The sequence below is a fragment of the Pinus tabuliformis genome, chromosome 2_1, assembly GCF_031772625.1.
Source record: "Pinus tabuliformis cultivar Carrire ecotype Pingquan chromosome 2_1, CPIR1, whole genome shotgun sequence".
Lineage (NCBI taxonomy): Eukaryota > Viridiplantae > Streptophyta > Pinopsida > Pinales > Pinaceae > Pinus > Pinus tabuliformis.
Genome location: NC_142299.1, coordinates 972477065 through 972765422, shown reverse-complemented (window position 1 = coordinate 972765422; position 288358 = coordinate 972477065). Strand labels below are relative to the sequence as shown.

At 39.2% G+C, this 288358-nt stretch overlaps 1 protein-coding gene across 1 annotated transcript; it reads right to left on the bottom strand.

The window, feature by feature from the left end:
- Positions 1–94062: 94062 nt before the first annotated feature.
- On the bottom strand, positions 94063–225748 carry LOC149203868 (wiskott-aldrich syndrome family protein, putative (DUF1118)). The gene is made up of 2 exons (XM_089403602.1): positions 225536–225748; positions 94063–94665 (listed from the first exon to the last, which is right to left on the bottom strand). Exons 1-2 carry the CDS (start codon positions 225656–225658, stop codon positions 94237–94239), a joined length of 552 nt encoding a protein of 183 aa, XP_089259728.1. The 5' UTR covers positions 225659–225748; the 3' UTR covers positions 94063–94236.
- Between the last annotated feature and the right edge of the window lie 62610 nt (positions 225749–288358).

Here is a 288358-nt window from a genome sequence, read left to right as displayed (position 1 = left end):
TCACCAAGGATGTGGTATCAGAAATTTGATACATTTATATGGGGACTTGGCTTCACTAGAAGCAAAGCAGATCACTGTGTGTATTTTAAATTAATTAGTAACCGTGTTATTTATCTGGTCTTGTATGTGGATGATATGTTGCTTGTTGGAAATGACAAAGAAATTATCTAGGATTTGAAGACCCGATTGTCCTCCAAATTCGACATGAAAGATCTAAGTGTTGCAAACTAAATTTTAGGCATGGAAATTAAAATATATCAGGCAAAGAGGAAGCTCTGGTTAAACTAGAGGAAGTATGTCAAGAAAATATTGCAGAGGTTTAATATGCAGGATAGTAAACCGGTGAAGGTTCCTATTCCTGTAGGTGTAAAGTTATCTGTTGAACAGTGTCCCAAGACACAAGAAGAGGAAGAGGATATGTCCTGTGTTCATGCTAGTGCAGTCACGACCTGATGTATGTGATAGTCTGTACTAGACCAAACATTGCACATGCAGTGGGAGTATTGAGCAGGTTTATGTCAAAACCAGGGAAGGAGCATTGGATAACAGTGAAGCGGTTTTCAAGTATTTGCATGGCACTAGTGATTATGGTTTGTGCTACTAAGGAAGACCAAGATTGGACAGAGTTTTGGATATCAGTGGCTTTGTTGATGTGGACTGGGTTGGAGATTTGGATCAGAGAAGATCTACAAGTGGGTATGTGTTTAACCTATTTGGAGGTGCAGTCAGTTCGATGAGTAAGAAACAATTTGTAGTGGCATTATCAACTACAGAGGCAGAATACATGGCAGCCACTCATGCAAGCAAGGAAGCAGTTTGGTTGCAGAGATTGTGTTCAAGTATGGGGTTAGTACAGGGAGCTATAAGGATAGACTGTGACAGCCAAAGTATAATTTTCTTAGCAAAGAACCCTGCATATCATTCAAAGACAAAGCACATTGATGTTCAGTATCACTTTGTGAGGGATATGATAAAAGACAAAAAGGTGTTGCTGGTAAAGGTGGACACTTTGAAGAATACTGAGATGCATTGACAAAATCTGTGAGCTCTGAGAATTTCTCTTGGTGTAGAGAAACAATAGGCGTTGCAGGGCTGGATAAATGACTAAGTTCTCCTGTGGCCCCCCATGGAAAGAAAACAACAAGTGGGAGAATGTTGGGTTGTGTTATATTCTTTCCACGACTAGCCGACGTAGTTAACCGGGGGGTTAAGGGGGGCAGAGCTCCCCCTTCATTTCACCAATTGCGTAGTAGGGGGGGTCACAGGGGGTTTGAGGGGTGCAGGTAACCCCACCCTATGTTAGGTTGAGCAGACCTACCTATGGTTTTGTGCATGATTTTCACACATGGTTTTGGACGCGATGGTTTTTGGTCCATGGTTTTGGACGCGATGGTTTTTGGTCCATGGTATTGGATGCTTCAGCATGTATAAATATGTATTATAACATTGAAAGGAACATAATGAAAAATCAAGCTGGTAGTCCCGGTTTTGGGATCCAGGGGAAAATCTCTGTGTGTATGTGTTTTATGTGTTATGCCCTCGCATTGTTTATTTTATGTGTTCTAAAATTCGTATGCATGTATTTTCCATACGGAGTTAAAACCTACAAAAATTTCTACATATCTATCTTAACTTTGGTGGCATATATGTCATACATGATAGCTTTGATTTCTAAGTCTAGTGTCATGGAGTCATCATCTTTCAATTCACGGTTAAAAAGTTTCATCATCCTTTAGCTTCACTTCTAATCCTAATTCATCACCGGCCTTTTTTGTGGCTTCTCCTTGGTAAACTTCATCCCATGGGTCATTAAAAATGAGTGTGGTCTTTATCTTTCTAAGCCACTCTACATAGTTTTTCTTGCTGGTTAAAAATATGCCAACTATGGAATTTAGTTAATGCATTTTTCATCCAATAACACTTGAACAATTTTGAAAAAACCTCTAGATTATCTTGTTCAACCTTTTTGTTGCCTAAGGTTGAACCATGGACAAACTATGTCTCAGCTATTAATGATTGCATCCACATAGACCAAACTCCATCTCGAATGAAAATTACAATTGACAAGCCATCATCCTCTAGGATGTAAGTCACATAGAAACTCATGTAGGAGCCACCAAATTGCAGAACCAATAACAAGAAATACATTGTTGTGGAAATAAAACCCTTGTGTTGCTCAATGATTTTATTCCAATGGTGTCAATAAAATGACATGACAGTGAAGCCAAGGGTTTGTGTGGATTTCTACAATATGCATAGAGAAAAAAACTTCAAATTTCAGACTCTCATATGATACAGTACAACAATAACTATATACCTGATCAGTTGGTGCAAATTTATTGAGACAAACAAGAGATTTTTTAAAATTGGGGTATAAAAGGCAATCCAATATCTAAGGATGATCATTCTTTATCATACAGTATAGAGTAGAAATTCCTTTTGCATACAAATTTTCAATATGGGTACTGGTGTCACATAGGAATTAATTGAAGCAAGTAAAGAAAAACAAATATCATCATTGTTACAATGATACCATGCCTTGTATACAATTCTCAAAACTTCTAAGAACTCCTTTGTCTAGTTTGCTTGATGAGAAAGGAGGAGTTCATCTATTTCCTTAAAAGAAATAAAGTCACATGGTGCATTACCTATCCCGATTGAAAAATAGGTAACCATTTATGTGTGGAGGAAATTGGAGAAGCCATCGGAGTGATTCCAATATAGCGAAGAAATTCCTCACCAAATTCAAAGTCAACATGCTTTTAGCAATTTGTTTGGTGGACTCCACACATTCCCAATAGTTTCACCATTTGATCTGATTGTCAGACGTTGCTCCTTCAAGAATTTGATGCAAAAGTCAGAACCTCGATTGAAATATGCATTCATGCAAAAGGTATGCCATGGTGGTAAGTAAAAGATAGCATGATCAGTAATAAGTCATGAGGCAACACATCTAGATTCAGTGGTAAATAAAAGAGCCAGCTGTGGTTATAAGTAGTGGAGTAGAACAAAATCCTACTCATAGTGATTAGAAGAGAAAATAATTATGCAGGAGGAGAGAAAAGTAGGTTTAGGTAGAGGAGAACTCAACTTTGATACCATTACCATGTTCGCTTAGAAACTCTAACTTATTATTCATGAATGAGAGGCACAAATTTATTACAAAGGAGAAACAATTCTACAATTTGGTTTGCACAATGACTTTTTAGATTTATAATTACAACTAATTACAATTTACCATAATCTTGGAGGATTAGGTGTCTAACACACTCCCACTAACCCTATGGATGCATGGGTGTTAGTTTTTCCCACCATAATGTTGTTGAAGTCACTTGTTCATGTACCATGCAGCTAGGTATGGTCAATTAAAACTATCCATCCTTACAAAACTTTTCATGTGTTTTTAGTTTATGATATAGAGTTTTTTATATTTTAGTATAATTGTAGTGTTCATTTAATGTTTTTACAGATTTTGGTAACACTAGGGGAGGAGCCAAGGCCACCTAGGGAGGAAATATGTTTCCTTTCTCAAGTATGTATCATGTGTCAAATTAGTTTTTGTTTAAATGTTTATTTCATTATATTATTTTGGTTTACTAATTGGAATATTAAAATCCATCTTAACTCTTATCTACCAAGTTCCTGGAGGGATCAAGTCTTTTGAGGTGAAAACCACTTTTGGAGTGAAAAGAGATTTGATCCATCTAGGTGTTTGGTAGATGAGTTAAGATGAATGTAGGATGGTATTATATAATTTTTACATCTATATATATACAAGTATTCTCATTGTTTATTTTATTAAAACCTTGATTTAATATCTATGAAATATCCACGGAATATTTTTGGTAGTAGTGAGGTTAGAGGATTGAGATATATCTCAAAGTATAACTTTTTCTTTTAGATTTAATTAAAAAAATGTTATAAAATTAAGTGAAAATAAAATAATTATTAAATATTTTGGTTGCGAAATGAATTATGGTTTTTGAGCATGTGGTATTGATAAGCCATGGTATTGGCCCATGGTATTGTAACAAAACCTATTTACAAGTTAATAATATCCATAGTAAAGTGGGGGTGAATATCCATGGTGAATATTGTAAGTTTAATGTAAGCATTAAGTTTTTGTGTGCATCTTAAATTTAAATATGGTTACAAAATCATTATTAGTCTAGTAATAGATTTTCCCATTGACCATTATTAGTTTAGCATTGATCAGTGCAACTTATAATGTATAACTTTGAAAAATAAATATTTATTTTTCAATGTTATTAAAAACTAATTTTCAAACTTTTGATTATACCATAATTTGAAGATTTTATTGTATTCTTTGCATAATATAATTCCATGTAGATAATTTCATCACATATTTTAAGCCATAATAGTTGGACATTGTTCCAATATCCATGCATGATTTTTAGATATTTGTGTAGTGATTTGTTAATCCAAAAATAAATTTCTTGAAAATAGATCATACTACTAATGGTTACTACGCCAACAAAATTTATAGATCATACTACTAATGGTTACTACCCAACAAAATTTAAGCAAGTCCTTGTGCCTCATCAATCAATTAATTTATCCACTTCACATCTCAATTTATTAGCTCCTTCCAAAGCAAGACTCTAGGATTGTAGCACTTGTTTTAATAAAAAAAATTACAGTATAAACAAAATTAAAATATAGCAAATTGAATTTTATTATTTTGATTACTTTTAACTTTTTATTATTAATTGAGCCAACATTGAAATTTTTACACTCTGAAACTACATCTCTCCCCTCCCATAGTGGGCTATATATTACTTTTAACCTTTTATTTTTTTAATTAATCCTACATGTAAATGTTAAATGTTTACAAACATTTACACCACTACAACATCACCACTATATTGTGCTGATATTTTTTTTAATCTATATATTCTTCCCAACATTTAAAAAAATGTTCACATGCTTACAAACTTACTTACATTACACCTAAACATCTCCCCTATACTGGGATGTAGATCGCCTCTTGGCGTAATAAATGTGTATCTGAGTTCCTCAATTTCCGTAGTTTTCCACTCTTTCACCTCCATATCATTCACCATCATATGTTGTTCGCCCACCCATTAGCCACTCATATTGTCACATTTCCTTGATATTTGGGATTGAGCTTACATTTACTAGGGAACTTCCTTCACTAGTACAACCCATATCTTTTAATTGTGACCTGCCTCCACCACATTTACCATTGCATCCACCCACAAAGGTTGTATCCATAGACTATCTAGTAGCCTCTGAATAGGTTCTGCAACCAAGCACTCCACCTATGAATGAATCTCCATCATTGAGGGAGAGATTCACAATGATATCATTCATTGAGAAAAAAAAAATTATGATGAATTGAATTGATTCTAGGTATTTTTTGTTTATATTCTATGCTTTGACTCTTCTGACTATTGCAGGGTGGTATTTTTGAGAGGCTGGGGTACATAGGAGGACGTCACTCTCCAAACTAATTATAGCATCTTTAGGAGTTTTCTAGGATTGATGAAGTATTATTTTAGAAGTGTGAAATTTATTGTGAAAAAACTCTCATGAGATGTTTCTTTATGCATTCCTAAGAGAGATGAAGCATGACACAAAAGAAAAAAAGTTAAGTCGCTTCTTCTAGTAAGAGGATAAAGATCAACTTACAAGATCCAAATGATGGTGGAAAGGGTGGAATTTGTCGATGAGTGATCAACGAGAACTATTTTGTATATACAACATTATATGTTATACGATCATGTTTGGGTGTGAGATGTCATTTGTATATTAGAGTCATTTTCTATATAGGTCACCATATTCCATACTTCCATCTTTAGGCATGAGGTGACATTTTGTATTTTGGGCACACTGTGCCATTTTGTAAAATTGTTTATTTGAGACAATTTTGTGCATGTGTGTGTGTGTATTTCATGGCACATGTTCTATGAATTAAAGTGTTTGTTTATTTGATGTTGAAGTGTTAGACTGCTAGGTTGATTTTACATATATGAAGTGAGAACTATGACATTTTGTGTTTTTGAAGGTGTTTGGATTGGGTTTTTAAATTCATGTTGGTAAGGTACATTACTAGTTATACATGTGATTGATTATTCCAAACAAATTACAACAAGTTTCATCCATTAGGGCACACTTCTCCAACCATATACCAAATATGAAAATCACTTTATTGCATAATTTATGTAATAGAAATATGTTTTTTATCTTCAATTTATTTAATAATATCAACCCGATGTTACATAAAATAATCATTAATGGTAAATATTTGAAATTACTTAATCATGAAGTCAATTGAAGTAGAACAATGAAATTTGCAATCACACAATTTTGGATAGCAAGATACTTTATACATATATGTAAGAAATGAAATACATGTGAAAAAATTTATCACAAAATTGGTACAATATCTATCTCTCCAAACTCTACCAAGATAAAATCATGAAAACCCTAGCCACCATCAAAGATCCATAATAAGCTAGCATCAACACCAACAAGTCTTGTGTTGGCTTCAACAAGCTTTCACACATGATATTCACACTAGCATTGTTTTCTTCCTTAGGGTTTATGAACTCTAGCCATGTTTCATCACACAAGAGCATGTAAATACAACTCTAGTCCTGATCTCCACATATACTTGTCCATGCTATGGTTTTTGTATACAAATCCTTAGCCTTCATCTCTTACATCAACATAAACAGCAACACCTCCATGGAACATCATGAAATATATAATAACAAACTTGTCTTGTAATAAAAGCACCACATCATGCTCAAGACTCATCAATTTCATCTCACCATGATCTTTCCCTAGCCTCACAACCCATAAGAACAAGTTTTTAAAAACATTTAAGGTGTTAGATGCATTATCCATGTCTTCTACTAGGTTAGAAAATATACTATTATAACAAGATCCATAATATTCATCATCATTAATCACACCAAATCCATGTTCTTCTCTATGATTTTCATGCACAACATAAACCTTAGAATCACATTAGAAAACCTAAAATTCACACAAAATAAATCTCTCCATGAAAATTGTAGGACATTTATCTCCCCCCTTTTCTTATTGTGGATTCTTCTCATGCACCCCAATGTCATAATACTATGGTTTACTCATAATCCTAACATATTTCTCAGTAGAAGACTTCTTTAAGACAATACAATGAATAGAGGACAAGTATGATGAAATATACAACTCTATCCTCCCTTACATATACAATAGGTGAGGGAGGCTAACATAATAAGGACATAATTTCATATAAGTGAAAAATCCTTCAAGCATGATCCACCTTGAGATCAACATGTTGAAAATAGCAACAATAAATGCTAAAAATAGCACTGCTATAAATAGCAGTTTGGGTACCAATGTTGGACATAGCAACAAGGAATGAAAATTGGAAGTGCTAAAAATAGAATTTCTATAAATAGCATTTCGAGATGGATTCCAATTTTGGTTAGTTCCTAAACTAAAATTGAGAAGTAAAATTTGAATTTGATCTTAGTAGTTGTTTGTAAAATAATTAATTAATTCATCTTGAGTTAATTAGTTGAAGAAAATCAAACATGAAGTCTATGTGAGGACATGCAACATTTTCTCCATTGATTGAGGAATTTATCCGTTACTTAAGGAGATGAGGATGAGTTGTACTTTGAGTTTTAATTAGTTAGCTCAGTTAACTAAGTTAAGTCCAGTTAGATTAGTTCTAACAGTTTGTAGAATTAATTGTGAGTTCAGTTAATTAATGCTTGCACGCATGTAATTGTTTCTCTCTAGATAACTAAATATTCACTCATAAATAACTCATGCATGACAGTTCAGTCAGAGACACAGTTGAGATCAGAGGAAGGGACAATGTACTATCAGTTGGAGGATTTTTCCTATATAGGAAACTCATCCATGCAGAAGGAATTATCTCCTTCGGGATTGCACAGTTAGATCAGAGGTTAATGAGTGTGTGAAGAGGCCAATTCACATAGGTGGCAGCACTGGACCCCAAGAAAAACTACGCAAGGAAATAGGAGGCTTGGAGGGCAGAGGAGAAGGTTTGTGAGAAGCCTTTGACTGTCTATGAGCAGCAGTTGGATTACAGAGAGAGCAGGATAGCTTGTGAGCTGATTATTTTTGTAATCTAAACATATTTCCACTTGTATGATAATACAGAGATTGGGGTTTTAGGCTGAGGCTTTCCCCAGGTTATTCTTCTGTGTTCATGTGTGATTGATTTCTCATTCTCAGTTATATGTGTTCTATTTGATCTTGCTCATATTCGATTAAGCTTCCACAAAGTTTGTTGTAGAAGTAGATTTTGTATTTTGCTTTAGTATATTGCATAATCTGTTGATCTACAGTGGGAATTTCTACATGGTATCAGAGAAAAGGTGATCAAAGCGAGGAATAATATACAAGAAGGGAGAAGTTCAAAGTTTGAGGTTCTTGAATATAGAAATCGAGTTCTTATCACATCTCAATTTCACCAATGGCATTCAGTGGTTTAAGACTCAAGTATGCCCTTGATGGTAGCTCGAATTATATAGCCTGGAAGGATCGCATGAAAGCAGTATTAGAGGATAATGGTCTAAAGGACTTCATTGATCAAGAAATCCCCAAGCCCGCAATAGCTAATGCTACAGAATTGGCGGAATGGAAGAAATGTGTGGCTAGAGCAAGGAGAATCCTTCTAGAGGGAGTTCGAGACCACATAGTCTCGAGTCTCCATGGGAAGGAGACATTGTTTTCGATGTGGAAAACATTGAAAGATCTATATCAGAACAACAGTGATCAAAGGAAGCTGGCGCTGAAAGACAAGCTTCAGAAAATCAAGTGTGAAAAGGGCGACATGATCTCTACATATCTGAACAAGTTCACCACCTGCAGGGATGAGCTTGGAAGTGTAGGGTTCATGACAGTTGATGATGACATGGTGAGTCTTACTCTCCTTGGTCTTCCTAAGAGCTGGCATAGCTACCAAGACTCGGTAAATGGAAGAGAGAAACTGCCAGATTGGGAATGACTTTGGTCAGATCTAATGCAGGAGGAGATAAGGAGAAGCACCAGAGATGGTTCTTCATCCAAGGAGGATGAAGAAAATTGTGCCTTAGTGAGTAAGGCAAAGAAAGGGAAGGAGAAGGATTCTCATCCAAAATCAAGTTCTTACTATGGTGGGAAGAAGTTTGACAAATCGAAAGTAGGATGCTTTCATTGTCATGAGGTGAGCCATTTTGCTACAAATTGTCCACTAGAGAAATTCAAGAAGGTATCCAAGGAAGGATCAGAAGGTGAGGCACTAGCCTCACAGTTCGATTTGGATTTCACCCTCTTCGCATGCATGGTTTCATCCATGGTGGGATGTGGTTGGTTTCTTGACAGTGGAGCTTCTTTTCACATGACCGATGACAAGAGTTTGTTCAGTACCTTGGAGGAGAAAGATCTCCATATACTCATAGCGATGGGTAATGATGAAAAGTATAGTGTCTTAGGTGTAGGCATGGTTGTTTTTCAGAGGGAGCATGGAGCTCGCATTACCTTGACCATTGTAAAGTATGTACAGGTCTGAAGAAGAATCTTATGTTTGTCACTATGCTGGAAGACAAAGTCTATGATGTAGTCTTCAGTAAGGGAAAGGTTTTCCTTAGACACATCGCCACGAGACAGGTGAAGCAAATCGGTTCACGAGTCAAGAACCTATATGCTCTTGAGGTTCAAGATGCATGCAAAGCCTTAAGGAGCAAGGCAACTGTTGGAAACTTGGTGGTTGAGAGGGAGAGTACATTACCTCTCAACGTGCAGCGCTAGAAGAAGTCGTAGACAATTGTGGAGGAGTGACAATTGGTGAAGCAGCTTCAGGAGGTTGTGGAGCAGCCACAACTGGAGAAGCCGAGAGGAGACTGAGCAGAGGCATCCACTCATGTAGAGACCTCCAGAAGGGGGAAATTTCGAGCCAAGTGGGCAGAGGGATCACATGCAGCCATACCTCCAAGTGTGAGGTGGGGCGATGTGAAGTGATTGTCCCAAGAAGGCTGAAATAGGGGCAGGATCTTTGAGGTACCCAACCTCTTGGATTAGACCTTGCTACGGGAGCCCCGACGAGTAGTAGCAGGATTGGCTGAGTGGGTGTAGATGGATGCGGATGGAGCAGCAGAGAGAGCTATAGTGCAGGAGTCCCAAGATAGTGTAGAACTAGCAGGCTACAGCAATGCGAGAGGCACAAGAGTGTTGCACTAATGTAGGATGGCACAGAGAGGTGTGCAATGGTGCGAGATGCAAGGAGTTGTTGTAGTAGCACAGAGGTTAGAGAGGGAGCACTTGTTAGTGGCATAGGGAGATTCAGCATCAGAGGGTGTTTCTAGCCCAACAGGGAGGTCAGTTGGGAGATTTTTTTGTTTCTAGAGTTGCTGGAGCAACAACACTTGGGAGAAGTGTTGCATGCAGAACATTCCAAAGGTTCAGGAACGGGTTCGAGTTGAATGCCTTTCTTATTGAGAGGGAGTGTTGAAAATAGCAATAATAAATGCTAAAAATAGAAGTGCTAAAAATAGCACTGCTATAAATAGCAGTTCGAGCACCAGTGTTGGACATAGCAACAAGGAAAGAAAAATTGAAGTGCAAAAAATAGAATTGCTATAAATAGTATTTCGGGATGGATTCCAATTTTGGTTAGTCCTTGAACTAAAATTGAGAAGTAAAATTCGAATTTGATCTTAGCAACTGCTTGTAAAATAATTAATTAATTCATCTTGAGTTAATTAGTTGAAGAAAATCAAACATGAAGTCTATGTGAGGACATGCAACAGTTTCTCCATTGATTGAGGAATTTATCCCTTAGTTAAGGAGATGAGGATGAGTTGTACTTTGAGTTGTAATTAGTTAGCTCAATTAATTAAGTTAAGTCCAGTTATATTAGTTCTAACAGTTTGTAGAATTAATTGTGAGTTCAGTTAGATAATTCTTGCATGCATGTAACTACTGCTCTCCAGATAACTAAATATTCACTCATAAATAACTCATGCATGTCAGTTCAGTCAGAGACCCAGTTGAGATCAGAGGAAGGAACAGTGTACTATCAATTGGAGGATTTTTCCTATATAGGAAACTCATCCATGCAAAAGGAATTATCTCCTTCAGGATTGTGTAGTTAGTTCAGAGGTTAGTGAGTGTATGAAGAGGCCAATTCACACAGGTGGTAGCACTGGACCCCAAGGAAAACTGCGCAAGGAAATAGGAGGCTTGGAGGGCAGAGGAGAAGGTTTGTGAGAAGCCTTTAACTATCTATGAGTAGCAGTTGGATTGTAGAGAGAGCAGGATAGCTTGTGAGCTGATTCTTTTTGTAATCTGAACATATTTCCACTTGTATGATAATACAGAGATTGGGGTTTTAGGCTGAGGCTTTCCTCAGGTTATTCTTCTGTGTTCATGTGTGATTGATTTCTCATTCTCAGTTATATGTGTTCTATTTGATCTTGCTCATATTCGATTAAGCTTCCGCAAAGTTTGTTGTAGAAGTAGATCTTGTATTTTGCTTTAGTATATTGCATAATCTGTTGATCTACAGTGGGAATTTCTACACAACACCCCTCCTCTAAAATGATGCACTCTCTAACAAGTTGGTAGTTGAAAGTTTCCTCTTCCATGGTTTACCATCAAAGTGTTCTCATATAAAATGATTCTCCTCTAATTATGTGCCACATGTCCTTAATGTTATTTTCATTTTACTAGTAGATTTAGGACCACACTTGAGCATATTAAGAAGCACCTAATTGTATTAGGAAGCAAAATTATTTTATTAGATGCTTATATTTTCACAATTCAATGTCATCCACATCATAAAAAATATATTATCATTCACTAGTTATATTTGTCAACAGCTAACCAAATACATGTAAGAGAAATGGGGTTGGAGATGGGAGTGTTACACTTGCCATCCCTTCCCTCTAATAGTGAATTCCCTATTATTATTTCTCAAATATGATCATTGATTTACCACAATAAATCAATTAATAAGTTACAAAAAATTACACCATTTTATGTATCTTAGATGGTTTCCTTAGGCACCCTCTCTCATTAGTCTAGAGTCCTTAGCACCTTTTTCTTAAAAATATTGTTTTCATTGATGTCAAAGACACGGGAAGCCTAATTATTGTTGAGGCCTAAAAATAAGCTTTCAATTTCATTTTGTTGACCTTAGTTTTATCTATTTTATCCTTAGAAACTTACCATAGCCATCATTTCACAATACAATGCTATCAATTTTGCATAAGAATTATATATGAGCTATAAAGGTTAGTGATGGAGATTTTTAAGGTAAACATGTTCATTATTCTATAGTTTTATGTGTTTTTTTTTTAAACAATTTGAAATCTAATGGCTACAGACACTAACACATTCTATAGCTAGTATTCAATTCTATAGCCAAATTGAAAGTTTACATAGTTTCATATATGGTTCAACAAAAGTAGTTTGGAGGATGCAGTGAAAATAAATCATAAGGTTTTACACATATTGAAACCCACCTAGAAATTTCCATGATATCACAGGAGTGTGATCAATGCTACAATCAATCATTTAAATGATGGCAGAGTAACAATGCCAACGTACGCAATCTACGTGACAACAATTTGATGGGATAACACACAAATTGAATCACAAAAGTCGAGCTTGAGGATTCACGAATATCTTGTATGATAAATCCATGTGTATCACCATAAATTCTCATACACATTTTCTATATTTGATTTGCATATCCATGGGATATTGAATATGGTTATTTTGTTCTAAGAAATTTCAACTATATTCTCATTGAACTCTTTCATGAGATGTATAAATATCCATGATCCCTATGATGGAAAACAAGTCTGGTTGTATGGAAATATTCTAAAAAATAATATAAACTATGTTTGTTGATCCTTTATTTATTGTGTGATGCACTATTCAAGAATGCATTGATAGTGGTATCTACAATAGTTTAAAATATTGGTTTACTTCTTGCACATGTGACCAAGCTAGGAAGGGCCCCCTAAGACAAGGAAGGGAATTGCCCTCTTTCATTTTCATTATTTAGTTCCATTTCATTGCGGATTGAGATTTATTCATTTGCAGACTAGCATTAGGGTTTGAATTGACAATTCTTTAGAAAAGTAATCACTTAGATTTATGTTTCATATTGTTCACATTTTAAATTTCTTATAGTTGGTGTGTTTGATTCATTACAATTAGATTTGATCCTTTTAATTTTATTCTATGTCAATACATATTGATCATAAGGATATTTCAATTGAATAGAAATTGTTATTTGCAGTCACTAAGATTCAGTAATACATTTATAAATCAGATATTCCAGTGATCTTGTAATGGGTTCATAACAATTCCCTACATGGTATAAGGATCTATAAATGTTTTAGAACCATGGTTGTATTGAGTTAGTTAGTTTTCCAAAAAATTTCATAGATCAAAACTTTAATTTCATGTCAAAATTCAATAAATTAACATAGAAACCAAGACCTATTATATAATGTGCATTACACTTCACAAGTTTAGAAACTTAGATTGATGATTTTAATGTAACATAATTCGTGTACAATTGCATTGACCAACATTTTGGCGTCATTTCCAAGGAAGTGTACATAAGATTAGGTTTATGATGAGGTAATATAATTAGTTCCATAAGTAAAAGCATGAATGCAATGCTTTTATAAGGAACGAGGTTCTAGGATTGGATTCATTAGAGGAAGAACCACTTCAACATGTCCACCTACCACCATGATAACTAGTTCAACATGTGGTATTGTAATATTTACATCATTGTCCACTTCACGTATCCCCATGTTGGTGAGTGGGAGAAGGTATCCAGAGGAAACTGAAAGAAATCATAAACAAGTAGAACATTTAACAAAAGTAGTTCTTTTATATTCACATATAATAGGAGAAGTACTTAGTGGACATCAATTGGAAATACCAATTGAAGAGACTATAACCAAGGAGATTTTATTTGAAGATAAATCAATTCAAGAATAACTAGAAAATCCAATTGAAGAACCTCCATTTTATTTTTAATTTGTGGTTGACAATCAACAAGGAATAGGAGAAACAAACAATGATACTAGCATAGGAGCTAGAGGATATGCAATAAGAAGATGAGTACATCATGAAGAAGAATATTAAGAAGCATAGGAACAATTTGGGTTTCCAATTCAGGACCCAACATCTAATGTTATCATGAAAAATACTTCACCTTCTATACTACCAAATTTTCATGGATTAAGAACAGAGGATCCTTATTCTTTTCTATTTGAATTTGAGGTATTGTGTCAAAGTTATGATTACTCATTAGACTCTCAAAATTTAAAATTATTTCTTGCTACTCTCAAATATGGTGCTTTACGTTGGTTCATGGGATGTGGAATAAATTATATTAGAAATTGAGATGGAATGCATCAAATCTTTCTCTAAAAGTATAAAGACTATTGTGGAGATCATGATTTTAAAGGGAAAATTTTTAAAATAAGTCAAAATAAAGATGAATCCCTTGAGGATTACATAGAAATATTTGTTTATACTTTTAAAAGAGCCAAAATACACAATTTAAGTCTTGAGACTTTAAAAATCCTTCTACTTCGAGGAAAAATATATGAGTGGATTGATCTTTTGAATCTAATGGGAAAAGGTGATATATCTCAACTAAGTTTGCAGATATTTGTGAACTGAGTAAGCAATTTTAAGATGAATAACAAAATATGGTAAGGTTCCTAGAGATCCCAGACACTCTAGGATAATTACAAATAATTACTTTATATTATTAATTACTTTACACATAAGACCAGTACTTTATATTTTAATATTAATATTATATTTAAAAATTTATATTAAAAATTACCCTATTACTTAATATTTTAACACCAATATTAATATTTAAATATCAATATTAATAATTGAAATATCTTAATATCCTTGGTTGTCTTCACATTCAACCATATTTTTATTTCTCCTTTTAGGTTTTTTAGGTTTTTTCTTTGTTGGCTCTCCCTCTTCATTCCTCCTTAGGCTATATATATATGTGTTACCTTTTGGCTAGATCAAACTTTGGTATCTTTCATTCATCATGATGATGAGCCACATATGTTGGTTCAAAATGTCATTTGAAAACAAAACCAATGTGATAGATCCGGAAATGAATTTTCAACACTTTAGGATAACTAAGTCGGCATTTGGAGGAGTAGGTAGAGTTGAATTGGGTTATCTACTTGAAAGTTTTAAAATTGATAATCTTGGTTCACTTAGTGAGCAATTAGACACATTAAAAATTCAAAACAAACTAAAGGTATAAAATGCTTCATTATCAATATTTCATCCTAGATGTATGAAAACACGTCCTTTGAAATAATATCCTTTAGATAACATTAAATTCTTTTTATAAAATCTTGTGAAAAAAGGATTTCCCATCCATACATGGACTTAAAGCAGTTTATCAAGGAGATAATTGAGTAATTGGAGCCTCAGAACAAGTTTGTTATGTTGCACCAAGAAGACCTTGTCAAGCTCGACAACCAGGTACTATTCAAGATCCTACTCAACAATTTAATTCCTATAAACAATATCCAATAAGTAGTTGGAATAAACCCTTACCTTGGAAACCATGGTCACCTCAAAACCAAAATCAACCTTGGAAACAAGGTTGGCAAGGGGCATATGGGGGAATCCTAAATAATCCTCAATATTCCCAATAGTATTATCCATCATATCCTCAATATCCTCAGTATCAACCCAAATAATATTATCAACCTCCTCAACCAATACAAATCCATATCCAAAACAATTAAAATTTCCCTCCACACAAACTCCTCATTGACCCAACCAACTACCTACACAACCAATTCCAAATAAGAAAAATAAAGTAGATCAGGTCGCTTGCAATGTTGAGTTGCAAAATTTCCAAACCTATAATATTTATCCTCTTGACCGTAATGATATTCATCCTAGATGAGGAAGAGTACTTCGTAAGGACTCTCTTGTAATCATCAAAGAACAGAATGAGGAAGGAATTCGTAAGAAAATACATAATAAAATAATAAAACAAACATACTTTATTCCTCTAGTAGATCAACCTTCTAATCATCTCGAAATCCTCCTTTTTGAAGAGATTATAGAAAAATAAGAATGTAGAAAGCTAGTTGATGCCATCAAATTATGATTTTTTGGATGAATCAAGGAATTTTTGCATTTTAATTTCTTCCTTACAAGCAATAAAATATATTCATGTATATGTTAAAATTGTAAAGGAATTATGTTTAAAGAATCTAGGAAGAAAGAAAAAGGAACCACATAAAGTGCATCTCATTGGAAAATTAGTAGATATAATGATGGGAACAACTTATATAAAAAAATATTTAGATCTAGGAAGTCCCATTGTAAAAAATCACATTAATAATATTGCAATTCCAAACACACTTATTGATCTAGGAGCAGTTATAAATGTAATGACAAAGAATATTAATAGATGAATTACAATTAAATAATATTCACAACACACCAATTAATTTACAACTAGTAGATGATCTACTATAAAACCAAAAGGTGTATTAGAATATATTCTTGCGTCTTTAGAATCATGTGAATACCTAGATGATTTTATGGTTCTTACACCTAAAAGTAATATGGGAGGACATCCATTAATATTAGGAAGGAATGGGTTAGCCACGACTAATGCATTTATTAGTTGTAGGTCTAGATATATGACAATTGCTAATGGAAATGCAACAAAGAAGTTTACACTTTATCATCCTACCAAAAAAAATTACCGAATTAGAAAACAATGAATGGATCGATGATGAAAGAGTGCAACCTAGTCTAAAAATTTCACAAGCAATGAATTTTAAACAAGATGTTGAAGAAAGTCAAATAATAAATTTCATTAATAATTATGACTTTGCTCAGTATCTTTGTGAACAAATGCAAAATTTTCATGCCAATATGGAAGACAAAAAAAATTCAAGAAAATTGCACTATAGAAGATTTCTCATCATATAATTCTATGTTATCATTAAATTCTATGATAGAATCTAGTAGTATTCCCATAGATATCAATCCAAGGAAAACTATAAATACTAATCTAACCTAGAGGAGTCTCAAAAAGCTTAATTAATACAAATGCTACAAAAATATGCCTCTACCTTTGCATAGGAATAGACGTATATGAGAGATGTAAATCCTAACACATGTATGCCATTATATATATATATATATAGATAGAGAGAGAGAGAGAGAGAGAGAGAGAGAGAGGCGCTAGAATAATTATGCCACCTCGGAGAATGATGAATCCTAATATGAAGGAAATTATAGAGGAGGAATTACAAAAACTATTAAATGTAAATTTCATTTATCCAATTTCTAAAAGCCACTGGGTCTCACCATTCATAATTGTAGCAAACAAAAAAAATTAAATGGTGAGTCTACATAAACTATAGAGAACTAAATAAAGCTACTGTGAAATATCATTTTCCACTTCCTTTCATTGATCAAGTATTAGATACAATAGTAGGAAAGAAATATTTTTCATTTCTTGATGGTTTCAGTGGTTATAATCAAATACAAGTTGCACTAGAAAATCAAGGCAAAACAACATTTACATGTCCCCGAGGAACATACACTTTCAAAGTATTACCTTTTGGATTATGTAATGCTCATGCTACCTTTCAAAGGATTGTTTTAGGTTTCTTTACTGACATGGTCCATGATTGTGTTGAATTTATATGGATGATCTTACAATCTATAACAATACTTTTGAGGAACCTTTAGAAAAAAATTGAAAAAGTTGTTATAAGATGTCAAGAGATTGATATTTCTTTTATTCATGAAAAATGTCATATGATGCTTAATGAAGGAATTGTTTTGGGACATTACATTTCAGGTAATAGGATTAAGGTTGATTGATACGAACTTATGCAAGAACAAAAAAAATACAGATATACACATAAACACAGAGATGCAGCGAAAATAAAACTTCATTTCTTTAATATCAAAGAACTAAAATATGCTTACATACAAAAATGGAAATAAACTAGCTCAGGCGATGGCAACTTATCTCTGACAAGAGATATGGTGGCTACATGCCTCTGAAATGTGTTACAATGAGGCTCAAAGGCCTATTTATTATTGAGAAATAATGGAAAACCCTAAACATCCAAAAGCCTAACCCTAAGAGATGAAGCACCAAAATTGTGGGCCCCGTTTGGGTAAATTGGTGCATCAACTTCTCGGGGTCGTAACTTTGGCATACGATCTCTGTTTGGCTCTCATAATACCTCATTTCAATGATCTCAAAGAGGAGGAAAAAATTAAATTGGTAGGCTAGTTGGGGACTTTTCTAATCTATTTGCTCTCTATAAAAATGTCTTTTAGTCCCTCAAAACGGCTCCGAAAGTTTAGGACCCGAAAACTACCAAAAATAGTAAGTTGTGCTACAATTAAGGAAACTGAAAAGAAACAATGGTGGGGTTCCAATTGGAATAGGCGGGTAGCCACCAATATCCACCTGGATCAGTCCCCCCCCCCCCCCCCCCCCTTAGGAAGCAATGGTCCCCATTGCATTGAGTGCCTCCATGAGATGGGGGAACTTCTGTTGAACTTGGTCCCTAGTGAGCCACTTGCTTAGTGCAGGAGTTGGCCATGTTTGAAAAACCGATACAGTCGGATCTTCTGCTGGCGAGTGTTCTTGATCTGCATGTCCATGATTCGATAAGTTGTGGCATGTTCCGTGCAATCTGGGTTTAACCCTGTTGGTGTGAGCTGTTCTGCAATGTCTGATGTGTCCAATAATGTTGGAAAGTATGGTTGGAGGCGGTCGACATTGAACATTGGGTGCAGGCCAAGGAATGGTGGAATGTTGAGCTTGAAAGCATTGTCCCCTATAGCCTTAGTGATGGTGTAAGGCCCATATCGGAGTGGGTGAAGCTTACGGTGGGGCCCAATGAGGCACTCCTTCTACAAATGTAACCAAACTTTGTCGCCCACTTGGAACTTGTGTGGCACCTGATGTTGATCATGATGTTGCTTATACTTAGCATTGGATCTATCCAATATGCCATGGCCCTGCTGGAGGATGTGCTATATGTGCTCAATGAAGTTATTAGCCCTATCAGCTTCATACTGGACATGAGTTGAATCTTCCTGAGTAGCTACAAATGGTATGGCCACATTAATGGGACACAATGGCTGGAATCCCAACCTCACCGGAAAGGGTATGTGGCTAGTTAAGCTATGGAGAGATCTATTATAGTTTTAATGGACATAGGGGAGGCTTTCATCCCATGTGTGTGGATGCTTCCAGTTGTACATAGGTAGAATGTGTACGATCATCCTGTTGACGACCTATATTTTACCATCAGTTTGGGGGTGGAAAGTCGTGGACTTAGTGAGCTTGGCATCCAACATCATCCAGACACTTGACCAAAATGTACTTAGGAACCTACTATCCCAATCTGAGATAATGGACTATGGTATCCCAAAATGCACCCACACTCAATCAAAGAAGAGCTTAGCAGTGGCTTATGTTGTGATACTCTTCTTGTAGGCTGCCATAATGGCCATCCTAGAGAATCTGTCGACAACCATGAAAACATAGTTGTTGTCATGCTTAGTAGAAGGAATGCCCGACATGTAATCCATGGAGATCGATTCCCAAGGTCGACTAGGAGTAGGAAGAGGAGTATATAGGCCTTTCTTCTTGATGGTTGGTTTGGCAATGGCACAAGCAGTGCAAGATCTGATGTACTTCCCAACATCCTATCGAAGGTTCGGCCAATAAAAATACTTTTGCAGCACTTTCACTATTTTCTCTACCCCGAAATGTCCAGCGACCCAACCGTAGTGCGCTTCCCAAATCATCTTAGCACACTCTCTTGAAGGAACACAAATGTATCCCAGGTGGCATAATAGTGCATCCTAGAGGTGAAAATTTGGAACTTGCTTGCCTTCCAGGAGCGTCTGGTATGTGTTGTCAAATTCTGGATCACTCTTGTAAAGATGCAGCCACCCCGCAGTCTCGTGCCCACAAGAGTCGAGCACAGTGGTCAGTGCCATGATCAGTGGTCGACTGAGGCAATCTACAACATTTTTGGTGCTTCCATTCTTGTAATTAATGTTCAAATGGAACTATTGCAGGTATGTGCACCATTTATTGCAACTTCCCTTGTGTTTGTATGAACTACAGGGGTCGGTGGTCTGTGTGGATGACTGTTTCCTTCCCTAGAATGTAATGCTTCCATTGTTGGCAAGCCTACACAATGGAATACATCTCTTTGTCATAGGTGGGATACTTTCGAACTGTCTTTGAAAGTGTCTCACTGTGATATGCCACAGGATGATCCTGTTGAGTAAGAACTGCACCAATAGCATAGTCGAAGGCATCTGTCTCAATCTCAAATGGTTGTTGCAGGTGTGGTAATGTGAGCACTAGTGCAGAGCAGAGGCAATTCTTCAACTCGGAAAACGCCTTCTATTGGGATTCAAAGCAAAATAAATTTTCTTTCGTTCATCCCTTGGTGACTTGACTCATATGCCAATTTATATGATGGAACCCCAACACGAACATGCAGTAGAAGTTGACAAGACCCTGAAAGTTGCGAAGCTCTACTAGAGTGGTTGGGGTTGGCCAATCCTGAATGACTTGTATCTTGGTTGGGTCCACATGCACACCCCTCTCATCAATGATGTACCCTATATATTTAATTTGGGTCATACCAAAAGTGAATTTCTCCAAATTAGCACACAACTTGTGTTATCGCAAGGTTTGGGGGACTTGTCGAATATGGTGGAGGTGTTCTTCCCAACTTTGTCTGAAGATCAGAATTTCATCCAAATACACCACCACGAATGAGTTGGTGAAGGGTCGCAAGATGTCATCCATCAGCCTCATGAATGTTTCGGGGGCATTCGTCAACCCAAAAGGCATGATCAGCCATTCGAAAAGGCCCTCCTTGGATTTGAATGCAATATTCCACACATCAGAGGATTCGATCGGTACCTAGTGATAACCTAAATTCAAGTCAATCTTGCTGAAGTATTTGGCCCCCTTGATTTGGTCCATAAGGTCATCAATCCGTGGGATTAGATACCTATACCAAACAATTATCTTGTCATCGCCTGATAGCCAATACAGAACCTCCAGGTCCCATCCTTCTTCTGTACCAACACGATCGAGCTCCCACAGGGTTATGAACTTGGCCTGATGTTCCCTTTCTTCAACAAATCCTGAATATGTCTCTTGATTTCATTGTTCTCCAAAACAGAGTGTCAATAGATCAGTCCATTGGGTAGCAGCGTGCTTGGGTTTAGATCGATAGAGTGCTTGACCTGAAAGTGTAGAGGTACCCATGTGGGTGAGGTGAAGATGTCCCTATACTCCTCTACAACCTTGTCCATCTGTTGCTGTCATGCGGAGGAGCCCTGTCTGAAGGTCGTGGCCACAATCTTCTTCTTTCCTTGAGGGAAAATCATAAGTAAAATAAATTTCTCGCTCTGGGAAATGATCTTACTACATTGCTTGACAGTGATCAAAGAAATGATGGTAGGCGATGCTACCTCTAGTATCTTGTACAACTTCTTGCCCAAAGTAATAATAATAGTGCGAGGCCTATACTCATACACAGCATGTCACTTCCAGAAGTATGGTTGGCCTAATAAAACATCACAAACTTCAAGAGGAGCAAAATTACACAATACCTCATATGTGAAGGGCTTGATGTTATAGGGAAGGGGACAGTGTTGTTTGATGCGGAGATCTCGCCCTTGGTGAAGCCACCCAATGGTGTACGGTGGCAAGTGTGATGTGACCAGTAGGCCCAACCGCTTCATGACCTCCATTGAAATGAGGTTCTTTTGGCTCCCGTTGTCAACAATGCACTACAACAGAGTACCCTTCACCCACATCTATGAGTGGAAGAGTCACTCCCCCTTCTCTCGATCTTCGGGCTCATCCTTCTAGATCTTGGTGGTGGCAATAGTGGCACTAGGCTCCGCATCGATAATTCACTTCCCTTTTTCATTCCCCTTGTCAGTTTCTAACACAGAGTCGGAACATGCATCTGATTCGAAAGCCTTCAACTCGTCCACCAATGACTGCTCGAATCAGTACTCACTTGTGTTGTGAGTGGGGATCTTATGGAACTCACACCATTTCCCTGTGTCCTTCTTTGTCTTTGTGATGTTGTTCTTTCATTGCGGCTTTGGCAGGTTGTCTTGGGTCATCCCGCCTTGGATTTGTCCTTTGTTCTATGGTTTGGGGGTGCCTTTCCCTTGCTTTGAATTCGCAAATCCAAAGTCTCGCTTGTTTTACTTAAATTTTTGCTCAATCTTGATAGTATATCGATAGGCGGCACCAAGCGAGGAAATGTTTAGGAACTCCATATCATCCTGGATGTACTTGTGTAGACAACCACGGTACTTGAGTACCAAATTCCGCTCAAAATCCTTTATACCCAGCTTCGTGCGAAGGGTATGGAAAAAAATTGTGAACTCCAGCACATCTTGGTCCCTTCCCTGCCACAATGTGGTTCACTTTATGTATTTATCTTCATAGCTCCCAAAAGGGTAATATTGTTCCTTGATGGCATCTCAAAAATAATTCCAAGTGGGTGCAGTTGAAAACAGTGAGGATTCCCTCTCATCCTTTTGTTCACAGTAGGTTTCCCACCAATCCTTGACATGTGGGGTGGCTTTGAGGAGTGCAAAAGTAATATTTTCTCGATTTGAAAAGTCATGAAATAAAAAATATCCTTCCAACAGATTTAACCATCTATCTACGACATCTGCATCTATCTATCCTTCAAATATGGGAATGTCAAATTTAACTTTTACCTTAAAAGGAGTGGCGCCTCCAGAGTGGTTGTTGGATGAAGATGTGTCGCCTGTGGGTAGCCGTCGAAGGATTTGGGCAAAGTTATCCATCATCGCGTTCCTTTGTCACTCGAGGGCTTCCTCGAGCAATATTTTGAAAGGATATCCTGCCCCCTCATCTTTATTTCCTTCTGTCGTGGGAGGTCATTAGTGTTTGCGAGGTTGGTCTTGCAAAGGTTCAACCAATTCGAGCCCTAACTCTTTATACCCCAATCTTGTTGGGGACATGCAAAGAAAAATAGAGAAAGAGAAAACGGCGCTGATACCACTGATCTGGACTTATGTAGGAATGCAACAAAATACATATATACACATAAACATAGAGATGCATTAAAAATAAAACTTCATTTCATTAATATCATAGAATTGAAATATGCTTACATACAGAAATGGAAATAAACTAGCTCGGGCGATGGTAGCTTATACCTGAGAAGAGATGCGGCGGCTACATGCCTCTGAACTGTGTTACAATGAGGCTAAAATGCTTATTTATTATTGAGAAACAATGGAAAACCCTAAACATCCAAAAACCTAACCCTAGAAGATGAAGTGCCAAAATTGTGGGCCATGTTTGGGTAAATTGGTGCATTAACTTCCCGGGGTCATAACTTTAGCATACGATCTTTGTTTGCCTATCATAATACCTTGTTTCAAAGATGTCAAGGAGGAGGCTAAAATCAAATGAGTAAGTTGGTTTGGGACTTTTCCTGTCCCTCCATTTTCCATATAAAAAAATAATAAATAAATAATAAATAATAAATAAATAAAATAAAATAAATAATAAATAATAGAAATAAATAAAAAGAGCCCCAACGGATAGCTCAAATGGTCGAGTTCCCATTGCTAAAGCATTTTCCCAGTTTGGGAGGTCACGGGGTCAAATCTCCTCGACGCCCTCGGGGTTAGGCCTGTTAAGATTGACCGACGGGCAGATCCCTTCGGGTGGATCTGCCCCGATATTTTCCTGTGGATGTAGCGGCCACTCAGTGACCGTGAACCACAGCTTAAAAAAAATAAATAAATAAATAAAATAAAAAATAAGAAAATGTCTTTTAGTCCCTCAAAACGACTCTGGAAGTTTAGGACCTGAAAAACTGCCAAAAATAGTAATTTGTGCTACAATTAAGGAAAATCAAAAGAAACAATGGTGGGGGTCCAAGTGGAATAGGAAGGTGGCCACCAATATCCACCTAGATAATTGATCAAGTAAAGATTTAAGTTATTACCAAATTCCCAATACCTAAGACTCAAAAATATGTGAGATGTTTTCTTTGACATGCATGCTACTATATATGATTTATAGAAAATTTTACAGAAGTAGCTTCAACACTATTTAAATTATTCATCAAGGATACTGATTTTTTTTGAAATCCCTCATGTCCACTTGCTTTTAAAACTTTGAAATAAAACCTTTTTGAAGCACCCATTTTAAGAGGACCAAATTGGTCTCTCTCAATTCACATTTCTACAGATGCTTTAAATACAGCTTTAGGAGTTGTCCTAGGATAGAAACAACATCAAACTCCTCATGTTATCTATTATCCAAGTAAAAATTTGACTCCTACAGACTTAAATTATACCGTAATAGAAAAAGAGTTTCTTACAATTGTTCATGGCATATATAAGTTCAAAGATTATATTAATATGTATGAAACTTTTATCCATACTTCCCATTCTGTTATTAAATATCTAATGAACAAACTTATAGCTAATGGTTGGATTACTAGATGGCTCTTGCTATTGTGGGAATTTAATATTACCATATTGGATAGACCTAGAAACAGAAATACAATAGTTGATTCCCTTTCCAAAATCTAAAATGAAAATACATTAGTTATTGTATATGATAGTTTTCTCAATGAACATTTATTTGAAATTTCTACTAAATCTCTTTGGTATGCAGGTAATGTTAATTATTTGGCCACAGGGAAGTTTCCTCAACAACTAACATCAAGAGAGAAAAAAAAGGATTGTCAAACTCAGTGCACCATTTTCTTGGATAGATGGAGAACTTTTTCAAAATGGATATTATCTAATCCTCAAAATATGTGTAAGAGAACATGAGGTAATTGATATCTTAAAAGCATGCCATGATGAACCATATGGAGGACATTTTGTTAACAAAAGAACTGCATACAAAATCCTTTCTAGATATTATTGGCCTACCATTTTCAAGGATGCCGAATAATGTGTCAGAAGATGTGGTAGTTGTTAACGAATGGGGAGACTGGTTCAAGTAGATGAAATGCTTCTACAACCTCAAGTACTCATAGAGCCATTTGAAAAATTAGTTGTAGACTTTGTAGGGTCAATTTGTTGGGTTCCTATAATACTAGTGATTACCCCATTACTATTGTAGTTATACCCCTTATTTATATTGTTGTGCCCCTATTACCCCCATATTGTTATTTCTGTGCCCCATAGAATCCCTCTATTGTTATTTTTGTGGCTTTATATTATTATTGTTAGGTCGGCTGGATTATATTGTGACTCCCTAGACTCCTATATATAGAAAGGAGGTTTTGTCATTTGTATCATCCAAGAATTGTTCATTTATGTAATGTAAAGGAGGTTGCCCCCTCAAAGAGGCTGAATTCTAAGGCGTTGATCTATCTTTTCTATCTTTTCTTGAGCTGGTTTCATAACATTTGGTATCAGAGCTTTGGATTCTAGGGTTTCGCTGCTCCAAACAGGTCATCGTGGAATTTTCGCTATAACTTTTTTTCTGTGATGTTTCAGAAGTCGCAAAGAAAACCCATTTGAGAAGAAATCACGCTGAACCTTGGGTCCAAATTTCAGAGCTTTTTGCGCGATATTTGCGGAGATATGATCTGAGGAAGTTGGTCTTTTTGCAGACTCCTGAATTACATTCAAAACAGGTGACCTGGGGAAAATCGTCATAACTTTCTCTCTGGGGATCGGATTGAAATTTCATAAGAAGGTACAAAAAGAGGATGGACTGTAGTTTCTTGTGTGTGTGTTTCAGATTCAAAGGTTGAAACAGTGACTTGTGGCACGTCGTACAAGTTCGCTCTACTGAACCAATCTAAAAACAAGTCACTGTGGGAGATTTCACATAACTCTTCCTTGGAGAATCCAATTTGGCTCAGACTTGTGGCATTGGAAAGAGGACGCAGAAGGCTACTAAAGGTAGCAATTTCAGAATTGGATGATCTGAAATTACAGAGATACATCAGATTCAATATCAGGCTTCTATAAAGTGAAAAAAGGTGTGTAGTTTTTTTTTTTAATTTTTGTGTAAGCTTGGTTTAACGGAATTCAAAGGGCATAGTAAAGCATTATTATCGGTAACTGATGCCCCGAGGAAAGAAAATGCAAACACCTAGTAAGGAACCTGAAAGCTCTAGCATGACTCATGAAGAAGAGGAAGAAATGCTACATGATATATCAAAATTACAAGAACAAGTGCAACAAATGTCACGCTCACAAAAGCTAACAGAAGCTAAGATAAGTGGCGTGGAATCTAAGATAAATGGCGTGGAATCTAAGATAAAGGGCATGGAAGCTAAGATGGATGATTCGAAGACAGATTTGAAGAGAGACATGGTAGATTTGAAGATAGATATGAAGACAGACATGGAAGAATTGAAGAAGTTGCTACAAGAAAGGGTCACTAATGGTGAAAAGGTAGTAAAGGAAACTCATGATGAGAACAAAAGAAATGTTAATCATGATTCCATAGACGCTAATGTTGGATCGAAGAATCACCATATTCCAAAAATCGATATGAGGAAGTTTGATGGCAAGGATCCCGCCACATGGATATTACAGATGGAGCAATTCTTCGATCTCAATAATGTGCAAAACACACAAAAGGTACGTATGGCAACTGTATATTTGGAACCAAATCAGTTTGTATGGTATCAATGGCTTTTCTCTCGTAAACAATTTATCACTTGGGCAATTTTTACGGAAGAATTGATAGCACATTATGAAGATACAAAAAGCAACACTTTTTTTAGCCAATTGATAAGTCTCAAACAAAAGGGTTCAGTAATGGAGCACATTGAGGAGTTCCAAAAATTGAACATAAGGGTAAAAGATATTCCAGAGGAGCATAGGATTGATGTGTTCATAGGGTCTTTAAAGGATAATATCCAACATGATGTTCGCCTTTGGGAACCTGATTCATTAGAGAAGGCATTCAGGTTAGCAAGAAAAATGGAAAGCAAAATTATGGCAACCAGGAAGCATACCACTCACAACTATAAAGACGGAAGTGTTGTTGCCCCTAGTCTTCCACAACCTATAAGGTTGACACCACAACAATTGGAAGAAAAAAGAGCAAAAGGGCTTTGTTACAGTTGTGATAGCAAATACACTAAAGGTCATAAGTGTGCTGAGAAGAAATTATTCTACATAGATTGTGAAGAGGAAGAAGAAAAGGAGCAAGAAAGGTCAAAAGAAGAAGATATACTTCAGGAACAAAGCCTAGATGAAGAACAAATAAATCCGACCATATCTTGTAATGCATTGGCGGGAATTACCACTCCTCAAACCATCAAGATAGAAGGACAAATCAAGAAGAAAAAGGTAATAGTGTTGATTGATTCAGGAAGCACCCACAATTTTATTCATTGTAGGGTAGCAAAAGAATTGAATTGCTTCCTATATCCAGCACCAGAGTGTCAAGTGATGATTGCAAATGGAGGAACAATAAATTGCTCTGGAAAGTGCCATAATATCAAGCTATCCATGGGAGAATATGTATTGACTAGCCCAATGCTTTCCATTCCAATGGGAGGTGCTGATGTTGTACTAGGAGTCCAATGGCTACAATCCTTGGGTACAATAGCTTTTAATTTTCAAGAACTTTTCATCAAATTTTCTACGGAAGGAAAGGAAGTTGAATTAAGGGGTATTGCAGGGAAACCAGGAAAGATAATCAGCTCTAATGGTATGACAAAGCTTCTAAAAAAGGAGCAAAGAGGTGTAATTGCACAATTATGTTCGCTAGATGTTTCCACATTGGAATCATCTATTTCTCCAGATCTCCAAAAAGTCCTGGACAATCATTCCAAGGTATTTGAGACTCCCAAAGGTCTCCCACCTATGCGTGATCATGATCATGCTATTCATCTGATTCCAGGAAGTGTTCCTCCAAACATCAGGCCGTACAGATATCCCTATGTCCAAAAAAGTGAAATTGAACGTATGGTTGCAGAAATGCTAGAGGCTGGTATAATTCAACCGAGTCAAAGTTCTTTCTCAGCTCCAGTAGTATTGGTGCACAAGAAGGATGGATCATGGCGCATGTGTCCAGATTATAGGGAGCTCAACAAGCTCACTATTAAAGATAAGTTCCCCATTCCTGTTATTGATGAATTACTGGATGAATTGCATGGATCAATTTACTTCACCAAGTTGGATCTTCGTTCGGGATATCATCAAATCAGAATGAAGATTGAAGACATTCCGAAAACGGCATTTAGAACTCATGAGGGTCATTATGAATTTTTGGTCATGCCTTTTGGCCTTACCAATGCACCTTCAACATTTCAAGGTTTGATGAATTCAATTTTCAAACCATTCCTTAGAAAATTTGTGTTAGTATTTTTTGATGATATACTAATCTACAGCAAGTCTTGGAAGGATCATGTTGAACATGTTGACAGGGTGCTACAACTATTGGAGGAGAAACAATTATATGCAAAAAGATCCAAATGTTTCTTTGGAGTCCAGGAGGTGGAATATTTGGGTCATATTGTATCTCATGAAGGAGTTAAGGTAGACCCTAGCAAAATTAAAGCCATTAAGGAATGGAAAATCCCCACATCCATAAAGCATCTGCGAGGATTTCTTGGGTTGACAGGGTATTATCGCAAGTTTGTTAAGAATTATGGGAGAATAGCAGCACCTCTAACAACATTATTGAAGAAAGATTCATTTTCATGGACTCCGGAAGCAACAAAGGCCTTTGAACATCTTAAAGAGGCAATGTGCCAAGCACCGGTCTTAGCTACACCGGACTTCACAAAAACCTTTATTGTGGAATGTGATGCTTCAGGAAATGGAATTGGTGCTGTTCTAATGCAAGATGAAAGACCCATTGCTTTTGAAAGTCGTCCAATCAAGGGAAAGTTTTTAAGCAAAGCTATTTATGAGAAGGAAATGTTGGCAATACTCCATGCACTTAAGAAATGGCGACCCTACCTAATGGGAAGACACTTCAAGGTAAAAACGGATCATGATAGCCTTAAATACTTTTTAGAACAAAGATTATCCTCTGAAGAGCAACAAAAGTGGGTCACAAAGATGTTGGGTTATGACTTTGAAATCATCTACAAAAAAGGGAAGCAAAATGTGGTGGCAGATGCACTCTCAAGAAAGGATGAGGATGTGGAAGCATTGTTGTGTGCCATTTCTATTATCCAACCAGATTGGATAAACGAAGCAAGGGAGGAATGGAAGAATGACGAAGAAGTGTGGGCACTTATTCGAAAGCTACAACAAGATTCCAGTACTTCTGATACATTTAGCTGGCAAAATGATTCGTTATGGTACAAAGATCGCTTATACCTCTGTAAGAATTCCCAGCTAAAACAAAAGATTCTTATGGAATTGCACACTTCTCCCTTAGGAGGGCACTCAGGATTTTTAAAAACTTACCACAGGGTTAAGAAGGAATTTTTTTGGGATGGCCTTAAATCAGATATTCAAAAGTTTGTGGCGGAATGTTTGGTTTGCCAGCAAAATAAAGTTGAAACAATTAAGACACCGGGTCTATTACAACCTTTATCCATTCCAAGCCAACGTTGGGAGGAGGTTTCAATGGATTTTATCACAGGTTTACCCAAGTCTGAGGGAAAGAGTGTCATCATGGTGGTAGTTGACAGACTTACCAAGTATGCACACTTTTGTGCATTATCACATCCATTTAAAGCCAGTACAGTTTCTACTGCATTTATGGAAACAGTTCAAAAGCTACATGGAAACCCAAAGATTATTGTAAGTGACAGAGATCCCATTTTCACTGGAAATTTTTGGACAAAATTATTTTCTTGTCTTGGTACTCAGTTAGCTCATAGCTCATCTTATCATCCTCAATCTGATGGGCAAACTGAGATAGTAAACAAATGTTTGGAAGGATATCTTCGTTGCTTTGTATCTGATAAACAGACACAATGGGTCAAATGGTTGCCTCTGGCTGAATGGTGGTATAACACTTCCTTCCATACAGCAACAAAAATGACCCCATTTATGGCACTTTATGGGTATCAACCACCATCCATCACATCATATTTAAGAGAAAATTCTAAGGTTCAGGCAGTGGAACATCACATCGAACATCAACAACAAGTCCTCCAACTCTTAAAGGATAACCTCGTGTTGGCACAAAATAGAATGAAACAACAGGCAGATCAACATCGCAGTGAAAGAAGTTTTGATGTAGGTGATTGGGTATTCCTACGGCTACAACCATATAAGCAAATGTCCCTAAAGCAAGCTAAGAAGGATAATAAATTATCACCAAAGTATTATGGTCCGTACAAGGTGTTGCAAAAGATTGGTACTATGGCATACAAATTGGAGCTTCCTGCAGCTTCTCGATTGCACCCAGTTTTCCATGTTTCATGTTTAAAGAAGGTTATAGGTGACAAGCTCCCAATTCAAACAATATTGCCAGAACTTGACGAGGAAGGAAAAATTATATTGGAACCGGAAGCAGTCACAGAAACAAGAACTCGACAGCTACGAAATCGATCAATTTCAGAGTATCTTATCAAGTGGAAGAACTTATCCGCTGAAGATTCCACATGGGAGGATGAGAATTTTATGCAGAAGTATCCAGAACTACTCAAGCGTTGAGGACAACACTTTTTTGAAGGAGAGGGGCATGTTGGGTCCCTATAATACTAGTGATTACCCCATTACTATTGTAGTTATACCCCTTATTTATATTGTTGTGCCCCTATTACCCCCATATTGTTATTTCTGTGCCCCATAGAATCCCTCTATTGTTATTTTTGTGGCTTTATATTATTATTGTTAGGTCGGCTGGATTATATTGTGACTCCCTAGACTCCTATATATAGAAAGGAGGTTTTGTCATTTGTATCATCCAAGAATTGTTCATTTATGTAATGTAAAGGAGGTTTCCCCCTCGAAGAGGCTGAATTCTAAGGCGTTGATCTATCTTTTCTATCTTTTCTTGAGCTGGTTTCCTAACACAATTACTCCTACATCTAGACAGAAAAGGTATATTCTTATTCATATTGATTATGTAACAAAATGGGTAGAAGCTAAACCTTTAGTTTATGCCATTGGAAATGCTATTGTAAATTTTATTTTTGAGGATATATTCACTCATTTTGGTGTTCAAAGAGATATTGTTACAGACCATGGTGCACAATTTAGATATAAACTTGTCTAGAATATTTTGTAGTAGTACAAGGTCAAACATCGAAATCCTTATCCATGTCACCCACAAGCCAATGGGAAAAGTATAATCAACAAACAAGGTCCCTGAAGCCATTTTGACCAAGACAATTCAACTACATTGCAAGGACTGGGTAGATATGCTTCTAGAAACACTCTAGGCATATTAGACTACATGGAGGAACATTACTAATCAAACACCATATGAACTTGTATATGGAAAGAAAGTTTTTCTTCCCATGGAGTCGAGCAACATGTCTACTACATCCACTCTCAATCTCTTGTCGTTGGGTGTGTATGATCTCCTAAATGGCATGAATTGGCTAACAACCCATCAAACCAAAGTGTATCAAGTCATTGGAGTGCCTCGGCAATGAAGGTGAGGAAATGATGCTTCAAGGAATAAGGAAGCATGTCTCTGTCAGGCCAATATCAATGCTACAAAAGAAAATATGCAGCAGAAAAGGGTGCACCCTATTTGTGGTTTAGGTCACCCATGAGTCAAGGAATAAAGAGGTTATAATGGACTATCACCCATTGTTAAAGCAATTTAACAATGTGTTTCCAAAATAAATGCTTGGATTTCCACCTATGAGATAAATCAACTTCTCCATTAAGTTGCTTCCTGGATTAGTGCTAGTCTCGAAAGCCCCATATTGCATGCATATGCTAGAGTTAGTGGAGCTAAAATTATAGTTGAAGGAAATGTTAAACCGAGGGTATATCAAGCCAATGTATCACCCTAGGGATCCCAAGTGCTATTTTTAAAGAAAAACAATGGCATGTTGTGGTTGTGCATTGATTAATGATATTTGAATAAGGCCACAACGAATAACAAGTACCCACGGCCCAAAATTAATGGCATGTTTGATCGACTGAGAGGGGATGAAATGTTCTCAAAAATACATTTTATATTTGGTTATTATCAAATACATACTAAGGACAAAGACATCCACAATACATCCTTTAGGACAAGATATGGGCACTATGAGTTTGTGTTGGTCCCATTTGGACTCACAAATTACCCTGCCACATTTATGTGTCTAATGAACAATGTCGTCAACCCATATTTGGACAAGTCTGTGTTGGTTTTTATGGACGACATTCTAGTTTGTTCAAAATCTAGAGAAGAACATGAAGAACATTTGAAAGTAGTATTTTAGTTTCTAAGGGAGAACAAGCTCTATGCCAAGCTCAGTAAATGTGATTTCTCCCAATCACAAGTTCAATATTTGGGACATGTCATTTCTAGGGAAGGAATGGAAGTGGATCCCAAGAAGATCAAGTTCATCATGGAGTGGCCCACTCCCAAAAATGTCACAGAAGTTAGATATTTTATGGGATTGGATAGATATTATCGGTGATCCATTTGATATTTCTTAGATATTGGGCATAAAAATGCAACTTTACAAAAGAAAGGGATAAAATTCCCATGGACATTAGAGTGCGCAACTAGCTTTGAGCAGCTCAAGAATTTTCTCACACATGCACCTATCTTGAGAAGAAATTTTCTGGAGAAGGATTTCTTAGTATTCACAAATGATTACAAGGAATGACTAGGTGGGGTCCTTATGCATGGGGGACATGTGATTTGTTATGAATTGAGAAAACTAAATGAACACGAGAAGAACTATGTCACTCGTGACTTGAGGCTTGCAATGATAATACACACATTGAAAATGTGGAGACACTACTTACTTGGGAGGAATTTTGCATTAATGTTTTCCCATGGAGGGTTAAGATAATTGTTTAACCAGCCAAATTTAAATGAAGGACAAGCTAGATGGTTGGATTTAATCAGCAAGTTTGACTTTGACATAAAGAAAATTAAAGGAAATGAAAACATGTTAGCAGATGCACTTAGTAGAAGTTTACAAGTGGCTCAATTAGAAGCCATGAGGACTCATGAATTTAATATAAAATAAAGGATCAAGGAGGCATTGATACATGATGAGCACATTCAACATGTGAAATATTACTCGCAGCAAGAGCTATAGGTTCCATTACGCAAGAATTATATGCTCACTCATGATGGAATGTTGAAGTTCAAGGATAGATAATATGTACCATGTATGTGAAACTTGAAGAAGCTCATATTAGATAAGTTTCATAAAAGGCCCTATTTAGGTAATCCTAGTTGTCATAAAATGATAACAACAATGAATAAAATGTATTATTGGTTGGGAATGAATAAGGAAGTTGTTGAATACACTACCATGTTCGTAGAATGTCAAAAAGTCAAATTGGAATGCAAACACCTAGTGGGATTGCCACAACCGATCCCAATTCCTTAGTGGAAGTGGGAAGTCATATCCATGGACTTCATCATAGAATTTCTAAGATCATCCAAGAAGTGTGATGCCATTATGGTGGTAGTAGATAAGTTGAGTAAGGCAGGTCATTTCATAGTTTTCAAGTCCACTCACAAATCCATTGACATAGCTCAGATTTTCGTGAAGGAAATATTTAGATTGCATGACCTACCCAAGAAGATCATTTCAAGTTGGGATATGAGGTTCCTTCAATTTTTCGACACGCATTGTTTGTTGCTTTTGGAACCAAACTAGCTTTTAGTATGGCATATCATATTCATACTAATAGACAAATTGAAAGAGTGAACATAATTTTAGAGGAAAAGTTGAGGATGTCTATTATGCATCAGCCAATGAGGTGGGAAGAGTCCATGCCAATAGTTGAATTTCATGTAACAATGGGTACTAAGTGTCACTAAAGATTATCCCTTTAGAGGATTTGTAAGGTAAAAAATATAACACTCCCATTATCTAGGATGATCCAGTGAATAGGATGGTCTTTAAGTTAAACATGTTAAAGGAAATGGAATAGGAAGTGCTCCATAACAAGCATAGATTGAAGGTATCCCAGCATAGGCAAAAGAGTTATGAAAACTAGCAGAGAGTGCACAAAAAATTCCAAGTGGGACAGCATGTATATCTTTGCATCATACCAAGAAAGAGCTCACTGAAAGTGGGGTCTTCAACTAAGTTGGCACCCATATTTTGTGGACCATTTCAAATCGTTGAAAATAGCAACAAGAAATGATAAAAATAGAATCCAAAATATTCCAATTATAATTTGTCCTTGAATTAAAATTGTGAATTAAATTCGAATTTAGTCTCACTAGCTGCTCGGAAATAATTAATTAATTCATTATGGATTAATTAGTTGGAGAAATTCAAGTTAGAAGTATTTATGCAGTCATGCAACAGTTATCCCTTAAATTAAAGAGATTATCCCTTAATTAAGGAGATAAGATTGAGTTATATTTGAGTTGAAATTAGTTAGCTCAGTTTACTGAGTTAAGTCCAGTTAAATTAGTTCCAAACTGTTTGAGGAACTAATTGTGAGTTATCAGTCAGTTGATGCATGCATGCACTCAACCAATGTACTCCAGATAACTGAAGATTCCCTCATCAAAAACTCATGCATGTCTATTCTGAGAAAGACCCAGTTGAGATTAATGTCAATGATAGTGTACTATCAGTTGCATGTTTTCTCTTATAAAGGAAACTCATGCATGCAGAAGAAATAAGGTTCCTTAAGGATTACGCAGTTTTACAGTGTGTAAGAGCAATGTTCCACCTGGTGAGGTGAGAATCATCCACTAGGAATAGCGCAAGGAAATAGGAGCTTGGAGGGCAGAGGAGAAGGCTTGAAAGAAGCTTTGTTTGCCTGTGAGCATCCAGGAGGATTGTACTGAGAGCTGGCTAGTTGTGAGAGCTAAGGCTTTGTATAATTCTGTTGTATTTCCACCTTGTATGATAATACAGATAGTGGGGTTTTTAGTTGAGGCTTTCCCTTGAGTATTTTCATGTGTATTGTGCATTGATTCTTCTTCTTCTGGTTATATGTGTTCAGCTCGATCTTTCTCAACCTTTAAGCTTTCACAAATTGATAGTAGAAGTAGATTATAATATTTTTCTTTGATTGACATTGGATTATCAGGTTAATCTACAGTCAGATTTTCTACATGACCTTAGAGCGAGATTTGTAGAGAATTTGTAGAATTTCTACATGGTATCAGAGCTAGCTGATTTGTAGAAATTTCTACATGGTATCGGAGCCAAGTTTATCGGAGTTGTGAATAGTATATGGAGAAGAGAATTCGAAGTTTGAAGTTTGGGGTTGCAGGTGCAAATCGAATTCATATCATACTTCAAGGTTGGCCAATGGCGTTCTATGGCTTGAGACTTGAGTATGCCTTGGAAGGTAGCTTGAATTACATAGCATGGAAAGATCGCATGGAGTTTGTATTAGAAGATAATGACTTGAAGGATTTCATTGATCAAGAAATCCCAAAGCCAGGTTCAACTAATGCACAAGAGTTGGCTAAGTGGAAGAAGTGTGTGGTGAGGGCGAGACAGATCATCCTTGAGGGAGTTTGAGACCATATTGTCTCAAGTCTCCATGGGAAGGATACTCCATTTTCAATGTGGAAGACATTGAAGGACCTCTACCAGAACAGTAGCGACCAGAGGAAATTGACGCTCAAGTATAAGCTTCGAAGAATCAAGATGGAGAACGGCAATACTATTTCCACATATCTAAACAAGCTCACCACCTGCAGAGATGAGCTTGGTAGTGTGGGAATAACTAATGCCGATGATGATATGGTGAGCCTCACTCTCCTTGGCCTTCCAAAGAGCTGGAATAGCTACCAGGACTCTGTGAATGGAAGGGAGAAACTACCAGATTGGGAATGACTGTGGTCAGATCTAATTCAGGAGGAGATCAGGAGGAGCACACGAGAAGGTTCTTCATCCAAGGATGATGATGAAGAAAATCTGGCCTTAGCAAGTAAGGCAAGGAAAGGGAAGGGGAAGTATTCCCATTCCAAATCGAATTCTTCTCATGGAGGGAAGAAGGGTGACAAGTCTAAAGTGAGATGCTTTAACTGTCACGAGATGGGACATTATGTGACTAATTTCCTATCGAAGAAGTCCAAGAAGGGATCCTCGGAAGGATCGGAAGGTGAGGCATTAGCCTCTCAATTCAAAATGGAATTTACTCTCATCGCATGCATGGTGTCATCGATGATGGGTTGTGGTTGGTATCTTGACAGTGGAGCCTCATTCCACATGATCGGCGATAAAATTTTATTTGGTACCTTGGAGTAGAAAGACCTCAAGACGCACATAGAGATGGGTGACGACGAAAGGTATAGTGTTTTAGGAGTGGGCACGATTGCTTTTCAGAGGGAGCATGGAGCTCCTATCACCTTGACAGATGTGAAGTATGTGCCTGGACTGAAGAAGAACTTGGTATCGATTGCGATGTTGGAGGACAAAGGCTACGATGTTGTCTTTAGTAAAGGAAAGGCATTCCTTAGGCACATCACCACGAGACAGGTGAAACAGATTGGTTCATAAGTCATGAACTTGTATGCTCTTGAGGTTCAAGATGCATGCAAAGCCTTGAGGAGCAAGGAAAATGTTAGAGACTTGGTGGTTAAGAGGGGAAGTAAATTACCTCTCAACATACAGCCCCAGAAGAACTCTCAGATAATTGTGGAGGAGCCACAATTGGTGGAGTGGGCAGAGGGATCACATGCAGCCATACCTCCAAGTGTGAGGTGGGGCGATGTGAAGTGATAGTCCCATGAAGGCTGAAATTGGGTAGGGTCCATTGAGAGGTTTTATCTCATGGATCGTACCTTGCTACAGGAGCCCAAAGTACATAGTAGCGGGAGGAATCAATGGGATTGATGCAGTCAAAGATCAAAGTGACAGAGGCTAGAGCAGTCAGATACTGAAGAGCGCAGAGAAGGATTGACAACAGTGCAGAAAGGCAGAGTCAGCCGAAGCGCAAAGTTTTCAGTTGACAAAGGCAATAGCAGTCAGAGACTTTGATGACAGATGCATCATACTGATTCAGGTTGGATGTTTTTTTGTTTATGGAGTTGTTGGAGCAACAACACTAGAGATAATTTTTGCATGCATAACATTCCAAAGGTTCACGATTGGGATCGAGTTGAATTCCTTTCTTGTTGAGAGGGAGTGTTGAAAATAGAAACAAGAAATGATAAAAATAGAATCTAGAATATTCCAATTTTAATTTGTCCTTGAATTAAAATTGTGAATTAAATTCAAATTTAGTCTCACCAACTGCTTGAAAATAATTAATTCATTCATTATGGATTAATTAGTTGGAGAAATTCAAGTTAGGAGTCTTTCTGCAGTCATGCAACAGTTATCCCTTAAATTAAGGAGATTATCCCTTAATTAAGGAGATAAGATTGAGTTATATTTGAGTTGAAATTAGTTAGCTTAGTTTATTGAGTTATGTCCAATTAAATTAGTTCCAAACTATTTGAGGAACTAATTGTGAGTTATCAGTCAGTTGATGCATGCATGCCTTCAACTAGTGTACTCCAGATAACTAAATATTCCCTCTTCAGAAACTCATGCATGTCTATTCTGAGAAATATCCAGTTGAGATTAATGTCAAGGATAGTGTACTATCAGTTGCATGTTTTCTCTTATAAAGGAAACTCATGCATTCAAAAGGAATAAGGCTCCTTGAGGATTGCGCAGTTTTACCATGTGTAAGAGCAGTGTTCCACTTGGTGAGGTGAGAATCATCCACTAGGAACAGCGCAAGGAAATAGGAGCTTGGAGGGCAGAGGAGAAGGCTTGAGAGAAGCTTTGTTTGCATGTGAGCATCCAGGAGGATTGTACTGAGAGCTGGCTAGCTGTGAGAGCTAAGGCTTTTTATAATTCTGTTGTATTTCCACCTTGTATGATAATATAGATAGTGGGGTTTTTAGCTGAGGCTTTCCCCTGAGTATTTTCATGTGTATTGTGCATTGATTCTTCTTCTTCTGGTTATATGTGTTCAGCTCGATCTTGCTCAATCTTTAAGCTTCAGCAAATTTATAGTAGAAGTAGATTATAGTATTTTTCTTTGATTGACATTGCATTATCGGGTTAATCTACAGTCAGATTTTCTACATGATCTTAGAGCGAGATTTGTAGAGAATTTCTAGAATTTCTACATGGTATCAGAGCTAGCTGATTTGTAGAAATTTCTACACAAATTTTGGAAAGGGTGGGGCTAGTGGTTTATGTATTGTCCTTACCACCCACAATGAAAGCACACGATATTTTTCACATTTATTTTCTTAATAAGTATGTACGTGACACTAATGATATTGTTGATTGGTATGTGATGCAGGTAGAACTTGAGGGAGAGTTCCAACCAGAACCACTCTGCATCTTGCATCGGAGGTAGACCGCACTCTGGAATCAAGTGATATATCTGATCAAGGTGTAATGGGATCACTTTGGACTAGATGAAGCAACCTAGGAAATGCCATATCAATGAGGGTATCCTACCCATTTTTGTTTACTATATCAATAAATGTAAGTGTTGTAAATATGAAGCTCAGTGGTTAATTTTGTGTTCTATTTATATAACATCAAGTAAAATGTTCCCTTAAGGGGATAGGGTTTGTGAAAACATATTTTCAATACACCCCATGTATGTAAATACAATTGTGTTAATCTCAGAAATGTGTAAATTTATGTCAAAATAAATTGGCGGCTAGCTTAAGGGAGAGACATACAAATACAACGCCCTGAGGGGAGGGTCATTTCATACCTATTGTGTGCCAACTTATTTTCCTATGCCATTCCCTGAGCAAGCCCCTACCAACCTCATTAAATTTCCATGATGATTACCTGACCCTAGGACCAGCCTGTGCTAACAAACATTAAAGTCAGAGCGAGTATCCTAGTTGAAAGACACCGCCCATATTGTACCCTATACCGTGGAGCGTGGCTGAGAGAGAATGGTAGTATCAAGGGAAAACAATATAATGTTAGTGAGGGGAAAGATGGAAGGTGGTGTTTCAAGGAAATTTAGTTCGTATGGTGTGGAGAAAAATGATTGGCACAAAAGAGAGAGAAGAGTAGATGGCACACAAAGCAGTAGAGGACTCCAATGAACATGAAACACAATGAAGTGTTGTGTAGATCCATTAGAGAGGAACTCAATGTCAAGATAATTAGCGTGGAAATAAGCAGGAGCAGTGATGAGCATGATTGAACCATGTGCTCTATGAATTGGGAATGTATGCCCTCAAACTAGGTTGAGGCCATTGGATGGTGTGTCTAATCCTAAATGATCAATGGGAATCTCGATGGAATATTGAATCATTGTGGTTCTTGTTGTATGGATGTGAAACCATTTGGTGCTTTCTACCTTGCTATTAACCACTAAGATAGGGTAATTTGAGCCATTATGGTGCTTGATGAAGGAGTTGTTAAACCACATGGACAGTGGACTACGAACCCCTACAATGCTTTCCACAAAAAAGGTAGTTGTTAAACCACCAAAAGTGGTTGATTCAATCTCATGGAAATAAGAGATATCACATATGACCTTGGGTGAAGCCCTGTGTGTGAACCTAGAGAATAAGTAATTCACTGCCATGCTTACCACTTGAGAGAAATTGTTAAACCACCTAGATAGTGGACTCCTCCTGGGTATATAACTAGCCTTGGGTGTAAAATCCCCTAATTATGTATCCCCTCAGACTTTGTATCTAGCTCAGCGATGGATACTTGCAAGAAAGAATATAGTGTAGCTGGCCTATGGTTGGGTGGAGATTTGAAGTCCCTCCTTCAATTTCTATCCATATTTAATAACACAGATAAGTGTACATTTTTCATGTGCTTGTTCTTATGGAATGTAATGATTCTTATAATATTTTGCATGATGCAAGATTTTAAGTCTTTTTGAACGTGTTGAATTTCTACGTTGTAAAGACTCATTATTATATACATGGCTAGAATGATATCTTATATGGTCATGAATGTTAATGCATACTTGTATTAATTTATTCTATATTATGTTCATGATGAACATGAGAAGTTGTGTATTTGTGTGCATTCAAATGTACTTCTAAGTTCCGTGATAGAAATATGCATGCATATTTTGATTGGTTATCTGGATGAAATTGACAACTTGTGGTTGTAGGCTTGGGGCCATAATTCCTAGAATTTGGCAGTCTAGGTTGCCCTTGTGTTAAACACAATCTTGGTTTTTTATGTGTATGTATGCCACTGGGACCAGTAGGGGGCGAAGTTTAAACCTATTGGTATGAGGGTGCAGTCAACATCGAACAAGCATTGTTGGAACCCTAACCTAACAAAACCATGTCGTGAAGGTCATCCATCGGCCATTGGCCATAGTCAGTAAGTTTAAAAAATTATTTAGAGGCCAATATAATAGTCAAACACCATTTAACCACGATAAAAAGGTATGGGTGGGGTCGGGTATAATCTCGAGTGTGAAACCTTCTTGCGGCCTAACTTCTCATTACCCATCGTCATAATCATTGCACCTTCCAAATCAACAAACTCGAAAGTGGAAGAAGGGTAGACTGAGCCTTGGTCCCATTGTGGAATCTTACCATTGCAGGACACCTACTTCCCCTTCACCTTTGTTTACTATTAAACATCATGGGTGGAAATATGACTGGGAATCTGGATATAGACGTGACCTGATGGACTCGATACATTGATTGGTCATGGAATGTGGAGGCCACATGGGCATCCATGACATGGATATTTTAATAGGATGAAGTTTAAAATGAGAGAAACTTTTGGTTCAGGGTTCAAATTGAGGTAAATTTGATATATCTTAAAATCTCTTGACAAGTTGAACATAATGGTGGTATGAGAATTTCAATTCTAAAGACTAGAACAAACAAGGTTTTTTCTAACCACATATTCATAACAAACCTTGGAGATCAGGGTCAACAACAAGTAACACCTTCCCCAGCCAAGAATCCCTTAAGGGGGTCAAAGGGAGGTGGTTACAACAAGCACAATACCTGGAAAACATAGGCCATAAGTAATGGAAGTCAAGAGATTTAAAGCAGAAGGAACATTACGAAGCTTCCAAAGAAGGGAAGAAGAAGCGTAACAGGGAGAAGAAAAAAAAAATAGTAGCGATAGTATGAAAATGTAAAGGTCCCAAGAAGCACTACAATCATTGTAAAATTGGTGTTCACAGAGGAGAAGTGTTGGAAACTATCCAGAACTCAACCTAAAGAACTGGAAGAAGGATGGGAAGAAGAAAAATTTTATTTAAGCAATCAAGGGGAAAGAAACTCGGATGTGGATGAGAAGAGTATATACACATTAAAGAAAAAGGGGGTTAACTTGAGTAGCCTTCAACAACAGGAAGAGAAGGAGATGACCAAACTCTTCCATATAAATATATAGGTAAAAAACACAAAATTTGATGCATTGTTTGACTTAAAAATTTAAATTCTCATACCACCATCCAACCATAATTGGATATAGTTACACTTAACGTATGTGTAGTGGTGTTTGGGAGTCCCTACATGTACAATGTGGGATGTAATATTCATGTAAAGATCCAACCAATACTGCCTCATCAAGGATGGAAAATCCTTCATCATCAACACACATAGGGGCAAGTCTAAAATTTCATTGGTAAGTGTTAGCTAAGCTAAGAAACTAATCAATTCTAAAAAGAAGTGCATTTTACTATTTTTATTATAAAATCAATTGCTAGAAGAGTCAGTGAGAGAAAAGACATCCTTGGAGGGGTGTATTAAGGAATAAAGATAACTAGAATATTTCTTATAGGCATACAAGGGAGTGTTCCCATAGCCTAAAGGGATACCAGCCAAGATGGGAGTGGAACAGAAGATCTGATTGTTGTTAGAATCTCCATTGTGAAACATTAGGTTGTATAGGAAATTCGTAATAAATTAAAGAAAGGTGATGAAGCAATTGTAGCAACTATTGGAGTAGGGTGTTATTTGACCAAGTACTTCATCATGTGGTTCGACCATCATAATTGTGCCTAAGAACGATGAGACTTGGAAAATGTGCATTGATTATAGGGCTTTGAACAAAATAACACTCAATCAACTATACCCTCTACCAAGGATAAATGATTTTTTGAACCAAATGCAGTAATAAAAACACTTCACCAAGTTGGACTTAAAATCAAGGTATCACCAAGTTTGAGTCAAAGAAAAAGATACCTAGAAAATGTCCTTAGAAACCAAACAAGGTTTGTATGAATGGCTAGTCATGCCACTTGGTTTACTAATGCACCAGCTACACTCATGAGATTAATGAATCACATAATGCACCCATATTTATATTCACTTATTACTGTGTATTTGGATGATATATTGGTATACAATGCAACCTTAAAGGAGAACATCTCACATTTAATGTAGGTGTTATAAACATTAAAGAATGACCAATTGCTAGAAAATATGAAGAAATATGAGTTTTCACAACAACTTTTGGTGTATTTATGAAATGTGATTGGTGAAGGGGAATTGAAGATAAATGCTACCAAGATGGAAGCCATAATGAATTTTCTAGTTCCTACCATTGTTTTCGAGGTCAAGAACTTTGTCGGGTTGGCATAGTAATTGAGGAAATTCGTAGCCTCATTTTCAGCAATAGTAGCACCACTCCATGCCATAATAGTGAGTCACAAGTATTTGCAATGGGGAAAGGATCAATGGGAATCCTTTGAGGAGTTAAAGAAGAAAACCATTCAAGCACTATTTCTTGCATTTCCAAACTTGAACAACCCTTTGAAGTGAAGACAAATGCGAGTAGGTATGTTATGGGAGAAGTGTTGATGCAAGGAGGAAGGCCTATATGCTACCATTCTATAGTATTTCATGGGGTGGTCCTTAATTACTCTACCTATGATAGGGAGCTCCATGCCCTGATATAAGCTATCAAAAATTGGAAACACTATTTGATGGGAAAGGAGATAGTAATACACACAATTCATTGGTTGCTATAGTACCTATAGGCTCAAAGTAAGATACAAAAAACCACACATTGCAAATGGGTGTTGTTTTTACAGTAGTTTCATTTATTTATCAAGTACAAAAATGGTAGTACAAATAATTTGGTCGGCATGCTTTCAAGGCCACTCACATAAAAAATCAAATCTTTTGGAAATCTGATGCACATGGAGACTTTCACCCATGATGGATAAAGAAAATCATATGCAAAGGATGAGGACTTCAAGAAGGTGTTTTAGTAGTGGCAATTTCATAGCCATGTGCATAATTGTCACATATCTAGTTACCTCAATGATATGCAGAGGTTACGGGGTACCCAAAAATTTATCTCTTTTTACTAGCTTGACAATAAGCTCTAAGTGACCACTTTGTCACATACTCCTACCAAATTTATTCTACCCACACTTGCAACAAATTTAATTTCATCTCTCATACATTTTGTCAAACACTTTACATGTAAACCTTTCTTCAAATACTTTGTATACAAGCAATTAAATAGTATTTTTCTTGTACATTTTTTTTCAAACATTTTTTATGAAATCAAATAAGAAATATTGCTTTGATTCCACTTGTAACATACTAACTGAAATATGCCACTCAATCATGCAACTTTTGATTCAAGTCTTTGAGGTAATTTATCAAATAGCTTGTATGCAAATTGTAGTAACACACCTTTAATGCATTTCTTCAAATGCTTTGTATGAAAATAGGCATAGATAAGCTACAATTGTACTCATACAACAATACTATCCCCATCCACAAAACAACATTTTCATTGTGGCATTTCATCAAACAATGTGTATGCAATTAATCATTAAACCATTTAGGAATTTCTTCAAACACTTTACATGAAAACTAATATAGCAATTTCCTCATGGCATATCTGCTAAACTATAGCAGTGTAAGTTATGAAAACAAAAGTAGATGATCAATCAGTTTTCTCCTCACTATGTTCCATGTTTTAGCCTCTAGAACCTCCGAAATGAAAAGTTATAGAAAAAATTCCAACATGACATGTGTGATGCAAGATTTGAGGATCATCCAAGAAGCTTGACTTACTCTAATGATATCTCCTAAAACATCGTGACCAAAGATTTGAAAGTTGGACCATATGATCAATAGGATTTTCCCTCACTATGGACCAAGTTTCAATTTTTGGAACCTCCCAGACGAAAATTTATAGCATAAATTCCAATATGCCATTTTTTATGCATGATTTTAGGAGCATCTAGGAATCTCAACTTCCTCTAATCATATCTCCTAAAATATCGCAACCCAAGATATGAAAGTTGGACCATATGATTAGTGGGATTTATCTCACTATGTTCTAGGTTTAAAGTTCTCGAGCCTCCCAAAAGAAAAATTATAGCATAAATTCCAACATGAACTATTTAGAGATGCATTTAGGAGGCCCAACTTCCTTTGATCATATTTCTTAAGGTTTGGCAACCCAAGATCTGAAAAATGGACTAGAGGATTAGCGGGATTTCCCCTAACTATGGTCCAAGTTTCAGAGTCTAGAACCTCAAATAAGAATATTTATAGCATAAATTCCAACATGACCTATTTAATGAAGAATTTAGGAATTCTATCTTACTCAATTAGCGTTGTTACAAAATTTAATACAAATAAAAAGATACAACCAAATTGTATAATAGTTTTCAACCATGATAAATTTGTTGAAGGGTAAATGCATGTACATATAAAATTGCTAAAAAAATCAATTAAATAATCATGCATAAGATATATTTATCTTGATTTAAATATTTTGCAATATAGATCTAAAGAAGGGTGAGTCACTCTCCACCTGACCATAGGCTCAACTACGTTGTAGTATTTCTCGTAGTTGGCCATCCTTGATCAATATCTTGATGCCTTAAGGGAAAAACTAAAATGAAGGATTTAGCGCATAGTTTTCAAACCATATTTAACACAAAAAAATGAAGGTCACTCTCCTCCACACATGAAAGAATCTCAGTTTTCAACATTTCCATTCCTTGACCAAAACCATAAACATTCACAAATGATAATGCAGGTATACACAGCACGAGAGATTCCTTCTCCAATCTCTGCAATCCCTCGATCCTCCCTTCTTCAGTGTTGTCTATGCTAGACACAAACAAGACAACTCCTAGTCCTCAAATCCATAAATTACAAAGAAAAATAGCTACAAAGCATTCAATTCTTGTTGCACAAGCTATCACCAATTCTCATTGTAACACCCTCCTCCCACATCTACCCAAGCAACTAGCTAGCCGGGGTAAACATATGATGAGAGGCCACTATGATATGATTCGACCTCATAAGTCACATTAAGGAAGTGGAACCGATTGAAACACACCATACAGACATTAATCATCAGCTACATGACCCTCAAGAACCAATCCAATATTTAGATAGCTTACGTTGGGGTCCCACTAAACTTTTGGACAACTTAAGCCTCAGTTTCTCCCATGCTATACGCACGAGGGTGACCAGAAACCCAACATTTCTCTCACAGGCTTGTCTACCAGTGACCAAAGACCAAGATTGTTAGTGCTATGCCATTGGCTCCGGGATTCGGGCCACTTTTTAAGGCCCAGAGTCCAAGTCACTACCTAGAATTGAACCATCACTTCAAATCAGTAAAATAACATGGAAATAACAGTACTAAAGAAAATACTTGTTCAAGACCTTGACTGGACCCCTACTAGCCACGATAGGCATTTCATCAAACATATTTCAAATGTGTAACCTGTCATCACTCAGGTTGTTCCCTAAAGTTGTAGGAAAGGGAATACGGCCGAGGTAACCACAGACCAATCTTTTAGATACAGATTCTAGCCAATCTGCATCCAGAGAGGGCTCTCTCTTTATGATTTAGCTATGTTTGAGGTATATTAGGCTAGTTATGAAGTGGTGGAAGGATGGGGTTTCAATAGAACAGTGAGGTAAAGCTGAAAGATTTCAGTCCATTAGGCATGATGGAGTCAAAGAAGGATGGCTTTTTAGGTTAGGTTTCTTATCAGAGGATTCATTACAGAGCAAGGTACTCAAATATGGAACAATTTATAGGCTGGAATCAGATGGAATGGAGTCATTGGGTGAAGGGCAATTAAGAATCCTTCATCATGTTGATAGAGGGAAAATGGATGATTACTGTTAAGGAGAAATTAAGAATTCCTTAGCTAATATTCAAGATGAAAGAACCAGGGGAAACAGGAGCAATTAAGAATTCACTGTTTATGCTAATTCTGAAGAAAACATTAAAAATAACAAAGCCTGAACACAAAATGCAAACAAGCAAATTCTGAGTTATTCTTTTTCTCTATTATTTAGATCATGAAACCTAGATGATATAATAAACACAGAAACTGTAAAACACAAGTTAGAAGGGACTTATTGATCCATAAGATGATGCAAGAATTCTGTAGCATGGTCCTCAGCAACCATTCCTCATTCAGTAAGCCAAACAAAATGATTCCAACAGCCATTTATTCCACAAAAATTCAAAATTACAGCAAACTCTGAGAATGCATCCCAATCAACCAACCCCAAATACTTTGTTCTGGGGGTATTTATACAAAAAATGCCAAGATATCATACAAAATATCTTATAGAAATAATATTTGCTGACAATTAATGCTTGTTTTACATAGATAGAGACAGACAGTCTCGAAAACACGGAGACAATAAATAGATGCAATAAATTCATGTTGCGCTGGTCGTTCTCTCTTTATGAGATGTACTGGAGGTAGGTGCTGCAAGTCGGTTCCCAGCTATTTTCTACTGATCCTTTGTGTTGGTTATTCTGTCTTGGCTGGACTTCCTTTAAATCTGATGTGATGTGCTTTGACCCGCATGACTGTGATTCATTTATGTTCTGCGCATTATAGTAGATGGTCCAAAATTCTGCATTGACCAAACATAAATTTACAGGATTTCTAACATGCTTTGCCACCACTATGGTCCTGGTATTTTATGTCTCTATAGCTTCCTTAAAGTCTTGTCACTCTCTGTGTATCTGAAGAAGTTAGGAGGGATGGTGAACAGATGCTTCACCTCATGCTCTATGTAGAATAGATTTTCCAGGCTGTCATAAAGGGATTGGCCAGATGGAAGTGCCTTCTCTCCTGAAGTGCTTGAAGATGCATTGGCTTGATTAGTAGCATATGTATTTAATTTATGTACATAGTCCTTGTGCTTCATCAGACGATCATTATGTCCCAAAGGACTTGGCAAACCTTTTTGATGCAGGACTGTAAATTTTTCTGTGAAAGAATCAATCTCTACCTGCATGTCCTGGCATCTTCTGACCAAGTTTTGCATTAGAGTTCTCATGGTTAGAACTCTCTTGATGTCCAGAATGGTATATCCAATGCTTCCAGTTCTTCACTGGTCTTGGTATTCAAAAAATGTATTAGCCTGTTAGCTTGCTCAGGCATCTGTCCTAATAAGGCTCTTGTTTTCTGAATTTCCACTTGGGCCACTTTTATTAGGTCAATTTGCTCATGAATGGTTTGAATAGATCTCCACACATCACTAAGGGATTGAGTGATGTTGGTCCACAAAATTCCTCTGATTTCTGCCAGAGGCTTATCCAGAGAGAGCTCCTTTTCTAAGTCTCTTACCTTGTTTTCCAATGCTTTGACTTCCCTTGTTTTCTCTGCCACATTCATCTTGGATTTATCATAGCTTTGTTCAACCTTTGCCAATTTTTCTTTGACTTGTTTCATCTCTAATACTTGGAGTTTCAACTCCTCCATGGCTTTTATTAATTGCTTTGTGGTAATAGTAGTGCTGCTGCCTAATGTTGTTGCTGAGGTACCTGATATGATTTCTGATGTTGATGCCGAGACAGTGAGAGGCACTGGTGTTATAACTGTGGGAGGGGTAGTTGTGACTGTTGGAGCTACTTCAGGTGGCTGGGAGGTCGACTCTCCCTGCTTTTCTTGTAGTGCTTTCTCTAATGCCTACTCTGTCTCACTCAATCTCTCATTCAGCCTCATGAGCAGGTCCATCATGTCCTCTTCAGATTTCTACTGTACAACATCTGCTGTCTGTGGATGCATAGAAGGAGGCATTTTGAGCTGTTTTCTGAGGGCAGCAATGTCCTCTTCCTTTTTCTTCATTAGTGCCTTTGTGCCTTTAGCATCTTTGGGATCATGTCCCAGTTCAATGATGATATCCTCCAAGGATTTGATCCTGTTGTCCTTTGCTAAAGAAGAAGCTTTCTCTAAATCCAACTGAGCTGAGGTATTATTTAAGGAATTTTGCAATTTATGAGCCAACATTGCTTTATCAGCTAGCGTGGAATACACCATCTCTCCAGTCTGTTTGTGCAGCTCAATCTGGTCTATTGGGTGAATGTCCTTGGCCAAGACTTCTAGATTTGTCCTGATATAATCAGCTGCCGATTATGGTTGCTGCACCTTGGGCTTGAAATATATCATGATCATTTTCCCTTCTTTAATGTCATATGCTGACATTAATCTTTGTTGTTTTGTGGGGGCCATCTTAAGATATTGGTTATAAATTTGCAACCTCAATGGATCATTTCTAGCCTTTATTTCTGTGAATGTTCTTTTGATATCAGAGGTCTGCTTACTTGGTGGCCTAGTGGATGAAACTTCCACACTATGCTACCTTTCTAGCTCCTGCCTGTGTGAGCTGGTTGATGTGTCTATCACTGGGGAGGTCTGTGGGCTAGTTGCTCTCTCACCTCTTAAACTTTCTATTGTTTCTTCAATAATTTCCTCTTCAGATAGAGGATTCAGTCTTTGCCTTTTTGCACCTGGCTGTTCTGCAGGTCCACTGATGGGTGTGCCCTCTTCTCTGTCTCTCTTCTTGCCCTTTCCCCATTTAGAGGAGTCTGTAGTGCAGGTATTTCTGGTGCTTTAGTTTGTACCGAAGGAATTTTCCCCTGCTGATCAGACAATGCTTGCTGCTCTGTACCTACCACTTCTTTGCCCTTAGAAGACCCTGTACCTGGAGCACTGGTTTCCTGTACTGGTTGCTGTGAAGTTCCAGCAAAGGAAGTACCTACTCCAGTTTGCTGAGGTAGCTTGAAAGATACCCGTCCAAAAGAGTCTAGGTCGAGGGTCTTTTCAAGATTTTTCATAGCTTGTTCCATTACTTCTTACTGAGTAAGCTCTTCTATTAATTTACCCTCTACCCACTCATCCCGATTAGCAAATTGCTCTATTTCAAGGATGCTAAAATGTTTATAGGCTGATAGCCTAATTTTTACTTTTCTGTCACTTATAAAGCTATTTGGGTCATATGGTACCCACCAGAAGCTTTTCTTCAATTTAAGTTCTTCCCCCAATATCTTATCAGCATCTTCCCATGCCTCCCTCTTATTAATGATAAACGGGCCTAACTGGTTTCTTATTCTCAACTGAGCCTTTTTCTTTACATTGCAAAAGTGAGTTAAATCTGCATTGATAAGTTTCCTGAAATACTCTAGTGCAAACAGTCTCATAGGTACATATTTGGGCAGCTTATAAGGGCACAGCTCACAGCCATATATCCTGATTTCAGTGTGATTCTGGTAGAGGTACCAGTCACCTATTCTGTAGTTTTTTTAGAGCTGTAAAATCTTCTTTATATCCCCAAAGAGACTAGGAGGAGGAGCTCCTATCAATAAGGTGGAGGCTGGATGTATAAATTAGTCAATGAATTCACAATAGGTATAAGAGGATTCAGAAACATTGTGGAAGACTGAGGCCCAAAAGATCACAGACCTCCTCTCTCCTTTGGAATCCAATTTTCTGATAGGAAATGAAAAGCTGCGTACCTGATAATATAGCAGCAGGTGATATATGAATGAGGTGTACTTGAAGACTCCTTCTCTTTCCAGATTTATGAACTGCTCATTGATTTTATTAGCAATGAAAGAGGCATAATCATATTTGACAGCAGGGGGCTGTCCTAGAGTAAACATTGACAACATAACAAAGATGGTCTCATCAACAAATTCACTCGTTTTGAATCCCAATATAAAGGATATCATGTCAAGAATAAGCTTGCCAGTTTCAGTAAACCAGGCATGTACATAGGGAGGTGGGCCTTGAGGCTAGCAATCTGGCTTCATAAATAACTTAGCAATCTGGGTTATTTCTGCACTGGACAATTGAGAGCTTTGCTCAAGCAAAAATCCCATGGAAAGAGGAGCAAGAGGCTGAGCTGGATGGAAGTGTAACATCTCATTGATAGATTCAGCAGTTATGTAGAAAAGAACAGTTTGTGATGGAGTCATAACTGCTTTACTGATAGGGTCATAGTTTGCACAGCAATGGTGGATAAGATCTGGGAACACATTAATTGAGGGAAGGTAATATCTGGGGAGATTAGATTCCCATATTCCAAGGATATCAGAGTTGCTTAGATGAGTATTTCTAATTCTGCAAAATGCCTGGAGATGGTTCATATCACCAAATAACTCTTTAATTTGAAAATCTTTGTCAACCAAGGGCAACCAATCCTGGTCTTTGTGAGGTGCATTGAGGGGTGTGACATTGAGGGCCATAGGGGCTTCCATGTTTGTTTACTGTGTTTTTAACTGGAGGTCAAGTTTCTGTGAGAAAAACGGGCAAAAGAGCAGTTTTGGATGGGTTGGTATCGCAATTATGGACTGCTTCAGCTCTAATTTGGTTCTTATAGGTATAATTTACAAAGGAAAACGGAAAATACAGGTTCGGGAGGTGAGACGGGGTAAACACCTGTATTTTGGAGGCAGAACAGTGTAATTTCCAGGTTGACCAATGAGTTGTGGAGCAAGATGCTAGACTTTGCTTGGCCGGGTGGCGGACTGGACGCTTCTGCAGTTGCTTGGACGTAGTCTTCATGCAATAGTTACGCGGAAAGGACGAATGAAAATGGGCGAAAATGACATTTTCACGAGTTTTTAACAAAAATTGGCTTCGCAGGGCTTTTTTGGAGCTTTTTGGTCGGATGACATCATCGTGATGTGACATTTTGTCGTGACGCAGGGGTACGGATGCTGATGTGGCGGTGACGTGGTGATGATGTCAGCGGACAGGGTCAGCGAGAGGGCGGTAAGCGGTATCGGCCCGCACCACTTATGAGCTAAGGCGGTTTCGGGAGGAGGGGCCGCGAGCATGGCAGGAGGGCGCCGCGTGTCCCTAGTACGGCGGTAAACATCAGCGGTGGAGGGCCTCGCGATATGATCATGGGCCGTTGGATGCGCGGGCCCAGATCCAACGATTGGTGCTTAATGGAGCTGGCGGTGGGTTACGGCGCGGGGACCCACGTATAAAATCAAATATTTTAATGTGGTTTGGGCTTGATATGGTTGGTGGCGGGGTGATTTGTTAATCAATTAACCTGGGGTTAATTGATTTTAAACAATGCGCGGGAGATGGTTATTATATGGTTCATGAACCTATAATCCCTGTTTAGATAGAAATATGGTTGTAATCGACCGGGGGCAGGATTATTACACATTGGGGGTTTTATTATATAGGGAATTTCTAAGGGATTTATATTATAATGTTAGCAGTTAATATGGTTTTATAAAAAGAAGGCGCTAAGTTATAAAGTTCGATAACTTAGGCTGAGGGAACAAAAGGTTTTTTTTACACAAGAAATGTGGATTCTTTTCCTAAAGCAAGAATGTTATTTTACTTAGGCTATTTTATGAAATGAGGTGGAGTGATTTGGGAGTATTTGAGCAGATCTCAATCTCCTTGGGGGGAGGTTAGTAAGTGATTTTGGGAGAAGTGTGAAGGGAAGTTAGACATGCCTCACTTGATTTGTAACCACAAAGTTGCCATAATGCTTATGATATCAATAAGATGAACATCTTTGAGAGACAAAATTAATCATAAGCCTGCTTTTGCAACACCAAAACTGCCTACCCAGCCTATTATACCTAACATTTCTTCTTCCATGGGTGCACTTGGACTAGCAAACCCTTACAAATTTTATTTTCTTTTCATGGGAATCCTATCTAAGTCTGCCCTTATTTCTTCCAAGGGCTCAGATTTAACTGTTGAGCTCCTTTGCTTCTCTACCTATCTATTTATCTGCCAAGATTATACAGTTTGAACAGATTTTATTCTCCATCTCTAGAATAGGAAATTCAAACATGAACTGGCCAAGATTAAACTGTTTGGCCATTCATCAACTGTGGCCAGAGTCAACCAACTGCGCACAATGAGATTCTTTGCAAAAATATAATAGTAGTGGCATTTGGACTTACACACTTTTCTTGGTCTTTTTATTTGGGGTTCATTTCTTTCATTTTTCTTTTGACCATTTCATTCTTTTTACCCTTTAATCTTTCTTTTAGGGTATACCCTCTTTTCATTTTTTAATTTTTTGATCTTTTCAAAATATGGAAAACCTTTGCAGCAGGGAAAGGATGAACATATTAGGGATTTTAACCAGTCAATCATGAAATATGACACCTATTGGTATAGGAGCATAACACTGGCTCCACTTGGGGATGGCTTTTCCTGGTGAAAAGTCAAGAACAGTAGGTCAGATGGCCTTATGTACAATTCTTGCTGCATTCTGAAATTTTCCTTTGCTGTAAGTAAACAAACTGTACAGAGGACCATGTGAAATATACACATCTCTCATGAGCTGATCCAAACAATTACACCTCTGTTTTGGATAGTTTGTCTGAATGTTTGTTCTCATATTTTCAGCTCCCAAGTCTTCTACAATTTCTGGTAAACTAAAAAAGGTAACATAAAAAAGGTGGTAAAGTTCCTTGACTGCTCCTCAAAATTTCCTACATATTCCTTCCCCTTTTTATTGTTGTAGTAAAATGCAGAAACTAAACATCCTTATGTACAAGTTAGAGTCCTGATATATTAACAAACTGGATCAAAATAGTGTTTCAGCATCCGACCATTAACTGGTCCATCTTCTGCTTCTGTACCATCCAGGCTTTTCAAAAAGTAGGTATTGTTTCCCTGTGAGGCCTGAATAACAAAAGGTCCCTTCCATAGGAAGTCAAACTTCCCATGTTTTCCTTTATCTTCTCTTCTGGAATCCCATTTCAGAACTTTGTCTCCTATGAAAATATCCTCTACCTTAGTCCTCTTATCAAATATATTCTTGAGTTTTTCTTGTAGCACTTGAGATCTTTGATATACTTCTTCTCTAGTCTGCTGCAAATATATAGTCTGATTTATCCTTCTTTGAATGTCATTGGGATGTACTTGGACTTCTTGCAATAATTTCATTACAGGTGTTCCCGAGGAGGGAAATATAGCCTCTATACCATAGACAAGCTCATAGGGACTAGTTCCAATGGATCTCTTGGTAGTTAACCTGTCTGCCCATAATGCATTTATAAGCTTTTTATGACAGCTTTTCTTGTTTTCTTCCAAAAATTTCTTAATGATATTGACCAGGCTTTTATTGGATGACTCAGCTAGACCATTGCCTTGAGGGTAATAGGTTGTGGAGTGACCTAGAGTGATATGATATTTGTTACAGAAGTTGATCATTCTCTTGGATTTGAAAGTAGCAACATTATCAGTTATAATCTTTTTAGGACAGCCAAATCTGGACAGGATGTTGGTTTCTAGAAATTGCATGATCACTAAATCATTGACTTGTCTACAAGGGATGGCCTCTATCCACTTGGTGAAATGATTTGTGGCAGTCAAAATCCATTTATTTTGGCCAGAAGAGGGAGGGTGAATTTCCCCAATGAAATCTAAGCCCCATTGTTGAAATGGTCTTTCGGTGGAAATTGGTCTAAGGGGTAGAGGCAGAAGTTTCCTCTTGCTTTCAAAGATTTGACATTTATGGCAAGCAGTGACAAACTTTTTGACATCAGCAAACAAGGTGGGCCAGTAAAATCCATCTCTTAGGATTTTATCAGCCGTTGATTTCCAATACAAATGTCCACCACAGTCCCCTGCATGAAATTCTCTGAGTACTTTGTCAACTTCATCTTTTATTAGACAATTTAATAGAACACCTTCATGATTTTTCCAAAAGAGAATACCATCTAGAATACAAAACTTTAAAGCTTTCATTTTTATAAACCTTTTCTTTGTTCTGGATAACCCTGGAGGAGCCTGCAGGTTTAATAATACATAACATATATCAGCATACCAAGGTGATTCTAGGAAGGCCTGGTTGATTTGTGGAGTCGCCATCTCTTGTTCATTATCCAATTCATTAATGTCTAGGGCTTGGCAATTGGTTTCAGTCAAGAGTTTAGCCAATCCCTGTCCTTTTATAAGCTTTGTAGGTTTTATCTCAATATCATATTCTAATATAGTTGCAATCCATTTACCTCTCTTGCCTTCAATCCCCTCTTGGGTTAGGATATCTTTGACAACAGTGCTTGGCACATAAGCTATTATATGAGAGTATAATATGTAGACTCTGAAATCTTTGATGGCTTTCACAAGTGCATAGGCTTGTTTCTCCATGATTGGGTATTTTAGAGGTGCATCCCTCAGTGCTTTGCTAAAGAAGGCTATGGGTTTTTCACATCCTTAATCATCTTTCTGTAGCAAAACAACAGCAATAGTGTGTTCTGATGCAAATGAAAATATTATGAAGTCTCTGTCAAAGTTTGGGCTTGTAAGGACTGTTGTTTTGGTTAAAGCTATCTTGATTTCTTCAAATGCTTGTTTGGCTTCTAATGTCCATTTGATTTTGGAATCCTTTTGAGCATATTATTCAAAAATCTAATTAATTCAGCCAAGTTAGGTATGAATCTTCTTAAAAAATTAATTTTTCCTAGGAAAGCTTGGAGTTCTTTGACATTTCTGGGATGTGGTATTTGTAAAATGGCTTGTATTCGATCATGATCAATTTTGATGCCATCTCTTGAGATTATGTGACCTAACAGTTTGCCCTCCTCTAAGCCAAATAATGACTTCTTTGGATTTAGTGATAACCCATATTTTCTGCAGGTTAAAAACACTTGTCTCAGATGATCTAGGTGCTGCTGATCTAATTTGGAAAACACAGTGAGATCATCTAGGTATATGACCAGGAAATCATGAATTTCTTTAGCAAAAGCTATGTCCATTGCACGTTGGAAGGTTTCCCCTGCATTCTTGAGTCCAAATGGCATTTTCACATATTTGAAAGTTCCCCATGGAGTTGTAAAAGCAGTTTTTTCTTGATCATCAGGGTGAACTAGAATCTGGTTGAAGCCTGAAAACCCATCCAAAAGTGAAATTCTAGAGGCACCTACTACCCTTTGTAAAATGTGGTCCATCTTAGGTAAGGGGTAGTGGTCTTTTAAAGAGACTTTATTTAGATTCCTCAAATCAACACACAGTCTGATTTCTCCTGTTTTCTTCCTAGTGGGCACTAAATTAGAAACCCATTCTGAAAATCTAATAGGTGCAATTATCCCAGCTTCATACATTCTTTTGACTTCTTTTTCAATTAGAGGGAGGAGTACAGGGTTGACCCTTCTGAGTTTTTGCTTGAAAGGTTTCTAATTTTCTTTGAGGGGTATTGTATGCTGAATCACAGAAATGTCATAGGATTTGAGATCTTCATAACACAATGCAAAAACGTCCTGGAATTCTTTGAACAGTTAAACATATTTAAGCTTTTGGTCTGGAGGCAAAGTTTTGGACAATTTTATCATTTTAGGATTCTGTTCAGTCCCTATGTTACAGTCCTCAATCTCTGTATTTAGAGGCTGCATTTTGGGTTTCCTTGGGATATCATTAGAATCAAAAATGTCTTCCAGCGGAGTTAATCATGTGGGTAAATAATTGTCCTTTAGATCAATAACTTCAGATTCTCCTCCAATAGTTTCATCAACATCTATCTCTTTAAGCTCTTGCAACTCTTTGCTGGTAAATTTTAAGGTGAGGAAATTATTAATCTAAATGTCATTGTCAAACACTTGCCAGTTTTTTACATTGTCTGGTACAGTTGGCCTGTTTTTAATCTCAGTTGTAAAATGATGATTAGGCTCAAATGGCAGTTTACAAGTGCTGGCGAATTTTGCTAAACTATGAGCGTGTAAATTGTGTTTCCTTGGAATTTTGGCAAGCTATGTTTTTAGAAGGGTATTGAGTATTTCAATTGCTGCCCCTCTATAAGACCTTAATCTGAGATCATTTGTGAGGAAGTTTCCTTTCATTTGTTGAATAACTAAATCAGAGTCTCCCAAAATTGATACCCTAACTTCCCCTAGACTTTTGATCAATTTAAGTCCTAGCAAGAGGGCTTCATATTCAACCATGTTATTAGTGCATCCAAAATTCAACCTGTATGCATGTCCTTTAGCATGATCATTTTCCATATTATGTATCCAAATCCCTACCCCTGCTCCTAGTTTATTGACTGATCCATCAAATTCTAAATACCATAGGATTTCATGATTATAGTTAGTATTAGGAGTCTTAGAAATTTGCTTACTAGGGAGATCTTGATTTTCAGTTTCATGTGGTTTCCCTTGAGTGTCTGATATACCATTGTTCACAGAAATTTCTTGAATTTGAACACTAGATTTTACATTTATGAATTTCTTATGCTCTGAAGCTAAAGCCTTGACATCAGTTGGGGGGCAAATTTCAGCATTGTATAGGATGAAAGAGTCCATATCAGAATGCATGGAATAGATGGGAAAATTTTGGGGTTTCTCCTAGCTGCTCACCACGTATTTCATCAAAGTTTCTCAGTACAATCTCTTTGGTTGGCCAAATACTGAAATGGTAGCATAGGACATGTCCAACTGTAAAGATCCCTGGAGCTTTCCACCCCAAGATCTAGAAAACAACATGTCATATTTTGGTGGAATATCAGCTACCACTACATCCATTAAAATTGTCTTGGCAGGGTATTGAACTAATGATACACATAAATATTTGATCAATCCTAGACATCTAACCTGGCTTGAATCAAAGGAGAACAAGTCTTTGTATGGCCTAGTAATATATAGGTCCAACTTTTCCATCACAGATTTAGGCATTAAGTTATGAGAAGCTCCAGAATCAAACATCGCATTGTGCAGTATTTTATCATGAATGTTCAGACTTACATAGAAAGGAGGAACCCCTCCATCTACTGATTTTCCGTTTACTTCAGAGCCAAAAATTAATTCTGGTTGATCATCAAGGACATTTACTGCATCTCTGTTTTCTGAAATTTGAAGTGATCTGCTGATTTTTTCTCTATAGACATCGTGTTTAGCTAATTCGGACAATGGAATTGCTATCTTTAATTTGCCTATTTTGGTCTCAAGGTTGAAATGTTTTTTTGTTTGAATTTTTTCATTTCGGGCAGTATATTTTCTTTTTCTGTTGTTTTTTCAATGCTTTTTCCTTTATCAGGAGTAGTGTTATGGGCTAAAGTTGCTTGTATGTCAATTTCTAGAGGCTCTCCCACAATTTCTTTGGAAGGAATGGAAGCTGAAGACTATTTATTAGGTTGTTGATTATCTAAAAAATCTTCAACTGTTGGACTGTTTGGGTTAGGAATTGTTTTAGGGGGAGTTTGTATAGGAGGTGTTACACAGTAATTTGTCACCACTGGTCACTGTCCCTATCGCCCCGTTTCCATACGTTGGAGGATGCTTTCCGGGACCTGTGAGCAGTGACATAGCCTAAAAACACTTGCACTATGTTCCCCTGAGTATGTACTTCATGTTCCCTCAAGACACCTTCTGCAAATTATCCCTGAAAAGTGCCCTTTTCCCATTGGCGCAGGTACCCAATGTCTGACCCGCGCCAATAACTCAGATCCTCAAAAAGGGGCGCGATCATTGGCGCTCTGTCTTAGAACAATGCCCGCGCCAGTCAAGTTTAGTAATGTTTTTTGCTAAAAGCACGACTGTATGATTTTTCCTCCCAGATCATGAGCTCCTTTGAGGGAAAAATCCATCTGATAAAGCTCGAGAGTCATCATATCTATCCACAGTAGCTTTTCATCGATGTTGCCAATTCACAATGGGTGTCCTGGTCATTGAATCTTTCTCCCTTCTTCATCTATAAAAGCTTGTCCTCATGCATTAGACAAGCTAGAGTGCTAGTTGTTGAGTTCTTGAGTTCTTGGAGGAATGCTAGTTGTGGTTATCATGAGTGATAATGAAGCATAGAGAGGTTATGCTGCCGGAGAGGAGATACATTGCAAGACACATATAGCTGCTGGCCCAGCCGGAGGAGAGGTTCAACGTCAGAACCTTGGTTGTAACTTTTCCTTTTTATTATTAATTAATGAGCGACTGCTATTATAGTTCCAATCTCATTGTCTATTATGGTGATGTGTGATTTATTTCCTTTCTGACTGAAATATAGTTGTGCCTTGGTGGATTTTATGTTGGTATCTGTTTCTTCCTTTGCATGTGCAGGTGTCCGTTTATGATCTGCTAGAGCGAGGGAGTGGGAATATCAACTCTGCTTCAACCATAGCGCTGGATTCCAGGTTGGTCTTCTTAATTCACCTTTGATGCATAACTAGGAACTTGCGTGGCAGCATGGTTTGATTGTGGCTAGTTCTGTTTTAGACTAGTGGGATCGCCTCTGTCCGCAGAGGGGATTTACCTATCCAACAATTTGGTGACTCCACTGGGGAGAAGCTATTTGGAGTTTGTCTTGCATGATTAGTTTTCTCTCACTTGCCTGAGTTAATGAACTTTCTGGGTCAGTTTTGAAATTGCTATCTACTGTTTGGTTCTTCTGGGCACTGTCAGTCAGGGTCAGTAAACGCGGCTGGCGCGTTTTTTCTTCTGACAGTCGCGCCAGTTGGCGCATGTTTCTCCATAGGAACCCGCGCCAATTAATTGTTAGCGCGAGTTGCAGTTTCACAGTCGCGCCATCTCTGTGAATTTTGCCAGTTTGATAGTTGAAAGCTCCTTAAACTCGGATTTTTTGTTCTTCCCTATCTTTTACAGCCTCTGGAAGTGTGTTGAACCTCTATTTGACTGGTTTTAGCCTTTATCCTGCAGTTGTTTGCTTTTTTCTATTGATTTTCGTATCAACCCTAGAACATCTGGTGACTTTGCATGTCTAGCCTTCTGTGGGAAGTTTCGGTCTCTTGATTATCCAGTCAACTTGTTGGTTGTGTTCCGCACCTATCCAGTGATTTGTTAAAGCTTGATCTTCTATACTCTGAGTGATTCACTTCTAGCCTCTTTGGATTTTACTTGACTTCATTCGAACTCAGATTACACGGTTCATTGAAAGTCTTTGTGTTTTTCCTTGCTTGCATAGTTCATTTTGGTGTTTCAGAATTGGTTCTATTTCATTGAGTGAACTTGGATTGTGCATATCTCTTAAGATTTGTGTAAATGCATCATGCCATCTTAAAGGAAAGAAAAACAAAATATCTTTTGCATCATATTAGTTAACGTTTGGTGTTATTTGTTGCTATTAAAAAGAAAAAGAAAAAATTTCATTTCTTGTTATTAGCTGCATTAGGATCTTTGTTGTTTGTTGAGTGATCATTTCGTTTGGGTAAAGATCTCAACCCTTCTGTAGATAGAATTCATCGAATCAAATGATATAGTTTTGGCATATAGTTTGCATTTAAGAAGCTTTTGAGATATCACATACGGTAAGACCAAAAAACTGGAACATAATTGAAGATAAACTTTAAAATAAACTCAATGAACATAACAACGCATTGGAACATAACGCAAATACTCTAGAGGTCTAGGTTAGAGACGTGTTCCGGCGTCTTTAAACCCGGTAGTTTATCGTCGAGTGGTTGGGTGATTCCTCCACGGTGAAACGATAGGTGCCAATACGGACTGAGCTCCCACGTACCGTCGCGTATATACGGGAGACCCCACTAGGCTATTATCCTTTATCCATAGGAAGCCGAGTCTGCGGCCTTACAAGCCGTAATGCACTGAACACAGCATTCGGGAAGATTGACTGCAGTACGGGAAGTCCTTGGTTTTCATCTGATTGCCGAGGTGTATAAGCAGTTTTACGGATTGTTTGGTAAACCTTTTACCTAGAGTCTCCAGAGTAGTCACTTTTGATCCTTTTCGGACTCCCTAAAAGAAAAGGTGCCTGTGAGCGTCTTGTCACTTCGTGCTCATTAAACATTCGAAGGAGACTAGAGTCATCTTTTATCCTTTTCTCGACTCTTAAAAAATAAAAAGGTTAAGTTCAGTGTCTTAAAATTTATTGGCCACGATAACATCTACCCAATTAGATTTTGTTTACGTTAGCTTGAGTAGGATTATTTCTCGTTCAATGGCAGCCTTCCCGGCGCCCACCGGCCAAGGTATTCCTCCTGATGGGAACCCTCGTCCATTTCCTTCTGTTGGAAATGTCAGTGTTCAGTATATCGCAACATTGTCTTTGCCTGGGTTGACCATTGGTTTACCTGTATGGTTGTTTTCAAACTCGGTGGTCTCGAGTGTGATAACTTCTGCTCCGAATGAACCCACCTCCCAGGTAATACCCACTTCGAATGTTACTTCTGAGGTCAATGCCGTCCAAACCACCACGGCAGACAAAGCCTCGAAAGCAAAGAAGACAGGGAAACCGAAGAATAAGCCAGATCAACCCAAGCAGGAAGCCCCTAACCCTCCGCCCGATGAGGGTGCCAAACGCAAACCCAAGTATCCTTGTCTTATCTGTGATGAGGATCACTATACAAAGGACTGCCCCAGGCGGTCCGAAGTTAGTCGTTTGTTGAAAGGCACTCCCGAGACTCCTGCGGTGCTTAAAGAACCCTTTCCCTCACAGCAAACTCAAAAAACTCAAATGGTGGCTGACCCACCTCAGCCTCCCTCTTCCTTTGGTTCTCAAGTGTTTATGACTGGAACGATACCCATCAATATCAGTACTCAAACAAAAGATTACTCGCCATCTACCGGGAAGGAGCCTGAGATACCCTCTAGTGCTCCTCCGTTCAGTTCGGGTCCACCACCACCTCCTCCACCCGAACAACGTCTTGCTGATTCCAAGGTGGACCCTTCCCCTTCTTCGCCTACTGCTTCGTCCTCATCTTCTACTTCGCCTGGTGAACCTCTGGATTCAAGTAACCAGGTGACTAAGAAAAAGAAGAAGAAGACCAAGAAGAAGAAGACTCCTAAACCAGCGGTTCAAAGTATAACTCAAGTCGAGCCACCTTGTGCTCCTCCGCGGAAGGTCAAATTTCCTTGTAAGTTGTGCAAGGAAGACCACCTTCTCCACGATTGTCTTGGCATTCCCAAGGTGTTAGAAGTATGGTCTCATGATCCAGACCGCCCTACATCGTCCTCTGGAGATCATGGCAATGTTACCTTATCACCTGGAAACGGTAAGGGAAAAGAGAAGATTTGAATCCCTTGTAAACTTTGTGAAGGCAATCATCCCCTTCACCTTTGTCCATTCATGGATAGAGCCTCTATTGTATTGGAAAGTCTTACAGCTCCCTCAACCCAACTTCCTACTGGTTATCAACGTCTTTCTGCAATTGCAGAACGTTCCCCTGCTGACAAAGAAATCAACCAAGATTCCTCTCTTGTCCAGCCTCCTCTTCCTGAATCTGGCTCTGCCAAGCCTGTTCCAGACCAACCATTGGTCGGAAAGAGCGTCGACTCGAGTTCACCACCCGCCGACCACTCTATTTCGGAAGAGCATCAAACTCATGTTCTTCTCGTCTCCTCAAATTCTCCTACATCTGGAAATACCCCTACATCTGAGAGTCCTACTGCGCTCTCCCCCGAGCAGGGGGGCAATCATACGATTCCCCCACCAAGTAGTTCAGTCGCTTCCTTCGACTGGAGACGTTTGACTACCTTCCACCTCCCGTCTCATGTGCCTTTTTGGGTCATGGTACACGCCTATGACAAGGCAATACCTGGCACTGTTTTGGATGAGGGTGCATCTGTTAGTCTTATGTCTGCTACTACTTGGCAAGCTTTGGGTTCCCCACAGCTTGTGCCCGTAGCATCGAATCTGACGGCTTTTGACGGAGGAACTAGCCAACCGTTAGGGATCCTTCCAAAGTTCCCTATTACTTTGGGAGGCAAGACCGTCTATATAGACATATCGGTTACCCAAGGTGCTTCAGATTTCAATCTTCTCCTTGGTCGTGACTATGTTTATGCCATGGGGGCCCTTGTCTCTTCACTTTTCCGTGTGGTTTGCTTTCCACACGATGGAAGAATTGTGACTATCGATCAATTATCGTTCGTTCATCCACGGGTCCCTCCTGTGCAGTCGTCTTCCCCTCCTGGTTTTCATCCACCAATTGCATCTGCCCCACCACAGATCAACTACGTGGCCACCTATCCCGTGCCTGTAACCAGCCATGCCGCTGTCGTGCACAGTGTCCTGGGGGCATTGGGTCCTGAGTTCCGAGATGTTGACCTCCCACCAGGAGAGACACTCTTGGAAGCCCCGACTTCCTGTTCATTATGATGAAGGTCGGGCGGAGCATAGTTCCTTGTCTTGTGTCAAGCTCGTTAAAAAATGAAACAAGGGTTATGAGGATAGTTCTTTTACTGTGTCAACCTCATTAAAAAATGAAACAACTCCCTTTCCAAATCGAGTCTTTTGATTAAGATCTCGTAAAATACAAGTCGAGTCTTTCACAGATCTCGAGAGTGAACCTTCATTCCATCCACCTCGTTGAATGCAATGAAGCTTGGGGGGCATGTACCTCGATTTGCGTTATTATGATGGGGGCATGCGAACTGATAACAAGCATAGTTTTTCGTTTCAAGCTTGTGTAAACATGAAACCGAATCCAAGCAGAGTTCTCCATGGTTCAAGCTTGTGTAAAAATGAACCCATACCTGATTTACATCCCGTGATTGCCTTTTATCTGCTAAATTCTGCTAGATGAGCCTTGGTTGTTTCATTCCATCGCCACCATCTCTTTGGCCGATCATATGCTTTCACTTGGTTGTTTTTCCTTTCCTGAGGAACCGCAGCGATGAGTGGTTTTATTAGCCAGCCTCTTGACCATTACATGTTTTGAGCAGTTCCACCATTACCGGAACCAGTTGCTACCCTTTATACCACTCATTCCTTCAGGACGAGTCGCCTTTACACTCTTTTCTGACTCGTAAAATATGAAAAGATTGCCGAGTATTTTTCCTTTTTGACTCGTTAAAGAAAATAAAAATGGAGGTCTGCGTTCAGCTCTTTTCTGCTCATTTAAAAACGAAAAGATTGCCGAGTTTTCCCTCTTGACTCGTTAAACGTTAATAAGGGGCGGTCGTTTTAAGTTCTTTTTGTCAACCGTTAAAACATAAAAAGATTACCGGGTTTTTGTCGTTTCGGACTCGTTAATGGTTACGAAACGACGTGGTCTTGATCACTTTTTTACTTTTTCAGGTCAAAATCACTATTCATGAAAAGTACTCCTCGATCGTAATGATCGGGCGGTTCTTTCGGGTATTATTTTATACTTTTTCGGGCCCGAGAGACACAACTTTACGAAAAAGGACACCCCTGGAGTTTCCTTTTTGCGGTCTTTTCAAACTCTCTAAACATGAAAAGACGTCGAGTTCTTCCTTTGTCAGACTCGTTAAAACCTAATGACATCGGATTTTGTCGAAATGACGCACCACAAGCATATGCTATCCCCATCAAGCTTGTTAAAAATAATAGGGGTACTTGCCAGAAATGGTGGGGGAAAAGAAATTTTGGAACCATAATTATTGTTGTGTCGGCAGTATGTCACTCTTGAACATGGCACTCCTCTGCTTTCGTGTCTGGGTGGGGACATCTCATCTTATTTTTCATTTGCCTCCGTGGGATTGGGTAATCCTATTTGACCTCTCATCTGCTCAGTGCTTCGTCACTATGACCTCTGATCCGTCGATGTCAAATACTGCCAACTCCACTCTAGTGCCGCCGGTATGTTCAAGAGAAGTTGACCTTTGCAAAGAAGCAACCTCCCTCTGATAGCTCATACAATTTTGATTCACAACATCATCTCTCTGTCTCGTGTCGAAGATGTGGGAAACATTATGGCCCACCTTCGATCAAGGTCGCTTCCTGTCGACTTCAGCTCATTATCCAGGAAGCTGATCTAGAGACTCCCTTCTGGTGCCTTGGAGCCTGCATGCCTCAATGGCAGGTTCTTCGTGTTCGACGCGAGGTTTTCATCATTGGCCTCCGATCGAATGATTCTACGGGTGTTCGACGTCAGATCACTAATTTGCACGCCGTAGATTGTACCGATAGTACCTTGAGGGCCATTGTCATTATTGGTGGTACCTCTCGCGTCTGTTAACAGTTCCAACTATTGACTGGTAATCAGACGATGTTCATGCATGTTCGACTTCAGCTCATATATTCACATGCTTGAACTTGTACTCTTGTTCGGGTCGAGATGGAGCGCAAGACCCTAGATTGTGTCTGTTGTAATCCAGGCGTGATTCTTAATACTTGACTCATTCACTGGATGGCTGCGACCATACCTGAGTCAATTCATTGATCCTAACCAGATGGCTGCGTCCATACTATGGATCTAGATTATTTATGTACTCTCTTATGGATGGCTGCGACCATACCACGTACATCATGTAATTGAACTATCAGTCATGTCTCTTAACACGGATCCTCGGCGGCAGCTCTATATGTGTTCTTGTGTGTTCTTGTAAAGCATTTCACCCCTCTCTCTACCTCTCGGACTTCATGCTTTAGGGGGCATCTGTTACACAGTAATTTGTCACCACTGGTCACCGTCCCTATCGCCCCGTTTCCATACGTTGGAGGATGCTTTCCGGGACCTGTGAGCAGTGACATAGCCTAAAAACACTTGCACTATGTTCCCCTAAGTATGTACTTCATGTTCCCTCAAGACACCTTCTGCAAATTATCCCTGAAAAGTGCCCTTTTCCCATTGGCGCAGGTACCCAATGTCTGACCCGCGCCAATAACTCAGATCCTCAAAAAGGGGCGCGATCATTGGGGCTCTGTCTTAGAACAATGCCCGCGCCAGTCAAGTTTAATAATGTTTTTTGCTAAAAGCACGACTGTATGATTTTTCCTCCCAGATCATGAGCTCCTTTGAGGGAAAAATCCATCTGATAAAGCTCGAGAGTCATCATATCTATCCACAGTAGCTTTTCATGGATGCTGCCAATTCACAATGGGTGTCCTGGTGCATTGAATCTTTCTCCCTTCTTCATCTATAAAAGCTTGTCCTCATGCATTAGACAAGCTAGAGTGCTAGTTGTTGAGTTCTTGAGTTCTTGGAGGAATGCTAGTTGTGGTTATCATGAGTGATAATGAAGCATAGAGAGGTTATGCTGCCGGAGAGGAGATACATTGCAAGACACATATAGCTGCTGGCCCAGCCGGAGGAGAGGTTCAACGTCAGAACCTTGGTTGTAACTTTTCCTTTTTATTATTAATTAATGAGCGACTGCTATTATAGTTCCAATCTCATTGTCTATTATGGTGATGTGTGATTTATTTCCTTTCTGACTGAAATATAGTTGTGCCTTGGTGGATTTTATGTTGGTATCTGTTTCTTCCTTTGCATGTGCAGGTGTCCGTTTATGATCTGCTGGAGCGAGGGAGCGGGAATATCAACTCTGCTTCAACCATAGCGCTGGATTCCAGGTTGGTCTTCTTAATTCACCTTTGATGCATAACTAGGAACTTGCGTGGCAGCGTGGTTTGATTGTGGCTAGTTCTGTTTTAGACTAGTGGGATCGCCTCTGTCCGCAGAGGGGATTTACCTATCCAACAGGAGGGTTCTTGATTTTAGCTTTGGTAGGTTGCTTGATTTCTTTCTGTTTATTGTTTACAGGGACATCTATTCTTCTGCTTCTCAAATTGTATTTCTTGTGGACTTCATAGATGGCAGTGTCATATCCCTCCCTAAAATCAAACGATTCACCTGATTGGATTTGGAATTGATTAAGAGTATGAGCTTCTTGGTCTTCTTGGGTCAAGAAAATCTGTTGTTCACTATTGAGCCCCATTAAGTTAATTTGAGTGTCTTCTGTTGGTTCACTAGAAGTTGAAGCTTCAGCATAGTTTTCTTGGAATGGAGGTCTAATGTTTTGGTCAGGGCCAGCCTTCCCAGTATTGGGATTCTGATTTTTTCTGAAATTTGGGTTTCTTGCAGTGTTGCTCGGTTGACCATCCCAAGGGGACTTCCTCTCAATTGTTTCTACTCTATCACCAAGTCTGTCCATTCCTTTAATGATAGCATCTAATTTCTGCTCAAATGCAGAAGGTTCTTCTTTGATGGGTATCCTCCTTTCGGCTCTAGCCCGAGCTCGTTTAGAAATCAGGTTGGCCTCAACACTGACAGCTATACTCTGCATGTCTTCTAGGCTTCAAGGAGCTCTTTCCCTAAGCTGGTATGCCATGTCAAAGTCAAATGCATCAGGAAATTTGTTCAAGGCAAAGTCTGGTGGAGGTCTAAGATTCTAAGGAATAGCATTGTATACATTGTTGAATCTGGTACAGTAATCTTGAACAGTTTCTTGTGGACCTCGTTTCAAGTTTTCATATTTTGATAAGATGTGGAGAGGATCTTTTTTCTTTTCCCATCTGTTTAAGAAGGTCTGATACAGAGCTTCAGGATCATTGATAGTTTTTGCAGGGAGTGCTCTAAACCAGGTTCTAACATCTCCAGTTAAGCTTTGGACAAAGACTTTCATTCTTACATCATCAGCATCAATTTCATAGTTTTCAAAATAATCAGTCATCTTCTTAGTATGTTGTTGAGCTGTGTAAGTGCCGGTAGCATCAAAATAGGTGATTTTGCTTTGATAATCTTGAGGCATAGCCCCTGGATTTGCAAGTAATTGTAGATGAGCATATCGGTTTTCCATATTTGCAGAGATAAGTGCAACAGCTAGAAGAACAGGGATACCAGTTGAAATATGTGCTGTGGATAGGGGAGTGGAAAAGATGGCTTGAAGTGTTGTTGGTGAACTAGGAGAAGCAACAGTAATGACAGAAAGGACTGACGCTTTTCCAGGAGTAAGCTCAGATTAGATAAGGCTCTGCTGACTTCTAAGGTTCTTAGGAATCAGATTAGGATTTTGAAACACAGGGGGGGCTTTGAATCTGGATTTGATCTAGTGTAACGGATCTTCTTCTTCGGAGCCAGCTTCTGAATATGTTTTTTTATTTTTCTTGAAATATCTTAACAATACAACTTTGACAGTGTCTTATAGGAAGTTTTAAAATATGGGAGTTTTGAATTTTCCTAAAGATCTACTGAAACAAGGAACTGATCAAGTATTTGAGACAACTATTCAAAGTATAAACTAGACTGGAGATAGACTGAAGCAGCTTTTATTTACTCCTGCAATTGCATAGCAAAAGAAGTTTCAAAGGCTACCTGGCCAACTTCAGGCTCCATCTGTAGCGTATAAAAAATAAACAGCAGTAACAAACAATTATTCAGATCCCCAGCGGAGTCGCCAATGATGTCATCACTCAGGTTGTTCCCTAAAGTTGTAGGAAAGGGAATACGGCCGAGGTAACCACAGACCAATCTTTTAGATACAGATTCTAGCCAATCTACATCCAAAGAGGGCTCTCTCTTTATGATTTAGCTATGTTTGAGGTATATTAGGCTAGTTATGAAGTGCAAGGGTTTGTTTAGAGTTTGGTTGGAAGGATGGGGTTTCAATAGAATAGTGAGGTAAAGTTGAAAGATTTCAGTCCATTGGGCATGATGGAGTCAAAGAAGGATGGCTTTCTGGGTTAGGTTCTTATCAGAGGATTTATTACAGAGCAAGGTACTCAAATATGGAACAATTTATAGGCTAGAATCAGATGGAATGGAGTCAATGGGTGAAGGAAAATTAAGAATCCTTCATCATGTTGACAGAGGGAAAATGGATGATTACTGCTAAGGAGCAATTAAGAATTCCTTAGCTAATATTGAAGATGAAAGAACCAGGGGAAATAGGAGCAATTAGGAATTCACTATTTATGCTAATTCTGAAGAAAACATTAAAAATAACAAAGACTGAACACAGAGTGCAAACAATCAAATTCTTAGTTATTCTTTTTCTCTATTATTTAGATCATGAAACCTAGATGATATAATAAACACAGAAACTGTAAAACACAAGTTAGAAGGGACTTATTGATCCATAAGATGATGCAAGAATTCTGTGGCATGGTCCTCAGCAGCCATTCCTCATTCAGTAAGCCAAACAAAATGGTTCCAACAGCCTTTTATTCCACAAAACTTCAAAATTACAGCAAAGTTTGAGAATGCATCCCAATCAACCAACCCCAAATACTTCATTCTGGGGGGTATTTATACAAAAAATGCCAAGATATCATACAAAATATCTGATAGAAATAATATCTGCTAACAATTAATGCTTGTTTTACATAGATAGAGACAGACAGTCTCGAAAACAGGGAGACAATAAATAGATGCAATAAATTCATGTTGCACTGGTTGTTCCGTCTTTATGAGATGTACTGGAGGTAGGTGCTGCAAGTCGGTTCCCAGCTGTTTTCTACTGATCCTTTATGCTAGTTATTCTATCTTGGCCGGACTTCCTTTAACTCTGATGTGATGTGCTTTGACCCACATGACTATGATTCATTTATGTTCTGCACATTATAGTAGATGGTCCAAAATTCTGCATTGACCAAAGATAAATTTACAGGATTTCTAACATGCTTTGCCACCACTCTGGTCCTGGTTTTTTATTTCTCTGCAGCTTCCTTAAAGTCTCGTCAGTCTCTGTGTATCTGAAGAAGTTAGGAGGGATGGTGAACAGATGCTTCACCTCATGCTCTATGTAGAATAGATTTTCCAGGCTGTCATAAAGGGACTGGCCAGATGGAAGTGCCTTCTCTCCTGAAGTGCTTGAAGATGCATTAGCTTGATTAGCAGCATATGTATTTAATTTATGTACATAGTCCTTGTGCTTCATCAGACGATCATTATTTCCCAAAGGACTTGGCAAACCTTTTTGATGCAGGACTGTAAATTTTTCTGTGAAAGAATCAATCTCTACCTGCATGTCCTGGCATCTTTTGTCCAAGTTTTGCATTAGAGTTCTCATGGTTAGAACTCTCTTGATGTCTAGAATGGTACATGTTCTATCTCTAATATCCAGTGCTTCCAGTTCTTCACTGGTCTTGGTATTCAAAAAATGCATTAGCATGTTAACTTGCTCAGGCATTTGTCCTAATAAGGCTCTTGTTTTCTGAATTTCCACTTGAGCCACTTTTATTAGGTCAATCTGCTCATGAATGGCTTGAATAGATCTCCACACATCACTAAGGGATTGAGTGATTTTGGTCCACAAAATTCCTCTGATTTCTGCCAGAGGCTTATCCAGAGAGAGATCCTTTTCTAAGGCTCTTACCTTGTTTTCCAATGCTTTGACTTCCCTTGTTTTCTCTACCACATTCATCTTGGATTTATCATAGCTTTGTTCAACCTTTGCCAGTTTTTCTTTGACTTGTTTCAGCTCTGATACTTGGAGTTTCAACTCCTCCATGGCTTTTATTAATTGCTCTGTGGTCATAGTAGTGTTGCTGCCTAGTGCTGTTGCTGAGGTACCTGTGGTGATTTCTGTTGTTGATGCCGGGACAGTGGGAGGCACTAGTGTTATAACTGTGGGAGGGGCAGTTGTGACTATTGGAGCTACTTTAGGTGGCTGGGAGGTCGACTCTCCCTACTTTTCTTGTAGTGCTTTCTCTAATGCCTGCTCTGTCTCACTCAATCTCTCATTCAGCCTCATGAGCAGGTCCATCATGTCCTCTTCGGATTTCTGTTGTACAACATCTGTTGTCTATGGATGCATAGAAGGAGGCATTTTGAGTTGTTTTCTGAGGGCAGAAATGTCCTCTTCCTTTTTCTTCATTTGTGCTTTTATGCCTTTGGCATCCTTGGGATCATGTCCCAGTTCAATGATGATATCCTCCAAGGATTTGATCCTGTTGTCCTTTGCTAAAGAAGAAGCGTTCTCTAAATCCAACTGAGTTGAGGTATTATTTAAGGAATTTTGTAATTTATGACCCAACATTGCTTTATTAGCTAGCGTGGAATACACCATCTCTCCAATCTGTTTGTGCAGATCAATCTGGTCTATTGGGTGAATGTCCTTGGCCAAGAATTCCAGATTTGTCCTGATATAATTAGTTGCCGATTGTGGTTGCTGCACCTTGGGCTTGAAATAGCTCATGATCATTTTCCCTTCTTTAATGTCATATGCTGACATTAATCTTTGCTGTTTTGTGGGGGCCATCTTAAGATATTGGTTATAAATTTGCAACCTCAATGGATCATTTCTAGCCTTTATTTCTATGAATGTTCTTTTGATATCAGAGGTCTACTTACTTGGTGGCCTAGTGGATGAAACTTCCACACTATGCTGCCTTTCTAGCTACTTCCTGTGTGAGCTGGTTGATGTGTCTATCACTGGGGAGGTCTGTGGGCTGGTTGCTCTCTCACCTCTTAAACTTTCTATTGTTTCTTCAATAATTTCCTCTTCAAATAGAGGATTCAGTCTTTGCCTTTTTGCACCTGGCTGTTCTGCAGGTCCACTGATGGGTGTGCCCTCTTCTCTGTCTCTCTTCTTGCCCTTTTCCTCATTTAGAGGAGTCTGTAGTGCAGGTATTTCTGGTGCTTTAGTTTGTACCGGAGGAATTTGCCCCTGCTGATCAGTCATTGCTTGCTGCTCTGTGCCTGCCACTTCTTTGCCCTTAGAAGACCCTATACCTGGGGCACTGGTTTCCTGTACAGGTTGCTGTGAAGTTCCAGCAGAGGAAGTACCTACTCCGGTTTGCGGAGGTAGCTTGAAAGATACCTGTCCAAAAGAGTCTAGGTCAAGGGTCTTTTCAAGATTTTTCATAGCTTGTTCCATTACTTCTTGCTGAGTAAGCTCTTCTATTAACGTACCCTCTACCCACTCATCCCGATTAGCAAATTGCTCTATTTCAGAGATGCTAAAATGTTTATAGCTTGATAGCCTATTTTTTACTTTTCTGTCACTTATAAAGCTATTTGGGTCATATGGTACCCACCAGAAACTTTTCTTCAATTTAAGTTCTTCCCCCAATATCTTATCAGCATCTTCCCATGCCTCCCTCTTGTTAATGATAAATGGGCCTAACTGGTTTCTTATTCTCAGCTGAGCCTTTTTCTTTACATTGCAAAAGTGAGTTAAATCTGCATTGATAAGTTGCCTGAAATACTCTAGTGCAAACAGTCTCATAGGTACATATTTGGGCAGCTTATAAGGGCACAGCTCATAACCATATATCTTGATTTCAGTGTGATTCTGGTAGAGGTACCAGTCACCTATTCTGTAGTTTTTGGAGAGCTGTAAAATCTTCTTTATATCCCCAGAGAGCCTAGGAGGAGGAGCTCCTATCAATAAGGTGGAGGCTGGATGTATAAAGTAGTCAATGAATTCACAGTAGGTATAAGGGGATTCAGAAACATTGTGGAAGACTGAGGTCCAAAAGATCACAGACCTCCTCTCTCCTTTGGAATCCAATTTTCTGATAGGAAATGAAAAGTTGTCTGCCTGATAATATAGCAGTACGTGATATATGAACGAGGTGTACTTGAAGACTCCTTCTCTTTCCAGATTTATGAACTTCTCATTGATTTTATTAGCAATGAAAGAGGCATAATCATATTTGACAGCTGGGGGATGTCCTAGAGTAAACATTGACAACATAACAAAGATGGTCTCATCAACAAATTCACTCGTTTTGAATCCCAATATAAAGGATATCATGTCAAGAATAAGCTTGTCAGTTTTAGTAAACCAGGCATGTACATAGGGAGGTGGGCCTTGACGCTGCCAATCTGGATTCATAAATAACTTAGCAATCCAGGTTATTTCTGCACTGGACAATTGAGAGCTTTGCGCAAGCAAAAATCCCATGCAAAGAGGAGCAAGAGGCTGAACTGGATGGAAGTGTAACATCTCATTGATAGATTCAGCAGTTATGTAGAAAAGAACAGTTTGAAATGGAGTCATAACTGCTTTACTGATAAGGTCATAGTTTGCACAGCAATGGTGGATAAGATCTGGGAACACATTAACTGAGGAAAGGTAATATCTGGGGAGATTAGATTCCCATATTCCAAGGATATCAGAGTTGCTCAGATGAGTATTTCTAATTCTGCAAAATGCCTGGAGATGGTTCATATCACCAGATAACTCTTTAATTTGAAAATCTCTGTTAGCGAAGGGCACCCAGTCCTGGTCTTTGTGAGGTTCAATGAGGGTGTGACATTGAAGGCCACAGAGGCTTCCATGTTTGTTTACTGTGTTTTTAACTGGAGGTCAAGTTTCTGTGAGAAAAACGAGAAAAAGAGCAGTTTTGGATGGGTTGGTATGGCAATTATGGACTGCTTCAGCTCGAATTTGGTTCTTATAGGTATAATTTATAGAGGAAAACTGAAAATACAGGTTTAGGAGGTGAGACAGGGTAAATATCTATATTTTGGAGGCGGAACAGTGTAATTTGCAGGTTGACCGACGAATTGCGGAGCAGGATGCTGGACTTTGCTTAGCCGGGTGGCGGACTGGACGCTTCTGCAGTTGCTTGGACGTAGTCTGCATGCAACAGTTTCACGGAAAGGACGAATGAAAATGGGCGAAAATGACATTTTCACGAGTTTTTAACAAAAATTGGCTTCGCGGGGCTTTTTTGGCGCTTCTCAGTCGAATGATGTCATTGGGATGTGACATTTTGTCGTGACACAGGGGTACGAATGCTGATGTGGCAGTGACGTGGTGATGATGTCAGCAAGCAGGGTCAGCGGGAGGGCGGTAAGCGGTATCGACCCGCACCGCTTATGAGCTGAGGCGGTTTCGGGAGGAGGGGCTGCGAGCATGGCGAGAGGGCGCCGCGTGTCCCTAGTACGGCGGTAATACCACCGGCTCCCCGAGCGGTAAACATCGGTGGCGAAGGGCCCCGCGATATGATCGTGGGCCGTTGGATGCGCGGGCCCAGATCTAACGGTTGGTGCTTAATGGAGCTGGCGGAGGGTTACGGCGCAGGGACCCACGTATAAAATCAAATATTTTAATTCGGTTTGGGCTTGTTATGGTTGGTGGTGGGGTGATTTGTTAATCAATTAACCTGGGGTTAATTTATTTCAAACAATGCATGGGAGATGGTTATTATATGGTTCCTAATGAACCTATAATCCCTATTTAGACAGAAATATGGTCGTAATCGACCGGGGGCAGGATTATTACACATTGGGGGTTTTATTGTATAGATATATTAATACAGGGGAAGGGGAATTTGTAAGGGATTTATATTATAACGTTAGCAGTTAATATGGGTTTATAAAATGAAGGCGCTAAGTTATAAAGTTCGATAACTTAGGCTAAGGTAACAAAAGGTTTTTTTTACACAAGAAATGTGGATTCTTTGCCTAAAGCAAGAATGTTATTTTACTCAGGCTATTTTATGAAATGAGGTGGAGTGATTTGGGAGTATTTGAGCAGATCTCAATCTCCTTGGGGGGAGGTTAGTAAGTGATTTTCGGAGAAGTGTGAAGGGAAGTTAGACATGCCTCACTTGATTTGTAACCACACAATTGCCATAATGCTTATGATATCAATAAGGTGAACATCTTTGAGAGACAAAATTAATCATAAGCCTGCTTCTGCAACACCAAAACTGCCTACCCAGCCTATTATACCTAACATTTCTTCTTCCATGGGTGCACTTGGACTAGAAAACCCTTACAAATTTTCTTTTCTTTTCATGGGAATCCTATCTAAGTTTGCCCTTATTTCTTCCAAGGGCTCAGATTTAACTGTTGAGCTCCTTTGCTTCTCTACCTGTCTATTTATCTGCCAAGATTGTACAGTTTGAACAGATTTTATTCTCTATCTCTAGAACAGGAAATTCAAACATGAACTGGCCAAGATTAAACTATTTGGCCATTCATCAACCGTGGCCAGAGTCAACCAACTGTACACAATGAGATTCTTTGCAAAAATAGAATATTAGTGGCATTTGGACTTGCACACTTTCCTTGGTCTTTTTATTTGGGGTTCATTTCTTTCATTTTTCTTTTGACCATTTCATTCTTTTTACCCTATAATCTTTCTTTTAGGGTATACCCTCTTTTCATTTTTAAATTTTTTGATCTTTTCAAAATATGGAAAACCTTTGCAGCAGGGAAAGGATGAACATATTAGGGATTCTAACCAGTCAATCATGAAATATGACACCTATTGGTATAGGAGCATAACATAACCTACAAGTGTAATTGACTGTTATGAGCATAAGGGTATCATACTTAGTTGATAATCGCTAAGAACCATTGATTCTTCAACACATCAACTTCCATTCCATTCATTAGGTCATAGATACATTGATCATTCAATTACAAGTAAAACCATGATGAGAGCCATACATGGTTGTTGTGATAAAACATATACATAACTATCATAATAGGGACAAAAATATCAATGGAACCACAACCATATACACCACATATAATCCACCATAATACTCATAGAAATACTAGGACAAATAACCTTTCATTAATGATGCAAAATCCAAACTTGGGATGGGACTTCCATGTTCCACCTAACCATAGAATGGCTGAGCTAAATCTCTCTTCATCCATTCACCCTCGTGCCATATTCCAAGCATGAATGTGGGATCTCATAGAAAACATCAATCAAAAACCATCCAAGGATTCCAGAGTCCATCCACCTCAACCCATCAAACATTGATTCCACCTCATGGTCAGACATCACAAAACCATCATCGGCTCAGTCTCTATCCTAGCCATCCAGGGCTCCAGAGCATTTGTTCCAACCAAGGCTACAGGATTAATAACTCAACCCAAAATTGTCACCTAGCTCTAGAGTGTTTGTCCAACCAAGGCTCTAGGACTAGTAACTCAACCCACCAAGGGCTCTAGAGCGTTTTTCCAACCAAGGCTACAGGACTAGTAAATAAACCCAAGTTGTTACAGGGATCTAGAGTGTTTGTCCAACCAAGACTCCAAGAACTAGTAACTCAACCCAAGCTAAGAAAACATGAGAACCAACCAAAAAAAAACAATGAAAGTAAACCCACAATCACCATGGCTATCTAGGAAATGGCAAGGCCAGGGAATCCACTGCCAATCCAAGCAATCTTCCATTCCAATGACATATCACAACCAAGAAACCACATGCATGCCAAAACTAGTGAAGGAAAGATACATGCAACCTGGTACCTGCAAGAAAAATTGATGTAGTTGTTGATCCCGATGCCTTCTTGCACTTTCTTGCTCTTCCTTTTCCTTCTTGCTCCAAGAATCTAAGTATGCCACACCCACCAAGAGTGCTCCAAGAAAAATCTAAGTCTCCAAGAGTATGAGAGAGAGAGAGAATAATGAGAGAGCTCCAAAACTGAACTGAAAAAAGGTTACCAACTGATCCTCAAAATCCTTTTTATGAATGAGGCCTATATTTTCTTCATTTTCCTCCTCACATGCAACATGTGACCTTTCACCTCCCTTTTCTCCTAATTTCCATTATTTTCATAAATAATTGTGCCAAAAATGCCATTTTGCCTTTCCAAAGCCTTATCCATTTCCTTTGCCAATTTCCTTAGCCATAAACAATCACAAGTGATCCCCATCACTAGGATTCTTCCCAACATTCATCTTGGAATAAGTGTCCCATCATCCGTGGTTATTATTTTTCCTTTATTTACTTTTATTACATGGAATTTTCACCAAGGTTGTTACAGAACCCTCCCCCTTGGGGGAACATCGTCCTTGGTGTTCAAAAACACCTATCACCACAAAACTGTTGTAAGAAAAATATATATTTCTTATGGATCTTTAAGCATAGCTCGATGCAGTATTTACAAGGATCACCCTGTTGAAAGAAAACCAACACAACAACATAATAACATGACATCATAACAACCTACTGCATAGTGGAGCTTTATAAAACATCGTGTGGTGGTATTTACATCCATATACATATGTACATAAACTAACATCATCAAAACATATACCAAAACACCAAGCCAAAACTGTATTGCCTCAACCAGCAAACAAGGAAGGATACATAGCCCACATCTGATCCACCATCTCCCATGTAGCTTCATTGGACCCAAAGTGCTTCCATTGCACCTTAACTTGCTCAATTGCTTAGTTTCGGAGCATGAGAACCTTTTTCTGCAATATACACTGAGGCTCCAGCTGGAATTCTCCATCTAGTTCCACCTGCAATACAGACCAGTCAATCACATGATCAACATCCTTAACATACTTCTTAAGCAAAGATACATGGAATACATTGTGTACTTTCACTGTTGGAGGTAGTGAAATTCGATAGGCTACTGGCACAATACTCTCAATGATACTGAAGGGTCCACAAAACCGTGGTGCCATCTTGGCACATGATCTAATCCGCAAGGAGATCTTCCTCAGTTTGATGTGCAAGTAAACTTGTTCACCAACCTAGAAATCCTTGAACAACATCTTCCTATCTGCATAGCTCTTGTGCCTATCCTATGTTGCTTTTATATTCTTCTTGATTACCTGCATTTCTTGTTCCATGTCTGCCAACATGTTTGGCCTAATCAATACCCTGTTAACTAGATCAATCCAACTGATGGGGGTGTTACAACTCCGCCCATGCAATGCCTCAAAAGGACTCATTCTCAATGATTCCCAATACCCATTGTTGTACACAAACTCTACCAAGGGGAGATACTCTTCCCATTTCTACTTCTGATGCATCATGTACATCCTCAACATTTCCTCCAATATCTTGTTGACCCTCTCTATTTGTCCATCTATCTGCACATGATAAGTCGTACTGAAGGCAAACTTTCTACCCAAACCTGCAAACAATTCCTTCCAAAACTTGGAAGTTAACTTCGCATCCCTGTCTAACACAATATTCTTTGGAACACCATGAAATCTGACCACATCTCTAATGAATACCTGTGCTACATTGCTAGCTGAGAATGTAGACTTAACCGGAATGAATTGTGCAACCTTTTTCAGCCTGTCCATAATGACCACGATGGAATCATTTTTTCTCACTGTCTTTGGAAACCCTATGATGAAGTCCATGGAAATGACCTCCCATTTCCATTCTGGAATTGCAATCAGTTGTAGAATTCCACCAGGATGATTACATTCTTCTTTCACTCGTTGACAATCAAAAATCTATCCACAAACTCTATTACATCCCTCTTCAAATTTGGCCAATAATAAAATCTCTTCACTGCGGTCAAAGTCTTTTGGTAGCCTGGGTGACCTGAATATGGTTTCGCATGAAACTCTCTCAAGATCATCTTCTTGAGCTTGCTTCTATCCAGCACATATATCCTATCTCTAAACCCGACCAATCCATTCGCTGTAAGACAATAATCCATATCCTATGCACCTTCACATGTACCTTTACCATCCCTTGTACCTGTACCTATGCTCTGTCGTAACCCATGCAAAATATTCATATATCTGACATCCTGCTGACTTGCCCACAAGATCCTATCTTGTAGATCTATCCCATAGGATCTCATGGCTGCTAAGTGATTTACCTGTATCTGCCTACTAAGAGCATCAGCCACTTTGTTCTATTTACCTTTGATATATCAGATCTCAAAATCAAACTCACTAAGCATGGTCAACCATCTAGCCTACCTGGCATTCAGATTCAGCTGGTCAAACAAATATCCCAATCCAATTTGATCACTCATAAGTACAAATCTCATGTCAAGAAGATAGTGTCTCCACATCTTCAATGCATGTATGATCGCTGCTAACTCCAAATCATGTGCGGGATAGTTTTTCTTATTCTCGTTTAGTTTCTGAGACTCATAAAATCCACTTGTCCATCCTACATAAGGACTCCACCAAGTCCTCTCTTGCAATCATTTGTGCACACTACAAACTCTTTTTCTGGATCTGCAATCTGTAGCATTGGTGCATGTGTCAACAACTACTTAAGTTTCTCAAATCTAGCCTCACACTCCTCATTCCATTCGAACTTCTTACCTTTCCTCTACAATGATGTGATAGGATAAGAAATTTGTGAGAAGTTCCTGGTGAACCTCCTATAGTATCTTGCCAAACCCATGAAATATCTCACCTCATCTACATTCTTAGGAGCTACCCACTCCATGATGGCTCTGGTCTTCTTTGGATCTACTGCAATGCCCTCCTTGGAGACAACATGCCCCAAGTAGTGTACCTCAGTGTGAAAGAAACTACACTTGCTGAGCTTAGCATACAACTGATGCTCTCTCAACAACCTCAACATTGTTGTTAAATGTTCGGCATGCTCTTCCTCATTTTTAGAATATACCAGTATCTTATCAATGAACACAATAACAAACTTATCCAAATATGGACGGAACACACTATTCATCAAACACATAAATATAGTTGGAGCATTAGTTAGGCCAAATGGAACAACAATAGACTCATAATTCTCGTACCTGGTTTGGAAAGTAGTCTTGTAAATGTCTTCCTCTTTGATGCATACCTGATGATATCTGGATCTCAAATCAATCTTCAATAACATTGCTACTCCCTTCAGCTGATCGAACAAGTCATCAATCCTCGGTAACGGATACATGTTCTTGATGGTCACTTTGTTCAACTGCCTATAGTCAATGCATAATCTGAGTGTTCCATATTTTTTCGTCACAAACAATATCGGTTTGCCCCATGGTGATACACTTGGCCTAATGTACCCCTCGTCCAAAATTTCCTCCAGTTGCAATTTTAACTCAACTAACTCAGGTGTGCTCATTCTATAAGGTGCTTTTAATGTTGGAGCTGCCCCTGGCACTAACTCAATAGAAAATTATACCTCCCTGTGAGGTGGAAACTTGTAATGTCCTCAAAAAATACATCCTTGAACTGTTGTAAAACTGGGTACCTGCTCAACACATCCATATCCTCAACTTCCTCACCCTTATCACTAGAAATGTGCACTACGAATAACTTACACCCTTTCATGCGGCTACGCTTTGCTTGCATAGTTGTCACTATCCTAACTGATGTAGCTTTCTTCTTACCCGGTAAGACTCTTAGTTCCCCATTGTCATCAACACACTCAATGAATTTATTATAACAATCCACTTTGGTTCTATGAAGATACAACCAGTCCATGCCTAACAACATACTGTATGAACCCAACGTTAATACATTCAAATGTGTTGCAATAGGCATACCATTCAAGTAAAATGCACAAGATATTACCCAATGATGAACTCGCTTCTTCATACCTGTAGCCAACTGCACTAACCAAGACTCTGCACGCAATTTCTTACTCAAACCGCACTTATCAACCAAGTGAGGACTAACCTAGCTATAATTAGATCCAGGGTCAATCAAAATAGAAATAACTTGATCATAAATCTTACCGTCCATTTCAATGATAGATGTTTGATGCTCTGCCTGTTTATTATCCAATGTTGCATAGATACGTGGAATACTTTGACCAACGTCTCCAACAGCCTGTGCTTCATGCGCACTGTATATCTTAGGCCTACCACTCTAGTATTATGGACAGTTTCTCCTGCGATGATCTCCTCCACAAGTCCAACACCACACAAACTCCTTATTTTGTTCCTCAGATCAGTGTCCATGTCCTCTATCTGATGCATTGAACCTCTTAGGTGGTGCGACATTCTCCTTATTACCTGTACCCTGAGGCCTTTCTCTCTTTCTATCCCATTTTCCTTTGTTCTTTGTATCACCTCTCCAGTCTGGCTTAGTCTCAGTTCTGTGCTTCAATTTTTCATAACAATGCCTTAGCTTCTGAATGGCCTCCTCCAATGATATAGGCTCATCAAACTCAATTCTATCTTTAAATGAAACCAGTAACCCATTAATGAACATTTGAATCTTGGCCTTTTCCTCTGTGAGATAAGGCACATACCTCAGTAACTCCAAGAACCTGCTAGTGTACTCATCATCCATCATAGATCCCATCTTTAGCTCATAAAATTCCTTCACCCTGTCATCAAAGTATCTTTCTGACAAATACTTCTTCTTGAATAGCCACTCAAACTCACTCCAAGTCAAATATTCCTCATGAATACATATGACATTCTTCACATCTTCCCACCAAATGTCTGCTTTACCTTTGAGACTGAATGTAGCCACTCTAGCTTTCATGTTCTCTGAATAGTCATGCAACCTGAAGAATTTCCTCATGCCAAGCAACCATGCCTCTGCATCCTGTGGTTTCTTCATCTCTCCATCAAATGTTGGTGGCTTTGCTTTCTTAAACTCATCCGACAAATATCCCCTATCACTCCTCCTATAAGGATGATGACGATGACAATCATGATGCCTATCTGAATCAGAACTAGAATCATACCTGTGTCTATGCCCTCTCCTATCTGGAGTGTCCAACAATCTATCGTCTCTAATTGTGTCATCTCTATCTAATCTGTGACCACCATGCGACTGACTACCATATGCCCCATTAGTTCTATCCTCCTCCTTATCGCCGATCCAACGTGGTCCCTTTCGCTGCAAATATGAAAACCTATGAAGTATTACTAAATTTACCTCTGCTTGTTTCTCCTATGCCTACATGATTCTGTCATTATCTGCCTTACAACTCCTTATTTCTTCCTTTAAGCTTCTCGGTGTAACTGCCAAATCGGAAGAGTTCCCAACACCATACTACTCTTTGGATTCATAGGGAGAGTCTTTGTAGTAAACCATCTTGCTATCCATTTGATATTTCTTCCTGCAAGGTGTATCATGTCAGATAAACCAAATCACAATAAATCAACATACCTTAGTATAGCTTGGGGAGGATACCTCAATGTCTGAAAGATCAACAAATCAGCATGATACATGTATAACATAATCATGACAACATATCAAAGTATAAAACATAAGAATATGACCATGCAAATGTCATTTTAGCTAGGGTCCAGTCATCAATGCATGACCTCAACAACAACACACCACGACCTCATGCATGACAACCACCACTACATCACTGTACACTTGACCACATGAAAACATGAACATGCATAAGCAATGCATAACCATCCACACATATGGATAAACATGTATGATCAAGCATGAATGAACAATACTTGAAATCAAACCTGCAAGAATGGTACATGCAACCAAACACACAAGAATGTAACCATTAAAACAAGAATGTAAGCAATCATACTACAACAATACATGTAAGCAACATAAATCGACATGTAACCAGTCATACACTCACGATGATGCATTCCTCAACAAAACATCAAGTTTCACCTGACGACATCACTACAACCATGAACAACATCATGCAAATGCAACAAGCACATGGAATGCAAGGGTGAGAGACACACATGCAACTGACATGCATGCATGACCAACACATAGCCCATCCAGTCCGAGGGGTGAACCATGCTCTGATACCACTCTATAACACCCTCCTCCCACATCTACCCAAGCAACCGCCCAGCCGAGGTAAACATGCGATGAGAGGCCACTATGATATGATTCGACCTCCTAAGTCACATTAAGGAAGTGGAACCGATGGAAACACACCATACAGACATTAATCATCAGCTACAGAACCCTCATAAACCAATCCAATACATTAGACAGCTTACCTTGGGGTCCCACTGAACTTTGGGACAACTTAAGCCTCAGTCACTCCCATGTTATAGGCATGAGGGTGACCAAAAACCCAAAGTCTCTCTCACAGGCTTGTCTGCCAATGACCAGAGTCCAAAACTGTCAATTTTATGCCAGCAACTCCGGGATTTGGGCCAATTTTTCAAGCCCAGAGCCCAGGTCATTGCCTAGAATTAAACCATCTCTTTAGATCAGTAAAATAACATGGAAATGACAATACTAAAGCAAATACTTGTTCAAGACCTTAACTAGACCCCTACTAGCCACGACAAGCATTTCGTCAAACATATTTTAAATGTGTAATCTACATGTGTAATTAATAGTTCTGAGCATAGGGGTCTCATATTTAGCTGAGAATCACTAAGAACCATTGATGCCTCAACACATCAACTACCATTCCATCCATTAGGGCATAGATACATTAATCATTTGATTACAAGTAAAAACATTATGAGAGCCATGCATGGTTGTTGTCATAAAACATATACATATCTGGCATAATAGGGACAGAAATATCAATGAAACAACAACCATATACACCACATATAATCCACCATAATATTCATAGAAATACCAAGATAAATAACATTTCATTAATGATGGAAAATGTAAACCCGGGATGGGACTTCCACGTTCCACCCAATCGTAGAATGGCTGAGCCAAATATCTCTTCATCCATTCACCCCTGTGCCATATTCCAAGCATGAATGTGGGACCTCATAGTACACATCAATCAAAAACCATCCAGGGCTTCCAGAGGCCATCCACCTCAACCCATCAAACAGTGATTCCACCTCACGGTCAGACATCACAAAACCATCATCAGATCGATCTCTATCCTAGCCATCCAGGGCTCCAAAGCATTTGTTCCAACCAAGGCTCCAGGACTAGTAACTCAACCCACCATTGTTGTCGGGTTCCAGAGCATATGTCCAACCAAGGCCACGAGACTAATAACTCAACCCAAATTGTTACAAAGCTCCAGAGTGTTTGCCCAACTAATGCTCCAAGAACTAGTAACTCAAGCTAAGGAAACATGAGAACCAACCAAAAACAACAGTGAAAGTAAACCCACAATCAACATGGCTATCCAGGAAATGGAAAGGCTAGGCAATCCACTATCAATCTAGGCAATCCTCCACGCCAATGACATATCACAACCAAGAAACCACATGCATGTGCCATGTATGCCAAAACTAGTTAAGGAAACATACATGCAACTCAGTACCTGCAAGAAACTCTGATGTAGTTGTTGATCTCGATGCCTTCTTGCGTTATCCTGCTCTTCCTTTTCCTTCTTGCTCCAAGAATCCAAGTATGCCACACCGACCAAGAGTACTCCAAGAAAAATCTAAGTCTTCAAGAGTATGAGAGAGAGACAGAATAATGAGAGAGCTCCAAAACTGAACTGACAAAAGGTTACCAACTGATCCTTAGAAGCCCTTCTATTAATGAGGCCTCTATTTTCTTCATTTTCCATTATTTTCCTTCATTTTCCTCCTCACATGCAACCTATGACCTTTCACCTCCATTTTCTCCTAATTTCCATTATTTTCATAAATAATTGTGCCAAAAATGCCATTTTTCCTTTCCAAATCTTAGTCATTGCCTTTTGCCAATTTCCTTAGCCATAAACAATCACAAGTGATCCCTGTCTCTAGGATTATTCCCAACATTAAGCTTGGAATAAGTCTCCCGTCATCTGTGGTTATTATTTTGTCTGTATTTACTTTTATTACATGGAATTTTCACCATGGTTGTTACACTCATGCCAATTCAAATTTCTAAGTGAGAGAGAGAGAGAGAGAAAATGAGTGTATGAGAAGAGTAATGGAGTCGCTCAAAACAAAAAGGAAAAAATAAAAGGATCCTCAATGGATTTTCTCTTTCATTTTTATAAACACACCTTGAACCTTCATCTTCCCAACCATCACATTAAGGGAATTATTAATTCAAAATATATGTGTTTCTCTCAAGTCAAGAATTTCCCCTCCCAAGGAATCATAATCTATTAGTTTTCCTATTTCTTTATCTCAACATTTTTGTTAACTAGCCTATATCCATCTTAATTCCAGAACTACCAAGCATTGAGAGGGATCAAGTCTCTTGAGGTGCAAACCACTTTTGGAGTGAAAGGAGATTCGATCCCTCTCGGCGCTTGGTAGGTCCAGAGTTAAGATGGATCTAGGCTGGTATTATATAAATTTCACATCTCTATATATACAAATATTCTCATTTTTAATTTTATTAAAACCTTAATTTAATCTCTATGGAATATCACAAAATATTTTTAGAAGTAATGAGGGTAGAGGATTTAGATATATCTCAAAAGTGTAACCTTTTTTTCTTTTAGATTTAATTAAAAAAAATGTTATAAAATTAAGTTAAAATAAGATATTTACAAAATAGTTTGGTTGCGAAATGAGTTATGGTTTTTGGACATGTTGTATTGATAAGCCATGATATTGGGCTATGGTATTGCAACAATGCATATTTACAAGCTAATAATATCCATGGTAAAGTGAGGGTGAATATCCATGGTTAAGAATCATGTTATATTGTAAGTTTATTGTAAGCAATAAGTTTTTGTGTGTTTATTAAATTTAAATATGGTTACAAAATCATTATTAGCCATTGTCGATGCGGACTCTAACAATCAATTTGCTTGTTGACTATTATCAATTTAGTATTGACTAATGCAACTTATAATGTTTAAATTTGAAAAGTAATTATTTATTTTTCAATATTATTATAAAAACTATTTTTAAAACTTTTGATTAGATCATAACTTGAAGGTATTATTGTATCCTTTGCATAATATAATGACATATGGATAATTGCATCACATATTTCATGTCATAATTTGTGGATATGGTTTCAATGTTCATGCATGATTTTTAGATATTTGTGTAGTGATTTGTTAATCCAAAAATAAAATCCGTGAAAATAGGTAATACTCAAGTAAATCAGATATTTACCATAAGTTACTTCCCACCATAATTTAAGCAAGTCATTGATAGAAATAAGATGTAAATAAATATACTTATCAGAGTCACTTCCCACCATTATTAATGTTTTCCTCAACACTTTTGTAGGAGTAAAACTGTAAATGTGTGGACTTACTAGTGGTTACTACCAACCAAAATTTATGCAAGTCCTTGTACTAGCAACCAATTAATTTATCCACTTCACATATCAATTTATTAGCTCCTTCCAAAGCAAAACTACAGGATTGCAACACTTGTTTTAATTTATATGTAAAATGGATCTTAATTTATAACTACTATTTATATATTATATATTTTACTTTCATATGTATATTATAATAGTGTTTACAAACATTTTCACCGCTACAATAGCAACCCCCATACTAGTTCGAGATTTTTTTTGTGGTCTAAATATTTTTCCATATATTTAAAAAATGTTGACATACTTACATACTTATTTACATTACACATACTCATCTCCCTTATATTGAGCTGTAGAGCGCCTCTCAACACAATAAAAATAAACATTACATCATATAATAGAGTTTGGTATCATAACATCACTGTTGGCACCCCAACATTATATGTTCTTAATTACATTACAAATTTTGGGTAATGAAAGGGGTGTCACAATAATGATGACATCGCAATCGACTATCATCTCTAAAATCGGTTACTCTACAAGGTTACTCCACAGGTTGGACAAGTTATGTGTTCCTAAAGGTGAGTTGTTGCAACTAATGAGGGAGGCTCACTCCTCCAAGGTTGTAAGGAATTTTGGTGTAGGGAAGATAGTATCCAACTTACAAAGGTATGTATATTAGCCCAAGATGTGAAAAGATGTAGCTAGGTTCATAAGAGAATGTATGCTTTGTCATACTAAGAAGCCTAGTATTAGGGAGCATGGTGTATACCATCCCTTACATCTACCCACTCATCCTTGGGAAATAATTTCCATGGAATTTGTAGGAGGTTTAACAACAACCACGAAGAGACATAACTACCTGTTCATGGTAGTTGACAAGTTCAACAAGATGTGTGTTCTCATGCTCTATAAAAATACCATCAATGGACAAGAAGCAACACACTTGTCTTTTGGGCAAGTTTGGGTACACTTCAAGATACCAAGAAGCATTGTTTTAGACAATGACACAAGATTTCTCAGTGCATTTTCGACTACATTGTCGGAGAAGATGGACATGATGTTGGAGAGTTCTACAACATTCCATCCACAGACAGATGAGAAAACACAAGTAGACAACGTGACTTTGGTGCGACATTTGAGGGGTTACAATCACAAACACCCAATCACTTCGGATGAAAATATAGTACATATTCAACACTCATAACATAGTAGTACACACTTCTACTCGTAAGTCCCCATTTGAAAATTGTTTTGTATATTTTCCACCTTCACCTTTGGATATTGCATATGGGAAACAAGGAGTGAGGGAGCATCTCGCAAGGAATGCTTTATGGATAGAGAAATTTGTGGAGAAAATCAGGCAGATCCATCTACAAGTAAAGGAGACACTAAAGTATTCACAAAAAAAAAAATCTAAGTTTAGGCATGAACAACACATCATAGAGAAGTTATTCAATGTGGGAGACTAAGTATGGTTACAGTTGAAGAAGGAAAGGCTATAGAGTCCTAGTAAGAAAATCAAGGTTCTATGATATGGCTCCTTTGAGATTCTAAAAAAGGTGGGAGATAATATGTATAAACTCACTCTATCCCCATACATTTGCATTTACTCATTAGTGAATGTAGAAAATAAGAAACTCTAAGAGCTTTCAATGGTGGATCAAGATGAGGAGAAAGTACTACCTTCTATAGAGGAATCCTATGTTGCACCTCTTATTGAAAAGGGGTCCTTTTTGGGATAAATAAATGATTCCATAAGTAGGAAGGTGCAAGGAATGTGATCAAACTAGGAGGCATATCCTTTTTATGGGAAAAAATTGTCAAGAAACATTCAAAAAGGAAACTAAAAGATAGGGGCCAATTCTTGAGTACCTTAAATACACAAAAGTATATATCACTAACATGTGTCACATTAAACTTTCAAATTTCTCTCAAATATGCATGGGAGTTATCCTTGCCTAAATATTTTCTACATGGAGGTGATATGCTCAAAATGATGCCATGTGAGTAGTAAAGGTACAAAGTGTCCAAAATAATTCATTTTGTACCCCATACTAGTGATCAGTGATTGAAAACACTAATGGTTAACTAGTGTACATGTCATGAGATGGATATGACATTATTTTTTTGTAAGTCGTCAGTTTCCATTGATATTTCAAGAAATTTTAAAACTTGCTATAATAACCAACTACTTCTAGTTTTCCACAAGGGAAACCAGACCAAAGGAAGATGGGTAATTGTTCTATAGTCCAAAAAAAAAAATCCAAGAACTAAGTTCAGAAATTAATAAAACTATTAATTTGTGTTGCCCCACGGGCAGAGAAACCAAAAAATTAAGAGACTCAAAATATGACCATATATGTGGGATTTCCCAACCAGTAGATACTCAAAAGAACTAGAAAGAAAAAGAACATCCTCCCCTAGGGGAGCAGTGAACCCTGTAAGTAGCCAACATAGAAAAATAGAGACTAAACAAATGAAACTTTAAAATAGAAATAAGAAACATGAGCCTTATGAGGACAAGGAGGTGTCTAGGTTGTTAGGTTGATCAACACCTTTATTGCATGGTGGCTAAGGAGACCTTGGTGGTGAACCCATCTCCAAGTGAGCTAGATGAACCCCACATCCAATAAAGCTCCTTGAGCTCATCAAGTTTATGGTAGAGGCAAACTTGTGCTTGCCTTCTATTTAAGAGAACCCTTCCAAGTAGAAGTTTAACATTCCGATAGAGATCAACCGTATGGAGATAGTAGATTTGGCGACTTCTTGTATTTCCAATGTCCATAATCCATGCAAGCACCCTGTCCATAATCTTTGAATCTAACATTTTTTGTCACTTCTAGTGCACCTTGGCTTCAACATCATTGATTCCAAACTGTATTGCAAGTGGGGTATAAGCCTGGTAATGATGACAAAAGGAATTAGCTCGAAAATGAGCATGAGCTCCACCAACAATGTTACGACCACTACGCCCTCAACAACATTAGGCACATTCTTATTTCATGGCCATTGATGCTGGGGAGGGGAGTAAGCTAGTGAAATTAAAGAGAAGAAACACAGAGGGATGAAGAGAATGGAGACCACATAATAAGAAAATATTTTCACCATATGGAATGTCCATGATGACAAGATATAGGGCAGGGCTTCCCTCGTTTCTCATGACCTACAAAGAGAGGATCATTATGAGCGAAGATAGGTTGGGCAAAAGTAGTTAAGACAGAAGGCTCCACCTGAAGTTCATGGTCCCTAGAGGAAATAGTGTGCAAGAACGAGGCCAAAACGATTAGTAACCCAAGGCATGCACTGGTTGAACAAGAGGACTTGGAACAATGTTGAGAGGATTACAAGTGGGAAATAAATGCCCTACTTCAAACTTTGCAAGTGGCACTTTGTTGACATCCCCCATTAAATTGATGCAATGGTCATGGTTGATGTGGGAGGGAGGTTGCACCAGGATGCATTAAGTCCCACACATAAACCATTGTGTGCCTATGGTGTCACTCTCATTAGGGTTGCAAGATCATGGTATGCAAGCCTCAGAGAATCCTCCTTGAGCTAAGACTCTAGAAAAGTCACCCATGACTGGTTCTACAAAGAGGAGGGGTTGTTGGTTCTCTCGTTTTCCAATCTATTAGTGATTTTATTGCCATGCCTCCATATGTGAGAGGGAATAACCATATGCACTTGGAGGAGAAGGGCAACAATATGCTCCAAAAATATTTCCAACCTCCAACTATGAGCAATCTAAAGGAATGAGACTCCATTCAACATCTTGCTAAGGAGATAATAAGATGAGAATCTCCCTCAATGCACAATTTTGTGAAGTTCCTTAAGATGGCCTACCTTACCCAAAATTTCAGAGCATATAGCTTAGCAACATTATTGATTTTGTAGCCCATGTAGCCTACATAGAGATGAATAATATTTCCAAAGATGAAGCAAAAAACTCCCCCAAACCCAACTAACCTCAGATTACCTTTAGAAGCATTGTTGAATTTGATTTTGATGAAACCAACTGGTGCACACAACCAACACTGTGGAGATGATGGTAAGTATCGTTGAACATCGTCAGGAGGGAAGTCAAGGTTATATGATAGTCGAAGATCTCATAGGATTTGAGCCTTGACACCATCGAATTCCCAATCTAAGGGTGTCTGATTGGAGATAAGAATAGTTTCATTGATACTATTGAGAAGGGTGGACTGAAGACTAAAATTGGGGACCTAGGAGCGATGGAAAATCTTACAATTACATTATTTCCAAATGATCCATAGTAAGAAGCCATGGAGAAGAATCTAAGCCATATTGAGAATGGGATTGAAAAATGGAGAGCAGATCCAAGAGGATATAGTGTTGAGGATGTTGACGGGCTTTGTTTGATTGCCTAAATAACACTATTGAGTGATTCCATAATTCTTGTATTAGGGGGCAAATGTTGAATAAGTGCTCACTTGTTTCCTTATTGTTGCAACATAGAAAATATAGTGATGGCCCTTCAAAGCCTTCGGAGAGTAGTTTATCTCAGGTGAGTGTCTTCTTGTGTGTTAGGAGTGAGAGGAAGTGAGCAACTTTTGGCCATAATCTCTAACCTCATATTTTATTTTAGATATGTTGGCGAGGAGTTTGGGCTTGATTGGTTTCAATCTGGTAGGCTTCTTTGATTGAGAAGTTGTCACTACGACGATAGCCCCAACTAAGCTAATCAAGTTCGACTAAAAGGGAAATTTGTTGTTGATTTATATTGTCCTCAAGCTTACTCAAATTCGTGTCACCCGGAATGAATCCCCACTCTTCTTGAGATTTCTAGGTGCTCCATTTCATTTCTAGCAAGGTATCATTCCAATAATAAGCCACATGCACTTGTTGATGACTTGTCATGCGTATGTGAAAATCCTGGAGCTTTGGTTGAGAGTCTAATTTAGGGAATTAATTCCATGAGTCATCCCAAAAACAAGTCGTTTTTCCATCCCCTACTTCCGAGAAACAATTAAACCAAATGCTTGCCCTGAGATGGATATGACTTATAAAAAGACTTAAAATTTTGAGATATTTGCTTATTTCAAAATATATGAGGGAGTTGCTAAGATGAATATTTGTAGAAATATTTAAATGTATATTTATTCCTAATGATTTTGATACTACCATGTAAATGATATGTACATAAAAACAACTTTAATGAAACATTTTACCATAATCTTTTGCAAAGGGCTAATTAATATAAGATGGAGCACACATCTACTTCCCTAAAAACCATTGGACACAGTGCCCCTCTCCCCAAATCTATATAGGACAAGTAACAATTTCAAGACAAAAAATGGTTATACAACTTTTAATTGTGATGAAATTTTTAAAAAAATACAAAACCTAGGTTAGAGCCAAAGTTAACATGCTTTCCCTCCTTTGACTTAATTACATGTAATTTTTGATATACTTTTTTGTTATTTAGTAATAAAATATTTTACATATTTTCGACTTTAACATATAATTATTTTTAAAATATTTTCAAATATCAATTAATATTTTAACTTACTAATAATAAAAATATATAAATCTATACAATAAAATCTTTATATATGTATATATATTAAAAACCAAAATTTTAAAAAATAATAATAATAGTAAAAATATATAAATATATACAATAAAATCTTTATATATCTATATATATTAAAAATAATAATAATAAAAATTTAAAAATTACAGTTAAAAAAAAATCATTTAAGAAACGTCACTTTGAATGGGTTTAGGAACCATTTCATTTAGTGGGATAAAAAATTTGGGGGATAACTTTTCAGAAAAGAAATTTATTGGAATTTGGAATTTTATTTTTTAGTTACATAAAAATATAATTTTATCTAGGAATTTAGACTTCTGTGATCCATAACATTGTTTAGATAATCTTCGGCAAAATCACATAACCAATCTTTTGTCGACGCGTTTCGAACCAACCAGTGTGGTTCATCGTCAGGACAAGTTGAAGAACCAAACCGGCCTAGCTTGTTTAAATAGAGTGTGCAGAGACTCCAATGACTATATTGCCAACGGCTAATTTTGACCTAATGACCCTAGTCAAACCACTAATATTCTTGTTATATTAAATTATTATTATTCTTAGAAAATAGCTAAATCAGGTAAATATATTTGTAAATATATAATTTTATCTATTTGTAAATTTAATTTAATTTTTTTTAAATATATATCTTTTATTTATATTTAAAATTGTAATTTCATCGCATACAAAGAATTGTGTGTAAATTTAATCGTTAAATCTAAAAGATTTAAGGAATCCAGAAATAAAAATTTTAAATCGAATAATAAATGTATATAGAAAGAAAAGAACTTTGGGGATTGGAAAGCATTTTATGCTTTTTAAAATAAGGGTAGAGTTATGGGATTGGAAAACCACTCAAATTCTTTTTGGGCTTCTATTGATTCTGGTGATTCTCTATGGTTGTGAACTATGGGCCAGCAGTGCATTCGACATGCAATAGAGACAAATTGAGAAAATTCAGAAGCGTTTGATTACAAACAAATTCAAGATTAAAATTGAAGTTCATTATACTATCTTGTTAAGTGAAACAAGAACTGCTCCTATTGAAGCAATTTCTATGGTGCGAGTCCTAAGGTATTTAAAAAAAAATTGAGCAAATGGAAGAGGGTAAATGGCCTAAAGTTGTTTTTAATGATAGATTGTGCAAGAGCAAAAAATACTTGGATGCAGCAAAATGACAAATGGTTTTAGTAAATGGGGTATTTGCTTGAATGTGTATCCCATAAACAACAAAGAGATAAAAACTTTTGCTATGGAAAAGTTCCACAAGCGTACTTGGGACAAGGAACTATGAAGAAAGAAAAAGTACTATATTGAAGTGTTTAATCTCACTCATAGTCATCAACCAAAAGCATACATAGACGCCAATATCTCTTGGAGAGCCAAAATTCTTATTGCTCAATTAAGGACTAATTCTCATCAACTCCGTTGTGAAACGGGGCGCTATTAAAGGCCAAAAGAAGTGTGGGAAGAAAAAGTATGCATTTTTTGTTCTTCTGGAAAAGTGAAAACAGAGAAACATTTCATTTTAGATTGTGGGGCCTTGAAAGACAAGAGGGAAAGTTATGCAGATACGCTGGCAGCTAGCTCTTGGAATAATCTATTTAGCGAGGAGTTTGTCGAGAAGTTGGGAGCATTTATTTTGAAGCTTCACAGAAAAAGAGCCAAATACATCAAGCATATGAAAAAGAAATATGTCACATAAGCTATCTTCAACCTGGTGGACGTTAAAATAATTTCCTTTTTTCTTTCGAAACAAAAACATAAAAACAAAAAAGAGCCTACGGAGTTAGAAATTTTGAAAAACTAAAAGCTAAAAATAAAAATTTAGCTGCCACGCCACAATTTATTTAAATTTGAAGGTGAGCTTATATGATTAGTAATGTTATTTCTTCTGCCGGAATCTGGCTCTGTTTCTACATTCTGCACCCTTTCCATTCTGTTGTCCATGCACTCCACCTCTGACTCAAAACTTTGTGAGTCTCTTGCGGTGGTGGGTAAGAGACGCTGCATGTTCTTCAGTACTTTAATTTTGACAAATTCTATCTGTCACATCTGCTTGACGAATCTTTCTTTAGACTTCAACTCCTCAATTGCCTTTCAGAGCTCTTTGCTTAAAGCATCCCAGTAGTCTGGTAAGTCCTGCATTTTATTCGATCCAGAACCTCCTCCCAGAGAAAAGATAAATGTGACGAGGCAAGTATGAAAAGGGGACTCCCAAAAGCAAGGCAATCAATGGGAATGGGATGTGCAAAAGAGAGAACAACCAAAAGTAGAGCAACCAGTTGGCGAAGACTATGAACTCTTGTTACAGATGAACCCTGGTGAGAGCGTTTTACTAAATTTGAGGTGTCTGGAAAAAATCTAGACCACTGTGACAGACATAAGACAACATGAATGAAGGCCATCATCCAGCGAAGTGGTTATGATCTCCTAAGCAGGTCAATTGATTTCCAGTGCACTATCATCAGCGATGAATGTTCTGAGCGGTAAAATGCTTCAATTTCGCCATGAATGCCCATAATAATTACTTCTTCTTAGATTATTTAACAATGCACCAAATTCAGTAAATTATCTGCCTCAAATTTAAATGCAAAGCACTCAAATAATTAATATGTAATCAAAGAAAATTGTCAAGGTCATGCATTTTTTTATGATCCTGGAAAAATTTATATTTTTAGGCACGACCTTTGCTATTTATGACATATTGTGAGTAGTTAATACTTTTTAAACTCTTAATTTTCAATTCTGATGCTACGATTATCCTTCTGGGCAAAGCTCTGCTAAGTTATTTGTGGCTGCCAGAGTCTAAGGAAACTTAACTTGATGCCTTCTTCCTGGGTAAATGATGCACCCACTGCCCCTACTCTACCCTAGTTACCTCTGGCCACCCTATTTAGAACTGCTTTTAGCCAAATAAACCTCCCCATCTTTCTTTTCTCCTAAAATGATTTTCAAACAAGTGACCTTGTTTTCAACTCTTTTTTATTGCTAAATAAATTCAATCTGCATCTCATTTTGGTAACCCGTGTTGTTGGGAGCACAGTTTGTTCTCCAATCCACCTGGGTTCAGTTCCAAGCGACACGTTTGGAAGGTTGTGATAAGGCTCAAGGGGTAGGCTCCCCCACCATGTGGAGTCTCAACTCTTAGTAAGTCATTAAGATATTGGTATATCTGGCTTGCGTGCTGTTGGATATATCTTAGTATTATAGTGGCAGCTGGTAGGTTTGATTCTGAGCCTCACCCAGATTATTTCAGCGAGTTATTGATTACTATGATTAAAATAAATAAATTAATTAATATGCAACTGAGTTCCCATCTTTCAATTTGCTTGCACATAGCTGATTTTGATGATCACACTACTGTCAACGAAAGCCGAGTGGCAGCTGCCTTTACTTGGATTATGAATAACGCACATCTCAATTTGATCTTAATTTCGAGCTGGCAGGGCTCAAATATAATTGAATACTTATTAAACATCTACTTTCTCACCGTGATTTGGGAGGTCTTCATTCAAACCCAACTTATCACAACATTTATTTTAAAAGCATAATCAAAACATCATATAAGTTGGTCCTTCGATTATATCCAACAAAGAAGTTAATTTCCCCGTGTCACTCATAGTTTTGTGTATCCCCACATCAAGCCAATAGACTCACTTGTGGGTAACAAAGCTGCAGTCAAAGTAATGGAGAAGAAAGAAGGAACATGATTTAAAAACTATCAAGTGACGCTAATCTTTTTGTCAATACCTGATAGAAATACATCAGAACTTAGACTGTTATTTGATAGAATGAAAATATTCAAAAAGTATGGAATCAGTTTATTGGATGATCCCTAAAAGGTTCACTCCATACATCTCTTACCCCTGAATATTAAATACAATAAATCCAAACAGAAAGAATGATGACTATGAATAAATGCTTCATTTGAATCTTAGTTTGAGTTCTGCAACTTTGATACCAAATTCGATCCGGCAAATGCCGCAGGCCCACCGACAACAGATAGCAAAGCCACTGCAACTTGCAATGCTACTTCCCAACTTGAGTCATCGGGAACAAAATAGGCACACAATGGCCCTGCAATCAGAAGAACTATTGCTAGATTTAGAAGTGCTCCAGGTGTGTTAGGATCAGTGGCTGCTGAAAGTATACCGAGCTCCTCTGCTTTTGAAAGAAGGCCCAGGCTTTCAATTTTAGAAAGAGAGAGACCAAACTTTTCACCAGCAGATAATAGGCCTGCCTTCTCTGCTTTGGATAGCAATCTCAGTTGTTCCACCCTTGAAAGCAACTTTATTGATGAGCCCTCAATATTATTTTTTGGTCGTAAAACAGCAGTTTTATCACCGAGTGGAAGAACCTTAACCTGCATGATTGAAAAAAATTATTAGCTTCTTATCACAAAACAAGACGTCAAAGAAACAGAAATATGGATAATATACCAATACCTAATTTGATGGCAACATACAAAGTAATCACCATCAACAATTCAGCAGCTTGATTTGCACACAAAAATAAGATGTGTACTTGAAAGAATTCACATGTATTCTCTATTGTTTTCCTGTACAGCAATATGAATCACCTGAGCACATAATGTTGCCAGAGAGCTGCAGCAAAAACTTGCAGAATACCTTTCTGTTATTCAAAAGAACCATGCCTACAGTATCTGGAACGTTAATGAGTGAGTTTGTCATGGACAACAGTGTCTTTGATACAAACATCTAAGATACACATTGAAATATTCAATTGGCTGAAGTTTGTATGACAGTCCCTTACTTTTGAGTTTAGAATTTTTTTGGTCCACACTTGAAGATTAGATCAAATCCTACATAGGCTATATAGTGTAATAACTAATAACTGATGTTTTCGGCTGCATCTTGTATGTACATAGCGTGGGGGTCATTATATCTTTTGAAATAAGTGCCTTTAGGGAACATGCAAATGCAAAATCTTCTTCAATTTGGTAGCTGTTACAATGTTTTGCTTATTATGATTTCATGAAAGATGGGGTCATACACTGACATACAAATCAATTTGCAGGAAAGTATGACAGCCAAAAAGCAACAGGAAGGCCACATTAGGTCGCCAAAGACATATATATGAACACACCCAAGGGTCATTACTATCCTTTGTGAAACCCCTTTGGTTGGAATTTCTACATGAATAACCAAGGGATATGTCACTGGTGTTTGCGATGACCACATAGTAACATACACGTTTGTGCATGGCACTGGTATCTTTGTTGGCTATAATTGCTGTAGTAGCCTTTGTTAAACTAGTACAAAACCATTTATATTCATGTTTGATGAAAAGGAACCCTGTTCATTTTCTTAGGAGTGTTTTAGGCATCACACCCCTACTTTATAATTACTTATTGTTCCTATATGCTAACCTGTTAAAACTGCAAGCATGTACTTGATATGCATTGGTTAAAACTTAATGTGTTGGTTCAAGTCCCAAAAATTGAGAATGCAATGATAATTTTTATGGTGCTTCTAAGAAGTCGCTAGTGCCATCTCTTGGGTTATCTCCATGTTAGCACATGTATGTATGCAGTTATCAGAACTCGTGTTTTCAATTCTACAACCATGTTAGTGAATGAAAAGAAACTCCCAAGGACACTTGTTTGGAAACCCATAGAGCTGGAAATGTTAATTGTCATTTGCAAATATAGAATGCTATTTGTACGCCCTAGACAATAGTTGTGCTTAAGAGTGTTGTTATGTTTGTCTTTGTAGTTTCATATTGCTTGTTTGTGGAAAAAAGACCTTGGAGAGCATCGCAAAGGGACTTGGGTTTGACATGGATATTAGAAAGTGTCTTTGATGTAAATACAGCTTGCTTTTATGAATTCCATCAGGTACATATACATGCACGACGTTATGTAGAATGATGCATGAAAGTTTCCTTAGATATTTGGATAGGTTTTTGCCTCTCTGGGTCACATGGTGTATTTATGGAAATTGTGTAAATGCATCTTGTAAGCTAAAACTCCATAATTTTTATTTGAAATCTTCCTACAGTAGCTATGAAAGAGAAAACATAAAAATAATTCTTGTTAAGATCATCAAGTTGACAAACAATGGTCAATAGGAGTGAAGTTATAACAGGCATACATAAAGCAAAATTGAAAAGACTGCTTAAAACAAAAAATACTAACCAAAAAGAACACAAGTAAAAACATGTATAAAATAATATGATGTTGTAGGAACCACTACAACGTCTTCTAGGAGCTGTTCAAGGGTTCCATACAATGATATACAACTCTCCTATTCATCTGGGTTTTGGAAGTTCAAGTATCCCATAAGAATGTTGAGGAGGCAATGGAATTGGATGAAATGCCACTCCTATCATTTTGTGGTCAACTGTGTTATGAGAAGGAAACATTTGGTGATTAGATGCCTATTGTATGTGGAAATTTCAAAAATATGTGCTCAAGACAAATTCAGAAATTTCACCTCATTTACTTGAGGTTTCCCACTTTATTTCATGTGACCTTTCAGCCTTATGGCTGAATATGATATAAATTATACCAACATATATCTACTTCTATCCAACCAAATACATAAGGCAGCATAAGAAAATAAACATTGAACATAGGTATTTCAAGGGAACTATGGTTCCAGCGCTTAGGGCACAATCCCAACATATAACAGATCTGAAAATAACTTATAAACATTAAATTTGTTAGAAACAAATCTGCCCTCTTAGCTTGTTAATTTTAGGTAAGTTCTATGCTTAGAGCGATTTATTTCAATTTTCACAGTTAGCTCAATATCTTTTCCAGATTGGCAATCACATCAGCATAATAGTAAACTGCATATAGAACATAAACGTAAATCACAGAAGACAAGCCAAGACAAGAGGACACAAGATGTGGCGCTAGCCAGGGACAAACCCCAATGCGGGGAAACCCTTGATCAATTCTTCTTATATGTTCTTCAATAGTTCAGCAGAGAGAGAGAGAGATAGTACATTTACAACAGAAGTCAACACTTTGACTTATCTAAATAGGAGCATAGATCATCTCTAAGAAGATGATACATGAGGTAGCTGAACTCAGTTGAAGACATGCTGCTTCAACTGATTCTCCAAGGTGACTCCATCACCATGCTGCACCTATCATTGTGTTGCACCTCATCATCATGCTGTGCTGCACCCATCATCACTATGCTGCATTTCATCATGCTTCACTAATCATGACTGTACCCATCATTGTACTGCATCATGTACCATTGCTGTCCCATAGCTGTACCAATGCTGCACCATGTCCGGCAACACTGATCTACACCATGCTGCACCATGTCCGGCAACACTGATCTACACCATGCTGCACCATTACTTCTGTCATGCTACCACACTGCTTTAGTCATGCTGTCATACTATTAGCTGCTGGCTAAGGCCTATGACCTAGCCCAGCAGCAAGATAGATTATGATCTATGCAATAGTCAACACTTTGACCCAATACATGACAAACTCTCACTCCAAGTTTGCTGCCCAACCACTGTGGAAACTGTCACTAATCTAGGGCATCTAATCTGCCCTCATCTCATTGACTTCCACAGTCTGCCTTAACACAATCCAAATCTGATCCTCATCTAGGATCGAACACCTACAAGAAATGTCATAAATAACATACCTTAGATCACTGTTTTGAGGTCTGATTTGTTTGCTGCAAACTAGGTCTGGTTAGGGCATATCACAGTCCCTTTGCCAGCCTTCTTTTCCGCCCAGATTTGCTCCAAGGTGATGCGGCTGCCCTTCCTGGTGGGGATGAGACCCTTCACTCTAATCCTAGGCGGTTCTAGCCCTTACAAAGTCCTCGGCATGCCCTCAATCCCTGCGGCATACTACAGCAAGCTTCCACATGCCTGCAGCAACCTTGTTAAGGGTTTGTCCACCCTCAAATGTACTCAAAACAGTCCCTCCTTGCCTCGGTCCTCTAGCAAAACTCCTCAGCCCTCCTTCCAACAATCTGGTCACCTGAAATGGCCTTCGGTTAGGGCATCATAGACATGCAGCTAGGGCAGGATAGACATGCGGCTAGGGCAGGATAGACCTGCGTATTAGAGTAGCGTGTATAGGCCTCCTCCACCGTGTTATATCTCCATGCTTGGACTGTGGCTAGGCATCCTTTAGGCAGCATATAGAAGAAGGGATCTTCTCTCTTGGATTGCGGGTAGACCATCCTCTTTAGGACTGCGACTAGGGCAGTTTTAGATCTCTTCTTGACTGCGGCTAGACTAAGGCTAGGGCTCCTTGTTTAGCCTCCTTTCCTCCTGCGTCTAGGGCTTCATCCTCCTAGATTTCTCTTCCACTAAAACCCAAAACGAGTGGAGAGAAATCAAGAGTGAAGTGTGTGTCCTAATGACTCTCATGCCACTTCCTTTTATACTAAAACGTTGAGCACACGCAGAGGTTATTTGGTTGCTGGCCGACCTTGACGAATTGTCCCATAACACAAATAAATTCATATCTTTATGAATACTTATCGGAATCGGATGATCTTTAGATCAATCCTACACCTCTCGATGAGAGGAGTCCAAGAAAAATATCAGCTGCCATAAATAAGATGACCCACATGGATTTTGGCCCTAGTTTCCAATTTTAACACTCCCTCCCAACTAGGGAGAACTCCATCTGTTGATCCATCTGCCAAATTGTACTATCTCTGCCATCAGTGCCCTGCACTGCTCTGCTTTGCTCTGCTGAACCATGAAGAAGAAGAATTGATCGAGAATGTCTCCTACCATTCTCTACTGACCCAAAGTCAGTCCCATATGAAGTGAGTGTGTCATACCACTCTTACTGATCCCAGATCAGTTCGAAAAGAGAGAGTTATGTCACTCTTACTGACCCGAAGTCAGTTCCAATTGATCCCAGATCAATATCAAAAGAGAGTATCTCAAACCACTCATATTGACCCGAAGTCAGTTTCATTGATCCCAGATCAATATCAAAAGAGAGTGTCTCAAACCACTCATACTGACCCAAAGTCAGTTTCATTGATCCCAGACCAATATCAAAAGAGAGTGTCTCAAACCACTCATACTGATCCAAAGTCAGTTTCATTGATCCCAGATCAATGTCGGTCATCCTAACATAGGCAGTACAGTAGATACACGATGCATCCATCGGTACTACTATGGTCCCTAACCCCATTTCCCTACTGATTGGCCAAATGAGAGGTACTTCCCATGAGTCCCAAACTGCATGGGTAGGATGCCTCGACAGAAGAACCACTCATCCTGTCCATAAGTCGCCACAGGGTATCACAGGGGAAAGCTGAACCATTCACCCTGTACACAGCACCATTAGGGGAGGGTGAGTCGCCTTATGGTCGCTTGTTGCTCCAAGAAGTACCCCAAGCACCCTGGAGCTCCCAGATTTCAATGCATGCATCATACAAGACCCTCATAAGAGGGTCTCTCAATGACTCCAAGTCATTCTGGAAAGTCACAAATTTGACCTTTCCCTAGGGCTTTGACAGAATGTCTGCAACTTGCACATTAGTCCCAATGCGATGGAGCCTTCTAGCTCATCGATGTACCATATCCCAGATAAAGTGGTACCTGATGTCTATATGCTTGGTGTTGAAGTTTCTAAGTCTACTTAGTTAGAAACCCTCCATGCACTTTATCCGATTTATTCCCACCTACTTGTTCCGTTGCTTAACAAGTTATTTATAATGTTAATACTGAAAATAAACACTAGTGCATGCTCAACATATTACAAATCAACAACTAAAAGAAACAGAAACAATCACACCATATGACACCATTATTTTTGGACCAATGTCCCCGAAAAAACCCAATGTGGGAAAACTAGTGCAGCTATCTGAGGGTTTTCTTATTAAGCAATATCAGAGTACAATCTGGGTGCCGAAACTAGCCTACCCAACAGAGAATTTCCTTGGCAGTAATACCTCTCAGTTTGAGACAAATCTCCTGGCTAAAACCCCGGATAATCCTTCCGGCAGCTCCTCAGCTCCAATCTGCCCCAGAAACCCCAGCGTCTGCCCTTTCTGGACTGCATCAGCCCCTCTCTGCCTAGCGCTGGCCCTGCGTCAGCCTTCTGGCCCTCTGCGTCAGCAATGCTGGCCTCTCTGAGGCTCTGCGCAGCTCCCAGCTGCCTCTGTGTGGCCCTGCGTGAGCCCTGGCAGCTACTGCGTCACTCTCTCTGGCTACTTGCTACTCTTCCGACACTATCTCTGCCTCTCTGTCTCTCTGTACTCAATGCCCCTCAGCTGCAACTCCCGATCACTAATTCTATCTCTCTTAGCAAACCCCGCTCTAGAGAATAGAATGACTGATCACTTTGGTGTACTCTCCAAGTGACCCTCAAGCCTCCTCTTATACTTTTCTCGTTGACATATCAATGGCCGAGATTAAGTACCTAATCAACGGCTAAGATTAGATCTAGCTTGATCCATGTCTTTTGGACCATTCTAACACAGTTTTATATTAATCCACATTAATATTTTAATTTCTCTAAGTTTAGACTTAGGGACTCCATTAAAAATATTAATAATTTTAATATCTCCCAAACTCTTTAGAATCTGCCCAAACCCTTTCTGGATATTGGAGATCTCATGTCCCCAACCTCTCCACCAAATTTCGTGGCTAGAGCACATCCGATGCTACCACAAATCAACACTCCCTCTTAGTGAGGGTTGTGCTCTAGCAATACTCCTCACTGAGTATTACTTTGACCATCCGGCATTGGTCCCTGTGTTGATGCTAGGCCTGCTGCCCACCATCCTCTGCACTGCTGTATCCTGTACTTCTGCCCATGGTTCTACCACTGCCACTGCAGCATCTATACAACAGCTCCCTCTGCATCCATGCTACTGCCCATGGCTCTACCACTACCACTGTTGCATTTGCACTGCATCTCCTCTCATCATGTTGCATTGCGCTGCCCACTGCTGCACTGCAACTCAGTTACTGAGAAGTAAGTAACTAATCTCCCAATTCTGACCTCTCTGTTGGGCTAGAGACACCCGCTGATGCTGAAGCTCCCTCTACCACTGACAAGTGCTCCCTCTCTGACCTCTACGTTGCTACAACTACTCCCTGCATCTCGCACCATTGCACACCTCTCTGTGTCATCTTGCACTGGTGCAACACTCCCGTGCCTCTTGCACTGCTGCAGCCTGCTAGCCTTGCGTTGTCCTGGGAATCCTGCACTGTAACTCTCTCTGCCGCTTCATCTGCATCCGTCTCTATCCACATCCGTCAGTCCTGCTACTCCTCTTTGGGGCTCCCGTAGCAAGATCTAATCCAAGAGGTTGGGTACCTCGAGGATCCTGCCCCTCATCGCCTGTAGTCCGCTTGACTACAGCTCGATGTCTCCCCACTTCCGCTCAAGTGGTGCGTGAGCACTCATGGCACACAGAACAGACAGGATCCTGGCCTTCCAGATGACAAAGTTGGACACCCCGTCCAGCCTGTCCTGATCCCTCAGCCCATTCATGGCCATCTCTCTGCTCTTCTCTGTCGACTCCTCCGAGTCTCTCTACTTCCTGCTTGGAAGTTCTCGGTTCGACTCCTGCTGAGTCTACTTCCCTTCTGGAAGTTCTCTGTTCGACTCCTGCTGAGTCTACTTCCCGTTTCGAAGTTCTCTGTTCGACTCCTGCGGAGTCTATTTCCCGTCTGGAAGTTCTCTGTTCGACTCCTGTTAAGTCTACTTCCCGCCTAGTTCTCTGTTCGACTACTACTGAGTCTCTCTACTTCCCGCCTGGAAATTCTCGGTTCGACTCTTGCTGAGTATCTCTATTTCCCGTCTGGAAGTTCTCTTCTGGACTCCCTCTGAGTCCCGATTTCCCTCCTGGAAATCCTTCTGCCAACCGTCAAGTTGCCCCTCTTCGATCGTCTGTGCAATTGCAACACTGATCCAAATTCCTTGGCTAGAAATCCGCCTCAGCAGAAACTCCCTCCTCCTTGTCCTGTTAGTTACTGTTCTGACTACAGTACCCCACCAGCTCCACTCTGTAACTTTCCCACAGCCTCCTAAACCCCAACAACCTGAAGGTGAGAGCTCCTAGGCTCTGCGCAATCTCGGCACCAGCAACTTGACCTCCTCAACCAATTGCTTCACAGCCTTCTGGCCCTCTTTGTGGCTCTGCATGAGCCTCCCTTTGCCTCCCTTGGCCTCTGCGCTGCCTCTTCCCGGCTCACCCTTGATGATGCAGGCATTGCGTCACCCTTCCCTTGTCGCTACTCTGCTAGAAACAGCTTCTGTCACCTCGGGACAACGATTTTCAGCTACTATTGCTCTGCTCGGCGAATGTTCTCAGTCCTCCTGTGATCTGCAATCATGCTACGATACCATGTTGAAGTTTCTAAGTCTACTTAGTTAGAAATCCTCCATGCACTTTATTTGATTTATTCCTACCTACTTGTTCCATTACTTAACAAGTTATTTACAATGTAAATATTGAAAATAAACACTAGTGCATGCTCAACAAATTACAGATCAACAACTGAAAGAAACAAAAACAATCACACCATATGACACCATTATTTTTGGACCAATGTCCTCGGAAAAACCCAATGTGGGAAAACCGATGCAACTATCTGAAGGTTTTCTTATTAAGCAATATCAGAGTACAATCTGAGTGCCGAAACTAGCCTACCCAACAGAGAATTTCCTTGGCAGTAATACCTCTCAGTTAGAGACAAATCCCCTAGTTGAAACCCCGGATAATCCTTCCGGCAGCTCCTCATCTCCAATCTGCCCCAGAAACCCCAGCATCTGCCCTTTCTAGACTGCATCAGCCCCTCTCTGCCCAGCGTTGGCCCTGCGTCACCCCGGATGGGTTTGCGTCAGCCTTAGGAGGCCCTGCGTCAGCCTTAGGAGGCCCTGCGTCAGCCTTCTGGCCCTCTGCTTCAGCGACGTTGGCCTCTCTGAGGCTCTGCATAGCTCCCAGCTGCCTCTACGTGGCCTTGCGTGAGCCCTAGCGGCTATTGCGTCACTCTCTGGCTACTTGATGCTCTTCTAGCACTATCTCTGCCTCTCTGTCTCTCTGTACTCAATGCCCCTCAGCTGCAACTCCCGATCACTAATTCTATCTCTCTTAGCAAACCCCGCTCTAGAGAATAGAATGACTGATCACTCTGGTGTACTCTCCAAGTGACCCTCAAGCCTCCTCTTATACTTTTCTCGTTGACATATCAACGGCCGAGATTAAGTCCCTAATCAATGGCTAAGATTAGATCTGGCTTGATCCATGTCTTTTGGACCATTCTAACACAGTTTTATATTAATCCACATTAATATTTTAATTTCCCTGAGTTTAGACTTAAGGACTCCATTAAAAATATTAATTATTTTAATATCTCCCAAACTGTTTAGAATCTGCCCAAACCCTTTCTGGGTATTGGAGATCTCATGCACCCCAACCTCTCCACCAAATTTCGTGGCTAGAGCACATTCGATGCTACCACAAATCAACACTCCCTTTTAGCGAGGACTGTGCTCTAGCAATACTCCTCACTGAGTATTACTCTGATCATCAACACTTGGAGCGATCATAACACACAAGATTCCTCAACAATCAAATCCCCCTCTGGTTGTCACAGAAGATCACGGTGGTATCCATCATGTGTCAAACAGCGCACTAAAGAGCTTCCGCAACCAGGTAGCGTCACACGAGGTCATACTCGTAGCTATGTATTTGGTCTCAGTGGTGCTTATAGCAACCGACTTCTGCTTCCTGCTCATTCACGATATCGAAGCAAAACCCAAAGAAGTGCTCTTGTGATCCTCCACACTGCCTGCATAATCAGCATCAGAATAATCATGCAGGTTCACATTTCCAGCAGTGTATCTCAATCCATGAGAGATTGTGCTCTGAAGATATCTCAAATGATTCTTGGCACCAATCCAGTGAGGCTCAACCAAATATGAGCCCAACATGTTAACTGCAAAACATATATCCAGACGGAAGTTCACCAAGAACATCAATGCAAATGAATTTATGAAACTCAGAGGCATTTCCCAAATCTGGTCCGGCATTACTACCACATAACTTCTGAAAGTTAAACTCCATCGAGGTAGTCACGGGCTTGCAGTTCACCATTCCAAATTCGGAATCCAATTCCCTCTTACTTTTGCAAATGAGAGGATCTACACCTGTCAGAAATAGGTCGTCCTCAGAAGGTGCCAATATGAGAGGTCTATTAACCACAACCTTCAAGCAATGGTTTGGATCGGCTTTACTCCTAGTGAATCTCAGCTTCATCAGACAGCTATCAATCCCCTCATATTAAGCCCAGGGTGTTTTGCTTCAAGCCATAGAGGGCTTTCTTCCACCTGCATACATGAGATTCCCGATCATGAATCTCAAACCCCTCGGGTTGTTCCAACCCTGTGGACCTGCTATATGAGGGGAATGGTCCCCTTGTAAGATTTTCCTTCAACACATCTTGGACATGTACCTTCATGCTCTTCTCGAATTCAGGCATCCCTGTCATCATCTGACTCACATCGGGTAGGGCCGACCTTTATAGATGAGATGTGTCAACTAACATGGTCCCCAATGGACTTCTTGCAACTTGATACAAATTGCCAACCCTGAATAAAAGCATCTTTGAAAATTCCATTTTCAAACACATACCTTTCCATCAATGAATGCCACTTTGAAACCTTTGACTTTCATTGCGGAAATGGACACCAAGTTCTTCTTGCAATCAGGCACATAAAAGAGATTCTTGTAAATGAGTCTAGTTATCGTCATTCAATCGAGGGGTAACATTCCCTACACCCTTTCCGGGATAGCTGGCAATGACTTCAAGTATAATCCCATGATTGTTTCCATCTCTACCAAATTAGAGAGAGCACCCTTCTATCCGATGAAGTGCCTTGATGCACTACAATCAATAAGCCAGATTCCCAAAGAGTCTAGAGGAGAGGGCCAATATAAGATACTACTTCTTTATCTTACCAAAAACAACATTTGATTCTTCATACCTGGAGTTCCTTTCTTTCTTTGAAGAGTCGGACATTTCCTTGATGACTTGCATTACCTGTCATTCCTCTGATCATTGAAGATGTCCCTAAAATGATTGTTATCATCATCAAGTGATGTGTCCCTACCATTCGAACACTCCTTTGAACTTATTGCAAGCAAGGCATCTGCCTTTCCTTCCACCCTTAGATCCGGACTTCCCATTGAAGTGATCTTAAGGTAGGCCATCAAAAGCTTCCGCTGCGCCATTCTGATAATATTCTCTACTTCGACTTCACCCTTGGTGAATTTGAAGAGGGGTGAGGAATCCATTAAGCCTTTTTCCAACTGTCTTCGGTGATTGCTCTTTCGCTCTTGCTTGGGCTTTGTCTTCACCTCAGCTCTGATACCGTGTTAATTTAAGGTATGTTCTATGCTTAGAGCAATTTATTTCAATTTTCATAGTTAGCTCAATATCTTTTCCAGATTAGCAATCACATCAGCATAATAGTAAATTGCAGATAGAACATAAACATAAATCGCAGAAGACAAGCCAAGACAAGAGGACACAAGATGTGGCGCTAGCCAGGGACAAACCCCAATGTGGGGAAACCCTTGATCAATTCTTCTTATATGTTCTTCAATAGTTCAGCAGAGAGAGAGAGAGAGAGATAGTACATTTACAACAGAAGTCAACACTTTGACTTATCTAAATAGGAGCATAAATCATCTCTAAGAAGATGATACATGAGGTAGCTAAACTCAGTTGAAGACATGTTGCTTCCACTGATTCTCCAAGGTGACTCCATCACCATGCGGCACCTCATCATTGTGCTGCACCTCACTGTGCTGCACCATGCTGCACCCATCATACCTGGAGTTCCTTTCTTTCTTTGAAGAGTCGGACATTTCCTTGATGACTTGCATTACCTGTCATTCCTCTGATCATTGAAGATGTCCCTAAAATGATTGTTATCATCATCAAGTGATGTGTCCCTACCATTCGGACACTCCTTTGAACTTATTGCAAGCAAGGCATCTGCCTTTCCTTCCACCCTTAGATCCGGACTTCCCATTGAAGTGATCTTAAGGTAGGCCATCAAAAGCTTCCGCTGCGCCATTCTGATAATATTCTCTACTTCGACTTCACCCTTGGTGAATTTGAGGAGGGGTGAGGAATCCATTAAGCCTTTTTCCAACTGTCTTCGGTGATTGCTCTTTCGCTCTTGCTTGGGCTTTGTCTTCACCTCAGCTCTGATACCGTGTTAATTTAAGGTATGTTCTATGCTTAGAGCAATTTATTTCAATTTTCATAGTTAGCTCAATATCTTTTCCAGATTAGCAATCACATCAGCATAATAGTAAATTGCAGATAGAACATAAACATAAATCGCAGAAGACAAGCCAAGACAAGAGGACACAAGATGTGGCGCTAGCCAGGGACAAACCCCAATGTGGGGAAACCCTTGATCAATTCTTCTTATATGTTCTTCAATAGTTCAGCAGAGAGAGATAGTACATTTACAACAGAAGTCAACACTTTGACTTATCTAAATAGGAGCATAAATCATCTCTAAGAAGATGATACATGAGGTAGCTAAACTCAGTTGAAGACATGTTGCTTCCACTGATTCTCCAAGGTGACTCCATCACCATGCGGCACCTCATCATTGTGCTGCACCTCACTGTGTTGCACCATGCTACACCCATCATCACTATGTTGCATTTCATCATGCTTCACTAATCATGATTGTACCCATCACTGTACTGCATCATGTACCATTGTTGTCCCATGGTTGTACCAATGTTGCACCATGTCCGGCAATACTGATCTACACCATGCTGCACCATTACTTCTATCATGCTGCCACACTTCTTTAGTCAAGCTGCTATACTACCTTAGCTACTAGCTAAGGCCTATGGCCTAGCCCAGCAGCAAGATAGACTATGATCTATGCAATAGTCAACACTTTGACCCAATACATGACAAACTCTCACTCCAAGTTTACTGCCCAACCACCGTGGAAACTGTCACTAATCTAGGGCATCTAATCTGCCCTCATCTCGTTGACTTCCACAGTCTGCCTTAACACCATCCAAATCTGATCCTCATCTAGGATCGAACTGTTGGGTGTGGAGCCTGATTATCTTCTATATTCAAAGGTATCGCCACATTGGACCCCAGCTCGAAATGGGGGCGGCAACGCCACCCGTAAAATATTCGCTGCAGGGGGGGTCCAGGGGGGGCGGCGCCCCCGAAGCTAAAAACAACTGTAAAATTGCCTTGTAAAAGTATAGTAATTTCTAGTCAATCTGGGCTGTTCATTAGGCGGATGATCTGACGGTAGAACTTATGTTTAGTTTAGGGTTTTTTGCCCTAGAAGGCAACCCCTCTCTTTGTATGAGGGCATTGTATTTGAGGCTGTGTGATAGATGTGTATTCTGTGAGCGGGAAATAGAGAGGTGAGACTGTGAGAGAAAACAGAGGATATTACAGCGGATCTGCTGTAGGTTGTGTCTCTTCATTTTGTTGGATAATAGAAAGGAAGGACTGGCTGTTCGGGGTGGACGTAGCCCAAACTGGGTGAACCACGTATATCTGTGTCTCTCTTGTTTTATGCGTTTTCTGTGTTTATATTTTTGCAATATTTTATGTGTTCCATTGCTCCGTAATATATAATTTTCTAACAACTGGTATCAGAGCCGAAGGTCTATTTGGCTGATAAACTCGCAGGAAAGAAGGGTTCCTGGTTCGAGTGGGAGCAATGGCGGAAGATGGTAAGTTTAGGGTCGAGAAATTTAACGGCCAAAACTTCTCGCTGTGGAAGATGCAGATGGAAGATTATCTGTATCAGAAAGATCTGTACCTACCATTGGGCGGAAAAACAAAGATGCCGACGGGTATGAAAGACGAATAATGGAACCTTCTTGATAGAAAGGCACTCGGAACAATACAGTTGTGCCTTGCTGCGTCAGTCGCCTTCAACATTTCGAAGGAAACCACGACAGAGGGTTTGATGCAGAGGTTGTCAAAACTATAGGAAAAACCCTCGGCCTCAAACAAGGTATTTCTTATGAAACGGTTATTTAATATGAATATGTCGGAAGGTGGATCTGTTGCAAACCATTTAAATGATTTTAATACAGTTACAAGTCAGTTAAGTTCTGTAGGGGTAAACTTTGATGATGAAGTTAGAGCTCTGTTATTCTTGTGCTCATTACCAGAAAGTTGGAATGGTTTGGTAATGGCCATTAGTAACTCCGTTTCTGGATCTAGTACTTTAAAGTTTGATGATGTTGTCAGTGCTATCCTTAGCGAGGAAATGCGACGGAAAAGCTCCGGTGAGACATCGGGAAATGCTTTGAGTGCAGAGTCTAGAGGAAGAAAAATGGAAAGAGGAAAGAGCTCAGGATATCGCAGTAAATCAAGGAAAGGCAGATCCAAGTCCAGATCGGGGATAGTGTGCTGGAAATGTGGAAAGAAAGGACACCTAAAGAAAGACTGTAGATCTCGAAAGGGAAAAGAAGGAGATGCACAGCGAGAAAACAATCATGAAGCAAATGTGATAGGGGAGGTGCTACAGGATGCTTTGATTCTTTCTTTCGAAAATATTACTGATTCCTGGGTGGTAGATTCAGGGGCTTCATTCCATGCCACCCCTGATAAGAAATACTTTCATGACTATGTTCAAGGAGATTTTGGACAAGTTCGTCTGGGTGATGATAAACCCTGTAAAATCGTTGGAATGGGTAAGGTTCTTGTAAAACAGCAGAATGGAAACCAATGGCTATTAAAGGAGGTAAGGCATGTTCCAGATCTAAAGAAAAATCTGATTTCAACAGGGCAGTTAAGCGGTGAAGGTTGTGTGACAACTTTCACAGATAAAGCTTGGAAGGTCACCAAAGGAGCCCTGGTAATAGCAAAAGGCGAAAAGGTTGGTACATTGTATTTATGCAATGGTATTTCTAACTCTGTTAATGCTTTAACTTCCAAAGGAGCAGATGCAGCATTATGGCATCATAGGCTCGGACACATGAGTGAAAAGGGGATGAAAATTCTTCACTCAAGGAATTTGTTGCCGGGTCTGAAGAATGTTGATTTGGACTTCTGTGAGAATTGCATTTATGGAAAACAGAAGAGAGTCAGATTTCTCAGAGTTGGGAAAGAAAAGAAGAATGAAAAATTAGAGCTTGTGCATACAGATGTATGGGGACCTGCTCAGGTATCATCTCTCGGTGGCTCTCATTATTATGTTACTTTTATTGATGATGCAACTAGAAAAACTTGGATTTATTGTATTAAGAATAAATCTGATGTATTTGATATTTTCAAGAAATGGAAAGCTTTGGTTGAGATTGAGACAGGAAAGAAATTGAAGTGTCTTAGATCAGACAATGGAGGTGAATATTGCAGCAAAGAGTTTGATAGGTACTGTTCAGAACATGGAATTCGCAGAGAGAAGACAGTTCCAAGAACACCACAAGAAAATGGTGTGTCAGAAAGGATGAACAGAACAATCATGGAGCATGCAAGGTGCATGAGATTGCATGCAAGATTGCCTTTACAGTTTTGGGCAGATGCTGTAGATACTGCTGTTTATCTAATAAACAGAGGGCCTTCAAGTTCCTTGGATGGTGGTGTTCCAGAGGAAGCATGGACAGGTAAAAAGGTAAACTACTCTATTTTAAAGCCTTTTGGTTGTGAGGCCTTTGTCCATATTGATAAAGAAAATAGAACAAAGCTTGAGGCAAAGTCAAAGAAATGTACCTTTATTGGATATGGTGTTAATGATTTTGGTTATCGCTTATATGATTACGAAAATCACAAAATCATTAGGAGCAGAGATGTAATATTCAATGAAAAGGTCTTGTATAAGAATCAGTTGCAGGAAAAGAAACAGGAAAAGGAAAACAAGGAATACGCAGTTCTTGATGAAATCACTGAAAAAGTAAAGGTGCCTGAAAATAATAATAATCAACAACCACAACAACAGCAACCACCACAACAACAACAGGCACCCCAAACACCTGAAAGTGGTGTTAGAAGATCTACCAGGATAAGTAGACCCCCTGAACGATACTCTCCTTCATTATATTATTTATTGTTGACTGATTCTGGTGAACCCGAATGTTATGAAGAAGCAATGCAGGTTGAAAGCAGGAAGAAGTGGGAGGTAGCCATGGAAGAAGAGATGGACTCCTTAATGCATAACCAGACTTGGGATTTAGTCAGGTTGCCTGCAGGAAAAACTACATTGAAGAATAAATGGGTTTACAGGCTGAAGGAAGAAGATGGAGGAAAACAGAGGTATAAAGCTAGACTTGTGGTGAAGGGGTTTGCACAAAAGAAAGGTATTGATTTTGATGAAATATTTTCTCCTGTCGCTAAAATGACTTCAATCAGAATTATTTTAAGTCTTGTAGCAGCTGAAGATTTGCATCTTGAGCAGTTAGATGTAAAGACAGCCTTTCTCCATGGGGATTTGGAGGAAGAGATGTATATGCAGCAGCCACAAGGATATGAAGTGAAAGGGAAGGAGAAACTAGTGTGCAGGTTGAAGAAGAGCTTGTATGGCTTAAAACAGGCTCCAAGGCAGTGGTATCTAAAATTTGACAAGTTTATGTCTGAACAAGGTTATACTAGATGTCACTCTGATCATTGTGTTTATTTGAAAAAGCAAAATGATGGCAGCTATATTATATTGTTATTGTATGTAGATGACATGCTTGTTGCAGGATCTAACATGCAGGAAATAAATGTGCTCAAAAGAAAATTGGCAAATTCATTTGCAATGAAGGATTTGGGAGCTGCAAAACAAATCCTTGGTATGAGAATAACTAGAGACAGGAAAAATCGTAAATTAACATTGTCTCAGAATGAGTACATACAAAAGGTGTTGAAAAGATTTAACATGCACAATGCAAAACCAGTTAGTACACCTTTTGCTAGCCATTTCAGACTTAGCAAGGAAATGTGCCCAAAGACCCAAGAAGACATGGATTATATGTCTAAAGTTCCATATGCATCAGCAGTTGGAAGCTTAATGTATGCAATGGTCTGCACAAGGCCTGATATTGCACATGCAGTGGGAGTTGTAAGCAGGTACATGAACAATCCAGGAAAGGAACATTGGATGGCAGTGAAATGGATACTCAGATATTTGAAAGGTACCACAAATCAAGCATTATGCTTTGGTGGTTCAAACATTTCCCTACAGGGATATGTTGATGCAGATATGGCAGGTGACAGAGATAACAGGAGGAGCACTACAGGATATGTATTTACTGTTGGAGGAACAGCTGTCAGTTGGGTTTCAAAAATCCAAAGTGTTGTTGCACTTTCAACAACAGAAGCAGAGTATGTTGCTGCTACAGAGGCTAGTAAAGAAATGATTTGGTTACAAAGGTTTATGGGTGAATTGGGTAAGAAGCATGATAAGGGCACGTTATACAGTGATAGCCAAAGTGCCATTCATCTTGCAAAGAACTCAGCATTTCATTCCAGGACTAAACACATACAACTCAAGTACCATTTCATACGATCAGTGTTGGAAGATGGAGAGTTGAAGCTGGAAAAGATACACACTAGCCAGAATCCTGCAGATATGCTAACAAAAGTTGTAACCAGGGAGAAACTGAGAATATGCTCAGTTTCAATTGGTCTTCAAGGATGACGATGAAGATGAGAAACAGCCAGGTCCAAAGAGGAGTCATTGTCCAGCAAATGGAGCAACGGTGGAATTGCTACAATCAGTCTCCAAGTGGGAGATTGTTGGGTGTGGAGCCTGATTATCTTCTATATTCAAAGGTATCGCCACATTGGACCCCAGCTCCCCGTAAAATATTCGCTGCAGGGGGGGTCCAGGGGGGGCCGGCTGTGACCTTTGGGAGCCCCCCCTTGGCGGGGGGTTTCGGGGGCAGCGCCCCCGAAGCTAAAAACAACTGTAAAATTGCCTTGTAAAAGTATAGTAATTTCTAGTCAATCTAGGCTGTTCATTAGGCGGATGATCTGACGGTAGAACTTATGTTTAGTTTAGGGTTTTTTGCCCTAGAAGGCAACCCCTCTCTTTGTATGAGGGCATTGTATTTGAGGCTGTGTGATAGATGTGTATTCTGTGAGCGGGAAATAGAGAGGTGAGACTGTGAGAGAAAACAGAGGATATTACAGCAGATCTGCTGTAGGTTGTGTCTCTTCATTTTGCTGGATAATAGAAAGGAAGGACTGGCTGTTCGGGGTGGACGTAGCCCAAACTGGGTGAACCACGTATATCTGTGTCTCTTGTTTTATGCGTTTTCTGTGTTTATATTTCTGCAATATTTTATGTGTTCCATTGCTCCGTAATATATAATTTTCTAACACGAACACCTACAAGAAATGTCATAAATAACATACCTTAGCTCACTGTTTTGAGGTCTGATTTGTTTGCTACAAACTAGGCCTGGTTAGGGCATATCACAGTCCCTTTGCCAGCCTTCTTTTTCACCCAGATTTGCTCCAAGGTGATGTGGCTGCCCTTCCTGGTGGGGATGAGACCCTTCACTGTAATCCTGGGTGGTTCTAGCCCTTACAAAGTCCTCAGCCTGCCCTCAATCCCTGCGGCATACTACAACAAGCTTCCACATGCCTGTAGCAACCTTGTTAAGGGTTTGCCCACCCTCAAACGTACTCAAAACAGTCCCTCCTTGCCTCGGTCCTCTAGCAAAATTCCTCGGCCCTCCTTCCAACAATTTGGTCACCTAAAATGGCCTTCAGTTAGGGCATCATAGACCTGCGGCTAGGGCAGGATAGACCTGCGTATTAGGGCAGCGTGTATAGGCCTCCTCCACCGTGTTATATCTCCATGCTTGGACTGCGGCTAGGCATCCTTTAGGCAGCGTATAGAAGTAGGGATCTTCTCTCTTGGATTGCAGGTAAACCATCCTCTTTAGGACTGTGGCTAGGGCAGTTTTAGATCTCTTCTTGACTGTCGCTAGAATAAGGCTAGGGCTCTTTGTTTAGCCTCCTTTCCTCCTGCGTCTAGGGCTTCATCCTCCTAGATTTCTCTTCCACTAAAACCCAAAACGAGTGGAGAGAAATCAAGAGTGAAGTGTGTGTCCTAATGACTCTCATGCCACTTCCTTTTATACGAAAACGTTGACCACACGCGAGGGTTATTTGGTTGCTGGCCGACCTTGACGAATTGTCCCATAACACAAATAAATTCATATCTTTATGAATACTTATCGGAATTGGATGATCTTTAGATCAATCCTACATCTCTCGATGAGGGGAGTCCAAGAAAAATATCAGTTACCATAAATAAGATGACCCACATGGAGTTTGGTCCTAGTTGCCAATTTTGACATAGCTTCTATTTACTTGTCAAATCACTCAACAAAATCTACTAACTGTTATGTTAGACCAGCATACATAACCCGCACTAGAAAGTTGAAACTACTCAATTACCCTGCGAACATAAGCTAAAAATCAAATCTGCAAGTATATAGTCTGGACAACATAGTACACTTCACATATACATAATAGTGAAATTGCAAGTACATACCAACAATATCACATCCTGGTACAAGATAGTCCTTCAAGATTATCACAAGCTAGGGCTCTCAAATGGATCCAAATTCCAAACCTTAACTAGGGCATCCACCATGAATAGCAGAACACAACCCACAAACATGTTCAACAAAGCATCACACCAAGCTATTCCTAGCCACTTCAAAGGGTCAACAACAAAGTAGCATCAACACCAAGTCCACCCTTGATCTCTCTCCAAGATTGCCCCACACAAACCATCCAAGCAAAGCACTCCAAGTATCCTCGATAGCTTTTTTTGCCACAAACTCTAGGTCCTTTTCACATAATGACATTAACCCTAGCACATCAAGTCTTCTCTATGTTTTGCCTCTCACAAACCCTAGTGCCTTCCTCCCTTGCATCAACACAAATACAAATACTCAAGACATGTTCACCAACAACCTTTAACAAGATACATTGATCTATTGAACTCTCTTCAATCGTGACTCTTATGCATCCTAAAGTTTGCATCTCATAAATTGATAATCATTTTCTCTTGCATCACACGTGCCAAAACCTCTAGACAATGTTAGAATGGAATATCAAGAATACATCAACATAAACTCCTAATCTTCTTCAAACTAAGCATCACACCAAGCTCCAAGACACCTCTACTCCTATAATGTTCCATGTTTCTTCTTTAGGGTTTACATCACACAAACCCTATATCTTCTTCTCTTGCTTCACATAAGTGCTAAGACCAAACTTCATCCGTAGTGCTATTTGTATTCATGTCTCCTCAAGGGTTTACATCACAAAAGCCCTAGGTCTTCTTCTCTTACATGACATAAGTGCTAAGACCCAAGCTCATCCCTAGCACCAGCATTCCCATTCATGTCTCCTCTAGGGTTTGTTACCGCTCAAACTAGCAGGGGACCTAAAGGGGCAAATGCTAGACCAAGGGAAACAAATGGAGACTTAGCCCACTGTCACCTCAGCTAAGGCTCCCTACTATTTACGGACTTTCACCGATGGTAGGAGACCCAGTATATATGGAGTCACAAAGGAAGGATAAATCAACAAGTGGATTTAAAGTGACCCAAATAATGCCTTTCCAGAGGATGTTAAAGAATGGAGCTTGCTTGCTTTCTAAGTAAGGTACAAAATCTTCTAGGAGGAGGGTGTTGGGATTTGAGGGCTACGTTTATGGGATATGACTTGTGAAAGAGTTTCCCAATCCCTAAAATCCTTATTGAAATTGGTATCCCAAGTGGTTCTTGAAGAATTATCTTTTCAAAGGAGTGGGACCACACGGGACCAGGTGGGCCTAGCCTAGGTCAAGAGGCAAGGATTTAGCAACCAATGATGTTCTTAACCCAGACAAGGAGGGGGAAAGGATCAAAGAAAGAATTTTCACTTAAAGGTGTTGAATTGATCCTATGAGGCACTAGCCTTGGGGATACTAGGGCAAAGTTTGATCTCAGAGCTAAGGCTTGGCTTTTCTCACAACTCCACCATTGGAATGGCTTCAAAATTGGAGGCCTTGAGGACACACCAACGCAATGGAGGCTAGGAGATCAAACTTTTCGGAGGGCTATTTTGTCAGGAAAGTGATGCGCTAAGTGACCCAACTTGGATAGACCTAGGAAAAGGTGAAAAGGAGTGAAGAAATAGGTTTAAAGTGACCACCTTTTGATGGATCAGTGCCTAATTCCTCTTAGGGATATGGAGTCAAGGAGAACTTATGAAGGTGGATCTCGATTCTTGATCAAGGAGGCTCTCAAAGTCAACTTCATCTAATGTTAAGGGAAAGAGAAGAAAAATGACCTTAAAAGCATTTATACTTCGTTGCAAATGGAGAAAGCTTGTCAAGGTAACTTCGACCATTAGGACAATTCTTTCATCAAACATGGCCCATACATAGAGATAAGCTATATAGAGACAATTCCACATTGACGTCGTAAATGCATGCAACAACTAGCCCTAAAATAGCGAAAATCTCATGATCAATGTATGCAACAAAGTAAACGAAAATAGCGTCAAAATTGTGCTTATATGTAAGGGAATATATCCAACCATCAACACATTTGCAATATAAGAAGCTCCAAGATAAGAAGACCCAATCCACACATCAAAATTCATCCATGATCCAAAAATATCCTCCAAGGAAAAAAAATGTGAAGTTCTCAAGAGAGAATGATCCAAGTCAAGTGATGATGAACAAATAAACTCATCTCACCTGTATTTATACACTAATGAGGAGTTTGAATTAGTCTCCTTGGCCTACATAAGCCCCAAAAATAAAATAATGTGCTAATAATCTAACTTTTGGTGACAAGCCCACCAAACTAGCTCACAAATGAAATAATAAGCCTCTTAAGAGGTCAAATGATGAATAATACATGTCGTAGGGCCCTCCAAGAGGCTTGATGAGGTCCATAGGTGCCATAATGAAGAATAGGACCCTCAAAAGTGATGGACAAGGGGTTGGCCCCTTGTTCTCCAAACAATAAACCTGTGGTGCTCCCAGTGGGTGTGGGGGCACAATAATAACCTCATGGGTCTCCAAATGAGTCGAAGATGCCTGTAGATCATCTACAATGGCTCTGATTATGGTGTAGGGGATGCCACATCATCCTACAAGTCCTAGGTCAACGACCAAGTACATGGTACATTTGTGGGGCCAGCAAGGCAATGGTGAACCAGGTGCATCTTCCTTGTCCAATAGGTGAATCTCGAGCATCTCTGAACATCCTCGGGGATCCATGGAGTGTTTTCTATTGTTGTGGAGGCCCATGGCTCTCAACACACACCCTACATGTGCCAATGTATCCCCCTGGAGGATTAGGATCCCGTATAGGAAGACCAAACCCAAGATGGAGACCATCTGCAATTCTGCATAAGATCCACTGCATCCCCTAGCCTTCCTATACAACAAGTCATTAAAGAAATAGAGTAAATGAACCTACCAACCATGGACTACAGGTGTCGATTTCATAATGGCCTACCCTTCCATAATGGGCTTCGGGATGTGCCAATGTCTCCTAAACTCTTATTGGGGTTAACCAAGTATCCTATTAGGTGGTTTCTACTTCTAAAGGGGATAATATGTTCAAGGTACATCCTTCAAAAGGGGGTGGCATGTGACAGATAGGTGAATGAAGTAGGGGATGAAAAGGGGCATCCCTGGGCCACATACTGGGGTACAAGGGTAGGTAATAAAAGAGAAGCCCACACTTGAGTTTGTAATGTATAGGAGGGATCAATCGTGGTATATGAGGTGCCCCGACCTTGATTTTTCCACCCTTCTTTATATGCCTTTTCCCTTTTTATGATTTTATTTGATTAACTACTCGGGGATCAAGGGGTAAGAGCATGATGTATAAGATATAGCAGTGAATAATCCCTTTTAAGGTAGGGCAGTTCATTGCCCACCAGGGGTTGTGACAATCATAGGTTCCTATATGATAAAGGGGGCTCATAGAACCTGTAGGAACCAGGGTGATGGCCATGATGATGGGGTAGAGCTCATGTGTTGGCTTTTGCCCATGTACTAAATGTGTTTGTTCCGGCCATCTTTTGCATTTTGTGGCACATTTTCCTATTGAATGTGGCCAAATATGCTTTTATCTTTCTTTTTAGCTGCATCAACCTCCAGGGCATCATTCCAACCCTGATGGAAGGTGTGGGCAAGGGGAAGGGGCGAGCTAACCCTATGTGGACCCGGTGGAGGAATGTGGACCCAGGTCGGAGAAATGATGCATGGGGTAATAATGAGAGGAAAGGGGATAATACATGCAGATAAGGGAGCGAGACCATGCAACCAAAATCAGGGTTTACCGTGAAATACCATCCCTGAAGCCAAATGGTCAGTAAAAGAGATCCCACAGGACTAAAATCCAAGGTTAATATCCAAAAGCGGTCCAGGGGACAAGAACACAGACCTAGACCATTCTTTCCGCCTAATCCCCCCATTAATCCATGCCCATAAGTGTCCATGATAAGCAAACTACAATACTCAATTACCAAATGACAAGGCATACCTTTAGGTTTGGGAGGCCCACCTTCAAACATACGATTACAGCAGATGGGTGTGGGACCACATGGTTGGCTCAGGTGGTGGAGAAATGGCACAATGAGCTAGCTGGTTGCTGCAAGGGGTTGTTGGCTGCCGACTGAGGACCATCTTGGAGAAAAAAAAATATCCTAGGGACATCACCCAGAAAATGGTGCGTAACATCCGGCTCCAACTGGGACGTTATCTCTCGAAGAAGTGGACGAAGCTACTCGAATGGGAGGTCACAAGAACTCCAACAATCTCTTGGTTACCGTAGACCTGTTACCTGCACATATAATAGATGAAGAACACGGGGCAGCATGCTTTCGCGGCGTCTCATGATCGCACATGCTTAATGTTAGGCCATAAAATCAACAGAAAAATAAAATATGCAATTTTAATCTAAATGCATCTAATCTACCATGAGAAATATCATATGATGTTAGTTCTAATGAGAAAATGAGCATGCAATGCATCCTATCCTAACATGCATATAGTAAGGCTAATACTAAGTGTAATCATAAAGCTAGTGCAACCAACATATCATCACATCAATGTACATATGCCTGCCAGTATGATTACTCATGTAGCAACTCCCAAATCGAATGTGGACATAGCCACATGGTGGATGAAGTGGGTGGGAGGCGGGAAAACATGATCTCCACTCAAGGTAAAGGGAAGTCCTAGGAGAAAGAAAATAGGTCGATCTAGAAGTCTTGGGCTTTCCTTCTAAGAACACAATGGTGGAATGAATGATCACTCTTAAGAACTCCTTATCACAATCATTGTTTATAATATTATGCTTTGTAGATGCCACAAGGTTGTGATGAGAGGGGAACAAAGGGTGAGGGAAAGAAGGGGTGCAACAAATAGGTTTCTCAAGGTGATGGTTACATTGGAGAGGGGAGGTCATGGGGAGATCAAGACCCTGAGGGTGTGTCTAAGGAGATAAAGTATAATCAATGAGGGGCTCTTCCTCGACACTAAATTCGGAAGGGGGCAAGGGCTCACAGTCATATGAGATCATATGGCAAGGGGTGAGGGAATCACTTGATGAAGGCTCAAGATGATGAAAGAAGGGAGGTCATGGGGCCATCAAGACCCTGAGGGTGTGTCCAAGGAGGTAAAGTATAATCAATGAGTGGCTCTTCCTCGACACTATACTTGGAAGGGGGAAAGGGCTCACGGTCATTTGAGATCATATGGAAAGGGGTGAGGGAATCACTTGATGAAGACACAAGATGATGAATAATAGAAAAGGGCAAAGGGGAAGGTGAAGTCTCGACGGGACCCTTTTCCTGAAAATCCAACTCTAGAGGATCAAGTGACTTGGATATAATTCCAGAATCATAAGGGAGGTAGGTATGAGAGAGGGCCTTATCAATCCTATCATTATTGTTATCAAAGGTATGGTCTTCCCAAAAATGAGAATGAATCATCTCCAATTGCTCCTTTTCATGCAAGGGAAAATAATAATTCTCCTTCCCAAGGGTATCGATGGATATCTCCTCATAAATGATACTCGGGAGAAAGGGAGGACCACTCTCAACCTCATCCTCCTTGTCGGTGTCATAAATGGGAGCACAGTCAATTTGAGGGCCAACAACTTCCCATTTCTCTTTTTCAATATGGAAATAATCTCCAATGTCATCTTCTAATGGGCTAATGGGATCACCTTCCTCAAGGTTCTCAAAAGGCAAATCATCGGGAGTATTATCCTTAAGAAAGGTAAGGTTAGTCTCAACTTCACTTTTCGTAAACTCATTCTTCCCAACACATGTGTCCTCATCGTTTTCATCATGTGGACCCAAGGAGGACTTGTCTTCCTACTCATTACTTAGAATCTCAATGTCTTGATGGTGCCCAGTGAAGGCTTCCTCTTGGATGCTTAAAGCGGGGTGTACTTGAAAATGTCTAAGAAAGCCATCAATGAACTCTTCAATAGATGAAATACTCCTAGGTTCATGATCATGCAACCATGAGCTATGACCACCGAGAGATCCCATGAATAATAACATAAGGACATCTTGGTGAACAACCTTCTCTCTTGAAGCATGTGCATTAAATCTTTCTGCGTGGCCAATTGCGGAGAGTGGATCACCATCAAACACGAGCGCCCCATGTACCTGTTGAAAAATCAAAAAGGTAGAAATATTTTCTTATTCTTGATAATTTCTTGTGATGTTCTTGATTTGTTATTATGATTCTTTATATCTTCTTTTTAGTTCATCAAGCAATAGCACATAAAACATGGACACTAGATGTAGGCACTATGCCAGGGCAAAACACCCCTGGAGGGGAAAACCGAGTCAAGAAAATTCTTCCTTTCAATAGTATTTTTTGAGACTCTTCACCCTAGACAAAGACCAGACCTTCCCTCCACACCAAGTCAGACTCCCAAATCTTCGACCTCCTTTCCAGCAACTTCGACTAGGAAGCAGCGTTCGGCATCAGTGAAACTTGTAAGACTTTGATCTCCCAATCTAGGGCACGAAACAGAGAGGGAGAAGCACCAAAATTTTGTTTTTATTCTTTTCCTTAGACTCCACGCAACTCGCACTTCTTTTGGCTTCCCGGCTTTGAACTTCGCACTTCCCAACTTCCTTAGAGATATCGAACTTGCTTGAGATGAAGTGCTCCAAATGAATTCGACTTGCTTCTATTTATAGGCTTCAAGGGAGGTCGAATTGATGTCCTTAGGTTGACTTGATCTCTTCTAGGCCGACTTGATGTGGAGGATACATAAATTATATTTGACTCGATACTAAACCTTTTTACATGATTCAAAACCCCAAGAAGGGTCTCTTTAAAATTAAAATGATTCTATTGACTCAGAATAAATCCTAGAAGTCCTCAATGGGGACTTTGACCTAAAACATGGTGACCCAAGCATGAAACCCATGCTTTAATAAGTCACAATAATAATAATAATAATAATTTTCTTTATTCTTTTGACAAGTACATTACAAGATGACTCAAATACATTTAATGAAGACTGAACCTAGTTACATTTTCCAACACTCCCTCTTCACTAAGGAGGTATTCATCATATACAAGTACAAGGAAGATCTCAACTATATGAACCATGAAGAACTTTTAGTCACCACAATGCCATGGACTAGATTCCTGACCAGGGAAATCTATCCATTGGTCTCTCAACAATTTAGGCACTACAATGCCACAGACTAGATTCCATACCAGAGCAATCTAGCCAGGTGGAACTAATATGGATTCAAGCTTTCAGCCTCTCTTGGTACCATCAAGCTTACTTGCTAACCATCAACCCAAAGATCCAGGTGTGTATCCAAAAATAGAGCTCTATAATCAACACCACTTTTTCCAACTTCGAGACCTAGACATCAACACAAAGTGTCGGCCAGATGTCCTCCCAGGCAATGCTTCACTCACAAAGCCTCAACACTTCTAGATCCAGCAAATCAAAGATAACCAATCTCTCCCAATCAAATTGATTGGTAACTAGCATGCTATCAACACCTTCGAGAGATTCACCTGTACAAACACAACCCCAATCAATATTATACTTTCATATGTACATAATCAAATACAAACCTCTAGGGTCTTCCAAACAACTTGATGTTGCTTCTCAACTTTTCATAGTAGGACTATCAACTGAATCTCTGACAGAAGATTCCTCAATCATACACTTTCCTTTCCTACTTCCCATGCAACAACATATTGTTGATTTGGGGTAGCATCCAATGTGCTTTAGGCCTCAAATTTTGCAGGGAGGCTTGGGCACATGTATTCCAAAGAACCCAGAAAGTGTTTTGGGAAATTCCACCCAGAGACAATTTTATTAAAATAATTAATATTTTTTAATGGGCCCCTAAGTCTAAACTTAGGAAATTAAAAATATTAATGGGTATTAATCTAAATATGGGTGTAACTTCTAGAAGAAGACGAAGATCAAGCTAAAATGATCTTAGCCATTGATTAGCTTCTAATCTGGGTCGTTGAATGTCAACGAGAAGATTATTTAAGGGAGCTTGAGGGTCTGAAGTGAGAAGTTCTCAAGAGGAAATTCTGATCAAGGAGATTTCTTGCAGAGAGGGGTAGTGAGTATTTGGAAGAAGGAAGTTTTCCTAGGCCGAAGAGTATGAGGCAGAGAGAGGGCAGAACGACGTCCAAAGAGAGGCAAATGCAGGCCCACACAGAGCTGACGCAGTGGCAGCGTAAGCCTTAGAGGGAGATCAAATTCCTGCCGAGGAAATCGAGTTTCAGTAGACAAGAGCCGGGGTGTGAGACCAAGAGGCAAAGATTCAGATTTTCCAGCCAGCAGAGGGTCCAGAGAAGGGGCAGCGTGATACCCAGCAGGGGTGACGCAGGAACTACGTGGGACTGACGCAGTTCTGCGCAGAGGCTATGCAGAGGATACGCAAAGGCTCCAGTTCCGCGTGATCAGACTCAGATTCTCCGAGTGACAGGGTGAGATCACTTCACCATTCGTTTTGTCCAGTTTCTCTCTGTATCGGATTGCTAGTTGACCATCCAAGAATTGTACTCAGATTTTCTCCTCCATAATAATAAAACCCTCAATTTTGTTGCACCAATTTTCCCGCATTGGGTTTTACCGGGGACATTTGTCCAAAAATAACAGTGTCAATTCTATTGTATTTTCTTTCTTGCTCAGTCTCTTGTTTCCCCATAATATTTAATTAAGTGAAGGTTGCAGTGTATGTATTACGATATTTGTCGTAGGAAACTGCAAGCAATTCGTTTAAAGGAATTTAACAAATAGGAGTAATATCATCAATCACTCCAATAGGGATTCCGGTTGAGGAATTTTCACACATATCCTCCAAAATTCATTCTTCAATCAAAACCAAGTTATGCCCTCCCTCTCAACCAAGGAGCATCTCTTTATCCAGACTCCCTCTTAATCTAAAGGAGATCTCTTCTATTTTCTTCATTGGAGAATCTTTCTTGTCTTCCAACCATTTCATCAGATTTATCATCATCCCCATCATGCTTATCACATCAACGAACATCTTCACCATATTGAAGATTGTGTACCTGCACAAATTAGATAGCAAGTACAACCAAAACTATGCAAGCATGAAGTTAGCCATATCAAAATTACGAAAGCATTTCAACCTTACATATATTAGACACCCAAACTTAAACAAGAAACACATATTCTTCAACATCTTGCTAGGGACTTTGTCATAAACCCTACACTATTTCATAACAACTTTCATTCTATCTAGGATTTCAATGTTTCTTTCAAAGGTGTGACACACCCTACTACAACATATAGCAAACCCTAGAAACAATTCAAACAAATATAGATCTACAAGGCATCTAACAACTTTCAAAATTCATATGTTAGATTTTCCACTAGGGTTTCATACAAATCCTAGATTTCATTCAAGAGAATCAATCAAAACCAATCATAGCTTAGTCATTAACATGACCATCTTCCACTAGGGTTAGTTGCAAACCTAATATTTTCAATCAAACATCAATCCCAATCAAAAACTCAGATTTCAACATCTTACACAAATCTCAAATCAACATATTGTCATCATACATCAAAGATTTTTACTTCTACTAAGGTTCAACTCCAAAACCCTAGAATTTCACAAATACTATCATCCTAGAAAGACAAACTTTGACTAGGGCTTAGTTCCAAACCCTAGGATTCATGACCACCGACAAATAGGTTAACTCATACATCTAGGACTTCATCATCATGCATAGGCATTTCATATCATGTGTTAGTCAAACCCAACTTCAAAAAGATCAATAAGAGTTAGACATACAACAAACTTGATTAGACTAGGGTTTGATCAGACAAACACACACATACCAAGGAAATCATTTCTAAGACATTATAAGGGTCTTTCTTACACATTCCACCAAACCCTAATGAGTTAGGGTTTCAATGTAGAAACATAGCAAACCCAACATTACCAATATTTCAAAGGTTCGGGACTTTATCATTCAACCCTAACAAGCAAAATCCAAACATGACATCATCAATAAAACTTCAAATAGCATTTTTCAATATCCCTAAGCAGTTTAGGGTTTCAGAGGTTCACATTAGCATACCTTTAGGTTAGGGTTTTCTAGAGAACCTATTTAGGGTTGTATAAAATCAATTAAGAATAAGAGGGGTAGATTTATCAAGTGATGAGTTACCCAAAATAAGAATCAATATGATTCACTATAGCTAGTCGAAACAATGTTAGTAATAGATTGTCAAATGAATAAACATTTATTATAAAGAAATCAATGTTTTAAAGCATACCTTTGTTCCTTGACAAACCTTGTCTTGATAGGTTCTCTTTCATACTAATTGAGAAGATAGTAGATGTTTTCCTAATCAAGACTACAGAGGGAGAATGATGATTAGTATTTAATAATCAAAACTAAATGAGTACATGAAACCAAAAACTGAAAGGAAATGAGATACTTATCTTTGGGAGTTGTTGGGGGCTCCCTCTAAAGCTTGAGGGATACCTATAAACTTATAAAACAAAAGAAAATGTCTATTCCAAAAACATGTTAAAAACCTGTAAACTCTAAAACATCAAAAATTAAAATAGAATATCTAAGACTAAAAGAAAAGGGCTTAATAATGTAAGTCCCTTATATCAGAGTCTTCAGGTTTGACTTTCTTTGGGTCTCCTTCTTCAACAATGTTGGCTTGAACTCTTTCTCTCTTCTTCTTTCTTGGATTGTCGAGACAGTCACTCCTATAGTGACCATTCTTATGACATTGATAGCATTCTACCTTGGACATGTCAACTTTCCTCCTTGGTCCTTTCGATTTCTTTCCTTTATGTTGAGCAATGTAGGCATTTGATACTCCTTCAGGATTGGCAACTAGAGAGATCCTCAATTCTTCTTGACTACAGGCAGTCCATAGTTCTTCAAAAGTGGGAGCTTCCTTCCAACTGTTAAGACCTGCAGCAAATGCACCCCAAGTAGGTGGCAATCCTAATAGAGCAGTGATCACGAGTTCTTTGTCTAGAACAATTTCATCAATGGCCAAAAGATCATCCCTAATTCTTGCTATCTTCACAAAGAAGGAGGCCACTGTATCTTCTTTAGTCATCTTTGTGGTCCTTAGCTCATTCTTCAAACTTGCTACTTGACCAATGTTCTTAATAGTGAATAGTTTTGACAAGGCTTCATACATTTCCTGAGCATGATTGATGTTGGCTATGAATGGGACAAGGTTGTCCTTTATTCCTTCTACCATTAGAGTCATGGCCACCAATTCTAGATCCCTGAACTTTACTTTGTCAGCATCACTAGAGTCTTCTGTAGGCTTCTTTACTTTTCCTTTGACCAAGTCTAGAACCTTGTTCTTTTCAAGGATGAGGTCAATCCTCTTCTTCCAAGACCTGTAGTTTGAGGCTCCTTCAAGTTTGTTCTCTCCCTTGATTGTGTTAGACATCTTCCTTGAATATAGTAGATTCCTTCCCTGAGATAATCCTTTTGAATGGTTCCCTGATTGAGTGCTTGAGGCTGCCTTTTTCTTCTTTCGTCACCAAAGGTCTGATACCATGCTAGAAAATCAGAAAGGCAAAAAGGTTTTATTATTCTTGATAATTACTTGTGATGTTCTTGATTTGTTATTACGATTCTTTATATCTTCCTTTTAGTTCATCAAGCAATTACCAAAGCAATAACACATAAAACAATGAACACTAGATGTAGGCACTACGCCAAGGCAAAACCCCCCTCGATGGGAAAACCCAGTCAAGAAAATTTTTCCTTTCAATAGTATTCTTTGAGACTCTTCACCCTAGACAAAGACCATACCTTTCCTCCACACCAAGTTAGCCTCCCAGATCTTTGACCTCCTTTCCAGCAACTTCGACTAGGCAGCAGCTTCCAGCATCAGTGAAACTTGGAAGACTTTGATCTCCCAATCTAGGGCACGAAACAGAGAGAGAGAGGCACCAAAAATTCGTTTTTTCTTCTTCTCCTTAGACTCCACCCAACTCGCACTTCTTTTGGCTTCCCGGCTTCAAACTTTGCACTTCCCAACTTCCTTAGAGATATCGAACTTGCTTGAGATGAAGTGCTCCAATTGAATTCGACTTGCTTCTATTTATAAGCTTCAAGAGAGGTCGAATTTATGTCCTTAGGCCGACTTGATCTCTTCTAGGCCGACTTGATGTGGAGGATATATAAATTATATTTGACTCAATACTAAACCTTTTTACATGATTCAAAAGCCCAAGAAGGGTCTCTTTAAAAGTACAATGACTCTATTGACTCAAAATAAATCCTAGAAGTCCTCAATGGGGACTTTGACCTAAAACATGGTGACCCAAGCATGAAACCCATGCTTTAATAAGTCACAATAATAATAATAGTAATAATTATTTTCTTTATTCTTTTGACAAGTACATTACAAGATGACTCAAATACATTTAATGAAGACTGAACCTAGTTACATTTTCCAACACTCCCTCTTAACTAGGTTGGTATTCATCATATACAAGTACAAAGAAGATCTCACCTATATGTATTATGAACCATGAAGAGCTTTTATTCATCGCAATGCCACGGACTAGATTCCTGACCAGGGAAATCTATCCATTGGTCTCTCACCAATTTAGGCACCGCAATGCCACAAACTAGATTCCTGACCAGAGAAATCTATCTGGGTGGGACTAATATGGACTCAAGCTTTCAGCCTCTCTAGGTACCAACAGGTTTACTTGCTAACCATCGGCCCAAAGATCTAGGTGTGTATCCAAAAAAAGAGCTCTATAATCACACCACTTTTTCCAACTTCGGGACCTAGACATCAACACAAAGTGTCAGCTAGATGTCCTCCCAGGCAATGCTTCACTCACAAAGCCTCAACACTCCTAGATCCAGCAGATCAAGGATAACCAATCTCTCCCAATCAAACTGATTGGTAACCAGCATGCTATCAACACCTTCGAGAGATTCACCTATACAAACACAACCCCAATCAATAATATACTTTCATATGTACATAATTAAATACAAACCTCCAGGGTCTTCCAAACAACTTGATGTTGCTTCTCAACTTTTCATAGTAGGACTATCAACCGAATCTCTGACAAAATATTCCTCAATCATACACTTTCCTTTCCTACTTCCCATGCAACAACATATCCTCTGAAATTCATTCTTCAATCAAAACCAAGTTATGCCCTCCCTCTCAACCAAGGAGCATCTCTTTATCCAGACTCCCTCTTAATCTAAGGGAGATCTCTTCTATTTTCATCATTGGAGAATCTTTCGTGGCTTCCAACCATTTCATCAGAGTTATCATCATCCCCATCATGCTTATCACATCAACGAACATCTTCACCATATTGAAGATTGTGTACCTACACAACTTAGATAGCAAGTACAACCAAAACTATAGAAGCATGAAGTTAGCCATATCAAAATTACAAAAGCATTTCAACCTTACATATATTAGATACCCAAACTTAAACAAGAAACACATATTCTTCAACATCTTGCTAGGGACTTTGTCATAAACCCTAGACTACTTCATAACAACTTTCATTCCATCTAGGGTTTCAATGTTTCTTTCAAAGGTGTGACATACCCTACTACAACATATAGCAAACCCTAGAAACAATTCAAACAAATATAGATCTACAAGGCATCTAACAACTTTCAAAATTCATATGTTAGATTTTCCACTAGGGTTTCATACAAATCCTAGATTTCATACAAGAAAATCAATCAAAACCAGTCACAGCTTAGTCATTAACATGACCATCTTCCACTAGGGTTAGTTGCAAACCCTATATTTTCAATCAAACATCAATCCCAATCAAAAATTCAGATTTCAACAATCTTACACAAATCTCAAATCATCATATTGTCATCATACATCAAAGATTTTTACTTCTACTAAGGTTCAACTCCAAAACCCTAGAATTTCACAAATACTATCATCCTAGAAAGACAAACTTTGACTAGGGCTTAGTTCCAAACCCTAGGATTCATGACCAACGACAAATAGATTAACTCATACATCTAGGACTTCATCATCATGCATAGGCATTTCATATCATGTGTTAGTCAAACCCAACTTCACAAACATCAATAAGAGTTAGACATACAACAGAGTTCATTAGACTAGGGTTTGATCAAACAAACACACACATACCAAGGAAATCATTTCTAAGACATTATCAGAGTCTTTCTTACACATTCCATGAAACCCTAATGAGTTAGGGTTTCAATGTAGAAACATAGCAAACCCAACATTACCAATAATTCAAAGGTTCGGGACTTTATCATTCAACCCTAACAAGCAAAATCTAAAAATGACATCATCAACAAAACTTCAAATAGCATTTTCCAATATCCCTAAGCAGTTTAGGGTTTCAGACATTCACATTAGCATACCCTTAGGTTAGGGTTTTCCAGAGAACCTGTTTAGGGTTCTATAAAATCAGTTAAGAATAAGAGGGGTAGATTTATCAAGTGATGAATCACCCAAAATAAGAATCAATATGATTCACTATAGCTAGTCGAAACAATGTTAGTAATAGATTGTCAAATGAATAAACATTTATTATAAAGAAGTCAATGTTTTAAAGCATACCTTTGTTCCTTGACAAACCTTGTTTTGAGAAGTTCTCTTTCATACTAATTAAAAATATAGCAGATGTTTTCCTAATCAAGACAACAGAGGGAGAATTACGATTAGTATTTAATAATCAAAACTAAATGAGTACATGAAACCTAAAACTGAAAGGAAATGAGATACTTATCTTTGGGAGTTGTTGGGGGCTCCTCCCTCCAAAGCTTGAGGGATACCTATAAACTTATAAAACAAAAGAAAATGTCTATTCCAAAAACATGTTAAAAACCTATAAACTCTAAAACATCAAAAATAAAAAATAAAATATCTAAGACTAAAAGCAAAGGGCTTAATAGTGTAAGTCCCTTGTATCAAATTCTTCGGGTTCGACTTTCTTTGGGTTTCCTTCTTCAGCAATGTTGGCTTGAACTCTTTCTCTCTTCTTCTTTCTTGGATTGTCGGAACAGTCACTCCTATAGTGACCCTTCTTATGACATTGATATTCTACCTTGGACATGTCAACTTTCCTCCTTGGTCCTTTCGATTTCTTTCCTTTATGTTGAGCAATGTAGGCATTTGATACTCCTTCAGGATTGGCAACTAGAGAGATCATCAATTCTTCTTGATTGCAGGCAATCCATAGTTCTTCAAAAGTGGTAGCTTCCTTCCAACTTTTAAGGCCTGCAGTAAATGCACCTCAAGCAGGTGGCAATCCTAATAGAGCAGTGATCACGAGTTCTTTGTCTAGAACAATTTCATCAATGACCAAAAGATTATCCCTGATTCTTGCTAACTTCACAAAAAAGGAGGCCACTGTGTCTTCTTTAGTCATCTTTGTGGTCCTTAACTCATTCTTCAAACTTGCTACTTAAGCAATGTTCTTAATAGTGAATAGTTTTGACAAGGCTTCATACATTTCTTGAGCATGATTTATGTTGGCTATGAATGGGACAAGGTTATCCTTTATTCCTTCTACCATTAGAGTCATTCCCACCAATTCTATTCCCTGAACTTTACTTTGACAGCATCACCGGAGTCTTATGTAGGCTTCTTTACTTTTCCTTTGACCAAGTCTAGAACCTTGTTAGTTTCAAGGATGAGGTCAATCCTCTTCTTCCAAGACCTGTAACTTGAGGCTCCTTCAAGTTTGTTCTCTCCCTTGATTGTGCTAAACATCTTCCTTGAATATAGTAGATTCCTTCCCTAAGATAATCCTTTTGAATGGTTCCCTGATCGAGTGCTTGAGACTGCCATTTTCTTCTTTCGTCACCAAAGCTATGATACCATGTTAGAAAATCAGAAAGGCAAAAAGATTCTTTTATTCTTGATAATTACTTGTGATGTTCTTGATTTGTTATTACGATTCTTTATATCTTCCTTTTAGTTCATCAAGCAATTACCAAAGCAATAGCACATAAAACAATGGACACCAGATGTAGTCACTATTCCAGGGCAAAACCTTCCTCGAGAGGAAAACCCAGTCAAGAAAATTCTTTCTTTCAATGGTATTCTTTGAGACTCTTCACCCTAGACAAAGACCAACCCTTCCCTCCACACCAAGTCAGCCTCCCAAATCTTCGACCTCCTTTCCAGCAACTTCGACTAGGCAGCAACTTCCGGCATCAATGAAACTTGGAAGACTTTATCTCCCAATCTAAGGCACAAAACAGAGAGAGAGAGGCACCAAAATTTTGTTTTTTCTTCTTCTCCTTAGACTCCACCCAACTCGCACTTCTTTTGGCTTCCCGGCTTCGAACTTCGCACTTCCCATCTTCCTTAGAGATATCGAACTTGCTTGAGATGAAGTGCTCCAAATGAAATCGACTTGCTTCTATGTATAGGCTTCAAGGGAGGTCGAATTTATTTCCTTAGGCCGACTTGATCTCTTCTAGGCCAAGTTGATGTGGAGGATACATAAATTATATTTGACACAATACTAAACCTTTTTACATGATTCAAAAGCCCAAGTAGGGTCTCTTTAAAAGTACAATGGCTCTATTGACTTAGAATAAATCCTATAAGTCTTCAATGGGGACTTTTCCCTAAAACATGGTGACCCAAGCATGAAACCCATGCTTTAATAAGTCACAATAATAATAATAAAATTTATTTTCTTTATTCTTTTGACAAGTACATTATAAGATGACTCAAATACATTTAATGAAGACCGAACCTAGTTGCATTTTCCAATAGTACCATCCTTCCTGCAACGTGATTAGGATGCCCAGGGATGTTAGCAATGTTTAAAGCGGGAAATTTATCAAAGAAAGGCAACCTATTTGAGGTATACATGAAAAATATGTAGGAGTCGCCAGGGTGAATTTAAAGATGACTAGAAAAATGATTGTTTCACCCTACAAGCATTGACTTTAAAGTTCAATGAAGAACTAGGGCTTCGTTCTTCCAATGGAGTTGCTAATATTGATATGTCGTATGGGGAACAAAACACACGTTTCGTCTCCCTGACAATGGCGCAAAAATGTTACCGCTCAAACTAATAGGAGACCCAAAGGGGCAAATTTTAGACCAAGGGCAACAAATGGAGACTTAGCCCATTATTGCCTCGGCTAAGGCTCCCTACTATTTACAGACTTTCACCGATGGGAGGAGACCTGATATATATGGAGTCACAAATTTAAGATAAATCAACAAGTGGATATAAAGTGACCCAAATAATCCCTTTCCAAAAGATGTTCAAGAATGGAGCTTGCTTGCTTTCTAAGCAAGGTACAAAATCTTCTAGGAGGAGGGTATGGGGATTTGAGGGCTAGGTTTATGGGATATGACTTGTGAAAGAGTTTCGCAATCCCTGAAATCCTTATTGAAATTGGTATCCCAGGTGGTTCTTGAGGAATTATTTTTTCAAAGAAGTGGGACCACACGGGTCTAGATGGGCCCAGCGTAGGTCAAGAGGCAAGGATTTAGCAACCAATGATGTTCTCAACCCAAACAAGGAGGAAAGGATCAGAGAAAAAATTTCACTTAAAGGCATTGAATTGATCCTATGAGGCACTAGCCTTGGGGATACTAGGGCAAAGTTTGATCTCAGAGCCAGGGCTTGGCTTTTCTCACAACTCCACCATCGAAATGGCTTCAAAATTGGAGGAGGCCTTGAGAACACACCAGCGTAGGAGAGGCTAGGAGATCAAATTTTCAGAGAGCTACTTTGTCGAGAAAATGATGCCCTAGGTGACCCAACTTGGATAGACCTAGGAAAAGGTGAAAAGGAGTGAAGAAATAGGTTTAAAGTGACCACATTTTGATGGATCAGTGCCTAATTCCTCTTGGGGATATGGAGTCAAGAACTTATGAAGGTGGATCTCTTTCCTTTTCAAGGCTCTCAAAGTCAACTTCATCCAATGTTAAGGGAAAGAGAAGAAAAGTGACCTTAAAAGCATTTATACTTCGTTGCAAATGGAGAAGGCTTGTCAAGGTAACTTCGACCTCTAGGACAATTCTTTCATCAAACATGGCCCATACATAGAGATAAGCTATATAGAGACATAATTCCACATTGATGTCGTAAATGCATGCAGCAACTAGCCCTAAAATAGCGAAAATCTCATGATCAATGTATGCAGCAAAGTAAAAGAAAATAACGTCAAAATTGTACTTACATGTAAGAAAATATATCCAACCATCAACACATTTTCAATATAAGAAGCTCCAAGATAAGAAGACTCAATCCACACATCAAAATTCATCCATGATCCAAAAATATCCTCCAAGGAAAAAAAAAATGTGAAGTTCTCAAGAGAGAATATGATCCAAGTCAAGTGACGATGAGCAAATGAACTCATCTCACTTGTATTTATACACTAATGAGGAGTTCGAATTAGTCTCCTTGGCCTACATAAGCCCCAAAAATAAAATAATGTGGTAATAATCTAACTTTTGGTGACAATCCCACCAAACTAGCTCACAAATGAAATAATAAGCCTCTTAAGAGGTCAGATGATGATTAATACATGTCGTAGGGCCCTCCAAGAGGCCTGATGAGGTCCATTGGCACCATAATGAAGAATAAGACCCTCAAAAGTGATGGACAAAGGGTTGGCCCCTTGTTCTCCAAACAATAAACCTATGGTGCTCCCAGTGGGTGTGGGGGAACAATAAAAACCTCATGGGTCTCCAAATGAGTCAAAGATGCCTGTAGATCATATGTGAGGCCTCTAATGATGGTGTAGGGGATGCCACATCATCCTACAAGTGTTGGGTCAGCTGCCAAGTACATGGTACATCTGTGGGGTCGGTTGCATGTTGAAGAAAGTGTAACTAGGTTTTGTCTTCATAAATGTAAATTATCATCTCTGTACTTGTAAAAGAAAAGAATTATTATTTTTGTAATTATCAAGAATGGGTTTCTTTCCCATTTGATAGGTCAATCACATGCTTTAGTGCTTCTAGGAAAGTCAAAGAGTCAATGTAATTGTTTAAAGCCCTTGTGGGCATGTTACACTCTGTAAATCTATGTACTAGAGTCAAAGAATGACCTCCAAGCAAAGTGATAAGCCTCCTCCATATGTCAGCCTCCATAAAAGAAGTAATTCAGAATTTGAAGGACAAGTCGGCCTCAATTGATCAAGTCAGCCCAATAGGAAGGACAGACTACTATATATAGGGCCATTCGACCTCACCAAAAAGACCACCAAGTGATCTCTGAAATCAGCAAAGAGAAAAGGGCTAGAAGAGGTGTCAAAAAGCAAGAGAAGGTGTCTCTACTTCAACGAAGAAGGAAGGGTAGAAGGCCGAGTTTGGAAGGCCTATTTCTGGCCCAATTACAGTCACACGTGCGAAAGAAAAGAGGCTCATTCCACTACCACATCAGAACTAATATTACAGTCATGCAAAGAAGCTTGTTTGGGATAGCAAAGAGTGCTAAGTAGGCCTCTTACTCCAGCAAAGGAAGAGACTAATCAAGCGAAGGAAAGAAAGCATGCAAATATGCAATTCTTGAAGGTATTATCTAAAGGTATTATCCCATATGTGTGAAGAAAAAGGGTCTCACTGCTATTGTCTCAGATCTGCACTTAGAGTGAAGGAGAAGAGCTCGGTTGGGTTAGGAATAAGGTCTTATCCCTAATTAGGGAAGGCTCCATCTTAAGCAAAGGAAGAAAAGAAGAATGTTTCTTCTATGGTATGCATGACTAGGATTTCTGCAGTAAAGCCATCAGCAAAGAAGGGCGAAGAAGGAGGTTGAGGTGCTGCAAGAGGAATTCATCTCAAGTCTAAGGGAAAGGTTTCACTTTTGCTTGGAGGATCTTCTTGTCAAGGGTCTAGGGTTTGGCATTTGTCAATTGAAGCTTCAATAAGAGAAATTTGCAGAAGGGTTTTCCTCTCTAAGAGAGGAGTTTTTGCCCTGGCTAAGAGCCAACATCTTGTGTTCTTATCTCTTTTGTTTTGGTAACTGTTTGATGAAGTAAGAAAACACACACTAATAATAATAAGAGAAGATTATGCTAATAAGAAAAGTAAAAAGTACTTCACAAATTGTTATCATCGTCAGAAGAATCTCATCCTAACCTAGATGCCCTAGATTCTTCAACATGGAATCAGAGCTAAGGTGACACATCAAGGAAGGGCATCTCAAGAACACATAGAAGATTGAAGCATCAAGATCAAGAAGCAAGGGCACACAAAAGTTGAAGCATCAGATCCACAAGCAAGGGTTCCAAATCCATCAAAGACAAGGAGGATTACTATCTCCTCTCCTAGATCCATCAAGAAGGACTACCATCCTGGGAACAAAGAAAGAAGAAATCCTTCCATCTAAAGGCATCTACAAGAAGGTTCATCCAAGAAGGGTTTACATCAAAGACTCATCATCTTCAAAGGAAGGTACTCAAATCTAGGCCCATCATTAAAGATCTCCATATCTACACAGTGAGAAGTTCTCATCACCAAGAAAGTCTCTCATAAGGCACCTTGAAGGAAGCATCTTGAAGAACTCCAAGATCTAAGAAGTCAAGTCATCAAATCTTCAAGGAAGCAGCAAGATCTCTTCATAACAACTCTCTCAAGTAAGTATTTTTATGTCCTCTTTTGATCATATCAAAATGTCTTTTTGCAAGGAAAGCAACAAATTGGTTGGGACTGCTAATTTCCTTGCATGGAAAAAGAGGACTGATCTACTTCTCAAAGAAAATGAACTTCTGGACTACATCAAAGGGAGTGTCACTGTTCCTGCTAAGGAACAAACTCAAGCCCTAGCAAAGTATAATAAGGATGAAACAAGGGCTCAAAGGATTCTGATAGAATCCATCAAGGACCCTCTCATTCCTTATGTTTCCAAACTTGAAACATCTAAAGAAATCTATGATAAGCTGGTGGAGCTATTCTCAGTTAGTACAGCTGGAGAAGTGATATCATTGTGTAATGAACTATATAAAATGAAGATCTCCAAGGAAGAAGGAATAGCTCCCTACTTCATGAAGGTCTCTGAGATGAGAGACTAGCTGCAAGAACTAGGAGAAGTTATGTCAAACAGAGAGATGACAACTGTGGTGCTCAATGCATTACTTGAGGAATGGGGCAACTTCACATCAAGTATATATGCCAAGAAGGAAGCTACCTCATTGAATGAACTTTGGTCTCTATGCAAAATTGAGGAGACTAGACTCAAAGCCAAAGATGATGTGGGATCAAAGGAGCAGGCATTTGCTGCTATGGCCAAGAGAAAAGGGAAATTTGGCAAGTTTGGTCCACAGAGAAAGGGTAAAAGAGATATGTCCAAAGTCCAATGCTTTGGCTGCCAAGAGTATGGACACTATAAGAGGGATTGTCCTAAGTTCAAGAAGGACAACAATAAGAGGAAACGAGAAGAAGCCCACATTACCCAAGAAGTGAAAGAAGAAGATAAGAAGCAAAAGGAGGACCCTCTGGATCTCTACTATGATTGAGATCAACTTCTTCACATAAGTCTTCTTTAAAGTTTTGGGTATCATAGGAACATGTAGCAGTAGGATAGAATGCATGATTTATGAGAATGGCATCTTCAGGAATATAGGAGCATTATGCAGAGATAGCTCAGATAAAGATATTCATGTAGGAATGATGTAGCCATTGAATGACCTCATCAATGCATAAAGGAATGATCACGATCAAGAAGAATCATCTTAGAAGGCCACTATCATCAACAGGGAGGAACATCTGCAGGATGAGGACTACTAGAATCCTCCGATGAAATATTCAATAGAAGGTTCATAATCTTTAGAAAAGGCAGATGTCTAGATGGGAATTCCACTTATGGGGATTCAAGAAAGGATGATATGTAGGCAAGGAAAGATGTAGAAAAGCAAAGGAGATTGAGGTAATCTCAATCTAGGAAGTTGTCAAAGGAAGCTGAGATGATCAAGGAAAGAACTAAGATGAGGTATGTATGCATCTATGTTTTCAGTTAAAGTCATGTCATCATTTGTATCAATGAGCATGGAGAATTGCTCTGGTAGCATGGTCAAGAACATGGTAGATCTCTTTTCACTAAGAATATGCACGAAGGCATGGTTCACACACTGATAAAGGTCAACATGAGAAATGTCCTCATATGAAGTATGAGGTGATTGACAAGAAAAACCTATAAAGAAGCACTAGGAATCAGCATCCAACAAATTTGTTGAAGGCATCTCCCGCAAGAAGGCACGATAATTCTAACAAAGGAAGAAAAAGGCCCTTGACACTTGGAAAGGCCTTGGAGATGTGAAAATGCAGGATGTTGATGATTCAAGCCAACAAGATGTCATGATGGAAAGCCATCTCGTAAGGTACTATTTGATTTAATGCTATGCTTTGATTTCTTGAATAATATCTGGATAGGTTCATGCAGGGCTACTGGAACAAGGGTTGTAAGTGCAAGTACAACTAGCATTCATGTGGTGGATGGAAATTCCTAAAAGAAACATGATGAGGAAGAAGTAGCCATATGACGAAGGTTCCAGATATGTATCAAGAAGGCCACTTTCCATGAAGAAAGGAATGACATGACGAACTAAGAAGGAAAGTGATTGATGGTTGATGCCCTACAAAGAAGAAGCTCGACTGAATTTCATGACATCAAGGAAAGAAAGTGATCAAGCAGCTGAAGGACCCACAAAGAAGAAGTTGTTGATGGAAAGAAGAGTCCCTAGTTGAGAGGGAGCTCTAACAAGTCCCTAATTAAGAGGGAGCTTGGGAAAGTTCCTGGTCAGAGGGAGCTTGGGTACATTCCTTCATAGGAATGGGAATATCTTCCCTAGTTGAGAGGGAGAGATAGACACAACATTCTTGTCTTCATTTGGGAAGAAAGAATGGAGAATTGGGTAATCATCTGGCATCTGACGTCTTTGAGGATGTGTAGGGAATCCAAGATAAGAGTAGGCAAGAGGACCGATATTCTTTTGAGGGCTGCGAACCCAAGATAAGAATAGTCCTGGAAGGTCATACTTAGTGAACACCCGGGTGGGTACGCACCTTGAGAGACAATGATGAAGGTGTCTATAATCATTGGTCTTGCCAACATTGTGCTCTAATCTATTGAGAGATAGAGTTGTCATTCAAGGCCTTGTTGTGGAAACAATGTTGGTTACTATGATGCTATAACAGATGGATTGCCAATCCGATTTCTCTTATGTGAATTTTTCAGATTGAAAATGTCCAAACACCTTGTAATGATTTATGAATACCTCCCTAGTTAAGAGGGAGTGTTGAAGAAAGTGTAACTAGGTTCGGTCTTCATAAATGTAAATTTGATCTTTGTACTTGTAAAATAAAAGAATTATTATTTTTGTAATTATAAAGAATGGGTTTCTTGCCCATTTGATAGGTCAAGCACATGTTTTAGTGCTTCTAGGAAAGTCAAAGAGTCAATGTAATTGTTTAAAGACCCTTGTGGGCATGTTACACTATGTAAATCTATGTACTAGAGTCAAAGAATGACCTCCAAGCAAAGTCATAAGCCTCCTCCATATGTCGGCCTCAATAAAAGAAGTAATTCGGAATTTGAAGGACAAGTCGGCCCAATAGGAGGGACAAACTCCTATATATAGGGCCATTCGACCTCACCAAAAAGACCACCAAGTGATCTCTAAAATCAGCGAAGAGAAAAGGGCTAGAAGAGGTACAAAAAAGAAAGAGATGTCTCTACTTTAGCGAAGAAGGAAGGGTAGAAGGCCGAGTTTGGAAGGTCTATTTCTGGCCCAATTATAGTGACACGTGCGAAAGAAAAGAGGCTCATTCTGCTGCCACATTAGACCTATTATTACAGTCATGCGAAGAAGCTTGTTTGGGATAGAAAAGAGTGCTAAGTAGGCCTCTTACTCCAGCAAAGGAAGAGACTACTCAAGCGAAGGAAAGAGAGCATGCAAAGCTGCAATTCTTGAAGGTATTCTCCCACACATGCGAAGAAAAAGGGTCACACTATTGTTGTCTCAGATCTGCACCTACAGTGAAGAAGAAGAGCTCAATTGGGTTAGGAATAAGGTCTTATCCCTAATTAAGGAAGGCTCCATCTTAAGCGAAGGAAGAAAAGAAGAATGTTTCTTCTATATTATGCATGACTAGGGTTTCTACAGTAAAGACATCAGCAAAGAAGGACAAAGAAGGAGGGCGAGGTGTTGCAAGAGGAATTCATCTCGAGTCTACGAGAAAGGCTTGACTTGTGCTTGGAGGATCTTCTTGTCAAGGGTCTAGGGTTTGGCATTTGTCAATTGAAGCTTCAATAAGAGAAATTTGCAAAAGGGTTTTCCTCTCTAGGAGAGAGAGGTTTTGCCCTGGCTAAGAGCCAACATCTTGTGTTCTTGTCTCTTTTGTTTTGGTAACTGTTTGATGAAGTAAGAAAATGCACACTAATAACAAAAAGAGAAGATTGTGCTAATAAGAAAAGTAAAAAGTACTTCACAAATTGTTATCATCGTCAAAAGAATCCCATCCTAACCTAGATGCCCTAGATTTTTCAACACTGGACAAAGGTGAACCAAGTGCATCTTCCTCGTCCAATAGATGAATCTCGAGCATCTCTGAAAATCCTCGGGGATTCATCGAGTGTTGTCTATTGTTGTGGAGGCCCATGGCTTTCAACACACACCCTACATGTGCCAATGTAGCCCCCTGGAGGATTAGGACCCCTTATAGGGAGACCAAACCCAAGATGGAGACCATCTGCAATCATGCATAACATCCAATGCATCCCCTAGCCTTCCAATACAAGGAGGCATTAGAGAAATCAAGTAAATGAGTTTACCAACCATGTGTGAAAATTCCTAATCCTCAAGGAACCCCAACTGCAGCAAATCTGAATTTACTTCTCCTGCTTGATTTTAATAATTATCAAGTTATTCTCTGAATACTGAAGCAAATTACTTCTGCAGCGTACACTACTTTAATATTTGAATACATGAAACAGAAAACTAAGCAAAGAACAAGATACATAGGACACAGTGATTTTTGGACAAAATAGTCCTCGGAAAAACCCAATGCGCAAAAACCGATGACAGAGAAAATACAGTGGCAGAAATTTGAGTGAGTTTTACCTCACTTCACTCGGCAGATTCCGGCTGATCCAACAGCAAAACTAGCTAACCCCAGCGACTTCTACGCTGGCCCTGCATAGGCCCTGCATCAGCCCTACAAGCTCTGCGTCAAGTTTGCACTGTCTCTTCTGCCCATTGCATCAACCTTCTTGGTTGTTCCGACAATTCCAGCGTTCTGCGTGGAGGGCAGCTTCTGCTTCTGCGTTGGCCCTTTTGTCTCTGCGTCATGTCTGTGTGGGCCCAGATTGGCCCAGCATCAGTCCTCTTAGTTGTTGCGCTGCCTCCAGTAGCTTCTCTCTGCCTCTCTTTCTGCACTCCCGAACTATCCCTGCCCCTCTGCCGCAGCTGATCACTCAGTGCGAATTCTCAACTTCCTAGCCCCATAAATCGAACTCCAGATCAATTCGTTCTCTCTGTGTGTCTCTAAATGAACCCCAAGCCTCCTTCTTATACTTTTCTCGTTGAGACTTCAACGACCGAGATTAAGTCTCTAATCAACGGCAAAGATTAAAACTTGACTTGATCCGCCTTCTAGATCATTCTCACCTATATTTTGATTAATACCCATTAATATTTTAATTTTCCTAAGTTTAAACTTAGGAACCCCATTAAAAATATTAATTATTTTAATAAAATACAATCCGAGTGGAATTTCACCAAACAGTTTTTGGATTCTTTAGAAGTCATGTACCTTAGCCTCTCCACCGATTTTCATGGCTAGAGCACATCCGATGCTACCAAAAACTAACACCATGGACTACAGGCGGGGACTTCATAATGCCTACCCTTCCATAATGCGCTTCGAGATGTGCCAACGTCACTTGAACTCCAAATGGGGTTAACCAAGTATCCAATTAGGTGGTTTCTACTTTTAAAGGGGATAATATGTTCAAGGTACATCCTTCAAAAGGGGGTGGCATGTGACAAATAGGTGAATGAAGTAAGCGATGAGAAGGGGCATCCCTCGGCCACATACTGGGGTACAAGGGTATCTAATAAAAGGGAAGCCCACACTTGGGTTTGTAATGTATAGGAGAGAGCAATCGTGTTACATGAGGTGCCCCGACCTTGATTTTTCCACCCTTCTTTATATGCTTTTTGCCTTTTTATGATTTTCTTTGATTAACTGCTCGGGGCTCAAGGGGTAAGAGCATGATGTATAAGATATAGCAGTGAATACCCCTTTTTAAGGTAGGGTGGTTCATTGCCCACTAGGGGTTGGGACAATCATGGGTTCCTATATGATAAAGGGGTCTCATAGAACTTGTTGAAACCAAGGTTATGGCCATAATTATGGGGTAGAGCTCATGTATTGGCTTTTGCCCACGTGCTAAATGTGTTTGTCTCGGCCATCTTTTGCATTTTGTGGTACATTTTCCTGTTGAATGTGGCCAAATATGCTTTTATCTTTCTTTTTAGCTGCATCAACCTCTAGGGCATCATTCTAGGCCTGACCCAAGGTGTGGGCAAGGGGAAGGGGTGAGCTAACCCTATGTGGACCCAGTGGAGGAATGTGGACCCAGGTGGGAGAAATGATGAATGGGGTAATAATGAGTGGAAAGGGGGTAATATATGCGAATAAGGGAGCGGGACCACGCAACCAAAATCAGGGTTTCTCGTGAAATACCATCCCTAAAGCCAAATGGTCAGTAAAAGAGATCCCACAAGAATAGAATCCAAGGTTAATGTCCAAAAGGGGTTTAGGGGAAAAGAGCACATCCCTAGCGCATTCTTTCCGCCGAATCCCCCATTAATCCATGCCCAAAAGTGTCCATGATAAGCAAACTACAATACTCAATTACCAAATGACAAGGCATGCCTTTAGGTTCGGGAGGCCCACCTTCAAACATACAATCCTGGCAGATGGGTGAGGGACCACATGGTTGGCTCAGGTGGCAGAGAAATGGCACAATGAGCTAGTTGGTTGTTGCAAGGGATTGTTGGTTGCCGGCTGAGCACCATTTTGGAGAAAAAAAAATCTCCTCGAGATATCACCCACAAAATGGTGGGTAACAAGTTTTACATCACAAATTAGGTCTTGCTCCCTACAAGACTTCTCCAACACAAATACAAAGATAGAATAATGAGTCCATTGATAAATGAGTAATGACAAAGGCTCTCTCCTCCCCTTATATAAAATAGGTGAAGGAGGCTAATATAAAACATGGACTAGATCCACAAAAGTAACCTTTGACCTAACTTGACAAAGCAACCACACATGAAGTGCTCTACAATACAAGGATGACAAATGTCGCACCAGGATTTTGGATTCCACGGTCAACCATCTACTCAAACTAAGCCATCCATATATCTATCAAGCATCACCAAGGGACTAGGAGACCTAGAGTTCTAGCTAAGTGGAAACACTTTTGGAGTAACCCTGAAAGCTAAAAGTTGCCAATCTATAGCTTGTAGCTCTCACCCTCTAACTATACCTAGAGGCTAGGAGGCTAGATCTCATTTTTGCATTCTTAATTAAGGAGCAATGTAGTCATATATGTAATTTCATCCCACTATTTCTTTTTCCAAATAGAAAAATATAGGGATGCTAAAAAACTAGTACAATTGGAGGCATCAAGCTTTGGGTTATTGTCTCTCAAAGGCCAACATGTATGGATGGAAAGATCTTTAACAAAAAGAACTACAAAATTTGGTTATCATATAGAAAATGAGTGAGCCTCTTTAATCTCAAGAGAGGCAATAATATCACATCTAATCTCATAATAGATTGATACATCTATCTCTATTCAGTAAGAAAATATTGCATATTCATTCAACTTGAGGAATATGATGCTCTACCTCAAGCTTCAACTTGTCCTTGCACTGTGCAGTAACCTTATATCGTGAGATAAATTGTATTGAAATTTTGAATATATGTTAAAGAGATAATGACACCAATGACCATTCAAGTCCTAAAAATGTGGTAACCCTAACTTTAGATCTCATAAAATGTGAATCATACCAGGTAATGTTCTACAATTTACAATATTAGGTACAACATCAAAATGAGAACAATGGGTAGACATTTTAAAGGAACCCCCAATCAAAGCCATGAGCATGCCACATTTGATAAGAAGACAAGAGATTGCTAATAATAGCGAACAAGCAAACAAAAATGCATAATAGATAGGAAGCAGGCTATTTCAATTGTTATGCTCAATTTTATCGCAAATACAATGAGCCTACACTATGTTGTGCAAGGATTTAATGTTCAAAATACTATTAGACTATGTTGTTCATATCTTCAATGTACTACCATCATAGTGAGGCTAAGCTCTATTGTGAAAAAGTTATTATGTGCTTCAATATCCAAACTATGAGGAAAGATTCCAAACATAGCGTGCTCAGACCTTGCAACAAGAATAGAAGCTATAACAAATGTTTTTGAGCACACAAATTTACCCTAGAGAAAGTTGTGAGGGAAAATAATTCAACCAAAAATAAACAACTATACCTTGCTCTTATTATCTTAAGCATTACACTACAAATTACAAAGAAGTCAATTCACTCTAGAGTAATTGGACACTATGGCATGCTATATATTTCTATAGGATCACCTTTCTTTCTCTACTATGCTCTTCTCCTCTCGTCCTACTATACTATGGAATAGAAAACAAAAAGAACCTTCCTCGTCTAGTGCCTAACATTTTAAATTCCCTCATAGCCATTAGGGTTACGAGTTTGGATACCCCTTTCTAATTATGGTTAGGATTTTGCATCCTTTAGAATATTCTTGGAGAGCTATATGTGGCTAACTTCACATGTGTGAGTAATGGAAGTTGTCATCACTTCCACTCATCACTATGGTGGTGAAAGCATCAATCAACTTACTAGGAGCATAAATTCCTTATACGAACTTCATTTCAAGTGCATGATACATCGTTTGAAATCTTTTGATGAGCTTTTCTTTTGCTCTCATCCAACTTGATCAACTATGAGATTCTTTCCTGCATAGCATTAGAATCAGTGGAAACACGTTGTAAAATGTGATATACATGAAATTTCAAATGAACAAGCAAGGTCACTTCCATCCCATATGCGAGCTCAAATGGGCTTTTTCCGATTGAATCTTTCTTGGTATTTCTATCGACCCATAGAGCATATTTAATATGACTAGCCCATCTCCTTTTATTCCCACCAAAGGTCTTCTTTATGATTTTCATTAAGTTCTTGTTACTAGACATGGAAAGACCATTCCCTCGAAGATAGTAATTTGAAAATGAGACAAGAAAATACCATAGTAAAAAAAAAAAAAAGATATTCTCACAGACCTAAATGCCTTGGCATTATTTGTCGTGATCTTCAAAGGGACACCGAAATTAGTGATAATATTGTCTTCAAGGAATCTAACCATTACCTCGTCAATTTCCTTCTTGGTGGATATGGCCTCAACCCACCTAGTGAAATAATCGATAGCAATCAAAATCCAATGATTGTTACTCGATTTCTCCTTAAATTCACCAATAAAATCAAGGCCCTATTGTTGGAATGGTACCTCTACTACTATTGATTCCAGAGGTAAAGCCACCAACTTTTGCTTCCCTATGAAGAATTGGTATGACTTACACAATCTAATGAATTTATGAACATCGATAAAAATGGATGGCAACACCCCTAAGGATCTTATGCATGGATTTTCTAGCTACAAGATGGCCACTGCATAGTCCTTGATGAAATTCCTTGATCGAGGCCTAGGCTTCCTCCGAATTAACTCGCCTTAATATAAGCCCATAGGGATTCCTCCATCTCAATCCTTGATCGATGTAACAATACTTTGAGGGTTTTAACCTCAGGGATCTGCATTTGTGCTCAAGAAGGTGTCAACGAATGCTCAAGTGTCGAAGACAATAAATTATATCCTAGTACCATTCAATATGCACCAACTCTTGAGTGATTGCATTGATCATCACACAACCTTCAACTTTTAGAACGAGGGCTTCTTCATTTCCTTCAACGATGAGCTTAGCTAGTCCTTGACCCTTAATCGCTTTAATGGGCCTAATCTCTAAATCGTACTCTTGGATCTTAGCTAGCCACTTTCCTCTTGTTCCCAAACAATCCTATTGTGATAAGATATCCTTTACTGCAGGATGGGGAATGAATGCCACTATCCTTGAATATCCCACGTAAGTACAGAAGTGTTTTAATGATTTAACCAATGTGTAGGCTTGCTTTTCCATTATAGCATAACCAAGCTCAACATCCTTGACCATCTTTCTCATGAATGCTATGAACTTCTCATATCCTTTATCACTCTTTTGAAGGATTCCAACGTGGTGTCATTTGAGGCAAATGAAAAAATGATAAATTCCTTGCCATAATTTGGAGTCTCACCAAAACTGGAGCATGGATGATAGCATCTTTAATATTCTGAAATGCAATATTACTTGTGTCATCCCACTTGTAAGTGGCATTCTTTTTTAGCAACTTGTTCAGAGGTTTTGTAACTTCAACAATATTAGGCATAAACCTCCTAATAAAGTTAACTTTTCCAAAGAACTATTGAAGCTCCTTCATGTTCCTTGAAGGATGAATTTGTTGGATGGACCGAACTCTCTTGGGGTCTACTCTAACTCCTTTAAACACCATATGATTGAGTAGCTTCCCTTCAGTTACCCCCAACACACTATTTAGGATTCAATGAGATCCAGTATTTTCTACATCTCTCGAAGACTTGTCTTCAATGACTAATGTAATCTTTGCAGTTCTTCAAGAATACAGTGAGGTCATCCTGGTATACATCTATGATCGTTTTGATAATGTCTCGGAAGGCATAATCCATTGCCCTACGAAATGTGGCACTGGCATTCTACAACCCCAAAGGAAATCTAATATATTAAAAATGTTCCCCATAGAGTTGTGAATACAATCTTAGACATATCCTCCTCTTTCACTAAGACTTGGTTATACCCTAAGAAGCCATCAAGTAAGGACATCATCTCAGATCCGACTATCCATTGCAACATCTCTACCTTCGGTAAAGGATAATTACCCTTCATAGAGGCTGCATTCAAGTTTCAAAAATCAACACACATGCAGATTTGACTAGTCTTCTTTCTAACCACAATCGGGTTTGAAACCAAGTGTATGTCTTAGAAGGGCAAGGATTCCTACTCTGAGCTTCTTCTCAAGCTCTTGCTTAACCAGAGGTGCTAATTGTTGACTTTTCATGATCTTCTACTCTGATAAGTACTTTCCAATGATTTCTTAATTAATCCTTCTTGTGTCACATTCATCATTAAGCAATTATACATAGAAAATCTCAACAATAAAACAATAATGATAATATGATCATGAAGAGACATCCAAACAGAAGAGACACAAAATTTTACCCTGGGAAAGCCCTTACTAGGGTAACTAGGGAAAAACCTAGCAACCTTTTTCTTAGGAGAATTGTTCATTTAAACAAGAGATACAATATGATTTTGTAGTCAAATTAGGTCAAACAAGACTAGCAACTAGCATAGGTCAAACCTAGTCAAATTGTCCAAATATAGCTTAAGTCAACCTATGGTCAATCGCCCAGACACGAGCCGAATTTTGGCCTCTTGTCGCTGCTCCAAAACCTCAGTCTGCTACCCAAAACTCGGTTTTTTGCCTAGAGACTCGGTCTGCTACCCAAAAACTCGGTTGCCACAGAAGAATTTCTTCCTAGACTCCTTCACATGTGTGATCCAAAGATTAGATGTTTCTTGATATGATCCAAATATGTTTTTGTTCTTGAAGTGACGAGGTCAAGTGGCAATATATAGTGATTGGGGTGCCCGAATAGGTGTGTCTTTTCACTGAGTCAACTTGTACTTTTTGGAGGCCCTATTACCCACCACCTATGGGTAGTATCCATAGGAGAAATTTTTTCTCCTAGATGGTCCTCAACCGGTAGCCAACAACCCCTTGCAGCCACTAGATAGCTTGATGTGCCACTATCTCTGCCACCTAAGCCAGCCATGTGGTCCCTCGCCCATCTGTCATGATCGTATGTTTGAAGGTGGGCCTCCCGACCCCAAAGGTATGGCTTTTCATTGGTGAAGTTGAGTAATTGTTGAAAAATGTAGTAAAAATTTCTCAATTTGATTTTGCCTTGATTAAATTGAGAAAAATCGAATTTCCACATCAACAAACAACTTGGATGCAGTTAACTTGTGTGACATGGCTTATGTCACCTAGTTTACTCAGTAAATTCGAGTTGGAGGAGTTAGAGTTCAGTTAAGCATGTTTGATTGCTAATTTGTAGCAATCAAAGTCAATTATCTCAAGTTGTTTTCAGTTAAACTAGTTCCAACTGTTGGAGGAACTAGTGGAAGGTCAGTTGTGCAGTGGGACTTCAGTGAAACTCAGTGATCATCCAATTAACTAATCAATCAGCCCAAAATAGCTAATGCATGCAGAGAATTCGAGTTACCCAGTTGAGGTGGAGATTCCAAGGCAGTGTAACATCAGTTGTAGACTATTCTAAAGTGTACAGGTGTTGCATGCAACCTGATGATCAACCTGAGGAATTGTGCAATCCATTTTGGAGAAATTCCTAAATAATAGGGGCCTAATTTCTCAAGGAATTGCACAAGGAAATAGGGGCTCAAGCAAAGGCAGAAATTGACTAAGTCTGGGTCAGAGCTTCTCAGTGAGCAGAGAGATAGGTTATGCACTTGCAGGTTGTGCTCAGTTGAGCAAAGCAATTGTAATACATCTCTATTCATCAGATTAATGCAAGAAGGCATTGGGGTTTTTAGCATATTGCTTTCCCCGGGAAAAATAATGTGTACATGTGTGTTATTTATTATTGCATGTCTGAAATTTTTGTTCTAGATTGTGAATTACTTTCCGCAGAGTAGTAGAGTAGGTTTGTGTCTTGTGATTTTGATTAAAACTTCATGAGAAGTTGCAAATCTACATCATAATTTCTACATGGTATCAGAGCAAGATTCACATTAGAGCAGGAATTTCGAAGTTGTTTCTCAGGAGGTTCGAATTTGGAGTTCAGTGCAGTAGGATCTCTTCAGAGTTGAGAAGATGACCTTCAATGGACTAAGGCTAGAGTATGCCTTGGAAGGCACCTCTAATTTTGTTGCATGGAAGGATCACATGGAGGCAGTATTGGATGACAATGGATTGCTAGAATACATCAAGACAGATGTTGCAAAACCACCGGAATTTGATGCCCAAAACCTTGCTCAATGGAAGAAAGATGTAGCCAAGGCGAGGAGAATAATCTTGGAGGGAGTACGGGATCACATTGTCTCAAATCTCCACGGAAAAGAAACTTCGTTCGCAATGTGGAAAGCACTGACAAAATTGTTCGAGAATAATAGTGACCATAGGAAGTTGGCGCTCAAGGATAAACTTCGAAGTATCAAGATGCAGAAGAATGACACTATTCCGCAGTATTTGAGCAAGTTCACACAATGTCGTGATGAACTTGGCGGGGTTGGTGTTAATATTCCTGAAGAAGACTTGGTAAGCCTAACCCTTCTAGGCCTTCCCAAGAGCTAGCATAGCTATCAAGATTCGGTGAATGGGAGGGAGAAACTACCGAATTGGGAGCGCTTATGGTCTGATTTGGTACAAGAGGAAATAAGGCAAAATACCAGAGATGAGACTTCATCCAAGGGAGAGATGAAGAAAACTTTGCATTGGCTGGAAAGGCAAAGAAGGGAAAAGGGAAGAAATCTCAATCCAAACCAGAATCCAGTCAAGGGGGAAAGAAGAAAGATTTGTCCAAAATTAAATGCTTCGATTGTCATGAATTTGGGAACTATGCTACAAAGTGTCCACACAAAAAGGCAAGCAAGTGAAGCCTTGGCTTCACAGTTTGAGCTTGACTTTACCCTTATCGCATGCATGGCCAACACAATGATGGGGAGTGTGTGGTACTTGGACTCAGGTGCATCGTTCCACATGACAGGGTGTAGATACTTTTTCAGTGACCTGGAAGAAAAATATTTACAAATGCACATCAAGATGGGGGACGACGAAAGGTATAGCGCGACTGGGATTGGTACAGTCACCTTTCAGAGGGAGTCGAGCTCCCCCCTCAGGCTCAAGGATGTCATGTTCATTCCAAGCCTAAAGAAAAATATCGTCTTTGTTGCAGTTTTGGAAGACCGTGGTTATGATGTGATCTTCAGCAAAGGAAAGGCATTCCTGAGACACATAGCCACGGGACAGGTGAAGCAAATTGGGGTTCATGTGAAGAACCTGTATAAGCTAGATGTGGAAGATTGTGTTGCATTAAGCACTAAGGCGAAGAAAGTGCAGAGTCACGATGTCAGCGAACTTTGGCACAGAAGACTTGGCCATTTGCATCAGGGCGCCTTGAAGATTATACAGCAAAAAACAACAGGCCTCCCCAAAGGAGCACTTGCACAGCATGATATATGAAAAGGATGTACTTTGGGGAAGTACACAAAATCCACATTCCATGATCGAGACAGTAAAGCACGTGCAATCTTGGAAAGGATCCACTTTGATGTCTATGGACCTTTCTCGACAGCCTTCACTACCAGACAAATATTTTGTCATTTTTATTGATGACTTCTCAAAGAAGTGTTGGATCTTGTTCATGCAGAAAAAAGACGAGACATTCTCCAAGTTTGTAGAATTCAAGGCACTGGTTGAGAAAGAATCCGACAAGAAAGTGAAGATTCTCAGGAGCGATAATGGAGGTGAGTACGTGTCGAATGAATTAAAAAAAAAATTGTGCAAAAGAAGGCATTCGACGAGAGCTGACAACACCCCACAACCCACAACAAAATGGGGTCGCTGAGAGAAAGAGTCGTAGCATTGTGGGAGCAGCGAGGGCGATGTTACATGATCAAGGCCTACCCCTACACTTGTGGGCTGAGGCATGCAACACAACAGTGTATTTGCAGAACCGAAGTCCTCATTAGATTCTTGGCATGATTACACCAGAGGAGGTTTTCTCGGGAAGGAAGTTGGATGTGTCACACTTTAGAATTTTTGGAGCCTCTGTTTATTGCCATGTCTCCAAAGAATCAAGGAAGAAGCTAGAGCCGACAACAGAATTGGGGGTATTTGTGGGTTACACAGAAACTCCCCACAACTACCGTGTGTACTTGCCATCCCTCAGAATGACATTTGTGCGAAAGGATGTAAAGTTTGATGAGGAGAAAACGATGCGGTGCTCTCTTGAGAGGGAGCTTCAGATCCCACCAGAAGAGGAGCTTTTAGCTCCAAAGGAGGAACCTCAAGAAGTTGTGGAGCAGCCACAAATTGAGGAGCAAAGAGTGGAGACAACCACTCAAGCAGAACCATCCAAAGAAGGCAGAAAAAGAACTAGGGAAGCTGAAAGACTTGTGCAGGATGCGAGGGAGAATGTGGGTGCTCCTTCAAATCAGTGCAGACAGAGAAGGTCACCTGATTGGTACACTGGCTACATGGCTCTAATAACTAAGTTTGTAGAGAATGAGCCATCCTCTTTCGAGGAAGCAGTAGAGCAACCTGTATGGGTTGATGCAATGGTGGAGGAATACAAATCCATTGTAAAGAATAGTGTTTGGGAAGTGGTCCCAAGACCAACAGATAAATCAATTGTGGGTTCGAGATGGATCTTCAAGGTAAAGCATGCAACAGACAGAAGCATAGAGAAGTATAAGGCCATATTTGTGGCCAAGGGGTACTCTCAAGTTGAAGGGATTGACTATGAGGAGACCTTTGCTCCTATAGCAAGGTACTCATCCATTAGATCAATTCTTGCTCTGGTTGTGCAGATGGGGTGGAAGATCCACCAGATGGATGTAAAAACAACATTTCTCAATGGAGTTATTGAGGAGGAGGTGTACATCGAGCAACCAGAAGGTTTTGAGACATTTGATCGAGAGTCTCATGTGTGCAGACTCAAGCGAGCATTGTACGGTCTCAAACAAGCACCCCGTGCTTGGTACACCAAGATCGATAACTATCTCACCGGTTTGGGCTTCACCAAAAGTGAAGCGGATGCAAACCTCTATCACATCTTGGTAGAAGGTAAATTGCTTATTATTGTCTTATATGTTGATGATTTGATTTTAACTGGTGATGAGCAACTGATCAGATCTTGCAAGGAGGACCTTGCAAGGGAGTTTGAAATGAAGGACATGGGTCTCATGCACTACTTCCTCGGGTTGGAAGTATGGCAAGGCGATGGGGAATTGTTTGTCTCTCAAGGCAAGTATGCAAATGAGATACTACAGAGGTTCCGCATGGAGAGTTGCAAACCCATGGAGACACCTCTAGTGACCAATTGGAGGAAGGAGGATGCCACTTCAGGTGAAGAAGTGGATGCTACCATTTATCGGCAACTAGTGGGTTCATTGATGTATCTTGTGAACACATGACCAGATATGTGTTATGCAGTCAACCAGCTGAGCCAAGCTATGGTTAGGTCAACCAAATTATTTTGGAAGGCAGCTAAGCATGTTTTACGGTACCTCAGAGGAACTACCCAATTTGGACTATGGTACAAATGGACAAAGGGAGTGAAGATGTGTGGCTTCACAGATGCAAATTGGGCAAGGATTCAATCAGATCGAAAGAGTCCATTAGGTGGAATTTCAGTGTTGGGTCCGTAGCATTTTCCTGGTATAGTAGGAAGCAAAGATTTGTGGCGCTCAACTCAGTAGAAGCAAAATACATGGCTGCAAGTCAAGCAGAATGTGAGGCAATCTAGATGTGAAAGATACTTGTTGGATTGTTTGGTAAGATGATGGATCCAACTGTTATCTAATGTGATAGTCAGAGTTTCATCAAGCTCTTTGAGAATTTTGTCTTTCACGATTGATCCAAGTATATAGATATCAGGTATCACCATTTACGGGATTGTGTTCAGAGGCGAATAATGTTGCTTCAGTACATTTTGGAAAAGGAACAAGACGCTGACATTTTGACAAAGGCCTTGTCAAGAGGGAAGTTCAAGTTCCACAAGTGAAGGATAGGGGTGGTTGATAATCCCTTTCTTGCTAAGAGGGAGTGTTGAAAAATGCAGCAAGAAATTCTCAATTTGATTTAGGCTTGATTAAATTGAGAAAATTTGAATTTCCACATTAGCAAAAAACTTGGATACAGTTAACTTGTCAATCAAAGTCAGTTATCTCAAGTTGTTTTCAGTTAAACTAGTTCCAACTATTGGAAGAACTACTGGAAGGTCAGTTGTGCAGTGGGACTTCAGTGAAACTCAATGATCATCCAGTTAACTGATCAATCAGCCCAAAATAGCTAGTGCATGCAGAGAATTTGAGTTACCCAATTGAGGTGGAGATTCCAAGGTAGTGTAACATCAGTTGTAGACTATTCCGGAGTGTACAGGTGTTGCATGCAACCTAATGATCAACTTGAGGAATTGCGCAATCCATTTTGGAGAAATTCCTAAATAATAGGGGCCTAATTTCTCAAGGAATTGCACAAGGAAATAGGGGCTCAAGCAGAGGCAAAAATTGACTAAGTCTGGGTCAAAGCTTCTCAGTGAGCAAAGAGATAGGTTGTGCTCAGTTGAGCAAAGCAATTGTAATACATCTCTATTCATCAGATTAATGCAAGCAGGCATTGGGGTTTTTAGCAAATTGCTTTCCCCAGGAAAAATATTGTGTTCATGTGTGTTATTTCTTATTGCATGTCTAAAATTTTTGTTCTAGATTGTGAATTACTTTCCGCAGAGCAATAGAGTAGGTTTGTGTCTTGTGATTTTGATTAAAAATTCATGAGCAGTTGCAAATCTACACCATAATTTCTACAGTAATTTTGTTTATTTATCATGGACACTTTTGGGCATGGATTGGTGGGGGGATTCAATGGAAAGAGTGGGCTAGGTTTGTGCTCTTGTCTCCTCTGCCTGATGTGGTGGCTAGCCTTGTATCCTAGTCCTGTGGGATCTCTTTTACTGGCTATTAGCTTTAGGGTTGGCACTACATGGGAAATCCCGATTATGGTTGCGTAGTCCCTCTTCCCGACACCATATACATCACTCCCATCTGTTCATTTTAACCCCATTTATCACTTTTCCCATCTGAGTCCACATTTGTCTACTGGGTCCACAAAGCGTTTCCCTCCCCCTCCCTTTGTCCACACTTTGGGTCGGGCCTAGAACAATGCCCCGAATGTTGATGCAAGTGAAAAGAAGAGAAAAAACATAATTTGGCCACCCTCAATAGGAAATGTACCACAAAACGCAAAAGATGGTCGGGACATACAAATTTAGCACGTGAGCAAAAGCCAAACATGAGCTCTACCCCTTATTTATGGCCATAACCTTGGTTCCTATGGGCCCTAGATGAACCCCCTCCACATTTAGGAACCCATGAGTGTCCCAACCCTTGGTGGGCAACGAAATGCCCCACCTTAAAAGGGGGTAGCTACTTTTATATCCTATACATCATGCTCTCATCCCCTGAAGCCTCGAGCAGTTATGAAGAAAAATCAATCAAAGGCAAAAGGCATATGAAGGGTGGAAAAACAAAGGTCGAGGTAACTCACGTACCGCAATTTCTTCCCTCCTACACTCATATACCCAAGTGTGGGCTTTCCCCTTTATAGCTACCTTTGTACCATGACATGTGGCCTAGATCCTTCCCATGATCCCCACTCCATTCCATCACTGTATCACATGCCACCTACCCATTCATGGATGTACCATGGACATGTCACCCCCTTTAAAGGCTGAAACCACCTAATAGGGTCCTTGGTTAACCCCCTATTGAGCTTGGAGACCCCTGTATGTGCCAAAGGCCACTATGGAAGGGCATGCCACCATGAATGGCCCACTTGATTCCATTTTTTGTAAGCTCTTTTACTTGATTATTCTAATGATTTGTTGTATTGGAAGGCTAGGGGACGCATTGGATTTTATGCAGGTGGGTCTCCATTTAGGGTTTGGTCTCCCCATACAGGGTCCAAGCCTTCCAAAGGGCCACATTAACACTTGTAGGGTGAGCGTAGAGAGCCATGGGCCTCCACCATAGTAGACAACACTTCATGGATCCCTAGCACCATTCAGTGATTTCTCATGTTCCACCTTTTTGATGAGGATGATGCACCTGGTTCACCATGCCCAGTAGCCTCTACACTTGCACCATACACTTGGCAAACGTTCCAGGATCCAGATGAGGATGTGTCTCACTGCAGGAGACAAATGGAGGGCTTATGTCACCATCCTAGCCCTTATAGGTGGTTTACAGGCATTATCAATCCACTTATAGATCCATGAGGATATCATATTGCCCCCACACCCACTTGGGGCACCACATATGACTTGCTTGGATGTCAAGGGGCCAACCCCTTGTCCACTATGTTTGGAGTCCATTCTTTCACCATGGCACACTTTGGACTTCATCAGGCCTTCTCAATGGCCCAACGACTCATTATGATGATTATTCTGCCCTCTTGAAAGGCTTATTTTAAGTTATTGAACTATCTTGTTGGGCTTGTCACCAAAGGATGTTATTATTGCACATTATTTTATTATTTGGGGCTTAATTAGGCCTAATTAGGCAAATCGAACTCCTTAGAGATTATATAAATTGATGAGAGGCTCATTCATTCCTCTCATCATCACTTGGATTGGATTAGTATCTCTTGAGAGATTTTCGCACTTTTTGCTGGGATAAACATTTTGGAGCTTTCTTGATGCACTATGATGTTTGGATTTTCGCTATTGTCTTTGGAGCTTCTTTCTAATGTGAAATTGATAAATGGTTATACTATCTTTCTCATGTAATTCGAATTTTGATGTTATTCTTGTTATCTTACTAGTCAAATGCATGTATCTTCTTATCATTATTCTTGTATGGGTTAATGTAATGCAAAATTCTTCTGGGACCTTGAATAAGTGATTAAATGCATGCGTTGATCTTTGAGGGATTGGGTGAATGTTCCTAGAGGCACCTCTTAGGTTGAAGACCTCGAAACTTTGTCTCCTTCGCAAATTTGAAGTATAAATCCCTATTGACCTAGTTGTTGCCCTTGGAGAGGCTAGCGAAGATCAATTAGGGCTCCTTAGCTCACAAAATTCTCGATCTATGTGTATCTTAACTCCACTAAGCCCAATCAATAAGGCACTAATCCTCATATCCCTTTGGTGGTCAAATTTACCTCTCTTTTCTTTACTTTTCCAAATTCTTGGCCTAACCCTAGAGGGTCACCTAGGGCATCAAACAAAATTCATTCTAGCCATTCAAATCCCTTCAAATTTGGCCCATAACTGTGTTGAGCAAGGTCACTTGGGAGCGGGAGTGGGAGCGACATTTGCAGAAGCTCCCGGTTTGGGAGCGATTCCGGGAGTGTTTTTTTTTTATATAATATATATATATATATATATATTTTCATGCATATATGTCAACCAAAGCATGTAGAATGATGACTTAGATATAAAAAGCATAACAAACATAGATTGAACCATATAACCATAATCATCTAGAAGTTATAATCTTCATCAACCACATCCACAAGTTAGTAACATACAACATATTGAGTCTCATGATTCATCAATCTTAAAGTTTCAAGCTTTCAAAATTCAATATATAACATTTATCATAATTGATCACCAAAGTTGTACTTGTAAGCTAAGTGTAACCATTACAACAAAGAATATCTAACATGAAATGAAATGAAATGAAACAACTTTCAACTTTCATGAAGCATCATATTCATAATTCATTACCAATGAGTTATAATTGCCAACTTCAAACTTCAAACTTAAATTGTCATATATTGTTTACAAAAAATATCATAATAAATATGAAAGAGTCAACAGTTATTAAAACTACTAGAAACTAGAAAAGACAAGTAAATCTATCATCTACAGCTTCCTCTTGCCACCACGAGAAATGTCTAATTTCTGAGCAGGTCATGGTGGTCTTCTAGGAGTCTCCTCCCACACAGTCCCACGACCAGAACCAGAAGGCACATGCCCTCCACGTGAGGATGTACATGGAGGTGGAGGCGGCAGCAACAAAGGAACAAGAATTGAAACTCGAGCACTGGCACTACTACTGGATGGTGGGGGTGGCATGGTTATTGTTGCTTCATCTTCATCTCTCATAAGTTTTGCTTCCAGTTCTTCAAGACGTATAGTGCCATCCCCCAAATTATTGTCCTCTGGGTGGTTGTCCCAAATTTTATATGTTGGATCCTCATAAGCCCGATCACAATAATGACTCAACAACCTCAAGTTGTAGTGCACATAAACCAAGCTTTCTGCCCGGTTTTCATTGAGTCTGTTTCTTCTCACATTATGTATGAAGTTGTAGGTGCTCCAACACCTCTCTGCAGAAGAAGTATTTACAACCTATGAGAGAAAAAAAATTTGCCAATTCTGGCAAAAGTCCCATGCCGCCATATGCTTCCCACCATGTGAGAGCATCAAATTTGTCTCTATCTTCCATTGCATGTAAAGAACCAAACAAACCAGTGCAACTAAAGTATCTGCCTAATTCAAGATGCAGATTAGCACACTCCTCCTTGTTAGGTACCAACTTGTCTAATGCTTGCATATATCTTGTAGATACCTCTGAATCGGTGTGGGGTTTAACCCTAACCCCACCCGCAGGTGTAGGTTGGCCCAACCAAGATGGAGAGTAGTATTTTGGCATAAATATACGCCAAGGCATGTAGTGGAACATTAAGTTTATTCCACCGTGTACACACAAAATTGTGACTCAGTGTATACAAGTTGGGATCATCTTTCTGAACAATATCATTTATTTGCCCCAACATGGTATCCATCTGCTCATACACCTCCCCAATCACTGGTTTATCTGTATCTACAAAATGAATCATGTTATAAATGGGCTTGGTGAATTCCAATACTTGCCTCACATGTGCCCAAAATAGACCATCAAGAACGGTGTCCTCCACTTGTTTAAGACCTTGCTTATCAGTGGCATTTGTAACCCTTTCCTTTAATACCTGCCAGTGTGGACTTGATACCATGCTAGCCAGTGACTCTCTTACCTTCAAAAGGCGTCTGAAGGTGAGGTAATAGCTAGCAAATCTAGTCTTCGCAATCTTCAACAACTACAATCTTGAGTGACTGCGGAAAAGCCCATGGGTATTGCTATGATTTGTAATAAATTTTATCATTTGTTTGCCTCTCTTGTATAAATCACCAATCCATTTGTATTGTTGGTTTTTGTTCTTAATAATATCATGCATCAAAAGGTTCATTGTGTGAACCAAACACCCAGACCAAAATATGTTGGGGTATTTATCCTCAATAATTGCTCCTGCTACCTTACAATTAGCAGCATTATCAGTGATGACTTGGATGACATTATATGTCCCAAAACGTTCAATTGTTTCAAGTACTAGTTCTAAAATGTTGATTCTGGTCTTGAACTTCTTTGAGTAATCATATGCTAAAAGAAAGATGACACCACTAACAGACACAGCAAGAACACTTATCAATGGCTTGCCCTTTACATTTGTCCATCCATCAGATACAAAGGACACCCCATGCTCAGTCCAAGAATTTGTCATTCTACTCAAAGAATGTGATATTTTTGCTTTTTCATGATCGAGTCCAACAGTTCTAGCCTTGTCATAGCCAAGGCTCGTGTATCCTTTAGGGGCATCATTTATGGCAGAAACCATTTCATGCCAATAAGGTGAGCGAAGAACATTGAATGGTATCCCACATGCATAGAGAAACCGGTAAATTTTTTACTCCACATCATTCCTACACACTTCGTCAAGGAAATCGGATATGGTTCTATGCCTTAAAGAGTTGTTTGGTCCTGTGCCTCCATATCCACTGCCATGGGAGGATGTTGAAGGAGCTCTTTGTGCAAACTCTCTCTTGCTCCTCTTGCTCTCAATGGATGAAGTGAATAATGGGGAGGGAGGAGGGTCTATTTAAGCTTTTCCCCCTCCCCTTTCCCTCCCTTTCCTCCCTACCCTTTCCCTCCCTTTCCTCTCTCCTCGTCCGCCGTCGGTAGTCGCCCTCCCTCTCGACCGCGCATCTTCTTTGGACGGGAGAGTTTTTTCAGAGGGGCAAGCGGTCGGGAGCGATCGCTCCCTGACCCCCGACCGCTCCCCTAAACGCTCCAGAAAAAACAGGGAGCGGTTTTTTTTTGTCGGGACCGATTTCGGGAGCGAGCTCCCAAATAGCTCCGGCCTGGAGCGCGAATTAAGAGCGGGGATGTGAAAGGGGGGTGCTCCCCCGCAAAGGTTTGCTCTAGAGTTCCTCCAAATTTGAGGCAAATGCAACAGAGGAATCCTGAGATATAGCAAGCCCTAGCCACAAGACCAAATCTTGCCCTAGGTTGACTTGGGTTAGTGTCCTCATTTGGATCATTGCACTCAAACCTAAAAAGAAAATTAGCCCTTTGATCCTATTCTCCTCCCCAATTAGGTCAAGTCCCTCCTTGGTTGATCAACTTCGTACCCTTGACCTAGTCTGGGACCACTTGGGTTCTTTGTTGTCCCACAACTCTACAACTCAAATTCCACAAGGATCACATCGAATACATTTCTCCATAAGGATCCTTAAGTCTAGAGAGCCCCTTGTCAAGGCATACCCTCTAAACCTAGGCTCAAGCATCCTCTTGGCCCTTCCTAAAGAGCCCATCACCTTGCTTCTTAAGCAAGTAAGCCATATAATTGAGTCTCTCTTGTGAATAGACTTTAGGAATCACCCACCATCCATTCATTGATCTACTTATCCCTACGATTCCTATTAGACCGGGTCTCCTCCCATCGATGAAAGTTTATAAAGAGCAAGTAGCCTTAGCTAAGGTGACAATCGGCTATCACTCCATTGTTACCCCTTGACCTAGTAGTTACTCTATAGGATCCCGTTGTTGATTTCGGGTAGCATCGGATGTGCTCTAGCCACGAAAATTGGTAGAGAGGCTAAAGCACATGAGATCTCCAATACCCAGAAATGGTTTGGGCAGAATCTAACCAGTTTGGGAGATATTAAAATAATTAATATTTTTAATGGCTGATATTAAAATATTAATGTGAATTAGCATAAAACTGAGTTAGAATGGTCCAAAAGTCATGGATCAAGCCAGATATAATCTTAGCCGTTGATTAGGGACTTAATCTCGACCGTTGAATTGTCAACGAGAAAAGTATAAGAGGAGGCTTGAGGGTCACTTGGAGAACACACCGAGTTGATCAAGAATTCGATTTTTTGGGGTAGGGCTTGCTGAGGAAATCGAAGGAGTGATCAGAGTTGCAGCTGAGGGGCAGTGAATGCAGTAGCAGAGAGGCAGAGATAGTACCGGGAGCATCAGTGCAGAAGCCGGGAGAGGGTTGACGCAGAGCCAGCTAGAGGCCACGCAGAAGCAGCGAGAGGCCACGCAGAGGCAGCCAGGAGCTATGCAGAGCCTGAGGAGGGCCAGCGTGAGAGACACAAAGGCTCCAGAGGCTGACGCAGAGCCCCGAGAGGCTGACGTTGGGCCCGAGAGGCTGACACAGACCCTAGAGGCTGACACTAGGAGATTTCATGGGGTAGATTGGGGCTGATATCTGTCTCTGACTAAGAGGTACTACTACCAAGGGCATTCTCTGTTGGGTGAGCCATTTCTGGCACCCAGATTGTATTTTGAAACTGCTTAATAATAAAACCCTCAGATAGCTGCACCAGTTTTCCCGCATTGGGTTTTTCCGGGGACATTAGTCCAAAAATAACGATGTCACTTGTGTGCTTGTTTTTCCTTCAGTTGATGATCTGTATGTGTTGAGACTGTACTTGTATTTATTTTCAGTATTTACATGGTAAATAACTTGTTAATTAACAGAACAAGTAGGAAGAAATAAATCAGAAAGTACAGGAAGGATTTCTAACAGTTAGACTTAGAAATTCCAACACCCCTTCGAGGACCCCTGCTAGTTTGAGCAGTAACACGGCCGACTTGACCTTTTAGAGGCAAAAATAAATTCAAATTTTAATTTTAAATTCCCTCTTTTTTATTTTTCCTTTTAGGGCCGACTTAAGTTCAAATTTGCATTTTCCATTTTGTTTTTCTTTTGTGGACCAATACGATTAATGAATACCAACCAACTCTACCAAAATTCAACACTAACATTGGATTTATTTGTCTCATCTTTTTCATAAAAGGCTTATAGCACATTTGGTTAGAGGGATGGTATGTTGAATGACATCATCTTTGTAAGCTTTAAATCATATGAGCACACAAACACATTCCTAAATTTTGTTAGCTTTTAAATACCCAACAACTAATTTAGTGAATCTGTAGCAATGAGAGAAACTGAAATTGGAACCTTCAAATACATTCACCAAACATATTGAGTATTCTAACCTAGCATGCATAGCGGAAAATAAAATTTGAAGGCAATAACACCATAAAAACACAATGACACCAGAGATACCTAGGAAACCCCAACTGGGGAAAACCTCCAATGTGTGTGTTCTTTATTTCTCCTCAACAATTTTCTCTATTCAGAAAATTACAAAGATGAGGGAGAAACTTCCCTTTCACTTAGCAACCTCTAAAAAAACCTTTGCGCCCAACCTGGACCATGCCTTTCCCTCTCGACCTTCTCCACCTATGTGCGGCCCTCTCTTCCTGCGCACTGTACAAAATCCGTCCGGATCTGTATGGCCTGCTGCACAGCCCTCCTGCACTAAGAAACTCAGCCTGGCTGAAGGAATGATTGGCTGGAAAATATGAGGGGTGTATGGCCTCTTTTCTTCTAGCTTTTAGCACTGGAAATTATGCCCTAGAGCTAAGCACCCTGGCTAGAAATGCTAAGAGGAACACACACAATTCTAATGCCAAAATCAATTTGTCCACCAGTTGCCTTATCTTCCCTTTATAAGTTGACCTGGGACCCACCTAACACTCCCAAAGGTTGAGAATACTTTCTAATATAAGGCTGAGACCAAATTATAATTTGACTTTGGAAAAATATTTTTTTCCTAAGTCAGTCAATACATAGGAAATAAATAAATATGCAATAGTGGAAATATGTGGGGTCTAGGCATTGTTGACCACACTTTTGTCAATAGTACGAGAAGCAGAGTACAAGGCAATGGATAAAAATTTTCAGAAATCATTATCATCACTTAGCGTCATTCCGTCATTATAAACCCAAATTCTGATTTTATTATTGTAAATGATTCTAGTATGACTATGAAGCCATGTAACAACAACTAGGTAAACCTATGATTTTTGTCAAAGGATTTTATCCTAGGGGGTTTTTTAACCTCCCTGAATTATGTGTGTTTGTAAACACGCATAATCGACAGAGTTTTTTTCCCAGATGAACCCCAAAGCTAGGGTGGAATTCGTTGAAAAGGTCTTAGATGAATCCTAGTGTTTATCGAGTCTTTGTATTTTTCATACTAGATCATATTGTATCGCAGAATTGGGTAATGTCTTCAAGGTCTATGTCTAAATGTGTATTTCCCCTTCTAAGGGTTGAATTAAATTATAATATTTTGATATAAAAAATATTTTAGTGCATGGTTACTCATAGTTAGACACCATGGCTAAAGTATTTGAGGGTGGAAAAAATAATTAATCCCCTCTAGTCATTTAATTAATTTTTCTGCCAAAAATAAAAAGAAAATAATTAGCCAGAAAATTAATTATTTTTTAGTCAAAAAATAATTTGAGAGAAATTAAATTCTCTCCAAGTGGAAAATCATCAAAAATCCATAGGGCAAAAAAGAATTAATTTTTAGAAGTCCTCTACCAAGGGAAAATGGATTTTTTAAGAAACATTGAACCCTTGAACCTTGGTGGTTAAGTCAAAGTGAATTTTTTGAGGATATTAGTCCAAAATATTATTTTTTAGATTTAATAAAAAAAAGGGGTTTTAAGAGAAATTCGAAATTTTCCTCAAAATAAAATAAATCCAATCAACGGTGGAAATCAAGTTATTTTAATTGAAGATCGATGGATGAGATTATTTTGATGAGGATCAAGCCAACTAGACGTTATTTTCCACTTGGAGGTGTTTTTTTCTCTCATTTTCTAAATAAAGAAGCTAATAAACTCCTCATTTCATCTTTGGATGATGTAAAAATTATCTGATGTACTGAGCAAGGCTCTGCTAGAAATTCTTTTGCACTTAATAAAAAGTCTTTGGGGTTCAATTCAAGGTGTCTCTCATTTGTTGATTTGTGGTATGTGCTGGTTATTTATTTGATATGCTTTGAGCTATTATATTGTCAATTATTATTTCAATTGTTGGTAGTAGGAACATCTATTGGTACAGGTATCTTGCCTTAGGTGTTGGGCTAGAGGAAGCACATTGAACCTAGCGAGATCTAGCAGGTATCTCTAGATCTATAGGGGATTTGTGTGAATCGAACCCCTCTTGATCTAATAATCTATCATTTGAAGTGCATTGAGCTATATGTTGCAACAGCCCTTGGCCTCCAAATTCACATACTGTGAAGGGATCACACCCTTGTTTGGCTTCAAGTCTTAATCTAACGAAAATTTTATGCAGGAGGCCCTTGTAGAAATTTCAAAAAATTATTCTCACTATTTTCAAAGTATTTTACTTGTGCTACAAAGTTTAATATGATAATAAGAGCAAATTTCATTTTGTAAATATTACCGTTGTTTATTTTTTAAGTTTTGTAAATACATTATTGGGGTTTTGAGGTTTTATTTCAATTTTTGTATATAATGGGTTCTTGGGTTTTCTCCATTTCATTTGTGCAAGTGATAGCTCAAGGGTTTGAAGCAACAATTAATTTCTGGGTTATTCATTCAAGAGGAGGAGGCTGATTTAGGCCCTAGAGGGTAAGATCTAGCCCTCCCAACTCCTAGTAACTCAACACTCGGCCATAAGAAGGACGCCACTAGCCTTTTGAAGCCCTTTGGAGTGATTTTGCAGTAAAATTTTGTGTTTGCAGGGGGCCGAGTTTACCGTTGTTTATTTTTTAAGTTTTGTAAATACATTATTGGGGTTTTGGGGTTTTATTTCAATTTTTGTATATATTGGGTTCTTGGGTCTTCTCCATTTCATTTGTGCAGGTGATAGCTCAAGGGTTTGAAGCAACAATTAATTTATGGGTTATTCATTCAAGAGAAGGAGGTTGATCTAGGCCCTAGAGGGTAAGATCTAGCCCTCCCAACTCCCAGTAACTCAACACTCAGCCATAAGAAGGAAGTCACTAGCCTTTTGAAACCCTTTGGAGCGATTTTGCAGTAAAATTTTGTGTTTCCAGGGGGGCGAATTTATTTGCAGGGGTGTCGTGGTCATTTTAGGGCCATTTAGGCCTAGCCACAGCCCCTAAGGATTTTTCCTAGCTAGTCGCAGCCCTTGTAAGGACTTAGAACACTAGTGGAAACCCTTTAGGGCCTAGCCGCCGGCCTTAGGGCCTTTTCTGGGCAAGTCGCAGGCCTTGGGAGGCCTATTCCTCCTAGCCGCAACCCCTAAAGAGGTTTTCCTCCTAATTGAATCTGGTAGATAAATCTGAGACACTTTGAGTATCCACATTGTGCCAATTTCTTACCTATCCCAACAACTGTTGTAGGAAAAACTACGTCCCACCTGAGATAATCCTCCTTGCTGAATCTTTTGTTGCTCTATCCCTTCTACCACTGATAAATTTCAATTGGGAAAGACTTACCTCTCTGTCGGCTCACTCAAAGAGAGTTTTCCCATGAAATCTAATCTCCTTGGTGTGAACTGCGCAATCCTCTAGGAGATTTGAATTTCTGCCCCTGCAAGAATTTTGAACTCCCTTCTTTTCTCAGCGCTGGATTCTCTGGCTTCTCTCTTTTGCTTCACTGTAGCTCCGATACCATGTGAAAAATTCTAAATAGAAATCCTATTGTAGTGATTAATATTATTTCTTCTACTTATTACCTCAAAAATCAGTTTTCTACTGTATTTTTACGGCAAATATCGAAATATATTCTACTGCAGTTTTCACAATTAAAACTTTGCAGAAAGTAAATGTAAGTAAAATGTTGGCACAAATACAATCACAATGACACAATTATTTTTGGGCAATTGTCCCCAGAAAAACCCAACAAGGGAAAACTGGTGCAGTAGATGAGGGTTTTATTATTCTTCAGCAAAAATCTTCATGTACAAATTACACCCAACAGTATAGAACAAGGCTTTCTGAGAAAAATTTACAGACGTTCCTGAACAAGTATTTGACCCGAGAGAGAAGTTCCTCCACCCTCTGCGTCTCTCTGGCTTGCCCAGTGTCACTTTCTCTGGCCCCTGGACTGGCCTGCGCAATGCCTGCGTCACCCAAGCCAGCGTTGCCTCTCCCAGCGTCAATCTGCCCAGCGCTATCCTTTTACTGCTCTGCGTCTTTGTCCCTATCTCTCTGACTGATGCTGGACCCTCTCTGTCTCTCCTCCACCTGCAACTCTCCCTCTGAATCAATTTTCTCTTGCCGAACTTCGACCAGTGAGAAAATCGATTTTACTCGAGCAACTGAGTATCTGCCTGGTGTGTTTTCCAAATGACCCTCAAGCCCCTTCTTATATCTTCCTATTGGATAACCAACGGCCTAGATTAACTCCTAATCAAAGGCTCAGATCGTTTTGACTTGATCTTTGTCTTTATCTAGAAGATTCACCCACAATTAGATTAATACCCATTAATATTTTAATTTTCCCAAGTTTAGACTTAGAAACCCCATTAAAAATATTAATTATTTTAATATAATTGTATCTGGGTGGAATTTCCCAAAATGGTTTCTGGGTTCTTTGGAATGCTTGTGCCCAAGCCTCCCTGCAAAATTTGAGGCTTAGAGCACCAATAATTTTGCAGATTGCCTCAGCAAACCACCGGTCATGGCGCTGACCACTCTGCTAGACTCTTGTGGACATGAGACTTCGAAATGGCCACATCTTTACAAGAGTGATCCAGAATTCGGCACCACATACCAGATGCTCCTAGAAGATAAGAAAGTTCCATACATTCATCTCCAAGACACGCTATAATCCCACCTGGGACACCTCTGCGTACCTTCAAGCGAGCGTGCCACGATGATTTGGGAGGCGCACTACAGTCGAGTTTCTGGACATTTTGGGGTAGAAAAAAGAGTGGCGGTACTGCAGAAGTATTTTTATTGGCCAAACCTTCAATAGGATGTAGGGAAGTATATCTGATCCTGCACTACATGCATCATTGCCAAACCTACAATCAAGAAGCAAGGCCTGTATACTCCTCTGCCTACTCCTAGACGGCCCTAGGAATTATTGTCCATGGATTAAATGTCAGGCCTTCTTTCTACCAAGAATGGCAACGACTATGTTTTTGTGGTCATTGACAGATTCTCTAAGATGGTCATTCTGACAGCCTGCAAGAAGAGTATCTCAGCAGAAGCCACTGCCAAACTCTTCTTTGAACCAATATGGTTACACTTTGGGATCCCATTGTCCATTATCTCAGATCGGGAGAGCTGGTTCCTAAGTGCATTCTAGTCAAGCCTCTGGTCGTTGTTGGATACAAAGCTCAATAAGTCTGTGGCCTTTCACCCCCAAACTGATGGCCAAATAGAGGTCGCTAACAGGATGATCGTGCACATCTTGCGCATGTACAACTCGAAGCACCCACGCACATGGGATGAGAACCTCCCCTATGTCCAACACAACTACAACAAAGCTCTCCACAGCTCAACTGGCCACAGCCCCTTTCAGGTGGGACTGGGATTCCAACCACTATGTCCCATTAATGTTGCCATACCATTTGCAGCTACTTAGCTAGATTCGGCTCATGTCCAGTCCGAAGCTGACAAGGCTAACAGCTTCATTGAGTGCATTCAACACATCCTGCAGCAGGTCCATGACATATTAGACAAAGAAAATGCAAAGTACAAGTAGCATCATGATCAGCATCAGGTGCCACACAAGTTCTAGGTGGGCAACAAAGTTTGGTTACATTTGCAAAGGAGTGCCTCGCTGGGCCCCATCGCAAGCTTCGCCCGCTCCGATATGAGCCTTACACCATCACTAAGGTTGTAGGGGACCATGCTTTCAAGCTCAGCATTCCACCATTTCTTGGCCTGCACCCAGTATTCAATGCGGACCAATTGCGACCATACTTTCCCCCATTGTTGGACACATCCAAGTTCCAACGTTGCTGAGCAATTGACACCAACAGAGCTCGACCCGAGTTGTATCGAACAAGCCACAACTCATAGGATCACGAACATACAGATCAAGAACACTCACCAGCTGAGGATCCAATTATAACAAGTTGGCAAAGCAAGCTAACTCCTTCACCAGGGCAAGTGGCTTACTAGTGACCAGGTTCAACAGAAATTCCTCGCCTCATGGAGGCTCTGCACGCAATGGAGACCATTGCTTCCTTAGGGGGAAGGTCTGATCTAGGTGGATATTGGTGGCCACTCGCTTATTCCACCTAGACCTCCAGTTGGTTTCATCAGTTTCCTTGATTATAGCAGCATTTACTATTTTTAGCAGTTTTTCGAGTCCTGAACTTTCAGAATTGTTTTGACCCCCTAAACGGCATTTTTTTGAGGTCCGTCGCAGGCTTCTAGCCATAGGCAGGAAACTGCCGCAAATCCTATAGTACTCGAAGAGATCTTTCTAACGAGGTATTGTACGCGCCAAACGGAGATCATATGACCAAGTTACAACCACGGAAGTTTGTTGCCCAACTAACCCCAATGGTGCCTGTTACCCACCATTTTGTGGGTGATATCCCTAGGAGAAAAAAAATTCTCCAAGATGGTCCTCAACCAGCAGCCCCTTGCAGCCACCAACTAGCTTGTTGTGCCACTTCTCCGCCACCTGAGCCAGCCATGTGGTCCCTCACCCATCTATCATGGTCGTATGTTTGAAGGTCGGCCTCCCAAACCTAAAGGTATGCCTTGTCATTTGGTAATTGAGTATTGTAGTTTACTTATCATGGAAACTTTTGGGCATGGATTAATGGGGAGATTCGACGGAAAGAGTGCGCTAGGTCTGTGCTCTTGTCCCCTAGACCTCTTTTGGATGTTACCCTTGGACCTTAGTCCTGTGGGATCTCTTTTACTGACCTTTAGGCTTTAGGGATGGTACTACATGGGAAACCCTGATTTTGGTTGTGTAGTCTTGCTCCCTCATTCACATATATCACTCCACTTCCGCTCATTACTGTTGATTTCTGGTACCATCGAATGTGCTCTAAGTCTCAAAATTTGCAGGGAGGCTTAAACACATGCATTCTCCAATACCCAAAACCGTTTTGGGAAATTCCACCCGGAGACAATTTTATTAAAATAATTAATTATTTTTAATGGGACCCTAAGTCTAAACTTAGGAAAATTAAAATAATTAAAGAGTATTAATCTAAACTATGGGTGTAACTTCTAGAAGAAGACGAGCATCAAGACAAAATGATCTAAGCCATTGATTAGAAGTTAATCTGTGTTGTTGCTTGTCCAACATAAAGATATAAAAAGAGGCTTGAGGTGCACTTGGAGAACACACACAGGAGAGATCAAAAGTTCCATTTTCTGAAGCACAGCAGCTACTAGAGAGATTTTCGATAGTGATCTTTTGCAGTGAGGTGCAGGGATAGTATCCAAAGAGAAATTTTTACCAGTTAGAGAATACTCAGCAAAGAAAGCAGAGAGAGATCCAACAGAGGCAGCGTAGAGCCGGAGAGGTTGATGCAGAGCCACACAGAGGCAGCGTAGAAGCCAAGAGGGAATTTGAAAATTTGCTGAAGGAATCGATTGCAGAAGCCAGAAGTTGGGGTGTGAGACCAGGAGGTGCAAATCGAAGTTCCTGGGCAGCAAATCGATCAGCTAAAGGGGTGACGCTGTCCCCAGAAGGTGTGATGTTACGCTGACGCAGTGACAGCGTAGAGGCAGCCAGACGCAGTTCATTCAATGGCTGGATCAGCCAAGGTTTCCAGTGAGAGTGTGAGGTAACCTCACTTATCTCTCTGTTAGTGATATTCTTTGTAATTGGATTGCCAGGAAGGCATCTAGAGATTGTATTCAGAAATTACTGCTACATAATAATAAAACCCTCGGAGTTGTTGCATCCGTTTTCCCGCATTGGATTTTCCTAGGGACATTTGTCCAAAAATAAATGTGTATATGTGTTGTATTTCTTTCTTGTTCAGTTTCTTGTTTTCGCTTATAAATTTAAATGGTGTAGGCTGCAGTGTATTCGTTTCAGTGTTTACTGTAGGAAACAGTAAATAATTTGGTTCAGTAATTAACAAATAGGAGAAACATAATCAGTGGCTACATTAGGTATTTGGGCATCCAAATTTTCACATGGTATCAAAGTTGCAGGTGAAACAAGAGAGCAGTGTCGGAAGAGCCCAGTGCTAAAGGAATAAGGGAAGTCGAAGTGCTGCATAGGCAGCAAATCGAATCCCCATAGGGATTGCGCCAATGTTGCGAACATCGGCATCGGGATAAAATCAGAAAGGGTCCGAAAAACCAAAAAATCGTAAAAATCGGGAAAATATCGGTAAAAATCGGTAAACATAGGCAAAATCATGATACCATCAAAATATTGGTAAAAATCGACAAACATCGGCTAGGCCAAAAAATCGTGATTTTGATATAAAATCGGGATGTTTTCGAGATGTTCGCAACACTCGATTGCGTAGTCCAAGCCAGGAGGGAAAAAATTTCAAGGAAAGTCTCTCTCTAAGTAAGTCGAAAGATAGGTAAGATTTTCAGATCAAGATATGTCAGCGACAGAGGGAGCATGTAGCAGAAGCTTTAGCGCAGAACAATTCCTAGTGTGACGCAATTTTCTACAGGCAGTTGCTGGGCAGAAAAACGTCAGAAGAAAGAAGAGACAATTGAGGGAATTTCTTCCTCAAAGAATTCCTAGCCAATGAATTCGAATTCTCATTTGCTGAGCAGTCGCAGGAGAGAGGAGGTCATTCGACTTTTTCGATTGGCAAAGATGGCAGCCAGTGGACTGAGAGTTCAGGATAGGTTGGACAAGGACTCCAACTATGTGATCTGGAAGGCAAGGATGTCATGCCTTCTGGATGAGCATTTTCTCAAAGTCTACAACGACAGTGTGGTAGCTGAGCCCGCAGATCTAGATCCGCTCAAGAAGTACAAGGGAGAAATGGCGAAGACAAAGAGAATAATCCTCGACGAAGTGAAGGATCATGTGGTCTGTCACATCGCTGGCAGAGGGACTTCCAAGGAGATGTGGGATGCATTGTCAACGTTGTATCAAGGATCTTCCAAGCAGCGGAAGATGTACTTAGAGCAAAAGATGAGATCTACGCCGATGCAGAAAGGGCAGCACATTGATCCGTTCCTCACTAAGCTTCAGGAGACCTGAGATGAGCTGGTAGTTGTGGGGTCAACACCTCAAGGTTCTGAGATGGTAAGACTGGCCCTATATTCAGTATCTGAGGAGTGGCAAGTCTTTGTCCAGAGCATCATGGGCAGGGGGACTTTGTCAAACTGGGATGAAATGTGGGCACCTCTTAAGCAAGAGGAGCTGAGGAGAGACTTGGTCAACTGTAAACTTGACGGAAGCAACATCAGGGCGGGTCGAAGCCCAAGGAGGAAGAAGAAAATACAGCCCTCGCATCCAAGGGGCAACAGGAGCAACGGAAGAAGAATAAAGATGTTTCAAAGATCAAATGCTTCAGGTGTAGTGAATTCAGTCACTACGCAACACGGTGTCCTCTCAGGAAGAAGGGTAAAGATGAGAAGCATGATCCGAAGGTTGCAGCCATGAAGATCGAGGAGGAGTTCGCCCTAACAGCCCAAGCAGCTCCAGGAGGGAGGTGGGGTGATTTAGAGTTGTAGTTCAAAAGCACTGCAGATGGGCATGATCCTTGAGGAGCCCACCTCTCGGATCAATACCTTGCTATGGGAGCCCAGATCAGTAGTATCAGGATGGACCAGGTCAGTTGATGCAGAGGAGTGCCAGAGTGACAGTTGCAGTGGCTAGGAGCGCAAGAGATTGAGCAGCGAGAGTTGACAGCAGTGCAGTTGGCACAGAGCAGAGTCAGCAGCAGCGCAGAGGCTTCAAAGGGTCAACGCAAAGACTAACAACAGTCAGAACTCCAACAACGAGATGCATCATACTGAACACAACTTCAATAATTTGGGATGTTTTTTCGTTGTTGATACAGTAGCAACAATAGTTGGAGAAGGTTGCAGTGCAGATGCAGTATTGATAGTGGCAATGCCAGCAGCAGCACGGATGTAGAATTGAGAGGGAGTTGCAGTACGAATGCAGTGTTGACAGTGTCAGGGTCAGCAATAGTACAGATGCAGCTTTTGCGCAGTAGTTGATGGACAAGATGTCAGACATCAACAGCACAGAAGGAAATGTTACAGAACAGAGTGAGCCTTCAGCAGGGTGCATTGCTAGACCACATTCCTCGCTAAGAGGGAGTGTTGATTTCTGGTAGCATAGGATGTGCTCTAAGTCTCAAAATTTGCAGGGAGGTTTAGACACATGCATTCTCCAATACCCAAAAATCGTTTTCGGAAATTCCATCCGGAGACAGTTTTATTAAAATAATTAATTATTTTTAATGGGACCCTAAGTCTAAACTTAGGAAATTAAAATAATTAATGGGTATTAATCTAAACTGTGGGTTAACTTCTAGAAGAAGACGAGGATCAAGCCAAAATGATCTAAGCCATTGATTAGAAGCTAATCTGGTTCGTTGGTTGTCCAACATAAAGATATAAGAAGAGGCTTGAGGGGCACTTGGAAAACACACACAGGGAAGATCAGAGGTTCGATTTTTTGAAGCAGAGCAACTGCCAGAGAGATTTTCGATAGTGATCTTTTGCAGTGAGGGCAGGGATAGTATCCGAAGGGAAATCTTTCCCGGTCGAAGAATACTCAGCAGAGAAGGCAGAGAGAGATCCAGCAAAGGCAGCGCAGAGCCAGAGAGGCTAAAGCAGAGCCACACAAAGGCAGCGCAGAAGCCAAGAAGGAATCTGAAAATTTGCTGAATGAAACGATTGTAGAAGTCGAAAGTCGGGGTGTGAGACCGGGAGGTGCAAATCGAAGTTCCTGGGCAGCAAATCGATCAGCTAAAGGGGTGACGCTCTCCCCAAAGGGTGTGACGCTAGGCTGACGCAATGATTGCGCAGAGGCAGCCAAGGGCTGTGCATTTATTGGCTGGATCAGCCAGGATTTCCAGTGATAGTGTGAGGTAACCTCACTTATCTCTCTGTCAGTGATATTCTTTGTAATTGGATTGCGAGAAGGCATCCAAAGATTGTATTCAAAAATCACTACTGCATAATAATAAAACCCTCAACTTTGCTGCACTGGTTTTCCCGCATTGGGTTTTTCCGGAAACATTTGTCCAAAAATAAGTGTGTAGATGTGTTGTATTTCTTTCTTGTTCAGTTTCTTGTTTCCGCTTATAAAAAAATTCAGTGTTTACTGTAGGAAATAGTAAATAATTTGGTTCAGTAATTAACAAATAGGAGAAAAGTATTCAGTGGCTGCAATAGGAATTTGGGCATCCAAATTTCACAATTATAACCCCATTCATCATTCCTGCCACCTGGGTCCACATTCCTACACTGGGTCCACATAGGGTTAGCCTTCCCCTCCCCTTGTCCACACTTTGGGTTGGGCCTGGAACAATGCCCCGGAGGTTGATGCAGCGAAAAAGAAAAGAAAAAACATAATTGGCCACATTCAACAGGAAAATGTACCACAAAATGCAAAAGATGGTCGAGACAAACACATTTAGCACGTGGGCAAAAGCCAATACGTGACCTCTACCACATTTCCATGGCCATCACCCTGGTTCCTATAGACCCTAGATGAGCCTCCTCTATCATTCAGGAACCCATGATTGTCCCAACCCCTGGTGGGCAATCAACCGCCCCATCTTAAAGGGGGTATCCACTGTTATGCTTTACACAGCATCCTCTCATTCCTTGAGGCCCGTACAATTAACCAAAGAAAAATCATAAAAGGCAAAAGGCATATGAAGAAGGGTGGAAAAATCAAGGCTAGGGTAACTCATGTACCGCAATTGTTGCCTCCTATACATTATTTACCCAAGTGTGGGCTTCCCTTTGTCAGCACCCCTTGTACCCTGGCATGTGACCCAGGATTGTCCCTTCATTCCCTACTTTTTTCCATCACTTTATCACATGCCACCGCCATTTGACAGATGTACTAAGGATATATGGTCCCCTTTAAAAGTAGAAACCACCTAATAGGGTACTTGGTTAACCCCCCCTTGGAGGTTGGAGACATTAGTACATGCCAAAGCCCACTATGGAAGGGCATGCCATTATGAAGTGCCCACTTGTTGTCCATGGTTTGTAAACTCTTTAACTTGATTTCTTTAATGATTTGGTGTACTGGAAGGAAAGTGGATGCATTAGATCTTATGCAGGATTGCAGATGATCTTCATCTTGGGTTTGGTCTCCCTATACGAGGTCCTAACCCTCCAGAGGACTACATTCGCACATGTAGGGTAGAAAGCCATGGGCCTCCACAACAGCGAACAACATTCCATGGATCCCCAAAGTCATTCAAAGATTGCTCGTGGTTCACCTATTGGACAAGGAAGATACACTTGGATCACCATGCCCAGTGAGCCCACAGTTACATCATGCACTTGGCAGATGACCCAAGACCTCTATGATGATGTGGCATCACTTATACCATCATCTGAGCCCTTGCAGATGGTCTACAGGCATCTTCAATCTGTTTGGAGACCCATGAGGACACTTGTGTGCCCCCACACCCATTTGGAGCACCACAGGTTCATTATTTTGGAGAACAAGGGGCCAACCCCTGGTCCATTACTTTTGGGAGTCCTATTTCACATTATGGCACCTATAGACTTCATTAGGCCTCCTCTAAGGCCCAATGACATGTATTATTGATCATTCAACCTCTTGAGAGGCTTACTCTTTTGATTTTGAGCTAGTTTGGTGGGCTTGTCACCAAAAGATGGTTATTTTGCACATTATTTTATTTTAGGGGTTGTATTAGGCCTCATTAGGCAAATCGAATTCATTTGAACATGTATAAATACAAGTGATTTGATTTCATTTTAGGATCGTCACTTGGTTTGGACTTGTATCTCTTAAGAGAACTTCGTTGTCCTTCTTGGAAGACTAAATTTTGGAGCATGGAATGAATTTTGATATTTGGATCATTTTCTCTTGTCTTGGAGCTTCTTAATTAGCAAAATTTTGATGGTTGGATATACTCTCATACATGTAAGTGCAATTTAATGCTATTCTTTCTTTGTATTTTGTCACATACATTGTTGTTGGGATTTCGCTATACTAGGGCTAATTTATTGCAACCATTTATGCGAAGTTGTGGAGATTTTGTTTCTAGATAGTGTTGCTTCATGTATGGGCCATGTATAATGAATGAATGTTCCTAGGGATGTTTCATGGTTGAAATTCATCTTGATAAGCCATCTATTTTGCAAAACAAAGTGTAAAGTCTTTGAAGTTGCTTTTCTTTTGCCCTAATGCTAAGCGAAGTTGTCTTTGAAGCCTCCTTGACCTAGAAAATCAAAATCCATATTCATAATCATTCTTGACTCCAATCTCCCCAAAGGATTAGGCACTGGTCCACCATAGGTGATCACCCTAAAACCCTAAATTTTTCCCCTCTTCCTTTCTTTTCTAGGTCTAGCCCCATTGGGTCTCCTAGGGCATCAAATTTCTTGCAAACCACCCATAAAAAAAATTCGATCTCTTGGCTCCTACCGCGTTGGTGTGTCTCCTAGGTGCCCTCCAATTTTGAAGAAATTTCGACGGTGGGATTTTGAGATATCCCAAGCCCTAGCCTCGAGATTGAATCTTGCCCTTGGTTCCCTTAGGCTAGAAACCTCACTGGGATCATTGCATTAACTTTCATTGAAAATTCCTTCCTTGATCCCATTCTCGTCCCTGATTAGGTCAAGCACATCATTGGTTGCTCAACCCCATTCTCTTGACCTAACCTCGGTCCCACTTGGTCCCGTGTGGTCCCACATCTTATCGAATCCAATTTCACAAAGACCACTTGGAAGCCAATTTTCCACAAGGATTTTAGGAGCTAACAATCTTCTAAACAAGTCATACTCAAACCCTAGCTCTTGGAATTCTCCTAAGCCCTTCCTAGAAAGCCTTTCATCTTGCTTTCAAAGCAAGCAAGCCATATATCTAAGTCTCTCTTATGAATAGGCTTCCAGGATCAACTCGCACCCTATCATTGATCCATTATTTCGTGATCCTTATTATAATGAGTCTCCTCACATCGGTTTAAGTCCGTAAAGAGTAGAGATCCTTAATCGAGGTGATGGTGGGCTATTGCTCCATTGTTGCCCTTGACCTAGTAGTAGCCCTTCAAGGATCCCCTTTTAGGGCCCCTACTAGTTTGAACGGTAACAGCGCCCACAAACTCTTGGCGTTCCATCTCCTAGGGTTAGGTTGTCGGTTGTTTAGGGTTTCCCCTTGTTGTTCAATAATAAAAAGGCCCTTGAGCCTCATTGTAACACAGTTCAGAGGCATGTAGCTGCCACATATCTTCTCAAAAATAAGCTACCATCGCCCAAGCTAGTTTATTTCCATTCTATATGTAAGTATATTTTGTTGGAAAGGCGGAGGAAACAAAGCATGAATTCACACATAAAACACCAGTTGTGGCTCTTCTATTGATCACACAAAACATGATGTTTACAATGAACCCGGTGAAGGGTATTTATCCTTTTCGACTAGCGACTCGCCTAAAATATCTTGACATACATCCACATGCAACCACACACTAAAAGTCGTCTATTACTTGACTTGACTCAACACTCAAACACTCAACCACTCAATCACTCAGTTAAATCACTCTCTAAGTTTAGCCAACTCCTCATGCAGGAGTAATTAGCTTATTTTAACACTCCCCCTTAATTACGATTGCTAAACTAAAACATGACTCATGACAACTCAAACATGCATGTTGGTCTATGTCTCAGCTAGGCTTACAACACCCAAGTTTCTTCTATGAAACTCAAACACATCTTTTTCTAATGACTTAGTAAATATATTAGCCAATTGATCACTAGATTTACAAGGCTTCAAGTGAACTTCTCCATTGCTCACAAGTTCTCTAATAAAGTGATATCTAGTATCAATATGCTTGCTCTTTTGATGAAACACACTATTCTTGGATAGTGCAATCGTTGAGGTGTTGTCACAATATATTGTTGTTGATCCTTGTTGTTTCTGCTTGAGTCCATCAAATACTCTTCTTAACCACACTGCTTGACATGCTGTTGATGTTGCTGCTACATATTCTGCTTCTGCTGACGAAAGTGTCACAATGGGCTGCTTCTTAGATGCCCATGAAATCACACCTGAACCAAGGTGGAACACAAAACCAGAAGTGATCTTCCTATCATCCAAACTGCCTGCAAAATCACTATCTGTGTATCTAATCAAATCCTTCTTTTCTGTGCTTGCATACATTATGCCACAAGCTCTAGTTCCTGCTCTCCAATGTGTGTCTTTTGGAGTCTCCATAAATCTGGAAATCAAACTCACTCCTTGCATGATATCCGGTCTTGTAGCTGTGAGATACATGAGGCTGCCAACCAATCTTTTGAATAGAGTTGGATTGACATCTAATCCTTCATCCTTGCTTAACTTTGTACCTGTTGCAACTGGTGTAGGGACAGGTTTGCAATTCTCCATCCTGAATCTTTTCAACAAATCTTTGGCATATTTATTTTGACAAATAAAAATTCCTTTTTCAGATTGCTCAACTTCTATGCCAAGAAAATATTTCATGAGACCAAGATCTGTCATCTCAAATTCTTTCATCATGGCTTCTTTAAATTCATCTATCTCAAAATCACCTGTAAAAGTCATGTCATCAACATATAAGAAAACAATCAAAATTTGTCCATGCTCATTTACCTTTTTGTACAAGGTAGGCTCAATGTTGCTTCTGCAAAATCCATTCTTAATCATGTAGTTGTCGATTCTACTATACCAAGCTCTAGGCGCTTGCTTCAGTCCATAGAGCACTTTCTTCAACCTATAAACTTTCTCTTCATTACTTTCAACTTCATATCCTGGGGGTTGTTGCACATAAATTTCTTCTTCTAGAATTCCATTCAAGAAGGCTGATTTCACATCTATCTGATATGCTTTCCACTTGTTCTGAGTTGTTGTGGCTAGAGCCTAGAACTGCTCTTACAGTATCCAATCTGGCTACCGAAGCAAATATTTCTCCAAAATCTATTCCCAATTGCTGCGAGAATCCTTTTGCTACAAGTCTTGCTTTAAATCTGTCAATTTCACCTTTCTCATTCAACTTTGTCTTGTACACCCATTTTACACCAATGAGATTTTTATCCTTTGGTAAATCAACCAAATCCCATGTATCATTCTTTTCAATAGCTTCAATTTCTTCATCCATGGCTTGCACCCAATTTTCATCTCTGATTACTTCTTCAAACGAAGAAGGTTGGAATGACAACAATGCAAAATTTGAACTAACATCCAAATCATCATAAATATCTTTCAGACTTCTCATCTTTCTCTTACCATTGCTTGATTCATCACTTGATTGATTGCTGTGAGAATCGTGATCCGTTGATTTGCTTGAAGATCCACGCTGCTCTGAAAATCTTGGAGTCCTTGTTGGTGTGTCTTTGTTTGGTGTCTTCACCTATGATTCTTGTTGCTCCTTTTTTGCTACATCATCTTCTTCCATCAGTGGCACTTGTGCATCAACTGTTTTGTCTACAGTTCCATTCCATGACTCTTGTTCTTTGAACACAACATCTCTGCTAATTATGGTCTTCTTTGTGATAGGGTTATACAATTTGTAAGCTTTTGATTGCTCACTATAACCAGTAAATATGCATTTTTCACTTTTATCATCCAATTTGCCTCTTTGCTCCTTAGGCACATGTTCATAAGCTACACATCCAAATACTCTGAAATGAGATACACTGCAAGACATACCTGACCATACTTGTTCTGGTACTCTGTTCATTACACTCTTTGTAGGAGATCTATTGATCACATAAATAGCACATGCCACTGCTTCTGCCCAATACTCATTAAACAAGTTTCCACCTTTCAACATGCTTCTTACCATGTTCACAATTGTCCTGTTCTTTCTCTCTGCTACACCATTCTGCTGCAGTGTGTACCTGGTTGTAAACTGGCTTTTGATTCCATGTTATTTGCAATAATCATGGAATGCCTTTGAATCATATTCTCCACCACGATCTTACCTCAATACCTTGATCTGTCGATCACTTTGTTTCTCTTCTAAGGCTTTGAATTCCTTGAACTTTGCAAAAGCTTCAAACTTCTGCTTCAAGAAGTAAACCCAAGTCTTTCTACTATAATCATCAATGAAAGTGAGGAAGTAACAACTTCCACCAACTGACTGTGTCCTCATAGGTCCATACAAGTCTGTATGCACTAGCTCAAGAGGTTGATTTGCTCGGTATGCAACTCCCTTTGGAAAACTTTCACAGTGTTGCTTTCCCAAGATGCAACACTCACAAGTACTAGCAGGGTCTTTGATGGGAGGTAATCCTCTGACCCTCTGTTTCTGCTGCAACAATTTTAAACCAGAAAAGTGCAAGTGTCCGAATCGAAAGTGCCATAACCAATAATCATCAAAACATGCAATTGTAAAAGAACTGACCTGATTATTGTAATTCATAATTAGAGGAAAGAGTTTGTTCCTTGTCATCTGCACCTTTGCTATCAGCTGCTTGCTTGGGGGCTTGTCATATATAACACATTCTTGACCTTGAAAGATAAATTTGTATCCTTTCTATGTCAATTGACCAACACTTATCAAATTATGTTTGAAACTAGGAACATAATATACCTCTGAGATTGTCTTCGGCTCCCCCTACATGGTCAAAATGATGAACTCCTTTGCCATCTACTTCCACAGTCTTGTTAGTCCCCAACTTTACCTTTGTTTTCACAGATTGATCGAAATTTGCAACCAAATCCTTGTTGCCTATCATGTGGTTACTGCAACCACTGTCTAATAGCCACACACTAGCAGAAGGTTCATGCATGGTATGGCAAGATAGGAACATGGAGTTAGTACTCTCTGTAGTGACATTAGCTCTGGTTCCCTTGATCAGCTATCTTCTTCCTGCAATCACGAGCATAGTGACCAAATTTATTGCAATAATAACATCTCACCTTTGATTTGTCAACTCTTTGATTATTGTTGAAGCTTTTGTAGTTGCTTCCACTTTCATGTTCATGCTCTTCTCAGCCATCTCTCTGACCACCATATCTTCCACTTCATCCTTTGCCTCTCAATCTACTTCTACCTCGACCTCTGTCTCTTGAAATAGAAACCTGACTTTTGAAAGCGGTCTCTAAAGTGGAATCCTTATTTCTGTCTATCCTTGCCTCATGCGATAGAAGTGATCCCATCAACTCATCAACTGTCAATGATGCCAAATCCTTGGCTTCTTCTATGGCTGCTACCACAACATCAAATTTGGTAGACAAAGATCTGAGGACCTTCTCAACCACTGTTTGATCTTTAATTTCTTCACCATAAATCTTTAACTGATTTACGACAGTTATGACCCAATTCATGAAAGAATCAATGTCCTCTGTCTCCTTCATTTGCAGACTTTCAAAATCTCTCCTAGTATTCTACAACTTAACAATATTGACTTTGGCCATACCTGTATAGTTTGTCACCAAAGTATCCCATGCTACTTTTGCTGAAGACGTGATCATAATCTTCTAGAACATTGCTCGATCCACTCCCTGTTGGATAAGCTGCAACGCTTGTGCATTCTTCTTCTTGTCTTTCTTCCATTGTTCCCTCTTTGTATTACTGAGAGCTTGTTCTTTTGCTTCATTCTTAGGTTCTGAAAACCCAAACTGGACATAATCCCAAACATCATGTGCCTGCAACATGGTCACCATCTTAATGGCCCACACATCATAATCTTTCCCTGTAAATGGTGGGAACTAGGGCTGGAAATTTGAGAAAGCCATCTTTTTCCAAAAATTTCTTTTCAAGAAAAAAATTCTCTTTTAATAAACTTTTTCAAAAATACCCCTTTCAATAAAACCCTAAGTTTTTTATTTTATATAAAAAAACTTAAAAAAACATTTTCAAAAAAAAAAATTATAAAGTTTCCAAAACCTTTATATAAAGAAATCTTTTAATGAAACCCTTTGTTTTTAACGTGCTCTCTTTTTAATAAGAGACTTCCCACTTAGTAAAGTCAACGTATATAAATCTCTCATATGAACCTTTGAGACTTTACGGTACTCCTTATAACTTACTCCTTTGAGACTTTATGATACTCCTTTGAAGCGTTAACACATTGTTCACACTAACGGGTTCTTTTGATTAATTCGAATGCATGCTAACGTCCCTCACGAAAGCGAAGTGCCACGTTAGTCTCGTAACGCTGTGCAATTACCGTCGATCCGCGTACATGCAAAAGTGAGTAAGTTTTTGATTGTTAACGCGGCTCTCTCTTGAGCCTGAATGCGTTATAACGCCCTGTAGATAACCTGCAGGATGCGTTAATGCTCAAACACCACGAGAAAAAATATATTTCTCCTCTCACACGGATTGCTGCTAATTCATTCTCCCTCACTCTATGTAACCTCTCTCTTATACCAATTTGTTGGAAAGGCAGAGGAGAAAAAGCATGAATTCACACATAAAACACGAACTGCGGCTCTTCTATTGATCACACAAAACATGATGTTTACAATGAACCCGGTGAAGGGTATTTATCCTTTTCCAACTAGTGACTTGCCTAAAATATCTTGACATGCAACCACACACTAAAAGTCGTCTATCACTTAACTCGACTTGACTCAACACTCAAACACTCAACCACTCAATCACTCAGTTAATTCACTCTCTAAGTTTAGCCAACTCCTCATGCAGGAGTAATTAGCTTATTTTAACATATTTCAGTTCTCTGATGTTAATAAAATGAAGTTTTATTTCCACCGCATCTTTGTGTGTTTATCTTTATAGCTTTATACGTGTGTTCTATTGCATTCCTGCATAAGTCTGGATCAGTGGAATAGGTGGTTCTTGCATATCAAGTGGAATGCATGCTAGAGAAGGTGTGGACAAACTTACCATAATATAAGTGCATATAACCAATGTTCCTTTCTTCCCATCATTATTCGTTGTTTTTTCCCTCTCCTAATGTGTAAATACACTACATGAAGGTGTTGATCGCTTCCTTTCACTTTTCTTGCTGGCAATATCCTCCAACAAGTGGTGAGAAAGCAATATTGCCCAAGAAATAATGTCTCATAAAGGCAAATACTGATAAAAGAAATCAGCCTTAAAAATTAGTGCCAAAAGCTTGTTATATGCTCATTTATCCACCATATGGCTTCTACACAGTGGTTTCTTGAATGCTTGGTTCATACTTAGGTTTTTTCCTCCTTGTGCCTTAGTGTGTTGTCCCTCGAGATGCTTCCCTTGAAGGGAAAAAATGCCAAGGCATCCACTAGAAGTAAAAACCTCCTTGTTATAGGCCAGTCCTCTAGCCAAATGTGAGTAACCCTTCAATTCATTAATATGTTTTCTTTAAGCACATTGTCCTGGTATTTTAAAAAGGGATAGAAGTGAGAGCAGATTAACTCTTTTATATATCCTTGAGGAAAATAACATAGGGTTCCTTGTCCATTGGGCACCATTATCCTAAATAATAAGACATAAATTCAAATGTGAAGATACGAAGATTTATAGAAGAAACAACATCAAAAAAATTTATAAGTGTATATTCTAAGTCTCATCCATTAATATATTTGATTCAGAATAATGTACTACGCATAATCATGGATCCAATAATTTAAAACATATCTCATGAAAGGCAAATATCATACATGAATTTCAAGCATGCTAAAACATCTCCATTTTCTTGATGGCAAGGCGATATACCTCAAAATATTTCATACAAGAACTTTGATACTTCGGTAATGTTCCTCAAATGGCACAGGTACAAATTTACAAAGGGGAAAAGACACAAAATGTTTATCAAAATGCTTAAATCCTTACAATAATTATTACCTTGGAACTTTTAGAGATATGGAGAAGAAAAGTGATGTAATACGACACAATAGTTTTGCAAGAACTTGGAAGACAGACTTATTGCCAAAGTGGCAAATCCTCTAGTGTGGTTGACTATGGATATGTGCTCAATAAATTTTTATAATGCTCTAAGACTTTCGATATGAAGAATTCTGCAAAAAATTGTTGATCCCTTGAGCCCTCTTCTCTTCTTACTCTTGGTCCCTTGATCCCAAAGCAACATAAATGACGAGTCATGTCTTAGTGCAAGTGCCATTAGGTGGAGAAACATCAAGTGTCATCTTCTAACTTCACAATAATTCATAGAATTTATACCATTTGCCAAGTTTAATCATAGTGGGGACTGTTGTTGCTCAAATTGTACAAGCACCGCGACAACGGCTCAAGGCAGAGGCTGTCACTCTAATCCCTACCCACTTTGTTCTAGTTGTCTCCCAACAGCAGGCTATTGGGGGTAGTCCCTGTGGAGATGAGATGATGGAAAGAAAGTTGGGAACCAACTTGTCCGAGAGACACAGTTGAGTGGCCTAGCTACTTGGTGAAAATTTAGCAAGATTAAGGATTCAATTAGATTTAGAATTGAGACCAGTGCCTTATGGAGTCAAAAGTTCTTGCTTATTATAAATTATGACCAAGTAACAGGATGGACAACCGCTGCTTATATGATTGACTAACCTATATGAGATGCAACTCCTAAGACCTAAGTGTGATGCAAGGATCTTGGTTAATTTTAGATTATATGCCTAATTTAGTTGGAACCTTTCCCTTAATTGTTTCGAGAAACAATCTTTAGAGTAGGTTGTGAGATGGAAGCCAACAGGAAGCAAGCAAAGGTTTGATTAACGATACCTCCCCCTGTGTTCCAACCACCCAGTGCCTCCAGCGTTGTAGAGATTGTACCACTAAGAAGGGTTGAATCCCTCAAGCTAAATAAAAAGGGGTTGTCCTAAGAGTCTATCAACTAAGTTTATGCTTGGAGGTAAATTATTAATGCAACTACACTTAGGATGAAATGCAAGGTTATGAGTGAGTCTTAGTTTAAGATTTGTTTATGTGATTCAAGTACTTCAAGTTGATTATCTTATAATGGGAATACTTTAACAATTTATTGGAAAACAATCTTAAACAAAACCAAGTGCTCGATGATACAAGTGCCAACAATAGACAAGAGATCCTCTATTCAATGATTAGCCAATGAGATGCCAATAACCATCACTTGAGATAAGATAGATGCCAGTGCTTCTTAGACAATGACAACAATTAAGGATCTTGAAGTATTTATCCACTTGTTAATTAATCAATGATACACAATTCCAATCACAATTCCTCAAGATGCACCAATTATGATCTTATGTTAATATCACAATGCCAATTAAATTTCAAATGCCCAAAGATACTCAATACCAAGGAAAGTTATGATTAGTGTGTTTCAGTGAGTGATCTTATTAGATGTGAAGTATGAACTTTATAGCATATAAAGTCATAAGGGAAACACAATGTTAGCTACTTCCACAATGTCAATATTAGCAACAAAGGACAATAGAGCGTAAAACTATGAAGACACTTGTGCAATTTATGTTTCAATGACCCTTAGACAGCAATAAGTGAATGATATGACAGTAGTGAGAAACTTATGACAGTAGTGAGTAAACCAGAGTTGCGGGGGAGCGCTCTCCCCCCCCCCTCGCTCCCGCTCCCAATCCGCGCTCCGGGCGGGAGCGGCTCGGGAGCGCGCTCCCGATAAAAAAATTTCCACTCCCTGCCAAAATCGGGAGCGATATTGGGAGCGTCACTCCCGTCGCGAAAATTACAGCTCGGGAGCGATCAGGGAGCGATCGCTCCCGAGCTTTAAATTTTCGCTCCGGGAGTGATTCGGCCAACGACGAGAGCGATCCGGCAAAAAATAAATAAATAAATAAATAAAATAAAATTAAAAAAATTAAAATTAAAAAATAAAAAATAAAATAAACAAATTTAAAGAAAAAAAATAAATAAATTAAAATTAAAATTAAAAATTAAAAAAAATAAATAAATCGCAAACACCAAAAAAAAAATCAAATTTTTAAAAAAAATTATGTTTTAAAAACACAATGGGGCAAAAAAAATTTCATTATCACTTGAATGAGAGCAAGAGCAAAGGAGAGCAAGAGCAAAGGAGCGAGGAGAAGCGAGGAGCAAGCGCCGAGGAGCAAGGAGCAAGCCTGCAAAGAGGTAAGTAACTTAGTAATTTAGTTAGTTTAGTTAGTTTAATTTAGTTAGGTAGTAATTTAGTTAGTTTAATTTAGTTTATTTAGTTTATTAACTATATTTAGTAAAAAAATCATAAATCTAAATTAAATTAATTAATCTAAATAAATTAAATTAATTTGCAGATTCAAAAGCCTACAAATATCAAACATCACGAACCTGGCTATATTTCTTGGCATTTTCCTCTTCTTGGTCCCTTTTATGGTTATTATGATGCTGGAGAGTAGGAAACAGAGGGGCCAAAATAAAGAGGGGGATGAAGAAGTTGGAGAAAGTGGATTTGATGAAAACCCCGGTGAGGAGGAGCTGGAGGAGGGTGAACATGACTCTCAAAAAACTAAACAAGACCAAACCCCATTGTGGAAATATGTTAATAGGCCTGAAGCAGGGAGAGGGGGTGGAACCACTAAATTTCATTGCCCCCATTGCAACAATGATTACACAGGTTCATACACCCGTGCCAGAAAACACCTCTGTGGGAAAAGGCCATGGGATGGAGACAAACAAATAGGAATCAAAACTTGTCCAGCGGTGTCAGCAGCGGATAGAGCCAAATACATAAGGGAAGAGGAGGAAGCCCAATACAAATCAAAAAAATCAAGGGGTTTCTTTGAACCAAGCTCACAATCACAAGCACAAAGAACTCCTTCAGCATCCTCCCAAGGCAGTGGATATGGAGGCACAGGGTCATCAGCTTTAAAGCGTAGAACCATATCAGATTTCCTTGATGAGGGGTGTAGGAATGATGTGGATTCAAAGGTTTACAGGTTTCTCTATGCATGTGGGATACCATTCAATGTTCTTCGCTCACCTTATTGGCACGAAATGGTTTCTGCCATAAATGATGCCCCTAAAGGATACAAGAGCCCTGGCTATGACAAGGCAAGAACCGTTGGACTTTATCATGAAAAAGCAAAAATATCACATTCTTTGAATAGAATGACAAGTTCTTGGACTGACCATGGGGTGTCCATTGTATCTGATGGATGGACAAATGTAAAAGGCAAGCCATTGATAAGTGTTCTTGCTATGTCTGTTAGTGGTGCCATCTTTCTAACTGCACATGATTACTCAGACAAGTTCAGGACCGCCATCAACATTGCAGAAGCATAACTTGAAACAATTGACCGTATTGGACCATACAATGTCATCCAAGTCATCACTGATAATGCTCCTAATTGTAAGGCAACGGGAGCAATTATTGAGGATAAATACCCCAACATATTTTGGTCTGGATGTTTGGTTCACACATTGAACCTTCTGATGCATGATGTTGTCAAGAACAAAAATGCACAATACCAATGGATTGGTGATTTGTACAAGAAAGGCAAACAAATGATAAAATTTATTACAAATCATTGCAATACCCATGGCTTTTTCCGCAATCACTCGAGATTGGAGTTGTTGAAGATTGCGAAGACCAGGTTTGGTAGCTATTACCTCACCTTCAGGCGCCTTTGGAAGGTAAGAGAGTCATTGGCTAGCATGGTATCAAGTCCACATTGGCAGGTATTAAAGGAAAGGGCTACAAATGCAGCTGACAGGCAAGGTTTTGAACTGGTGGAGGAGGCCGCTCTTGATGGTCAGTTTTGGACAAGTGTGAGGCAAGTATTGGATTTCACCAAGCCCATTTATCACATGATTCGGTTTGCAGATAGACAAACCAGTGATTGGCGAGGTGTATGAACAAATGGATACCATGTTGGGGCAAATAAAAGATATTGTTCATAACAGAGATCCCGACTTGTACAAACTGATTCACGATTGTGTGTGTGAACGGTGGAATAGACTTAATCTTCCACTACATTGCTTGGCGTATATCCTTACGCCAAAATACTACTCTACATCTTGGTTCGGCCAACCTGCACCAAGGGGTGGGATTAGGACCAAACCCCATTTAGATGCAGAGGTAACTAGTGGATATTTGCAAGCATTAGAAAAGTTGATACCTGGCAGGGAGGAATGTGCAGCTGTGCGCCTTGAAATAGGCAAATACTTCAGTGGCACTGGTTTGTTTGGTACCTTCCATGCAATGGAAGACAGAGACAGATTTGATGCTCTCACATGGTGGGAAACATATGGCGGCCATGGACTTTTGCCAAAATTGGCAAAAAAATTTCTATCACAGGTTGTGAATACTTCTTCTGCAGAGAGGTGTTGGAGCACCTACAGCGTCATACACAATGTGAAAAGAAACAGACTCAATGAAAACCGAGCAGAAAGCTTGGTTTATGTGCACTACAACTTGAGGTTGTTGAGTCATTACTGTGATCGGGCTTATGAGGATCCCACATATAAAATTTGGGACAATCACCCAGAGGATGACAATTTGGAGGATGGTATAGTGCATCTTGAAGAACTGGAAGAGGAACTTATAAGGGATGAAGATGAAGCAGCTGTAGCTGCAGCAACCATGCCACCTCCACCTCCACCATCTAGTAGCAGTGCTCGAGGTCCGAGTCTTGTTCCTTTGCTATCACCACCTCCATCTACACCCTCACGTGGAGGGCATGTGCCTTCTAGTTCTGGTCGTCGGTCTGTGCGGGAGACTCCTAGAAGACCACCACGACCTGCTTATACTCCTGGAAACTCTCGTGGCAAGGGCCACATGTAGATTTACAGTTTACTTGTTTTTTCTAGTTTCTATTAGTTTTCATAACTGTTGAGTCTTGAGTCCTTGACTCTTGACTCTTGACTCTTTCATATCATAATGATATTTTTTGTAAACAATATATGGCTGTGACAATGAAAATTTGAAGTTTGAAGTTGGCAATTATAACTCATTGGTAATGATTGTGAATTATGAATATGATGCTTCGTGAAAGACTAAAGTTGTTTCATTTCATTTCATTATTCATGTTTCATTTTATAACATTTCATTTCAAGTTAACAGTTAGAAGTTAGGACTTAGAAATATCTAAGATATTATTTCTTGTTATGGTTAAACTTAACTTAGAAGTACAACTTTGGTGATCAATGATGATAAATGTTATATATTGAATTTTCAATTTTGAAAGCTTGAAGTTGAAACTTTAAGATTGAATTTGATGAATCATGATTCACGAGACTCAACATGTTGCAGTTGTAATATGTATTTTACTAACTTGTGGACATGGTTAATGAAGATTATAACTTCTAGATGATTGATGTGATATGGTTCAATGATCAATTTATGTTTTTTTATGTTTTTTATATCTAATTCATCATTCTACATGTTTTTGTTGACATATATGTATCAAAAATTAAAAAATATAAAAAATATATATATTTTAAAAAATCGCTATGGGATTCGCTCCCAAACTGGGAGCTTCTGAAAATGTCACTCCCACTCTCGTTTTCGCTCCCGCTCCCCGCTTTCGCTCCCGCTCCCAAGTAACATTGGAGTAAACCAATGTAGACCCAAGAAACAACAAGCCTATGATAACCAGAGATGCTCAACACTTTGGTTAATGTAAATTATGATTTTAGCCCACTTTAAGATGCAATATTCAGAATTATATCAGATCTGATCTAACTTGTTACAGCAGTAAGTAAAACAGAAAATCAGTGAACTATTGATGCTACAACAAGTGCCAAATTAAGCCCAAAACTTGGAAGAAAATTGCCAAACTGAAAAAATCAATTTTTGAGCCCTTTTAGGTGTGTTATTCAGAAAATATCAGATCTGATTATTCAATTATGCAGAGAAATTCCAGCAAGCTAAAAATTAGATCTAGGCTAGATATGCAATACCCAAGTGGCCAAAAATTTAAGAAAAACTATTATGCAATTTTAGAGTATTTTGACCAATTAGATATGTTATTAGGGCACTTATATCACTGTTATGAAGATGAATTTACAGTTGTAACAAAACAAAGATAAATTTAGGGTTTAGAGAGCAAACCCTAGGCCCAAGGCCTTGAAGATGAACTTGCCCAAGTTGCCAAAAAAATTTCCAATGATTTTGCACCTGAAAACACTAACTTTGAGCAACTTTTTCCTGCAAAACCCACCAAGTATTCAGTCCTGAAAATTTCAGAAATGGTTAAGGGTCAAACTAGGGCTAGAAGAGGGGTAAAGGCACAGGAAAAGGCTCAAGAAAAGTAGCGACTAAGGAAAAGAGACCAAAGAGGGCTGAGAAGGGGTCAAAAAAGGCCAAGGAAAAGAGAGCGAAGGGCAAAGGAGGAAGAGGAAGCCCTAAAAGGCTTGATGCTGGAGGGAGAGGGTAGATTAGGGCTTGAACAGCCATGACTAGCCCCTAGGGAAGCCCTTTAGGGCTTAGGAGGGGGGTCGAGGCTTCCTAGGCCTACGGCCAAGCCTTAGAAGGCCTAAAACCCTCAACGCAGGGCTAGGAAGGGAGGTCGACGCCTCTAGGCCTCACGACCAACCCTAAAAAGGGAAAAAAAGATGACACATAGGGAGAAAAGGATGACACAGGGGTCCTAGAGGAGGACGTTGGCCTTGGAAGGACTGGATCTGAGGCCGAGAAGGCTGAAAATTAAAACCCCAACATCAAAAAAATTTAATTCCTTCAGGTCTGCAATTTGGCTCAATTTCTTCAATGGTTGGCTCTGCAAAAAATCTTAGAGACTAGATCTTACCCTCAAGGACCTAGATCTAGCTCTATTCCAACTTTCTCCACTTGATCTCACCTGCACAAATAGATTTACAAATATCCAAAACCCCAATATATACAAAAAATCTTAAAACCCCAAAACCCCAATTAGAAAAATTATTTTACAAAATTAATTTACAAATATACAAGAGTTTTAAAATAAATTTTGAGAAATAATTTTTTTTGGAGTTTTTCTTTGATAAAAGGCTGATAATACTTTGGAAAAAATAATGCACACTACAGACTTAGCGAAGTTAGATCAATCATATAAATATCTGGAATCCAAACAAAGTCGATTCATGCCCTCAATGTGTGAACTTGGAGACCAAGAACTGGGGAACCTGCAAACACTATATATAATTCTCAAGAAAATTTGTTAGACAATATGGCGAATCAAATCATCTAAGATAAACCCAAAATATATCAATAGAATGATTTTATCCCCATCTAATGAAAAACAACTTTTAGCATTAATCAACACAATATAGGAAAGCTCGTACCCAACACATACCACAAATACCACAGTGTTTATTATGATTCAAATAAATGTTCCCAGCGGAACAATAGTGTTACAACAATGTTTCAACAGCAATTTCTTAGCCAGATCTCAGATGGCTTGAGACTCAAATGATTCTCTAATTTATAGATAAATCCTCCAAGTGGAAAAATAATGGCTAGTTGGCTTGATCCTTGTCAAAATAATCTTGGTCATTGATAAATCTTTGATGATCTTTTAATCTCAGCCGTTGAAAATATTTATTTTGAGGAATTTTCGAATTTCTCATTAAATCCCTTTTTTATTAGCTCAAAATTATTATTTTGAGCTAATTTCCTCAAAAAATTGAATTTGACTTAATCACCAAGGTCTAAGGGTCCAATTTTTCTTGAAATTTCCAATAATCCCTTGGTGGGGACTTCCAAAAATTAATTTCTTTGAGACCCACGAATTTTTCCACTTGGAGAATTTAATTTCTCTAGGCATTTAATTTTGACTCTAATTAATTAAATTTCTGACTTAAGATTTTTAATTTATTTTTGCCAGAAAATTTAATTAATTGACACTTTAGGGTATTAATAATTTTTTCCACCCTCTAATATTTTAGTCATGGTATCTAAGTATGAGGGACCATGCACTAAAATATTTTTTACATAAAATTTTTACATTTTCAACCCTTCAAGGGGGAACACCCGTTCGGTATAGACCCTCAATTTACACACCCAATTCTACGACATAATATGATCTAGTAGACCAAGTGATTTGCAATAAAATAATTTAGCCAATTAGTTTAAATTATTCTCAAGTCACTTTTACATAAGACTCGACTAAAACACTAGGACTCACCTAAGACTTTGACGACAAATTCCACCCTAGCTTTGGGGTGAGGTCCGAGGGAAAACTCTGCCGACCATCCGTGTTTAGAAACACAGATGAGTTAGTGAGACGAAAACCTCCTAGGATGAAATTATTGCAAAAATAATAGGCTTACTTAGGTTGTTACATGTATTCATGGTCTTACTAGCATCATTTACATTAAAAATTTGCAGAATGGGTTTACAATAACATAGCGCTGACGACTGATGATCTCGATCTTTTGAAGAAAAATATGGTACATCTGCTTCCTCGGAACTTCAATAAAATGAGTGCAACAGGAACAACTTCAACCTCTATTACATGTGAGAACTCCTAAAATAAGTAGTGCCTAGGACACTCAGTGAGGAGCATGTGCTATGAATCATCATGGTTGATATGACAAAGGAGGGTAACTTCATGAGTTGACTTGCATAGCCATATAAGTTTTGTTAATTATATTCATCCACATGAGTGTCTTTGAAGATGAGGGATCACTTTTAGCATTGAGTTACCATTTATTGACATTGTTTCTTAGTACCCATTTTCTTGCCTTTTTCTATTTATTTGATTAGTCCCTTATTTAGATATGCATTTTTAAGCATAAGACTTAAGGTATTGGCCTCATTGCAAGGTGACATAGTTGAAGTTTTATTATTTGGCTTTTGAGTTTTTTTGGTTGCATCTATTTCAAGCTTACAGCTCCTAAGATAAGGCTTTCCTCATGGGACTTGTTGACCACTCCCCGTCAACTGCAGTGTACATTTTCACAAGCAGATTCCATAATGCTCAGGCAGTGAAGATTATCCAGATTTCATCATCATCTTCAGTGATCTTTTTGCAAAAAATGTCAACCCATTCTGCAAGTTTATAATGTAAATGATTCTAGTAAGACCATCTATGTATGTAACAACCTAAGTATTCCTACCTTCTTTGTGATGATTTCTTTACTAGGAGGTTTTTTGTCTCACCAATTCATGTGTATTTCTAAACACGAATGATCGAAAGAGTTTTTCCCTCCAGCCTCAGCCCAAAGCAATGGTGGAATTTGTCAAGATTTTAGGTAAAGTCCCAATGTTCCAGTCGAGTCTTCTGTAAAGTAATTTGAAAGTAATTAAAGTTAATTGGCTAAATTGTTGTATTACAAATTACTTGGTCTACTAGATCATATTTGATTCGCAAAATTGGGTAAATGATTGAGGGTCTATAACGAACGGGTGTTCCCCCTTCATGTATTAAATTGTAATATCTTGATGTAAAAAATATTTTAATGCATGGTCCCTCATATTTAGACACCATGACTAAATTATTTGAGGGTTGGAAAAATTATTAATCCCCTCATGAGTCAATTAATTAAATTTTCTAGCAAAAATAAATTAAAATTATAAGCCAGAAATTTAATTAATTTTAAGTCCTAGGAAAAATTAATTCTCCAAATTAAAAATTCGTGGGTTCTAGAAGAATTAATTTTTGGAGGTCCCTGACCAAGGAAATATTGAAAATTTCAAAAGATTTTGGACCCTTGGGCCTTAGTAGTTAAGTCAAGGTCAATTTTTGAGGAAATCAACTAAAAATAATTAATTTTGAGTTGATTAAAATTCAATTAAATAAAAAATTCGAATTTCCTCAAAAAATAAAATAATTTCGACGGAGGAGATTAAAAGATAATTAATTTTTTTTAATGATCGAGATTACTTTGACGGGGATCAAGCCAACTAGCCGTTGGAGAATTAATCTATAAATTAAAGGTCAGTTGTCATTCAAATCATCCGATCATTGAGTCGTGTACTAGCTCTTGAAGCTCTTGTAAACTTTTCTAGAATAATACAACGCAAAGTCTTTGGGGTTTTGCTTGATGTCAGTGTTCATTTCCAGTATTTTACGATAACTTGTATTTAAAGTTTTGTTGATCTTATTTATAAGTTGTTGTTTAATAGCTCTTGTAGATCAATCTATTGCACAGGTATCTTTCTTAGGTTGTTGGGTTTTAAGATAACATTAAGATTTTTTATTGATTGGCAGGTATCTCTAATCTTTAAAGATTTAATGGTTATTTTATAACTCTAATAGTTTAATGGCTTATTTTATAAGTGTGCAGAAAATCATTTAATTCAGAAATTCTAGGCATTTGGAGTTGTTCTCGATTGAACCAACCAACTCCCAAAACTTAAGATCTTGAGAGCCTTCTGATTAAAATTCCTAGATTATCTAACAAATTATAACTTGCAAGTGTGTCATGGGCTAATGCCTGAAACTTAAAAAAATATTTATCTTCAAAATATTGTACTAAATTGTTAGATCTGATTAGAAAGAGTCTCAAGTCTATAGATCTAGGAGCGGAGTTGGACTCATACTCCTCAGATCTGACAGATCTGTAATTTACGTTTATAGATCCGAAAAATTATAATTTTTATCTTTGTTTTCTAACTTGGGATTTGGGTTTAATTTCAATTTTTTTGTACATGTCTTTGGTTTTGGGTTTTTGTTTTTTCGCTTGTGCAAGAGCAGATCTAAAGTTTTGCAAGGAGATTTTTCAAGATCTAAGACAGACCTAGGCGTTGAGGGCAAGATCTTGTCTCAGAAATAATTTGTTTGCAGGAAAGAATTCTAGATCCGTTTTTCTTCATAAAATTCTTAGAGAGATTGTTAAAATAAATTTCTTAGCTAATTTTTTATTTTTGTTAAGTTTTCATAAATTTTTGGGCCTCGCCCTCTGCGTTTTTCCCTCAACTCGTTGCCTTCCCCTCATCCATTGCGTTCCATTTCTTCTCTGCAAATTCGCTACCAGATTTCTCTGTGTTTTTGTTGCTAACCCTCATTTCCTATGCCTGCGTTTTTCCCTTTACTCCTGCACACAGTCATATCGTTCTTCAGTCCTGCGTTTCTTCTCCTCGCAGCCCTTCACACCCTTTCTCTTCAAGTCGCAGCCCTCATCTTCCCAGCATACCTTCTCCTTGTTGCTCGAGCCCCTGTCCCTCTGCACACAGTCACCACTCCCTCCCCTGTAGCCCTTCCTCATTTCCTCGTCCTCCTTCTCTCGTGTGAGCTCCTTCCAATTGCATCCCTCGAGCTCGCTACTTCCTCTGTGGACCCCTATTTCATCTCCATGACCTACAATCGTCGTCCTCCTTCCCATTTTCTCCTCGCTCCTCGGCGCGCGTTTCTCCCTGCATCCACGCTTTCTCTTTGCAATTCGATTTAATTTTATTTTTGATGTGTGGCCTTTGGCCCATTAAAAACAAAACTTAAATTCAACTTTATCATAAAAACTCACCTTTCGCCTTTTGAAAATCAAAAATTACAATTTTGACTTTTTCACATTAAAAAGATTCATTTTGGCCCTTTCAAAAAAATTTAATTCATAAACATTATCACATTTAACTTTAAATGATTTCTAAAGAGTAACATAAATTTGTTTTAAAAATCTAAGTCCTTTTGAGTTTATGTGATAAGGGTTTTGGGAGCCACAAACTTTTAAAAAAATTGTGGTAAAAAAATTAAAATTTCTTCTATAGTCAAAGTAACTTAAATTTTAAATTATCTCTAAGTTTGACTATAAGAGGAAAAATAAATATTTTTATGGATTGGAGTTATTTAAGAAAATCATTTAATTCCAGAATTGCTCGAAAATATTTATTTGATTAGCATTTCTCGGTAATTAATTTTCGAAATTTAAGTGCTTAAGCATTTTGCATGCTTCAGCTAAGTTTCATGATCATTGGCATTGGGTTTTAAATATTTTAGTGCTTGATATCTATTGAGATCGTTCGTTGTTTAATTAACTCTAAGTGTGGGTTTATTTACTTGAATTATTGGATATTTCTTGCATATTTAATTTTGAGAATTTTTCAAGTAATTGTTGAACACTCTATCGTGGACTTGTGGAAAATTGTATATCTTTCAGTTCTTGAGTATTTTGAGCATCTACATAATTGGCATTATCTTGGAAAATTCCTAAGGAAAGGGTGATCTTGAAGGATATGAAGATAACTGTGAAGAAGTTTTTGTTCTCTTTGAGCTATATTTGCATTGGATGGAATCTAGATAAATTGAAGTAATAGGCTTGTGATTTAATTTCATATTGGGCATTATACTATGATATTTTAAGCACATTGTTGAGCTGAATGTTTTAAGAAGTTTATCTTTCAGTCACCTTCTTGTGAGTGAATATTTATTTTGGCAATTAAGGCTTTGGCATATAACTCAAAAATAATTCGTGATATAAGCACTTTTAATCCTTGATCTAGCTTCATCTCACTCCATTTTCTAATCATCTCGTGCATTTGCATATTAAGTTAGTCTTGCATAATTAAAATTTACTTCCAAGCATAATCTTGGTCGATAGAAAGATAGGTACCCATCCACCTTTGCTTCAGAAGCCTATTTCTCCTAGTAATTAAAATAGTGACCTTACTGTCATCAGAACCACAGTTCTCTGCAGCGCCAAAGGCACTAGGTATGTTAGATTTTCAGGAGAGATATCATTAATCACACTTTAGTGTGCTTCACCTTATCTTCTCTCTACCACTTACTACAAAATCAGGCTCAATATGGAAAGGATCGTAGGGTTAAAACTTAGACAAGCTTTTAACTAAAATTAACCAAGATTCATGCATCTCACATTAGTTTTAGGATCTACATTTCATATAAGATAGTTATTTATCCAAGCAGCAGTTGCTCATCAATTAGTTGTTCCTAAATTTTCTATGCAAGGTAGTTAACTCCATAAGGCACTGGTATCAATCGTCTAAACCTAATTGAATCCTATAAGTCTTGCTAAATCTAAAACAAGTACTTGCTTGTTTAACTGTGTCTCCCAAACTAGTTGGTTCCCAACCAGTTCTCCTTCATTCCATTTCCGTAGGGTCTTCCCCCTTTAGTCTGCTATTGGGAGACAGCTTAAACAGAGAGATTGGGGATTAGGGTGACAGCCCCCTATCTGAGCCATTGTCGCGGTGCCTAGACATTCTGGGCGACAACATTTTTTGGCGCCGTTGTCAAGGACCAATTTATTGGACCTTGGCTTTACGACATTCATTTCATTCATTTTCATCTTCTCGTCTTTCATCTCGGGTGTCTAAGTTAGATTTTTGTCCAGGTGGCGACTCCACTTATTCCATTTTCTACAGGAGTGTGTACTAGGAGAAATCCAAGTAGCTTGGTTAATCCTGCTCTGGATCCTGAAAAGGTTCTCAGAGTCCGATTACACAAGCTCTCTTCTCGTACACTTCTTGATAATCTCGAACAGGAAGCTCTCTCTGATATCCATTCGCTCTTCCTTGACCATCTCCAGCAAGATATCATGGATATCTTTGCCCCATGTAACTTTGCTAACATTCAGGGTTATCCCCATGATTTCCCTCAAAATGGTATCGATAAGTTGCCTTCTTTTCAAGGCAATAATGCAGTTAGTGTCAAAGCTCATCTAAGCGCTTTTTGTGGTTGGTGGGGTAAGTGGTCTAGAGGTAACAATCAAGAGGATGTAAAAATGAGACTTTTTGTTCTTACCTTAGAGCAAGATGCTTTGGAATGGTTTATAGAGAAGCCCGATAACACGTTCGATTCTTTTCAATCAATCATGAATGCCTTCAAAGATAAATTTGGAGATAAAAAAGAAGAAAGGCATTTGGTTAAGGCTATCAGTATCATAAAAAAGAAAGAGAATGAGACGGTTGAAGAGTTTAATAGGAGATTTAATGGTATTATTAAGGAAATATCTCAAGATTATAAGCCTCCTGATAAATCTCTTCTAGATTTTTACATCGATGCTTTTAATCCTGATACCTCATATGAGTTAAGACGAGCTAAAACTGGTGATTATAAAGTTTTCCAAGCTTTAGCAGAAGAGCTGGAAAAGGATAAAAAGGCATCGGGGAAGTCTGAAATTCCTGGCTTTGATAGGGCTGCAACTAAATTAAAAGAGCCTAAGGGTAAAGAAGTTAAAGAATCTGATGATGACCCTATGCAAAGATTAATGCAAAAACTTGAAAGCATGGAGCTTAACCAAGCGAAATTAATCTTTGACCATGCTAAGGAAATAAGTACTTTGCAGTCTAGGTTGATCCAAATGGAAAGAGCTCAAGCACAAAATTTCCAACCTAGGAATAACAATAATAATCGAAGCAATAATACTTGGTAGAGAAAAGGCCAATCTAGTGAGCAGAGACCTCCCAATCCGCTTGAATTTGCAAATCAAGTGAATGAGGCTCCGCCTTATTGCAGGGCATGCAATGCTTTTCATGAAGAAGCCACTTGTCCCACTATTAGGAGAATCGTTGATAGTGGAATGTTTGGGACAAATAATCAAGTCAATGTTGTTGGTAAAGAATATCATTTGTCTCAGGAAAATTGGGCAGAAGTTAAAGAGCATAGTCAAGAAGTTAGACCTTTTACATCTTCCTATAGTATCAATAACTTTGGCCATGAGAAGGATGTGTTAGTTAAATTATTTGGTGAAAAGCCTTCACCGAAGCAAGTTCTGGAAATCGCTAAAGATAAAGGGTTGACCTATCAAAGGAGAAATAAGGATCAAAATGATAATCAAATTAATTCTCGAAGTTTCAACCCTGGGTCAAGCTCTGGATTAAATATTGATTTGGGAGGATGGTTGAATAATTCAAAAATTTTGGTTCCTGTCACCGAAATAATGAAGATTCCCTCCCAAAAGGCCAAGTTATTAAGTGCCATTGAAGGTCATCATATCAATGTTGCTCAGACAGAGGCTCCTGAGGTTGTCTATCAGGATGCCCCTATATATTTGCAAAGTATGGACTCAGATAATAAAGAACATCAACCTTTCTTTATTACTTTGCTTGTGAATGGATATAGATTGTATAACTGCATGTTAGACTCTGGTGCTTCAGCTTGTGTTATGACCAAGAGAGTTATGGAACAACTTAACTTAAGAATTTCTAGGCCTTATTACAACATATGTGCCATGGATTCTAAGAAGATTGAAGTGCATGGGTTGATTAAGGACTTGCAAGTGCACCTATCTATCTACCCTGACATTATGATTGTTATGGACATTGTTGTTGTTGATGTGCCTAATGCTTGGGGTATGTTATTATCTAGAAAATGGGCCTCTGATCTAGGAGGAAGCATTCAGATGAATTGGTCATATGCTATGATCCCTTCTCCTAGAGGTGATGGATTTGTTAGACTCAATAGAGAGCCCGAAAGGAGATTCCATGTTGAAGATCCTAAGAGTCCCCACAATGAAATAATAAAGGAACAACCAAGCCTTGGGAATTATGTTATCTTGTCTAATTCTATAATTCCCCCAGAGGTCAAGGTTGATGAGAAAATGGGTAATTTGAAAGATAAAGTATGGTATGTGAAAATTCGTTAAACCGTAAGGAATCCCTACTCTAGCAACTGATGATATTTCTCCTACTTGTTAGATTTTCATGAACAAGTTATTCGCAGTTTCCTATGGCAAACATTGAAATACATACACTGCAGCCTACACCAATTAAAATAATATGCCAAAACAAGAAACTAAACAATAGAGAAAGATACAACACAAATGACAGTTGTTTTTGGACAAACGTCCTTGGAAAAACCTAATGCGGGAAAACCGGTGCAGCAAATCTGAGAGTTTTTATGCCTCGCTGGCAATCCAGTACAGAGAATATCACTCGACAAAAACATTGAAATACATACACTGCAGCGTACACCATTTAAAATAATATGCCGAAACAAGAAACTGAACAATAGAGAAAGATACAACACAAATGACACAGTTGTTTATGGACAAACGTCCCCGGAAAAACCCAATGCGGGAAAACGGTGCAGCAGATCTGAAGGTTTTTATTATTAAGCAGAAGTTATTTCTGAATACAACCTCTAGATACCTTGCTGGAAATCCAGTACAGAGAATATCACTCAACAGAAGAAATTAGTGAGATTACCTCATCCTACACTGCAAGTCTCGACTGATCCGACAACTTAACCAACGAGTTCCCCGACTACTTCTGCGCTACCCCTGTGTGGGCCCGTGTCAGCCTCTAAGGCACTACATCACCTCTGTTGGGAATCAATTTGCTCTCAAGAGTTGATTCCAACCCTCCCGGCTCAAAACATCAGCCTCCTCGACAAATTTCGACTTCTACATGGAAGGATTTTGCGCTACTCTGCGTGAGCCCTTCCTAGCTCTACGTCACCCTCTCTGCCAACTGCGTTACCTCCTTTGTGTGTCTCTCTACCTCTCTGCTGCATATTCTTGGCTCAGGAGAATATCCTCCAACCAAAACTCTCTTTGCCCCTCTCTGCGTGATCACTATGAAATCACTACACTGCCCTCTAGCTCAACAATTCAATCTGATTGATCAACTCTCTGTGTGTCTTCCAAATGACCCTCAAGCCTCCTTAAATAATCTTCTCGTTGACATTCAACGGCCCGAATTAAAATCTAATTAATGGCTAAGATCATTCCTGCTTGATCCTTGTCTTCTTCTAGAAGTTACACCCACAGATAGATTAATACCCATTAATTATTTTAATTTCCTAAGTTTAGACTTAGGAACCCATTAAAAATAATTAATTATTTTAATAAAACTGTCTCCGGGTGGAATTTCCCAAAACACCTTTTGGGTTCTTTGGAATACACGTGTCTAAGCCTCCCTACAAATTTTGGGACTTAGAGCACATCCGATGCTACCAAAAATCAATACTCCCTCTTAGCGAGGAATGTGCTCTAGCAATGCCTCCCACTGAAGCATCACCCTGACTTCATAGCATTGTCCTCTACGCTGCTGATGTCTGACATGTTGTCCACCAATTACTATGTTGCTACTGCAACTGTACCGCTGCTAACACTACCATTGTCGACACTACATCCGTACTACAGCTCCCTCTGAATTTCTGCATCTATGCTGCTACTGTCACTGCCACTGCCAACTGCCCCTGCACTGCAAACTGCTACAGCTACTGCATCAGCGATGGAAAAACATCCCAAATTACTGTACAAGTGTTCAACATAGATGCATCTCGATGCTGAAGATTTGACTGCTGCAAATCTCACGCTATCCCTCTGAAGCAACTGTACTGTTGTTGCTGCTACATTGTGCCTCCCTGCACTGCTGCAACTCTGCACTACGTTGCTCAGACTTGGCATTCTAGCCACTTCATCTGTCGCTCCAACACTCCTCTGCACCAACTGACACTAATCCATCCTGTTACTTTTGATCTGGGCTCCCGTAGCAAGGAATTGATCCGAGAGGTGGACTCCTCAAGGATACTGCCCATCTGTAGCTCTTTCGAACTACAGTTCCAAATCAGCCCACCTCCCTCTTAGAGGTATCTCGACTGTAATGGCGAACTCCTCCTCGATCTTCGCGGGTGTAGCCTTTGGATTGTGCTTCTCATCTTTGTCCTTCTTCCTGAGAGGACACGGTGTTGCGTAGTGACCCATTTCACCACACCTGAATCATTTGATCTTCGAGACATCCTTCTTCTGCCTCTGCTGCTCCTGTTGCCCCTTGGATGTAAGGGTTGCATTCTCCTTCTCCTTGGGCTTCAACCCACTGTTGCTGCTTCGGACAAGCTTACACTTGACCAAGTCTCTCCTCAACTCCTCTTGCTTAAGAGCTGCCCACATCTCATCCCAATTTGGCAAAGGCGCACTGCCCAAGATACTCTGGACAAAGACTTGCCAATCTTCAGAAACAGAATTGAGGACCAGTCTTATCATCTCGGAACCTTGAGGTGTTGACCCCACAACTACCAACTCATCCTGGGTCTCCTGAAGCTTTGTGAGGAACGGATCTATGTGTTCCCCTTTTTGCATCTGCGCAGATCTCAGTTTCTGCTCCAGGTACATCTTCCGTTGCTTGGAAGATCCTTGATACAGCGTTGCCAAGGCATCCCACATCTCCTTAGCAGTCCCTCTGCTAGCGACGTGACAAACCACGTGATCCTTTACTCCATCAAGGATCATCCTCTTGGCCTTCATCATATATGCCTAGTACTTCTTCAGCGGATCTGCATCTGCAGGCACAGCCACCACGCTGTCGAGATAGGTCTTGAGAGAATGCTCATCTAAAAGGAATGACATCCTTGCCTTCCAGATGATGTAGTTGGATGCCCCATCCAACCTATCCTAATCTCTCAGCCCACTGGTTGCCATCTCTTCCACGAAAATGTCGAACTGCTCCTCTATGTTTCTTACTACTGTTGTTGCTCAGCCAATAAGAAAAACAGACATCTTGGTGAGAAGTCTACTGAGAAAAAATTCCCTCACTATGCTTCTTCTCTCTTCTGACGATTTTTTGCCCAGCAAACTGCCTGCAGAAAAACTGCGTCCCACCAACTTTTCCTCACACTGAGGCTCAGCGCTGCTCCCTTTGCCACGGCAAGATTTCGATCTGGAAGCCCTTCCTCTTTGTCGACTCACTCAAAGAGAGATTTTCCTCGAAAATTCAACCCTCTTGGCTTGGACTGTGCAAACACTCTGGGGATTCAAACTACTGCCTCCTATTGCTTATTCGATCTCCTACTCTGCTCAGCGTTGAGTTCTCTAGCACTATTCTTCTTGCTTCACCTGCACTCCTCTGATACCATGTGAAAATTCCTTAAACCGTAAGGAATCCCTACAGTAGCAACTGATGATATTTCTCCTACTTGTTAGATTTACATGAACAAGTTATTTGCAGTTTCCTATGGCAAACATTGAAATACATACACTACAGCCTACACCATTTAAAATAATATGCCCAAACAAGAAATTGAATAATAGAGAAAGATACAACACAAATGACATGGTTGTTTTTGGACAAACGTCCCAACCCAGTGTGGGAAAACCGGTTCAGCAGATCTGAGGATTTTTATTATTAAGCAAAAGTTATTTCTGAATACAACCTCTGGATGCCTTGCTGGCAATCCAGTACAGAGACTATCACTCGGTAGAAGAAATTAGTGAGATTACCTCACTCTACACTGCAAGTCTCGGCTAATCCAGCAGTTGAACCAATGAGTTCCCCAGCTATTTCTGTGCTGCCCCTGCGTGGGCCTGCGTCAACCCCTAAGGCACTACATCACCTCTGCTGGGAATCGATTTTCTCTCAGGAGCTGATTCCAGCCCTCCCGGCTCAAAACGTCAGCCTCCTCAGCAAATTCAGACTTTTGTGTGGAAGGCTTCTGCGTTGCTCTGCGTGAGCCCTTCCTGGCTCTACATCGCCCTCTCTGCCAACTGTGTTGCCTCCTCTGTGTCTCTCTACCTCCCTGTTGCGTATTCTTGGATCAGGAGAAGATCCTCCAACCAAAACTCTCTCTGCCCCTCTCTACGTGATCACTACGAAATCACTGCACTACCCTCTAGCTCAACAATTCGATCTGACTGATCAACTCTCTATGTGTCTTCCAAATGACCCTCAAGCCTCCTTAAATAATCTTCTCGTTGACATTCAACGGCCCAGATTAGAAGCTAATCAATGGCTAAGATCATTTCTTCTTGATCCTCGTCTTCTTCTAGAAGTTACACCCACAGTTAGATTAATACCCATTAATTATTTTAATTTCCTAAGTTTAGACTTAGGGACCCATTAAAAATAATTAATTCTTTTAATAAAACTGTCCGGGTGGAATTTCCCAAAACGCTTTCTGGGTGCTTTGGAATACATGTGTCTAAGCCTCCCTGCAAATTTTGAGACTTAGAGCACATCCGATGCTACCAAAAATCAACATGGTACATGTATTTTGATGGTGCGTCATCTAGGCATGGTAAAGGTGCTGGAATAGTATTAAAATCTCCCCTTGGTCATTTTTTTAAATTTGCCTATAGATTGGAATTCGAAGCGACCAACAATGTTGCTGAATATGAAGCTTTGTTGTTGGGTCTTGAGTTGGCAAAGGCTTTAAGAGTTAAGTTGCTTAGTATCAAGGGAGATTCTGACTTAGTTATCATGCAGATTAAAAATAAATTTACATGTAAAAATCAAAGGTTGAAGAATTATCGAAACATTGTATGGGATACTATGGAATACTTTGATGCCCTTGACCTTGAAGCTATCCCAAGAGAACAGAATAGTCTAGCAAATGAACTTGCCATAGCAGCTTCTACTTTGCAGTTATCTGATGAGTTAATAAAGGATAAAATAAAAATGGAAATTATTTTTAGACCTTCTGTTCCAGATAATTTAGAGCATTGGCAAGTTTTTGATGATGAAAAGCAAGTGATTCGTTTTCTTGATAATTTGGATGAATTTGAAAGTTTTCGGATAAATTCAAAGGAGGATGGATCTGATGATCATGAAGATATTATAAATCCTACTCCCAGGAATGTTGTTGCTTTAGAGCAGCACTTTGACCGGCATGATGCCACAAGGACGAAAGAGGAAAATAAAATGGATCCTAGCAAATTCATTGAAGTAAACATTGGTACCTCTAGTGATCCCAAAATTGTCAAAATTGGTAAGGGTACTAATGATGAAGAAAGGAAGAAGTTAACCAATTTACTTCGTGAATATCGAGATGTTTTAGCTTTTTCTTATGATGAATTAAAGGGTTATAGGGAAGATGTCATGGAGCACACTATCCCTTTGAAAGATGAAAATGCTAAACCTTTCCATCAAAAGCTTAGGCAAATAAATCCTAAGTTGGCTCCCTTAGTCCAGAAAGAGCTTTCAAAGATGCTTGCAGCCGACATTATTGCGCAAACTAGGCATTCAACATGGTGTTCTAACCTAGTGATTGTTAGAAAGAAGAATGGAACGATTAGACTTTGTGTTGACTTTAGGAACCTTAATCTAGCATGTAAGAAGGATAATTACCCTTTGCCAAACATGGAGACCATGTTGCAAAGAGTAACTGGTTCAGGAATGATGTCACTGCTAGATGGTTTTTCTAGGTATAATCAAGTATGGGTTAAAAAAGAAGATCGACACAAGACAACTTTCACCACACCATGGGGTACGTTTGAATATATCAGAATGTCGTTTGGATTAACCAATGTTGGGGCTACTTTTCAAAGGGCCATGGACTATGCCTTTAAGGATTTAATCAGAAAAATTATTGAAATTTATCAGGATGATCTTACAGTTTTCTCCAAGGATTGTATCAGTCATATAGGTCATCTTAGGCAAGTTTTTGACAAGTGTAGAGAGTTTGGGATTTCCTTGAATTCGGCTAAGTTTGTTTTTGGAGTAACTGAAGGGAAATTACTTGGTCACATCATTTCCAAAGATGGGATCAAGATTGATCCTGAAAGAGTTGAGGCAATCCAAAAGATTCCTCTTCCCCATAATCTTAAGTCCCTTCAGTCTTTCCTTGGAAAAACGAATTTTCTTAGAAGGTTTATTCCAAATTATGCAGAAGTAGCCAAGCCCATTCAAAGTCTTCTGAAGAAGGATGTAAATTTTTTATGGAAAGAAGACGGCAAAAGGGCTTTTCAGGAAATCAAGGGTGCTATTGCCAAAGCTCCTGTGTTAGTTAGTCCTGACTATTCAAAGATTTCATGATTTTCTCTTTCGCTTCTGAAGATACCATTGTTGGTGTCTTATTACAGAAAAATAAGGAAGGTCATGAACAGCCTATTGCTTTCATGAGTAGAGCTCTTCAAAATTTTGAATTAAATTATACTACCATGGAAAAGCAAGCATATGCCTTGGTCAAGTCTCTTAAGCATTTCAGGACTTATGTGGGTTATTCCAAAATCATTGCTTTTGTCCCACATTATGTTGTTAAATATATATTAACTCAAACTGATTGCTTAGGAACTCGTGCTAGGTGGGTGACTAAAATTCAAGAATATGATTTAGAGATTAGAACTACCAAGTTAGTCAAAGGTCAAGGCTTGGCTGAAATGATGACCAAGGGTAATGAAAAAGCTCTTGGTTTGATTTGTCTTAACGATTCATCTTCAACTGAGCTGCAAAATTTATGAAAGCATGAGTGGTACAAGGATATCATTTATTAGTTGTTGAATCTTACATGTCCTGATCATTTAATTGCTCATAAAAGAAGGGCTCTTAGATTAAAAGAAACTAAGTATTGCCTTATGAAGGATGGCCTCGGATGGAGAAATCCTGAGGGCATAGTACTTAGGTGTGTTGATGAAGTCAAGTCCAAAAAATTAATTTTTGAGTTTCATTTGGGATTTTGTGGTGGTCATTATGTGGCTAGAACTATCGCCCACAAAATTCTTAGAGTTGGCTATTATTGGCCTTCAATCTTTGTTGATGTGCATAAGTTTGTTAGAAGTTGTCAAGCCTGTCAACTGTTCACTAGGAAACAAAAGCTTGTTGCCCTTCCCTTACAACCTGTAGTTGTTGAGGCACCTTTTCAGCATTGGGGTCTGGACTTCATTGGTTAGTTTCATGAAAATTCTAGCAATGGCTACTCATGGATTTTGATTGCTATTGATTATTTCACTAAATGGGTAGAAGCCATTCCTGCTAAGAATGTCGCTGAAAAGGTTATTATGGATTTCATTGAAAATCATATCATTACTAGATTTGGTGTCCTAGCTAAGATCACTACTGATAATGCAAAGGCTTTTAGTTCTTCAGAGTTTTCATCTTTTTGCTTCAAGTATGGCATTGTATTATCTCATTCATCTAATTACTATCCTCGGGGTAATGGCCTTGCTGAATCAAGTAATAAAAATCTTATAACCATTATCAAGAAGATAGTAGGAGATAATAAGCGGTCTTGGGATAGCAAAATCAAGTATGCATTATGGGCAGATAGAATTACTAAGAAAAAAGCTACTAGTAAAAGTCCCTTTGAATTAGTTTATGGCTCAGATGTAACTCTACCTGTGCACCTTAAATTGCCAGCTTATCAACTCCTTCAGCATTTTTCTACTAATAAAGATGTTGTCCAAAATAGAATTGATCAGATTGTGGAGTTGGATGAAACTCGTAGGAAAGCTTTTGATAATATGTGTAAAAGTCAATCTAACATTAAGAAAAGCTTTGATAAATCATCTCGATCTAGATCTTTGCAAGTTGGAGATATGGTACTTCTTTGGGATCGCAAGAATGAAAAACCAGGAAAACATAAGAAGTTTGACAGTTTGTGGCTTGGACCGTACATTATCCGAGACATCGCTGGGCCGAATTCATTCCACTTGAGTAGATTGGATGGTGAACCACTTGACTTACCTGCAAATGGCCAAATGCTCAAGTTGTTCTTCAAAGATGACATCTGATGCCATAGGGCATCCTTTGTATTGTATTTCTAACCCTACACCTTGTCATTTCAGCATTTCATTTCTGTTTTAGGATTAGATTTACTTTTCATGTTAGTAGAATTGTTAATGGTTACAAGAGCTTCTATTTTATGTACTTAATGTTATATGATGATTTTTGGATTATATTTGGATGGACACTACTTATGTAATTTTGTGTGTTGCTTGGGTGCAGATTCTGGATTCTCACATTCCTTCGATGAAGCAAAGTGTCCCCAAGTAGAGCCAGATGTTGACCACTCCGCGTCAACTACCCTATAACAGTGTACATTTTCGCAAGCAGATTCCATCATGCTCAGGCAATGAAGATTATCCAAATTTCATCATCATCTTCAGTGATCTTTTTGTAAAAGTTGTCAACCCATTCTACAAGTTTATAATGTAAATGATCCTAGTAAGACCATCTATGTATGTACCCGTGAAAAATCGGTGACCCAATTCCTACTGCAGCACACTGATGATATTTCTCCTATTTGTTAAATTCCTTTAAACAAATTACTTGCAGTTTTCTACAGCAAATATCAAAATACATACAATGCAGCCTACACAAAATAAATACCGCAGAAAATAAACATTGCACTGGAGAGAAATAAACACACACACATTTACGCAGTTGTTATTGGACAATGTCCATAGAAAAACCCAAATTGGGAAAATCAGTGCACCAGTTGAGGGTTTTAATATTATGCAGTAGTTTCTGAGTACAAATTGTTAGATGCCCAAACTGGCAATCTGATCAGAGAATAAACTGGCAAAGAGTTAGTGAGAAAAATCTCACACTGTTTTTGGAGATCCGACACTAATCAGGCTCTAGAACTTTAGCCCCATGCTGCCTTTGCGCAGCCTTTGTGTCAACCTATGCAGATCTGCATCATAATCTCTGGGCTCTGCATCATAATCTCTGGGCTCTGCATCATCTCCTCCTCTGATCTCCTCTTGTCTGGAAATTCGACCCTCTGGCCATCCGGTCTCACACCCCGGCTTCTGGCACTAGATCTCGACTCTCCCAACTGAATTTCGAACTCCCTCTGAAGCTTTGTGCAGCCTCTGCGTGGCAATGTGTTGCCTCTCTGAACCTCTCTATGCCTTCTCTGCCTTGCACTCTCTAAATCTAGAAAACTCTCCTCCGGACTACTATCTTTGCCCCTCACTACAAGAAGATCACTTGATCTTACTTAGGCAACTCAACGCTGCTACTCTTGAGAAATTCGATCTCTTGATCTCTCTCACTCGATATGTTCTCCAAGTTCCCATCAAGCTCCTTCTTATAATCTCTCGTTGGAGCACCAACGGCCAAGATTAAAACATAATCAAAGGCTAAGATTAACTGGGAGTTGATCCTCATCTTCTTCTAGAGGATTCACACCATATTTAATTAATGCCCTTTAATTAATCAGATTTCCTAAGTTTAGACTTAGGGAACCATTTAAAAAAGTTAATTATTTTAATTAAATCATCTCTAGGTGAAATTTTCCCAAACGATTTCTTGGTATTGGAGAATGCGTGTCTTAGCCTCTCTGCAAAATCTCGAGGCTAGAGCACATCCGATGCTACAGAAATCAACACTCCCTCTAATCGAGGAATGTGCTCCATCGCTGCAACCCGCTGAAGCATCACTCTATCTCTACACCATCTCCTGCTGCGATGCTAATGTCTGGCTGTTGTTGCCCACCAACCACTGCGCAACTCTGATTGCTGCATCTGTGTTGCTACTGGCCCTGCTGCCAACACTGCATATGCACTGCAACCTTCTCCATTTGTTGTTGCTGCAACTGCAACAACTGCAATGGAAAGGCATCCAAAACACTGATTCAACTGTGGTCAGTATGACGCAACTGTCGTCTGAGTTCTCACTGCTTCTAGCCTTTGCGTTGTCATTGAAGCCTCTACGTTGTTGCTGACTCTACACTGTTGTCAACTCTGCTCTACGTTGCTCAATCTCTAACTTGCTACTAGCTACTGCATCTGTCACTCTGGCACCTGACTGCACCAACTGCCACTAGTCCATCCTGCTACTAGATGTCTTGGGCTCCCGTAGCAAGGTATTGATTCATGAGGTGGACCTCCTCAAGAATCTTGCCCATCTTGTAGCTCTTTGGGGCTACAACTCCAGATCACCCCACCTCACCCGTGGAGGTAGCTCAGCGATCATGGCAAATTCTTCCTCCAATTTGGAGGACAGCCTATCGATATCAACGGATGCAGCGTATTGATCATGCTTCTCCTCTTTGTCCTTCTTTTTGAGAGGACACTGAGTGTTGTAGTGGCCCAAGTCACCACACCTGAGGCACTTGATCTTCGAAATGTCCTTCTTTCTTCTGCGTTGCTCCTACTGCCCCTTTGATGCAAGGGCCATGTCCTCCTCTTCCTTCACTTGCTTCGTCCTACTATTGTTGCTACCACTGATGGTAGCCTTCACCAGATCACGCCTCATCTCCTCCTGTTGCAGATCAACCCGCATGCGTTCCCAATCTGGCAGTTTTTCTCTACACAGGATACTTTGGACAAAGACTTGTCAATCTTCAAAAACGTTGTTCAGTGCTAATGGAACAAACTCTGTAAGCTAGGGCGTTGATCCTATTGAAGCCAGTTGGTCCCGGACATCCTGAAGCCTAGTAAGGAAGGGGTCTACACGCTCCCCTTTCTGCATCCTCGTGCATCTCAGCTTCTTCTTCAAGTACATCTTCCACTTCTCGAAAGATCCTTCCTATAGCGTAGCTAGTGCTTCCCACATCTGTCGGGCAGTGTCCTTGCCAGCTATGTGAGATACCACATGATCTCGAACCCCATCAAGAATAAACCTCTTAGCTTCGCCATCCCCTTCTTATACTTCTTGAGCGGATCTACATTTGCAGATACAACTACCACACATCGACATAAGTTTTGAGATCATGCTCATCTAGAAGGCAGGAAATCCTGGCTTTCCAGATCACACAGTTGGAGGCTCTGTCCAACCGATCTTGATCTCTCAACCCAGTTGATGCCATCTCTCCAGAAAAAGTCGAACTGCTTCCTCTCCTCCTCTACGCAGCTATTGCCCATCTATTCGCACTCCCTTCTGGAGTGAGAAATCCCGCACATAACTAATGCTGCTCTACTAAGAAAATTCAAACTTCTTGGCTAGAATTCCTCTGAGAAAGGAATTCCCTCAGTGTATGTTCTCCTCTCCTTCTGACGCTATTCTGCTAGCAAATGCTGCAAAATAACTACGTCGCAGCTGAAGATCTGCTCTGCAAGGAAAAATACACTGCTCCTTTCTGCCTCTGGAAAGCTTTGATCTGGAAAATCGAATTTCTCTGTCGACTCACTCAAAAAAATTGATCTTTCCTCAAAACTCAACCTCCTTGGCCCAAGGACTGCAATGCTTCTAGGGTTTCGAACTGCTACAAAGGCAGAAATTCGAACCTCCTTCTTCCTTTCTGCTCTGAGCTCTCCGGCTTACAATCTGTGCTTTGATACCATGTGAAAAGTCCGTGACCCGATTCCCACTGCAACAAACTGATGATATTTCTCCTATTTGTTAAATTCCTTTAAACAAATTACTTCAAGTTTTCTACAGCAAATATCAAAATAAATACACTGCAACCTACACAAAATAAATACTGTAGAAACTAAACACTGCCCTAGAGAGAAATAAATATACAAACATTTACAGAGTTGTTTTGGACAATGTCCCCGAAAAAACCCAACTTGAGAAAATTGGTGCAGCAGCTGAGGGTTTTATTATTATGCAGTAGTTTCTGAGTAAAAATCGTTAGATGCCCAAACTGGCAATCTGATACAGAGAATAAACTGGCAAAGAGTTAGTGAGAAAAATCTCACACTGTTTCTGGAGATCTGACACTAATCAGGCTCTGGAAGGCTAGCCCCACGCTACCTCTGCGCAACCTCTGCGTCAACCTATGCAGATCTGTGTCACAATCTCTGGGCTCTGCGTCACCTCCTCCTCTGATCTCCTGTTGTCTGGAAATTCGACCCTCTGGCCCTTCGGTCTCACACCCCGGCTTCTGGCACTAGATCTCGACTCTCCCAACTGAATTTGAACTCCTTCTAAAGCTTTGCGCTGCCTCTCTGAACCTCTCTATGCCCTCTCTACCTTGCACTCTCCGGATTTGGAAAACTCTCCTCCAGACTACTATCCCTGCCCCTCACTGCAAGATCACTCGATCTTACTCAAGCAACTCAATGCTGCTACTCTTGAGAAATTCGATCTCTTGATCTCTCTCACTCGATATGTTCTCCAAGTGCCCATCAAGCTCTTTCTTATAATCTCTCATTGGAGCCAATGGCCAAGATTAAAACATAATCAAAGCCTAAGACTAACTGGGAGTTGATGCTCGTCTTCTTCTAGAAGATTCACACCATATTTAATTAATACCTTTAATTAACCAAATTTCCTAAGTTTAGACTTAGGGAACCATTTTAAAAAGTTAATTATTTTAATTAAATCATCTCTAGGTGGCATTTTCCCAAACGATTTCTGGGTATTGGAGAATGCATTGTGTCTTAGCCTCTCTACAAAATCTCAAGGCTAAAGCACATCCGATGCTATAGAAATCAACAGTAACAACCTAAGTAATCCTACCTTTTTGGTGACGATTTCTATCCTAGGAGGTTTTCTGTCTCACCGATTCATGTGTGTTTCTAAGCACAGATGATCAGCAGAGTTTTTCCCTTCAGCCTCGCTAAAGCTAAGGTGGATTTTGTCGTCAAGATTTTAGGTAAGTCCTAGTGTTCTAGTCGAGTCTTCTGTAAAGTAATTTGAGAGTAATTTAAGCTAATTGGCTAAATTGCTTTATTACAAATTACTTGGTCTACTAGATCATATTTGAGTCACAGAATTGGGTAAATGATTGAGGGTCTATAACGAACGGGTGTTCCCCCTTCATGTATTAAATTGTAATATCTTGATGTAAAAAAAAAAAAAATAGTGCATGGTCCCTCATATTTAGACACCATGACTAAATTATTTGAGGGTTGGAAAAATTATTAATCCTCTTATGAGTCATTAATTAAATTTTCTAACAAAAATAAAATAAAATTATAAGCCATAAATTTAATTAATTTTAAGTCCTAGGAAAAATTAATTCTCCAGATTAAAAATTCGTGGGTTCTAAAAGAATTAATTTTTAGAGGTCTCCGGCCAAAGAAATATTGAAAATTTCAAGAGATTTTGGACCCTTGGGCCTTGGTAGTTAAGTCAAAGTCAATTTTTTGAGAAAATCAACTCAAAATAATTAATTTTGAGTTGATTAAAAGTCAATTAAATGAAAAAATACGAATTTCCTCAAAAAATAAAATAATTTCGACGAATGAGATTAAAAGATAATTAAATCTTTTTTAATGGTCGAGATTACTTTAACAGAGATCAAGTCAACTAGCAATTGGAAAATTAATCTATAAATTAGAGGTTAGTTGTCATTCAAATCATCCAATCATTGAGTCGTGCGCTGGCTCTTGAAGCTCTTGTAAACTTTTCTGGAATAATACAATGCAAAGTCTTTGAGGTTTTTCTTTGATGGCAGCGTTCCTCTCCGGTATTTTATGGTAACTTGTATTTAAAGTTTTGTTGATCTTATTTATAAGTTGTTAGTTAATAGCTCTTGTAGATCAATCTATTGCATAGGTATCTTGCTTAGGTTGTTGGGTTTTGAAATAGCAATAAGATGTTTTATTGATTAGCAGGTATCACTAACCTTTAAAGATTTAATAGTTATTTTATACCTCTATTGGTTTAACGGCTTATTTTATAAGTGTGCAGAAAATCATTTGATTCAGAAATTTTGGGCGTTTGGGGAAGTTCTCGATTGAACCAGCCGACTCCCGAAACTTAAGATCTAGAGAGCCTTCCGAATTAAAATTCCTAGATTATCTAACGAATTATATCTTGCAGGGGTGTCCTAGGCTAGTGCCTAAAACTTAAAAAATTATTTATCTTCAAAATATTGTGCTAAATTGTTAGATCTGACTAGAAAGAGTCTCAAATCTACAAATCTGGGAGCAGAGTTGGACTCATACTCCTCAAATCTGATAGATCTGTAATTTACGTATATAGATCTGAAAAATTAAAATTTTTATCTTTGATTTCTAACTTGGGATTTGGGTTTAATTTCAGATTTTTTGTACATGTATTGGGTTTTGGGTTTTTGTTTTTTCGCTTGTGCAGGAGCAGATCTAAAGTTTTACAAGGAGATTTTTCAAGATCTAAGACAAATCTAGGCCCTGGAGGTCAAGATCTTGTCTCAGAAATAATTTGTTTGCAGGAAAGAATTCTAGATCTGGGTTTCTTCCTAAAATTTTCCGAGATCGTTAAAATAAATTTCTGGGCTAATTTTCTTTTTGAAGTTTTCATAAATTTTTAGGCCTCACCTCGCTACCTTCTCCTCATCCTCTGCATTCCATTTCTTCTCTGCAAATTCGCTGCTAGATTTCTCTATGTTTTTGTTGCTAACCCTCATTTTGGGGTCGATTGTGGAGGTGATGGGGCCCATTCGATTTTTATTAAGAGATTAGACTTGGGAGAAGTTATTTTGTTGTGGTTAAATTACACAAGGGGGCCACCCACACTAGGGAACGACACACTTCCTAGTTCAATTTGCATGAAGGTGGTTAAGTTTTGCATGTAGGTGGTTAAGTGAGGGCCCACGATGGAGGTAAAATTGGAGGGAAAAGTGCTCCACGAAATCTATATAAGGAAGGTAGCTCTCCTCATTTCATTCATCTTATTGGAGTATATCGATTTCTCTTTGGTTGCTCGAGTTGCTTAGCCGAGTCACTGGCTGTTTAGCACGAGTTCTTCAGGTGAAGAGCTCACCCTTTCTTTGGGGGACTTCGAGTGCCACCCTAGGAAGGTTTTCTTCATTTCTTCAAGAGGAGGATCACATTGTGATTCCCAGCAGTAGCATTCCCTTCTAGGTTGTGCATATTACTGGGGGACGCAGTGGAGAGGAGGCCGAGTTCATTGGTGGTGCTTAGCAATGGAGATTTGACGTGATATTTTCCAGAGAGGAGGCTAGGGAGGATTGTCAGCATCTAGGAGATTTTGGGAGCTGATTGAGCTTCTGGCTTGGCAATGTGACTTTCGCACTACCTAGGCTAGCGTAGAGGCAGTGTGTGGGAGCTCATTTGGTGGGTAGAGTATCAGTCCTTGAGGCTGAGCTTTGCCGTGGAGGTTAGAGGAGATATTTGGAGTGGTGTTTGCTTCCATTTCAAAGCTTGGAGGAGGAATTTATGGTCATTCCTTGCAGGCCATATTTCTGGAGCTGTTTGAAGGGCGTGGGCCATAGAAGCGGTCAAATTTGGGAGGTCAAAATATGGCCAAACCATTTCTGGATTTTTCTGAGTTTCTCACAAGGATCCCAGATATAAAGTTTCAAAAAAATTAGAGCACCGGAAGTGGGGCTTTCAGCCGTATCTTTGCAGCAGACAATGCAGAATTGCTGGGGATTGCACAGTGCCTTTGGGGGTCGATTTTAGGAAGTCAAAATTGGGCCAAAACATTTCTGGGTTTTTGTGGGTTTTGGCAGGAGTTTGTGGCTGAAGTTTCATCACTTTCTGATCACCAAAGGCGGGGTTTCTTGCAGCTCCTTTCCATCCAACAATTGTAGTTACTTGGAGACAGCGCAGAGCATTAGAGGAGTTCTTTCCAACATTGAGATTAATGTTTGACACCTGAGTTCTGTCAAGCTTGCCCTTGAGGCAAGCCCAGGTGCATTTTCCACACTATTGTACTTGCTCCACTCCATTAATAAAATGGCTCAGCTGGTTCACATTTATGTTGTGTATTGAGCATTTGTTGTTCGTTTAATTTTTCTGTGTATGAATCGCATTTGCTTTTGTATATCACTGTCTATTCCAAATTTTCTGCATTTGGGACATTACAATGGTATCAGAATATCATGGAAGCTTTAGGTATGAGTGCACAGTGACAGGTGAAATCAGAGACAAATCCATGGCTCAAGGGAAATCTAGTATGCAGAAATTCTGGGGTAAAATTCATTGGGACGATGAGCGAATAGCCCAATTGAGGACGGTGACAAACCAAACCCATCCTCACCCTTACAACAGAGACGTTAGAGGTGAGAAGGCTGTGGGGATGCAGCCATCTACATCATGTGGGGAAAATCGACCAAATCAAGGCACCAGATCTCCTGAAAAGGAGCAAGCAGGACAAAGACAGTTAGAGGGTGAGACCAGGGAGCGCTTTTGCTGGTGGAGACTTGGCTTTAGATATTAGGAGCCTAAGGAGGAGGTTGAGCATGATGCTGAGAGCCCATAGGATGGTGAGGAGCACATCGATATACCCGGTGTGGCACAGGAGTCTCCTTTATTAGAGACCTCTTTGATAGCCCTAGTTGACACCTTGGTGGAGAAGATAGAGCCTACACACATAGAGCCATCTGTTGAGGAGGAGCCACCCATGGACGAGATGCCAACAATTGCTGAGGTATTTGAAGCTGTGATCGAGTTTGTAGGTGATAGATGCCCACGACAATTCCACCAGTTTCATGACGACCTTCTAGCATTAAAAAGGAAGGTCGCATTAGTGCTTGAGGCTATTTTGCAACAAAACGAGGAGCTGGAGGGCATGAGAGCGGTTTGTGCCGAGTCCACAGCCAAATTGACTCACGTTGGGGGGCGGTTGGATTCCCTACTGGTGCAACTAGAGTGCACGTTGGAGCATGAGAGCAGCCCTCTTCGGGCATACATAGACGGGGCTGGCAACACTGTCAGATTACCTTGGCCCATTAGAAAGAGAGAGACAAAGCTACCTAGTCAGATTTTATGTATTGACCAGGATAGCGAGATGAGACAACCTGAGTTGCACAGGGTGCAACACCCGCATGCTGGGGTTGTTCTATGTGCGGGAGTTCGTGCATTCGATCCCTCTCTTGGGGTTGGGTGGTGAGAGATTCTGAGTTGGTACCCGGTGGAGTGGGCTATGGAGATGGTAGTGGACCCAGGTGGAGCTCAGCAGGAGTTTCCAGGCACTAGGGATGCTAGAAGCCTTGACTGGCATTGGGATCCGGGAGGGACCACCTATCATTTCCCAGGTATACCGGTTGACTACGACCTAGAGGGTATAGTTGACTTAGCAGTCGAGCGTGCACCTCCGCTAGGAGAGTTTCGGTCAACACCAGTGGCCAACCAGTTTATGGACAGGCTTCTTGGGTTGACTTGGTACGACGTTTGTACACAGGATCACGGGGTGATCAACACACTCTGGCAGGAGTTTGTCAGAGGAGGTGGCATTGGCAAGCCACCAGATGGCGCCTTGTATGGAGTTGGGGATTCTTCACTTTTGTGTGGGGCACAGAGGACGCAGAGGAGCAGTGCAGGGGTAGCATCACTGCTGACACATAGGGAGATTCACTTCTCAGATCCCTCAGGGAGGATTTGGAGTGAAGATCCATTCACTGGAGGGTATGATGATGCGACGATGGAGGTGATGATACCGGTCGAGTGTGGGCCGACGCATAGGGACACAGCTTTAGGCCATCTCATTCGGGGATGGGTAGGAGCATCTAGCGTGGAGCATTGGTTTGCAGATGGGCATGGAGACGCATGGGGGAGTGCCTCACGTCGCATTGAGTACATACAGGGAGTGACCGGTGCAGTGACATAGGCAAGACACAGGACAGTACAAGATGGCATAGCTGTAGCCAGGGGTATCCAGTGGTGTACAGGGACAGGTTGCAACATACAGTGGCATGTCGAGGAATGCGGTGTTGCTTGGTGGTGTGCAGTGACGCATGGTGCGACGCAGCAGGCTCTTGGAGTGTTGCCTCCAAGGAGGCATATGGGCAGGGTCATTAGGTGTATCGTTGGATGCAACTCACCTAGGATCGATGAGGACATTGTTGAGCATCTGGGGACACCATGCTTAGTGGAGACAGGGCTTCGAGGGAGTTATCAGCAGATCCGAGGCGAAGAGAGTGTCATATGTAGGATCACTCTTGGGCATTCTAGCAGAATGTTGATCATACTGTTTGGGACATACTCGCCCATCATCCTCCAGTGTTGCTTACAGTCACAGAGTGTTTGGTTGTTTCCCCTTGACACTCTCCATTTAGGCAGCAGGGTATGGGAGGCTCACCCTAGACAATTGGATGAGACACCGCGTGCCATTAGTCGGGAGGAGACTCTTCAGTTGAGACCCTTGGTAGGAGCACGAGCTGTCGGATACAGGCTTAGGGATGGCATGGTTGGTAGCCGAGGTAGCATATATTCCACCCCTAAGCTCACACTTGAGGGACGATGGATGGTAGACTTCGTCTACAGGAGGGTACCCAGACTCCAAGCAGTGTCGAGGTGTATCATCAGGAGTTGGGATAGCGGATTTCACTGCGTGGTCTGGCAGGAGCAGGGTAGGTTCACAGGCATGAGACCTACTCCTTATACTTGGGTTCCACCCAGGGAATACATACAGGGATCAGAGATGAGGGCCAAATGGGTTCTAGCTGGTAACGATGTTACGCAGCGACATCCTGTGAGGAGTGGGAGTTATGAGCTCCCCGTATGTTTGGGGAATCTGGGGATCCAGTTGGCGGGCAGATCACTCCACTTTGTGACGAGCAAGGTCATGGCAAAGGATGATCCAGTTCACTTTGGGTTTGAAACATGGGGGATCATTGAAACCTCCACTGCATGGCGAGGCAAACTTGTCCTTTTATGGCTCAGAGTTGAGATTGGCAGTGGAGGGGTAGATATTGGCATCATGGAGATGCCCGGGCAGGATGAGCTTGACTCTCATAGATTTTTCGCCACTAGGCCTCAGGAGGGGAGGATATTGTCTGCGCACGATGGGGAGTATGTCATAGTCAGAGCAGCGCAGCGTCAACATGGTGGCACCACTCTGGGACTAGCAGGGAGTTGGGGCATCACAACTCTTCACAACTCAATAACCTTTAGGGATGCGTTGGCTACTACAGGGGGAGATCATACAAATCTTCCATTGGGCTTTAGCGAGTCACTGATGGAGCAGGGGACTTCTAGTACTTGCACCAGGCAGGATAATGAGTGGAGCGAGAGGAGCTTCATGTTGGACAGGATGGCCTGGGATCCTGGTATTGAAGGATTCTTTCATATCAGGACAATGCAGAGGTCAAGCACGATCCAATGGCACATCTGGGACCCTGGCACATTTTGCAGTGACAGTGGGGAGCAGCAGTTAGAGAGGATGCTTGCTCAGGCATTTCTTGAGGACAAGCAAATTTTTTTTGGTGCATTGGAGGAGCTTGCCGGATGAGGATGCTACTTGGGAGGGTGAGCACATACTTGAGCATCCAGCACTGAAGTTGCTTGGGGACAAGAAACATTTGGGAGGGGAGGATTGTAATGTTCCTTCCTAAATTATTTTGGAACATGATTAATTTCTATATTTTGGGGCCGATTTTGGAGGTGATGGGGCCCATTTGATTTTTATTAGGAGATTAGACTTAGGAGAAGTTATTTTGTTGTGGTTAAATTACACAAGGGGGCCACCCACACTAGGGAAAGACACACTTCCTAGTTTGGTTTGCATGAAGGTGGTTAAGTTTTGCATGTAGGTGGTTAAGTGAGGGCCCACGATGGAGGTAAAATTGGAGGGAAAAGTGCTCCACGAAATCTATATAAGGAAGGTAGCTCTCCTCATTTCATTCATCTTATTGGAGTATATCGATTTCTCTTTGGTTGCTTGAGCTGCTTAGCCGAGTCACTGGCTGTTTAGCACAAGTTCTTCAGGCAAAGAGCTCACCCTTTCTTCGGGGGACTTCGAGTGCCACCCTAGGAAGGTTTTCTTCATTTCTTCAGGAGGAGGATCACATTGTGATTCCCAGCAGTAGCATTCCCTTCCAGGTTGTGTGTATTACTGGGGGACGTAGTGGAGAGGAGGCCGAGTTCATTGGTGGTGCTTAGCAGTGGAGATTTGACGTGATATTTTCCGGAGAGGAGGCTAGGGAGGATTGTCAGCATCTAGGAGAGTTTGGGAGCTGATTGAGCCTTTGGCTTGCCAATGTGACTTTCGCACTACATGGCGCAGAGGCAGTGTGTGGGAGCTCATTTGGTGGGTAGAGTATCAGTCCTTGAGGCTGAGCTTTGCCGTGGAGGTTAGAGGAGATATTTGGAGTGGTGTTTGCTTCCATTTCAGAGCTTGGAGGAGGACTTTGTGGTCATTCCTTGCAGGCCGTATTTCTGGAGTTGTTTGGAGGGCGTGGGCCATAAAAGAGGTCGAATTTGGGAGGTCAAAATCTGGCCAAACCATTTCTGGGTTTTTCTGGGTTTTTGACAAGGATCCTAGATATAAAGTTTCAGAATTTTCTAAGCACCAGAAGTGGGGTTTTCAGCCATATATTTGCAGCAGACAGTGCAAAATCACTGGAGATTGCACAGTGCCTTTGGGGGTCGATTTTGGGAGGTCAAAATCGGGCCAAACCATTTCTGGGTTTTTGTGGGTTTTGGCCAAGGAGTTTGTGGCTGAAGTTTCATCACTTTTTGAGCACCGAAGGTGGGGTTTCTTGCAACTCCTTTCCAGCTAGCAGTTGTAGTTACTGGGAGACAGCGTAGAGCATTAGAGGCATAGTTCTTTCCAGCATTGAGAATACTGTTTGACACCTGAGTTATGTCAAGCTTGCCCTTGAGGCAAGCCCAGGTGCATTTTCCGCACTATTGTACTTGCTTCACTCCATTAATAAAATGGCTCCAACTGGTTCACATTTTTGTTGTGTATTGAGCATTTGTTGTTCATTTAATTTTTTATGTATGAATCGCATTTGCTTTTGTATATCACTGTCTGTTCCAAATTTTTTGTATTTGGGACATTACATCCTCTTGTTCGATCTTCGTGGCTACAATCTTAGGATCGCGCTTCTCATCCTTGTCCTTTTTCTTCAGAGGACACTGAGATGCATAGTGGCCCATCTCGCCACATCTGAAACACTTCACCTTGGAGACGTCCTTCTTTCATCTTTGTTGCCCCTGTTGTCCCTTCAATGTAAGGGCTGCATTATCCTCCTCCTCTTTGGGCTTTGACCCACTGCTGCTGCTGCTTTCGTCAAGTTTGACCTTGACCAGGTCTCTCCTTATCTCCTCTTGTTTTAGAGCTGCCCACATCTCATCCCAATTAGGAAATGTTGCTCTGCCCAAGATACTCTGGACAAAGACTTGCCACTCATTTGAGACAGAATTGAGGGCCAGTCTAACCAACTCTGAATCCTGAGGTGTATGCCCCGCAACAGACAACTCATCACAGGTTTCCTTCAGCTTTGTGAGGAATGGATCCACACATCCCCCTTATGCATCTGAGCAGATCTCAGCTTCTGCTCCAAGTACATCTTCTGTTGCTCGAAAGATCCTGATATAACATAGCCAAGGCATCCCACATCTCCTTAGCAGTCCCTCTGCTAGCGGCATGACAAACCACGTAATCCTTTACTCCATCCAGGATCATCCTCTTGTCCTTCACCATTTCTGATATGTACTTCTTCAATGGATCTACATCTGCAAGGACAGCCACGACACTATTGATGTACGTCTTGAGGGCATACTCATCTAGAAGGAAAGACATTCTAGCCTTCCAGATGACGTAGTTGGATGCTTTGTCCAACCTATCCTGATCCCTCAAGCCACTGGTTGCCATATTTGCCAAAAATGTCGAAAATCCTCTCTGCTTCTCATTGTTGTTGCTCAGCCAATGAGAAAACGAACTTATCAGCGAGAAGTCTGCTAAGGAAAAGTTCCCTCAAGGTGCTTCTCTTCTCTCTTTTGACGTTTTTCAGCCCAGCAAACGGCCTGCTGAAAATCTGCATCCCACCAGCTCTCTTACGTTGAGGCTTCAATGTTGCTCCCTCTTGCACCTGCAAAAATTCGAATTGGAAATCCTTCTCTCAGTCAACTCACTCGGAGAGAGACAGCCTCGAAAATCTGCACTCCTAGCTTGGAATTGCGTCAGCCTTCTGGGTTTTCGAATTGCTGCCTCCTGCAGCTTTTTTGAACTCCCTTCTTCTGCTCAACATTGGATCTACCGGCTTTGCTCTTCTTGCTTCACCTACAGCTCCGATACGATGTGAAAATTCCTCAACAAGAACCCCTACTGCAGCACATTGATGTTCCTTCTCCTACTTGTTAATCCATACAAGTTATTTACTGTGTGCTACAGCCTACGGCAAATATCAAAGTAAATACTATTGCAACATTCACTTAATTAAATTATAAGCGGAAACAAGATACTGAGCAAGAAAGAAAATACAACACAATAGACACCATTATTTTTGGACAAATGTCCCCGGAAAAACCCAATGGGGAAAAACCGATGTAGCAGATCTGAGGGTTTTATTATTATGCAGGAGAAAATCTTAGTACAATTCTTGGATGCTCAACTAGCAATCCAATACAAAGATAATACTGGACAAAATGAATGGTGAAATGATCTCACCCTGTCACTAGGAAAATCTGAGACTGATCACACTGAACTAGAGCCTCTGCATATCCTCTGCGCAGAACTACGTCACTCCCACCCAGTCCCTGCGTCAGCCCTACTGGGTATCATGTTGCTCCTTCTCTGGACCCTCTGCTGGCTGGAAAACTCGAACCTATGCCTCCCAATCTCACACCTTGGCTCTCGGCTACTGAAACTCGATTTCCTCAACAGGAATTCGATTTCCCTCTAAGGCCTGCATTGCCACTGTGTCAGCTCTGCGTGGGCCAGCGTCTACTTCTCTCTAGACATTGTTCTCCCCTCTCTCTGCCTCGTACTCTCTCGCCCAGGAAAACTTCCTTCTTCCAGATACTCACAACCCCTCTCTGCAAGAAATCTCCTCGATCAGAATGTCCCCCTGAGAACTTCTCGCCTCAGAAATTTGATCTCTTGATCTCTCGGTGTGTTTTCCAAATGATCCTCAAGCCCCTTCTTATATCTTCCTGTTGGACAACCAACAGCCTAGATAACTCCTAATCAAAGGCTCAAATCATTTTGACTTGATCTCTGTCTTTTTCTAGAAGTTACACCCACAATTAGATTAATACCCATTAATATTTTAATTTTCCTAAGTTTAGACTTACGAACTCCATTAAAAATATTAATTGTTTTAATAAAATCGTCTCTGTGTGGAATTTCCCAAAACGGTTTCTGGGTTCTTTGGAATGCATGTGCCCAAGCCTCCCTGCAAAATTGGAGGCCCAAAATCAACAAGAGCCCCCTTGAGGCTAGTATGCACTAGCCTTATGTGAGAGGGACTACACAAGGTGACATTCGCACATTCCCTAAATGTTCCATTTGAACCCTTCTAGTTTCAAGTGATAACAACACTAGATTGCTAACATCTTCACCAAACCTATGGCAGAGACCAAAATTTTCAAGTTTCGCACTCTGCTTGGGATGAAGTCATCATGAATGGTAGACAACTTGTAATGTCCCTTCCTGTCCTACAACTCAAGATTAAAGGGACATATTGGTGTAATTAATGCACCACATTGTGTACTTATTATAATCTCAACTTGTGGTTCTAGTAGCCATTGAAGTCATTTATACTCACCTTTAGTGGTCAATCGTAGCCCACATTGTTCGGTAGTGTGACTTTAGTGATCCCCATCATTTAGGGTTGGGGGTAGTTAATCTATCACCTAATTCCTATTTATATAAGGCTTTGCCTCATATGTAACACATAATGTGAACTATTCGTTATGAATTTGGTATCAAGGATACTGCCAGTATCCTTGTGTTCTGGGTTGTTTATGTGCTCATTATGTGGAGTTTTCTTTCCTTACAGCATTTATTTTTCACTTCAACATGATTAGACCCCATATTACTAGATAAAAGAGAAGACAAATTGTAAAAGTCTCATGCATGAGTCCAACTTGTCATCATAGTTTTTATTAATTTTCATGGTTAGTAAGCTTGACAAAATCAAGTAACAAGGATGCCCTCATCTAACCGCTGAAATGGTTAAAGGTTGGTATAGTGTTTTAAAAACCGGTTGGCCTGAACCGGTAACCGGTCAAACCAGCCGATTAGCTAGCCCATCGGGTCAAACTGGCAAAAAAACCCAGTTTTACCCTCCATTTCGCCAAAAAAGTGGACAAACCGGTCCTAACCAGCGAGTTTGTGGTCAAATCGACCAGTTTATTGCCAGGGCAACTATAAACCCCACAAAATGCATTTTTGTGAGCTTTGAAGCTATTTTGAGGGAAAGTTGGGGTTGTTTTCCTTCAAAAATAGTCCCTCCAAGAAAAACATGCCTACCCTCTCATTTTCCTGACACATCTCAACCCTAACAATGTTGGCAATTAATGGTAATGTTAAATTCTTAAAGGGAAAGGGACATTTCCTTTAATTTTCATTTTCATCCTTTTACTTGAATTTTAAATATTACCATGAAATGACTCGGGATGTTTGAGAGTGGTTTCGACCTCATTGGATTTCATATGGAGAAACTAGATTTTTAGATTTCACTCAAAATTCAGCAGACTTAATGGTTTTCAGGATTTCATGGTTTGGGGGTTTGCAATGTTTCCATTTGATTCTATCATGCGTGAGGGTATGAGATTGGAATTTGATCAAGAGCATGAAGCCCCTTTAAGAACCTTGATCGTGGTGGCATTGATTGTTGAACTTTGTTGATGTTGGTGGTATTGATTGTTGAACTCCTTTACCATGGCCTTAACAAGAATGCACCCTTCACTCAAAGGAAAACAACTGGTTAGGCATGCTAATCTTTTTCTACCACATTATCAAGTTGAGGAGATGAACCCTTCACTCAAACCAAAATCATTCATTAGGCATGTTAAACCTTTTCAATTTCTATCATGTTATAAGGTTCAGCAATCCAAGTCTGAAGACTTTGAACTAGATGATGTTTATGTATCTCTTGTTGATGATGTTTATGTATTTCTAGTAGCGTTGAATCAATGATGAGTTTCATGAGTGACCATGTTGATCAATGATTTGTAGTTTTGATGTCTATTTTTGCTACTACTACTAAAGTTGTAGAGGAGTTTTAGGAGTCCTCAAACTCGGAGCCATATTATTTATGTAGCTCATGTTGATGATCTTTTGTCTAGTAGTGGCGATGAGTTTGATCATGATGAGGAGTGATCATGTTGTTGATCACTGATATGTAGACTTGTAGTAGTTCAGTGACCCCATAGCTTAGAGCATTGTTTTCGGACTCTAGAGGCCATTTAGAGCCTCATTGATTATGTATTTTGTTGCGGATATGTATTGCACTCAATGCCATTTTGATATATTCACCTTTACATGGTATATAGATGAGCAAACCTTGCATATTTTGTTTCTATTGGCTTGGAATCGTGGTTTTAAATCTTAAAAATAGTATTTTTCATTAAAAATTAATTATTTAATGTATTTTTTTAAAACCAGTTCATTTAGACCTGACTAGTTCCGGTTCGAAACCCGGTTCATTAGGTGGACCGGTCCGGTCACTAGTTCCGGTTTTTAAAACATTGGGTTGGTATCATTCCTGAGCTCCATTGCTTCCTTCCTCATATGCTGGTCAATGCATTGCTGTTGAATTGTCTCTTTCGGATGGACGAAGCATCTAAAACTGAATGCATCGTACTCACTAAGAGAATGTGAGCACTCCCAAACATAATTGCTTTCCCTTGTTTCATCCACCCTCTCCCCTATACCATTTTTCAGAGTAGAATTTCCTTAATTCCTGACTGAGCCTAGATTTCTTACGTTGATACCAACCCCTAGACATCACTTCTTGTCCCCAATTCATATATGCTCCCATATCAGCCAGACCATCCACTACACTATTGCCTATTTGTCAGATATGCACAAAGCTGACATACTCCAAAATTACGGAGAACTTTGCAAGCATCCTCGATCGGTTTCTATCATAGTAGAAGATTTGAATATGAACACATATTTGAATGTGATTCAGTACCAAAACAGTACGTAAAAGATATAGAACAGCTCTCATATGGAATTATACATCTCATAGATATGAAATTATGCAACTTATTCCATATTTTAGAAGAATTTAAGTCTCAAGAACACTTAATAGACCAGAAACAAAAACTCATTCCTTGAAAATTTTGCAGGGGTAGAGTATGTATGTCTTCGTAGACTTTGCAGTCAAATCACTGCGCGGAGGTGGGTCCCTTGTCCCACAAACAAGGGGGTCTCATACACTAATTTGGTGTCTGGCTTGGCCGTGACCTTAAAATTCGATATTAATAACAATTATTATTTTATTGTTTTCAAGGTTTTTGGGCCATTTTTTGGGAGCTTATATGTCGACAGATATCAAAGCAAGTGAAAAGTAGATTGAATGTACCACACGGATACTATATGGAAAATATACCGAACTTCATAATGCTACAAAATTTCCGTACAGTAAAGACCAATATGGTGGAATCTTACTACTATCGTCTCAATAGTCTCCAGTTTGATGATGATTTAATAAAACTGAATCATTAGCAGCAGTGTTTAATTTCTCAATTATTAATTTTGAGTTTCAATCAATCAGCACAAATGTCACTCCCATATCGATTGGTTTAACGAGATGTTTCCACAACACCATTGTTTTGGCATAATTATTTGTGGTTTCCTTTATAATTTACGCATAATCGGCAATTCCTAGGCCTTTCCAGTAGTTTATAATTCCAGCACAACTGAGTTTCCTTGAGAAGCACCATCAAAAAGATCCATTGCTGCGAATGAATTTCTTGAATGGTGGACTGGCAACTTGTTGGTTCAAAAGTTGAGTGCTAATGCCCCAGATTTAAATTTCCTCCAGTTCTTCTGAAGCCCCTACTAAATCCTCCTCTGTCCACTGTTTTGCTAATATAGTTCCACTGACATTCCAATGAATGTTACAGAGAATTTGTTCCAGACATTTATGTTTAACTTGGAAAGCTCAAGCATTTCATTCTATCCATAGATTCCATGTTATCATTCTCAGGATTGTTGCCCACATTCTCCCTCCTATGTTAGATTTGAAATTCCCCTTCAGGCATTGCCTAAGAAATAATCTAATATTTGTCTGGTCTGGGCAGCAACTATGCATTTTAATGTGTGCCATCTTCCAACACTGATAAGCTACCACGCATCCGAACAAGGCAGTCAATGAATTCTTCATTTTTATAACACCGAACACGTAAGACAACAAGAAGGTCCACCAATACCCTATTTACAAAAATTGTCACAAGTTAAGTTCCTTTTGTGAGCAAAGAGCCATAAGAAAGCTGAAACTTTTGGTCATAAGTCTGGATGCCAAATATTTCCATAGATCATATCGTTGGCTCCCTACTTTTGCCGCACAATATGTTTAGAATATGCCATCTTGACTGTAAGCTCTCCAGATCTCTGATCATCCCATCTGATTTTGTCCTCCCCTTCTTTGCTTGAATTAATCCTCTTTTATATTTCTTCCCATACTTTGGCTTAATGTCCTCCGACAACCCAGGAGGCCATGAATCAGTGGAACTCCAAATTCAATGTTTACCCTTCTCTTCTCCCCCGGAATATTAGCATCGCAGTAATGGTTCACATGGCTGTACCTGCCTTTCCATCTGTCGTTTTGTTAAATGAAGATCCTGAGACAATTTGAGAGGAGAAAATTGTTCTCAGGCATCAACCCCAGAAAGGGCTGATCCCCCATCCCAAAATTCCCAAAAGCTATGTCTTGAATTATTTGCATCCCTCGTTTTGCGTTGTTTCATATGTATGGCACTTTAGGAAAGAATTCTGCCTTGGAAAATCATTACATGAGTTATCTGAAGCATACTTTTCCTTCTATATACTAGTGCAAAAAGCTGCTTGACCATTAATCCACTGCAACATCAATTTTCCACTCAGTGTAATGTCAAAGAATTTCATTTTGAGTAAGCCTAGACCTCCAACATTTTACTCTCATTACTCACAGTTAGCTCTACTTATTCTTAACTGAGTTGTCTGGTATCTTGTAGTATGTAGTAATGTACCCCTATTAGATGACTGCCTTTGCATATACTCATTTTAAACTTATTTCAAAGATACCTTACAAATTCCCCTGTTAATATTGACAAATGCATATACATACAAACCACTTTGATCACTTAAATTATACATTGACATTATTATTAAATTTATTCTCTATTTTCAGACAATCATCTAACATAATCATACCCACTTTCTCAGATAATATACGGCCATGCCTACACATAACACTTTTATCAACATGATATCGTGTTCCATAAAACTTAAAACTATGGAAGAATCGAAGCCTTTGCTCCTCCAGGTGCAATAACTAATATTTTATCCTTGACCCATTTCAACCCAGTATACTGCCTTCAACTCTTATTAATAAGATCCTTTGACATAACCAACATCTCATAAGAGGCTCAGACGGTCAAAAGTTCAGTCTTGACAGTTTACCGTTATAATGCATCTATATTTCATTTTTTGGGACATAAACAAATACGTTCTTGTAAAGAGATATCATGTAACCATAACAATCAACTTCTGAAGCACATATAGTCAATTTAATATAACAAAGTGCTTCAAGGATTCTCAACCCGTTAGGACTGTCAGTCATTGAAAATAAATATGCACCTTGCCAATAAATTCTTGCACCATATTCTATTATGTATTTTGATCAACTACACCAACATCAATTGCAATTTAGCAGCCTTCTCAAGTTTGCGTCTGTTTCCAGTGTCCACCTCACCAGTTGACTCTATTTCCAATTTAGCAGCTTATTTGGTCATATCAGTTGTCAGCTACTAAGCTGGTACAGCATTCAATCAAGTTCAACATTTAATATCCATTTTTTGTACTTAAGACTGGAATCAGGTGTTCCACTTTTCATCATTCATGTGTAAATGATTCAATATTCAAACACTTTCGCATGTTGCCCATGCATCTCTGTAAGGGCTCGAGGATCGAATATCCTTTCCAGCTAAGGAGAAATAAATGCTAAACCCATCCCAGGGTTTGAAGCCACTGCTCACTATTTCTCTCCCAAGTAAATACCCATAGCCTTGACGCATTTTCTTTTACGAAACAATGTTTAGAAAATTCTAAAATTATCTTCATATTAATGATAATTCAGAATTACTGTTTAAGCATCCTAAATAAGTGATCCAATTTCGTCAAAATCTTACAAATTTCACTTATTTTAATATTACCATTGTTTGTTTGCCTGGTAATTTCAGACCACACTCCTTACCTTTGTAGAACACTCCAGTGATTTTATGTAAAAGGGGAACTTCAGCATTCCACGAGATATGTGCAACATTGACTCTGAACAATTACACTAGCACAATCACATCCTTGCTAACAAAATGAGAACTACAGTAAGTATGTTGCACATATAGCTTGGGCCCTAATTCTGTATACCCAAACACATTTTCCTATATCATTAAGCCTTAAGGTCATTAATGGTCAAACTACTCTGAAGGTACATTTCCATTATTTAATACAAACAACAACAAAATTTCTACCGTTCAATTTAAATTGCAAAACTCTAAATGCCAATACAACCAGAAAACTGCATAAATAATTTAGCAGTAGGGTTTGGGGGTTGCAAGTTCAGTTGCAGAACTATAAGCTATATGCACTTCCCCGTATACGATATTGGATTTGAATCTATATGCCGATATTGATTTTGAACTGGTAGACTTGGCAAAAATATAACTCTGCACTTATTGTGCACATACTTTCTCTCCAATGACTATTAATGTGCGTAAACTCAATATCCTCACTCACTTGTGACTCAACTTGATGGAATTGCTTGGAAGGTTCACAGACAATCTCTATAACAAGGCAAATTGTGATGATCTGGGGCATCCTAAACAACACTTTCTATACCAGTAGGGAAACAGTAAAAAGCCATGAAATCACATCTTTGAATTTAAGCAAGTCTCTTTTATATAGGAGTTGGTTCATTGTAACCTCACTCTTTAAACCACCTATAGGGATTGGACCAATTGGGACTTGACTTTTCATCTATGGTAACAACACAGCTATTTCGACCATTATAATTTTACAATAAATTGCAATGCAAAGAAAAAAAACATTTCTAATTAATAGTAGTAGGGTTCTCACATAACACCCCAAAACACATACGCACATATATAAATGTCAATGACCTTTGATTAGGTAGAACATAAAGAACTACAGGAGCAACACCTTCCATTCGCCTGGTTTGTAATTAAGCTAAATGCTTACAAACCATGGTGTGCAACTAATTCATAGTACGGCCATTGCAGCTTTTATGATGTTACTTGCACAATATTCATTGTATATATCTCTAGCATGTGCTAAGGAAAATACCCAGTAAAAATAAATAAGAAAATGAAGAGAAACAGAGAAACAGAGAGAAACCTGGCTGGTGCCTCCAACGGTCTTTTGGGTGGCCATGGCTAAAGTGGTATTACGTCTCACACGATCCAACTGGCAGGGTGAAGCCTGCACTGCCATATATCTGCACACTCCCACTGCTTCCATTTCTCCAACTGTTCTTTGGTTTGCTCTTCACCTCACTCAGTATATTTGATACTTGTTTGGCAATGGGATTTTGCCACGTTCCCACGTTATCAGCATCCATCTAGATATATAGGTGAATACTAACGGGATATGACTAAGATATTTTCATAATTTTAATTTAATATAATATGCCTTAAATGTTTTATTGTATCTCATCAGCGCGCAATGGCTCAAAAATTTGGCTTCGTGAATTTGGAAGCAAATAAATAACGAGCTGTATTTTGACCGTAATAAATAGAACCTTTTACTCTATTTTTCTTGTTCAGATATCAAATTTCAAGATCATAAGAGGTGGAATTAAGAATACATGAAAATCATGGTTGATATAGAGATTATTAATCATTTTAAGTAAGGAATGTATATGCTCCCCTATTCACATTATGCACATTGTTTATTTGAAACTTTGGAGTGACAACTATGAATAAGGTAGAAGGAATTCATGAAATTTTCAAAGCATTAGATTAAAAGTTAAAAGTTTACCATTATTTAAGGGTTTTGTAATATAGCCTATGTAATATGATTAGATGTTGTTATTGAAATGTATATTATAGGGAAGTATAATTATATATCTAAATTATTTTTAAAAATGAAAATGTTAAGTATAATATAATTTAAAATATAGAATTATGTGGAAAAATATACATCTCAAAAATTATCAAATACAAATAAGAGCATTATATATAATAAGCTTAAATGTTAAAGGCTTATTAACATGTTGTTGATTCTTTTATTATGTAGAAGTTAATCCAGGAAGATGGATCATATAATTTGATAAGGAAGATGATGGAAATGTGATTAAATTTGGGTGAAACAATATTCCTAACATGACAATAAGTCAACACAATATATCTTACCAAACACTCTCTTAAATAAAATGTCATCTCACCTAAGAGTTATTTTAACCCAAGTCAAAATTTTTGAATGATAGAACGGTAAAGCTCATTTTTTAGAGTTAGTGTGTTTTAATTGAATTGAGAATGAAATGAAAGAACACAATATTGTAAAAAGAATGCAAGATACAATATTAAGTAGAATATTATAGTGAAAACGAAATTATATTTATGAATAAAATGGTGAAGAACACTACAATGTACATAGGAAAACAAAATGGCTAGAATGGTGGTAGATTATGTTATGAAACCAACCCACAAAAAGATAGAAAAAATAGATCAACGACTTATAAATAAGCCTCTTCGAGGAGGCAACCTCCTTTACATTACACAAATGAACAATCCTTGGATGATTCAAATGACACAACCTCCTTTCTATATATAGGAGTTTAAGGGGTCAAAATATAATCAGAGTCGACATAACAATAATAATGTAAGGGCACCACAATAACAATAGTGGGCTTCTATGGGGCACAACAATAACAATAAGGGGACTACACTAATAACAATGAGGGAATACACTAGTATTATAGGGACCTAACGTGCCCTTCTCCTTCAAAAAAAGTGTTGTCCTCAATGCTTGAGTAGTTATGGATGCTTTTGTATAAAATTCTCATCCTCCCATGTGGAATCTTCCACGAGTAAATTCTTCCACGTGATGAGATACTCTGAAATTGATCAATTTCGTAACTGTCGAGTTCTTGTTTCCATGAATTCTTTAGGTTCCAATATGATTTTTCCTTCCTTGTCAAGTTCTGACAATATTGTTTGAACTGGGAGCTTGTCACCTATAACCTTGTTTAAGCATGAAACATGGAAAACTAGATGCACTCTGGAAGATGTAGGAAGCTCCAATTTGTATCTCATAGTACCAATTTTTTGAAACACCTTGTAAGGACCATAATACTTTGGTGATAATTTATTATCCTTCTTAGCTTGCTTGAGGGACATTTGTTTGTATGGTTGTAGCCGTAAAAACACCCAGTCGCCTACATCAAAATTTCTTTCGTTGCAATGTTGATACGCCTGTTGTTTCATTCTATTTTGTGCCAAAGTGAGGTTATCCTTTAAGAGTTGGAGAACTTGTTGTTGATGCTCTATGTGATCTAAGTCCACTGCTTGAACCTTAGAATTTTCTCTTAAAGATGATGTGATGGATGGTGGACGATATCCATAAAGTGCCATAAATGAGGTCATTTTTTGCTGCAGTATGGAAGGAAGTGTTATACCACCATTCAGGCAAAGGTAAGCATTTGACCCATTGTGTTTGTTTATCAGATACAAAGCAACGAAGATATCCTTCCAAACATTTGTTTACTATCTCAGTTTTCCCATCTGATTAAGGATGATAAGATGAGCTATGAGCTAATTCAGTACCCAGGCAAGAAAATAATTTCATCCAAAAATTTCCAGTGAAAATAGGATCTTTGTCGCTTACAATAATCTTTGGGTTTCCATGTAGCTTTTGAATTATTTCCATAAATGCAGTAGCAACTGTACTAGCTTTAAATGGATGAGATAATGCACAAAAGTGCGCATACTTGGTAAGTCTATCAACTACCACCATGATGACACTCTTTCCTTCGGACTTGGGTAAATGTTTGATAAAATCCATTGAAACCTCCTCCCAACGTTGACTTGGAATGGATAAAGGTTGTAACAGATGCGGGGTCTTAATTGTCTCAACTTTATTTTGTTGGCAAACTAAGCATTCCGCCACAAACTTTTGAATATCGGCTTTAAAGCCATCCCAAAAAAATTCCTTCTTAATCCTATGGTAAGTTTTTAAAAATATTGAGTGCCCTCTAAGGGAGAGGTGTGCAATTCGAGAAGAATCTTTTGTTTGAGTTAGGAATTCTTACAAAGGTATAAGCGATCTTTGTACCATAATGCATCATTTTTCCAACTAAATGTATCAAATGTACTAGGATCTTGCTGCAACTTTTGAATGAGTGCCCACACTTCTTCGTCATTCTTCCATTCATCCCTCGCTTTGGTTATCCAATCTGGTTGGATAATAGAAATGGCACAAAGCAATGCTTCCACATCCTCATCCTTTCTTGAGAGTGCATCTGCAACAACATTTTGCTTCCCTTTTTTGTAGATGATTTCAAAGTCATAACCCAACATCTTTGTGACCCATTTTTGTTGTTCCTCTGAAGATAATCTTTGTTCTAAAAATTATTTAAGACTATCATGATCTATTTTTACCTTGAAGTGCCTTCCCATTAGGTAAGGTTGCCATTTCTTAAGTGCATGTAGTATTGCCAACATTTCCTTCTCATAAATAGCTTTGTGTAAATACTTTCCTTTGATTTGATGACTTTCAAAAGAAATGGGTCTTCCTTCTTACATTAAAACAACCCCAATATCATTTCCTGAGGCATCACATTCCACAATAAAGGTTTTTGTGAAGTCTGGTGTAGCTAAGACCGGTGCTTGGCACATTGCCTCTTTAAGATGTTCAAAGGCCTTAGTTGCTTCTGGAGTCCAAGAAAATGCATCTTTCTTTAGTAATGTTGTTAGAGGTGCTGCTATTCTCCCATAATTCTTAACAAACTTGCGATAATACGTTGTCAACCCGAGAAATCCTTGCAGATGCTTTATGGATATGGGGATTTTCCATTCCTTAATGACTTTAATTTTATTAGGGTCTGCCTTAATACCCTCATGAGATACAATATGACCCAGGTATTCCACCTTTTGTACTCCAAAGAAACATTTGGAGGTTTTTGCATGTAATGGAATTCATCAAACCTTGAAATGTAGAAGGTGCATTGGTAAGGCCAAAAGTCATGACCAAAAATTCATAATGACCTTCATGAGTTCTAAATGTTGTTTTCAGAACGTCTTTAGTCTTCATTCTTATTTGATGATATCCTGAATGAAGATCCAACTTGGTGAAGTAAATTGCTCCATGTAATTCATCAATGACAGGAATGGGAAATTTATCTTTAATAGTGAGCTTGTTGAGCTCCCTATAATCCGGACACATGCGCCATGATCCATCCTTCTTGTGCACCAATACTACTAGAGCAAAGAAAGAACTTTGACTAGGTTGAATTATACCCGCCTCTAGCATTTCTGCAACCATATGTTCAATTTCACTCTTTTGGGCATAGGGATATTTGTAAGGCCTGAAGTTTAGATGAATACTTCTTGGAATCAAATGAATAGCATGATCATGATCACGAATAGGTGGGAGGCCTTTGGGAGTCTCAAATACCTTGGAATGATTGCCAAGACTTATTGGAGGTCTGGAGAAATAGATGATTTCGATGTTTGAACCTCTAGAGAACATAATTATGGAATTACGCCTCGTTGTTCTTTCTTTAGAAGCTTTGTCATGCTATTAGAACTAATTATCTTTCTTGGTTTCCCTGCGATACCCCTTAATTCAACTTCCTTTCCTTTCCAAAAAAATTCAAGAAAAGTTCTTGAAAATTAAAAGTTATCGTACCCAAAGATTGTAACCATTGGACTCCTAGTACAACATCAACACCACCCATTGGAATGGAAAGAATTGGACTATTCAATACATATTCTCCCATGGATAGCTTGATATTATGGCACTTTCCAGAGCAATTTATGGTTCCTCCATTTGCAACCATCACTTGACACTCTGGTGTTGGATATAGGAAGCAATTTAATTCCTTTGCTATCTTACAATGAATAAAATTATGGGTACTGCCCGAATCAATCAACACTATTACCTTTTTCTTCTTGATATGTCCTTCTATCTTGAGAGTTTGAGGAGTGGTAATTCCTGCCAATGCATTACAAGATATGGTCAGATTCATTTCTTCTTTCTCTGGGGTTGATTCCTGGTGTATATCCTCCTCTTTTGATGTTTCTTATTCCTTTTCTTCCTCCTCTTCACAATCTATGTAGAATAATTTCTTCTCAGCACACTTATGACCTTTAGTGTATTTGTTATCACAACTGTAACAAAGCCCTTTTGCTCTTTTTTCCTCCAATTGTTGTGGTGTCAACCTTGTAGGTTGTGGAAGACTAGGACCAGTAACACTTCCATCTTTATAGTTGTGATTGGTAGACTTCCTTGTTGCCATAATTTTTCTTTCAACTTTTCTTGCCACCCTGAATGCCTTCTCCAAGGAATTAGGTTCCCAAAGGCGAACCTCATGTTGGATGTTATATTTTAAAGTCCCTATGAAGACATCAATCCTATGCTGCTCTGGAATATCAGTTACCCTAATATTCAATTTTTTGAAGTCTTCAATGTGCTCCGCCATTGAACCCTTTTGTTTGAGATTTATCAATTGGCTAAAGAAGGTGTTGCTCTTTGTATCTTCATAATGTGCTATCATTTCTTCCGTAAAAATTGACCAAGTGAAAAGTGGTTTACGAGAACAAATCCATCTATACCATACAAACTGATTGGGTTCTAAATATAAAGATGCAATACGTACCTTTTGTGAGGGTTGCACATCCTGTAGATCAAAATATTGCTCCATCTGTATTATCCAAGTTACCGGATCCTTGCCATCAAACTTCCTCATCTCTATCTTTGGAATGTGGTGGTTCTTAAACCCCACATGGGAGTCTCTAAAATCGTGATTGATATTTCTTTTGTCTTCATCATGATTTTCATGGATTGCCTTGTCACCAATGGGACGCCTTTCTTCTAGCAACTTTGCCAAACTTTCTTTCAATCCTTCTATCTTGACATTCATCATTACTTCCATGTCTAATTTTAAACCATCATTCAAAACTACCATGTCCCTTTTTATACCATCTATCTTAACATTCATCATGGCTTCCAATTCATTTTTTGTTACTTTTTGTGAGAGCGAAATTTGTTGCATTTGGTCTTGCAATTTTGATATATCATGTTGCATTTCTTCCTCTTCTTCATGTTTCATAGTGGAGCTTGCGGGTTTCTTACTAGGTGTTTCCATTTTCTTTCTTCGGGGCATCAATTAATGATAATTATGCTTCACTATGCCCTTTTGAATCACTTCAAACTAATTTTTCAAACCAAACTTATGCAAATTTTTAAAAAGACTACACACCATTTTTTTTCTTCGTAGGAGCTCGATATTGAATCTGTTGTATCTCTGCAATTTCAGATCTCCAAGGTCTACAATTTCGTCCTATGGTAGCCCTCTGAAACCTCTTTCCATCCCCATAGGTTTGATCAATATTGGAGTCTTCAAGAAAGAGTTAGGCCAAATCTCCCACACTGACCTGATTATAGACTTCTTCAGTAGATAAGAATTGTACGAAGTGCCACGTATCATTTTTTCCACCTTCGAACCTAAAAATGCTATATCGAAAATACAGTCCATCCTCTTTCTGTAACTTCTTACGAAATTTCAATTTGATACTCAGAGAGAAAGTTATGACGATTTTCCCAAGGTCACTTGTTTGGGATGTAATTCAGGATCCTGCAAAAACCCTAACTTCCTTGGATCATAGCTCCAAAAATATAGTGATATAAGATCTGAAATTCAGACCCGAGCTTCATCAAGATTTTGGCTCAAATGGGTTTTAATTTCAGAGTCTAAACCTTCGTAGAAAAAAAATTTACAGCAAAAATTCCATGATGATCTATTTGAGATGGAATTCTGGAGCTTGCAAAAAACCTAACTTCCTCAGATCATATCTTCGAAAATATAGTGAGTCAAGATCTGAAATTCGGACCCGAGGTTCAGAGAGATTTCATCTCAAATGGGTTTTTCTTAGCTTCTGAAACTTCGTAGAGAAAAAGTTATAGTGAAAATTCCACGATGACCTCTTTGGAGCAGCGAAACCTTAGAATCCAAAGCTCTGATACCAAATGTTATGAAACCAGCTCACAAAAAGATAGGAAAGATAGATCAACGACTTATAAATAAGCCTCTTCAAGGGGGAAACCTCCTTTACATTACACAAATGAGCAATTCTTGGATGATTCAAATGACACAACCTCCTTTCTATAGATTGGAGTCTAAGGGGTCACAATATAATCAAAGCCGACATAACAATAATAATGTAAGGGCAGCATAATAACAATAGTGGGCTTCTATGGGGCACAACAATAACAATACGGGAGCTACACTAATAACAATGAGGGAATACACTAGTATTATAGGGACCTAACAGATTATCTTTGAAAAGAGATGTGATGGCTATGTTCATTCACCAAAAATATATATATAAACAACAACAACAACAATGACAACATAACAAGAGCCTAAAAATACATTTTATCATAATTCCAAAAAACCCTAACCCTAGGCGGTGAAAGGAAAACAAGGCATGAGGACCCTAATTCATATGTTAACTTCCCACGCCATGACTTTCATGAATAAAATCCATTTTGGGCATTCTTTGGATCATTACAAACATAATTTTGAGCTCTACATGTTTGGTGTTGTCAAAATAACGAAAAATGCAAAAGAAGAGTTCAAAAAAATGCATTAAAAACTCGGGACCTATGAAATTGTTGTAAATTTAGCAAAGATTCAAGAGGATTTTAGAGACGATGGTCACCTAAATCAATTACCCACCTTGGGAAGCAATAGTCCCCATTATGTCAAGTTCCTACATCAAATGGAAAACTTTTTCTAAATCCCATACTTGGTAAACCACTTGATCTACTAAAAATATTTGCATGCTTTAACAACATTATTGAGTTGTACGTTATGTTATAGGTGCTCTCCATCTTCGTGTCCATGACTTAATCACTTGTATCGTACCCAATGAAATCAAGGTAGAGATATGTAGGGGTAAGTCCTCTATCACCTTTGAGGTGTCCAACAAAGGAAAAAGTATTGTCAAAGCAGCTAAACATTAAAGACAACATGTAAGCCAAGGAAGGGTGAAAGACTTAATTCAAAAGCATTATCACCCACCACATGGCCACAATGTATGGCTCAAATCAAAGTGATACAAAATCACTCCGGGGTCCTATGGATTTCTGTTTTTATAAGTGTAACTAAACCTTTTTCATCAAATTGAAAGTTGTGTGGAACCTGATGTTGATTATATCTCTGCTTGTACGTGGCGATAACTTTCTATATAATATTATGAAATTATTGTTGGATGTGTTGAATCCACTCAACAATTTTGTTTTTTATTTTCTACCTCACTTTAAGGATGGGAGGACTCTTCATGTGCTAGTTTAATAGTAAAAGCTACATAAATGGGGCTAGTGGTTGGAACATCAAGCACACCTCAAAAGGACCATCATGGGCAATGGCTATGCAAATAGTTTTTTTCATTTTTGTGTTGAAAATAAGAATTGAATCCCATGTACATGGATACTTGGATTCGTACATTGTATGAATATGTACAATCTTCTTGTTAACTACCTCTTTCTATCCATTAGTGTAGGGATGGAAGGAAATTGGTTAGGTTAGTTTCGTTTCCATCATGGACCAAAGGCTAGAGCAAAAGATACTTAGTAACCTACTATCCCTTATCAAAAAAATAATGCTCTTTAGAAACCCAAAATGAACCTAAACATGCTCAAAGAAGAGCTCAGAAGTGGTTTAGTTCTGACACTCTTCTTGTAGGACCAAACTTGTCATCATAAAGAATCGATCAACAAGCACAAAAGCACAATCATTACCATGATTAGATGAGAGAATAACTACATAAACTCATGGATATTGTCTCTCAAGGCTTGTCTATAGTGGGTAGAGGGGTGTATAATCCTTAGTTCTTGGTTGAAGGTTTAGATATGCCATATGCAATGCATGATTTGTTATATTTAAGTTGACATCTTGTCAGAGTTTTAGCCATGAGTACTTTTGAAACACTATCAGTACCATCTCTACACCAAATTTCCCTATCATTTAATTATAGCATGTCTCAGAAACCATATTCTCATGTTCACCTAAAGAAACAAAGAGATGGTCTACATGATAAAAACGTCCATCCTCGAGTTGGAAGTCTTAACACTTGTTTACTAGTGACCATTGTTTGGTAGTGTTGGCTCTTTTGTTTTGTTGGATGATGAATCAATACGACAATGACAACACAACACTTCGAGTTTTGTAAGAATCACTTAGTAAAATGGTGCCAACATCATATACATAGCATGAAACCAACTCACAAAGTTGGAGATATTAACTAGTTGACTTAGGCAGCAAAGTTTCAAGACGTGATGTGTGATCTTCAAGGATATAATTGAAACAATGAGTTTGGAATTGATGTAATCATTTGAGTTAGTTGGATTAGAGTTTATAATTTAATCATGATTCCTACAAGCTAAAATTATATATATATATATATATATATACTCTCTATTGGTTGTATAAAAGAGTTGGTTATTGTCATTGTTGTCGTTAATTTTTAATGTTGCTAATCCTATTGTTATTGGTACTATGATACGCTATGTATTTGTTGGTGATTTTTGAACTGGAACAAAATAATAATAATAATAATAATTAAAAAAAATTAAAAAATTGCACCTCCCATTCTAAGTAACTTCATGTTCATGGTGTAGGTTGATGATGTTTACATTGTGTTATTTTGATTCTATTTTTTATATAATGTATGATCCTTGTCTACTATTATGAGTGTTGTGTAATGGTTGATATGGAATGAAAGCTAATTAAATGACATCGGAATACTAATGGAATGAACTCATCCACAACATGACATCCTCATTTTATAGAAACATAATTATCAACTTGAAAATAACTCTCCAAAATTCCTATTTTTTAGAGATTTCATTTAATGGCTTTTCTTACCCATGTTTCAAAAGGCTATGCTACTAGTAACACCCATTTTTTCAAGGTTAAAATTACAAAATTTTGCAACTATGATCTATAAAGTTGGAAACAAAAACCTTAAAATTGACCCCAAATCAAAAATGGGTTGCCACTAGTAGCACCCCCTTTTCTTGAAGGTTAAAATTACAACTCATTTGAAATTGTGGCCTCAATAACTAGTACCATTGTGAAAATAAACCTTCAGGTTAACCTCTACCCATTCATTAACATCCCTCGTCAAGACGAGTGACATCGCACGAGCACCAGGGTGGATGTATTAAATGCATGAGTTCTAATTTGGGTTTACGACATCATTGTTCATTGGTCTCTCTCAAGCTCAAGGAGCCAAGACTCCACCTTGTAGGTCCATCCCTCCTCAAGAAATTTCTCCACTCGGCAATGAATTTCAGTCATCAACTTTAGTTTGGTACCTCGTATTGTATCTTTGTAGCCAATCCTCGACTAAAGAACTGTGTCAAAGCATCAATTGTGAGGGATATGTATGGAATGGAAGATCCAAAGATACAAAGACTTCTTTACAGTTATAATCCTTATTCCTTAAGATCAATCAAAGTATTGGTGTTCCATTATAACAACATACAATCTTTATAAGTTATTTGAAAGAAGAATTAAGAATAACTTAGAAGATTAAACATCCTCCCTGAATATCTAATTATCTAAGATAAGAAGAAACATATAGAATAATCTCTATAGTGAACAAAATACATTTCAGAATAACATAGAAGCACCAGTCTATTGATTTTTGGGTTACCAATTAAACAAATTGTCCAATTTTTACTCAATATATAAATAATTGTGCTAGGGATGTTGGGGAGGTTGATACTTATCCCTACCCTTCCCAATGTCCTACACTACCTCAAAAATATGCAAAAATAGATTATGAAAATCACTAGAAAATACTCACAAGTACACAAATGTTGTCACAAGTGGAAACCAAAATCCTTTGATTATCTTCAAGTTGAAAGTATTACAACAGTATTACAAAAAGTACTCTAGGTATCAACCCTTTCTTATTGAGAAATAAATTATATATAGAGTGATTTACAAAATATCTTATCTTCTAAAGGATTTACATTAAAAACAATTATTTATCCAAAACTTTGGATAATGTTCAAACAACTTTGACTAAAAATAGAAAAATTGCTCCAAAAATGTCTCCAACTGTGCTTGATTGCTGCATCTAGGTTCGATGTATTTGAAACTGATCTATTCTTGTTGCTCGAAATCCTCAATGGCTCTGATTAGTTGTTGATATGTTGCATTGATAAGCTAATTCAACTACTTTGACCAACTCCTCCCATTCTTCATCTATTGGGTAACCGAGATCAATAATTTGTCTATATGATTCATCTATATCAATATACTTCTCAAAACAAGGTTTTATAATGAATAAATGTTTGATCTCGTAGTAGATGAAAAGGTCATCAACTAACATCTGAAGTAGACTTTAACTGTTGATTTCTCCCTTGATTCCAACAAATTTTGTTTTGCCTTTCACTTCCCTGTTCAACAATCTTTGATAGTGCTCTTCTCTAATCATCAGGTCTATGGAATTCTTGAAAGATGGAAGATCCCTTTGTTGAAGAATAGAAAATTTCTTGTAGAATTTATTGATTTGTACTTGAATATTTTCACATATTTCCTTGATCTTTAGGATCAAGGTTTCTTCATGAGAACTTTTCTCGCTTGAATGATTGATTTTGTTTTGGCTTGAATTCCCAATTCTTCAAGATATTCTCTAGACTTTGTGTTTATAGCTTTAATTATTTGACTTGCTTGTCCAGGTTTGTTTCCCAATTGTATTTTAATGTCATTAATGGCTTATTTTTCCCTTTCAAGCAACTCCTCCTACTCTACAATAATCTTAATAGAAGCCCAAATGTTAGACATAGATGACATAATCTCCATCCATATTTATTCTTTGGCATGTGATAAACATTGAACGTTGTTAGAATTGCTCAAATAATGTTCTAATTGTTCTTTGTAAATTTGAAGTCTTTTGTATTTCAGCCACTACTTCATCCACTTCCTCATCAATTTGGTACCCTAAAAGGAAACACAAAATGGATATAATTTGTCTTGAAAATTTTGGAAACATTGATGAGGGGTAGGGTGGACTATGAGTGGGAATACCAGTTCCTTCAGGCATGAACAATTCAAAAATAGAAGCTCTTCTTTCAAATGTTAATTTTTGATAGATTTGCAAGAGAATTTCACTAGAAAATGGATGTAAAGAATTGGTAACAGATATACATAGAGCTTTTAGTATGGACTCAAAGGTTACATAAAACAAGGTCGCACCATTTTGAGAAATTATGGTCTTTTCAATGGGTAGGTACCTATCTGCACACCATACTACGAATTCTAGAAAAGGATGAGTTCGAGGAAATATGAATTGGGGTAAATATGATTCCCACAAAGATAATTCATCACTACTATCTTGAAATCTTTAGAAAGCCCTATTCTGCAATTCATATAGGTCAAATTCTGATTTTGCAAAGTTAGGGACGGTTTCAGAATGAGGCTGAGGTTCTTTTCCTTTTGAATTGTAAATAGGTGGCAAGGAACTGAGTTACCTGTAAAATAAATTGTTGAATTTCTAAATTGTCACTGAAAGTTGCCTACAATTCTATGTTTTGATTCTCTGTGACCGACAAATAAGGAAAAGATCAGAGGGTAAGGGATAGTGGTGGGAGCGAGTAAATATAAAAGGGAGTGGGAGCGTAATGAAATGAATGTTTGAACAAAATGGTAATGTATGCATTAAATGGTAAACAGTCAATAAATTTAATAATAAGAATCATCGATAAAATTTGTTGGTGAAGATACCATTTATGGCAGAACAATAGTTTGATGACAATGTTTATTTGGCGGAAACAGGGAATGGTTTTGTCTGGGGGGTAGGTGGTAAGCAGGAAAAGATGGAGGGGGTGTGCACTTCACCAGATTGTGCCGCGTAACAAAGGTTGTTTTGGAGAAATAATTGTTTGTGTGTGCCCCCCTCCCCAATTAAATGTCAAGCAAGCAAGGGGGGCACACAATGAATCAAAACCGTTGATTACAAAAGAATCAATCACCACCAATAGAAAATGTACGATAGTTAGTGGGCAACGATTTGAAATTTATTTATTAAAATAAAGATAATATATTGCGACATTATAACATTTGTGCACAAATTATTACAAAGTGCATAAAATTAAAATTAAAAAATGGCATTTTTAATGAAAAATTTGAAATTTTCATTGTAACAAGAAAATGTTACAACACCTTGTTTGATCCTTATCCAATGTTGGATTTTCTCTGTGCTACACACAACACTATCTAATGTAGACATGAGCTCCACTAGTTCGATTGCTTTGGCTAGGCTTACGCGGGTGAACTCCCTCATCTTTTGGAGTTGCTACCTTCTCACTCCCTCAACGTTGTATCTTCTCCGCTCCTTCAATTCTCTTCCCTCTCAAACTGCCATGACAATATAAAAGACATGTTGTAGACAAGGAGGTGGTGGTTGTGGCTTGGTGGGCGATTCTCATGCTCACTTCCAAGCAAATTCTTTTGCATGGCACTACTAGGAGCACACTCTGGTTTCCATCCATGAAGAAATTAATGAGGTAGAGGAGAAAAAATTCTAGGAGCATTAGCATGTTTTGAATTTGAAGGTCTTGGAGGGAATAGTGTCATGGATTCCTAACACTACTAATAATGGGGGGAGATAGAACCATTATATGCACATCGTTGATCTTTATTAGAACACCAAACTACTCTCAGGTAAGGTGCTTATTGATAGAAAGAGTCTAAGAACAATCTCTTGAACATATTGGAGGAATTGAAGCAATTTTTTTCTAGACGTGGAGAGTTGCTTAACATGCATGGAAATGGGTCTGCCGCCAAGGATGTTAGCATCTCCTTGCAGCAAGGGAGCATAATACCCCATAAATCAAGACAACTCCCTTTCCTTTTAATGCTCATGTTATCTGTCAAGGTCTCCCTTTCGTTATCTATTTTCCTTTGCATTTCAGTTTATCAAGGACAAGCTCCCCGCTATGGATTTTCAATTTTTACTTAATATTGTTTAAAAACTAATGCATATTAGTTTTGGTCACGGTTGTTAGTTTCCCCTCTGTTGGGGAAACATGCATAGTTTTTTATATGTTTATCTGGTTCAGTTACTCATAATCAAATTTTGGATAATTGAAATGATTTTTGGACATGGTCTCTGATTTGGTTTCCCTTATGGTAGACTAAAGACAATTAGCACTTGTAAAACCATGTAAATTTGTGAGTTATCAATTGAAACACCAAAATTCTAAAAAAAATGTTGAAAGAAAAATATAAAAGTGAATATGTTTAATTGAAAACAAAAAATAACTTTTTTAAAGTGTATAAAAAGAAGAAAGAAAAAAGAAAAAAAGGAAATGTGACACCTCTTTCATTACCCAAAGTTTTGTAATGTATTTAAGAACATATAATGATGGGGTGCCAACATTGATGCTATGAGTTGAAACTTTATTATGAGATGTAATGTTTTATTTTATTAATAAAATATGCTAGAATTAAAGGAAAGGGGGACAACCAATAGATTATGATGCTTTGAGAGGAAAATACATACCTTGAATTAATAATTCCCTTAATGTGATGGTTGGGAAGATGAAGGGTCAAGGTGTGTTTATAAAAATGAAAGAGAAAATCCATCAAGCAAATTTTTTTCCTTTTCCCCCTTTTTTGAGCATTACTCCATTATTCTTCTCATACACTCATTTTTTCCCTCTCTCACTCAGAAATTTGAATTGGCATGAGAATTAGTGACAACTTCTGTAACAATAATTAAATGTGTTGTAGCGATTTTCCTTGGACTGGATGGCTCTAAGGACTGTGAGTTGTCTTGTTTGTGTGTGACACAGAGAGCACTGGAAAAGGGAGGGCCAAGGGACTACATAGATCGGAGAAGGACTCCCTTATGTTGTGCATACCTGCATTGTCATTTGTGAGTTTCTATGGGCCTTGTCAAGGAATGGAAAAGTTGAACACTGAGATTATTTTCCGTGTGTGGAGGAAAGTGGCCTTCACTTTTTGTGTTAAATCTAGTTTGAAAATTGTGTGTTAAATCCATGGGTTTATTCTTTCCCTCAAGGCATAAATATTTGACTTGAGGGTGGCCATTGTAGAAATTCCTATAGATTCACAAGCTCATGCAATGTACTAGAGCACAAGACAAGAATCTACTTCTACTTTCAAACAACGGAAGCCAATAAATCGATGAAACGATATGAACAAGAAGAAGATAAATCAATGGCACATAACACAATAAGTTTTCCTGGGGAAAGACATTTCTCAAAGCACCACTATCTGTATTGCATATATCATAAATATGAGTGAAGATACAAAGCTTGTTCTTACTAGAACAATTCCACATAAGTATGCCTAACTCTCTTAGCTCACAAGCTAGCTCTTGGCCAACACTTAGCCAATTCTATAGCTCTCCAAGCTCCTGATCTTTTGCGTGATTCCTAGGATGAATAGCCTGTATTTAAAGGGAATTCATGCTTCCAAAACTACGCAATCCAAACATAGGATCAATCTCTGATGCATGCATGATATTTACACTCCAATAAATAATACCACTGATAGTACATTATCCCTGCACTCTAGTCTCAACTAGGTCTTTCTTTGAACTGACATGCATGAGTTTCTCATGAGGGAATCTTTAGTTAACTGGAGTAGCACTAGTGGATGCATTAGTGCACCAACTGATTGTTAGTCCTCTATTAGTTCCAAAAACAATTTAGAACTAATTTAACTAAACTTAACTCAGTAAACTGAGTGATCTAATTTCCAACTCAATTTAAACTCATACTGGACCCCTAAAACTTAGGGAGAACATATACATGACTACAAAAAGACTTCCAACTCGAAATTCCTAAGCTAATTAAGTTAATTAAACTTAATTAACTATTTACAAGTTGTTATGAGAATAGAATTCAATTTTTAATTCTCAGTTTAATTCAAAGACAAATTAAACTGGAATTTCTTGTTGCCATTTCTCAACAGCCATCTATGAGAAATATTGTAGCATAGTTGAACCTATGGTTGGGTGGAGAGTGGCTCACTCTTCTTTAGTTCGAGATTGCAAAATATTTGACTCAAGGCAAGTATCTTTTATGTGTGATTACTTAATTTCTCTTTTCAGTAAGTTTATATGTACATGCATTTAACCTTCAACAAATTTATCATGGTTGTAGTTGTTATACTATTTGTCTACAACTTTTTATATGCATTAAATTTTGTAACAACACAAGTTGAGGAATATAGGCTCCCTAAATTCTTTTTTAAACATGCCATGTTAGAATTTCTACTATAACTTTTTTTTCTGGGAGGTTCTAGGAGCTGAAACTTAGACCATAGTGAGGGGAAATCCCGTTGATCCTTTCCAATTTTCATATCTTGGATCACTAAATTTTAGGAAATATGACCAGAGGAAGTTGGGCTTTCTAAATGCATATTTAAAAAGGTCATGTTGGAATTTCTACTATAACTTTTCGTATGGGAGGTTCCAAAAGTTAAAACTTGAACATAATGAGGGAAATCTTGTGATCATATGTTCCAACTTTTAGATCTTTGATCACCATATTTTAGGAGATATGATCAGAGGAAGTCAAGCTTCCTAGATGCTCCTAATATCATGCATCAAACAGGCCAGTTGGAATTTCTTCTATAATTTTTCTTCTAGGAGGTTCCAAAAGTTGAAACTTGGGCCATAGTGAGGGGAATACCTTTTATCATTTGATCCAACTTTTAAATCTTGGTTCGCGATATTTTAGGATATATGATCAAAGGAAGTCGAGATTCCTGGATGCTCCTAAAATCATGCATCAAACAGGTCATGTTGGAATTTCTACCATAACTTTTCATCAAGGAGGTTCCAGAGGTTGAAATTTGGACCATAATGAGGTGAACTACCTTTGATCATTTGGTTCAATTTTCAAAATTTGGACTGATATAATCTAGGATAAGGACCCTAAGGAAGTTGCTATATTAGTTTACATGCAAAGTGTTTGAATAAATACCTAAATGGTTTAATGATTCATTGTATACAAATTGTTTGATGAAATTCCTCATTGAAAAAGTTGGTTTGTGAATGGGGATAATATTGCTATATGTTAGCATTGTTATATGATAGTACTGATGTAGCTTATCTATGCCTATTTGCATACAAAACATTTAAATAAATATGTTGAAGGTGTTTTATTACAATTTGCATACAAGCTATTTGATCAAATATCCAAAAGACAAAAACCAAAAGTTGCATGATTGAGTGGTATATTTCAGTTCGTATGTTATAAGTGGAATTAGAGCAATGTTTCTTATTTTATTTCATACAAAATGTCTACAAGAAAAATACTACTTAATTGGTTGTATACAAAGTATTTGAAGAAAGGTTTACATGTAAAGTGTTCGACAAAATGTGTGAGAGATGAAAATATTTTTTTTGCAAGTGTGGTTAGGATAAATTTAGTAGGGCTATGTGACAAAGTGGTATCTAAGCTTATTGCCAAGCTAGTAAAAAGAAAATTAAAATTTTGGGTATCCCATAACCTCTGTAAGTTATTGAGGGAACCGAGTATGTCACAAAGTGGTCTCAGAGCATGGTTCAACATTGTACTTGGATGGGATCAGGAAAAAATGAAATGGGAGCTTTGATATTACATTACAAAGTGGTATCAGAGCTAAGGTTTAACACTGAAACTAGAGGGGCTCGAGTATATGAAAGAAATTAAATTTTAAATTAATATTTATGCATGCATGTGTATATATGTGAAATTATTTTTTTGTATATATGAATACACTCATGTTTCTTGAATACTGAATTGAGTTTGATACAACAAGATAAACACGTAGGATGTTGAATAAATTCCCTAGAGTGGCCCAACAAAATTGCAACAGTTTGTGGCCAAGTGATGCAACCATAACTATGAGGGGGGACCTCTTGCAAGTTTTAGTACTTTTCTTTAATGTTTTGAGAGTTTGTCATATGCTGATGAATAATAGCACGGGAATGATAAAAATGCAAGAGATGAAATAGTTCAAAGGTGCATTTCCATTGAATAAATATTAAATAATGATATGCTAGATGCATGAATATATGCTAGGTGCATATAATAATGGATGTGCATGCATAAAGACTTGGAGTGTTTGTTGTCATAACAAGATTTAGATGATTAATAACAATTAATGGCGAATATGTAACCATGAACATGTTGACAACTTGATTGGGAAGGTAATGAAGGTGATGCATGTAGTCTTGTGGAATCAAGGCTATGGAAGATAAGGTGTTTATGAGAGAATGGTACAAGTGGTACTTGTACATGTTGATATGCATGTTGTGAGTGTATTTCTCCTTAGGTTTCCTTATGGAAGGTTGGAGCCCCAGAGGGAGGAGTGTAGGGTCAAGTGTTTATGTGTGGGGTTTGGAGAGTACCCTAAGCCCTAAAGGCAATTGAAAATCCTATAAGCCAGAGTGCTCTGAGACATACTTGCCCAATCCAAGTTGGAGACCCTGGAAGGATAATGGCACAACCCGAGGGATTGCTATGTCAAAGAAGGTGGTGCACTACCTTGGTTCAACTGGGTTCAAGGGGGGATGTGATATTGTTGGTAGGAGGTTGTTAGGGTTGGTACTTTGACCTTGTTTCTATTCAATATTGGTTATGTATCATACTTAGCTCTTAGTAAGCCAATTTCTTTGTGGAGTCATGGCTTAGCCTGTGAATGACCCACTGTTGAACAAAACAGGAGCAATAAAGCCTATGGCTAAGAGAAAATAAGAGGTTTGCTACCACTTAGTGGTTTTCTCTAGATAAGTGTTCTAAGAATTATTGATTATGACTCTTGAATTTTATGCACACTTAAAACATTGTTTGAATGCCTAATTAAGTGCATGATATGAGTATATGCTTGTGAGATTGCATGAAGGAATGATCATGTTCTAATATAGTTATATTGATATAGTGTGTGTTGAGACAACTGATATGAATAGGAGGGCAAGGGAGAGGGACTCCATAGTTATTACAAGGAAAAAATTTGGGTTGTGAGCTCGATAAAAAATTGAGGAAATTTGTTTCTTTGTTTAATAAAATTGCTATGTTTATTCATGTGATGAAATTCCTAATGAGCTTGGAAGCTTGCCTTATAGAGTTGCATTAGAGGGAAGATGTAGATAAAGGATCATTCAAGGAGGCTTGACTGGGTCAATGTGAACTAGATGGACATTGAATTCATAGTTGTGAAAGTGGCTTAAGAAGGTAGTTTCCCTTATTGTGCTTGACTGATATATTTTATTTATGAAAATAATATGAATGCATGAATGGTAAGCAAATAGAAACTGGTACTTGCTATGTTTTGGGCAATACAGTAAGGTTACCTAATGAATTCCATGTCACATGGAATGTTCATATGGAAAATGTGCAAGAGCGATCTCTTGTTGTTAACTACCACATGAACGAAAGTAGTATGGTTATGCTTATACTTATGAAACTTCTCATGTGAAAGATTGAAAACAAGAGAGGCTATAAATTAAATTTATAAATAAATGTGTATGGCATATGTGCAAGTATGGCACATGCATGACAAGATGTATATGCACATGTTTGGGTGCATGATTGAAGGCATTGTTTGAATGTGTAAATTGGATACATAGTGCAAATTCACTTTATGAATATTCATTGAAACTTGTGTGTAAGTAGATGAAATGATAGAGTTGTAAGTAATATGTGAGGTTGAGATCATTTCAAGGGTTGAATGTTTCAACATCAAATATGCTAAGAAGACAAATGAACTCCTTGAAAAGATCTTAGCTAAGAATGCATGTGATGGTAGCCAAGTAAGTAGGGAAAGTATCAAGCAAAAGTAAAAAGGTAAAGGAATTGGGTAAGAATTCATTTTAGTTGAATTTGATATCTTTTGTTTTTCAAATTAATGCATGTATTGCATGGATGCCCAAGAAGGGGTATGGTTAAGGTAGAAAATTGTTAGCACAAAAAGATTTAGTAAAATCTTAATAATGTGTGCATGCATTGAGTTTTCATGTTGAATAAAGATTAAATGAATGAATAATACACTCATGAGATAATATATATCTGGTAATGCATTCAGAGAATGCATGAAAATGTGGGATGTATGAAACAAATTTTTGAACTACAATTGTGTTCATGAGTCCATGAGTATTGGACCAATAGTTTCTAAGCTTGAGACAAGTGATTCTATCATATAATATTGAGTTTGTTGGTAAGGAACATGTAATTGAAGGATTGGTTTTTCCTAGTTAATGTGAAAATTGTATGGAATTGTTGATATATGAAAGCAAGTTTGTCATTAATACCTAGTGGGTTATGACAAAGGAAAGAAGTTACCAATGTGTAAATATTGCTAGAATCTTTGTGATGCATCCATGAGTTACTATGGCATGATTTGATTACAACACTCATATTATGAATCATGATGGTACATATTCTTGGTGCATTGAGTGCATGCATGCTTGTATGAGACAATCAATTGCAAGATTGAATGTCATGAAAAGAAATGAATTTTAATAATTTTGAGGAATTGTTGAGTAGTGGAATCGACGACATGAATCCCTCATCATGCAGAGCAAAGTGGAAGGTAATTACTCATGAATTTAGAAATATGTATTTTTTAGTTTTGACCCTTTGGTTGTTGGAATAAATGTTTGAATGCATTATGGAATGTTTGGAATGATTGTGATGCAAATAAATAATGCAACAATAGCTTCATTTTTATTTATTTTTAAATGAATTGAAAGTGATTGAATTATTATGTGTATGATAAGTTTGAGATCACTTAAGGGGATGCTATAAATCTTGTAATGGAAATATTTTATGAATGAAAACTTACCACTATTTGGCTAATTGAAAGTATAGATTTCGGTTGAAATGGTCTTGGTTAGATAATGAAGGATAAGTACTACCATATGCAGGAGTCAAACATCATGAGAAGAATCTCATATTTATGAAATTTGATTCCTATATGAAGCAAGTTTGGGAAAAAAAGAAAAGGGAAGAATATTTGATTTAAATTATTATGATTAATCTCATGAAAACTATATGCTTGTGATACAAGTGAGATGATGATCTATATAGGAAGGATAGATGATGGTTGTGAAGTTGAAAATCCTAGGGACAAGGCCATTGTGGTGACACTAGAACCCTATGACATACATTGATCACCATGAGTTATGTTATGACAAATGTGTTGTGCTATTTAGAGCAAGCCAAAGAGATGCCTTGGATGTAAGAATCCATAATTCTTGAGACTCTTCCTATGTGAGGAAGCCTTTCCAAGGAATGGATCACCCAAGGGACTAGGGAGGCAGAGAAGGGGATGCTTAAACTTGGAAGGTGTGTGACTGCAAGGAAGAGGAGACTTGAATGAATTTGGTTTTCAAAGATTCATGTACATAATCATTGGGATCATGAATGCATTGGGTATGTCCAAGAAAATAATGTGTTGAACTTGTTCCTTGTGGAAGCATCGTGAAACAACAGACGACCATGAAGGAATATGCTAGAATGCTAGGAGGTAGAGGTAACTAGCACATGAAAAATGAATAACATTGCTTGAAGTCACAACTAAGGGAATGAAAAATGTTGTTAATATGATAGTGGCATATCTCTTCTTTTGAATAGAATGGTTATATAGATAGTAGAATACTGAGGATATAATGAGGGGGTGCTAACATTGATGTTATGAGATGTAATGTTTATTTTATTAATAAAATATGCTATAACTAAAGGAAGGGGGGATAACCAATAGATTATGATGCCTTGAGAGGAAAATGCATACCTTGAATTAATAATTCCCTTAATGTGATGATTGGGAAGATGAAGGGTCAAGGTGTGTTTATAAAAATGAAAGAGAAAAGCCATTAAGTATATTTTTTCTTTTTGCCTTCTTGTTCTAAGAATTACTCCATTATTCTTTTCATATACTCATTCTTTTCCCTCTCTCACTTAGAAATTTGAATTGGCATGAGAATTGGTGACAACTTGTGTAACATGAATTGAATGTGTTGTAGTGCTTTTTCCTTGGACTAGATGTCTCCAAGGATTGGGAGTTGTCCAGTTTGTGTGTGGCATAGAGAGCACCAAAGAAGGGAGGGTTGAGGGACTGCGGAGATTAGAGAAGGACTCCATTGTGTTGTGTATACCTGCATTGAAATTTGTGAATGTCTATAGGAATGGTCAAGGAATGGAAATGTTAAACACTGAGATTATTTATTGTGTGGAGGAGAGTGACCTTCATGTTTTTGGTTAAATTCGGTCTAAGAATTGTGTGTTAAATCCTTGAGTTTAGATTTTCTCTAAAGGCATCAATATTTGGCTTGAGGGTGGCTAACTATGAGAAAGGCTGCAACATATTTGAGCCTATGGTTGGGTGGACAATGGCTCACCCTTCTTTAGTTCTAGATTGCAAAAGGCTTGACTTAATACAACTATATCTTATGCATGTATTTAATTTCTATTTCAACGAGTTTATAAGTACATGTGTTTATGCTTCAACAAATTTATCATGGTTCTAGCTATTATAGTATTTACCTCTAGCTTTTTATATGTATTAAATTTTGTAACAACAATGGACGAGGAAGAAAGACTTCCTAAATTCTTCTTTAGATAGGTCATGTTGGAATTTATGTTATAAATTTTCTTCTAGGAGGTTCCAAAAACTGAAACTTGGACCATAGTGAGGGGAAATCACGTTGATCCTATTGTACAATTTTTAGATATTGAGTTGCTAAATTTTAGGAAATATGATCAAAGGAAGTTGGGCTTCCTAAATGCATCTTTAAATTGGTCATGTTGTAATTTCTACTATAACTTTTTTTTCCGGGAGGTTCTAAAAGCTAAAATTTGGAACATAGTGAGGGGAAATCTTGTTGATCATTTGGTTCAACTTTTAGATCTTGGGTCACAATATTTTGGGATATATGATTAGAGGAAGTTGAGATTCCTCGATTCTTTTAAAATCATGCATCAAACAAATCATGTTGGCATTTCTACTAAATTTTTTCCTCTAGGAGGTTTAAAAAGTGAAACTTGGACCATAGTGAGGGGGAATCATGTTGATAATCTAGTCTAACTTTTGTATCTTGGGTCACGGTATTTTAGGATATATCATTAAATGAAGTCAAGATTCCTAGATGCTCCTAAAATCATGAATCAAATAGGTCATTTTGGAAATTCTGCTATAACTTTTCATCTGTGAGGTTACAGAGGCTAAAACTTGGACCATAGCGAGGGGAACCCCCACTAATCATCTGGTTTAATTTTTAGAGCTTGGAATGCTATGATTTAGGAGATATGTCCTAAGGAAGTTGCTATATAAGTTTGCATGCAAAGTGTTTGAAGAAATTCCTAAATGGTTTTGTAATATTCTAACTAGAGAAATGTAGTGAAATGTCAAAACATGAATTAGCTACAACAAAATTAATAAGCATGCAATCTGAAATATCCACAAGAACAATAATTTATAACATATTGAGCATAAAAAATAGAGCTTAGCCATTTTATTAAATATCCATTGGAAATGATTACAAAATATAGTGGAATGAGTGCACTTTGGCTTGTTAAAGCAAGCATGCAAAACCCAGGTGAGAATGAAGGAAACTCCATGTTGAAATAGGTTCACTGGCTATATGCTCTACCCAAAAACATTTCTGCTTCTGCTAGTGGTGGAAAATTGATATTTGAGACCTCAAATCTGCTCCAAAAATTCTGAAAAATTAGCACAATTCTCTCCGACCTTGGACCAACAAAACCCAGAAAGGTTTTGGGTAATTCCAACTATCCAGAATTACCTAAAATTATGTGAATTTACCCAACTGCCCAAACCTACGTCCCACCAGAAAACTACAACCACTCGACCCAAAAATATTCCACCAAATAACTAAGAAATCTATGAGAAAATAGTTCTAAAATGGTAGAGTGGAATCCCAACTAATTTCCGGCAACAATGTTGCTTGACAACTACTCAACAAATCAGCCTAGTGAAACCCTTGCGCAGGCCCTAGAGAATAATAATTTGGCCCTCACAAAAGCAACCACTTCCAGCTCAAAAAATCCACTAGGAATTTCGTCCTCCTCCAAGTAAAATTCCTACTTTTCCTCGAGCAAAATTCCCTGTCAAAACCCTTCTCTAAGCAACACTTCCTTCTCTTACTGCGTCCTCCAGAAAATTCACATTAACTGATGCAAAGGTGCAATGGCTCACAAAAACTAGAAAATAATTCTTCAATCAACTCCAAATTTCTCTCCTGTTAAACAATATTTTGTCACACTTCCTATTCACTTCCTGTTCCATATTCCAAAGTGCCAAAACATTGAAAACTATGCAACATATCCATCATGATATATAGACTAAAACCTCCATGAAGAATCAAAGGAAAACTACCCTGAATCCATTTTGAAGAAGGTTAGCTAAAAACCTAAATTTTAGCATCTACGTGTTTTAATACACTGCCTTTCCGTGTTGATGGAAAGTTGCATAGTTCTACCCTAGCGCTGCCAGCACGGGTTTTGATATGAAAACTCACACTGAACCTCTTCTGGTAGGTTTTCCCAAACTGGAGGAGAAGCTTTGTACACTAGAACCTTCGAGAACATCGAGTTGGATATTGGTTGTTGTTGATATGGTTGAGCTCTCCCATTTGGACCTCTTGATCTTATCATCATGGGCTTTCCCCTTGAGATGTGGACCTTCCTCCCTCTTTTGTGGATCCCTAAATCCCTCTCCCTTCCTATAAATTCACTCCCTTCCATCCCCAAAAGGTTGGTCATTGATTGTTGCATCCCTATGTTGAGATTATGATTACATGCTACCCATTCTAGCTTGGAGAAGGAGTTCTTGAAGAGTCTTTTCTTGGACTTGGACATCCACCAAAAGGAGGTCTCCAACATCAAGGCATAGGTTGGATGCTTCCCTTTTTAGCTCATTAATATATATATCTGATGTTCACTTTCCATAATTGTGTAAATGTTTATGGTTTTAGCTTAATACTCCTTGATCTATTAAGTAGGTTATGTTTTATGTATGCCATATATGCTCTCATATCTTGGATAGCTCTTAGATCTTCCTTGCAAGTACTTAGACGTGAAGAACAAGTAAGGAGAGAGGCCTGAAGCGAAAGAATCAAAATAATCTCCAAAGGATTAAGCGATTAGCATTAGAGGGAGGTAGGCCACTCTCTCTCTCTCTGCATTTGTTAAACATAAGCTAGGAAAGTGTATGTTAGCTTGTTTAGTTTGTTCCTAGACCCACTCATTGGGCTAGAGGGATTGCTTCTATCCGCAGAGGGGATTTACCTTCAAAACAAAATTGCGACTCCATTGGGGAAGCTATAGTCTCTTCGTCCTCTTTTCTCAACTGATCTCTTGATTAGTTTGACCGACCATCGAGTTCTCAGTTAGTTTGAGTCTATATAGGTCTACACAGTCATTGATTTCTACCTTAGAGTGCTAAGTTTGAAAGTGTTTGTGGAAATATTTTTATTTTTTGCCTTATTCCTCACCCAATGCACTTTTTGCTCTAACAGTCGCGCTGCCAGCGTGATTTCTCTTAAAACAGTTGTGCTGATCCCCTGTTCAGCGCAAGTTTGGCCATAACAATCGCGTTGATCTCAAGGATTGGCAAAAAACCTAGGGTTTCTCTATCAAACTCTAGTGTGCCTGAGCCCCTGAGGTCTTGACTTGTCCTATATGATTGGATTTATGTGTGTTTTGTGTGATTACCTTATTTGATTGGCAAATTCTTGTCCTTTTGAGCTTTCAGGGTTTATAGGTCATTTGATTGTCACATTCTGCTTGTGAGTATCACTTAGTCTGTGGTTTGCTGTTTGATTAGGTCTGATTATCTGGTAAAATCATTCCAAACATTGGTTTGCATTAATTTCGGTTTGTTTTTTTCAGAGTTTCTTTTCAATTGTATTAGGTCATCTTGCATTTGAAATTCATCTTTGTTATTCGTCAAGCATATATTACATTGCTTGGTTTATAAATTGAAAAGAGTGTGTTTGCTTATCTGTTCAAAAGAGAAAGTGAAATACATTTTCATTGAGTGCTTTTGGATTCAATTTGGTGTCGCTTTGATTGGTGCATCATTTGCATTAGGAGCATTTTGAATCAAAATTTTCATTTTTTTCTTTAGTTGAAGCTTAATTGCATTAGAGCATCTGAAATCAAAGAGAACATCATTTAGCTAAAGTGCATCTTAGTAAAGTAAAAGCCATTTTTGCTTTCAATAGATTGCATGTTGGATAGTGAAAGTGAAGTTTAGTTTTGCTTTTGCATATTGCATTTGGAAAAGAAAAGTTAGTGGAGGCATGTTTTTTTATGCATTCTCTTGTTTGATGCATTAATTGATTGAACTCTCTTCCCTTGCTAGTATAGCATTCATTGAAGTGAAAAGTTTCCTTTTCTCATATAGTTGCATTTTAGGATTCAAGTGACATCGTTTGAGCCAAAATTGAAACATAATTCAAGAACAACATTAAAATTTACTGAATTAACCTAAGGAGCATTTGGAACTTAACACAAAAATTTAGAGGTCTAGGCTAGAGACGTGTTTCGACGTCTATAAGCCTAGTAGTTGTTGTTAACTGCCTGCATTGTATCCCGAGGTTGAAATCTCATTCCAGTACGAAAATATATTGGAGGTTCTCCAGTACTCTTGGGTATATCAGAGGCACTCTAGTATGGCAATTATATCAGAATGCTCTCACCGAACGGTTATGCATTAGACAGCTAGCACACACTTGTGCTTCCCATACCATCGAGTATATATTTGGAGACCCCACTAGGTTGCTATCCTTTATCCATAGGTAACCGAATTAGTTTCCTTGTAAATGTGATACACTGAACACAACATTCGGGGAGATCAGCCATCGTACATTAAGTCCTTGGTTTCAGCTAAGGTGTATATAATGGTTCATGGATACTTGGTAAACCCTCTTGCGTAGTACACCCTTTTTGATTTATTTCTTGTTTTTAAGTTCTAAAATTTAACTACCCACGATAACATGACTTACCTATGTAGTTATCCTTGGCCTCATATTGCCTAATTAATAGTAAATTTTAATTATAGGCTCAAATCAACCACCCCTTATTGTTTTTGAGAGAAGGTCATCATGGCTGAACCACCGAGTTCACCTTACATTTCCCCTTCATCATCTGACACTGAAGGGTCATCATAAGGAGTCCATCCTAAGATTTCACAATCACTTGAAGACTAAGGTCTTGAACTTGGAATTATCTTGAGTATTCAACCCCTTGCTTCTCATCCTCCACCTCGAGACTCATCATCTCAGGAATCTGACCTAGAAACTCTTGAGAGTCCATAGAGGTTTGTATTATTCCCTCCGAATCCAATTTTTGATCCATTGGTCATATCTCCTCAACGACTATATAGTCCATACGATAATCCTGGTGTGCCTTTGGAGTTATCTCCACCATCATCTCAGATTCCCCCTTGCCAATTGTTTCCACCCATGGCATCAGAAGGTGAGTTTCCAACCTCTCCTCGAGGTCCTCCAGAAGTCTCAGCCACTCACACTCTTGGTGTTGGCGATGAAATATAACTTTCCACCTGAAGGCTTTCTATATGTGGGAAGTGTACCACCTCCACCACCGCCTGAAAGCAGTGAACCTTTGTTTCCACCTAGTTATACCTCTTTGGCTCAATTGGTTTCAGGTACTCCAAGTGCGTATTCACTTTATCACAATCCCATTTGGTCGTCGGGCACCATGCCTACTTCTGGTCTATTTGTTTCAAGCGTGGCATCTCAAATTCTTGAACCGACTGTAGTTTCTTCATTTCATGTACAACTAATAGTTATGGTTGGGACAATTAATGTCCCTATAGTTTCTCCAGGTCCTCCATTAAGTGGACAATATGTGCCACCACCTATCCCGCCGCATGGGGGGCAACATCCACCTCCTCCATACGTACCTCTTGTTTCATGTGGAACTTATGTGAGTGGATCTCAAACTCATGCTACTAAAGTTGGTCAAAATGTTGGTAGTGTACTTTATCCTAGTGGATCATCTATTCCATCTGGATCATTCCAAATCCCATATCAACAACCTCTTTCGGCCCAGATTCCCTACCAGCAACTGTACTCTCTATATGGCTCACAACAACCTCAAAATCCACCTTTTACCCAACAGACAAGCCCCCAAATGCAGCCTGGTTCAAATCCCTCATTTGGGGCATCTGGTCAATTTCAAGCTAGAACCTATCAGTACCAACCTGGAACTCAACAAATTCCACAAGGAACTTTCCAACAACAACAACCTTATGTACAACAAGGACCTTATGTGCAACAAGGGCCTTATCAACAACAGCAAGGACAACCCTTGCAGCAGCAAAACCAACCCTTGTATCAACAAGGCCAACCCTTACAGCAACAAGGTCAACCCCTGCAGCAGCAGGGTCAACAATTTTACCACCAGGGTCAATAGTTGCAACAACAACCTTATAATCCATACTCTTCGCAAGATTTTTATCCACCTTATGGTTCTCAACAACCTATGACGGGTCAATATCAACCTTACCCTGGTAAAAACCCACCTTTGTGGGGGGGAAATCCGCCTTTGTATGGTCATAATACCGCTTAGTGGGGGCAATATCAAGCTCCTTATGGTCAAAATCTGCCACTTTGGGGGAAGAACCCATAAAAACATGTTTGGAATCCACAAGATGGGCCTTATCAAAGGCCTCCCATGCCTTTCAATCCACAATTTCCATTTCTAGTAATGTTGGAACTACGAGACGTGTCAAGACTCACAAATGATCCAATACTCCATTCGCCGTATTGGCCTCTGGTTCCTACTAATATTCCTGGTGATTGTCCGAAATTCGAAGGAAAGTCTGGAGAAGACCCCCACGTCCATGTTATGACTTACCATTTATGGTGTTTGTCCAATTCCTACGACGAAGACTCCGTTCGTATACGTCTTTTCTAGTGAACCGTGACGGGTGCTGCCGTGAAATGGTACATTGAGTTACCTCGAGGTGCCTATCAAGACTTCAACTCTTTGGTAATGGCCTTCCTTACTCACTTCCAATTATGAGTTCGATATGAAACTGGTACCCATTTGTTTACATCTTTGAAACAAAATAATGCTACCCACATCTCTGATCATAGTGGAGACGTCGGCGTCGCCTTATCAAGTTTGATATACTTGATGAGTTGTTAACTAAATGGTTTACCAAATCATTCATTAATAGAATTTCCAAGGACATAGCTATGGGTGGTTGTGTAACCGTAGATCAGGCCATTTCCATGCCCAATATTTAGATTTGGTATATTCCCAATCTGGCACGGTATATAATCTCTTGCTTGATGCTCTGAGACCATCTATGGATCCAGCATCTTCTAAACCTCTGGAAGTACCACCTATCAACCGTATTATTGGGTCAATGAATCAAACTTCCAGTAAAGCTTCTTCGAAGCAGAAATCTGTTTTAACTACTACATCCAATACTCCTTTGAATCCCTCTCCAAATATTGGTAAAACCTTCAAGTTTAATGTCATTCAGTTTACCGCAGTAGACAAAGCCTCAAAAGGTAAAAATAAGGGTAAAGGAAAAGCCAAAGCTGATACCCCAAAATAGGATCCTCCAAAATCGTCTGTTGAGGATGCATCTAAACGTAAGCCCAAATATCCTTGCCTCATTTGTGAGGAAGATCACTATACTAAGGATTGTCGCTGTCATGCTGAAGTTAGTTTCTTGTTAAAAGGCATAAGGGACACCAACTGTACTAAAAGAACCTTTTTCATCACAACAGACCCAATTGGTAGAACAATCGCAATCTTCTACGCCTTCAGGTTCTCAGGTTTATATGAGTGGAACGGTACCTATTTCTGTTGTCATTCGGTCAAAAGACTATCTGAATTCTCCCAAACAAGTTGCAGAGAAAGGAGTTACTGATACACCTTCCACTTCTACTCCACCCAGTTCTGGTCGTCTTCATATTGAGAGACCTAGTAATGACTCTGTTATCCGACCACCTCCCAAAGGTGTCCTTTGGAAATCATCTTACTGTTAGCCCTGAGGTGCAGCACTGCTATTTTGAAGGCTAAAGGAAGGAAATGGTCTGTTTTCCTGTCGTGGAAAGGTTCCCACACAGTCCATCACCCCACTTTCCTCACTCTTCCACTCCCATTCACATCCATTCATGTCCTAACCCGACACTCACATCGTAACAAAACCCACTTTTGCCTTGGCCCTACGTGAATTAACCCATTTTTGCCCCGAAAACCTTACCATTCCATCCATATGTGCCCTTTTCACATTTCTCGAGGACATCTCGTACCTCCGTTTCCCCCCGCCGTCGATCTTGCCACTGATCGTATGGTCCACACTTCACTCGATCGACGTTACATGCTCGATCAATCATCACTGTTAGATCACTTTTGCCAAATCTAACGACTATCGTGCATATCGCTCGGGCAACAAGTGAGAGGGATACCCACCTGATAAAGGTGGTTTCCTCTCTCTCCTCTGCTGCTACGTGGCGCCCGATGAATGGAATTGGGCGGGCTCCGACCTTTACCGCTTACCGCCCAATAGAAACCATTTCTGCTCAAATGAAACTGCTCCCAGGCGTTATCTTTCGAGCACCTCCTCCGCCCGATAGTCGTTCGATCTACCCATCCAAGATCTGATGGCTCGGACTTATTCCACTCCCGCCACGACTTCAGGCCTCCGACGATTGATCTCCTCCATCCATCTCTCTCGATCCAATGACCTTCGTTCATGATCACCTCAGTTCGTCCTCCGCCGCCCGACCAACATCCTAACCGTTGATCCATCCCATCCAACGGCCCATATGCCCCCGTACCCCACTTCCCATCAGTCACCCAGGGAGGAAAGTTGTTGGCTCTGTCAGTGTTTGTGACAGTCGGACAGTTGAACTGAAATAACGGAATACATGGCCGAAAGAGGAAAAAACAACAGCACGATGCAGCCGAACCAATAGAAATGGTCATGGAACATCGCTGGCACGAGTGAGCCACCTGACAGCACGGCGAAATTACCAGAATTTGATTACCGTGTTTGTTAGAAGTAGAGCCCTCTGAGCTCATGTTTGTCTAGTTATGGCATCAAGTAGTTAGAAGCCAGAGGGGATAGATTAAGACATCTCGAGCCCTAGAGAGCCCGAGAGCATTGTAAAAAGCCTATAAATGGCTGAAAGTTAGAAGGAACAAGGGTTCAACTTTTGGAGACTATGGATACTATGTTCCTCCCAACGTCTCATCTTCATTCCAGTAATACAAGCTTCTTTTGTTGTTATATGTTCAATTTCCATCTTCTCCTCTGTTCTGAGCTTGCACATGAATAAGTTATTCATGTTTTCTTCTGTGTCTAATGCCAGATAACTATCATCTTATCTCTGCGTTGATAAATTAGGTCCGCAAGCTTCATTTACTTTCTGTAGCTAGCCATTCATATGTGTTTATGTATGCATCTGCTAGTACAGTCAAGATTCTCCACCTATTCATTGAATCTATAAACTATTGAGCATTAGTGGTCTAAAGCCTTGTCAAGCTGAGGGTGTTCATGCATGTCTTGAGTGGAAATAGAGTTGAAACAGTCATCTGACTTGATCCAAACCCCAATTCATTCCAATAGTTCATAGAACGATATTGAAGATTTATATGTTACCAGGCATCTCCGAGCTACAACCTAGGAGAGTTTCCTGGAGTGATAACATAATTGGTGTTGTTGCTGAGGAGAGGAGACTAAAGCTCAGCTTCACTGGGGGATGACATAGATCCAACTTTGATGATAGACAAATTCTGGACACTATTTGGGTTGTAATCATCTATCTCGCAACTCTACTAAAGGACGAACCTCTTGGCGACTCCACTCCATAATGCTGGCTCAGTTTGTGAGGCATACTTGGAGAAATCCTCAGAAGCCACAGGCTGACCCAGTACCTGACCTTGAAAGAATCATCAAAGAAAGAAAGGCGTTGCAAAAAGGAGCATCAGGTTCAGGTAGTTCTAAACAATATTCTATATCTCTTCAAGAAAATCATGTAATAGAACAAATACATGTTGAGAGTATAGCATCTAATACTAGCAGTGAAGAAAAAATCTCAGAGATCCATAGAGCTCCTTATTCTTTAGGTTCTTCTTTTGTTGTAAGCCCAAAGGAAACCTCTCCTCCTATCCATCATACTCCTTTAGTCCTATCAGTCACTCCTCAACCCTCTGTCATTCAGACTTCCAGTACCCTTATAGCCACCACAGCTATGGCAGGACCACAAGCACCTACCAAAATGGAAAGAATCATAGCTGCTAGGTATGGACCTCTAGTACTGCCCACTCCTTTGAATGCCATGCCTACTGGAGAATATCATAAGTATATGCCTAAGTTCATTGGGACTGAAGGTGTTACAGCCGAGGAACATCTTGAATCATTCTATAGCTATGCTGATAACCTGGACATTAGTGAAGATGATGTGTGGATGAGAGTCTTTGTCCAAAGCCTAGATGGAGAGGCTAGAAAATGGTTTAGAGAACTAACCCCAAGGTCTATAGCAGATATTGAGGCTTTAGATGATGCATTCCTAAAGCATTGGGGGATAAGAAGGATATACTCTACTACCACACCGAGTTTGGGAACTTAAAGAGGGAAAATGGTGAGTTGTTGTCTGATTTTAATAAGAGGTTTAACCGCATGTACAGCAAGATACCAGCTGAAGTAAAACCCACCACTACCTCTACTAAACTCACCTATGCTAGTGCTTTTGATTCTGACTTCTGTCTATTGTTGAGGGAGAGACGATGTGCTACCTTGGCTGATATGCAGGATGCAACCTTGGAAGTAGAATCAAACATCATGGCTGCAGAGAAGCTCAAGGGGAATGTTGATAGAAGGAGACAGATAGGCGAATCTTCATCATCTTCAGATCCCAAGATAGATAAAATGACCAAGATGATAGAGTCATTAGCCTTTGAAATCTCCAAATTAAAGGTTGAGTAACACCTTGGGAAAGGAAGAGTTCCTAATACCTTTGCTCCTAGAAACCCAAATCCATATAGAAGAGCTAATGAGAAGTTGCAGATTCTGCAAAGAAGCAAAGATGCCAATGAAGACCAAAGGGTGAAGACCCCTTTCCAGAATTTAGTCATGGAAGAAGAGCAGTATGAAGAAGATGATGAGATCCATTATCTGGAAGACAAAGGCAGTGCCTCCTTTTTTACCTTAGGTACCTATTAAAAGTCATCATTCAATGACCAGATCAGCGAAGAGTGGGATGGTGGAGCTGTTCTGCAAACTGGTGATCAACACAGATATGATCTGAGGTCGAAGATGGATAATGCCAAGGAAACTCTTGATCAGAGAGTTGTTGTCCCTGTAATACAGCAAGCTAATAAGCAGAAACGATCGACAGCTGATCCCATCATCCTTAAAGCTCTAGCTCACGAGGTAAGAGGCCTTGACAAGTCTCCTTCTCCTTTCAGTTTTCAATCAGAAATTCAGAAGCTAAGAATACCTATACCTCTGATTGAACTAGTGAAGAATGAGTCCTTCAACAGATCTATCCTCGAGGCCCTTGAGCCTAAAGCCATCCAAGCCTCCACCCAATGATGGAAAATCATGATGACAACTCCCCATCATTCTATGTCTCTTTGACTATTCATGACAAAATCCTTCACAACTGCCTTCTGGACACAGGAGCTAGACATAATTTAATGCCCAAGGCTGTCATGGATGAGTTGCGTCTTAACATTACCAAGCCTTATCATGACCTGTTTTCTTTTGAATCTAGAAAAGTGAAATGTTTGGGATTAATCAAAGACATAGCCATCACCTTGTCTCAACTGCCCATGAAAAGCATGATGATGGATATTGTGGTAGCAGATGTACCCCCCAAGTTTGGCGTGCTGCTTTCCAGAGGTTGAATCAAGAGATTAGGTGGAACATTGCAAAATGATCTGTCCTATGCTACTGCCCCAGTTTTTGGAGGTGAGAGTAGGAGACTATACAGAGAAGCTCAGTTGGCTTATATCATCAGTGATGAAAAGAATCCCACTAACATCCCATATATGCTGTCGACACTGATTTTGGAGCCTGTATTCCTCAGATTGAAGAATCCCAATTGGCCTCCATGTAGCTTAGGAAACCGGTTTGCCGGATCACAGAGGAAGAAGGCCATAAATTTGGGACATGTTCTTTGATGGAGCTTGCTCTAAGGAAGCTGCAGGGGCAGGTGTAGTCCTTGTGTCCCCCACACAAGAATGCATTCATTTATCTTTCAAGTTAACTTTTCAGGTCACAAATAACATAGCAGAGTACGAAGCCTTGATATTGGGCTTAAACGCTGCTAAAGAAATGGGCATCAAAGGTCTGAAGGTGTTTGGAGATGCAGACCTTATCATTCAGCAGGTGAACAAAACTTTCCAAGCAAAGCATCCAAGGCTGAAAGCATACAGAGATGAGGTATGGAAGCTCAAGGGTTCTTTTAATAGTTTCAACATTTCTTACATCCCTAGAATGAAGAACCAGCTTGCTGATTCCCTTGTTGTGTCTGCTAGCACGTTTATCCCTCCTTTGCCTCCTAAATTGACTTATGAAGTTTAGGTGAAATATAGACCATCTCTGCCTGACAATGTCAAATACTGGAAATTTTTTGAAGATGATGATGAATTAATAGGTCTTTACAAGTCATTGCTGAATTTTATGAAATGCACATTGACCAAGAAAACGAAACCATTGAAGAATGCAACTAGTGCAAGCTAAAGGACGAGATTGGTCAAGATAGCATTGTTTAGCTGCCTAGTAACCATATACCCAAAGGATTGGTGCCCCTAGAGAAGCTGTTCGATCATAATGATGTACCTTATAAGCCTACCAAAAAGGAAAATGAGTCTGCAGTTCATAGACATAATGTAGGGAGTCCAGACCATCCAAAGTACATAAATCTATCCACCCACTTGTCTTCTACCCAAATTTCTGAGTATTGCACCCTAATGAAACAATTTGCTGATGTTTTTGCTTGGAAGTACAGTGATCTTAAGACCTATGACACCAGCATCATTCATCATAAGATTCCACTGGAGAAGAACACTATCCCTTTTAAGCAGAAGTTAAGACCTATCAGCCCTCTCTTACTGCCTTTGATTGAAAAGGAAATTAAGACACCGTTGGATGCCAAGATCATAGTTCCCCTAAGGTATTCAAAGTGGATAGCTAACCTTGTGGTAGTAAGAAAGAAGAATGGAGAAATCAGGCTTTGTGTTGACTTCAGGAATCTGAACAAATGCTCTAAAAAAGACAACTACCCCCTGCCTAAGATGGAACACTTGCTGCAAAAAGTTTTAGGGGCTAGAGTCATGTCTTTCTTAGATGGATTTCAAGTTACAATCAAATTGTTATACATCCAGAAGATCAGGAAAAGACCGCCTTCACTACTCCCTGGGGCACTTTCATGTACTCCAAGATGCCTTTTGGACTGATGAATGATGGGGCTACTTTTCAGAGGGCCATGGACATAGCCTTTGTGGGAGAGAAGGACAAGTTTGTCCTTATTTACCTTGATGACATAATAGTATTCTCCAGTAGTCACAAGGACCATTTGCAGCATTTGAAGAAGGTGTTTCTAAAGTGCAGACGGTTTGGGATTTCTGTGAACCCAAAGAAGTCACAGTTTGCTCTAGAAGAAGGCAAACTTCTGGGACATATTGTTTCTGCTGAAGGTGTGAAGATTGATCCAGCAAGAGTTCAAGCAATTCAGACATTGTCCATCCCAAGATCAAAAAGGGACATTCAATATTTCCTGGGTAAGATCAACTTTGTCAGGAGGTTTATTCCAAACTTTGCAGAGCTAGTGAAGCACATCACTTCCATGCTGAAGAAAGGATCAGACATAAAATGGACAGATGGCGCAAGAAGCGCTTTTGAAGCCATCAAACAAGCTATCATGGAAGCTCCCACTCTAATCAATCCAGACTATACCAAAGAGTTTTATATCTTCTCTCTTGCCTCTTATGATACACTTGCAGCAGTTCTATTGCAGAAAAATGATGAAGGTGTAGAGCACCCTGTGGCCTTTTTTAGCAAAACTCCGAGGGATGCTGAACTAAGGTATTACCTTATTGAAAAACAAGCTTATGTTCTCATAAAATCTTTAAAGGCATTTAGAATTTATATTCTGCATTCCAAAGTGGTTGCGTATGTACCTTCAGCCTCAGTAAAAGATGTCCTAACGCAGCCAGATATTGATGGAAAGGGAGCTAAATGGATTAAAAAACTCATAGAGTTCAACATAGAGGTGAAGCCCACCAAGCTTGTCAAAGGCCAGGGCTTGGCTAAGCTTATGGCTGAGGAAAATTGCAGTTTGCTAGACATAAATTGCATGGATTCAAATTCAAGTGGTGAGCAGACAGAGGAAGCAGCCGAAGAGCAAGAGCATAATTAGTCTTTGGCTGAAAATCTAGCCACTTGTGAATGGTATTCCAGTACAGTTCATTTTCTACAGAAACTAGAAGTCCCTCCAGGGCTCAGCTCAAGTCAAGCCTGGGCCATTAAGCTCAGATCAACCAAATTCTAGATTAATAAAAACCTGCTTTATTGGAGAGACCCATCAGGGATCCTCTTGAGATGTCTAGACAAAGGACAATTTGTGGAAGTCATGCACTAGTTCCATTCTAGCATATGTGGAGGGCATCATTATTGGAAAACCACAACCCACAAGATCCTGAGAGCTGGGTATTATTAGCCAAATCTGTTCTCTGATGTATTTTCTTTTGTGAGGTCTTGTGACAAATGTCAGAAGTTTGTAGGAAGACAACAGCTAAAATCTCTGCCCTTGAAGCTAGTACACGCCAATGGTCCCTTCCAGTAGTGGGGCTTGGACTTCATAGGTGAGATTAATCCACATTCCAGTGGCCAGCACAAATGGATCTTGGTAGCCACTGATTATTTCACCAAGTGGATTGAGGCTATACCCACTAAGAAGGCTAATCATCAGGTTGTCATAAAGTTCTTGAATGAGAATATTTTCACTTGATTTGGTTGCCCAACCAAACTAGTCACTGATAATGCAACAGCTTTCAGGGCACAAGAATTGGTGGACATGTTTGAATCCATGGGCATTCAATTAGTGAATTCTACCTCAATATTATCCTCAAGGCAATGGCTTGGTAGAATCATTTAACAGGAGTCTTGTAAGGATAATCAAAAAACTATTGGAGGACAACAAAAAGAGTTGGGATTCCAAGTTGAAGTTTGCACTGTGGGCTGACAGGGTTACCAACAAGAAGTCCATAGGAAATTCTCCATTTAAGCTGGTTTATGGCGCTGATGCTGTTTTTCCTATCCATCTGATTCTCACTGTGGCCAAATTCTTGCAAGAAGAACAAGATGAAGAGAATGACATGGCAAGGAGAATGAGTAACTTGGTTGAGTTACAACAGTTCAGAGAACAATTGGTTGAAACCTTTGATAGAAAAGCAAAGGTGGACAGTTTTCAGGTTGGTGACTGCATTCTCAAATGGGATGCATTGAAGGAAACGAAGGGCAACCATGGTAAATTTGATGCCTTATGGACATGACCATTTGTCATTGCTCAAGATCAGATGAACAATACTTTCATTCTGCACAATTTGGAGGGGGAAGGTGTCTTTGATGGCCTAGTCAATGGGCGGTTTTTGAAACTTTACTTCATATGAGGCTTTCGGGCCTTAATATTGTAATAGGTTTTTCAGTTTTGTTTTTATGAAAATAAACTCCATGCCCAATGGAACACTAGGAGATAAGTTTGTTTTGGTTATTACTGGAAAGGAAATAGTTTGCAGTTCTTGAAACCTCACAGGGAGGCTTTCATCCCCAGAAGGAGCCAGTGTTAGCCCTAAGGTGCAGCATTGCTATTTTGAAGGCTAAAGGAAGGAAATGGTCTGTTTTTCTGTCGTGGAAAGGTTCCCACATGGTCCATCACCCCACTTTCCTCACTCTTCCACTCCCATTCACGTCCATTCATGTCCTAACCCAACCCTCACATCGTAACGAAACCCACTTTCGCCTTGGCCCTACGTGAATTAACCCATTTTTGCCCCGAAAACCTTACCTTTCTGTCCATATGCGCCCTTTGCACATTTCTCGAGGACATCCCGTACCTCCGTGTCCCCCCGCCGTCGATCTTCCCACTGATCGGACGGTCTGCACTTCACCCGACCGACGTTACATGCTCGATCAATCATCACCATTAGATCACTTCCGCCAGATCTAATGGCTATCACGCATATCGCTCGGGAAACAAGCGAGAGGGATACCCGCCCAATAAAGGTGGTTTCCTCTCTCTCCTCCGCTACTATGTGGCGCCCGATGAATGGAATCGGGCGGGCTCCGACCTTTACCGCTTACCGCCTGATTGACCGCCCGATAGAAACCATTTCCGCTCAAATGAAACCGCTCTCGGGCGTTATCTTTCGAGCACCTCCTCCGCCTGATAGTCGTTCGATCTACCCATCTAAGATCTGATAGCTCAGACTTATTCTGCTCCCGCCATGACTTCAGGCCTTCGACGATTGATCTCCTCCGTCCATCTCTCCCGATCCAACGACCTTCATTCATGATCACCTCAGTTCGTCCTCCGCCACCTGACCAACATCCTGACTGTTGATCCATCCCATCCAATGGCCCATATGCCCCCATACCCCACTTCCCATCAGTCACCCAGGGAGGAAAGTTGTTGGCTCTGTCAGTGTTTGTGACAGTCGAACAGTTGAACTGAAATAATGGAATACATGGCTAAAAGGGGAAAAAACAACAGCATGATGCAGCCGAACCAACAGAAATGGTCATGGAACATCGCTGGCATGAGCGAGCCACCTGACAGCGCGGCAAAATTACCAGAATTTGATTACCGTGTTTGTTAGAAGCAGAGCCCTCTGAGCTCATGTTTGTCTAGTTATGGCATCAAGTAGTTAGAAGCCAGAGGGGATAGATTAAGACATCTCGAGCCCTAGAGAGCTCGAGAGCATTGTAAAAAGCCTATAAATGGCTGAAAGTTAGAAGGAACAAGGGTTCAACTTTTGGAGACTGTGGATATTCTGTTCCTCCCAATGTCTCATCTTCATTCCAGTAATACAAGCTTCTTTTTCTGTTATACGTTCAATTTCCATCTTCTCCTCTGTTTTGAGCTTGCACATGAATAGGTTATTCATGTTTTCTTCTATGTCTAATGCCAGATAACTGTCATCTTATCTCTGCATTGATAAATTAGATCTGCAAGCTTCATTTACTTTCTGTAGCTAGCCATTCATATGTGTTTATGTATGCATCTGCTGGTACAGTCAGGATTCTCCACCTATTCACTGAATCTATAAACTATTGAGCATTAGTGGTCTAAAGCCTTGTCAAGCTGAGGGTGTTCATGCATGTCTTGAGTGGAAACAGAGTTGAAACAGTCATCTGACTTGATCCAAACCCCAATTCATTCCAATAGTTCAGAGAACGATATTGAAGATTTATATGTTACCAGGCATCTCCGAGCTACAACCTAGGAGAGTTTCCTAGAGTGATAACACTTACAATCTGAATGCACGAGCTGCCAAGAATTACAATATTGTCGAAGATTTAGCTCAAGTGCCTTTGGCAATATCTGCCTTGGAAGTTCTCCAGATTTTTCCATCACAGTGGAAAGCATTACTATATGTTATAGGAGGAATTGACCCTACTGGTTCGAGTCTGATTACCTTTGACATGGAAAATCATGTTCCACATCTTCCACATCAACTTGCTTTCTTAATCCAAGTCATTATTAAAGGGAAGATGATTCATCAGACTGTGGTTGATGAGGGTGCTTCCACCTACATCATGTTTGTCTCATGCTAGAAAGTTATTGGCTCTCCACCTCTCAACCAGTCTCCTAACACCTTAGAAGCCTTTGATGGCAGAGGATCTCGTCCTTACGGTATTCTCACGAACTTGCCCATAACGTTGGAAGGAAACATCGTTAACTTAGAAGTAGAAGTCATTGATGCCAATTTAAATTATAACCTTCTACTTGGTCAAAGTTGGACTCATGCTATGTTTTGCATGGTTTCTTCTTTGTTCCGTGTGCTCCATTTTCCTCATGAAGGGAAAATAGTCACCGTTGATCAGTTAGCCTTTTTCTCTTCTAGCTCTTTGAATGGAAATGTGCCATATGTGGGAAATACTGACATCCCTTATGAGAGTGTTGGGGCGGGTCTTTTTAAAGACTCTGCTCTTATGGGAACTTTTTCCCTCCCACCTCCAAACGTCGCTTCCATCAACATGATCTCTACTTCTCACGATCCTTGGATCGTTCCTCATCCCAATCAAGTTGATTCTTTTGGCAATGTCATGCCGCTCAGCCCAACAGAACAAGCCTATCAAGTTGTTGTTTTGGCTTCAACGGTCACTTCTAAAAGTCATGCTACTCTTAGTATGCATCTAGACATGTATTCACAATCCCCTTGGCTTGGTTCTTGGGATTCTCTGGATCCCTTGAATGAGACATTTCCCACTGATGAGAGTATCACCAAGGTTATGTCTCTTGAGGAAACTCCTTGGAATGATGCCCATCATCATTCCTCATTTCTCCCGAGTCTCGGAGAGATTTCATCATGTTTAGATACCTTTGTTTCCCGTACATTGACCCATCCACTTCAAACGCCTATTTTGGTGCATGAAGTTTTGTCTGAGGGAAACATGGGGAACATTACTACTATGATGCCCATCGAAATTTCTATTAAACCAAGAATTGTCAAAAACATCCATGTCAGGGTTTCTTGTTCTCCAAATGAGATCAATATTTACACTTCCCTCTTTAAGGAGTTTCGCAATGTCTTTGCCTGGTCATATGAAGAAATGCCTGACATATATCCAAGTATAGTTGTGCATGAAATTCCTACTTATCCAAACGTGAAGCCTATTCGTCAACGACTTTGCCCAATGCACCCTAGAAAGGCAGCCACTATAAAGGGAGAAGTTGAAAAACTTCTAAAGGCTGGTTTCATTTACCCCATTCCATTGACAGATTGGGTTTCGAACATTATCCTTGTGACTAAAAAACAAGGGACTATTCACGTTTGTGTTGATTATTGTGATATCAATCACGCGTGTCCGAAAGATAAATATCCAACTCCTTTTATAAACTAGATTATTGATCAATGTGCCAAGAGTGAGATTTTTTATTTTATGGATGGTTTTCTGGTTACAACCAGATTAACATTCTTCCTGCCGATCAACATAAAACTGCTTTTATCTGTCCATGGGGAACCTTTGCCTACAAATAAATCCCTTTTGGTCTGAAAAATGTTAGCGCTACCCTCCAACGAGCAATGTCTTATGCTTTTCATGACAATACACACATCGTTCAACCGTATCTTGACGACTTACCGACCCATTCTGCTAAGCGACATGATCATACTGCCCACCTCCAAGCGATTTTTCTTCATTGTAGACACTACAATATTCATTTAAATCTGCATAAGTGTGTCTTCTGTGTCGAATCTGATAATCTCCCAGGGTTTTTGGTATCTAAGGAAGGCATTCGGATTGACCCCCTAAAAATTGAGGCCATTGTGAATTTACCCCCTCCATCATCTTTACACCAGTTGTAGAGCTTACAAGGGAAAGCTAATTTCCTTCGTTTTTTTGTACCTGATTATGTCGAACTTGCCAAGGGATTTACTCGTTTGTTGAAAAAGGGGATCCCATTTATTTGGGATGAAATCACTCAAAAATATTTCGATGCATTAAATAACACCCTCATTAGTGCCCCTTTACTGCATCCCCCCAATTATCACCACGATTACTTCTTGTACTTGGCCGTAGCCGATAGTACTATTGCCATGGTACTGGTGCAAGACGATGATGATGGAAATGAACACGTGATTTACTACTTAAGCCAAAATCTTATTGATACTAAGACTCGATATGCCCATGTCGAGAAACTAGCTTTAGCAGTTGTTCACGTTGTTCAATGATTTCGACACTATATTCTCTTGTGGAAAACCACTGTGATTTCCGACTGCAATGCCATGATCTACATTCTGACTGCAACCCCATTACCTACATTCTGAATCGTCAGTTGCTAGGGGGCAAGTATTCTAAGTGGATTGTTATCCTTCAAGAGTTTGATTTGGAATTTTCTACTACCAAATCAAAGAAATCACTGGTTTTCATTGAATTAATTTGTGACCTTCCCTCCGCAACCACATCTATGACTTTTTATGAGCTCATTCATGATGAAACTCTCTTTCTCATCAACACTCTCGACCTATGGTACGGGGATATTATTGTTTATCTCCAAACCCAAACTTTTCGATTAGATTTATCCAATTCTGAACGTCGTTGCATTTGACACTAGTCTCAACCCTATCGAATCATTGGCAATAATTTATACTGTGTTAGTGTCGATTCTATCCTTCATAGATGTTTGACACTTGAAGAAGTTGAGAGAGTCCTAAATGACTACCACTCTGGGGCTTGTGGTGGTCACATTTCAGGGCATGCTATTGCTTAGAAAATCCTTCGTGCCAGTTATTTCTAGCCTTCGATCTTTAGAGATTGCATTTTAGCAGTCAAAAAATATCACGCCTGCCGGATTTACAATCGTAAACAACACACCCCACCCACACCCCTACGCCCAGTTGTTACCATCGGCCCCTTTACTAAATGGGGTATTGATTTCATGACATGTAACCCTCGCTCAACTGGGGGGCATCGTTATATCATCATCGCCATTGATTATTTCACTAAATGGACCAAGCCGATGCCCACACATGATGCTGACGGTAAAACTACCGATCAATTTCTTTTCAGCCATGTCATAACTCCATTTGGTGTCCCTCAAGCCACTATTGCTGATCATGGATCTCATTTCCGAAATCACATGATGGCAGAGCTCACTTCTCGGTTGGGTTTGCATCACAACAACTCAATTCCTTATTATCTACAGGCTAATGACCAAGTTGATGCAGTAAAAAAAGTATTAGTTCCCATGCTTCAACGCACCATTGGGATGCATAAATCAAATTGGTATCTCATGCTATTTTCAACTCTTTGGGATTACCGAATTGCAGTGAAGACTGCCACTGGATTAACACCCTTTCAATTGGTGTATGGCCTAGAGGCAACTTGTGTGAAATTCCTTCACTGAAACTAGTTATTGAATTAATCCTTGATACCTCACCTAAGGAGGAATGTTTACTTTACCTCGTAAGGCTCGATGAAACTCGTCATATTGCAACGTTAGTAATTGAAGCCCAGAATAAACAAGTTAAGGCTTAATACGATAGAATTGTTTCTCCCTGCGTTTTTGGTGAAGGTGACTTGGTCTTGCTATATGATCAAGCCAATGATAAATTGGGAGCTGGGAAATTCGAACCAATTTGGCAGGGGCCTTACATTGTAAAATGAGTTTTACAAAAAGTTGCCTATGAGTTAGTAGATTATGAAGGAAATTCTTTGGCTTAGCCCCGAAGTGGGCTTTATCTAAAGAAGTATTATGTGTGATTTTCCGTGTAAATACTTTTGTACATTAGTGTGTTTTCATTAGTGTGTAGTGTGGTTTTGGTGTGTTAGTTTTATTTTGCAAATGTTTTCCTCTGCTTACCTTGTGCTCTACTTGGTTTGCAGATGTCATCCAACCGTTATGTCAGTTTTACTGATGGTGCTTTTCATAGTACACAAAATCTATCTTCTGTTGCATGGGCAATCTATGACCCTAATGGTGAGTTAGTGAATTTACAAGGTATATGTTTAGGTCATACGACTAATAACATTGCCGAATATAGTGCGGTCATCGAGATTTTGTTAGAAGTTATCGCTCTTGGCATTAGAGAGTTAATCGTAAAACTTGATTCACAACTCATTGTACTACAACTTAATGGACAATATTCAGTTAGAAACCCTCAAATTTTGAGAATGTATTTGCGAGTTCATCTATTGGAACGAGACTTTGATTTTATTATTTATCATCACATTCCGAGACGCATGAACACATTAACAGATGCATTGGCTAACTATGTGTTAGATAGACATTTGCGAAACATGTAAATGATAAAGCATTACATAATAGACATGGTAAATAGAAAAACATGTATATATATATATATATATATATATAAGTGTTTGCAAAAGAGTTTGCTACATCAAAATGACAAAATCCGTGTTCTCAGACACATGGCTTTGTAAGCCTACAACATTGTAGAAAGTAAAGTAGAGTTGGTTATTCGCCCACATGGTGCTCATGATAGCATGAAATAACCCTAATGACTCGGCCCAACAATCGACGCAATTTGGCAGAAACCCCTACAATGTGCCTCTAGTAGCACAATGGCACCTCATCTATCGAGGTGTACTCTGGAATGCCCCTGGTTAAAGCTTCTAGGTTACGCTCTACCTTGACAATAGGATCCGCTCCCTCCTCATAAGGAGCCTCCTCAATCTGGCGTGCCACTCGCCTGGCTATTGGAGAAACCCCTGGAGGTCTCTCTGGTCCCACATCTGCAAATCATCATAAGTCAAATCTCAGTACACATACAAAAAAAATTAAAAACTTCAAAAACTTCAAAAATAGTTTTTACCTGAATCGGTCCATTGTGCCCCTGGAGGAAGTGGAAGATCTGGATCTCCTCAGAAATCCATGCCTGCATATGCCCAATCGTCAACCATGATTAGTTGCTGACGCAACCATCCAAAAAATGCTCGAGGGAATGACACTTGATGACCGTGTTGATTTGTGGTAGCATTGGATGTGCTCTAGCCATGAAAATTGGTACAGATGCTAAGGCACATAAGATATCCAAGACCCAGAAATTGTTTGGGGAAATTCCACCCGGTTGGAGAGATATTAAAATAATTAATATTTTTAATGGGGTTCCTAAGTCTAAACTTAGGAAAATTAAAATATTAATGGGTATTAATATAAATCTCGGAGAGAATGTTCTAAATGACATGGATCGAGCCAAATCTAATATTAGGTGTTGATTAGGGACTTAATATCGGCTGTTGAAAACTCAACAGGAAAAGTATAAGAGGAGGCTTAAGGGTCAGTTGGAGGTACACCATATTGATCAGTTAGTTTGATTTTTTGGAGAGGAGTTTGCTGAGAGAATCGAACCAGTGATCTGTTGCAATGAGGGGTAGTTCAGCACGAGGCTGAGAATACATAGCAGAGAGGCATATATAGTGCCAAAGAGACAGCGTAGAGCTTGGGAAGGATGACATAGAGGCAGCTAGGAGCTATGTAGAGGCTGAAGAGGCCAGCATGGGTGAAGCACAGGGTCTGGGGCCGATGCAAAGAGCCAAGGGGCTGACGTAGAGGATTCAATAGCTATGAAGAGGCTAGCAGAGCTAACGCAGGGCCAAAAGGGAGCGTTGGGAGATTTTTCGTGGGGCAGATTGAGTGCTGGTGAGCTAGGAAGGGTGATGCAGTCCCTGCAGAGTGACACAGAGTAGCAGAGAAGCTTGGAGCAGCTTTCGCTATCTAGCTAAGGAGATATCGTAGTTGTTGTGGGATCATTCATCTGGTGTCTAATCAACTGAAATATCTGTCTCCGAGGAGAGGTACTACTGCTGAGGGCATTCTCTGTTGGGTGAGCCATTTCACGCACCCTAGATGTATTATGAAACTACATAATAATAAAACCCTCATATCTGTTGCACCGATTTTCCCACATTGGGTTTTTCTAGGGACGATTGTCCAAAAATAACGGTGTCCCTTATGTGTTTGTCTCAGTTATTTCAGTTGTTGATCTATATATGTGTTAAAGGTGCACTTGTGTTTATTTTTGGTATTTATATTTATAAATAACTTTTTAATGAAAAGAACAAGTAGGAGAAAATAAACCAGATAATGCAGTAGGGATTTATGACGTGTTAGAATTAGAAATTCCAACATGGTATCAAATCATTGCATATCATAGGAGAACTGAAGGCACCAACAATAATCTGAAGAATTTTCATTTGTAGTAGCTTTCCCGAGAGACAATGTTGTTCTAGAGCAGAAACAACAGAGAAGAAGTGACGCTGAGGGCCTGCGTCATCATTTCGAGCCAGGAGGAGGGTCAGCACAAAGGAAAAGAGGGGAAGATCGGACCTACGCAGTGCCTGATCATCTTTCTCAGCCAGGCAAGATCGATGGTGTGGCCAGGAGGAGCAAATTCTGCTGTTTTCTGGATTACGTAGAGCCTGAAAGGCTCAGTTTCTTTAGTTGTCGGGGCTTGGGGAGCTGTAGAAAAATTGTGACTGAGAAGTTAGTGGGGTGTTGTTTCTGTCGGTGAAGAATAGTACCTAAGGAGACAGAACCAAGGTAGAGGGAGTCGCTACCTTGACAGGTTTCTAGCCAAGAAATCTAGATCCGAGTTGCAGTTGCACGGAGGATTGGAGAGGAGCAGTTCGACAGTTGGCCAGAGGATTTCCAAGAGGGAAATCAAGAATTAGAGAGAGATTTCCAAGAGGGAAGTCGAAAATTAGAGGGAGTCCAGAAGAGGTGCTGAAACGGAAGTGAACGGGCCAAGGGATCAAGACAGGTTGGATAGGGGTTCCAATTTTGTCATCTGGAAGCCTAGGATCCCAACTGTCCTGGATCGACATCGCATCAAGGAATTTTCCTTGAGAATCATGGCTATCCCGGTCGACCCAGCTAAGAATGAGAAGTATAAGGATGCAATGGCGAGGGAGAAATGCATGATCCTAAACGGGGTCAAAGATCATGTCATACCACATATTGCTGAAAAGAAGATGACAAAGGAGATGTGTGATACTTTGAGGACCTTGTATTAGGGCACTTCCGTGCAGCGGAAGATGCTATTGGACAATCAACTGCAGTCATATCAGATGGAGAAGGGAGAGCAGATAGATCCATTCCTTCTCAGGTTGTAGGAGAATCGCAACCAGCTCACTTCCGTGGGGTCTACACAGGATCCAAAATTTATGGTTAAGACTGCCCTGAATGCAATCTCCGAGGAGTGGGAGACATTTGTCCAAAGTATTAAGGGTAGGGCAACTCTTCCAGGATGGGAGGAGATGTGGGCAGCTCTTCACCAAGAAGAGATTAGAAGGATGACCAAGGCGAGGAGTAGTGGAAAGGGAGGTCAAATCAAGAAGGAGGAGGAGGAGGATGTGGCTCTAGCATCTGCGGGACAACAAGGGAAGAGGAAGAAGAAGGACATCTACAAGGTGAAGTGCTTCCATTGTGGGGAGCTAGGACATTATGCATCCTAGTGTCCCAGGAAGAAAAACAAGAGAGAAGCTTATGATTCCAAGTCAGCTCCAGCTAAGGCGAAGAAAGAAGTTGAGACTGATGACGACGGTGCCATGAGTGCTCATGCACCTCTAGAGAAGAGGTGGGGAGACATCGAGTTGTAGTCAGGAGGACTACAAACTAGGGGCAGGATCCTTGAGGTGCCCAAACTCATGGATCACATCTAGCTACGGGAGCCCTTAACGACAGTAGCAAAATGATAGATGTCAGGTGGAGAAAAGTTTAGTGGAGTAGCAAGGCAATGCTTAGGGGCATAAATATAAGGCAACGTAGTGGAGGTTGCAGTAGTGCGAGAGGCATAGAGGTGTATGCAGCAACATAGTGGCAGTAGAGGGAGAACAAAATATCAACATAGGAAGCTTCAGTTTCACAAGGCTTCCAGATTAACTGGGATGTCAGTATCTGGGAGAAATCAGTTACCTACTTCTCGGTAACTGAGTTGAAATGCAACAGTTAGTAGTGGTAGTGCTGGGGGAAGCATGGGTAGAATATTAAGAGGGATCTACAGGACAGATGTAGCAGTGGTAGTGGTAGTGTCATGGGCAGTAGTATAGGAAGAAGCAGTGCAGATGATGTGAGGCAGCAGGCCAAGCATCAACACAGGTATAGATGCGGAGGATCAATGTGATGTTTCCATGGTGAAGCATTATTAGAGCACATTCCTCGCTAATATGGAGTGTTGATTTGTGGTAGAATAGGATGTTCTCTAGCCATGAAAATTGGTGGAGAGGCTAAGGCACATAAGATCTCCAAGACCCATAAATAGTTTGGGGAAATTCACCTGGTTCAAGAGATATTAAAATAATTAATATTTTTAATGCGATTCCTAAGTCTAAACTTAGGAAAATTAAAATATTAATGTGTATTAATATAAAACTGGGTGAGAATGTTCTAAATGACATGGATCAAGCCAAATCTAATATTAGCTGTTGATTAGGGACTTAATCTTAGCTGGTTAAGACTTAACAGGAAAAGTATAAGAGGAGGCTAGAGGGTCAGTTGGAGGTACACCATATTGATCAGTCAGTTCGATTTTCTAGAGCAGGGTTTGCTGAGAGAATCGAACTAGTGATATGTTGCAGCGAGGGGTAGCTCGACACGAGGCTGAGAATACATAGCAGAGAGGCAGAGATAGTTCCAGAGAGACAACGTAGAGCTTGGGAAGGCTGACGCAAAGGCAGCTGGGAGCTACCTAGAGGCTGAAGAGGCCAGTGTGGGTGACGCAAAGGGTCTAAGGGTTGACACATAGGCTTCAGTAGCTGCACAAAGGCTAGAAGTGTTGACATAGGGCCAAGAGGCAGCGCCAAGAGATTTTTTGTGGAGAAGATTGAGTGCTGGTGAGCTGGGAAGGGTGACGTAGATCACAGAGAAGCTTGGAGCAGCTTTCGCTGTCTAGCTAAGGAGCTGCAGTAGTTGATGTGGGATTGTTCATCTGGTGTCTAATCATCCAGAATATCTATCTCCGAGGAGAGTTACTACTGTCGAGGGAATTCTCTGTTGGGTGAGCCATTTCTGGCACCCTAGATGTATTCAGAAACAACATAATAATAAAACCCTCATATTTGTTGCACCGGTTTTACCGCATTGGGTTTTTCCGGGGACAATTGTCCAAAAATAACGATGTCCCTTGTGTGTTTATCTTAGTTATTTTAGTTGCTGATATCTATATGTGTTAAGGCTGCATTTTTGTTTATTTTCGGTATTTATATTTATAAATAACTTGTTAATGAAAAGAACAAGTAGGAGAAAATAAGCCAAATAATACAGTAGGGATTTCTGACGTGTCAGACTTAGAAATTCCAATCGACCGCCTCCATGGCAAGGCATCATCTCACCCCATATGAGTAATCATGGATCTCTGGGCGCTGGTGCATCCACTTCTAACCACTGATAGTGAAACAATGGCACACATTCCAGGAAGAACATCACCAAAATGGATCTGAAACCAAATTGTTTCAGACTCCCTGACTTGCACTTGGTAAGTTGGCACTTCATGCAAACCAACAAACCCTCACTCCAATTGAAGACCGTGGGATTCAGACACTCAATTGCGTACTGGAAATGAGATTTTGTTGCCTCATGCAATGCTTGAGCCCCAACTATTCGGGCCATAGTATGTAGGATTGTTCATAGTGGGAGATTTGTAATGGTCTTTATGTCGATTTTCCCACTTTGGGTCTTTTTGGTCCCTGGACAATGCCTCACAATGAGCATATCTGTGCTCTCTCCTCTAGTGCGCAAACCAGACAACTGAACTCGTTGTCCCTTTCTAGACAATCCGGTAATGAAATAAATTTCGGCAACCTCTATTTCGAGTTCTTGATCCCCGATCATGAATAGTTGGCAATCCACATCCCACCAACTAATCAGATGCTACAATAACTCAAGTTGTGATCTGATCCCAGGAATCCTGAAGAACTTGAGCAACCCACATGCTCATAGGGCATCAACACAATCTTGATCCTGAGCATCTTGATGGTCTTCAACTTCATGTCCCCTTTCTTTCCATTCAACCACCATTTTGGACTAATTATCTTGTGGAAAATCAATAAAACAACATTTCATGAGCTTCCATGGAGACAAAATCCAAGATAAACTATTTAACATGGAGGATTTCACACAAAAAAATTTACCTCGATGTCAGCGCGACTGTTTATGAATTTTCTCGTGCTGCCAGCATGAGGGCCTAATTGACCACAGGGTGAGCAGTGTGAGTCCGATGGGTAAAACTTGTGTTGGTCACCCATGATATAAAATTTTTTCAAGTCCTCCTTGCAGCCTAATCTATGGATGAAAATGCATGAAATGAGTACCAAAATGAAGGGAAGGGACAAATCTCTTACTTGTAACAAGCGGCTCAGCGAATGGTGTCTGGGATTGATCGTACTCCTTTCCTAACAATCGAGGTAAAATGAGGTAAAAATGCTCTCACAATTTCAAATTGGTAAAATGGTAAAAATGATTTACTTTTTTCCCTATTTATAAGTTTTAAATAATATTTTAGGACATATTTCACTCATTTTTTAATATTTTTCCTCGAAATCAGTAATGTGCGTTTCCTTGTGCAGCGACATGTCATATATTCTTGGTGACGATGATTTATCTTAACTAATTCAATGAGTTTTATTTTATCACTTTTTTTCAGACTCGTAAAAAATAAATGAAAAAGCAACCCCCTTGAGTCATCTCTAAGCTCTTTTTTGGCTCTCGAAAAATGAAAATATTGTGGAGTACTTGTCGTTTCGAACTCGTTAAAGTAAATGAAATGACGTGTACTCAGTATAAGTTTAACCCTTTTCCGGACAGAGATAGACTATTTGTACGAAAAAGGAATGTCGTAGTCAAACATGGCTAAGAGGTTCTCTTGGATATTGTTTTCTACCTTTTCGGGTTCAAGAGATGATTTACGGAAGGTACCTTTGGAGTTTTCTTTTTTTGCTTCTTTTTCAAACTCTCTAAACATGAAAGAGATGTCAAGTTTCACCTTCGTCAGACACGTAAACTTAAACAACACAGGACTTGTCACCATGATGAGACCAAGTTTCTCCTTCCTAGGGCTCGTAAAACTTACTAAGATGGATTCATCTAAAGCATGAACTTATATGGCAAGCATATGCTATCCCCTTCTAGCTTGTGATAAAATATGGGGTACTTGCCATAAATGGTGGGGGAAAAAATGAAAGTGATCATCTCTTGTATTTTGTAAAGGCAACATGTTGCTCTTGAACATGACACTCATCTATTGCTCATGTCAGGTCTGGGACATCCTCACTTAGTCACTTGCTTTCTTGGGTTTGGGAAATCCATTTTTCATCTTATCTGATTATACCATTTTGTCATCATGACCTCTGATCCTATGTTGAGTCAAATGCTACCAAACTCTGGAGTCATGTTGTCAATATGTTCAAGAGAAGTCCTATATGTAGTTCTTTACTGCTTATACATTGTCTGACTTTCTGCCATAGTCTTGAATCACAATTATCTACTCTACTATATCCTTTTTTTTCGTGTCGATGATGTGGGATTCATTATGGCCCTCCTTCTATGGATCACTTCCTGTTGACTTTAGCTCATTCTCCTGGAAGATGATCTAGAAACTCCCTTCCAGTACCTTAGAGTTTTCATGCCTCAAGGGTAAGTTCTTCGCATTCGACTATAGGTTTACATCATTGACCTTTGATCAGGTGATTCCACAGGTGTTCAACTTCAACTTCATTATTCACATTTGTGGATTGTACTGATTGTACCTTGAGAGCCATTTTCATTATTGGTGGTTTCTCTCGTGCCTGTTAATGGTTTACATCATTGACCGGTAATCATGTGGTTTTCTATCATGTTCGACTTCAAAACATCTATTCACATGTTAGAATTCATACATTGATCGGGTCAAGATAGAGCGCTACACATGTTTCCTCTGGACAGCTGGCTACAACCATACCGTGGGTCCATATTCATGATCCTTTCTATTTGGATGGTTGTGACCATATCGAGGATCCATACACATGATCCCCTCTATTTGGATGGCTGCGTCGATACTGCAAATTCATGTATTATTAGATGCTTATTCATGTATCATTAGGCATGATCATCAAAGATGTCGGATATGCATATGTATATGCTCGATTTGGAGGTCTCCTAACGGTGTTGTTATTGTCCTTGCACTGACTTGTAAAGCATCTCAATCATCACTCCTTGTTCTGCCTTCATGCTTTAGGGGGCATTCGTTACACAATATTTTGTCACACCTCTTTCTCATTTCCTGTTCCATATCTCAAAGTGCCAAAACATTGACAACTGTGCAACATATCCATTATGATATACAGACCAAAACCTCCCTGAAGAATCAAAGGAAAACTGCCTTGAATCCATTTTGAAGAAGGTTAACTAAAAACCTAAATTTTAGCATCAATGCATTTTGCTACACTTCCTGCCCATGATAATGACAAGTTGCACAGTTCTACCCTAGCGCTGCCAACACAGGTTTTGATATGAAAACCCATGCTAAACCTCTTCTGGTAGGTTTTCCCAAATTGGAGGAGAAGCTTCGTACACTAGAACCTTTGAGAACAACGAGTTGCATATTGGTTGTTGTTGATATGGTCGAGCTCTCCCATTTGGACCTCTTGATCTTATCATCATAGGATTTCCCCTTGAGATGTGGACCTTCCTCCCTCTTTTGTGGATCCCTATCTCCCTCTCCCTTCTTATAAATTCACTCCCCTCCATCCCCAAATGGTTGGTCATTGATTACTGCGTCCCTATGCTGAGACTATGCTTACATGCTACCCATTCTATCTTCGAGAAGGAGTGCTTGAAGAGTCTTTACTTGGACTTGGACATCCACCAAAAGGAAGTCTGCAACATCAAGGCATAGGTTGTATGCTTCCCTTTTTAGCTCATTAATATATACATCTTGTGTTAACTTTCCATAATTGTGTAAATGTTTATGCTTTTAGCTTAATACTCCTTGATCTATTAAGTAGTTTTTGTTTGATGTATGCCATATATGCTCTCGTATCTTGCATAGATCTTTGATCTTCCTTACAGGTACTCGGACGTGAAGAACAAGTAAGCAGCGAGGCCTTGAGCGAAAGAATCAAATTCATCTCCAAAGGATTCAGTGATTAGCATTAGAGGGAGGTAAGCCACTCTCTCTCTCTCTACATTTGTTAAACATAAGCTAGGAAACTGTATGTTAGTTTGTTTATTTTGTTGCTAGACCCACTCATTGGGCTAGAGGGATCGCCTCTGTCCGCAGAGGGGATTTACCTTCACAACACTCCTTGGATGAAACTCTTGGTTCACCAAAAGAGAGTGTTCGCATTATGATGCATGTGTTGTATTTGATGGCAACCCACTTGTAGCAGAACAACTCACTTATATATAGTAACTAGATGAATCTACGTAACTAGATGAATCTACAGGAGAGATATCAAATGTGACAAAATGGATGGCATTTGTGTTTATAGATGTGACAAAATGCAGGGCAGTTCAAAGGAATCAGTTCAGAAGTAATGTACAATGGAGAATCACATTATAGCAGGTCTATTCAGAGGGAACAAAGTAATGGTACAAAAGAATAGGATGAAGGAACAAAGGACTACAGATCAGAATCAAGAAATTGAAGAAAGAGAATGGTTTAGGAAGTATACACTAGTTCACCTTGTCCAAGTAGCATATACACGTGGGTCCATAGAACAAAAAGCACGTATATGTATACACGCACTCCCGCAAGAGGAAAAGCACGTGCAGGATGGAAAATCAAGGAATTTCAAGAGTAGAGAATACCAGGGGTCAATACCATGGTATTACCCTACAATATTGAGTGGAGTAATGACTATTTGATCCCGTCCAAGAATACCACAGATCCTAAGTGTGGTTTTGGTCCAAGGTATTGGTTCGAGGTTTTTGGTCCAAGATATTGGTCCGAGATATTGGTCCGAGGTTTTTGGTCCGAGATATTGGTCCGAGGTTTTTAGTTCGAGGTATTGGTCCAAGGTTTTGGTCCGAGGTATTGAAAAAGGATCTAAGTATATAAGGAGGAGAAGATCAAAGGGCTAAGTGCACAAGTAATGAATTTCTTATGAAGTGTTAGATCAAAATAAAATATGCATGCTATGGGTTTCTGATGCTTTTCTTGATCTAGAATAAGTATGCACCCGAGTGTTTGATGATGGATGAGATCTAATGATGGATCAGGATCATAATGACTTATCATTATGTGATCTGATAATGGATAGGCTAGATCTGATGGCTAACACACATTTTATCCTTTGAATGTCATGATCTGGGTTTGTCTGAAGTCTAGAATAGTAGCGAAGTTATGAGTTAATATTTGCAGATCTGTATGCTGGTTCACTTTGGTGAAGCTATGTATACACGCCGGTTTGGCTCTTCCAAGTAGTGTATGCAAAATAAAAGTATGTTGTTCAGAGATGACTGATCTATTTGATTAGTACTGTTGTTTTACTACTGTTTGTCAATGAAGTCTTCTTAGATCTGAATGTAAAACTGAATGCATAGGGAGTTTGATATCTGATTGATTTATTGTATAAGTGAGAAGGGTGACCTCTGCTATTGCCTGTGTAAGGATCTGTAAATTGATAGTAGATGTCCAATATATTGCTGGTTGGTACAAACTTGGTTAAGAAGTTTTATGTTTCAGTAGTTTTGAAGGTATACACAAGTTTGATTAAAGGAAGTAGTGTATACACACATGTTGGGTTCAGTAAAGCAATGTATACATTCTGATGCATGATTTTTGAGGTTGTAGCTGGTTCTGAATGATGATGCAGGTTTCTGGGTTCAACACAGTGTTCCAATGACAGTGATCTAACTGTTCAGATTAATTGATTATTGGTTGAAGAAGTTTGAAAGTTCTGATGGGTCCAGTATGAAAATTTGATGAAACGAGGCCTTCATGTGTATTTTTGTGTACTAGGAACATCCATTCTGAAAATTCATGAAACGTGGTCCCTGGAGGATATTGAGGGTTGGAGCCTTCAGTGAGGAAGTCGAAGCTTCCTGCTAGTAGTGGCTGGTGATTTGATCAGGGGGTTGGAGCTCCCTTCCAGTAACAGGTGGAGAATGAGTGAAGGTTGTATCCTTCTATAGGTTGGAGCCTATGTACTAGTAAACATATAGGCTAGTACAAGAACTAGGGGGTTGTAGCTCCCTTCTAGTAGAATTTGGAGAACTAGAGAAGGTTGTAACCTTCTGCTGGTGGGTGCCTATGCACTGGTATGAGTCTGCACCAGTACAAGATTGTAAACAAATTTTCTTATTATTAAAAGAAGACATATACGACAGCAGCAGGTGGTTTTCACCCACATTGGGTTTCCACCTTAAATCTTGGTGTTCATGTGTGTTGCTTATGTGTGATGGTTTATTCTGTTATTACTACACATGATTATTGTTTATTTTTTAATAAAGTACTGATGCACTGATTAAAGATCAACACATGATGAATTAATTGAATCATAAGTTCACTGGATATACGCTGGTTTCCTTAATGAGAATTACGTGCACACGCAAGTTTCCTTCACTGAAGTAGCGTATATAAATCTGATTATGGAAATGAAAAAGTTATTGATTTGTAAATACTGATTCACCCCCCCTCTCAATATTATTTCCAACAATTGGTATCAGAGCAGGTCCTTTGGCAAAAGCTTGATCGCTTGAAGGAGATCCGTAGAAACAATGGGAAAGAAGCTAAAGAAGAAAGCACCTCAAAAGAAGAAGACATCTCAAGGGAACTGTGACAGTGGAAGAGATGATTGGCCATTATGTGGAAGCAACTCCTCAGATTTAGAATCACCTCAGAATGAAGATGAACAAGCAAAAGAATTATCAGGTACGAATTTGTTGTCCTCTGGTGATACATTTCTCTATTCATTTGAAGATAATGAATGTGACAGCAAAACAACTAAATTTGCTCTTATGGGTGAAAGAGAAAGAAATCAAATAGAGGCAGAATTTAAAAAGCTCACAGACACAATTAGAGATCAAAAAGATCTAATTGATAAAAGGGAATGTGCCTACAAATAAGAAGTTACTAGATTAAAATCTTAGTTGGAGGAAGGAAACAAAGTAAGGAAGCAGTACAAGGAAAAGGAAGATCAATGTCAAAGGCTACAGGATGAAGTGACATCATTGAGAAATGAAGTGAATGAAAAGGACACAACAACCAAGGAACTTATAGAAAGAACCAACTATTGTGAAGGTCTTGAAGCTATGGTTGTTTATCTAAAAGAAGATCTCAAAAATTCAAATAAGCAGAATGAAGAACTACTCCAAGCATTTGAAGAACAAGAAAATGAAGTTCTCGAATTAAGGCAACAAGTGGAAGAAGGAAGAAAATCTAAAGAAATCATGAGGAAGCAGTATCTTGAAAAGGAAGAGAAATATCAGGTTGAGGTAAATATCCTAAAAGGTAAATTAGAAGAAAAGGATAAACTTTTACGATTTCAAGATAGTACTAAGATTTTGAATGATATTCTTAGTAGTCAAAGGTCTCCTACCATCAAATCTGGTCTTAGTTTTCATGAAACTGTCATTAAAGGTGAATCTAGCTCACAAACTGAATCAAGGAACTCTAGTGCAAAATCTGAAATGCTCAACAAGGAGATAAGAGGTCAACCCCCTCAACAACTAGGGAAAGAAAGTTTTCAAAGAAAATCATTTACTCCTAACTATGGAAGTGTTAATCGATTCTTTCCTCTAATGAATAATGTTGAATATTTATATGTCATAATTTTGGACATGTTGCAGCGAGATGCAGAAGTAGAATGGTTCAAGCTAATAACTGTCACACAGAAAGATCATCAGCTTCCAGGTACTTCAAGGGATATTGTTTTTCTTGCAATATGTTTGGTCACAAAGCCATTAACTTCTATAGAGGGAATATGAAACATATAAGATGTTATGCTTGTAACAAGTTTGGGCATATAGCAAAAGAATGCAAGAGAAAATTTCGGCCAACATACCAAAAGGAGAAAACATCATCACACTCCAAGGTATGGAAGAAGAAGGAAGTACAACCAGAAATATGTGGCATAGCTCAGTATGCAGATAGAACAGACTCAGGAGGAATTGAAAGTATGAAATTTCAGTTTTCTAATTCTCATACGCAGTTATCATGAAGACAAGTCATATATATACGCGAGTTAGAAGCTGCACAGTCACGTATATGTTGGTTTGATGAAGAAGCAGTGGGACAGACTCAGAAAAATGATCTGATATGGTTCAGACAATTATCAATTATCTTTTATGTCTTGATGATTGATGACTACAGTCTGTGGATGTTATTTAGAAGTGCTTTTGATCCTCATAAGTTGTTGATGACTTGATGTATATTTGATTGATGATGATGCCTTGATATTTCTTACTGATATATGCAATGATCATATCTGACAGTGAACAGGTGGCACAGGTTCAGGGGGAGAATATGCTGTGCTTCTAATAATGCATTGTTGGCATTATGTTTAGAAGTCTTTGGTACCTAATGATTCTTATCAATGGTGATGATGCTTATGTGGCTAAAGTGTTTAAATGATACATCATGCTATGTTGTGGTTATGAGTTGCCTATGATGAAGTCTTAGATGATACTTGTATTGCTTGGGGTTACATAGTTGTTATTCAGATCAGATTTATGGATGATTGTGGATGACTTTTTGATGATGCATACAATACATATATGTTTCTTACATGGTGATCTTCATAAGGACAAGGAGAAGTACAAAGCTTGAGTACACAACTTCATTATTTGATGATGAGCCACTCATTTCTTTTATGCTGCTGTCATCATGCCTTCAAAGATGCATAAAGTTCATATGGTGCAGTTATGATGCAGGATTCCTATAGTTCTTGGCTCTCACATGGTTGAGGATTGTTGCTGTTGATGGTATCAAGAAAGCTTGACAAATGACTATGAGCTCATGGTTTTCTAGATACATATTGCTATCTCTTAGATGGATATACATTATACTGGATACATGGATGATTACTTAAGTTTCATATTGATAAGTATTGTTGGTTGGCCAAGAGAATGGTGTTATTTCAGGTCTCATGAAGACAACTATTTGAAGACATGGATATTCAGAGACATGGCTTACTTAGTCACATAATGATGATGCCTTCTTACTTTATGATGATAGGTTTGATACTCACATATGTTGATTAATGCTTATCAGATGTGGGATGTTCCCTAGTGATGATACATGGTTGATATATTGAGGGCTCTTGTGGAAAGATCAAAACGTTCTTGATGATGATGCTATGATCATAGATGATGATTATGGTGTTTTCACATACATATGATATGATTTTGTGTTACTGATTGGAGATATGACATATGCTTAGTTGATTCATGGAAGGTTATGATAAGGCTCTTTCTACTAAGGAAACATAGCAAGTTGATCATGATGAGATCAAGAGGATCAATTGATATCTATATGCAACATACTTTATCATAGGTTGATGATATTTAAATTGTCATATCTTGGGAACTGATGATGGACATAAACATGTTGTTGGTTTGGATGTTGCTGACAGATGCTTATGATGCAGATCATATATGGTGTATGATAGTTGATGATGACTATCATGGTCTTGTTTAGATCTTTGGTCTTTGTTATAAATGTCATGTATATCATTCGATGTAAAGGTCATATAAAGGCCCATGATGTAATAATATGTCTATGTCTGTCATAGTCTTTTAATGAGTCCTTTTTGGTCATATGATGTAATTTGTACCCCCACTATGCATGGGAAGGATGATGTAATAATTTTTATATTTCAGTCATGTATAAACAATTGGTATATCCCCACTTGGTTGGGTAGATGAGTCAAATTTGGTATATCCCCACTTGGTTGGGAGATTGATGTATGTATGAGTCATTGGTGATAGGAAGGTCATACTCACATAGTTGAGTTATAGAGTCATGTTATTCCTTTGGAAAATATTTTTTTGTAGACTCTGCATGTGCTCAGTGGGAGCATGGATGGTTTAGTGCATCTCAGCATGTACAAAGGGGGATTTTAATTAGAGAATTCAACATGTGCCTAGGGGGAGCATGATCAATGTTCATATTCAGCTGTTTAGATATGGAAGTCTTCAGTTTGGCCAGCCCTTTGCCCTTGATCTCAAAAGGAAAGAATACCTTGGTCCTCCCTTTGCCCTTGATGTCAAAGGGGGAGAGTATCTTGGTGTTGCTTGATACATCTAACAAGTTCTACAGCTTGTAGTAATCAACACCAATATGGTTGCCATCAAGTCTAAAGGGGGAGATTGTTGGCATTATGATGCATGTGTTGTACTTGATGGAAACCCACTTGTAGTAGAATAACTCACTTATATATGGTAACTAGATGAATCTACATAACTAGATGAATCTACAAGAGAGATATCAGATGTGACAGAATGCATGGCAGTTGTGTTTACAGATGTGACAAAATGCAGGGCAGTTCAAAGGAATCAGTTCAGAAGTAATGTATAATGGAAAATCACATTATAATAGGTCTATTTAGAGGGAACAAAGTAATGGTACAAAAGAATAGGATGAAGGAACAAAGGACTACAAATCAGAATCAAGAAATTGAAGAAAGAGAATGGTTTAAGAAGTATATGTTGGTTCACCTTGTCCAAGTAGCGTATACACGCGGGTCCACAGAACAAAAAGCTTGTATACATATACACGCACTACCGCAAGAGGAAAAGCATGTGCAGGTTGGAAAATCAAGGAATTTCAAGAGTAGAGAATACTAGGGGTCAATACCATGGTATTAGCCCACAATATTGAGTGGAGTAACAACTATTTGATCCCTACCAAGAATACCATAGATCCTAAGTGTGGTTTTGGTCCGAGGTATTGGTCTGAGGGTTTTGGTCCAAGGTATTGGTCCGAGGTTTTTGGTTCAAGGTATTGGTCCAAGGTTTTGGTCCGAAGTTTTTAGTCCAAGGTATTGGTCCGAGGTATTGCCAAAGGATCTAAGTATATAACGAGGAGAAGATCAAAGGGTTAAGTGCACAGTAATGATTATCTTATGAAGTGTTAGATCAAAAGAAAATATGCATGTTATGGGTTTCTGATGCTTTGCTTGATCTAGAATAAGTATGCACCTTAGTGTTTCATGATGGATGAGATCTAATGATGGATCAGGATCATAATGACTTATCATTATGTGATCTGATAATGGATAGGCTAGATCTGATGGCTAACACACGTTTTATCCTTTGAATGTCATGATCTGGGTTTGTCTGAAGTCCGGAATAACAACGAAGTTATGAGTTAATATTTGTAGATCTGTACGCTGGTTCACTTTGGTGAAGTTGCGTATACACGCTGGTTCGACTCTTCCAAGTAGCGTATGCAAAAGAAAAGTATGTTGTTCAAAGATGACTAATCTATTTGATCAGTATTGTTGTTTTACTGTTGTCTGTCAATGAAGTCTTCTTAGATCTGAATGTAAAACTGAATGCATAAGGAGTTTGATATCTGATTGATTGATTGTATAAGTGAGAAGGGTGATCTCTGCTACTACCTGTGTAAGGCTCTGTAAATTGATAGTAGATGTTCAGTATATTGCTGGTTGGTACAGACTTGATTCAAAAGTTTTATGTTTCAGTAGTTTTGAAGGTATACGCAGGTTTGATTAAAGGAAGTAACATATACACATAGGTTGGGTTCAGTAAAGCAGCATGTACATTCAGATGCATGATTTTTGAGGTTGCAGCTCATTCCGAATGTTGATGCAGGTTTCTGGGTTCATCACATTGTTCTGGTGACAGTGATTTGACTGTTCAGATTAACTAATTATTGGTTGAATAAGTTTGAAAGTTTTGATGGGTCCAGTATGAAAATTTGATGAAATGAGGCCTTCATGTGTATTGTTGTGTACCAGGAGCATCCATTCTGAAAATTCATGAAACGTGGTCCCTGGAGGATATTGAGGGTTGGAGCCTTTAGTGAGGAAGTCGAAGCTTCCTGCCAGTAATGGTTGGTGATTTGATCAGAGGGTTAGAGCTCCCTTCCAGTAGCAGCTGGAGAACGAGTGAAGGTTGTATCCTTCTGTAGGTCGGAGCCTACGTACTAGTAAACATATTAGCTAGTACAATAATTAGGGGGTTGTAGCTCCCTTCCAGTAGAAGTTGGAGAATGAGAGAAGGCTGTAGACTTTTGTAGGTGGGTGCCTGCGTACTGGTATGAGTCTGCACCAGTACAAGATTGTAAACATATTTTCTTATTATTAAAAGAATATAGAGACGACAACAACATGTGGTTTTCACCCACAATGGGTTTCCACCTTAAATCTTGGTGTTCATGTGTGTTGCTTATATGCGATGGTTTATTCTGTTATTACTGCACATGGTTACTCTTTAATGTTTAATAAAGTACTGATGCGCTGATTAAAGATCAACATATGATGAATTAACTGAATCACAAATTCACTAGATATACGTTGGTTTCCTTAAGAACAGTTGCGTGCACACGCGAGTTCCCTTCACTGAAGTAGCGTATATAAATATGATTATGGAAACAAAAAAGATATTGATTTGTAAATACTGATTCACCCCCCCTCTCAATATTATTTCCAATAGAGAGTTGGGAATTTCCCCTTGGAATTCCCTGTGCTAAGCAGCACTGGTTGACTTGGCTAAGCAACTGAAGTAAACCTCCAAAATCAGAAATGAAATGCCAAGATAGAATGATCAAAATGAAGCTCTAGCCTTCCTTTTATAATTGCTGCTCAACCTTCCTTGTGGGCTCTAGTATTTCAAACCCCTTGTTTTCCCCTCTTCATGTGGTTTGATTTTCTCCTACAGGGTTCAGTTTCCCCATTGGCGACTCCCGCAACTTATCTTCACTTTAATTTTCTTCTTTTCCTAAGTCCCAACTTTTTCCTTTTCTCCAAAAAAATATTTAATACCTCCATAACTTATTTCTCCTAATTTTTGTTTATTTAATATTATATTAATCGCCAAAATTACAAAATTGAGAATTTCCTTGACAAAATTTTTAATTGGGAACATGACAAGTTTAATGATTTATTGCATACAATTTGTTTGATGAAATGCACCAATGAAAATTTTGTTTTATTGACGGAATAATATTGTTGTGTGTTAGAATTGTTATATGATAGTATTGTTGTAGCTCATCTATGCATATTTGCATGCAAAACATTTGAATACACGTGTTAAAGGTGTTTTATTAAATTTGTATACAAATTATTTAATAAAATGCCTAAAAAATGGAAATGGTATATTTCAGTTAGTATGTTACAAGTGGAATTAGAGAAATGAATCTTATTTGATTTCATAAAAAATGTTTAAGAAAATTTCTATTAAAAAAATACCACTTAATTAGTTTCATACGAAGTATTTGAAGAAATGTTTACATGTAAAGTGTTTGACAAAATCTATGAGAGATGAAAATCAAGTTTTCACATGTTTGGTTAGGATAAATTTAGTAGGGGTATGTGACAAAGTGGTATCAAAGCTTATTGTCAAGCTTGTAAAGAGAAAAATAATTTTTTGGGTACCCTGTAACCTTTATAAGTCACTGAGGGAATTGGGTATGTGACAAGAAACACAAATTTGATCGTAGGGTTCTCTCTTGTTTCGGTCATAAATCAAGTGATATTTATAGGTAAAATCCTAGCCTTGCCTCCCCTTGGCTCATTGATGAGATTTGGTCTTTGAGTAAGCTAGTGGTAGATAAGAGGTGTCATTTCGAGGCTCCTTAATGCCACTTCAATGTTGTAGTGCCTTGAGACGGAATTACCTAACCTTGTCCTTTTAACTAGTGGTTGCCAATTTAATTTGATTCGGTCCACATACTATTAAGATGTCAATCCCACAAATCCGCATGAATATCAAAGAAAAAACCACTACGATCCATGCAAAATTACCAAGTTGGCTTTGTGTGGATTGACTTTTTAAATGGTAACTTTAGGAACCTTTGGTTTTTCGTGATTTGTGATGATTTCCACCATTCAATAGTACACTTACATATGTCATTCTTCAACATTGAGCACCCAGGCTAGTGCAATTGAGTGTACAAATAGTTGGGTGTAAGTAGATGATTTGGTTATGTCCATGGCTCAATTGGAAGTATACTTACAATTGAAAGTATCCCTTCTCTCCAAGTAGGTTATGTCAGGCAACTTTTGTTTTCTCATGTATATAATTTTATTCTTTCAATAAA

What these genes read in the sequence shown, in the direction of transcription:
- LOC149203868 (XM_089403602.1), bottom strand. Translation starts at nt 225,658, where the DNA reads ATGGAAGCAGTGGGAGTGTGCAGATATATGGCAGTGCAGGCTTCACCC. An exon ending in CCGTTGGAGGCACCAGCCAG is followed by an intron (nt 94,666 to 225,535) that starts GTTTCTCTCTGT and finishes TCAATCATGCAG; the next exon opens with GTTAAGGTTCTTCCACTCGG.